The 230,976-nt window shown below is 39.7% G+C and overlaps 2 protein-coding genes across 3 annotated transcripts; both read left to right on the forward strand.

Moving 5' to 3' along the window:
- The first annotated feature begins 13,175 nt into the window (after window positions 1–13,175).
- PTPRR (protein tyrosine phosphatase receptor type R) lies at window positions 13,176–159,398 on the forward strand. The gene is made up of 16 exons (XM_027721955.2): window positions 13,176–13,274; window positions 13,709–13,838; window positions 13,927–14,061; window positions 25,099–25,403; window positions 81,379–81,492; window positions 84,707–84,862; window positions 95,172–95,282; window positions 99,547–99,809; window positions 123,681–123,867; window positions 132,583–132,667; window positions 139,375–139,454; window positions 141,524–141,661; window positions 148,221–148,331; window positions 149,486–149,643; window positions 151,628–151,741; window positions 158,183–159,398. Exons 1-16 carry the CDS (start codon window positions 13,176–13,178, stop codon window positions 158,274–158,276), a joined length of 2,280 nt encoding a protein of 759 aa, XP_027577756.2. The 3' UTR covers window positions 158,277–159,398.
- A 753-nt stretch (window positions 159,399–160,151) lies between these two features.
- On the forward strand, window positions 160,152–223,308 carry PTPRB (protein tyrosine phosphatase receptor type B). 2 transcript variants are annotated; one of them, XM_027721942.2, is made up of 33 exons: window positions 160,152–160,209; window positions 161,493–161,882; window positions 170,103–170,341; window positions 175,640–175,913; window positions 182,846–183,124; window positions 185,253–185,516; window positions 187,959–188,228; window positions 189,980–190,240; window positions 192,371–192,637; window positions 193,952–194,215; window positions 195,197–195,460; window positions 196,408–196,671; window positions 197,391–197,654; window positions 198,482–198,751; window positions 199,395–199,658; window positions 200,503–200,766; window positions 201,145–201,426; window positions 202,566–202,844; window positions 204,755–204,904; window positions 206,131–206,374; window positions 207,560–207,666; window positions 208,183–208,282; window positions 209,752–209,835; window positions 209,939–209,956; window positions 210,062–210,143; window positions 210,591–210,681; window positions 211,859–211,935; window positions 212,744–212,878; window positions 213,922–214,044; window positions 214,252–214,415; window positions 215,655–215,790; window positions 218,559–218,679; window positions 219,661–223,308. In XM_027721942.2, the coding sequence occupies exons 1-33, from the start codon at window positions 160,155–160,157 to the stop codon at window positions 219,681–219,683; spliced, it is 6,369 nt and encodes a 2,122-aa protein (XP_027577743.2). In that variant the 5' UTR covers window positions 160,152–160,154; the 3' UTR covers window positions 219,684–223,308. The 2 variants fall into 2 exon arrangements, with proteins under 2 accessions (XP_027577743.2, XP_027577745.2); XM_027721944.2 differs by lacking the exons at window positions 160,152–160,209; window positions 161,493–161,882; window positions 170,103–170,341; window positions 219,661–223,308 and adding an exon at window positions 175,107–175,474 and having other exon boundaries at window positions 218,559–219,645.
- Window positions 223,309–230,976: the final 7,668 nt, after the last annotated feature.

Raw genomic sequence — 230,976 nt, forward strand, 5'->3', positions numbered from 1 at the left:
TGAGGGATGGGACAATGACTCAGGCAGAGGAGTCTGCAAGGCCAGATTATATGGGGCTTTGAGCAGCCTGCTCTAGTGAAAGGCGTCCCTGCCCTTGGCAGGGGGCTGGAACCAGATGATCTTTAAGGTGCCTTCCAACCCAAACCATTCTATGATTCTATGAGTCTATGAGTGAGGGTGAAGCTCACATTGCTTGACACAGGCTATATCAGGCACCTCCTTAAAGGAGTGGGTCCCCAGCAGCATGAGCAAACCCAAGTCATGGTGACTGAGGTCTTGCCTTCTGTCATCCTGGTGGCACATTACCTGGTTACCCCTTCACTAAAACTGTGGTCAAACATCACATTTCTTCAGGGAGCTTATTCAAGATAGAAAACTAATCTGATTTTTTTCCTCTGGATTAATTTTTTGACTGAGCCAGCTCACCACCTACCAGACACAAGGGAGAAAGAGCAGGAATGTACAGCTGGAGGTGGAGGTGGGACTTCCCACACCACTGATTTATATCAGCTTAAAATGCTGTTGAACTGCACTCTTGAGGATGATTCACAGCCTAGTTTCTCTACATAAAAAAATAAAGGAGTCACTGGAGAGCAGTAGGCTCTGCATGAGGGGATTTGAGCACCTAAGCTATCTGCTTCAAGTCAGCAGCCTGACCCCCCATGTTGAAACAGGCTGTTATGTAGTAATGATGTTCTGGACACACTTGGGTGACTGTTGTGTTGGATTTTTTTCCTGCAATGTTTATTGATTTAGCAAATGCAAAGAAAGGAGCGCCAAATCTGGCAATTATTACTGACTCCATGTTATAGCCTGCTTGTGAATATACAATGTTCTGAAATAATTTTCTAAACACCCTAGTTTAACACAGCCTGATTTAACGTAGTTATCTTTTTCACAGATGATTACTTCACTAGTAACTCCTCTGCCTTCCAGTCTGTTTTCTTGCTAATAGCATCATTTCTTATTGAAGTTGAAATACATTGATATAACCCAGCCCAGTACGTCTGGGAGCACTCATACTGGCATATTTTAACCATGTAACTTTATGTGCTCATGTAAAGAAATCCATCTATTGCTGAGCTGCCGATGTACTCACTGGAAAAAGAGAAGCTCTTTCCAGAAGCATGTGATTTGTCCTTCCTTTCAGAACCACTGTGGGAGACCCAGTTGGTCTGTAGCAGTCATACAGGGAGCCTAAGAAAACTAACTTACTATTTAGATATAGGAAGTTAAGTGCCCAGTATTAAGCACTTGGAGAAAAGTGTCATCAGAAATATTTTCCTTATCTGCAGAGTGAAAAAATGTTAAGTACCTGTGCAGCCAGGCAGTGTAAAGTGTTGCATTGCTCATTTTGAGATTACTCCACTTTTAAAGCACATATCTTATAAGGTTAGGTAAAAGACTGAAAAATGGCAGGATTCTTCTATGGCCAGGAACTAGGACTAGTATTCAAATTTAAAAGAAGTTATTCTTGGTTTACGCTGAGGTTAGTGAATGGAAAATCAGACAGTACAAGTGAAGTAAGGCACTTGGAGAAACCTTCTGCTGAACTATGGATGTTTTTTAAATGAGATCAGTTTCTGAAAATACAAGTTGCTGCACCGTTTGGTTCAAGACCCATTATATTTGCAGCCAGAAAAAAGTGTTCACACATTTATTTTTGGAGAAGAGTGACATCTAGTGAGCGTCCTGACTGAAATTGAGCAATCTCTGGGGTCTTAAAGACTGAGCCTTCTACTTGGACTTAGCTTGTTTTTCTGCTATTTGAACTTCACAATTCCTTGAATCTGAACTGCATGTGCTGCTCATCTCTGGCAAGGTCTAATGAATATAAATGGCAAAGTAGCTGTGAGAGAGAATGGAGAGGGAGGGGGATGACTTTGAAGAAGGGACTTAAGGATGATGAAAAAAATGTAGGTATGCACCCCAGTACAGATGTGTTGCAGCAAAGGAATTATGGTAGTAGCAGAGTTGCCTGGGTGACAAGCATCAAGCTGTCAAACAATGGCCAGGAGCTGCATCAGCCAGGAAACCACAAAGTCTAAGCGGTTCATTAGTTCAGCACTTTTCTGGTAGCTTTTCTGTGTCTGGACTCTTGGGAAGCTCCCAGCAGAATTCATGGTTGCCTTCTCCTACCAGAGGTCCCAGGGCAGGTAGCCATACTCACTTTCACTTGAAGCCGGAGGGACTTCCCCAGATACTAGTCTGAATTCATCCATGAGGTAAAGTCTGCACTCTTCTTCCCTTCTAGGATTCAGCCCAGGCCTGTGATAGTGCGTGGACACATCTGTGTAGGAGTAAAGATGTCAGAGCTTTGAAGTCAAATACTTTTGGAACTAAAACTTCCATGTGTTTTACACTGCAGCACTGTGAATAAGTGACAACAGGGATGATGCTCCAAGGACCCTTGGACAAGGGAAAGGGAGTCAAAGAGAACTAGAAATGTCACTGTGAAGGAACAAATCTCAAAGACTGCAGTGAATCACACTATGATCTTGGGGATTACAAATGGTTTTGATGTATGCACAAGCCAAACTTGAAATTTTCAGCACTTCATCAGCATCCACAGCTGGATATTTCATTAGCGTCGATCTCTTAAAAAAATGGAGAGGAGATCTTTCAGCTGGGTCATAAATGACCATTATATCCCATCCCATTTGATTATATAAATTACATACATTTTATCAGTACTATGAAGTATACTGGGCCAGATTCAGCAGTGTTTCTTAAATCAATTTATGTCTAACGAAACAGGTTTTATGTGACTATGCTACTTTAAAAAGGCATAATCCTTTTACACCCAGATTATCATATCCCACTTTCATCAGCCAGCATTTGAAGAAACTCAAAAATGACAATGAGAAGGCCTAGACCGGTGCAAAACTAAAGGTAATTAAATCTTTACATTATGCACTATGTAGTTCCTAAAGCTGGAGGATGAGAAGTTTGTTTTACATAAATGTCTTATTATAAGTTACTTGAATGGATGAAATTCCCACTGTAATGTGAATTTTTGATAATTTCCTGTATCATGGCATTTACACTGTTGTTTTTTTCTTTTCTTTCTTTTTTCTTTTCCTCACTGCAAATGCTGGAAGTGTGCACATATTTGAGGAAAATGTGTAAATATCTCAAATGTCAGGAATGGAATCAGAAGACTATCCTGTTGTGTTACAGCTCTTCTTGTTTTATCTCAGGGAAAAACATGTCCTTGTATGTGGACATCTCTAGGAATCTGCATCTTATTGGATAGGCACAACAGGACCAAAGCAAACTTGTCGAGGCAAACCTAATCTTGATGGTTCCCATCTTCCCAGTATTTGACTTTGCTACCATAACATTTCTGTAACACTGTGACAGAACCAAACATGCCTCCAGAATATTTTCTGACCTTTACAAAGCAGACACATTGAATTTTACGGAAGATGGACGTCGAGTCCAGAAAAGGAGCTTGACTACTTAGAAGAGTACTGCCGACTGTCATAACCACACTGCCCCCAGCACAGACACTGTCTCTCAAGCCTTGTCTGATCCCACTTGGAACAAGGGCTTTTCTGCAGAGATCTGAGCAAGAGATTGCTAATGAGAATGAGCTGTTAAACGTCAGTGGAAATATGACACAGCAGCCAGACTGTGTGGCAGCCAGGTTATGGGGGGCCAGCCACAGCCATGTGATACTGTTTGGATGACAGAGGGAGCAAAATTGATTTTCCCTGTTATACCACCACAATCTGACAAAAGCACTGCAGAAGGACTGAGATCAGCTATGGAGAAAATTTCTCTTACAGTGAGGGCTATGAAGACTGCTTTAAGAGTAAAGCTTCAGCCATCAAGAAATGTCATCAGTAGGCCTGTGCTTTGCTATTTCTTTCCTTGCTCCTAGGACATGTAGGCTTAATTCTTCAGAAACCATATTCTAGGTGAAGCAATGGATGGGAAACATTTAATGTTAATGTTAAATGTTCAAGAGAGAGCTCTTTGACACTAATTTGGAATCCAATGCAGTTTCCTGTCAGTTTAGAAAGTCAGATGAGAGGTCTGACCTAGGACTACATCAAAAAAAAAAAGAGCTAGAACAGTGAGACTGTATTTAGCCATTCTCAGCTGCTTTAAAAGAATGAAAGATTTAGCAATAGTCTAAACAATGAAGTAGTTGGCTTGGCTGTGTAAGTGTAAACATAATGTTTCAATTGAAACCTTTTATATCATATTATTTTTCTCTTTAATTTGCATTTTATAAGTAACTGAAATTGTACAGATTTGCAATAGTCAACAACCAGCTGAAATCATTACATAGACCATGTTCTCTATGACCTGAGCCACTTGGAGCATTATAGGCTATTTTTGTTCTGAGGGTAGCAGCTGCTGAAGAGTGAGTGATGAACTTTGGCTGTGACTTAGTAGATATTTTCTGGTAATAAAGTGTAGGAAAAATAACAACATTGACCCAAATATGGTCATTAGATGTTAAATCTTTCTGACCTTGTCAGAGTCTTTTTCTCAAATCAAAAAAGTACCTGTGATTATACAAGTGGTGACTGCAGAACACAAAATATGCATTTATGGGTTAAGGTTTGGGGGAAATACTTTCCACTAGGAAACGCTCTGGATAAATAAATTAATTCCTCACCCTTTGTTAGTTAAGGATGAGTTTCAGGGGTTAAAAGATAAAATCCACTATCTGTAAACTGCTAAACATATTTTTTGAAGACTCAAGACAAAAATTTACAATTCTTCAATTTTTAACACTATTTCCTTTTATGCTGCCAGTAGGAAAGTGTATAAAAAGCTTTGTGCTTTGTAGGAATCTAATTATATTTTGGAAGTGGTTTACATACCGATAAGATGTAAAAGCAAGTGTAAGTGAAAAAAACAACTGAAAAAAACAACTGAAAAAGAGTTAGGTCACCATTGCATGCCACTGGAAAGAGTAAGGCCTATCTCAGAAGGCTGAAAAAACTTTATTTTCAGGAAAATAAACCTTATGACAGAGTTAAATATCAGAAAGTTTCTAGGCTTTAAAACAAACAAAAGATTATTTTCTTCAGAAACAAAAGAAAAAGTAGTGATATACTACTAGCATATGATGAGTGTAATAGTAGTAGATGTAGATAATCAGTCTGTAGAGAGTAAAAAGCCCGCACTTCTGATGTGCTCCTTTTTTGAAGTTATAAAAAAATGAGATTATAAAACAAGTAGCCAAAGAAAGTATTTGTTCCCATTCTCAAGCCTACCACGATTTTCACTGTGTGTCTGTTGGCTAATATAAATGAAGAAATTGCCTAAATGCTGAAACAAAAAATGTTGCAAATAGGCCAATTGGGAACACTGATTTTCATATAAGGAATATTTCTTTAATATTATGACAAGACTGCATTGTCCCTTGAAAGGCAAAGTTGTAAAGCCTTGCCAAGAAATTAGATTGATATCATAGACTGGTTTGGGTTGGAAGCAATCATAAAGATCAGCTAGTTACAACCCCACTGCCATAGGCAGGGACACCTTTCACTAGACCAGGTTGCTCAAAGCCCCATCCAACCTGGTTTGAAACATTCCAGGGATGGAGCAGCCACAACTTCTCTAGGTAACCTGTTTCAGTGCCTCACTTCGCACACAGTGAAGAATTTCTTTGTAATATCTAATCTAAATCTACTCTCATTCAGTTTGAAGCCATTCCACTTTTCCTATCGCTGCTTGCCCTTGTAAAAATTCTTTCTCCAGCTCTCTTGTAGCCCTCTTTAGATACTAAAAGGCTGCTCTAAGGTCTCCCTGGATCCTTCTCTTCTTAAGATTAAACTCAGCTCTCTCAGCCTGTCCTTATAGAAGAGCCGTTCCAGTCCTCTGATCATCTTCATGGCCCTCCTCTGGACTTGCTCCAACAGGTCCATATTCTCCTGAGCTGGATGCAGTACTCCAGGTGGGGTCTCACAACGTGGAGTCTCACCAGAGCGTAGTTAAGTGGAAGAAACACCTCCCTCAACCTGCTGGTCATTCTTCTTTTGATGCAGCCCATGATACGGTTGGCTTTCTGGGCCTCATTGAGCTTCTTGTCAACCAGCACACTTAAGTCCTTCTCGTCAGGGTTGCTCTCAATCCATTCTCCACCTAGCCTGTATTTGTGCTTGGAATTGCCCCAGTCCAGGTGCAGTGCCATGCACTCCGTCTTATTGAACTTCATGAGGCTCTCACAAGACCACCTCTCAAGCCTGTCAAGGTCCCTCTGGATGTCATCTCTTCCCTCCAGTATGTTGACCACATCACACAGCTTGGTGTTGTCGGTAAACTTGCTGAAGTTGCACTCAGTCTCACTGTCCATGTCACCAATTATGATGTTAAACAGCACTAGTTCTGATACCAAACCATTAGGAACGCCACTTGTCACTGGTCTCTATTTGCATACTGAGCCATTGACTACAACTCTTTGAGTGTGACCATCCAGCCAATTCCTTATCTACTGATATACCATATACCTAGTTTGAAGGTCCTACCAGGATATTGATTTAATATTGAAATTGAAATATTAAGGGGAACTGAGAACATTAGAAAGACTATATATATATCATCATGGCTGGGCTTCGCGAACAAAGATTTGGGAAGGGCTCTACCCACGTTTGTCACAAGTGCACTGGTGGTTAAAAAGACCAATACGAGACAGGCACATCCGATTGCAAAAGGCACAGCAGAAAGACTCCTTAGGTGGTAAATTCTGCAAGGCACGATTCTTTCTGCGTTGCCTTTTCTCCTCAAGGGTGATCCCGCGTGCTTTCTCAAAGGCATCAGCAGCGTTATAGATGGTGTGTCTCCAGACCTCCTGGTTGGAGGCCAGAGTAGACCAGTATATATATATATATATATATATATATATATATATATATATAAAGACTATTGAGATATATTTATATGGTTATTATTTTTGACAATGTTGTGATTTAGGAACGACACTCTCCAATTTAGAACTTACACGAAAAAGAAAACCACAAAAGCAGAGATTATGGGTGGAGATAAGAACAATGTACTGGAAACAGCAATGAGATAGAACTAATAGTAACAGCAACAATACTAATAATAAAAGCATACAAAGAGAGGGTGATTTATATGCAAAAATGCTTACCCAGCCAGGGACAATGAAAAACAACGGGGGACAGACCCTCCATTGTCATGCTTTCCGCTGACCACAAGCCATGCCCACCTTCTTCCCAAAAGAGGGAGTCCCTTAGTTCCAGCTCCCAGTGATGATGTGGGTGCTATAGAATAACAACCTAGACATGCCCACAAGGCTCCAGGCTTCACCCCCTCACAGCTACTGTGAAAAATTAACCCTGTCCTTGGCCAAAACAAGGACAACCAACCACCCAAATCACTTGCTTGTACAGAAACACTCCTCAGAATTTGTAAGACTTAAAGTTTCTATCCGTCGATCATCTATAACCCTACAGTTAGGTTGTCTGTGATACAATACATAGGTCTGATCAATCCTTAGCTGGAATTGCTGATCCACCTATAGGCTGTCTTTGTTACTTACGTTAAGAGAAGACTTGTTCCTACTTGGAAGAAGTAGATGTTCTGGACTCCATATGGTTAGACCACATGCAGAGATGTAGTCTTTGTTAAAGCCTTTCCACGAAATGATAAATAAAAAGAATCAAAATGAAATAGCCATTTATTTTGTTTGTATTTTTGTTTTAATTTTTCTTTTCCTTTTTTATCAATTAAAAAGTAATGGTTAATAGGTACAATCATTTTCCTTGTCTTTAATCACTGTGTTCCCTAGGTGTGGGCAAGGGAGCCCAAGTGACCGGGGGAGCAAGACTGGAGTCCCTCAAGTAGCATTAAGAGAAACAATTACTAAATGTTGGCCTCTCACTTTTATTTCTCCAGATTATAAATTGTAGAAGGGAGCTTTGCTTATTTCTTTGTTTGGATAAAATTACTTTCTGCTCAGCAAATTGGAACATGTTTTTTTCAACCCACAAAGAATCTGGCATTCTTTTCCAAACTATGTTTACTTTACTGTCTACAGACCCTCATTCTTCTGTTGCCATCTCCTTCTATTTCCCTGACCACTTTCACCTAATAACGTGTTTTCCCCCATCCAATACTGTACTTCAGATTTTGTTTTTGCAGTCAGACTGAAGCAGAGTATTAATGCCTGTGCTGTCTCATGTAACTAATATTTTCCTTTTCACTCATACCTGTTTCAATATTTCTCTTTAAGCTTCTCTTTAAAACAGGAATAGGTAGAAGAAGATGTTCCCTGTATTCCATCCTGCCACCTTATGACTCCCTGCTGCTAAGAACAGCATTTACAAGGCAGCCCTTCTACCTTTGCAATAAATCATACACTTCTGCTCTGATGGAATGGTCCACCAGCATTCCAGCCAGCAACTAGAACAGAATAATATTCAGGGCAGACGAAATTTTGAGGGAATTTTGCTTCCAGGTGAAAACAAACAGCAGTCACCCCCTCTAGAAACTCTCAAGTACACACAGTGAAAATGTTAGCGCTTACAACTTTCTCAAATTTGGGACAACATTTTACAGTAATAACAACAGATAGATATATGGTGACATCAGAATGGTTCTTACATTTGATCAAAAACTTGGATAAATTAGAGATAGTATCACTTTAATGAGTACCACTTGGCATTTACAGGTAGAGTCAAATTTATTGCAATAAAATTAGACAAAGTCTTTAAAGAAGACATGGAAAATTTAGTATCAATTTTTAAAAAATTAGAGGCCTTAGAAGCCAGAGAAGAAAAGCACTCTCTAGTGGAGGATGGCAGGAAACCTTAGAGACTTAAAAATTGCAGATGTTCCAAAATTTTTATTTGTGTTCTCTGACTCCTACCAAAAGAATAAATTCTGTTTTATTTCTGAGTCATAACACTTTCAGCTCTCAACAAAACTATGTACCCATTTCATGACCTTGACTAGTCACTGAAAAAGACTTTTTTTAGGGCACCAATGAACTTCAATAAGGTTGTCTGTGTGCGTAACTAACAGTGTGAGTAGAAGGGTGAAGATCTGACACTTTAAAACAACCATCAACCTTCAAAAAAAGTAGTTAGGGATAGATAGAATTTACCTGGAGATTTAATTGGGCCCAATCTGAGATGTCTACCTTCATCAGGTACCTTCCCCCTATACATGCAAAGGCATGTATAACTTCACCTGACATGAAGAGATAACAGAGTCCTATCAATTATCTAAAGCTTCCATATAGTGCAATTACATTAAGATCTTTACAATTATAGTATGTCATGTGTCTAATAAAAAATTAAACAAGTGATAACCTGAAGAAAAATAATTAATGAAAAAATTCTTCTACCCACTGAATCTCAGAACAGTGTCAGGCTGAATATTAATTATACAAGATGTTTACCTGTCATTTGCTGAGGACAACTGCTATGACTCCCATCCCCTAATGTTCCATGAATGTCAATTACATATTGACAGATGACAGTTTCCTGTTCATGTTCTTGTCATCCAGTTGAAGGTGCTGATGTTTCTGATGCATTGAAACCTCATCTCTTAGTTGTAAATATATTTTAGAAATATTGTCTGAAAAGCCAATGGGCAGCCAAATCAGGAAAAAAAAATCAGCAAAATTTTTTTGATTTAACTGAATGTTAAATCAATCTGAGAGAGATGACTGGCAGTTAGGTCTTGTTTACTTGGGCTAGGAGAAGAAAGACTACTTTCCACAAGATTGCATATTCAATTAACAAGATTTTGACTGATTTCGCTTTTATTCCCTACTTCAAGAAATGCTCCACTTCTTGAAATACAGCATCAAAGTAACCATCTGACACCAATACTGCAAACAGACAAATGCCCAAATTCCCTCATCTTATCTGAATCTGATTTTAACCTAGAGCTGGCATCTATGGATGAGATTAGAGTTGTTTGAAGTTTGATTACTTATCTTTAAACAAATTTAGTTACTTTTGTGTTGAGAGGTTTGAATTTAGTTAGTTGCTGCATCACGTAGAAATGTGCTGCAGTAACCCTGGGTAACTTGCCTTCCATATTTAAATGCATATTAGTGTACACACAGGCATATTTGAGGGTTTTTTACTAGTATTTCCTGAGAAAGGCATATCATATCAAATAACTGACTATATAAATAAGTATAGTTGAAAGAGATATATTCCTAGCCTCGACTAAAGGCCTTTTAAGGATAATCTGAAATTTCTTTCTACACCTTTTTCTGACTATGTTGTAATTTGAAGTACCTGACTTTATAAATCTTGATGTCCCTCACAGAATATTGGAGGATGACATCTTTTCTGATCTCTGGTAGGAATAGCATAAAAGAGAGAAGAACTTGAAATCAGAGAAAATGGTTATATGGTACCAGGGCTGTATTAAATCAGAGCCGTCACTTGCTGTTCCACACACTTGCTTTGAATGGATCTGGACAGAGAGTCAAAACAGCATAGCTAAATCCATTTGCAAATACTCATGTACTGGTTGGGTACTCAGTACTGGTTAGGACTACCCCAGCCCTTTATAGGTCTCATTCAGTACTTCAGCTGCTGACACTACAGATTAACAGGTGTCTGCCTTGGGTCTTTAACAGGCAGCTTTTGGTTGGATACCCCTGAATCCATTTGATTCTTTCCAAACACCCTCATCAAACAGGAGTGAATTGTTTTGAGCTACAGTCAACTTCTTCAGTAAAAAAAATTAAATTATATAAAACTTATAATGTGGTCTTTCCAAATTCTGAATAATGGTCTTGAAGTTTCAGATCTACACAAATAGCCAAAAATTAGTAGCTCAGAGAATAAAATAGCCTTGCATCCTCTCTTTCTCCCTCTTGCTATCAAGGGTTTTATTCTCTCAGCTGAGTCAGTGTCAGTTTTTCATGTCTATATTACAGATTATGCCAAAAATACACTGGAGAGTCTCAGACCACTTTAGAAGGCTGTAATCCTATATTGACAATACTCATTAAAGAATATGATGCATTTGCAATGGTGCAATAATGATTTTGCCCACCGGCAATCTCTAAGGGCAGATGCTACTCCCTGACACTTTTCCTGCAGCAGTTACCTTTCTGCACCGTGTAGAAAGAAGCCCTTTTCCCATTCTAGCAACATCATTTAGTGTGAGACCTAATCGTACATGCCATAAGCTTTCCTCTGCTGAGATTGCTGTATATTCACACATGCACTCACCAAAAAGTAGTTATTTTTCTGATTTGCATTCATCTCTCCAAAGAATGCTTTGATCTATGCATATAACCTCCTCTTTATTCCTCCTCCTCCTCCAACGTGTTTTCATTTATTACAAAACAGTGCTTCAGCTTCTTTGCTGAAGCTTGTTAAGGGAAACACATATGAGAATTATTATTCACTGCAGACAAAAGTGTGATTCTTTCTCCTTCAGATTTATTTTCTGCTTACTAATCTATGTATCTCTGCTTCTTAAACTAAAGATCAGTTTTGAATTTGGCTTTAATTGTTTTAGATTTCACTTAAAGCTACATTGACTTTCATTTTGTCAATGAAAGTCTAGTGTAAAATGATTCCCAGACAAGGAAGATGGTCTACTCAGTGCGACACGGCAGGGAAATAGTAAGGACTCTAACACTTAGACCAGTCTCTTTTAATTGGAACCAATATCAAGTGTGACTTCTCAGCAGCATGTTCAATCTGTCACATCAGAAGAGACTAAGATACTATGGAAAAAACATTGAAAAGAATTAGCAATATTCCACACCATTTCCCTCACTTATAATTATTGATAATATTCAGTATTAGGCTGAAAACTAATTCAGCTCTAGACTTAATACACTCTCTTATAAGCCTCACAGTAATGATCTCCACAGTTAATATCATGTTCTGTATGTGGAACATAAATAAATAAAAATCAGTGAAACTAGAGAATTCAAACTGATGCAACATGTGTTAGCTCACTTTCTGTGTAACAGCTTCCCAGTCCACAGTAATGCTTCCATTTTGCACTGACAAGACTGCCTTTTAAAAAGGATGCATTGATATAAAATTCAGCAAATCATTTAGTCTTAGCTTCCCACTGAATTTAGCTTATGCATGAGTTGGAAGCCTAAATGTTTTCTTGGATGTGGGCTCAAAACAGTATCTCAAGACATTTACTCAGTGGAAAATAATTTCCTTAACAGGGTAGTGGTGAGTCATCCGGTTTTTGTGCCTTAGAGCTCTGCAAGTGAGGTGAGTAGATAATGCTACAGCACTCAATCATGTGAAACCACAGCTGCCTCATCTGTAACCACATGGGGAAAAATCAATACCATTAGCTTCAGTGAAGTTATCCTGTTGACATATTTGACCCTAAATCCTTACAAAGAACACACAAGGGTGAGGACTTGTGGACAAAAACCAACAAAACTTTCAGAGGACTGAAAGTAAATTTTTCTTTAATCTTTTCCTAGAAGTTGGCTAACTTGTAGTTTGTACTGCACAACTCACTGAGGGAAGTAAATATAGTCCCCTACTTGTTTTGCCTATATGTGTACCTCTGAGGCATGGGCACATAGGAATGGCAGTTGTAGGGGCACAAGTGGGGTGCACCACACAGATAAGACTTCTTTCTTTCACTCCTTTTAGCTTTTATTTCTACTAGTCAGAACTAACAGGATTAAACTGGAACAGGATGTGTACATACCCGCAGCAAATTCTCATCACAGTAGAGGAAGCAGCAGAAATCTCACAACTTAGCAGGGCATCTGAGGCACAATACTTACAAAAGATATGACTGAGATGACAAGGCTCAAATACTATTCTTTCTTAAAAAAAACCCTTGATCATTTTAATTCCCCATTTTCGGCAGAGCTCAAGATCGAGCGCTGTCTTCCAACCCAAGCCTTTCTTCACTTACATTGCTGTCAACTGAATGATCTGACTGTCTTTAAGTGTGTGAACAGTCGTGTGGGGGCTGGCAAAGGAAGCTCGTTTGCATATGTACAGTCACACATGCAGTTGCATCTAGATATCAGGGCGTGAGCAGCCCTTCCCATCTTTGTAAGAAGAAAATTTCTGCACGAAGGCTCATTTAAAGCCAGTTGGAGGCAAGCAAGCTCTGTTGATCACCGTTGTTATTTTCTACTTAGGACGCATCACTTCAGCTGCAGACCTGACTGTCCCCATACACTGCTTGCCACATCCAGCAATAGGCTCCCGAAGATGGATCACTTGCCGTGTGACACATCTGCAGCTGTCTCTCAAGGTTACCCTCCAGAAAATGACCTTGTTACAGAGCTGCTTCATGTTTGGCCTCTTTGTGTGGGTCTCTGATACTCATGTAATCAAATTCCAAAAGTGTCTCCTGAGCAGGTGTTGCATCAGCCTGGTCTGAATCACTGCCTGGAGTTCAGTGGTTTTTTCTTTATTTCTGTATCAGCTGTGATTTCCATCATGCAGTTTTAGCAAACTACTTATTTTACAACATGTGTTTCACAACACATTGAAGAGAACTGCCTGCACCCTAAACATAAACCCACACACCGTCAAAGTCCTCCCAGACATGCCCAAACTCCTGAGATCAGCCTCATCGGCGCTGTAATATCGGGGACACGCAATCCCCACCGTTCCAGTGCAGCAGGAGCCCCGATTGCTACTTAGCAGGAAGTTGGGGGAGAAATCATCCCACATCACCCATTCTCGCGTCCTGCCCGAACATGTGGCTGGAACTGGAGATCTCTTTTTGCCTCTCATAGTGGACCCTGCGGCTCCTCGCGGCCATTGCACTGCCCCATCTCCCTATCCCAGCTCCAGCCCCATCCCCATCCCGCTCTATCCCGCCCTATTCCACCGCCCGAGCTCGCCCGTCGCCTCACCCTGCGCCAGGCAGGAGGCAGGTGAAGGCAGCCGCCCGCGCGGCGCTGCGCATGCGCAGCGCTCTCCCAGGCATGCTCACTGCCGGGGGCGGGGGGAGTGGGACGCGGTGTCGCGGCGCTGCCCAGCTCGGCTCGGCTCGGCTCGGCTCGGCTCGGCTCGGCTCGCACCATGCGGCGGCGGGCGGCCGCGTGCCTCCGGGCGCTCTGCCTCCTGCTCCACCTCTGCACCGCAGGTGAGCGGGGGCGGCCCCGGCCGGAGAGTGGGGCGGGCAAGACGGCGGCGGGCACCCGCTTGCTCTCGGCGGCGCACCTGTTGTGGCGGGAGGCGGGAGGTAGCGGCTGTCCCTGTCCGGTGGCGGCTGCCCCGGTCCGGACTCCTCCGGCGCCGGCGGCGGCGGGAGCGCCCGGCAGCACCGCGGACAGCAGCGGCCGCGGGCGAGCCCCGCGCTGAGCGCCCCGCGGAGCGGCCGCGCTTCGGCCCCGGATGGCGAGAACCTGGCCGGGGGCTGGGGCAGCGACAGAAAATCGGGACTCTCTACATCCCCTCTTCTTCTTCTTTTATTTATTCATTCATTTATTTATTAATTTTTAAATACTGGGGGGAAGGCGTTGCTCCTTGTATGTGCTCGTGGCAGCAGGGTTTTTAGAAAAGGAAATTTCAGCTGCGACAGCAGCAGGCATTTCGGCTGTAGCGGTGCTAATAAATCCTCTCTGTGCTTTGCTGGCAAAACGTGTGCCTCATTCAGAAATGCGGAGAACGATGAGCGCCCTAGTACGTACATGAAGTCCCACTGCCAGTTTCGTTCCAGTAGTCGGAGCTTACATTTCTGGCATAAATCTCATGCTTCCGCTAAGCCATGAGAAACTGCTCGTCGTTCAGAGCCTCCCTCTCTCCTGGACAGACTTCAGCATATATATCCTTAGGAGGGAAGTAAAATCTGGGGTAACTGTATAATTGAATTAAGTTCTCAATTAAGTAAAGTTGAAGAATTTCTTTGTTTTATCATTTATGACAGGCTTAGCTACTTCTGAAGTAGAAAATTGCTTGTAAGTTCAATTAAGTTTAATTAGGAACCACAATTCAATGTGCAGGTACTGATTCTTTTGCTCCTTGTAATGTTGCTTTTAGGAGGGATTTTTAAGGTGCAACTGATTTGCATTATCTTACTGCAGAATCATTAAAAGAAATAATTGAACTTCATGTCTCTAATGTAGAAGAACTGCATAAACACATGAACATCTATGTTGTTCTCTTCCACCCTCTCCTTCCCCTCCTGAATTAAGCTTTATTATGAAAATAATTGTTTATATGGATACATCAGCAAGCAGGCACTCCTTTTTGCTTTTTTTTCCCCCCTGTTGTCAGGAGAAGTGGTTTGTTTCAGTTATTGGTATTTTATTGCCTTGGAATATTAGACTACACTTCATAAAATCTCAGGAGTCTCTTTCCTGTATATCTATAGTTAGGATGCTCATTCTGTTATACCTTATATTCATATGTGCAAGAGATTATTGACTGAAAGATAGGGAGCATTTTGTGATCCGTTTTAATAAAAACCTTAAGATGCTATTGAATTGTTCTTTTACAACATGTATTAAATTGACCATATGTACCAAATTAGCATACAGCCTCTATTTGACATAATATGTCTTCTATTATCGGTGTATTCTCTATTAATAGTGAAATTTGCATTAGTTGTGTTGTTCTTCATTTTCCTATGCTGCTAATGGAAACTGCCATATTCTGCCAGTAAGCTGTTTACTTTCCTTACTGAGTTTTACTTGTTTCGCTGTTACTGGGAATGCTTGCAAAGAGACCTTGGTCTTTATTATGCAAATGTCTCTAATCATGAGAAGAAGAGATGAAAATAGATGTTTATATGGTGTTACTTTGTTCCCTGGGCAATCTTGGAAAATAATTATTTCACAGAAGACAAGGGAGAGGATGGACAGGAGTTGAATTCAACCTTTGCATATTGGGCACAGTTCCCACTGCACACAAGAGCTGTGCTTCCTCTAAGGCAGGCCTCCATACAACTTGCTCTTGTTGGAAATCATTGAAGATGTCACAATAATGAAATGGCAAAGGAGGCTTAACATGCTAAGATTTCTCTGTTTCGTCTGCTGCAAATAGAAAACTTAAATCTTACACAGGCTACCACTATGGATGTCTTTTATGTATAGCCTAGACTTATGAATTATTGATGGTGATTTTGAAGCTTTGGTTCACGTGAAATCACCAAATGCATTCCACTCGCTAGGTCACAAATGAGATCCCAAATGTCAATTTTTGTGTAATGTGTTGGAAACTGCTTGGCTTTTTGTTCTGAGGCTGAAATTATATGAGGCATGTTTCTAGAGAATGGTAAAGACACTGTCAGCAGATATTAAGAAAATCTCCCTTGATATCAGTTGGTGGTAATAGATTTTAGAGAAAACATAAGTCTACATTTACTTGAGCTAATGCTACAGGAAAAAGAATTAATGTGTTTAAGTAGTGCTTTGTAGTGGAAAGGTAATCCAGGTCATATAGCAAATCTGTTTTCCTGTGGAAAGAGAATTCTACTACAGCTGTGTTTCGGTAGCCACATATATATTCTCACAAAAACTAGAAAATGTTCTTGTCAAAAACATGATCAGGAATTTTCATGTGCTTAAAAAGGTACCGTTTTACTAGGTTGACTTAGATTCTGATTCCAATATAGCACGACAGTCATGTAAACAGAAAATTAAATCTGATTGTGCTGTTAGTATACGCATATATTGCCAGCTGAAATCAGACACTTGTGTGCGCATCTCTGAAAACAGAATTAGGCCCTTCCACTGAGTGCAGTAGGTGAAGTAATCAGCCCATATAGAGATTGCTGTTGCAGGAAGACCTAAATTTGTAGTGACTGATTACAGGTCAGCATGAACCTTCAACTTACATTATGCATTGCATGACAGAGTGTACGACAGCAAAGGTTATACTGTCTTTTAGTATGTATGATTTATTTCATGTTCTTGCAATAAAAACCTAATATCTCCCAAAAAGACGAGGAAGCATTGTTTCCTTGTAAAAGAATGGCAGGTGGTAGCAAAAACACCAAGTGATGCATTAGATTAACTTGTAATTAGAAAGCCATTTGAGTCATCCAGATTACTCAATTAATTACCTGTTTCACCCCATTTTCTTTTTTAACAAGTTTCATTAATGGAATTAAAATATGTGATGAATTAAATATCCAGTTGCAGGAAATTTGGGAGAAAAAGTAAATCTGTGATTCTGTGAAATAGGCTAGGAAAACCAACTAGACTAGAAAAAAACTTACGCAGTTAACAATCACCATATCAACCCACCACCTGCCTTACATTAAAAATCTCTCTTTAAGAAAGCATTTTTGCAGAATTTGCTTTTGAGATGAACAAATCCTGGTCCTGGAAAAGCAAAGAGTTAACAACTGAATATTTGGTCAGGTCATCTAAGCCATGGTTTCTTGTGCAAAGGCCTTAAATTAGCTTGCTAAGAGCTTCTGTTACCTGATTATATTATTCTCTTCATCAGTGAAGAGATGCATTGCCAACCTTAAGTCAGCATAGACCAATACTTTCCCACTAGCCTTTTCAGAGAGGAAGCATGTGGATTCTTTTCTCAGCCTCTTGATTGATCCATTCTTCTAGCCCCTCAGCAGAATCACATAAAATTCAGGGTAGGAAATAGTGGAATTTTATCTTCCTGGGGCAATGCTGTAATAACAGGAGGAATCCTTATATCAGAACTGAAATTTCTTTGACTACAAACTAACACTCCTTTGGGTGCAATTCGCTAGGTGTAGAAATGTATGTTATGAATGTGCTAGACTAATTCTCAGTTAATTGTTACCACAGTCCACAGAGTGTTCTGACTAAGTTCTACTGAGTTCAGCTTTCCTGGTCAAACATGCACTGTGTGGTATTCTCATGGCTGGAAATTAAGTGCACTGCAGTTTATACTTAAGTGTTGGGGAGCCTATTTTCTATAGAAGCACAAGCTCTATCACAAAAATAAGAAAAGCTGGAGACTGTACTTTAGTGGTGAGGTGAGATCTGCACAAAATGCATTTGCCATCAGATCCATTTCAGTAAGCTTGTACTAGTGAGTGAATAATTCTAGGTTCTAAATACATTTTGAGTGAAAGTGAAGGAGCTATTGATTTAAAAAATGTGTAAGGATTCTGCTTCATTACACTAACATAATGTAAATGAAGCTGGTACTTATAATTGCCTTCTTTAGAAAACACATTGCTGCCCATGAGTGGGTGTTTTTACTAGAATAGAATTTTCTGTCTTTTATTAGTGGAGTCTTGGGTAATCAGAGGGTAGTCATCTGTCTCTTTAAATGTTCTGTTTTGGAGAAATAGTTTTATAATTCAGCATCCAACTTCATGTTTTTGAGGAAGTATTTAGTTGGAAAAGAGATTCTTTTAATGTTTTTATGTGTGGAAATTCTTACGATTCATAATTTGGAAAGGCATCATCTTCAGTGAGAGGTTTATGTTCAGTACATCCATTAGGAAATGATCAAGATTTGTAGTCTTGGAATCTCTGACTAATTTCATTTGTTGTATTATCAGAAGACTGAACCATCTTAGGCAGCAAAGGCTGGTTCCAGCTTCTCTGGGGAGTGAAGTAGGATTGTTGCTGAAAATTCATGAATTGGACTCTTGGGGGAGTATGTCTCTCTAGAAGGAGGCTAATGAGATAACAGTGTGTGGCCGTGTTTAGTGGTGGCCCCCCTCCACAAGGATGTTATGAGGCTTGATGTGGGAGATAGAAGGAGGGGTAGGACTCCTACTCCATAAAGCACAGTCATTGTCCTGTAGGATTTTCAGCATGGCTTTGGAATAAATACTTGAAGAAGTTAATCAGAAGCGCAGAAATCCTCAGTGGGATTTTCTACAGCAATATTACTGCTGAGAAAAGAGCCAAAACTGTAAGAAGTCAACTGAAGTTGACTTCCCTTCATACCAGCTATGGATTTCTGTGGAGATACTATGTAATTCATGGACATGCTATGCATGTAAATGCTATGCATTTACATCCATTTTATGCAGAGCAGAATTTATCCACCTTCAACCTTCATTTGAAAAATGACAGTAAACACAATATTAGCAAACTGATGCATTACTTTCTCACACTTTCTGGAAAGAAAGTCTGTACAGTACATTAGTGCCGGGGCATAAGTATGGCAGAATACTTCAGTGCCTTTGGGACTACTAGCTCATCTCTTAATTCATGTGAGTAGACCTAGTGAAATCAATGGTCTGTGGTATCTAGTTTCAGTATTGATATATCAGGCAACAGGCCTATGAAACGAGATGCAAAGTGTCTTTTTGAAAAAGATACAACTCATATGCTTAATCCAAATTCACTGTAGCTGTGGATATTTTTGGTTAGGGCATTATTTTTCTCCTACTGAAAAGGACAAATTCAGCAAAAATCAATTTACAGTTGTTTCTATTTTCAGCAGATTGCTTATTAGAAAGGGAAATAATCCTTGCAATCATCTCTCTCCCTCCCTCTCTCCCTCCTTTCTTCCATCTCTCCTTCTCTTGGGCATGTTCTCCCACTCTCATCATGTGTGCATGTGTGTGTGCACTTGCTTGCTCTCACAGATAACACACACACACACACACACACACACGAGTTTTTTATACACCTGCACACGCACATGCAAAACATGCATTTTGTGTGAATTGATTTTGTCTGATTTTTTTGGTCAAAAGTTCTGAACATGGTGTTTAGGGGCAAATAAAAATATTTTTCCAGATTTTTCATTTGTTCTGTCCTGTGCTTGCTTAGCTCTAGTGTCGTTTACTTGCTGTGAATTTTGACGTGTCATGGGTACCTCTGCTGCAAAAGGCCTCGCCTTTTAATCAAAAAGGACCTAGCTAGGAAAGCACAGAACCCTTCCTATGAAGGACTGTGACTTCATGGCCCTGTAATGAGGTGTTGCCATTGCTAGTAACGAAGCCCTGAGTTTGCAAGGCCTCATGATTGGGACTTGTCAGGCCTGCTCTGCCCAAACTTTCTTGCCTTTTTTACTTGTGTTAGCCCTGGCAGTGGTTTTTCTAATTAATCAAGCATTCATATCTGTTTTAATCTTGTTTATGTTTGTGTGGTAAAACTCTAGTCTAGTCTGCACAGGAGCAATAAGACAGGCTTGGTAAAACAGAGGCACTGAGAGTGGAGGCACAGGATGTGATGTAGAGGAGTGCAGGCACAGGATGATAAGAGATGGGGCACAATCTTGGCACTGAAGACCCCATGCTGTAAAAAGCTCAGTAAAAGGTAAAAATGCAGTCCTGGAGTTTGAGAAAACTGGTTTTAGGTGTTAATGAAGATAACAAGAAGAGCAAAGAGATAGTATCCAACATCCATATGTGGCACCACTTTTTGTAAATTCGGATGTAACATGAATCTACAGAACATGTGAAGAAAGAGTAGATATAAATGCATGTTAGAAAACAAATATATATTTATATAAGGCCCTAAGAGAAAGAAAGAAGAGAGGAGGAAGAAGAATCCATCAGCACAAACATCATACTCCTCCTAATGAAGGACTCCAGATGCTGACACCACCTCATAACATCCCCTGATTGACAACACCAGTGTGAAAAAATTGACCTGAGGACCCAGAGAAGCATGAAGTTATAGTAACACCAGGGAAAGAGATAGAGAATTTAAATTGTATCATTCCTATAATTGTGACTTTTTCTGTATTCCTTGTTTTTCTATAAAAATTAGATCTAGACTAACAATTCTTCTTGAATTAGATTGTTAAGATTTTCATTATGCTAACAATAAACTTTTGGCTTCACTTACCTGTATAAGGTGTGCTCATCTTTGTTCATGAACAAGGCTTTGAAAGCAACAGGGATGAGAAATTTATCTGCTTGAAGGAGGCTGTGAGAAGCTATGCAGGAGTATGCCTGATTGTTAGGTCTAGCAGCCTGCTTTGGGTAGGGAATAGCTTAATTTGTGTTGCTCCAACAGGTTTTGTCGAAAGAGGAAGCTGTGGTGTGAAGGAAGGATCTGATCAGGCTTTGTGTTCTGACACAAATCTCTGAATGATGGAAACAATCAAAGCCTGCAAATCCCTCTGTAATATGTGGGAAAGTAGTTTCCCAGGTGAATTTTTTTTGTCAGTTCCAAAATTTTCAATGTGTTTCTTCATGCATGTGTTACCAAAGCAGCAAGTGGATTCATATTTTTTCCTTTTCAGGTTTCTCTGGTTTACCTCACAAAAACACTTTTGAAAGTATATTCTGTTGTCCAGCTAATGTTCAAGTCATATTTTAGCCACCGTTTAACTGCATTCTATTGTCAATAATTTGTGGTGCACCATGCTAAAGTTGAACAGTGTGTTTAGCTAGAACAGCATAGCTTTATGCTAATGAGATTTAGGTTTGATTGATGTACTCCTTTCCTGATCGTAAGACATATTGCTAACTAGATGATACAGATGCAAGGCGTACTGTCTCCAGACAGCTTTTGTTTTCATTTTTGCTTTCAACATAATTTAAATTTTTTTTATTTCCCACCAGATATGTTGACTCCTTTTGATATGTTTACTGGTTTGTTTGGGATTTTTTTTTCTATTTTTTTTCTTTTTTTCTTTTGACTTGGTAAGGTAGATGAAATAGGGATAAAAAAATAGATTTTGTGTATTTTAAAGGTAAAGCCAAAGAGAGATCCTGTTGCCTGCACCAGAAGGGACAATCTTCATAGCCCCAAAGAGACAGAAGTCTTTTAAACCTACAGCAGTGTTCGTCCTATGTCTGGAGTTACCAGTAGTTAACATTTCTCTACTCTCTATTGCTGGCAAAATCATGGCTAGAATACTATTGAACAGACTAATACCCGCTATAGCAGAAGGAATCCTTCCTGAAAGTCAGTGTGGTTTCAGAGCCAACAGGAGTACCACAGACATGGTGTTTGTTCTCAGACAACTGCAAGAGAAGTGTAGGGAACAGAACAAAGGTCTCTATGTAACCTTTGTCGACCTCACCAAGGCTTTCGATACTGTGAGCAGAAAAGGTCTGTGGCAGATTTTGGAACGTTTAAAGTCCATATAATAAAGTCCTGTCAATTGCTGTATGTCTTTCTCCACACCTGGAATCTCTCCCATCCTGAATCTTGCTCCTTCACAGTGGCCTACTTGTTAAGGTCACCTGAGGCTTCCATGGCAGTCCGAGAGCTGAAGTCTGATTGTGGTTAGGACCTTATACACAGTCTACTAGGGTTAATGAAGTTTTTCGTATGGGGCACTGTAAATCATGTAACCTACTTACGATACTGGGGCTATGTGGACTTCCCAGACAACCAAATTCAGCATAATAATTTTCTTGGAACATATTTGAACTTCCCTGCTGTCAGCCAATGAAAAAATTTTTCTGTGAGTATAAAGTGTTATGTTGTGTAGTTAGACTTGTTAATTTCTCATTTCTACATTTTGTTGTCCATCTTGAAAATCTACTGCAATGGACCATGTGTGGCTGCAGGGACTCCTGTTACTGATGTGACATTTATCAATCTAATGGAAGGAAGTCTGCTGGGATTTAGTAGCAAATGGTGATTCTGTACTGAGAGTTCATAGGCAAGTGAGCTTTTCAGGGGGTTCCTTTAACTATTGTTTTATCAGAAATATTATTCAGTGAAGAATTTGGGTTGCTAGTCAATTATAATATTTTTCTGCTTTCAGTAAAACTAAGTGAAATAAGAGGGAAACTTGGAATATTAAAGTGAGTTGGATATAAAGAATTTCAGGAGAATCACAGGGGATTTGACTCCCTCAGAAGCAAAGGAACAGGAATGAAGGAAACAAAGAGGACACACCAAATGTGTCTGCGGTTACATTCCTGTGTATAATCTATTATCAGTTTTGGAATACTGGTTTTCTGGGAAGGAGACATAAAAATAAATCCAGTAAAGAGGAGACTGTGAGAAGTAGTTGACAATGAGAAGTGCTGATGCTTCCTTGTTTTCATTTCGCCACTGATGCAACTCTCTGAATTGCTAGTTAAGGCCAGCCCTTAGGATTTTATCAATGAAGCCAACACCTACAAAGCTTAATGAGATCCCATCAAGCTTAACAAGTTTTGAAATTCAACCATCTTTAAGACTATACCCTGAAGTTTCTCTTTTTTTTTTCTCCTGCTCTCAGACATCTTCCCAATCAAAACCTGACAACAGCTGTACACATGTGACTAAAGTGGTCATCCAGGAAATTGTGTTTGTTTTAACCATTTAAAAGAGGAGAATTACTCATTTTCTGTTCATGTATGTTCTTAATTGCTTCACCGCCTACAGACATAGACCCACTTTTGCCAGAGAATGCCAATGATGCATAGCAATCTCATTGCAAGATAAGGTATTGTCCTTGATTTCCCTAACTGAAATTTCATGAGGAAATTAGGTCAACAGAATGTAATTACCTGCACTGAAACCTCCTAAGGGCACTGAGTAGTGCAAATGAATGATTATTTTGATTTGCTTACAGAAGCAAAAAAATCAGAGAAAAAATTCAGTTTGAATAGCACAAAATGATTTCTTGTTCACCCTGAATTGAAATATGTTGTTGGTGCTAAGCTGTTCTTCATAGCTCATTATAAGAGTTAAAATAACATAGATTTTATATTTTTTAACTAAAAATCAGCTCCCAAATTTAACATTGCCATTTACTCCAACAGCATCTGTAGAGGAAATTCCAGGCTGATTAGAGTGAGCTCTCTGGGTTCACTTCCCTCAGAACATAAAGTCCCTTTTGTACCACAGGGGTTTCTTAGAGTGCTCTTCCAGGAGGTGACTAATGCAGCTTCGGTTACTTTTTACCTGTGAGGGAGCGGATCCTTGCCTATTTTTCTGGTCAGATCCACTGTCTTTCAGAATGGGAACTGAACTGGGCTGTTGTAGCTATTCTGTTCAGCTTAAAGGCTCTGAAGATTCAATATGTTTCATCCATGAAAAAAAATCCCAAACCACCAAAACCCAAAAACAAATAAAAATTTAGTCCTAGTTCTTTTTATAAAGGCATCATCAGGAAGTATTTGTCTATCAAAAGAAAATTTATTTTTTACTAATACATAGTTTGTTAAAATCATATAATCACAGAGTCATCAAATGGGTAAGGCTGGAAGGGCCCACGGTGGGTCATCTGGGCCAACCTCCCTGTTCAAGCAGGGTCATCCCAGAGCATATGGCACAGGATTGTGTCCAGACGGTTCTTGAATATCTCCAGGGAGGGAGACTCCTCAACCTCTTTAGGCAATCTGTTCCAGTGCGTGGTCACCCACACTGTAAAGAAGTTCTTTCTATATTCAGGTGGAACTTCCTGTGCATCAGTTTCTGCCCATTGCCTCTTGTCCTATTGCCTTGCACCACCAAGAAGAGCCTGGGTCCATCCTCCTGACACGCTCCCTTCAGATACTTACAGACATTGATGAGGGCCCCTCTCAGTGTTTCCTAGATGCTGAACAAGCCCAACTCTCTCAGCCTGTTCTTGTTAGAGAAATGCTTGAGTCCCCTGTCTCCAGTCCCGTAATCTAAGAGAGTTCTTTGTGCCCAACACCGAGTTATGCAAGGTATGGCTAAATCCACACACCTCTGTTTCGTCTTCAGAGAGCCAGATATTCCACTGGCTGGCCAGGTGATGCTTGAGTGAAGGTTGGGTCATAACAAGATTTGGCACAAGGGAGTAGAAGGCCTCCTGATATAAGCAGCTGAACAAGGAATGCAGAGTTATGATTATGGACTTCTCTGAACTTTCTCTTTCTTACATGTTTAAGTCAGATTTTTTAATCTGGTTCTTGGCCTTTTCTCTTTAAGTGCCCATATATAAAAGATGATCACTGCAATTCTCATCTTTGGTGTTATTGGGTGATTAGATACATCATAAAGTCAGCTGCATATATTTTCCTATTGGAGTTGATACCAGTAAGGAGTTGAACTTGGCTCAACATGTGCTCTGCTCTTTCATGTAATTTTTGAAATGTAACCATGACTAAAAGTATAAATAACATTTTAAAAAGCCCTGTGAAATTCAACTTAAGAGTGGGATACAGTTCACATACTTAGTACACTCTGTAGTGCTGTTAACCTGTTGTTATAGAAAATGCATTGTGGGAGTTTAATGGAATTCTTGTATTCTTTTCAAATTTCACAGAACCCAAAGATCTCATTGAATTTCCAGTGCCGTCCATCTACAGAATTGCTTAGCGAGACATTCTAAACTTATTCTTCTTTTTCTACAGGCTGCCTTTCTGAAGACAATGACCACTTTTTGGCAATTCATCAACGAAAGAGTGGAAAACCTGTGTTTATTTATCACCATGTGCAGAGTGTGGAGAAAAGTCTGGATACAAACAGTTACAAGGATTCCAAGAAAAATTTCCATTCTTCTTCCCACACCAAAATAAGCAAGTTGCACCCTGCAATAATTGTTAAATCAGCCTTCCCCAGATCTGTTTATGACCCATCCCTTAATCTGTTAGCAATGACTGGTCAAGATTTGGAAGTGGAGAATCTCCCGATTCCTACAACGAATGTGATTATTGTGGTAAGTGACTTTTTCTGGGTTCTGGAGGAGGATTTTTTGTGAATAAATATGCCTGTAGATAAATATAGACAGACTGTAATTTTGGGTATCCAGATTTTGTATTCCACTGCCTGACTGATAATCTAAATCTAAATAATGACCACGTCTTGAATTTCTTCCATACTAGTGGAATTTGCATTCTTATAAGCTCACTCTGATCAACAAGCAATCTGAAGAATCAGTGCAGAATATAGCTTCTCTGTAGCTAAAGAACTTACCTTTGCCTCCAATGCTGTTAATCCTCTTGTCTTGCCTGATGTTTGCATCACTTTTACTGGATGGGCTTTATACTCATTCTGCATAGGGCACAAGTAAATGTACTTCAGGGAACAATACTACAATGGCAGGGAGACTTTAAAAGAGTCACAAAGAGACACAAAGTTTTTATTCACTTCTGTTTCTCTGGTAAATCCACCATTATGCTTACATAGTGGTTTGAAAAAAAGCTTATTTCTTGCTAAGAAATAGTGGTTTTGTTGGTTTAGAAAAGAAAACTGTGTTTTTGTTGGTTTAGGCCATATATCCTTCTTCTGGGACATATGGACTGGGGACCCTCCTCTGTCAGTTAACTCTGTATGTGATCTTTCATATTCTCAAAAATGTGATGGCAGTGCTCCCTCCTGGAAAGAAGGGCATGTCAGTTTAATGGTATACTGGTGCCACCCTGCTGCATCCTCACCCTTGAGGCCAGTGGAGCAGCCTACTGTCAGTAGAGCTGTCCTTTGTGGGGTGCACAGCAGTCTGTATGTGTTCTGCATGGACACTGCTCTGCCTCATGCTGGTGCATAGTCAGCCGTACTTGATTATGCAGATGAGATTGGGCTCATCTTTCTCATTCCTGGAGGGAAGAAGAGCCACTCATGATGGCTCATGCACTCATTAGGATGAACTAATAAAGATTAAACTGAACCTTGTAGATTGCTCTGTACAGAGGCAAATGCTAGATTAAAAGAGAATGGCCTTTACAAACAAAGAAAAAAGAGAGAGCATAGAACACTAGGGCATTAAGTGTTTCAGAATCCTGTATGAGTTCCCCGTACTGTACTCTAGAGATTTGCCCTCATGAATGCACTAAATACAAGAAAGACTAGTGACAATGAAAAGAATAATGAGGGGAAAAAGAAAGTAGTAATTTTATTATTCTGATGATAAAGTTAGTATAAATATGGTAGTATATTTAAATTCTATAATATAAAGTATAAATATAAAGTATAATTATAAAGTACTATCAGGGAACTAGGCTCAAAAAGCTATGCTCTGGACTTGTTGCATCCCATATGAATGAGACCTCCTTATTTGAGTTTAAATAAGTTAGTCCATCGTTAGTGGACTAGATTCAGTTGTGTGAAAGTGTCCATATCAGAGCAAAATAAGGTACTGACGACTTTGCAAACTGCAAACAGATTCCCAGTACTGAATGGTACTGATCAGGATGAGAAGATGCCAAAGAAGCTGGATACATCTATGCCCCGAAGCTAGGCTAAGCCAGCAGGGCCAACTCCATAGTGAAGGTACCTGCTCTCTTCTTTCCATAGCAAGCATTATTTCAGCTCCTGTGAAGGTGAAACCTTTCTATTAGTGCAAGGAACTCAGAATATGCATGGCCATTCATTTTTTTCATTAAATGACATTCCTACCTATGACCTGTTATTTGAGTAGAGTTTTGCACACTTTTGGAGGCCTGCAGTTCTCAACTTACAGTGGAAGAATCATGCAAAATATTCTTGGGCTACACTGATTTTAGCTGACTGGCTCTGTGCCTGCATTAAAAGCTAAATGAGGCAGATTTCCAATTGGCACATAAAGTCACATAAAAAAAGCTCTATTAAATCTATATTAAGTTCTCATTAAGTGACTTCAGTATGAAACTTTGCTACTCCATTTCTAGGATGGAGCTGCTGCTCTAAAGCCTTCTGTTCTGGTTGAGAACCATATGTGCTTTAAGGGGAGTATAGCAGCATGAGCTAATCATGACATGAAAGCTGTTTATTGCTTAGGATCTTCAACTATCTCTGGATGTACTAAAGGACAGTGGTTTTAGTTTGTTTTTAATGTCATCCTTTCAGAAAAAGTCTTTGGGGAAGCCTATGTTTAAAGCCAAAATGCTGAGACTCAGACAGTGATTGGACTATGTTACCATCAGAAATTCTGAAGGTGTCTTCCTTAAAAGGGCAGCTGTCCCACAGCATGATGGTTGCCATCATCCAAGAGCAGACATGCTCCTTCCACATTTCTGTATTTCAAAATATTGTTTCTTCTTCTTGAATGTCACCTGAAGAAGATTGTGATGTTAATGTCATTGCCAAGAGAATCTGTTTTGTTTTGAATTGCTCATATATTGCTCCCTCTTTTTTTTTTAATTAGCACTTACTGCTTGTTGCTTTTTGGTTTTTATCACGTAAGGCAAGAGTCAACATTTGTTGTTTTGCCCTGGCTGACCCTATTTGTTCCAGCCTTTAGCAGTGTTGTTGGTTGCTCAACTTGAAAGGGCAATTACTAGTGTTATTGCTTCTTATAATCCAGTTACATGACAGGTGCACACTAGGATTTCGTATGAAAACCAGCAACTTCTTTTTTTTTTTTTTTAAATAAATCAATGCTCTGTTGGTTCTGCAAAGGGGAGGAAACTAAATTCAATCTAATTTCAGTGACTCAAGATCCATTTCTTCATGATAAAGGTGGAAAGGTAAGGTGAATGGATGCCTCATGTAGAACTATTACAAGATCACATTTTGTGCTAAGGACTAAACTATCTGACAAAAAAATGTTACCAATGCACAGCAGAGTGCGTGAAGCCAAGAACTCTCCAGGTATTCTGTCAAAAAGGGGTGTTTTGTGACTAACAATAAAGAATGCATGTTAAGAAGTAATTTTACTGAAACTGGGGAAATTGTAGTGCTTGTTTGCCTAAGGGAGGAGGAAGAAGGATTTATTTTCTGGGAGTGAGTTTTATTTTAATAGAGGCTTTCCATCTCATTACCTAGTATTAAGTTCCTGTTGTTTGTTTCTGTTGGTGTGTTCAATTCAACTAGTTTGTTGAGGGAAGTGAGCACAATTCAGAGCTCTTAGAAGCATTTTGACTGTTCTATAAACACCTTAGCGCTTACCCATATGTTCTGTTTAACTGTCTCTCTACATGATGTAAGACCAACTCATCTGAAAATTGCTTGGTTAACATACAGAATTACATAATCCTTTCGTAATACTTGAGAGTTGTCTATTTGTAAGCTTTTATTTTGGATCTCAGAAACTATGTACTCACTGAACATGTTAGAGAGTTATTAGTGCAATGAACAAGTTCTCCAAATGTTTATTTGCGTTTATGCCAAGTCTTTCCAATATCGAATGTGAGTACACCAAGGTGAAGACAGTTCATGGAAACTGGAAATACAGTGTGGATAACCATTTATGATAGAAAATGCTGTCTAACATACTTATTAAAAAAACTGAAAGACATACATACATATATGTAGTTAGGGCTGAACTTAGGAGAAAAGCAGAAGGACTTGTAGTAAAGGTTACAGCTCAGATTGGGTCTAAAGTCTCATGGAGATGTTAAAGCATCATCCCTTGTAACCTGTCTAAAATCTCTCTCAGGCACACAGGTGTATTGTACCAAGATTGGACCAAGCTACTCACATGCTTTTTTCACTTGTATCCTGTGAAATATTTCAGAAATGTGACGGTAATAAACTTGCTCAATATATCGAGATTTTCCCTTTCACACCTTACTCTTACTGTACACCTTCTTGTATAAACGTGAAAATCTGTCTCATTTTCTGTTGCTCAGAAAGGTCACAGCACTGTACTGTAGCCTAAAATTCAACGCATCTCTTCAGTTTTTTTTTTGATTTACATGAGTGTTACTGAACTGAATTGATTTAATTAGTTTCTTTCAGCAAATGTCAATAGGACATAAGATTCACGGAGAGCCACACAGAGCTTCTCTTTGCCTTTTCCATGGCATTTTATGTAAGGCTGAATGCCTGAGAGCTATAGCTTTCCCATACCATTGCATCTATTTTGTCACCAATGTTTGAACTATTTACCTTCTGAAGAGCACAAAGAAGAACTTCAGGTGCTAGTGCTTTGAGAGAGGATTCAGTGAAAGAGTAAAGCATGCAGACGTATGTATCTATAAGTAGATATTCATGTGTGAACTAGGTATTCAAGCTTCAGTATAGGTGATGGAAATCTACTCTGTTGGTCATCTATTAAGCTATCTAGCATGTTTCTAAACACTTTCTGGATAACTAGGGAGTTAATATAGGTCAGACACCATATCCAGTAGGCAGACTAGACGTGATCATCCTATTCTGGAGATTAGTACTGACATGGGCCATTTCCACCTCAGTTTTCTGACAGCCAGATAACAGTACCAGATGCATTTAATCTACTTGTACAATCTACTAGTACAATGCCTGCTTCAGGATGAGTTCCCTAATTTCAAGAGACTGTAGTGACAAGATTTCTATTGATGATAATAGGTGCTTAAGCACCAACTGCACACTGACTACCTATTTATATATATTAAACATGCATGCAGACATGTATGTTTAGTGACATCTTAATCTGGAGCTGATCCCAGCTTAAACAACACATTTTTATGTTGAAATAATGTGAAAATCCTTTCCAAATCTAGGCACAGTTCAAGTAGGTGGGCTGCTTCAAGGTGGCTTCGGGTGCGTGAAAACCACGTGGCTGTGAAAAACCACAGCAGAACAGCTTTTACACTTACGTCAGACTGATCCTGAAAGTACTGCTATATCCTCTTATATAACTTTCCTCATACTACAAACTCAGAAAAGATACATCTTTTGCTTGCTTGCTGACATGGCCTTCCATTCCCTGTATGCTGATGCATCAGGTTTAATTACCAGTGTCAAAGCCCAGAATTCATCTATATTATTTGTTCCTAAATTTTATTTCTTTATTCCCACAGTTCTTTTCTGCTGGAAATGTCTCTTTTCTAATTCTTTGTTCTTTCTGTGAAACCATGGCTTCCATGTGGAATGTTGTCTCTAAGTTCATCTAGGTACACACAGAACATCCACTTGCTTCTTCCTTTAGAAGATCAGCAAAACAATAGGAACTACACTACAACATACACTTTCTTCTGAACATTGAAATTCCCTCTAGTGAATGGTTTTGTTGGACTGCCATAAGGAGAACTCTATGAATAGGGCTTGATAGAAAGGTGGAGGCAACCAATCCTTCCAATCATTTTCAGTCCAAAAAATGTTTTACCTATAGCTATATCTTTTGTGGAGACATTCAATAGTTTTCTTTTCACAAAAATGGAACAATGTCTGTGGAATTTCTTAAAATGAAAAATGCATATTTCTTCTCACTGGCAGTTTGACAATACAAGATACCCTCTTTTTCAAGGCTAAGTAACAGAGTTTTACTGAATGAGAGGAGTAGGAAGTGAGAGAGCTCTTGAGTCACAGCACCAAGCTGCATGTGATCTTTCTGTGTGCCAGAAGGTAAATGACCTTCTGAGAATCCCGAGAAGAGAAGATGCTCTGATAATGTTTTTTCACTTAACAGCATGCTCCAGTTTTCCCCAGCTGTCCACTCCACTGACTGACTGTTTTTCCAGAATCTCTCACTATTCTTTTCTCTGATGCTGAATACCATGCCTTGATATAAGATGAAATCTCTTCCTTTCTTCAGTTTTCTTTGGTAGGAACTCTTCCATCTTTCAAATACTGTCAACCTCTGTTGGCTCAGCATCCAGCCAGTTAAGTGTCCCAGTAAGGCCATGGTGAACATTCTGTAAAAGTGTGTTTAAATGTTACAGTTTCAGTCTGATAGATGTGCATAGAAGTCTGTGAGAAACACTGATAGCTGAGAGTGATTCATTAGACCAGAAATTTAGGACTGCTTTTAGGAGACCACAGACCAAAAGTCATTCTTCATTTGGAAGGGAAGAGGAATGGATAAGACTGGGGATGTTCTTACAAAAGAAGAGGCACGTTTTCTGAAGCAAGTGATTTGTTGTTGCTCATGTACATTTTGCCTTGCCTCATGTGTTGCATGATATGTTATACTATGCTTAATTTGGAACTTATTCAAAATGGCAGTTTTATCAGCCCTGTACAGTAATATCCTAATTTTAACTGGGATAGATGTAGACATATGCCTATGTAGTTCTATTTCTAGATGTAATTATACTATACTGCAATAATAAAAGTGACTAAGGACCTGCTATTTGAATACTGTGCCTGAACCTGGGGTCTCAGCCTCGAGTCTGTCAAATTCTGACTCCAAAAGCTATTTACCTTCTGGTGCATGGTAAGATCACACACAGCTTGGTGCTGGAACTCAGAAGGCTCTTTGCATCCTACTCCTCCCAACCAGTAGAAGTACCCTAAGCTCACTCCCTCTGTAGGTCTTGTGAAGAGGTGGTCAAAGTACTTTTGAAAGTATATTAAGCTAAAACAATGGGTTGAGAATAAGGCAAAAAGTATGAGTGAACAAGTATTTATGAACAAGTAGTCCATAAATGACAGGTCAAACAGAGCTGGGGCAAACAGCCAAACTATCTATGAAACATAACAAAAAGTCAGATGTCCCATTTTGTCACTGAACATCTGTTATTGCCAGCCTAAGAGAGGGATTGGCACTGGGCCAGGCCAAGGACATAAATAGAAGATCATGTCTCTGCAGTGACTTCTCAAGGGAACGTTCTGAGAAGTAAGATCTCAGAAACCGGTAAGGTGTCAAGCGTGTCTCCCTCCATTTCCAGGTCACATGTTTGACAGATGCTTGGAACAACAGAGGACAAGTGCCATGCTGATAGGGTTTAGTAAAGACAGTGAAGTTTTAAGATCTTATTATAATTACAGTGCTGAATTGTTAACAAGCTCTAAATGTTAATCACACATTTTAATAGTGGGCAGTATCAGTCAATACCGTGTGATTGTTAAAATCACTGTTGTACCCCTTTACACTTTACATTGTGACCCCTCATATCGGGTCTTCACAGTATTTGGCTTCTAGTCTCAAGTGCACCTTCTAGTAAGAGATTGATGCTCACCATTATATTACTCCATAAATAATTATACTTGACATAACATATCTGCAGCAAGCCTTGCAAATAGACGTAAGTAGCCTGCAGCTCTGTCATTCTGGATTTTGTTTGCACAAAGAAATCTAGAGTCTGCATTAGTTGGCCTCATTTGCTTTCTGCTTCCTTCTGTGCACTTCAGCAGGGATAATTGCATGCTGAACCATTATCATGGTATTGTGTTTGCTGTCAGTCTTTGTGGAAAGCAGGAACGGTTGCATTAGGTTGTAACATGCACTAAAACCTCCTTAAGGCACTTTTTTATCATCTGACTTGCGAAATGGTAAAAGAATGTTAGTGGGATATTCAGCAGTCCGGTGCTTTGATTGATTTTCTTACTGCTGGCAACTTCGGGGTTACTTTTGTAACATTCAGTGGGATGCCAGGCTTGCACAAAAGCTAGTCATACCTTTCACAAATTGCCCCGATCCTCCTCAGTTACAAAGTATTCGTTTTCCTGCATTTTTCATTGAAGGGGAGAGGTTTCTTGAAGCAATTTAGTTTTCTTCATAAGCTTGACTGTTTAAATGAAAACTGGATTTCAGGAACAGGCATGTTATATGTTTTTAAGCTAAGACCTAAAGTTTCATTGACAGTTAACATTGTGGAGTTCATCTTTAAAGAAGGTGTCAGTTGTTCCATATTTCTTTAAGCTGTGTATTCATATAACTAGCCAGTCCCAGCAATAAATTAAATAATTTTGTGTAGCAGAACAGAATCTGCTCACGTTTTTCCATTCTTCAAATATTTGAGTTTTGTCCTCCAGGAAAATCTTTATTAATTGATAATTTATTTTTATTTTTTTTAAACAGAGATTTTCCATAAAATTAGATTTAATTTAGATACAGTTGCAGCCAAATCAAAGATCTTCACTGTTGCTTAAGCATTTTCAAGATTTCTTAGAGCTTTGGGGGAACTGAAATGTGAAAGAAAGGCTGTATACCCAAATGTGGGAGACCTGGCTCAAAGCCTTTCTCTAAAGGAGGTACAGAAAACTGAATTTGAGGTTTTTCTCATTTCATATGATCTAGTCACTGAGCTCCACTTATCTCATACTCGCAGATGAAATGATTTGTTTGACCCAAACCACATTGTTTCAGCTAACTGAAAATTTTGAGAAGTATTGATCTGAAAATTTTGAGAAGTATTAATCTTGGGCTGATTCAGTACAAATTTCTTGTACGTGTTTTGAATGGGTCTCCAAGAGGGAGAAAACCCCCACAAACAAACAACATGAGACCCCCCTGCTGTCTCCTTGTTTCTTATGTGGCCCCATTTATTCCTCTGATTGAAATAGACTTCTGTACTATTTCTGTGCCATGCTCTACTGAATTGCAGAAGAAAAGACACAGAAGCTCTTTGGCAGTGTCCAAACTGCCTTTTCGGTGTTTCAGCATTTGGTTTCAGAGGTAGCCTTGGATTCCTCACTGTTTGAAATGGCACCAACTCCGTTACTCTAAACAGTACAGACAGGCTTGTATTTCAGCAGAAGTTCAGGATATTGCTATACCTTCATCAGTATTCTCTTTTCCTTTTACAAGTGAGCAGAAACCTAATACTACTTAAATTTGACTAAGGAAGGGGAAAGTTTCCTGGCATGCAGAGTTACAGACACCATCACTAGAATCTCACATGCTTGATGTTCAAAATTATAAATGAACTAAATGGTCATACTGGGATCATAAGATCCACCAATAAAAATCAGTGACTACTTCCCACAATAAATCTATGCGTTGTGTTAATAATGTTTAGGAGTAAAGAATGAAGAAGCACTTTTTCGTCTTCTTAAAAATTCTTTTAGCACCCTCAGAGAGCTATCTCTGTGAAAACCCAAGTCCCCTGCAGTAGCATTTAAAAGGCAGATAAAGGGAACTCAGATAAAAACACAGCAAGACAGCATGTGTTTCCTTATCAGTCAATGTTTTGTTGGATCTGGCAGTTCAGCCTCTGGAATAATCCTTTTGGTTCTTCACTTCTGACATTGTTGTTAGGAAAAGTGACAGCTTCTATAAAGTTCCTTAATAGATGGTTTGTAATGTGTTCCTGTATGTAACCCATTAAATAATAAGCCTTATGAAAATTGCTTTTGAAAAAGAAAAATGTTTTTTTATATCATCATGACATTCATATGCAATATATTTAAAGCACAGTGAGATTTTTGAATCAGCCAAACAATATTAGGGAACAGAAGATGATCTTCTGAACACTCTTTTTAAAATACTTCATAGATCTAGTATTACTGCATTTTGGCATCCCTTTTGCAAAAAATAAATATTGAATTCTGAAATTAAATGCACAGGTTCAGAGGATATTGAAGTTTGAATGTGATAGCATAGCTCTCAAGTGAATGATGTTTTTTCAGTCACCTCGGTATCAAAATGGTTCATGGAAAGAGGAATAACCCAGGGAGGTAAGCAGAGAGGTACAAATTCTTTGTTCTTGTTGCTAAAAGCATTTAAGTGATTTTTTACGTCCTTCCTTTGAAGGTCAGACATGACTGACAATTTGTAATGGAGCTAATTCTTACTTGGCTCTATACCACAATAAACTGGTGGAAAATACTTTTAGTGGATACACTGCTTTAAATTGAGTATATGGTAGAACCATCATGAAAGAGTTGGGGATATATATCAAGACTGCTAATGTAATACTGTTTAATAGAGTAGGAAAGTGGTTGACTGCATATGTTATATCAATGTTTATTTAAACATGAACTGAAACAAATTTACATTTCAGCCTTTATTAGCTGTTGGAGAATAATAGTGGAATGTCTGCTTTGTACAAATTTGGCTGAGATTACACATTCTCCTTGGGAATGGTCATTGTGTAATAAACTGTAGTATAGAAATCGATGATATAAATCAAGATTTTTATCATATGCTAAAGCAAATTTTGCTTGATTTACAAAATGTTATTGATTAAATTGAATTTAATTTTTTTACTCATTTTTCCATTGGTGTTTTCAGAATAAGAAGTTATCTTTTTGCTGGTACAAGATTACTAGTAATCTTGGGGTTTTTTTTGAAAACACTCTTAAATAAATAAGGATCACTTCTTTTACAGGCCTATGGTGTTCTGGCAACACTTACAGCTTTCTGCACTGTTTAGCCAAATTGCTGATGTGCTTTCTTTGTGCAACACATGATATCTTGTCTAATTAAGAACACAACTCCAGAGGCTAATCTTTACAAATGGATATGATATTTCAAATTCATGAAAAAATAATTTCACATTATAACAGTTTATTTTCAGGTACTGTAACATGTAATTTTGTAGTGGTACAGTCTTCAGAGCTGACAGGTCATTAAAACAAAAATGTTTGGGGTTAGTTGAAGAATGACCTTAAGTACTCTTAGAGCCTTTTTATTCTTTAGGCAAAGTAAAGCTGAAACAATATAGAAATTATATTCCTTGTCTTGAGGTGATGACGAAAAATAGAGATGAAGCAGACCTTGTCCCTGTATCAGTTTGGCCTGGCTCTCTTGCTAAGTTCCCTCTCCTGCTCTTTCAAGTGAGGGAAAAAAACCGAACCACAGAAAAGCCGAAAGAAGCCCAAAGGAAAATGGGATTATATAAAAAATATATATTTACATATATTTACAATTATATATACAATTTGAATATATTGTACACACGATAGGGAGCTTCCAAGGGGAAAAAAGGGAAAAGGGAGGGGGAAACAGAGATAAAAAAACTAAAAAAACCCAAATATCCTCCAAATATACCCTGTTAATAGCGAGCTAACAAATAAACACAAAAACCTGAATTAAATACTTCCCTGAACGAGACAGCAGAACCGTGCGAAGCACCAACCAACTCCCCCACGCCTCCTGAATGGAACGGAGACAACGGCAGGTCCAAGCAGGCAGGCCCTGGCCTATACAAGCAAAGACCATCTGCGGAGAGACCTGTCGCCTTCAGCCACCGTAAGAGAGAAGAGAGCGAGCTCTCTTATCTCCGCCTTATTTATATGTTGTGTTGCACTAAAGGATGATATGGAATACTTCCTTGGATTTCTGACTCCTGTTGCTAAGGAAGGCCTAAAATATCCAAAAGCCAACCCACTATAATCCCCAAAAGCTTTCTCATAGGTTTTCTCTGAAATGTTGTTACAGGATATGTGGCTCTGCCTAAATAACCACAGTAAAAGTGTATACAGGCAATAGAGATTAACTTGAAAATTAATAGTACTTACTCCCTTTCTTCCACTATTTTCTGTTTAAACTGTAGCTATATTAGTTAAAGACCTCTCCCCTTTGTCCATTGCCTACTAACACAGAATCACAGAATATGCTGAGTTGGAAGGGATCCACAAGGATCATTGAGTCCAACTTCTGGCTCTGCACAGGACTCTCCCCAAAAGTCACACCATGTGCCTGAGAGTATCATTCGAACACTTCTTGAACTCTGTCAGGCTTGGTGCTGTGACCACTTCCCTGGGGAACCTGTTCTAGTGCCCTACCACCCTCTTGGTGAAGAACGTTTTGCTAATATCCAACCCAAACCTCTTCTGAAACAACTTCAGGCCATTCCCTTGAGTTCTGTCGCTGGTCACCCTAGAGAAGAGATCAGTGGCTGCCCCTCCTCTTCCCCTCACAAGGAAGTTGTAACTGCAGTGAGGTCCTCCCTCAGTCTCCTCTTCTCCAGGCTGAACAGACCAAGTGACCTCAGCCACTCCTCATACAGCTTCCCCACAAGGCCCTTCACCATCTTTGTTGCCCTCCTTTGGACGCTCTCTAATAGCTTAATGTCTTTCTTATATTGTGGCTCCCAAAACTGCACACAATATTACAGGTGAGGCTGCATCAGTGCAGAGCAGAGCGGGACAATTCCCTCCCTCAACTGGCTGGCGATGCTTTACCTGATGCCCCCAGGACACGGTTGGCCTTCCTGGCTGCCAGGGCACTGCTGACTCATATTCAACTTGCTGTTGACCAGGACCCCCAGGCCTCTTTCCATGGCACTGCTTTCCAGCATCTCATTCCCCAACATACATTCATGGTTGCCCCATTCCAGGTGCAGAATCCAGCACTTCCCTTGTTGAACTTCCTATGGTTGGTGATTGCCCAGTCCTCTAACTTGTCAAGGTCTCTCTGCAGGGCCTCCCTGCCTTTGAGGGAGTCAACAGCTTCTCCCAATTTTGTGTCATCTGCAGACTTACTTAATATCCCTTCCAGTCTTGTGTCCATGTGCTTGGGAAGTTGTTGAAGAGCACGGAGTCCAAGATGCAGCCTTGTGGAATGCCACTAGTGACAGATCACCAGTCTCATGTTACCTCATTCACTATTACCCTCAGTGCTTGACCTGTGAACCAATTGCTCACTCACCACATGATGTGTTTATCCAGCTGTGTGCTGGACATTTTGTCCAGAAAGATCCTGTGAGAGACAGTATTGAAAGCTTTACTGAAATGCAAAAGATTACATCAACTGGCTTCTCTTAATCAGCTAGGTGGGTTACCTTGTCATAAAAGGAAATCAGGTTGGATAAGCAGGACTTTCCTCTCAGGAAGACATGTTGGCTGTGACCGATGGCTGCATTGTCTTTCAGATGTTTTTCAATACCTCCCAGAATAATCTTCTCCATGACTTTATCAGGCACTGAAGTGAGACTGACAGGTCAGTAGTTTCGGGGGTCTTCTTGCCCCTCTTGAAAATCAGGACAATGTTTGCCAGCTTCCAGTCAGCTAGGAGCTCTCTGGATTCCCAAGACCACTCAAAAATCATTGAGAGATTTAGACTTAATTTTAAGGGTTTCTGGATTGACCCTGGTAGAAATCCAGGCTGTGGTGGGAGGGGGGAAGGTGGTTAATAGCTCTAGGAACACCTCTCTGACATGCTGTACACATTTGTGGTTGGAACAAGTGACTACTGACTGGAGTGGAGCAAACAAGGAAACGTAAACTGCAAATTAAGAGGCCACCCAGATAATGAAATAGCAAGAAGCCTATTGAATGCTGATCAAGATATTGATAAAAAATTACCAAACAAAACAATAGCAACTGATCCCTCTAGAAATAGCTAATAGGAAAATAATTAAATAAATACATGATTTGAAATTCTCAGACTAAATAAAAAATTTAATTGTATCTTTAATTTTTAAATATGCTTCCTAAGAATCTACCTGAAAGTGGATATCATGGCTAGGCTTCGTGAACAAAGATTTGGGAAGGGCTCTACCCACCTTTAATAAAATAACTGTAATGTGAGCCTTTTGGTAATGAATGAATTAAAAAACCATATGGATGCATTAAATAGAATAATAAATGTACCATACACAAAAGTAGGACATCCATAAATCATTTATGATGTCCTTTCTCATCAACTCTTTCTTTGAGTCTTAATTGAAAACCAGGGTAGCTGGATATTAGAAAAACTAGATTTGTTAGTCAGATAACAGGCAACTTTCATTAAAGCATTAATTAATTTTAGAAGGCTGAGGGCCCGATACATTAAAAATACTTGCAGAACAGTGCTACTTTACTTATGGGGTTTGGGTTTTTTTTCTGTTTTAATTACTCTCTTCCTCTGGTCAATGAAAGTTATTTGTGTTCTACTTTAACTATCTCAGCAAGCATGATGGAATATTATTGTCTTTATAGAATTAAGTATTGAATTGCCCAAACAATTCCAAATGCTTCAAATGGCTGTATGGTACAATAACAAAAGTAAGATGGTCTATTCTTACAGTGACTGTGAGTGAGCCTGTTTCCTCTTTCAAAGGCAGAGATTTTGAGGACCTTTGTTAGGCAATTTATTCTATGCACAGTCCTTCATGCCAGTAGAAACAGGGAAACACTACAGAAAAATACCTTTTTTTGGTGTGTTTTTTTTTCTTTCACTTCACTTGTATTTAAGCATATTAATTTAAAGTCTCTTTTTATCACCTTTAATAGTGGTCTAATCTTATTAAGAAGATGGCCAAAATAAATGTTTTGCATCACTCTTATAAAATGAGAGCACAGCATAAATGCTGAAATTAATGTGAGACCTGAGCTTACTCTGCCAGAGATGTACATGTCTATGCCAAAATGACCAGAGCTGTTTTAATAAAATACTTAAGGAAAAAATTTAACAAAAAACAGGATTTACAGTATTGGTTCTAAAAATATACAAGATTCAGTCTGACAATAATGTGATTCAGTATGAATAGCACATCTATTTTGTGGTGATAAATATGCTAAGGAAAAGTAGAGACAGGCAGGTTATTGTTAAGGATCATGTTTATTTCTGTCCATATGTTAAGAGTAGAATGTTTCTATAGTCAGTTTTTCATTCAAAGTGAGGGACTAAGGAATGTTGTAGATAATGAAAAAAAACCCTGATAATGTAATGTAACAATATAACATAGTAAGATCGTGATGTAGATGTACTGGGCACAGAGTTAGCTCACATCTTTCAGGGCTTGCTAGCCTAGGCCTAGCATAAATGCACAGACCTGGCTGACTCTAGCAAAAAAATCCCTTGGAGTCCCAATGCCGGGAAATGTGTTGCAGAGCATGAGGAGCATCAATATCAGTGTTGAGTTACGGTATCTTGCTGACTGTGAGCTACTGCTGCCTAAGAGCAGCTTTGGTGTCTCCACATTCATGTGCCATTAAACTGAAATCCAGGGACTACTGAGCACTGACTGTATTTCTAGGCCAGGGGGTGTATTTCTAGGCCAGACTTGGATGTTCGTACCCACAGTCAAACCCTTTCTCTTGTTCTCATGCAATCGATCTTTGTCAAGCAGAGTTTGACAAGTTTGGCAAAGGCTGCTAGCTTTTCTTTGTCATAATGTTATTACAATCCTCTCCATCCAATGCTCTACTGCTATTGATCTTTGCTCTCTTGGCTATGTTACTACTGTTGTAGTTTCTTTGGTTGTAATAGAAAGGCATTGACTGTAATCTTTGGCTCTGGTACATAGTAATGTCTTGGCTTGTCTACTTTAGCATAGAAGCTACATCTTTGCTTTTTTAAATCCCTTTTCTTTAATTGTGGACTTCTTTCAAAATTATTTTGAGGCTGATGCAATACAAAAATACCTTCACTTTGATATTACATCAGCTGCCAACCAACTCTCTAACAACTCATTAGTTGTGGAGTGGATCACACATTCCTTGTAGCAACTGAACAGTATGGGAGGCTGATCAAGAACTGCTGAAATGAATGAAGTCTTCTGAGGCAAAAAACTCAAGGCAGAAGTATATTGAAAATAAATTCAATTTTTAAATAATTTTGAGGTAAATTTTTAAGGTAAAAAAAATTTCACTGTGAGAAAATGGAACTATTTAAACTGGGAGGGAAGGAGGAAATGAGAGTCACGTATCACAGAAATCCCAAAGCTCAAGGCATAGAACTACAATGAGCACTCAGGTTCCAGTGCCTCTTGTCATGTCCTGGTAGAAACCAACAGTCACGAGGGGAAAATTGGTTAAATCATGCTAGTCAAGTTATTTGGTGTCTTTTGTTTACATTGTAGGATAGACCTGAGAAAGGCTCATGCAGGGGGTGTTTTCAGTGTGCTTGAGATTGGTCTTGTCTTCAATATGTGGGAGTTCCAAGGCCAAGTCTTTTTTAGACACAGAAATGTTTTACTCTTCTTTCCAGATTAATTTTTATTTAATTATTTCAACTGAGTGGAATCTGCAGTGTTAGTGGAGACAGATTCGTCTGGAAGTCTAGTAATTCAATTTATCATGCGGCATATGGAAGACAAAGCAATAACTCTCCATTCTGAAGCATATACAGATCAGGGACCTGAGCTGGGGTCTCCCATAGCCAGTATAAAGCTCTAGCACAGATCTGTTGCTTATTCTGAAGTAAATCAATCTTCTACAGATTTTCAGAAGGTGTCCCTTAGTGAGATTATCAGCAATATAATATTTCTCAGCTGTTTAAAACTCAAAATTTGACAAGAAGTTCTGGAGCAGGAGTGGGGAGCTATTAGCTGTTCATTTGCTAACAGTCTGTACAAAATCAGGAGGCAGTGTCTGGCACAAGTCTCAACACAGAGTTGTTTATACTGAGTTTATATTGAGTTCTTCGTACATCATAGATAGTAGGGAGATTCTGCACTCTTGCTAGAGAAGAAAAATTGAAGGAAATTCAGACGTGTTTTTGTACAGAGAGACAAGATCAAATGCAGTCCATGTGCTTTCTCTGGTAAAGTGGAAAGGCAGAAACTGGTTTTCAGAGGCAATACCAGACAAGTTACATAAACAGAAAGGAATGAATAAAACTTTAGTGTTGTGAATCTTGCACACTCTGTTATATTCTCTGTTTGGAAAGATCCCTTATTATCCATGGAAGCCTTTTAAAATTTCTCCATGTATATTCAGGAGTCATTTAGTTAAAATCATTGCCAACTAGACAATCATTTCAGCCAAACTTGCACTACATTACTTCTGCATTGTTCATTCTTTCCTGAATGATATTTTCTACTGGGACTTAGAGCCTAATACTACTGATGTGAATTGATGTGAAGCTTACAAGAATAAGAGTCCTAGCTGCTTTATGTTGCCCAGCATAAAACTTGTATTTTTCTCCAGTTAATCAGGCATGTAATGCATTCAAAAGCATTTCAGAACATTGCTGCATTTTTCATACATGCCTTTTTTTTTTCATCCTTTTCTGTTTTGGCTAAACATTTGGTGCGTCCAGTGTTCTTTGCCCTTTTTTATCCTTCTCTTTTTTTGATGGAGTTCTTACCCCCAAAATACCTAGTCTGTAGTACCTACTTGAGACATTTGCCTCACTGTCCATTCAACCAGTCCCCAATGATTCTTTCTTTCATCTACTCCCTCTCTGACTCTGCTGTGTGGAAGTTATATCCTTTCCTCACCTAACCCTTGTTTTTTTTTTAAGATGCATTTGAGTTTCAAGCTGTGATTGATAGGGCAGATATCTAATCTTCTCCAAATTCCTTCATAATAAATTCAAACTTGGAAAAATACTTTAAATAGCACATTCATCTTTCTTGGTCATGTCCCTGTTGAGCTACTGGAAGTGCTCTTCTTTCCTCATTGGAGTGTTGCATTGGTCTTCTGCACACTTCTACCTGTGAACTTGTCCCTCTACTGTTCTATCTTCCTTTTTGCATCTCTTCAGTGTGACCCTTTACCCCAAGCTATTACCAGGGTCTTGGCTTACCTAATCACTTTGTACTTCTGTTTTTTGTTTCACCTTTGTCTTTTACTCCTTCCTTTATTCTTTTAGTCTCAAAGCACTTTGCTGGTCTCCTTTTTCCTCTCCATTTTTACATGTTTTGTAGCCCACACTTCTCTTTGGTTCTGTTGATAGTCTTCCCCTCTGCTGTGAATGCTCCTTTTTGCCCAGGGCTGCTCTGTTACCAGATCTCTGACAGCATCGTGGCTATGCAAAATCTTCTTGAACTGTAATGTGCACCTTCTCACCCATTGTGACAGTATGACGGGTGTTCTCAGCTCTGGTTTTAGTTGTTTGGTCTGATGGTGTTTTGTTTAAGGGTTTTTTTGTTGATTGGTTTGTTTATTTGTGGGTTCTGTTGTTGTTTTTTGGGGATATTTTTAAATTTATTGTTTTCATGGCAAGTAACTGCTGGTCTTCACTGTGAGTGAGCCTATTTGCTTATTTGCTTGTGTTAAACTAAGAGAAAGCAACTTGAGAGTATTCTTGTTTTTGGTATAGGTTTGCCTTGCTTTTGCGTGCTCCATGGGCTTCTGGATTGTAGGTGCTATGGGGATTATTGTGAAGCACTTACACCCAGGTACTTACAGACCTGAAATTAAATTATGATATAACTGATTTCTGAAAAATCCTATTCAAATTCATGACCAAAGTATACTTTGAAGTCCAAGGTTAAGTTTTGCTGGTTTTGATAAAGTATTACAGAAAAAAATATATTTTCTCTTTGAAAAGGCTAATGTTTACCACATGAATTTTGACTTAACAAAGCTAAATTAATGTCTGCTTAAAGACAATAAAAAATTTTCTCAGCTAAAGTAAATATTAATTTAAGTTGTTGTAATGTGTGCATGTCAAAGGTCACTTAGCAATATAAAAGTATGCAGCAGTTCTTAAGTGTAGGCCATTGAATAGATTGAATTTCTACTCTGGAGTTTTGGAGGAAAATGTCTAGTGAAAATACATAGAAAATTATCAAATAACAATATTGTCCACCAGATGTCCCTGTACTCATAGGTGGTAATGAACAATAATCATTCAACTGTCTAATTGCTTTTATTAAAGGCAATTTACACACACTGTATGCATTTCCCAAGTCTCCATTAACCACTGTGTAATAAGATCATGAATAAATGGCAATTATATTAACAGTATTTGAGCACTATAGTTATGAAAATAAATTACAGGAATTACTTGCCATCTCAGTTTTGTGTGTTTTTTCTTCTCTTGGGAAACAGTCAATCTTTATCATGCATTGCATGGTAGAAGTGATAATAATTGGTCTCTTATATTTGTAATTTATATAAATTTATATGTGTAAATACATTAGTCATATAAATCTTACAAAGCAATATGTTCTCATCTACCTACCTATCTAGAAAAGACTCTAACTAGAACTGACAGAACTAGTGAGTTGAAGGATTGTGGCTTTTGTGGAGATTTCTTTTAACTTTGGTAACTATTGGAGCAGACTTTGGTCATGGCCCCTGTATTCATCAGGGTGTTTCGTTTCTGTCAGCTGCTCCCTTAGCTTGCTGTGCAGCGTCTTCCAGCCAAATGCTTGGCTATCAGCTCACCAGGCATGTTGGGGGGCTACGGCAGGACTGTGAGGTATCTCTTCTCTAGTAGGGACTTAGGCTGCTGCCCTCCAGTTTGAAGATAACCATGTCCCTGACTATACCCACAGTGGGACCTGGGCAAGTCTGCCAACATGTGTGCCCTTAAGCATCGTGGCTAATTCAAAGACATAACTTGAGTTTTAGTGATGCCACAACACAGTCAGGATACCTTTTCCTCCTTTTCCCTGGGATGACTAAGCTGCTAGAAGGGCATCTGAATCCCTGCTGGGAGCAATTCCCTGGCATGACTGAAAGATCTCACCCCTGGCATTCACACTGTCAGGTCTGCATGGGGGCATATCCTTGGATAGACAGCTAACAGTGGTGGCAGGACCCATGTCCAAGTTCCTTTCATTTTCTGTGTTTCAAGTTAACTTAATTTTATAACCGCAGTTGTGACCCTCCAGATGTTTCTATGTTTGGCAATGTATAACTTGATTACAGTGTTTAATTTTAATAATGGTTTTATAACCAGCCTTCTGCTTTTCAGTTGTAGTTACAAAGTTTTGCAAGATACCTTGAAGATTTCTGTTGAATGTGTATAAATTTATTTATGGGTATTTCTGTTATCTTCTGCTTTAAAAAAAAAAAAATGGTACCTAAAAAATCCTTATTAAAACCAGATAAATTTTTATTGCCCATTAATAGTACCTTCTGATAATGATGATACAGCAAATGATACTGTTTCTTTGCTTTTTGATGTGTTTGTGATTCTGTCTTTTAGTATATGCAAGTGACTTTCCTAATCAGTGAGCAGTTATGTAAGTTTTCATACTAAATACATCGATTGATTAATCAGTAGGAATTCTGTCTTAATAAGAGGACTGCCTTCTGGTGTCTGAGCAGTGTAAGCTTGATTAAGTAAAGGGAAATCAGTGGGAGCCAAAGGAGGCAGGAAGGGATTTGGATAGAATAAAATTTTTAAATAATTTGGAGAAAACAGGGTGCTTCTGAAAGCAGCAGACATCCTTATCTTGGTGGATATGCTGAATTTGCCTTTCCTAAATTAAGACATCCACTAACACTTCATATTTATTACTTGAAAACATGTCTTATATTTATGTAGGTTTGTGTGTTTGTATTTCAAGATGGCATATTGCATGGAAATTTAAGTGTTTTATTTTGACTTTTTGGTTGCAAAGTTTTCTGTTTCCACCAGGCATTATTGTCTCTCACAAACAGCTATCAACCAAAATACTACTAATAAATGTTTACTACTATAGCCCAGTAAACAAGGCATGAAAGGTTAATCCAAGCCTGAGTATTAGAAAATAATATTCAGATTTTCAAATCCTTAGACCAATAGGAGAATAATTTAATTTTAAAATCTTTTTTTTCCATCCCAAATATATCTGTTTTTTAAAGTATTTTCAGTTTGTGATATAGCATGATATCAATGTAAAGAAGCTTTCAGGAATAAGGTTGGTGAAAGTGAAAGCTTTTACATGCATTTTAGCCCAGGAGGGTGAACTAAAGTTACTTCAGTCCACTAGGCTAAATATATAACTTAATCTTGTTATTTTATTTATAGTTTCCTGGATTACCTCTTACTCTTTAATCTCATGAAGTACTGTATTTATTAAACTGCTTGCATGTGTTCAGGAAAGACATTGGCTGAAAAAAGAAATGGAGACAAGATTTCTTGCACAGCTTTTTTAACTTGAATGTAGGAATATATACCACCTACTGTAAAGGCAGTAATGAAGTCTGATTATGTAAGTACTTGTAATTTCTAGATAGGTTTTGTGCTTGAAATCAGAAGGAATGGTATAAAATAAGGAAGGATATAAGAGCCAAGTTGTGACTTAACTCTATTTTAGCAATATATTGTTAATGCTTCATTAAAAGGACTCGACTGTAGTTACTTGAAAATGCTCACTATGTCTTCTGCTTTTAATGACCTGAATTTACAGACCAATCTAGCACTGATTAATTCTACAGTGATGGTAGTCATGAAATATTACAATCTTGCGCTAAACTTCTATAAAATATATATCCTACGAACATGGATAGGTTTTGGTCAGCAATAGCCTTTTTTTAAATAAAATTGCTTCCTTAACACTCCTTTTAGAGGAGTTAAAATCCTCTTACTGTGACTTCTATAAATTGTGTTTACTGACAGTAGCACCTGTCTTTATATGTATATACATTCACTTAACAGTATTTTATGAGCTATTTTTAAGTCAAAACATGGCTAGAAGAAATGTGGAACAATTCAGCAGCTCTGAAGTATTATGTGTAAGATACCTGTAAAATGGAAAAAACTCTTAGATAATATTTATACTATTATTTCTTTAATACTTTTCTTTCATGCTTAGTGTACCTCCATGACTGTATGCTTTTATATTTCCTTGGTGTGGATTACAACGTATAGGTGTATGAAAAATACCTGTTTGTAGGTGATTCTGTCCTAGGTTCTAGCCACATCTAGTTCATGTCTGTGGTGATCTGTTCAAATGCTTGGGCATCTATTTGCTTGTCTCTTACTGAAGGAAGGGAGCCAAAGGTCCCATCCTGTGGGCGCAAGCTCAAACTGAACATGCCTTAGATAAACAGCTACAGAGGACATGCTACTGTGTTCATTTCTGCTTTGATGATAAAAGAGAATGCTCAAGTTCAGTGGTAGTTTCTGCCTGGACAGGACTGATATCTCAGTACATAGGAAAATGAAAGCTACAGCACAGCAGATGAATGAGGAATGTAGAAGGGACTGAACGAGCTCTGTCAGCTTATATGATGTCATTTTGAGTCTTATTAAAATTACCATGAGTATGTCACTGTGAAGTTCTCAGATTTCAGTAAGCATGGACAGCTACATTTTTGTTTTGAATAGCTGTCAGGATTACATCTGTGATTCCAGAACACCTTTCTGATAGCTACAGTACTTGCTGTTAGTCAGTGTGATGCTGAACTCTGCCTGAGACCTCCCTGACTGAGACTTCAGACCACTAGGGCTACCCAGAATGCAACTATACTTTGTACTTGTCTTGTCCTTCCTTTCTTCTCAGAAGGGCTTATAGCACTTATGACATGCTTTTTTTGAGGACAGACCTAACTCCTGATTTTCAGAGAACTAATCTGTTTACATTTGGCTTGGCTCTATCAATGGCAAACAATATTAAGTCTATTAAATGGCACCCTTGTATTTTAGTGCATATGTACATAAGTTCTGCAAAACAGCGCTTGAAGGTTGTTTACACAATGAAAAAGGCATTTCTCCTAACTTAGCGCATTAGTTCTTTCTCTAAGCATTTGGATCGGAGTCCGGGATAGATGGAATATATTCACAAAGGCAAAGATCCAGGAAAAAAATTTTCTTCAGCAGAGTAGCATAAATGAACAAAATGTTCCTGGTTCTTTAATTACTTTTCTTTCTATAACTTGCCATATCACATAATAACATTAAATAAAACAAAAGTGCATCTGTCTAATCTTGTAACACTCATTCAAGCTGAACTCCCCCATATTTCAGTTTTAACCTTTTTCTTTTTGGTTGTGCTCCTCTTGCTGCAATAATAGAGTTGAAATACCTGTGATAGAAGTGGTAGCAGAGAAGTGGGAGAACAGTAATTTACTTGGGTAACCATGGCCTTGTCAAGCAGCTTGTTTGATTCAGTTTAGGGAGGAGGCTAGGAGAAGAATGATCTCCAGAAAGGGTCGGAACTCTGCCCCAGAGCCTTCTGCCCTTGGAGCAGGGCAGCTTCCCAACACACCTTTTTCTGACCACAACTGCAAATCTGTCAAGGTGCACTCATCTTTAAGAAACTACCACACTCTTAGATATTTAACCCAAACACCTCCATATTTTAAACCTCTATAAAGAGCATTCTCATGAATAGCAAATAAGAACACATTAGTGGTGCATATCACAAAGAACTAGCTCTTAATGAGCTAGACTGGGTGTTGGAGGCAGTATGCTGTCATCACATGGTAGCCATAACCATGGTTAACTTGTAAGGTGCGGGAAGCTATTTGGGTTTCTCCACACTGGACCTCAAAATGCCGTGACTCAGGAGGGGGCATGTGTGGACATTTGATGCAAAGGAAGGGACCATGTGGTCATGAAACTTTTTTCTAATGGTTCTTCAGCCCAAGTGTGAATGGTGCCACCAAATGTCCTCTGAGACGCAAGATCATAAAACAGCTGGCAAAATAAGGCCTCTGTCATAAACAGTGTCTCAAGTTTGGTGCATTATATATATGCTAAATGGTATATATTTACTAATAATCATGAACAAAAGTAACATTCATTCTTAATTCTCTGAAATGTATTAAACATTAGAAGATGGAATGAAATTCTGTTCAGGAACTTCAGCATAGAATGAGATGAGGTATTCAGTGGGAGGTGTTGCTTTATTGCTTGTAAATTAAAATGAATACTTTTTGAATGTGTTTGGTTATTATTTTCTAAGAAAGACTTGCTAATTTTTAGTAGCTAAGTAAAATTACCAAGTACTGGTATGATTAGATATTTACTGGATAAAAACCAGGAAACAGAAGACAGGACTTGCCTCCTTCTGTGCCTAAAGCAGTCTCTAAATTGCAGAGTCACAGTCACATTTGTTTTTATCTCTTCTCTCAAAAGTCAGGGCTTCTAATTGCTACACTGAAGTGGCTTCAAAAGTAGATGGAGAATTCTGGAAGTCCTAGAATAACCTCAGGCTTGTTAGACAACACTCATTCTTAGGAAATCTGCTTTGAAGCCTCCTTGTAAAAGGAAAATATTTGACCCATGTATTTTTTTACTTTGAATTACATCCCTAATCCCTAAATTACTAGAAGGAGGGAATAAGGGTACAATAACTCCCATATTGTCTTGGATGTGAAAGTGGGCTAAGCATAAGCAAGCAAGCGGAATCCTGCCCCAGACTTCTCGTTATGAATCCTGATGTGGAATAGTAGTTAGCCCATGTCACTGTCCACAGCGATCTTGGTTTGGTCATCAGCTCTAGCACAGATTTTGTGCATGACCAGGCTGTCTATGCCTCGGTTGCCCCTCCATTTAGACAGGGTGTTATTTGATTCTGCCACATACCAAGGTAGCTGCAAATATACATTCATTAACAGTCCATGAGTTTCTCAAATAGAATAGTAATGACTTGAGAATGGAAAAGGCCTTAAAAAATTAAAACTGTTATACGAATGTGTATATATGTATATACAAAAAGGGCTTCCCAAGTAAATTTTGTTATGCTCTGTCCACCACAGCTCACAGCAAGGAAGATGCACAATCCCTGAGTCTCATGGAGAAAAAATATTGATTTAATTGCCTAGCTTTTTGGATTCTTTTAGTTTAAGTTTACAATGGGTTTATATGACATGATTGAGTTCAATAGCAAGAAGCTTGATCCAGAAATATGGTAGGTGTTTCCTAGTTCTGTATTATCTGAAATCAGATAATTCTTTGTTCACAGCAAAAATCATAGGCTGGCTTTTCACTGCAAACTTTTAGAAATTAATTCAGTTTACATTAGAGCAAAATCACACACAGTTTACATTAAAATCAGAGTTCTAGAAAACTCATTTCTTTTAATGCTAGGTACTGTTGGAGCTCCTAAGAATGGAAATTTTATATGCAGGATACCTCCTTAAAGCTGTAACACTGAAAACAAAAAATCGCACTACAGCCTTGTTGGTATTATGTCGCAGGTAACACATTCAGTACAGTAGTTTGGATCTGGCTTTACCTAATGAAGATGGATAATTTCTTATTAAAAAAACCATGGCCTTAGTACAATCATAAAAATCTGACTTGACGAGGTCTAGTAGAAATGTATCTAGTAGAAACAAATTTACATTTGCTTTTATGGCAGTGTAAAGAAATAATTTTCATGAAACTATCAGTAAAACTGTAAATCTGTTTTGGGTTTTTTTGAGTGAAAGTCTTAATTTGCAGACTACAAGGTGCTGCATACAGATGTTGCAGGTAGGGCAAAAGAAGGGCATGAAATTACAGGCTTCCATCCCTTTTAACAGATTTTTCAGTTCTGCCAATCAAAACTTAAAATTCAGAATTAATGCATGGTGCTCAGTGTGAAGTTGTTGAATGACAGACTGTTCAGCAAACAAGGCAGATCAGAGAGGTCAAAGTTTATTTTTTGTAGTCTTACACAGGCAAGGAAATCCTTCTCTTTCTTAGTACCTTGTTTTCAGAAAGCTTGTATCATCTCCAATATGTTTTCTTGGGAAAGAGAAAGCTATGAGAAAGGGATGATTGGTAAGACTCTATTTGTGTTTTTACGTGTCTTTCAGTATTTTGCGGAGGTTGGTGGTTATCACTGCAGGTAATGATCCTAAACTGGAGAAACTCTGTAAGCAGTAGTGGTAGTAAATTGTAACAATTCTCTTGCAAAGGATATTAGTTCTAAAGGAAATGGGCCATGTTTTTAAACTCCTGTACATCTTTTCTTTTTTTTTTTTCTATTTAAAGGAAAAAACTTTCAAAATGTTTTTCTGACATTTTTCTCCAAAACAGTGGATAGTCTATAGAAAATTGTATAAATGCATTAGATCAAAATTCACTTTATCTTAGTTTTCAACACGCAACCCCCAATTTTACAATTTCTTCTTATTTTCTCTTTTGCTGTTATGTATTTCACTACAATTAATTGTACCTGTGCTTTTCTTCAGGGTTGTTTTTTATTAATCTTTTTTTTCATTTTGCATTCTGTAAGTCTTAAAAACTTGAAACAATTTGAATAAGTTAAATAAGCAATGGCAAAAAATAGCACACAGAGAAAAATAAGAAAACTGGAAAGGAACTGAAAATAAATAGCAAAGCTGGAAATAATTTCTTCTATTCCAGTAGATGACAAAAAACTTGGATTGAGGATGAAGGCTTAGAGAGGAAAAAAGATGTATCATATTTTTTGTTTTCCAAAACTAAGTCAGTGTAGGAATTTCAACTGCAATAAGGTCAAGTTTGCCAATTTGTTTGTTGGGTGGGTTTTACTTATAAATTTCATATTAATAACATTCAAATGTTACTTTCTTTGACAAAAATAAGACCAGATTATTTTTTAGTGGGAAAACTTTAAGGCAGAATATGTCAACCAGCCCTTCTGGGGCTGACAGCTTTTTTGCTCCTGTGGATTACAATCATTATTTGGAAAAGTTTAGTAGCTGTTGTCTTTGCAGTGAGAAGCATCTCCAAGCTGCCAAGTACCAACTTGCAGTTCTGAGAGGTTACAAACACCAGTGTCAACAGTTTATATGCTTTCTTAAGTGGAAGAAAGATGCAAGCTATGAGAAAAAACTCTTAAAATTCTAGTTCATCTTGCTGAGTCTGTTGTGGAGAAACCAGCAAAGTTCTAGGTCTCCTGGAAGCTCCTGAAGGTTTCTACCTTTCACAAGAACTGTTAATTATGTCTGTCATGTTGTCAATTCTATATCCTTGCAGTAGCAATACGATGGTGATGAAGGGCAGTGCAAAGATGAGGTTTTACAGGTGACAGGGCAGCATTCTGGAATTACAATCAAAGACTAGTGTGCGGCTGCTGAGGAATGTGTGCTGGCAGATTGCATACTTGGGGAATTGCTCTTCAGGGTGTCTTCACGGGAATGATTCAGGTCAATATCTCTTGAGCAAAAACTTTGTAGTGGAAAAACATTTTAACAAACACCATATATTTGTGTTTTTCAGATTAGCAGACCTTCTCATTAATGTTTTTGATTTTTTTTTTTGTTAATGGCCTTGTGTCAATCCTGTCTCAAAATTTCTGATGGCATGGTAAGAACTTAAAAGTGGATTGGTTTAAATTAAAAAATATTTGTATCTTTCAGAGAAAAAAACTTCCTTCAGAAACAGAGGATGTCATCTTGTTATCTTGTTTAACTCCTGGCCTTGCCTTAGTAGCTGGATAAAAGAATTTGAATCAAAGCTAGTCTCCACACAATATGTTCTCTACTCTAGAGTTTCTCTAGCTTACAAATTATACCAAATGTATTTAATACTTTCAAAGCATTCTTTTTCTAATTTTAACTATATATGTGTGTGTCTCTGATTTACAGCATAGACACTTCAAGCTGGAATAGAATAATTACAAAAGGTCAATATGTTTGAAAAACACATATCTAGCTGCGTGGTGGAATAATAAAAGTACAATTTCCAGCATTCCAGGGAAAAGAGGTCATCATTCAAAGCAGTTCAGCCAATATGTAGTATGTTCTGTCTCTTGTATGCATGCATACGTGTGCATGGTATTGTTCGGTGGTATCCTCTGTTTTGAAACAATTCTCCACAGCAGTTTCCCATGTATGTGGTTCGGCAGCATATTTTCCTCAAAGCAGCATGAAGTGTCCATGCACCAAATAGCACCTAATTGTCCTGTAGTTCCCCAGATACACATATATGTGTGTATAACTATACACTTTACATATCTATCTATCTATCATATGTATATATTTTTATACAGTCAATGATATATATCATCTTTAGGTAGGGTTGTTATGGTACAAATCTCTAAAATGCTGCTTAATATACTTAATTTTCATAAAACAAGTTTGTCAAATCAGATTTCAAACACCTGTATTAGTTTTGGTAGAGAATTTTACAATCACAGTGGCCAATGAGTAGTGATTGTTTTAAAAACCTGTTGATTTTTATATGTTTCAAATCTACACTGCAGAATTGCACTGAAGTAAAAAACTGAGTTGTTTCTATGTTGCTCTTTGTTTATTATGTTAAAAACCATGGTGTATTCTTCCATGGATGCACACATGTAATTCCCATTACCATTACAGCAAGTATCACACAAGCACCGAGGAGATAGAAGAATTCCCCGAGGCCTTTATGTTATCCTTCATGCATTAAATCATGTGAAGTGGAACAAAGTAATCTGAAAATGTGAATGCTTTTGAACTAGGGCTATTGAACTGTGTTACCCTTGCTGCACTAATTCCACAGAATTGGCAGAAGCAGCAGAGCTGATCTAGAGAGAGCCCCCCACCCAAAAGCACAGAGATGTTTTTCTAGCCTTTTGTAAGGCAGTGAGGGACAAAAGACTTCTCTGATCTTGTAGATATGGTTCATAAATTGCAGAAGAACTTAAAACTATTTGGTGTAAGGAAGAAATTCTATAAAACATGTTTTTTAAAAGTATTTTTTCATTCAACAATGCCTTTTATCTGTGCATAGATAGTATACAGGTATTGATGGCTGAGGTCTCTAAATAGGTCATTAAGGATAAAATTATTAGTGTTCTTCAGCCTTAAAACTGGTGGAAGCATTAACTTTTCATTCTGAATAAAGCATTATGTCTTTATAATGTTAAGAGTTTAAGTAATTGGGGGGGGACAAAAGGGGGAGTCTGCTAAAGCAGTGTATTTTACAGAAACAGCCTTTTATAATGATAACATTATGTCAGAGAGTTTTGACCAAGTTTTCAGGTTGCTTTTTGAGAAAAACTAGGACAAAAACATAGCAAAAGGTTTTGGCCAGTAGCTAAACTAGCTCTAAAGCTACTAGTGTCGGCATGCAGTTTCTATTCTCCAAGATGTTTCAAAATATTCTTTTAAATGCGTCGGCACTCAAAAATACCAGGTTTTAGCTGAAAATGTAGAGAAAACTAAAAATCCTAGTGAAAATGTTTCTTAGAAAACAATTAATTTCTTTGGATTTAAAAAAACCCCACATTTGGTTTATGGAAGACATGCTTAGAACTTCCCCAGCATATTCTGAATGAAATAAACAGCCTGGTCAGTAATTTAGTTCTGTTAATATATCATCTCAATTACTATGCCTTTATCTGTTTAAAGTTCATATGTCTTTATGGCTGGATCATAAACTCTTATGCAGTAATCATAGCTTGCAAATATTTGTTCACTTATTCCTGGTTGTTGTCTGTCCTTCTTACCTGTAATAAAGCTAAATAAATAGCTACAGGCAATATATGCTTATCTCATTGGTAGGCTGCAAAATGATGAATCAGAGTGACTAATTATTTGGAAAACAGACTGCTTCAGAGCAAAGAAAACCTCCCACCTCCTGTCATCCTAAAAACTTTAAATATATTTGGAGACTATTGGCTAGGAAGGCCAGACTGATCCAAGTTAGTAGGATGTTAGCATTTATTTGTAATGTAAAGAGACAGAGTAAAAGGTCACAGAAAATTTTCATTACTGTAAAACTACTGAAGATGTAGCTTCTCCCTGATATGGAACAAACTGTTCTGTAAAAGAAGTGCATTCACAAATCTCATTTTTATAGGATTTGTTTCATTATTCTCTGAATTCAGTGGGAAATGTCCTGATGGTATTGGTGGCGTACAGCTACTGGCCTGCAAGGTGTGCTGATCTCTTTCACCTTCAGGATTTTGTTCAGCAATTCATCACTCCATTGATGTTTGAGGAGGTGATATTCTCACTGGGTTGTCTCAATATTGGGGTATTGAGGTAATACTGGGCTGTCATGAGAGGTTATGTGTAAGGTGTGAGCTGGCGTTGAGGCGGATACTGCAGGAAAGAAGATATGTGGCAGTGCTGGGTAGGAAGTGACAGAAGGAAGAAACAAAAACAAACAAACAACCCTCAAAAATTATCACTTCAGGAACACATATTTCTTGTTTGGCTTCGTCACTGAAGATGAGGTGATAGGAGTTTAAAATCACTTCTTTCTAGTCCTTCTCTATCATTTCCTTCCCATGTTGCATTTCATCATGTTTTTTGCTGCCTCATTTCCTTTGTCTTTTCTACTCATTTCATCCCTAGATAGAGAATGAGGGAGGGGAAAGGGAATAGTGGCTATCACTACTAGTATTTCTTCTTGGCTTCAGATTTATTCATGTGACTCCTCTATACTGCTTTCCTAATGATTAATACTAAATTTCTAGACCTTCCACTTCACCACAGAGATTGACAGCTGACAATAAATGAGTGGAGGTAGTCAGTTCATCTATATCCTTCTTTTCCAAAAGTCATTCATTGGGTCCCTACTTTTTTCCCTCCAGAGTTTATGAGGAAACTTACTGCTTCCTTTGTTGACACCACAGAAGGGCATGTTTGAGAAATCCAGTCTTCAGTCTTCCCCATTTACCCCTGTGAAAAAGCTTCCACTATCATTCCAAATTGTGTCATGATGGGACTGTCTGTCCTTTCCATCAAATATTGTGTATCATTCTATTGAAAAGTGTCGACCTGCACACACCACCGTGTTTTCTGTATACCTTTTTCATAACGGTTCGGTAAGCACTTGTCAGATGAATTACTTCAGTGCTCCCATGTAAGTATGTGTATATCCTAAAGCTATGTGAAAGCAGACAGTCAAGGAGGTCACATGAAGAATCACCTTGAAACAATTTCTGTGTTTTTCTCTAGTCTTCTTCCCACTCAGTTCTCCAGTGAACTGGGGAAAATATTTCTCAAAAATGGTTTAATTTTATATGAAGTCATAGAAAGGTACAGGAGTTATATTCCCTGCTGAGAAAAGAAAGCCCAAGTGGGAACATAACATTATTATTTGAGGGAACATAACATTATTATTTGAACCTGTCTATTTTAGCAGGAGAAAATATATTGCATACATTTAAAAAGTTGTCTTAGCCTCCCAGCACAAGCTGAGCTGTTCGCACTTGTTACTAAATATAGCATGACCACACAGAAACAGAAATGAAAAGAGCAAATAAACGTTGAATCTCAATTCCATTAGTTGTTAATTGTTAACTGAATAATGTATTACTTATGAGATTATATTGGACAGATATTCTTCTTCATTACTTGTTCTGTGATATTATTAGAGACAAGAAAAAATAATGGGAAAAAATCTGCCAATAAATGTGGTCTTCAGAGAAATAAAACCTTCTGAGTTGTTTCTTCTCATTATAAAACACGCTGGCCATAAGACTCTTAACAGGGGGTACATCTAGGAAAATAAATAAATGGTAATATTACATTAAAAAAAGGAGCTCAGATGCTCTTTAAAGGTTTTGTGGTTCTGTACTGGTTGTGTTAATGAAGTTCATTTGCTGTGGATGATATAACTGCATATGCAAATGCTTCCTGCATTAGTGAATGAATTCTCTTGAGACAGAGCAAGTTTTTGGTGAGAAACTGAATTCATGATGAGATATAGGTCAATATCTCCTGCCTGGCTATGGCAATCCTCCCACCAGCCTTCAGAGAATGTGGGTGGTAATGAGAAGGGCGCAGATATTAGCAGAGAATAAAGTAAATGAAATGAGCTCTACTTGTCAGCAAGTTATCAGTTATTCTAGTCTTGCAGACCTGATGTTTAAAAGAACAACAGGAACATTTCTGATGATGCTGGATAAAATGAAAAGCGGAGAAGCAAAAAAGTCATCAGCCTTTCTGCTTTGGCACTTTGACACATAATTCATACTATGCCTGAGTGTTTGTTAGACAGAAAGAAACTTACTTTAAGGGAGGATGCCTATTTCCTGAGTTGCTTGGGGCCCTCTGGCTCCTCCAAAACTGACAGCTTCAAAAATCAGAGGAGAATACAAATGAACTAGTCTGAAATTGTCTGTAAGTTGCCAGTTGGTCTGCTGTCAGTAATGGGAATGCAGAAGGAAACATCAGGCACTCAGCTGTAATTATATCATGTTTGAGATGATGACGAGCAAAAAAAGACATGTTGATGAGAAACAGAGGTTGTGATTACCCTTCACAACATCTTCCAGCTCTGAGAGAGTGGCCTTAAACTGACTCTTCTTCAACAAATTATTTGCTTTATACTGTAAGTTTCTAAGTCTCATTCCTACTGAGAGTATAAAGGACTTAAGCCTTTCCAAGGACTTTCTAAATTTGCATAAGTCAAGAGTTGTAAGAAAACATTTTTAAGGCAAGGAATTTTTAACAGTGATCCCTTCCTAGCAGTGGCAGGATTGTTTCTACGTGAATACTTTGTTTCCTAAGGCTCTTTAGTAAAATAAATAATATGGATAAATGTTCTAACACACATTTCCATTGCTAGCAAAGAATAGTTACTTCATCAAGCTACAAAGAACTATGATGAGATGCTGCATAGAGATACTATTAGAATGATTATTAGAGTGCCTCTCTGCATATTTAATATGGGTGGTCAGTGCCTGCGGGATAACTGATCGGTTACCTCACACCCTCTTTAGTGTTGACTTGACTGGCTGCAACCCAACTGTCACAGTGTTTCAATTAGCCTTGATTCCCTTACCTAAAAGGGTATGAAAAGCTAATTGGCACTAAGGTGCTTTTGTCTCCCAGTTGCAGGGAAAGATACAATTATGCATCAGACAGGGGAGAAGGAATGCACAAGGCAAAGATGTTTCCTACTGTCATTAAAATATTAGGTAACTCTGGAAGAGTAGGGATCATCATAGCTAGAGATAAAGAGAAGGAATAGTTAAACTTCTCTCTGACGGGGACAGAGTTTTATGGTTCTATGGTTTTATGGTGTTTTATGGTGCTATGATACACTCAGGTATATTGGAAACTGTTTTTGACAGTAGCTGGAAATAATATACTTATTTAAATGTCATATTAGAAGAATTGATATATCATTCTTCTTAAATACAAACATGTTGAAAAATTTATGAAGACTTCATGGAAAGCTTTCTTTCCTGATGCTTGTAAATAATTAATTAATAGGAATAATTTACCGCTTTATATTAGAAAGGGGTTAAAAAATCCACGATTCTACTATTGCCAGTAGAAAGTAAATGCTAGATTACTGCCTATGTTCATTTTACAGTCTTAGATCTTCTTATTCAGGATGATAGAACTATTTTTTTTATGAACTGCCACTACCATCTAGTGTCATGAAAAATGCTAAACAGGATTTTTATTGTGTGTGCTGAATTAGGATCCCTGGGTAATTCAGGATAATTGCTACAACAGAAGACACGACCGTTCAGTGACAGTATTTGTTGTTACACATTTCTGGTTTTGTGACAGGAAAGAGGGAAATAACCAAAAATAGTTTCAGGGCAGATCTTCTGGCTTGCAACTACACCATATGCCCACCACGCACAATATGTCTGATTATTCCAAAAAATGCAGTGTAGGTGGTAAAACATGATGAATGAATTACACGGCTGATATAGCACTACTGACTTCAGAGAAATTATACTAGCAACAAATCTAGCCCAGTGACCTAACAGGTACATCTATTTTCAGGTACCTACTTGTAGCTGTTTATCATTTCAATAAAGTTCAGTGTTATATCAGTGCAAGTGAGAAGTTCTTTTCCACTCCTAGATAGTTTCCAAACTGATTCTGAAACTAATTGAAAAATCATTGCTCTGTTTTTTCTTCTCAGTTTATTAAGAAATTGAGCCTGTCTGGTATATATCCCTTTCATAATAGCATTGTGGGGTTTTAATTGAATCTGCATTCTAGCAAGATGTTCTGAGTTTCTGCTTGCTCTCTGAGAAGTAAAAGTGTCCTTTTATTCTCAGGGACACTGTTTTTATTAAGTAGCTGTTAAGGGTATTAAATAAAAGTCTCTCACTATCCCTCTAAAATTTATATATAGATATGATTTTTATGTTATATGTGACTCCACTGCACACATTCCGCCCCATTAGGCTGTGTGAAAACATGTAGCATAATATCATCTGCCAGTGGGCTGTTACTTATTCTGTGGTTCAAGATTAGAACCAATAGACTTTAGGAAGCTTATGCAAAAGTGATTTAAAACCTAGCATTACAGTTGTCAATAAACAATCCCACACTTCCCCAAGAAGTAGCCCACAGAAGTGTCAGGTTGCAACAGGGCTTTGCATCTGAAAAAGAAGGATTGTCTAAATTTATTGGGATCAGACCACAGAGAAGAGCTGCATAGTGAAGAGCTTTGGCAGAAGTAAATAAATCAGTTATTCAAGGACCTATGTTTGAACTTACCATACTTGACAAATCTTTCACAGCATTCTTTTAAAACACTGCCTGTTTTCTCTTTTATGCTGTTTATTAAATCAGCACTAATAGATTTGATGATGAAGATGTCTAGAACAAAGAAAAACAAGTGCCTTTGCTCACTGACCTAAAACTAGATTTTAGAGTCTAGATGAGGCAGAGAAGCGGTGAGGGGCACTGAGGTGCTCTGTGCTTTAGCACAACCAAAGAACAAGAATTTCCTTTAAGTGCAAGTCAGCAAACTGATCAATGTCTCCTTGTCCATTTGCACTGGCCAAATTATATGAACAGATTTAACAAATCTTGGAGGAAAGTGTTTTCTTTTTCTTTTTTTATTTTTAATCTCCTCTTTCAATCTCAATATAGCACAGTGGCAGATACTGTGTGGCAAGCCAGTGGCAAGGCCAGATTCTGCATCACATTATGACAGCAAGCAGACAACTCTGGAACTGTACCCTCAGATTTTTTAAGGTTCATTTTTCTTGAATAAGGGTGAAATGATCATAACAGCATCATCTCTGTTGTTTTCATTTTACATTTATTTCTGTTTAAGTCTTTCTCATTTTTTATATGGAGAAATTGAAAAATGTTGTATAGAGTTTATGGACCAGCTAGAGAAAAGAACAGGTTTTGGCATCTAAAATACATGCAGGAACATGGGCTTGTTAACTTAAGTAGATTAGGAAGAAAGTAAAAATTTTAGCAGTGCTTAATGATACCGATAATTACATTTTCCATGGCCTAGAAAGATATATGTAGTAGTTATGTTTCCCAAATAAATGGTAGAGTGTTTGGAAAGCTCAGGAAGACAACTCTGCATGATTCAAAGTTCATTCACATTTGAGGAGGATTGTTCTTGACCTTGTAAGTCCAGAAAGTACATTTTTTAAAACAAAGTCAAAAATGATGAAATAATTGCAGGAAGTGGTTTTAATGAACAGACAGTCAAGGAAATCTTGGGAGTTTTAGCACACTCACTGTTTTAAGGGACTTCTTTGGCAACCCCAGAATTTCTCAGGCTAATAATTAAAATGAGCCGGGCAGTTAAAGATAATAGATAAAAGTAGTATGCAAATATAAAGGAACATTTCTTGCTGAGATAATGGGAATAATTAACTGTAAAAGACAAGTAACAATTGAGAAGTCAATATATTCTAGCTTCAGGTTTGAATTAGAGACATTTTACTTCTATCCTCTGGTTTCACCAGAAGGGAGTGTTCAAGTTAGCAGCGCTATCTTGAAATGAAGTAGAATGTTTGTAGCAGAAATTAGTTTTAATATGCAGATATTTCCTTTTTTTTTTCTGCGCAAGTTCAGTCCTTTTAATATAAAAACTGATTTGTGTTCTAGAATTAGTGCCTTTTCTGAGTTTCTGCATTAGATGCTTTCATTGTCTTCCCGTGACAATTTTTTACCCAATCTGAACTAATCAGCAATGTACTAGGATAGGAGCTGTAGCATGGAAGCGTGGTTAATGTCCTAACCACCAGGCTAGACTGTGTTACTCTATCATTTACTGATGAATGTGCTTTTTATAAAATGGAAGAGTTTTGGAAAGAGAAATCAGGATTTCCTTTGCTGAGGGTGCTAACTGACTCTGTGGGTGTCACTTTCTCTTGGGGCAGTTATCTCCCCCAGCCACAAGTGTGGCAGAGTAGTGGGCCTTACGTCTTGCATTTAACATGGAGACTTCTGACTGCTTCACTCTTTCTGGATAGGTGGAAACATTGACAAAATCTGGTTTTTCATTGTCTTCATTTTTTTTCTATGTGTGCCCAAATGTGAAATGCCAAACGGAAAATACCAGCTAGCAGCAAATGATTTTCCTTTGGGTCTTCATTTCAATGGGAAGTCAAAATTTATAATTTTGCTTCATTTACGCAGTTTGTCAGATAGATGGAAGCATTGAGTATTCCTGCAGCCCTACAGTCAACAAGGGCTGAAACAGAAATATTGACCTCCAAAAGGTACATCTCTTCCACCTGAGCAGGAAAGATAACTGCTGTCATGGTATCAGTAACAGCAGGCAGCCATTATTTGGTGGCAGACAAGCAAACTGGGGGGATGTGGCAAGCAGTTTGTCATTTGTTACTTGATATGTGTCAGAAAAGAGGGCAGCTCACAGGCCTGCTGAGCTCTGTCTTGCAGAACTTAAACACTCTGCCTTTATTACAGGTCATTATTCACCATGACCATTAGAAAAAGAGGAAGATTCACTGGAAAACATTGAGGGTGGGCTTGTGAGGACGGGGGTGATAGAGCATGCACTCAGAATTTCCTGCCTTCATTACTTGTTCGCTTTCTCCCACTGATAGCTGAATTTCTGTAATAAATGGCAGAACTGTGTATAATTAATGCTGTGTATAGTTTGTAAATCAGTTTGTAATGTACTTAGACATGCTTTTAGATGAAAGGTACTCACCGTTATCTCTGTGAATCACAGGCTTCGGTCAGGAAATACAGTAAGGCATAAACTTTTTGCTACAACTCACTTTCCTCCCACACCTTGCAGTTTTACAGAAACAAGGCATCTCAGGAGTTTTATTTAATTTTTATATCATTAAATCAAATCTTTGCCTCTCACTCTTTTAATACTTTTCCTTGTCTTTCTTTTCCTCACCCTGCATTGGTCATGTTAATTTTAATGGTGGAGGGTCTGTACAACTGCTAAAAAAAGAATATCTCAACTCTTCTCTCTGTCTGATTCATATTTTATGATTCAATGTACTGCTCAATGTATTAATTGTTAAAATAAAATAATGGCACCTATGAACATCATATCTGGTTCTTTTAAGAAGTTTGCTAGTAGTTCAGATATTCGTTATATGAGAAAGCCACTCAAAAAGTGATGACACAACAGTAAATTACATGAATATTTTAAAGCCTCCTTTAGTTAGGAGAAACATTGTAGCACATTGATTATATTTGGATTAATGTGGTTAATCACTTTGTGCGATTTACCATGTTTTTCCACATTGGAGTTTTGCACTGCGTTTGTGTATAAGTCTCAGGAATGGTCAGGAAGCACAACAGGCTTCTAGATCTGCCAGCTGCCTCCCTATTATATAGGGGTTTTGCAACATCCTTTAGATCCCACTGCAGATAGCTTAGGGGCATCCAAGTCCATCAGGTGCAGTCAGATCTTGAACACACTCTCCTGATGAGTTATTGGAACACATTTTGGTTATATGCTTAGGTTTGATTTATGCACTAATAATAACGCTTTTCGAGTCATTAATTTTGTACAGGAGATATTGATCACTGTTGTTTTCCAGGCTTTGCTAGATTTGAATGCTGAAATTAATGTTTTCTTGGCTGCTTTTATTTAACCTTACTGAGGAAGAGCATAAATAGGACAAGTTCCTGTGTCACAGCTAATGAATTCATTGTCCAGCATTCTAATGCAAATGTGCCTTTGTGTCTTTTCATGAACCAGAGGTCCATCTTTGCAGCATGTGCAAGTTGGCTGTAAGTTCTGTTCCACCAGCCCAGGCAAGAGATCAGTGGTCTCTCTGCAGAACAGGGTCTGAGTAGACTGTGTAGAGTAGGAACATCACAACTGTACCATGCTACCCCAGCCCACAAGTTCTCTGGACTGCCGTTTGCCAGAGCCCTTCAGTGTCATATGCCATATTTTGAAACCTTTTCTCCAGAACTGCAATGTATCTGTTATTGGTCAGAATCTTTCAGTGAAAACATATGTATTGCTCAGTTGGTGCTTGTCCGGGCTAGGAAGATGGTTACATTTTTGGAATTTGAGTTGCTATTTAACATTGATTGCTTTTGAATAATGAATATTGATTACTTATTGCACCAAATTGGAAGCAAGTTATTGTTTTCAGACACGTATCTCTCAAACCTTGTTTTTCTCCCATCAAGATATTGACAGAGAGGAAAACGTACTTGTTATGGAGATTAATTTGTTAGTATATGTTCTGTGCACCTTATACAGAGAGACAGCTGAGCAGTAGGAGTTAAGTGATGATAAGTCCGTAAAAAAAATACATGCTAATGGTAGAGTGCTGTTATTGCACACTGTCAAAACCAGGAGATTCTGTCATTACTTCTGTTTATGTGGAGCAAGATAATATATATTTTATCCAGCTCATTTTCTGATTTTTGCAAGGATGTTGATATAGTTATGAATGATTTTCAATGCACTTAAAACACAAGAGTGATCTCCCCCAGTAATCAAAGTAACATTACCCTGATAAATTCCTGTTGCAAAGTCTGCATTTATCATGATAGGCAAAGTACTCTGTAGCCCTCAGCCTGAATGAGGTCATTTAATGGTCTTATATCTTATTTTATGTCATTTAAAGTTTATTTATTCAGTACTGAATGGCTGACAAAATATCAGACTCTGATGCTGCAAAGACACTATGGTGTTGTGGACATAGGGTTGTTGTCATCTTTATGTCTCTGAAATAGTTTGCAGTTATGTGAAAATATGGATAACTAAATTTTACATGAAATTGTATCCTTTTCCAAGGACTTCGAACATTCAAAGTCAATGCATGGGTAATTTTCAAATTATTCTAAATATACAGAAATGTACTTCTGAAAGATATCTCATGTCATTAGAGACTGTGAAGGATGTGGAAGGGAAGGATAGACAACATCAGAAGCTACAGCTCTGTTATCATCTCCCAGCCAAGATTTTCCACTCTATTTTGCCACTTGTCAATCTCTGCAATGGCCTGCTAATCAATTCTAACGATGTGGTGTTTGATTTATCAGTTGAATGACTGAAGTGACTGTTTTTCTGGATATCATGTTGTCATATGTTTGAATTAGTCTATTCCTAAGTTGATTTGGGGTTGGGATTTTTGTTGGTTGTTTTTTGGGGGTTTTTTTTGCATGTGTGAAATAGTTTGGATACATTTCATATACAGAAAAATAACAGCTGGTGAGGGGGTGAGGAAGAGTAAGATAAACCTACTAAAATAAGGGGATAGCTTTTATCATATGTAGAGAGTTCTTGTCTTCAAACAACATCCTGTATGACTCTTCATCCTTTGTCTAAAAGATCTATATGCCTAAAGGTGTCCTTTCCAGAAGGAAAAAAAATTGATTGTGTCCTGCCTTGCAGTGTTAGTAAATCTGGTACAACAAAGTAGACTTAATCCTAGTGTAATGATTGAATTAGAACAAGCATTAGCATAGGCAATTGTCTTTGGCATCCTGGGTCTAGGTTCAATCTCGTATTTCACAAATGATAGAGGGAAAGGACTGTGGTCAGAAATGATCAAGTAGAAAATCTGAAACTATGTACTTGCATGGCACATTTGTGGCCCTGCATCAGAAACACTGGGCAGGTGAGAAGGCACCCAGAAACAGTGGGTAAACTTTAATTCATATTTAGGCTCAGAAGCTTATCCCAGTCTGACAGCTTCTGCAGAGTACTGTGATCTCTAGAAAGTTCTAAAGGAAAAAAAAAGGCATTTTTTTAATAACAATGTCTGAGGAGATAACCTTCCTGCAGCTCCCATATGCTGTCCTGCTACATTTCTAACAAATGAAGCAAGATTTAGGGTTAAAGCCTGTATTACAGAAGCTGTTGGGGGCACTGCTATTGAGTTCAGTATCTGTGAACTCATGCTTACATAATTTGAGTAGTGCCTCCATGTGCTGTCACTAGGCAGCACTGAGAAGAGCCTGGAAGTATCTTCTTTGTTCCCTCCCATCAGATTTTTTTGTTTGCACATTGCCAAGGTCCCTTCTGTACATTCTCTTCTCCAGGCTAAGCAATCCCTCCCACATGAAGTTTCAGCAACTGCTTTGGAGTCCTTGTCTTCACAGCGGTAAAGTATGTTTACTTTGGTGCTTGTGTGAGCAGCAGTGGGTCCCAGATCACAGCTCTCTGTCTATTTGAAGTTCATCAGGAATACCAAATGCTTGGATTCAACATCATAGTCCTAGTTCAGCAGAAGCCTAGAGCTTTTGCCTGAATCAAACCTCTGCCACTGCCAAAGGCATCTTCACTTCATCCCCAGGTCCAGCTTACTTCAGCCTCAACAGAAACCTGGAGCACTTGCTGATTTACAGTGTCTAGCCTCTTAGCTTGTAAGGGCAATAGCTAAACTAAGAAACTTAGTTTTCCTCATTTTGGTGATGTAGAAGGCAGTTTAGTCCTGTAGGCATAGACCTGGCTCCCAGACTTTCTGTGTTACACGACCACAGGGTTGAAATGACAGCTTTTTCTGGCATAGATATTCACTGCAGTATTCAGGGTTATGCATTTATGGACTATTCCTAAAAGCTCTGGACCAGGAACTGTGAAGCACCCATTCGTTGCAGACAGGTGAAACAGGATCCAAAGTAAAACAGAGACATTGAAGCCCTGAGTAACCACTGAACACCTTGCTATTCTACATATCTATGTAGAATAGCAAAAAGTACATGGTGCTCCAGGGCCATACTCACTTCTATGCACACTCTGCATCTTTACATTGTTCTGTAGGAAAGCATATTCTGAGACTTCTGCAGAGGAGAACAGTTTTTATGAAATAATTATATCCTGGGTCCACTGATCCTAAGCAGAAGTAGGAATTATCGTTTAATGTGCGAAACTGTTAGGTTTATCCAAATGTTTTGGTTACATTACTTTTGTACTTTAAAATTATTTATCCTTGACATGTAATTTAGAAAATAGGGTTTGATGACTGTTGGTAATTGCCTGTCTGTTTTGGGATAAGTATGTGTAGTGTGCAAAATTGATGTTACTAATTAAATAACAGAAACAGGAACCAACAGTTAATTGTAGTCTGTGCAGGTTGCCCCTCAGGTGTTTTGTATGCCTGGGTAAGTCTCAACTCATTAGTAGAAACAAAGTCAATAAGTGTTTACAGGACTGGAAGCATCTGGAGAGTTACAAAATCATTACATCCCATAGAAGCTGTGTGCATTTGAATGTGTGCGGTCATGATCATGGTCATGTTCCTGATCACCAGCATGAGAGAGACATTAATGAATTGAAAAGTGGTAGAAAATGACAGCCTGCATGTAGTCCTCTCTGTCGATTACCATGATAAAAGGTATAATAACTGAATTTTACTGCCTCCCTGATGTGGCTATACAGCTTCCAGTCAGTTCAGAGGTTGAGTAGGGATTATATTCATGTTTTCCTGGAGGTATCTGTTCATTTGTTTATCAGATATGAACCCCGACTCACTTTATTAATCACTCCTTTTAAAAATATATTTCTTTGCAGGTGAACTATATATGCTTTTCCAGAATTTTAATTGTCTTGAGTTTAGTCATATTAACTACATGGTGTTCAGGTGGACTTCACCTGAATCACCAGGTGTGTCTGACCTACCCTAATGTTTATTCTGAGTTATCACTGAGCTTCTGCATTATCTTCACATTTTTGTATGACTTTGTGTGACTCATCAGACCTCTAATAAGCATGTTGACTGGCACAGAGTACAAAGTTACTAGGAGCAGTTTCCTGAAAGAGGTCATTTGTTCCAGCATATTTGCAGGTTTACCCTTTGATTTGCTCTTTCAACATCCAGTACGATTACTTTTGGAACAGAATATATACATCAAATTACTACCACAATGATTTCTTATCCCTCCAAAGGTCTCTAGAATCTCCTTTCTTTTCTCTATAATTATAAAAAATTTGCCATCTCAATGTATATCCCTGTTGATATTTAAATAAAAAAAAGCAAGTAAACTTAAGTCTACTGGCCCTAGGTATCCATTGATAGTTTTTCTTTCTTTAGCCATTGCCAGCAGTTCATGTAGACTTCTTTTTTTTGATGCAGACTTTACAGTACATCGTGTAGACTTTACAATATTTACACAGTTGTCTAAAGCAATAAAAATGATCCTTCTTCACAGAAGCATAATTTATATTATTTTATTTCTATTCTTTTCATGAGCTTTGCACTTTTCTACATGTGGAAGGCCTTTGGGTTTTCATAAACAGGGAATGTCTAGAAGTCAGCACTCTCTGGATTTGAAAGCAGGGCAACAGGTGTTCCTACAGGGCTGGACTATATTTGTAGCTCAAAAAATATTTCGCTGTCGCTCCTAAAGGGTTTTTTTATTTGTGGCCATAATCAGGGGAAACTTTACAAGGTGGACCTGTCATGGGCAAACTGTCTTTTCAAAATCTGAGTAATATGTCAGACAAGAGGCTAGGCTGGGGTAGCACTGCCACTGCCACAATCACTGTTGTCAGAATTCCAAGCAGCCTGAAACTGGGTTTTCACTGCAGATAGATATGCAGGCCCAGCTTGAGGTCATATTCATTATAAGGCTCTTTAGGAAACCCTGACTTACAACCTTTTTATGGAGAGGAAACTCATATCCAGAAAAACAAATTAAAGGCACTACAGAAGAGCAAATATCAGTAGTGGCGTGAAATGATCCCTTTTATCAAGTTTATTTAAGGAAATTTGAATGTTTGAGTGTAGAATTCACACTGGGGAAGCAAACATTGATAATAGTAAGCCTGTATTCCCAATTCTCTTTCTGCTTTTCCAAGTTTCTAAGGCAGTCTGTTGTTGCTTCTTAGTACCTGCTTTGAACCAAGAATGGCACTGTGGCTTCTCTTTGCAACCAGATGTAATACTTCTTCAGTCTAAAGCAAACAATCACATACTCTACTAATAATTAAAACTCTACATGTTTTCAATTGTACTTGAAGTTTGAATACATATCTTAAGGATATGGCCTTAAAAAGTCTCATATATCCAAAGATTCATCTTCCTTAAGAACATAGACTGTCAACTAGCAGGTTCTTTCTTGTGCAAAAGGTTTGTGAAAAACAGCTTTAAATAGCAAAATTATCACCTTTCTTATATAGGTATCAATTTTACTTTCTTTTGCTAAATCATCTCAAAAATATTAAAATTAAAAGGTTTGAATCACTGAATGAAGATTTGGATTTTTTACCTACATATATGGCAGAATGGCTGTTCAAGTAAAAGATTGAATCTATTTGGACTCCTACAAAATTGAAAGACATTATTATTTATTCATTGCATTTTGCAAAGTATTTTTTAAAATATATTTTTTCTCATTTGTGAGCTGCTCTATGATCTGTCTAATCTCTGTATTAGCTGTTAGGGCAGAAGACAGAGGAGAAGACACAGGATACCGAATTACAATGAAATTTAAGAACTTCACAGTTAGGTGCGAAATGAACAGCTTAGAATCTCCAATCATAGCCTAATTGTAAAAGACTGATGAATCATAAATATGTTTTCAAATTATATTAGGTAAAAAAAGACACCATTCATCTGACATGACAAAGTTCCCATCTCATTCAGGTTATCCTGTGACAAGAGGGAGATGAAGAATTGAGGGCAAAGGGTTCTCAGCTATGACATTCAGCTTCACTGATTTTATTTCTCTTGTTTCTTGAAGTACCAATTTGGGGAAAAATTAAAACTGAAAAAAAAATCACCTTTTGAAAACCATTTTACTACAACAACAAAGAATATTTAAGAATATTTACAAAGAATATTTAAGAATTCCTCTTACTGTTTCCTTTGCTTAAAGCACAGAGATTTCTTTATAAAATGTTAATTTTCATTATTTTTTACTATTTTGTTTTCCTCTTTTCCCTCCAGTCATTTAATTCAGCAACTCTGGAAGGTTTTCTGGGAATGTTATTTTTAATGTGAAAAAGATCATAGAAATGAGAAGCTAGAAGAGCCATTTACTTAATCTTTTGTTTCTTTGTTCATCCCAGCATGGGGTTATTCCATTTATGGTACGTTATTTTTGTTCAGCATTGTTTCAGGTAGTGAACTGAACATTCCTCCACTAGACACAATCTCATGACGAAGCTGGTAAGGCAGGTTTGTTGGTTTTAGTTCTAACTAAAAGAGAAGAGGCAGTAGAGGAGTTAGTTGAGACTGAGGATGAGCCCTGCCAAACCTGCCAATGACCTTGGCAATCAGGTATCACATTAGTAGTAACCTACCACATTTTTCATTGAGGTAACATGCTACTCTCCGTGCTTTGTAGTGTAATGGTTTGTAGTATAATGGTTTCTGGAGTTCCAGAAATCCTGTGAACACATATATAGAGCAATTGTATTGCTCTTGCACAAACAGATCCAGCCTGGTCTGGTGAAGCTGAACTTGCTGCTATATGCAAAGCCATGATAGCAATGTTGTGGTAAGGGATGGGGCTGAGCCCTGCTGTACATCTCTGGTGCTCTGTCATACTATTCTGTTGGGTCATATAGTGGGTGGGATTACACCCTCGTATTGAGTTGTATGATAGCGGCTCTGCTGTTCAGGACTGACAGGAGAGAGGGTGAATGTGTATAATATATTCATTTAGACTGCTGCACAACAATGTGGCATCTCTGTCTTTGGAGGAGTGAGAGATGGGACATCAGAGCAGTCCAAAATACATGATTTGTCAGCACTGTATGAAGAGAAGGGAAAACACAGCAGGGAAGTGGGAAGTGAGGGTAGTGCAGGAAATAAAGCTCTTTGAAGCTCTCCAGTAAATTCACAGAATCACACAGAATCTTAGAATATGCTGAGCTGGAAGGGACCACAAAGATCATTGAGTCCAACTCTTAGCCCTGCACAGCACCCTCCCGAAGAGTCACACCGTGTGCCTGAGAGTATTGTCAAAACACTTCTTGAACTCTTGTCAGCCTTGGTGCTGTACCACTTCCCTGGGGAACCTGTTCCAGTGCACAACCACCCTCTGGGTGAAGAACGTTTTGCTAATATCCAGCCTAAACCTCTCTTGACACAACTTCGGCCATTCCCTTGGGTTCTGTCACTGGTCATCACAGAGAAGAGATCAGTGGCTGCCCCTCCTCTTTCTCTCACAAGGAAGTTGTAACTGCAGTGAGGTCTCCCCTCAATCTCCTCTTCTCCAGGCTGAACAGACCAAGTGACCTCAGCTGCTCCTCATATGGCTTCCCCTTAAGGCCAAGAGTATATTATGTGTTTAGACCGACACTGATGGGATTCACTGAGTTTGGTCCTGTGCACTGACCAGAGATTGTTCAGGCCTGGCGCATTTGTGTTCCACTGAATGCAGCCAGCGTCTCCCAGGTAGTCAGATGAATTTCAGTGGGATAGTGTCAGTGGATTTTCTTCCCAGAAACAGTTGCTGGTTAGGACCGTTTGCAAAATTTATCTCTGTCTTATCATAGCAAACAGGAACAAGATCTTGTAAATGATAGATCCCTTTGAGATGTTTTCTCAAAATAAGCTAAAAGTCCATTGCTACAACTAGACATTAGGTATAAAAAATAGACAACAATAGCCATAGTCTCAAATGAAATTCCTGTCTTTCTCTGCATGATACTGTGAAAAAAAAAGTATAACATATAAATATACAAATTTAAATCATGCTCCTCCAGTTTTCCTGAGGCTTTGTAGCTTTTGTTTTGTTTTGCTTTTGCACTTAAATTCTGATCTAGTTTAGGTAGACTCACCTCCACTGATAAGTTTAGGCTATAAATTTTATCCGTATACCAACTGAGATAGAAGCCATATGGCCTTTTTTTAAGAAGCATAGATGCTATTGTTGTCTCTTTCCTAGGAAATAAGGTAGATGTCCTGTTTGTTTGGGTTTTTTTTTATGAAGTCTATGAGTCCTTTTCCATTATTTGCAGGACTTTGGTTTTGATCTGACAGGTGTAACACAGATATTGCTCTGGATCGGAGCCATGCACTAGGTTTCAGCAAAGTTGAGGGTTTCTTCACAGGCATCTTTTCCTGACCAGGCAAAGCAGCAGCCACAGAACCACTGGGAACCTCACAGGTTTCCAGAGTGCAGGAAAGAGCAGCAAGTGTGCATAAAGGTACACTTGTGGTGTTTGTAGAGAGGAGCAGTTCCTCTCAAACACAAATGGCACTTGGTCACTTGGGGAAATCTGAGAGATTATTACTTCTATGTTTAAAGAATATTGTTAAAAAAATAACTAAGAAAGAAAGAAAGAACAAAAGAAAAGGATATCTTACCCACCGAATTTGCTATTGCTATTTCTCACTGAAAGAATTATGAATTGTTTTGCTTTTGTGTATATGTGACAATGAGAGAACTGCATGCAAACAGTTTTTATGTTCTCTTTTAAGAGTGATCAATTCTGAGACTAAAAGGAGAAAAAAAATTGTTTTTCTCATTCTAAACATCTGAGGTTGGCTTTGGCAGCTGTGTTGCCTGTCTAAAAAAGACAAAATAACACAGAATGGTCTTCTGATCCAAACATAAAAGACAGAAATTTAAGATTCATTAATTAGGCTCTGTCTCCCAGTCATTTTAGAGCAGTAACATCTCATAGTACAGGACAGCACAGCTTCTTCATCTTTGACTTTACAAGTGGAGTACTCTTTTAAGAAAAGTTGCCCAAATTAGCCTGAAAGCCATTGTAGAAAACTTGACAAGAGTTGAGTCAAAAAACTTGTCCTGTATTAGGACATTTAGGATTATATTGGGACATTTAGGACAAAGTGTATATATTGCATTTTCAAAGCCAGAAACTTGTTGGTCAAAAATACAATATTGTTATTAGCATTTACAGGACTCATTGAGGTAAAACTCTCCTTAAATCTGTGAAGGCTTGGTGTTAGTATTTTCCCTTAAGCTGTGACTTCTCTGTTCAGAAGAGGAAAATCCAGTCTGACCAGATGATGATGAGAAAGGGAATTTGTATCTCATAGACTCTAAATACATTCAGGAGGTCAAAGATCTGAGACAGTTGCCAAAATCATGAGATTGTCTTTTCACTGCTTTCTTGTTTCTGAACTTCTAGTAATGGTTTTCTAAAACTTTGAGACAAAGTGATGTGTTCAGACACATGAATCAATGACAGGATAAAACCCAAAGTAATGCAAGTTTTGTCTTAGAAAAAATTGAAGGTCCCTGAGGGTTTTGCTTAATTTTGCTTAGCTTTCTTTGAGGTTTGAAATGGTAAAAGAAATGTGAGGCAGAAATTACAAGGTTGCCTTGTATTGTCTGTTCTTGGTTCATGTTGATTTTGAGTGCTAAAGTAGGTAGGGGAAAGTCAGTAATACAAGTTATATTCCAATAATTTGTGATTATGGTGATGATAATATCTATAAACAGACTTATTTGGGCTAAAAGGCTGAACACAAATAAAGATCCAAAACATACTGACAAATTGCATCACACTAAAGAGCCCTCGTTATTTGACATTTGCTTCCTAAAAATGGGATCCTGATCTGTCAAGAGTTGAAGGCTAAGAATCGCTTCTTACTTTGAAAGTCTTGGTTGTGTTAGACAATCAATCCAGACTGCCCTGGGACATGAGCCTTATTCAGGAATCGCACAAGAACAGCCATTTGTGTAAACGCCTCGATTCTAGTTGAATAGAATATATTTTAAGACCTTTTTCTTTTTTTTTGCCCCCTCAGATGTATTTCAAATTTTATTCTTCCTGTTCCCAGGAACTGCAAAGAACTATGATTATGAGAAAAAAAGGGAAAGTATTTGCTTCTTTCTATGACATTCCCACTGTGTGTGTGTTCAGGCAGATTTTGTTCATCTGAAAATAAATGCCTGAGAAAGCAAGGATGTCAGCAGTACTGAAATCTTACTTGGATTTTCAAAGAAAAGAGAAAGATTATGAAGGAGAGTAAGTCAGTGGGAGTCTTTTGTCCACATCGCTGCCTGGAAGATGTGGAAGCTGCTGTATTGTCTTAGGTTTCTACTTTGTTCTTCATTGTTATATTATATATATATATATATGTCTCTGCTACAAACTAAATTTAGAATTCTGAAGATAAAAAGAAAAGGATGATTTTGGGATGGTTTTTTATAGCTGGAAGGCATTTTGATGTATTGAGGACCATTTTACAAAGTTTTAACAGGAATTTTAACTTCAGTAACTAAGAATTGTTTGCAACAAAAACAACTAGCTGAAATGAGGGGTTTACAAAGAGAGCAAGAAGAAGCAATACTGTTTTTCTAGCATTTAGAACTCTACACTGATTCTACCTAGAGCTTTAATAATTGGACAGAATTAATGTCTGAAATGAGGGTTTTACAAAAAGAGCAAGAAGAAACAATACTGGTTTTCTGGCATTTAGAGCTTTACACTGGCTCTGCCTAGAGATTTAATAATTGGACAGAAGAAACAAGACATAATCTAAAGTGCTGTGCTGAACAGGCTCAATAGGATCTGTTTGCTCTGAGGATTACATCTGGCTTTGGGATGATGAAATAGGATGTGACTGGTACAATCATGATGTGCATAAAAGTTATGTCAGACGTAATAGCACCATGCATTTCTTTTGTAATGGAAGGAATAAATTTTTTGCTAATCTTGAATAAGGACAGATAGGAAAATTTTATGGAGCTTATTATACATGACTCTCAAAGAACAAAAGGTTGAAATAGTATTCAGCTGAGCTTTTCCAGCTCTCCCTGTGTTTTCAACTCTCTGTATTGTCTTGTGCTTTTCCATCATCTTGTCCTTTTCAACCGTCTGCCATAAGGGAGGAGGGCAGGGAGAGGTGGATGAATGAAGGAAAAAGCCTAGAAAACTATCAGAGCTTTGAAATTAACTTCAGCTGTTATTTTAAGAAAACTTATATACTTTGTGATTAAGTAAATCTGAGTCTGTGAAGAAATGCAGCTCCTAATTAAAAAAAAAAAAAAAAAAGACAGGAAGTAACTTTTGGGGGATGCTCTAGAAAATCTGCCATGAAGCCCAACAGAACTACTGCAGCCTCCTGCCCCTCTCCTTCCCCCTTCCAAAGGGCTCTGACCATACAGAGACCTTTCGGGACTGGTATTATTTAATGATGGCTGTCCCATGGACAATAAATAGCTTTTTCTTTGCCTCTCCTACAACCCTTCATCAATGACAATCATGCATTCTGTGGGCGTTTAGGATATGAGATTCTGGAACCCTCAGACTCAGTAAAAGTCCTGTTAACTTTACTGGGCTCTGGATAAGGTTACTCCCCTATTGAGGCAGGGCTGTGGGATGGTAGTCTCTTGCAATCCATAGTGCATTAGGTGTTTGGAACCTGTACATACTTTCTGACTTCCAAACATATGATAATGCATTAATGATACCATAGGAAAGAGGTAAAGGGAAATGAGTACAATGAGCATTGTGAGGACTGTCTAACACATGGTCTCAGACTGTCACCCCACTAACTACCTTACACTGTGGTACAGCAATGCCCCACATGACTCAGAAGCCAGGATAATGAAACAACCTACCTTCTGAGATTTCCTTCAGAAGAAAGAAGACTATTCTGTGTCTTCTCATTAGTTGTGATCAGTAAATCCACGTTACTTTGTGACACCACACTGAAAGAGCTGGCCCTTATTTTTGCTTGGAGATTGGAAGCACAGAGGTTAATGCAAAACTGATGGAAATCAAAGTGCACCTCTCGAAGACAAGCATTAACAAACCTTATCCTTAATAGACTGAATGCATTCTCATACACTTCAATCATCAATGAAGGTCATAGAGTCTTTCTATAGCTGACTGACTCACTGCCCAAGTGCATGTAAAAGCTCAGTGAGGGAATTGAGGGAATCATGGCCAGGAGCCAGACCTCACAGATGGGACATTTCTCACTCTTGTGTTGATGCTTCCCACAGAATTGGTCAAATCAGCCCCAAATCAGCTGATCTCATCTAAGAAATTAGTTCTTCTCCCTGCAAAAAGAAGTGTAAATCTGTCACATAACTGAGGCAAACCAGTTTAGTCATATCACCCACCCGCTTCCAGGGTAGTTTTGCCAGTCTGAGCAATGGATGCCAGTGGAGTGCCCTGGCATCACCTCAGCACCTGGTATGGCATCTTCATCCTCTGCAATGCAGCACTCTCCAGGATTGTCCTTGGCTGGTACCTACACATGCAAACAGGACTTAAATGAAACCCAGTATCTAGCCCAGGACGATGGCCAGCTCTTAAACCTTGCGATAGCATGCTGAGAAACTTCTCCTGTTGTTTTTGCACTAATGTTCATCTTCGTTTCTGATAGTGACAGGTATGGTAGTCAAGTGTATGACAAGGCTTGTAGCATGTCTTCTGAACAGTTTTCAGGGACATTAGTGACTTTCAACATCCATCTAAGCATCCAGTCCCATTCCTGCCTCGTGTTCAGTTTTTGGCCCCAGCAATTTCCTGTGGTGTAAAGGTCTGTGGATTAATCACATGTGGGAAAGACTGCTTCTTTTTATAAATTTTCATTTTCTCATGTTTTAATGAATATTCACTTGAAAATCAGTATGAGGGGAGACCACACAGCTGCCTTGACTAATTGGATTAACCCTATACTTCTCATTAGGGCTACTTCTGTCTTTAATTTATTTCAGAGAGTTCATAACGTGCATAAATATTTAAATGTATATGCTTTCATGAAAAATTGATCAAGAACCAAAATTGTTCTTTAATGCTACATGAGAAATGCATAATTCCGGGAAACATTATGCTTACTTTAAACAAAGATTTTCTGTGTAAGATGTAAGGGTTTTTTTCTCTAGCAAAAATGTGACTAAAGTTGTACAATGTCACATCTTGAAAAGCAACAGACAAATATACCAAGCCTCTCTAGACTAATCAGGACTGAAGCAATCAAAGTAACCTATTCCTATTGCTTTTTCCTAATGTTTATACAGAACCAGTTTAGAGCTCTCTTTTCTCATTACCCAAATACTCTTTGGACAAGCACACAGAATTTTGCAGTCCGCATGTGAAATCTGGGGTTCTTTGGCAGATTTGCATATTTTGCAGCTTCAGTGTCTCCTCATTAGAAATCAGGTGACTTAAACAGAAGCATTTTCCAGGTCCAGAGCATTTCTTAGTGCTTTTCACTGGTTCTTGTAAACTCAAATGTATGCCTGTAATTTTTCTGCTATTTCAGGTGATTTTCACTCCACTTTATTCGATAATTGCCTCCTGACCTTGGAAGTATTTAAGTGTCTCAAGATTTATATTTCTAGTCATATTGTGTTTTGGCACAAATATATTATGTGTGTAAGTTTGAGTAGGTCACTGTAGACAACTGCTGATACATAGAAACATGAATCTTCTTTAATTTATCACTAGAATAATTGATTTTATACTCAGGAGAATTTTATCTTAGTTTACAGACGTAATTTAAAGTTTAATGTGGACCTCATAAAAGGGCAGGTCTTTCCTCTTGAAGAAAATCACATTGTAGAGGGAGAGGTAAACAGGAGAGGAGGCTGTGCACCTCGGATACCAGTTTGGTTTAGGGCAAAGTGCCTTTGGAGTGACACTTGGCAAAACGCATTGTTGTAGTTGCATAATGCTGGCTAGGGACATACTGGCTCCCGTGGGATTCATGGACTATGTGAGACAGTAAAGTTGCTGTGACATGACTCACATAGTTTTATAAAAGCCAAAATCTTCTATGGATGTGTATTAGGCACCTGAGCCAGCCAAATGGGCTAACCTGATGCCCTATGTACCTGCAATCTCAAATCATTGAAGAGCAACAGGAAGGAAAATTTAATGTGTTTAGGGGGAAAAATAGAAAGAAAATTCAGGTATTTTCACAGTTTGCTGCCAGATTTGTTGTAGTCCTTTTTTTGGTTGTACAGCTGAGACTGTCTGATGAGGGTGACAAGATGAAACACTGTGACACTAATTAACCATAGAGACTGTCACTGTGCAAGCAGCAGAGCAGGGTGCTCAGATAGAGGGACTCACAGCTTGGCCGCAGTTCAGTATTTGCTTTAGCACAAAACACTCCCCCCCTCCAGTTTTATAGCATTTTTGTTAACTTTCTTAGAACATATATAAATAAGTGGAGCACAGGCAGGTAAGACAACTCTTTTCTGAGCTTTCTCTTTTGCTTGGCTTAAGTAAATAGGGGTGTTTATTTTTGTTTTAGCACAAAATAGAACTGAACACCAATGGGCTTTAAATATGTAAAATTCCTAACATGTATAATTTGTTGATTTGCTTCTCATCTTTTTTTACGAAAGTATTGTGAAGGCCTATACTTTCACCTTTAATCTTCTTCATTCTTGATTATTTTTGCTCCTGTATATTCACGTAAGCTAGAGGTTTGAGAAAACATCTGTGGTGATAGGATCAGATGAGTTTAGAGGGGAGCAACAAATGCATAGAAAAGGAATGGTAGATTTGAAGCTCTTTGCAGAAAGGATATAATTGATGATAAGTAAAATATAAGAAAGGGAGGCATCTCTGAATTTTTCTTAAGAAGCAAAACTTGACCTGGCAAATTATGATTTATTGTAATATCCTAAAAATATTGTTTCAGAAACTGTATTATACATTCATCCCTTTCATGTTAGCATTTTGGTGGGGTTTTTTTCTTTCCGTTAACATGAAAATCTTCATCAAAAAACCCCTGTAGGATTTCAGTTGTGAATGATCTTTCGTGGTTCTGCGTGCTGAGTTTCCCTTTCTGGAACTCTGTCTTCTCAAGTTTTCCACTACAAGCAGAAAACTCCTTTACTTCAAACTACCTGTTTTACTTGGATCATATAAACCTAGAAACCGTCGCTACAGTTTCAATATCCAGGTCGGTAATTGCTCAGGAAAATGAGTCCTCCAGGGTGTCCTCCTGTGGGGTCAACAAGTCGCTGCTGCCAACAGCAGCAGCAGATTCAAAACTGTAACCTCCTTGGGGAGGTAGCTGTGAGCCATGATAAACACTACAGAAGAAAAAAAGGTAAATGATTAGTGCTGTCTTACTGGGATGTTTCAGCCTTTTCTTTTCCAAAGAAAAAGGAGCAGCTAGAGGAACACAGTAAGACACAACCTGTGTATCTGTCTTAGTGCTTTATTTATTTAGATGGATAACTTTACAGGGGTTAGTTTCACATTTTATTACAGGTAGTGTGAGAACTCATAATGATTTCATTTGTGTAATTATACTCTGTAAATGGTTGGACAGGTTTGCATTCTTAGTGACAGTTTATAGTGTTGTCTAATGTATAGGTATTGTTACATTTATACTTCATCCATTAGCAGTTTTGTATCCTAATCTCCTACCTTTGTGGGTTATAGTCAACACAGTATCAAGGCATGCCATCAGAATGGTGCAGTAATATTAATTAGAAATTTTGTACTGATCGGAATAGTTAAGACTTTTTTCCTTTCTCTTCTCTATCTTCTTTCTTTTCAGTTTTGTTTGTTTGTTTTTGTTTTCTTTTTTCTCGTTTTTTCAACAAAAATTTTTATAGTCAAGAATTTGCAGAAAGGCAATTTTACACTGGACCCTCAGGTCCGACTTAAATTTCAGTCACCTTTCGGAGGAACATGCCAGAGTTCAGAATATAATGTCCCCAAGTGTTGCCTTCATCCCAGATAGTGTCAGTATGATAACATTCTTGTAATTGAGGAGACTCATTGCTTATGCTGAATAGCAATTAATTAGCTATGATCTTGTCAGAAGGAACTTGGGAAAAGACTAATCTTGCCCTGTTCCTATCATTTTCCATAAGAATCCAGAGCTGACCACAGGATAATGAACTTGATATGTCTCCAATCTGGTCCCCTCCTGCTTTATGCTTTTATACATACAGTGCAAAAAAAAAAAGGGTAATAGAGAGCACAGAGCTCTTGTGATGTTCTGCTCACTCTTAAGCAGGTGCTCTCGGGATCTTATCAAGCATTTCTGTACATTCTCTTTCAATGATTCAGTTAGAAATCCCATTCCTAAAGTGACAGATTCTGGATTGCTAATTTTCCTATTGATAGGAAGAGGCATATATATTCTCTTGTGCTGTCTGATGTAGAAAAAGGCAGCCTATGGTACTTTTACTTAATTTTTGCTATAATTGCCAAGGAACTAAGCTTAACACTGACACCAGCAAATGAGAAGCAGATCCCCTCAGTGGAGAGAAAGGCAAGGTTCTTATAAAAAATATGAGATGCTTCTTCCTCAGCCACTTCTTGGAGTTTTTTTGGATGAATAGTCACAAAAAAAAATCTTTATTGCTGCACAAGAAGCATCCTGAGATAAGGCTTAAGGACAAATTTCTTCCCACCCATTTAGAAGGTTTCCTAAAAGGGCCCTGAAATCTCTGGCTGCAAGGCCACTTGAGATTTCTCAGCAGGCTGGTGCCAGACTGACAGAATATTGGAGTCTTCAGGCTTCCCCCATAACCATGAAGGACAACATAGCTGTTACAGAGTGACACACACACACTGCAGCCTTTGGTGATTATTTTTTAAAGGGCACAGTGGACCAAATTCAGACCTGGTAGAAGGAAATGGGATTCTCCTAAAGATATTGGAGTTTCACCATGTTTTATTGTCCCTGGATATGATGAACCATAATCCCAGCATACTAAATCTATAAGAATTTATTACCTCCTTAAAAGTTCTTTAAGATCTTCTATTTCCTCTGAAGCTAGATGTTTTTCTGGCTATTCATTTCTGTGTTTTTATCAGTGAGGTCTTAACACACTGTATAACAATAAATCAATTAATGTGTTCTGATCCCTGGCTCAAGTATGTTTAAGTGAATATATTTTGATTTTATCCTTGCTGATTTTGCTCAGTAACACTAGAGCCACTGCACCTCAGAGTCACTGACTTAGGCAAGCAGTTTTGCACTCTTTATGCCATCCTAATGGATCACTAGGGTCCCTCACGACAGCCTTTCTGTTTTAGCAGCTACTCCCTTCCTCATTTACTCAGGATCCTCAGACCAGGCTGTCTCAGTGTAGTGACAGCTTCAAAGCTGCAAACTAATTCTTGTCAGGTGTCCCATGGCTGGAGTGAGCCAGTCTGGGGTACAGAAGAAAAAGTGCTCACATCTCTTATATCTCCATATGTCTCCTCTCAAGACATCTCTCTATTTCAATGGTAAAGTTGAAGCAGTTTTGCAATCACTGAGGATGTCTGTCTAATGCAAGAAGAAGCAAAGAGAAGAAGATTTTGCATTTTGAAAATGCCAGGGTACAAAGGCTAATTTAAATTGAAGAATTCGATACTTTCAGCTTAATTGAAGCTCAGCTTTGTCGTAAGAGCAGATCTCAGCTGATTCATCAAAACCTGACAATGCCATTAGTGTAAAAAAAATGAGAAAAAGAGGAGAAAAGTAGAAAAACACTCAGTTTTTCTGATGGAAAAATCAAATTTATAGTGGAAAAGAAAAGCAAATATTTTATAGCTTTATATCATAGCTTATAAATTCTGTTAAAGAACAAGTCATAATGTGTGATGCTGTTTTTCTTTGAGAAAAATGTTGCCTTTCTTTTTGAACCATAGCCATATTTCCAGTGTGATACCTGCACCATGGATATTTAATTCTCTTTAGGCAGCTCAGTTTAGGAAGGGAGATACTTGCTTGTATCCTTGAGCAGCAAGCTGCCCTATGGCTCTGAATAGAAAGTTTAAAATAATAAAAAAAGTCTTTTTTATCTCAAGTTGACTGGTTCAGGCAGAACTTACCAACTTCCTGTCAGAAATTGCCAGAAGCATTGAAAGCCTTCCAGCCTTCTGTGGCCATCTGACATAGTCATCTTTTCTCTCTTCTCCACTGCAAAGAAAGGGACTCCAAAGTACCACATGGAAGTACTGATCACCAGGCATCATGTGAAGACTCTATATCTGGGTCTTCTTGGAAACAGGAGATTTGAACCTAAATTATTTCCTGGGTAAAATTACACTGACTTCACAAGAAAGATCTGAACTTGAGGAAACTTTTAAATTTCACTATAATTCTAACACAGAAGGAAAATGCTTCAGTGATATAGTTTGCCTCTGCTGGGAATCATAGTGTCCTCTGACTCACAGGAGGAAGTTTTAGGAAATTCAAGCATGGGTAATGTATCCAGAATGTTTCTTTTTTGATCTCAGAAAGCACTAATCAAAATGAAAGTTGTATAATTTCACTATGTCTGACTCATTCTTCACCTTCAGGGAGAAATGCTAATATAGTATTCAAAGTGATTCTTCATTGTGCAAATCCAACATCTCATTCTTTAAAAGTGCATTGTGTTTAATGCTTGACTTTTGTTTTTAAGGTAGTACTTGTGATATCTTAAACACTGTGACTTGTCCAAGGAATTTAGCCAAAAACCTCTGGAACCTATTTTGAGTGTAGTTGAGGAAAGGTGGTACTTTGCTAATGAGCAGCATTTAAGGTACTTAAATTTATCTTTGGACTTACTGTATATTGTGATGCAAGTAGATTGCACAGATTATTGTTCTGGGGAAAAAAAAAAAAAAAAGACAATTAGTGGAGAGTCCCAGAGATCTGTCTTCTTGAGAACTAAATGTCTTGAGCAAGGTGTTCATTTGAACTGGTTTTGTTTTTCAGACCTTGCAAATGGATGTAAACAAGCTGAATATCACATTGCTTCGGATATTTCGCCAAGGAGTGGCAGCAGCACTAGGACTGTTACCTCAGCAAGTTCATATCAACAGGCTCATTGTAAGTACCAAAGGACTGTGTATGATAAAATGCACCTGTTTATTCAAATTCTCTTATATTTATTTTCCTGTCAATGTGGAAAAGTGCAATCAAATAGGACAGAAAGATACTTTTTTTTTCCCATTTTTTTAAACCGCACTACAGAAAAATATCTCCATTACAAAATGATTTAAATTTTCTTTTGAAAAGAAACTATTCTCAGCTATAGTAAAAAAAAGTCAGATAAGTCTCTTTTGTATCCTATTCATAAGCAGATTGCACATCTCTTAATTTTCATTCTAATGCAGTTCTATGTCATGTTCATTGAGACACTTAACCATGTTTTGCTTCTCAAAGGTTGAATATTGCTTAAAAATACACGTGATTCTTTCTTTCAAAGGCATCTTCACAATTTGACCTCAGACTTTCCATTAGTAAATTAAATGTCTTCTAACAATATTAATATTCATGCTTTGTTATTCTGCTGTAATAAGCTATGCTCCGAAATGATCTTGTAGACTATGGTATCCTATTTGCAAAAGATAGCAATAAATTTGCTTCTAGCAACAAAGACTGTTTTAAACTGATTGTCATTTTATGGTTTTCTGTGTATGTATTCTTAACACTGTTGTCTTTTTATGAGTTTTACCATGAGGCAAGAGAACTCAACATCATGTGTGTATTGCTAGCCTTCAATTCACTTTGCAGAGGGAAGAAGAGTTATTTTATTTTGCGTGCAGGTTGCATATTAGAGAAGAAAACCGACAAGTTCAGCATAAAAGTATTTCCTGCCTTGAAAACTTGATAGGATTGTATGCATCAAAAAGGATTATAAAACTACTTCAAATAATGTCTCTATGAGAAAGGATCTCGCAAAAAATACAGCAAAAAAGATCAATAGGAATGCAATTCAGCCCTTTTCATGTTCATCGGGATGTCACTCATTCATGACAAGTGATGCTAAATCTCCTTTGTCCCCATTGACCAGAATGCAAGGTCTAAAGACATATTTAAAGAAAAGCACAATTAAATGAAAAATGTTCTGGAGTCTGAGATCTTTCTGGAGTATTTCAACGTACTGAGTCACCTAGTAGCTTTCTTACTATGCTCTTTGGAAATTATGTAACTAAACAGAAGAAATATGTAGTTTATTTTCCTACTGGCTCCACTGCTTTTTGCTTTCTTCTCTCATTTGTGATCTAAGGGAAGAGGTAATGTCATTTTGCACCTTCATATAGCCTGAAATACAGTAAGTACTATTATTTAAGTAGTCTTCTCCACACCTGTAAAGATCTACTGTGAGTTAATGTTTCAGTGATATAAGAAAGCAAGCAAACTTTCACCCAGAAAGTTTCACACAGAATTCAAAATTCACAAGGAAGAAAAATATATATTAGGAGACATTATTCCCACTTTTCATCCTTCTAACATGAAACAGTTCCTCTCATGAGAGGTGCTAGCAATCAAGCAGAGCACATCAAAATTCATCTCACCTCATTTGTGTGTAGTTTAAGCTACTCATCTAGGCTCCCTGTAAAAGCAATATAGAGAAGGGTAATGGGAGGAAGAGAGGCATTGAAATCTATCCAATTATTTTAGGGTGGATTAAATAATTCTCTAGAGATGCCAATCTCTCTCCATTGACTTTGAAGGTAATTTAGACAACTGAAGTGAGGTAAGCTAACTCCCAGCCAAGTGAACAGCTCTCAGAAGTGATCAGGAGTTTGGAAGCCAGGATGTGGTTGGGCACAGGGAGAGCGGAGACCCTGCTAACCTCTTACATGTAGCAACACCTAGGGTACCAGGAAGTATTAACTGGGTATTTCTAGTGTCTCCTTAACCTTTCCAGTAAATCCTTCTCCCATAAAGGCCCTTTAATGGGCAGAGGAACTCCTAAACAGAGGATGCACAAAATACTGGGAATGCTGCATCCCTACCAAGCCTTGCCTGATGCCTGCCACCTGCACTCAGCACCCAGCACCAGTCACCTACCCCTGTCAGAGACTGAGTAGAACCACAGCTTCAAATCAGTTTCAACTCCCACCAGTAGCCAGTGCCCTTACCAATCTTATTGAGCAGATGGACCAGCAGCACGTGTGAGAGCACAGATATTTAGGGCAAACATGTTTGAAAGAGTCCCTTTCTGTGCAGCTCTACTTCTCAATGCAAAGCTAGATATTTTAAGAATAGCGAAAGATGTCTTTTTCTTCACTTCAGTGGAGATAATGATGCGCATTCAAAGTGATGGGAAGGAGGCAGGGGAAATCAGTATTATCCCAGTTTGAACTGATCTCTCCCATCCCATAAGGATGAATAGCAAATAACCAGACCATGAGGTTCCTGCCTGCACAGGCACCAATGCAGATAGCAGCTCCATGCCTACCTCATGTGTGTGGAATCCCCCAGGTCTGGAGTCTATGTAACAGTGTCAGCTATGCTGGCCATAGTCCTGGGGAACCAGGGTTCCCGCAACCTCTTTGGGCATCAATGCTGTCTGGAGCACTGGTCTCAGATGCTGTTCCAGTCTATTACAAGAGAAACTCCTGGTAGTCTTTCCTTTTGCTCCCTTGCAACAGAGTGAAATATCACTGACATTTCTAATACAGAACCTCTTAGGCTGCCAGGACTGCATCAAAGACATCTGGGCAAGAGTTAATAGATGGGAGAGTGGACATTCTCAGCTTACCCATTAAGTGTAAAAAAAGCTTTCCTGGTCCTTTCATTTTGTTGTGCCATTTTTAAGAGTTGCACTGCAGTTGACTAAAAGGACTTTATACTTTGTTGTGGTATGTATCTGCAATATGTTGAAAAGGGGTTAGAAAGCAATGACCAAATATCACAGCATATCCTAAGCATTCCTGTTTCAGCTCAGCTCAGATCATCTATCTGTTAAAATCTGTGGTGGCACATTGCCCTTGACCCCATCCCACGGCTTCTCCCATCATCATGTTACACAGACCTGTCTTGTTTAATGGTACTAGACCCAAGAAGAGTCTACCTTGTCAATAGTGATCGAGACAAAGCATATGTGCCCACATACAGTATTTGCATTTTCTTACACAGTTACCTGGGATTTACAGAGACAAGGAAAAGGTATGGTCTCCTCACAAAGCAGGTTGCAGCCTTTGTATCTTATAGTTTTGTTTTTGGAATTATACTTGTAATTTACAGTCCGAAGAGATTATCTAATATCAGACCCTTCCTGTGGTTTTGCTTTTGTTTTTTTTTTCCCTAGGGGAAGAAGAACTGTGTAGAACTGTTTGTGTCCCCACTGCACAGGAAGCCAGGAATTTCTGAGGCGCTCCCGTCTGAAGAAGTGCTGCGTTCCCTTAATATCAATATTTTGCATCAGAGTTTGTCTCAGTTTGGAATAACAGAGGTCTCCCCTGAGGTTGGTTATCAATTTTCTAACCTGCACTTTGATACAAATTAGGCAGTTATTACATCCCTGGTAGTTTTCAGGCTGAGATTCTCAAGCATGAAGTAGAAAATGGGTAGGCTAAGATAGCATCACTACTATAAGGCAATTATCATAGAATCATAGAATAGTTTGGGTTGGAAATGACTTTAAAGACCATCTAGTTCCAACCGCTCTGCCATGGTCTGGGACACCTTTCATTAGACCAGATTGCTCAGAGCTCCATCCAACTAGCCCTGTTAAATTACTTTTGTGGTGCTTCATGAGGCTATTTACTCTTTAACGTCCTCCTCCCACAGCTCAGCTCCCATTGAAATCAGAGTTGAGATCCTAAGCATTCATCAATTGCCTAAAAGGAAGTGGGAATAAGGACTTTCATTTTATTAGTGTGAGTCAGCAGGTATAACAATTTCATCATCATCATGGCTGGCCTTCATGAACGAAGATTTGGGAAAGGTCTCTACCCATGTTTGACACAAGTGCGCTGGTGGCTAAAAAGGCAAATACGAGACAGGCATGTCCAGTTGCAAAAGACACAGCAGAAAGACTCCTTAGGTGGTAAATTCTGCAAGGCACGATTCTTTCTGCGTTGCCTTTTCTCCTCAAGAGTGATCCTGCGTGTGTTCTCAAAGGCATCAGCAGCGTTATAGACAGTGTGTCTCCAGACGTCCCAGTTGGAGGCCAGAGTAGACCAGTTATGTTGATCAATATGGCCAAGGCTGAGATATTGTTTCAGGGAGTCCTCGTATCTTCTCTTCGAGGCTCCTCTCTTGTGGCAGCCGGTGGCAAGTTCACCATAAAGCAGGATCTTAGGGAGGCGGTGGTCCTTCATCCTTGAGACGTGTCCTGCCCAGCGCAGCTGTGTTCTCAGCAACATGGCCTCAATGCTTGTGACTGCTGCTTGTTCTAGAACAGATGTATTGGTCACATAATCTGACCAGTGGATGTTTAGGACTGTACGGAGGCAGCGTTGATGGAAGCGTCCTAGGAGTTGCAGGTGTTGGCGGTAGATGACCCATGATTCAGATCCGTATAACAGAGTAGACAGCACAATGGCTCTGTAAACACTGATCTTGGTGCTTTTCTTCAAGTGTTTATTTCGCCAAACTCTTTTATGAAGCTTTCCGAAGGCACTATATGCCTTTGCTAACCTGTTGTCTATCTCTCTGTCAATCTTACCATCCGATGAGATGAGGCTACCTAGGTAATTAAACTGCTGGACTGGTTTGAGCACTGATTGGCCAATGGTGATATGGGGATGATGGAAGACTTCCTGAGGTGCCAGTTGATAGAGAACTTCTGTTTTCTTTAAACTGACTTCCAGCCCAAAGAGCTCAGCAGCATCTGCAAAGCAGGATGTTAAACGCTGCAGAGCTGCTTCTGTGTGGGCGACAAGGGCGGCATCATCAGCATAAAGCAACTCCTGGACAAGATGGTTTAAGGTCTTGGTGTGGGCCTTCAGTCGCCTTAGGTTGAATAGGCTTCCATCAGTACGATATCAAATGTAGATACCGTCCTGATCATTGAGGTCTGCCATGGCCCTTTGGAGCATCATGCTGAAAAAGATTGTGAATAGGGTTGGTGCAAGAACGCAGCCTTGTTTCACACTATTGGTTATTAGAAAGGGCTCAGAAAGTGCATCGCCATATCTGACTTGGCTGTGTTGGATCCTCATGGAGTGAGATGATCATTTTGAGGAACTTGGGGGGACAACCTAAGTGTTCCAAAATCTGCCATAGACCTTTCCTGCTCACAGTATCGAAAGCCTTGGTGAGGTCAATAAAGGCTCTCAGGTTTTCAGACAACTGCAAGAGAAGTGTAGGGAACAGAACAAAGATCTCTATAACAATTTCAGTAGAGTGATGAATGGAATGCAGATATAAGGTATGACCATTACTACCCATGTAACTTGTGTCTGAAATTATTTTGAAAAACTGATTTTTTACATTATACCCATGCTTCTTTCTATTTTCAGGAGAGATGAGGGATTTATTTTCTTTACCTACTCCAAAAAGAGGGTAAAAAAACTTGTAGCTATTATTTTTATGACTTCATCAATTTTTGGGGAAAAAAATCTATTTCAAAGCAGAGACTGCATTATCATCTCCACTGTGTCTGAGACATTATTAGTGAGATGGACACTAACTCTGAGCTGACCATTTAAGGTGTGCACAACAAATGAAAAAAAGCAAAGTCCTTTAGGAAAGGAAACCACTGAGCTCACAGAGATGGTCAAATCACATTGCATTTTATTTAACGTCTTATTAGAAGCCCTTACCTACATATAAAGACCTTCAGAATTCAGTGCAGGGGCCAAGCAGCTTCAATCATGTTATCAAGAATCAGCATTTTCAGTGGAAACTCCCATTTTGACAGAGGAGATGTCTATGTCCAAAAGAGTGGGGGAAAAAAAATTAAATAATCTAATGAGCTGTGTTTCCCTGTATGGATAAAGAGTTCCTGGACTTTTTGCATCCAGACCTATGTTTGAGCCACTGCTGAATCAGTACTGGCTGTTATGCCCACCTGTATTTACACTGATTAGAAATTGTTTTGCTGATTTTAAGTATTCTAACTCTAAGAATCTAGAATACAAAACCAAGGCCAGTTCATGTTCTACTACAGCAACCTGCCACTATCAAAATTAGCAGATTCTCGACTGTTAGCTGTTCTAATACAAAACAAAGCAAAGTAGTGCTGTCCAAATGTAAATCAAGTCTTTATATCACCCATCAGCAACCTAAGCTAAGCTTCCTTTAGAAAAGAATTTCCTTTGTAATTGAAGCATATGAGTCTGACAGTTGGGATAGATGCAAGTATCTGTTCCAAGTGCTTCAGTTACAAATAACACTTCATGTAGACATGGGGCAAGAACATATATGAATAATAGATGAATGGAGAAATGTCATCAAGATATGAAAAGATGCTGGAAAAAAAAAAGCAGCACTGAAGTCAAGATCTTACCTTGAGTTAGCTATAGTTCAATAAGATGGAGTGTTCAGATATTTGAATTTTCTCTGGAAAAAAATGTAGACAAGCAGATGGAGTCATTTAGAAAAGGATTATTAGAATCAAAGTTGTGCAGACTCTAGCTCCTTCTAATACTGTTGAAGAAACAAGAGATTCTTTTAATATTTCAATTGATAGCAGATTATACAGCTAAGGCACCAATCCTGAAAAATCATGCAGCTTTGCACTAACAGATATTCCTTTTGGATCTCAATAGTTTACATGTGTAAGACTTCACAGAAAATAACAACTAAAAGGCAGCGACATACAATCTTTACTTGGTCAGCTACTACTTACTTATTTACTCTTCTCACAACTTGCTCTAAGAACAAATTGCACCAAACAAAGTAACAGCAAACCAAAACAGGCAAAACTTTGAAGGAAGATACAGTTGTACAAAGCTTTACATAGCTTTGACGCATTCTTTTTTCCATTGTGTGTGTGTATTTCTGAGGTATCAATCCTAATTAAATCATGAGCTAATAAATTGTACACTCTGCCCCCAAAGTCTGAGTGCTTCACAGCCAGTATTGTATGTGCACTATCAGTGTATTTGTGCAGAATGGAAGCAGTACCCTCATCTTTCTAAATGGGTGGCTGACACAGAGGTGTTAGGGCTGAAATTTTTCTCCTTTTTCAGCTATATATTCAGTATGAGCTATCTAAAGCTTGAAAGTCTGCTGGCTCTCTCTACAGTAAACAAAGAGATATGTTCAACAGGCAGTTCATCCCATTTCTGGGACACCTCTCCTGAGATTGCTTGGTTGACTCTTTTTAACAAGGTTTAACTTAAACTAGACCCCCAGCTGTAGAGGGTTAATGATGGGGCAGATTAGCCTGTCTGAGGAAATATTACCAAGATTGTGTAGGAAAACCCATGTGGGAAACTGACGTTCTCTGCTCCAAGTCTCAGCCCATGCGATACCATAAACAGCAAAAGTTTCAGTGGATGTAGGTAGCTGGAACTACATTTCCATTCATTACAGAAATAATTTGGTGGTTCACATCTGCTGATACATTGATCACTGATTGATCTATTTTCAATTAAATTGCCTGCCTAAAAATTTATAACCCGGTTGCTTATTCTGCAGTAGCTGAAAGAGCACTTCCCCTATATGTTTTTGCTGTAGGAACCACTAGAGTACTTTGCTGCATGGTGTAGAATGAGATATGTACCTGTGGGAATGTGAAAATTTAAAGGAATCGTTGCCATTCCTTTCATATGTCCTTGCTCTTCCAATGGCTTATTGTAGTTGTAGCATTTGCTCTTTTGTTATGGTTTAAAGTTTGTGTCTGAAGTGGGATTTAGGATTGTGTTCTGTTCCATGGTATGTACAGGTTCAGGAGCAGACTTCTCCAGAACAAAGTACCAAATAGGTGCTTGATGGTAGCACTAAATTCAATGACTCAGGCAGTCCATGGTGTGGGAATCCTGACATCCTAATGTCTTTAAATTTGCTCAGAGAAAAAAAAGAAAATACTTCTGGATTTCAGAGCTTACTAGAATGGAAGAGAACTTGAAGTGGTTTTAAATTACAAAAGTAACTGAAGTTACAGTAAGTAAAATAAGGGTTACATCTTTTGAGAGTTAAGCTATCTGCCAGCTGGACATGTGTCACTGAAGGAGAAATTCCAGAGTTCATTCCAAAATTATGCAATCCCAAAATGTATCATTACAGCCTCCTTGCACAAAGCTTCTGTTGGTTGCCTTTGAAATGTGTAATATTAACTTATTAGAGAAGAAATCAAAGGAAGCAATCATGCACTTAAAGCATACGGAAACTGTAAGGACAAATGATCAAAAGCAGTATCTTAGAAATTACAACAGCCTGGACTGACAGAGGCTCTGGGAACAAAACAGAGCACAGGGTCATGCTCCAATGATCAGGCAAGGCAGATGTAGTGTTACACCTGCACAGCTGCACCCAGAACACCCCAACAGGGACAGAAGCCCTGTAGGCCTGCCAGCCTGGATGTAAAATCACAGCACTTCATTACATATGTGCCTAAGGTAGAGTCTTGGGGAAGGCCTGTCATAGGAGACATGGTTAAGTGGCTATTATCCAGTGTCCTGTGAGCCTGAGCATTCCTGCATGTTTTCACTGGGGGTGGAAATGATTTCTTGGTAGCCTTTCCTAATGTGCCTTCACAGAAAAAACCAAAGTTATTGTGAACTTCCATGAACCCTTTTTGATCTTGCGTTCGATCCCCAGCTTTCCTCTGAGCTCAGACCTACAGCTTGCTGTGGTCTCATTAGTGTTTCAGCCTGAGGAACTAATTGGGGTTAACTGACCCAATTTGCAAATTCACCTATTTTCCAGTGAAGATTTACCTTTCTTGGCAGGTCTTGATACCACAGCAAGATCTTTCAGTCACAGATTTCACAGTGATTACTACAAGTCAATGTCTCTCGTTATTATTAAAAGCTGGCTGCTCATTTTATTTGCTTATAGAAATACTCCACTATTTTTCTATAGTAAACCCAGAAAGGCCAGAGTGGATTTTTAGTGTCTTTAAAAAAAAAAAAGTTTAAAAACATAGTTTTTTCTAAACGCATTTGTTCCAGTTCAGAGCAAAGCAGATACCTTTGTGTGCAGGCACTCTTCATTAACTTCAGTAAGGTTACTGATTGAATGGCATTGTTAAGAATACGCTGATTTTTCTGCACCTCGAATTATGCTGAATTTAAACAGTTTAAGTTAACCTGGCTAAGTCTGACTGAAAGACTCACCCAATTGTGAAGATTCCTTAGGGAATGGAATCAAACTCTAGGGAATGATGCCTTCCTCCTGTATACCGGTTTGCTGTAGGACCTGATGCTGCCTGAGCTACTGGAATTGCCCTGCACTCCACCTTCTCTGATATTCCCCCACCTTTACCAGCTGTAGATTTTTGCAAATTAGTTTGAGTATATCCTCCACCCTGTAGTGGTACATTCCCACTCCTCAAAAACTGTCTGAAAGTCTTGGTGGATTTCTGAGACAGGAAAGGTTTCCAGCTGAGGGAGAGAAATGTGGAGTAACATCAGCTAACTGAGACACAGCACATCTTCCTGCAGGAGGCTTATCGCCTGTGGTTGTGGACAAGAATCCTCTCTTTTTCGTCTAGCATTTGGCCATCCTGCAAGCTTTTTTCCTGGGTGTCAGCAATTTGTAATGAGCGTGGCCATTGCTGTCCCTCTTATCAGTTTTTCCAGACAAAGGAACAAAATTCTGAATGACCAGCACTGATGTGTCAGAAGGCAATTCCTTATCATGGGCATGAGTTACTGGAGGTCACAGCTTCTTCAGTCATTAGGAAGAAGCTTAAGCAATGATTCTGCTGTCCACCAGTTAGATCCAGGGGAGAGATTTCCTTGGTTAGGTGAAGGTACTACTAAAGTGTTTCAAAATGGAGTGTCAAGTAAGTTTAAGTTGGGTTGTACATTTTTTACCTTTTCTACAGAATTTGTTAATATTCTTTGAATGTTATTGTTAGAAAGACAAATGAGGGAAAGACGTATCCTGAACACACATAGCATTAGACAAACATTGTAGAGATTCATTCTCTTAGACTCAATTACGTATACAAAGTCCATTATTAAATATTTTAAACTGTTGTGACACTAATGAATTAAAGTTTTTTTAAGTCTCTCACCCATTGAGACTAAAAATCCTATTAGCTCTTGTTGTAGTTTGAGACCCCCAAAATCCAATTCCCGAGTCCAAGCCCCCCTCCCGCAACTCAACCCAGTGTGAGGTGGGTTTTCCAGACACAACACAAGACTCAATATGGGGGGAAAGGGAATTATATTACAATCACTATACAAATAAATATTACAATACATCATATACATAATCTTAACTATCTCTCCTATGATAAATCAGTATTTACAAAGGATCAAATCTCTTCTCCTTCCAATAAAAGTCTAGAAGGGAAAAGGAAAGATCCTTTCCACTCTCAGGGCAGCAGCCTCTCTTCTTCCATGCAGCAGCAGCTGTAACTGGAGTTATCGTAGCTGGAATCTCTGTCCAATACACACAAGGGGGGTCTCCTTTCTCCCTCTCAGCCCTTCGGTTCCAATCGAAGGTCTTGCCCGTGGACTGCCAGCAGGGACAAAACTCGCTTCACCACGGGCATATCACAAAGTGCAGGGGCATCTTCGTGAAAGTCCCTTCCTCAGGGGATTTACCTCTGAGTCAGAACGTTAGGGCAGCTTTCAGTTGAAAGTCTTTGCCTCAACCGTTCTACCAGAGCTCCTGTGCTCTGTCTCAAAACTGCCAGCTTGGCAGTAGCGGGGGAGGGGGGCCAAGGTCACCCCCTCCGCATTCCATCCGGCCATCCCGGTCCAGCTCTGGGACGTCTCTGAGCTTCTTAGCTCTTCTCTCCGGTACTGCTGCACTCCAAGACTTCTCTCAAGCCAGAGTCCATCTCCCTCCTCCTAGGAAGAGTCTCAAAAGGGGTTTTGGGGGGGTTGGTTCAGTTCTTACCCCAAAACTCTGTGTAGAGCTTAGTCCTGCTCTGTCTCTCTCTGCATTAGACATCTTTGTATCTTCTTGCTTGGCTGAAAGCCGCCTCTGCTGCTTTTCTTACCTCTTGGCTTTCAGCCACAGTCTCTCCGTTCACTGCTGTCTCTGCTGCCATTCCTGCTGCTGCTCACAGTGGAGAAACTTCCCCTAGCTCTTAGCTACAGATACCTGGCCCAGTCTAACACTGTTCCAAGTTTCTGCAGCCCCCCAGCTGGGGCTAGGGGGGTACCTAGCCCCCAACGGGGCTCCGAGCCCCTCTCTCTCTCCTCGTGGTCTCAGAACATAGCCACTCTTCTCCAACTACAACTACAACTCCAACATCCTTCTTTTCCAGCCTGGTTGTAATATGTTTATATTTTGCAGGAGCGCTGATTGGCTCAACCCCAAGGGACACCACCCCCTCTGGGGTTACCATTTTTTTAACTCCAGGGGGAAAACTTTTTTTTTGCCACCACAGCTCTTCATTTACTTCTTAGTGTATTTGTCCTTTCAGCATTTACTGACTTACAATTGGTCAGCATGGCCAATTCTCCTTCAGCTCCTGCTTTTTATCTGGATTTCCTCCTGAGAGATATGAAACACCGGAAAGCCATCAGGTAACTCACTCGGGGTCAAATACTGAGTTTATAGCTAATGGGCCACAGCTGCAGCTGCTGCTGTTGCCATTGGATTCCCATGGAGCTCAACAGGAGCGGTCCTGAATGCAGAGCAGCTGCAGATCTGGGCTCTGAGCCAGTATTGGGACCCAAGTCCTGTGCCATGAGTGCAGCAGAATAACCTTGTTGTGCTGAGGTAGCAGATTGCGTGGAGAGCTGCACCCTGCTACAGTGGCAGCAGTGTTTAAATATGTCTAGGAACAATTTTTGCAGAAATATTTGGCAAGATTTCCAGCTTCTCTTTGAAAGCCCTGGTTTTTAAGTTGCTCGTTAAACATCAGACTGACACTTATAAATCTTTTCAAACTGTCAATACCTGCAATACCTTAAAGCCCAGACCATGAAACACTGCATGATTATACACACACAAATATACTAATTTCACAAGGTTGGTTTCTGTAGTTGCTCGGAATGAGATGAAGGATTTCCATTCTGGTCCCCAGGGCTATGACTTCCAAAGAAAACTTTCCTTATTGTGCTTTCAGTTCTAAAGCAGTCAACTCCCAGTTACACATATGCATTCCTTTTTGCAGGCAAGTCTCTGTAAATTAGCCATGCTACCAAATTCCTCTCTAAATGTTTGCATTTTGTGGCAGTATGACCTGTGGATTGTCTTGTATCTGGATTGTCTTTAGCCTTTTCAAAGCAAGCAGGGCACAAACCCGTGCTGAAAGGAGAACCATGAAAACTATATTGGGATCCACCATCCAGCAGACTTTTGTCAGCTTGTCCTCTCTTCCTCACGCCATTATCTCCTGCTCCTCAGGAAGCTTTTCCACATTAATTTGTCATCATCATGACTTTCTGTGTTTCGGAGGCTGATGAAGACAAAGAGTTTGCTTGATATATTAACTGCCCAAAAGAGCAGGCTAATCAGTGGCTAAGCAGACATTGGAGCATGAAGAACCCATGTAAGTGCTAGAGGGTCCTTGCAGTTACTGAGCAGCCATTCACCTTTAAACAGAAGAACTCTTCTCTGTGAAAAATTGCCAGTTCTTACACAATGTCCCCAGAGAGGAAAAAAGGCCACCTTGGGATGGGAAGACAACTCACTAGTTAAACAAGAAGTTTGATTAAAGCCATTGGGGAATTTCAGTGAAGAGGAAACACCAAGACCTTGAATTTACAGTGGAAACCAGAATTTAAGAAGTTGTTTTTACTCAGTCTGAAAATTGTACTGAAAATACTTAATTAAGAAAAAAAAGCAAGCAGCTGAAAATTGGGAGCACAATGTCTACTGAACTGTGCTCACAGAAACACAAGGCAGCATATTTTAGTCTAAATAGTCTATTGCAGTTAGACTGAGGGTATATTTGAAAACATAGTGAAATTCTGGTAATTTAATAGTCCAGCCAAATCTCCACACTGGCAAAAATAAATGCTTTTACAATTATAATTATTTCATAATCCCCAGGAGTTCCCCAGGATTTCTGGAAATTTTAATGTGCACAGCTGTTTCAGAATGTACTATCAGCAAGAAACCAAAGATAATGAGATTAAGCATAATCAGAATTATAGATAGATAATGATATTATTTTCATAAAAATCAGTATTTTTTACATATGTGTGTGTGTAATCTAGAGGTGACAGTGTCAGGGCTTCCTGGCTCATGAAGGCAAAGCAGCCAGTCATCTGCCCTTTGCTCCTGTGTCAGGTGTAAACAGTGGGAAGGTGGCTTGTGAGTGCTGGGGCCAGAGATAAGCATTGGGAAGGAAGAGGCAGGGCGAGTGCTTCCCAAAGCCCAGGTGGGAGCACTGATGTTTCACCTAATGACCAGGTAATTTCCAAGAAAGACAGTGGGTCTTGTGTGCTTACCTTCAACCAGCCTGTGACTCCTGCTGGAGGATTATCTCGGCAGCCAGGTAGAATCTTAGATCCTCTGTGTACTGTTGGGAGCCTTGCGTCGCACCCGCTCTGACAGACGGGGAGCAGGCAGGGTGCATGGCCAGGGTGAGTGTGCAGATTGCTGCGTTCAAAGTGAGTGTCATATACGGTGGAATGTGAACTGTGACAAACCTGACGGGGTGATTAATGCCCAAGGAGAGCTATTTAATCTGCACATGCTACAGTGTAACTTATTTCTCTTTCTCTTTCTTTGCTTAAAAAAAGAAAAATGTTTTGCAAGACCAGCATGAAGCAGACAAAATCTGGAGCAAAGAAGGATTTTATGCAGTTGTCATATTTCTCAGCATCTTTGTCATTCTAGTGACTTGTTTAATGGTAAGTTTCCTTTTTACTGTTTTTTTCCTGGGTTTTGCATCATGGTTTTCTCAGTCTGAAGGACAGGGTCACACATTCTTTACAGCAGAGGTGTTTTCTCAAAGCTATTAAAAACTCAGCTACAAGGTAAAAGTTGGTCTCTCTCGTAGTGCTGGGAAATCAAAGTTTGAAGAACCACATTTCTTGATGTATTTTAAGTCCAATTGAAGAATGTAACTAGAAGGAAGCTGAAGAAATAAATAACAGGCTCTTAAATCTGCAGAGTAACTGTACGAACAGGAGTGATGACTTCTCAAGCTTCTTACTAAAGGTCCCAAGATCCCTGAGGTCTTACCTGCCTATATTTCAGTTTTATAGGATAGTAAAAACAACATCACATTGATACAAAATTATCAGTGCACAGTTGTTAGAGTATGTGTCAATATTTATGTATCAAATATACAAATTTTACACTGAAATGACTAGTAAGTACATGAAGGAGTAATCATATTTTTGAGCAACTTTGCCATTCACATTGTATGAGTTCAGTGGTCAGGTTTCTGAGCATTAGGCATACTTCTAATATGTTGAGTATGAGATGTGCAGTGGTCACACAGAAGATGAACAACACTACACCACCACTGACCTTCATAGGGTAATTTTTGCATTTTTTGTAATGTTGTATCTTACATATTTTCCTTCTCTGAATTGTGTAATTCTTCTGTGGTGCATAAATGAAAGTGTTTACTGAATTCTCTGACAATTAGCAGCATTTATAAACACATAGTATCTTGAAGTCTTTTGATATATTCAAACACATTTAATTTTCTTTAACTTCAATGGATTTCCCACTTACAACCTCAAGATGGAAAGAATGCTTAAACTGAAGGTATTAAAAAATGATCACATTTATAACAAAATGTTATTTCGTCTTTTAAAGTCTCGCTAAGATTTGAAAAGCACTTATTTTACCACAGAAAATTGTTGCTTTATATAATTTTTACTTCCTTGTCATCTCCATTTCTCCATGCCATCTCACTCAAAAATAGAAGGGTAACTCCAAAAGTACTAACTTTTTACTTTGAAGAAGAGATATTTTGGTCATTACTGACTGTTTGACTGGAAGGATATAGAAAATGCTGCCTGCCCTTGTCCTGGTGCTACACAGTATTTTCATTAATGATCCGGAATGCACAGACAGTATTGGGAATTGTTAGCATTGTGTAGGACAATATCAGAACTTCAAATATTAAGGTACCGGAGGAAAGATGAGAAGGACAAAGAATGATGCTTGGCAGGGACAAGAGCTCTAATCATGTGCATCAATACAGCATAGGAGATATGTGGCAAAGGAAATATGGTAGGAAATATGTTCTTTAGGAAAGGTTTCAGCAGTACCAGAGAACATACACTTAGGTAAATGAGTAACATAACAGTGTTGCAAAAATTACACTTCTTGCCCTGGGATGTATGAATGAGGATATGATCTCTTAAGATCTGAATTCAACTTGGCTCTGGTAATAATTTGGTTGTAGTATTGTGTCTTATTCTCTGTGGTCTCTCTCTACCACACTTGTGAGAAATGTCAGGCAATTATAGGAGGAAAGAGATGCAAGAGTGATTAGAGACACAGAAGACATGAAATTATTTGGTTTATTTATTACAGGGAAAAGAAGAGCAAGCAGGAGCATGACAGTTCCCAAACACAGAAAGATTTCAAAGGCTTTGATAAGGAACAATATAATACTTTCTCCATTGGGGACTGGAAAAGGAGCAAATTTTTCACAGGGTGATTTTGCTGACTCATTAAAGAGATTTTTATTATTGCATGTGTCACTAGACTCTGAATTGCGTTGCTTGGGGAAGCTTGGGAGTTTTCAGCCGTTAAGAAATCATCTGTCAGAAATAGTTTGGGTGTAGCTGATTTGAACTTAAGGCAGAGGTAAATACTAGTAGACTCCTTGAACTCCCTTCCAGATGGAATTACTGTGATGCTGTGGTCTTTTCTGCAAACATTCACCCTTCTGTTGCCTCCCAAGTCCAACCTGTATATTTTTTATGTGTGCTACTGTTTAGATTGTGTAAATGGACAGTGTCTCAGATTTTGCTGGGACCTGCTGATACATGGGGTATGTGCAATCTGTAAAGCTAAGAAACAGCTCACATTGTTTTTCATCCCACTTAGTGTGTGTCAGAGTGGCAGATTATGAAAAGTAGTAATTCAGTATTTCAAATTCAGCCATTGCAATCTATCACACTATAAGGCATTTGGCTCATCCTGAGTAGCTTTGGCTCTAGCAACCATATGAGACTGCCAAAATGCGGACTCTTTATTGGAGTTACAGGGTAGGCACCTATTTGTCCATTGGTGGTTATTTGTAGTTTAAAGGGTCCAAAAGCAGAAAGCTTAGCCTGCATCTGTAGATGACTTGGAAAGGTCCTTTAAAGTGTGGAGTAGGAAGTACTTTAAGTGATGATAGCCCCGTCACGCTTTCTGAGGAAAGTGTGTTAGCACTTAGATCAAATGTGGTTCTTTAGATTTTTTTCAACTTCTGTTACTCTCAAGCTGTCTTTTTTACCTAGGGTCTAATAATAGATTATTAAAAAAGATATGAAATAATACTTGTCCATATTTTGGAAGTCAAAACCACAATTCCTTGGGTCTCCAAGGAGTGAAACTATGTCAAAACATATCAGTGACAAGAAGGTATGGTGAGCATTGTCACAGCTGTGAATATCTGAGCTGTTTGTCTGCAGATTACTAGAAACAAATTAAACCAAAGCAATCAGTGGAGTAAAAGAGAGTTAAAATATTTCAAGCCTCCATTTTATCTTTATCAATACCTGTGCCCTTGCTTCACAGTAGGGCTGCTTTTTCTGCAAAATAATGGCAAAGAGATCTTATCCATGCAATTCTAAACTCTTCTGAATGAACAGATGGTTTACTTAGCTAAGTCTTGTTTAATGGGTGTATTGCTAATTACATTAGGTCAGATCCCAGCTAAACCTCTAATGCTAATCCTTGAACAAACAAACCCATCAGATATATCCAGTCTTCACTGGTAAGCTATGGATAGATAGATCTTTATGTGCAGTAGTGAGCCAACAGCTGTCAAAGAGCTTCTGACTTGCAGAGGAAAAAATGCTTTGGTCTAGACTTTGCCATTATTCAAGGATTCAAGTCAAATGCTTTACAGGAACAGATAAAGCAGAGTGGAAAGTATAAGGATATCTACAGACATCTTCAAAAAACTGTGTAAAGTGCCTTCCACCTTCTTACGCAGTATTTATGATAGTAATTCTTGTAAGTATCATAGGTTGTAAGGCACACATCGAAAATGGCACAACTACAGCTCAGAAATCATTTTTGCAATTGTCCTCCAAAGAGATAAGATGCGTTAAACAGGTGTAACGTGGGTTCCTCTGGAGTGACATTACCAAGCACATGCTACCTGCCAGCCCTCTCCCAGCCAGTGTTCAGCAATGTCAGTGTGGAGTTTGATGGAAGAAGATCAGTACAACTTCTGAAAAGCTTTTAATGCAGATGTCTGACATCCATGGTCATAAGCAATAGGTGGACAGAGAATCCTGATATTACAGTATGTTCTAGGTAATTATAAAGCAGGCTTTTCTGAACAGATGCTTAAATAACTTCATAGGCCACTCATCGCTTCAGCTTTATTCCAGAATAGGTAGCGTTTCTCTGAGGATATTGGGGCGTATCCTTATCCTGAGGAGTATTTCAGAGTAGTAGCAGCCTACCATTACAAAAGTGACCTAGTAAAGTTCAAGCATCAGCTCCATGCCAGATGAGTAAGTGCTTTCAAGAACATCTGCTTTAAAACAAATTGAGGCTGCTATAGTTAGTGATTTGCACCTGAATATGTCATGAGCATCTATTTTATTTTGTACCATTGCTTCTCTTGTGTTAAAATGCTCAAAAAATTTTCTACATTTACTCTATCATTACTTCCTTCTTCACAGTGTCTTTTGTGACTGATTTCCATTCTATGTTATTTGCCCCTTTAATAATACAACTGCTAGTATTACAAATAATTACTGACTCACAGTGAGAACTGTTAAAATCCCTGCTGCCTACATGTACACCCTGAAGTTTACATAATGGAAATATTTTTCTGGTTGTGGAAAATGCTGTGTAACACAATTTGTGACTTACCTTCTAGGAATGCAAGCCACATATAGAAATCTTATCCAGCATTTGTGATACCTTCCTTGCCTTGTTTACTAGGCAACTGAAATTGGGCTATCCTCTTTATTTCTCTAGGTTCTGTACAGATTAAAGGAGAAGATCCAGTTGTCACTGAGACAAGAGAAGGAAAAGAAGCAGGAGATCCACCTGTCGCCCCTTCCCCTGCAGACATCTCAGTCCGAGTGTAAGACCACCAACAACATGGTCCAGCCTCAACAAGCTCCAAAGGTTGTCAGTGTTGTAGTGGACCCTCAAGGCCAGTGTGTTCCTGAGCTCAAACCTCCCCTGTGTGCCAGTCCTTCTCCTTTCAGAATGAAACCCGTGGGGCTCCAGGAAAGGTAGGATGGTGCCTGACGCATTCAGGATTTATTCTGCTTTTTTAAACTTCCGCTTTGTGATTCATGTTTCCCTTCTGCCAGTCAATGGGAGACTTTGCCATATAGACATCTGAGAAGAGAGATTTTGGTGTGTTAATATCTATCTCATGGGTATTCTCTCTCTCCTTGCCTTTTCATATGACCAGAGGTTCAGGTCATGCAAAAAGGTGCAGTTTTGGGCTGAGATTAACTACATTAGTGGCTTTTCTTTTTGCTAATTAGTTTATTCCCCTTTCCAATGATTACTTCAATAATTTTTCATTTTACATTGATTTTTGCCTGTTTTGATCCTGGAGATCCTGGCAGATGGCTCAAGGGCTGGTAATGTATTCTCAGCAAAGGATGTTCTCATTGTCAGGGAGTGCCTAGCACATGGAAAACTTAGAAAGAAGAAATATTTACACTGAGTGCATTTAGCAACCTCGTACAGCGTTTCCATTATCACCGTTAGGTAATTTTTCTTCTGAAGTCTGGCCTTCCATGATAGTCAAGATACAGTTCAAAGTCTACAGGCTTTACAAAAAAGAGGAAGAAGTGATTAATAATGAAACCAACCCTTGTGTGCAGTTTCTCATAAATACTTGGGCACCCAACCTTGCCACTCATTGTACCTTTCAAAAACTGGGCCAGTGCTCTTTTTATAAAACCAGTTATTCTTCCCACAGGAGGATGCACACTGACATCTGTCCCTCCTCTGTTCGAAACCTATATAATTTCTTGTCTGATGGCTTCAGGCCACTTTCATAAAGTATCAGTGCTCTGAATAACTAATGTAGCATGCAGCCACGCAACTGAACTCTTCTGCCCTGGCACAGACAATAAATGAAAGAACAGACACCATGTGGAGACCAAGAAGAGACTCATCTGTAAAGACTCTCAACTGAGCTGTAACTCTGATTCAGCTTGAACCATAGATGACAGAGATTTTATACATGGATTTATGACAGATAGAGCTCAGGGAGGGGGACTGAGTCTTCTATCAGCAAAAGATGCTGAAAGGCAGAACTGTCATAAAATATCTAGTGATATCACTGCAGGGAAAAAAAAAGGAATGGAGGAAGCAAGTAAACACTTTAGTTTCTACTGTAAAAGAACACTAATCAACCACCATGGAAAAGTGAAAGTCATTGTGATAACATCCCATTGTGCAGTTCTTTTTGTCATTTTTAATGCAGTTAGATTTTATCAGCACAAGTCCACTTCTAAGAAATGGTGATTTAAGTTTATTTCAAGCTCAGTGATACAAAGGTCTGGGGATGTGAGGGAGAGAACTTTAGGGAATAGTTTATCTTCATCTCCTCTTACATAAGGAGCTATTATTGCATGTATTTCTCATTTATTTACTGTAATCTGTATTATGAACAAATTTGTACATATTTTGACACTCAGAAGCACTGGAGGCAAAAATTAATAATGCACCAATGCATTTTGCCTCAGATGTCATCTGATGACCAGGTAAGTGGACAATTTAAAACTCCTCTCCACCTTTCTGCCCCAACAAAAACCTTGCACTAGACAACTTTGGCTATCCTCATTATACGCTGCAAGCAGCAAGCCATGCACTAAACAGTCTACTGACTGCTCTTTTTCTGTCAATATGGAGCGGGATCAACCCAGGAGACCCCTTCCTGTCCAAAGCCACAGCTTGAGGGTACTCATTCAATAATTTTTGCTACCCTGATTTTGGTTTCTGCTGGGGGAAGAAGCTCTTGGCAGGCTGGAGTGGATATGCAGGCTCCTTGAAAAACTTAGCATGGAGATTCCTTTGGTCCCTGATTTGATTCCTTAAGTGTGATCCATAGTCATGAAATGCCCTGTATGATCCTGACCTGTATCTGTTTGAATAGAAATCAACGGTCCATGGTGCAAACCAGTGAGTGTGCCAACCACTGTGCCTAGCCATCTAGGTGGAAGTTTGTGACAAACTTTCTGAAGCAGGAGACAGAAAAGTCAGATGATGCAACCTGATCTCATTGAAGATGTCCCTGCTCATTGCAGGGAGGTGTTGGACTAGATGACCTTAAAAAGTCCCTTTCAGGCCAAACTATTCTAAGATGCTATGATTCTATGCCTGTCTCTCAAGCTCTCCCTGCTCTGCACACTATGTGCTGCTTTGAGAGGCATACCCTTGACAGGATAAGGGATAATGATTTTTAACTGAAGGAGGGTAGATTTAGAGTAGATATAAGGAAGAAGTTTTTTACAATGAGGATGAAACTCTGGAACACTTTGCACAAAGAGATGCTAGATGCCCCATCCCTGGAAGCATTCAAGGTAAGGTTGGACAGGACACTGAGCAACCTGATCTAGTTGAAGCTGTCCCTGCCCATGGCAGGGAAGTGGGACTAGGTGACCTTTAAAGGTCCCTTCCAACCCAAACTATTATATGATTCTATGATCTAAATGCAAAAATACAGTGGAACTGAATTTCACAAAGCACCACATTAGCCTCAGGCTCTCGGAACCTTTCCATTTTAATAGGAATAACATTGGCCAGTACAGAGGCAAACAAATTGTTGATGGACAACTATGCACAGATAAAAATGTTTCTGGGAGTTTGTCCAGCTTCTTAAAACGTATTGTGCTTCTGAATACTAGAGCCAAGTCCACTAACATATTTTTCTGCACATCTGGAAAGGCTCTTACTCAGCTATTTCTATAAAGCTCAGACGCCCAGCAGATTATGCAGCGTTTGCACTATCAAATGTGTAGAATGCCGCAGATGACTTGTATGCCACACAGACACACGCCTTGCCGGATGCGGCCGTGCGGGAGAGGGTGACACCTAGAGCCGGCGGGCAGCGCTGCCCCGCATCCCCCGCTCCGGCAGCGCGGCGGCCAGCGCTTTTATCCTTTGGCTGTAGCTCTTGGGGGACGGAAGGTGATCACGTAGTCAGGATAACTGCCCCAGTGGCCTCAGGAGACGATTCTGCTCCCGATTCTGCTCCGCTCTCATGAGACTCCACCTGGAGTACTGCATTGAGCTCCAGGGCCCCCAACATAAGAAGGATGTGGACTTTTTGGAGCAAGAAGGGCCACAAAAATGATCAGAGGGCTGGAACAGTTCTTCTGTGAAGACAGACAGAGAGTTAGGGTTGTTCAGCCTGGAAAAGAGAAGGCTCCAGAGAGTCCTTATTGTGACCTTTCAGTGCTTAAATAGGGTTTATAAGAAAGATGGAAACAAAGTTTCTAGGAGGGCCTGTTGCAGTAGGACAAGGGGGAATGGCTTCAAACTGAAGGAAAGTAGATTTAGATTGGATATAAGTTGATTATAGGTTTCCTAGAGAGGTGTGGATGCCCCATCCCTGGAAACATTCGAGGTCAGGTTGAATGAGGTTCTGAGCAACCTAACCTAACCGAAGCTGTCGCTACCCATGGCAAGGGAGTGGGACTAGACGACCTTTAAAGGTCTCTTCTAACCCAAACTATTCTCTGATTCTATGATTTTCCTAGATGCTGATCAGGGATGTGTGCCCATGTGCAGTTTGCAGTTGGGAAAGGGATGGAACGGTGGTGGCCAAGAGTGAAGGATGAACTGACAGGTGTGGAGGTGAGAGGACTGTCAGAACAAAGAGGCACTGCCCCCTTTCTATTACAATTAATGATTGATGCTGAGGCAGGCAAGTGAAGAGCTGTCTTCACAACCTCCTGGCGTCCTTTGGATTGTTCAGTACAGAATGCTTTGAAGTTGCTCTCTTCTGGTGTTTTCACAACTGCTGCTCCTTTGCAGCCAAGGCCTTCTCCATTGTCAACCCACACCATTCTGTTACTGACCAAAGGAGCAGGAGAGTGAGTGTTCTCTTGTGGGTGTCTTCAGTGATGAACTGTCACAATATCATAGCGCCGATGCCTGAATTTAGAATGTAAATGATCCTTTTCTCTTCTGTGAGCACATCCATGAATATTGCATCAGTGTTTATTTTTCTACTTAAGCTTTTATAGGTTTATATGAATAATATATACTTTTTCTTTTAGCAGAGTAAGGCTTCCTTTTATTCTGTTTGTTGATCCAAAATTCATCTTGATATGAATGGTTCCAGCCAAAACCAGAATCTGGTGAAATGGAATGTGGTATTTTAAATTTAATTCTGACATATCAAGCATTGAAGATTCTTAGTACAAGCAGTGAGTTGCTAAATGACAAGCATGGTGGATATAAATATAAATGTTACCACACCAACACAGTATTACAGCTGGATTTACATTTCCTCTGGCCCTTGCTGCTGTGAGTTTTAGTTCCAGTTTATTTATTCCAGTTCCAGTCATATTATTTATGACTATGAAAACTGTATTCCAACTAACTAGTGTGCAATATGGTGTTTTGTTCAAATTAGTTATTATGCAAAAATACATGGAAGAAAAGAAAATGTGGAAAATATCTCTTCTACTGTGTGTTGAAAACCACAAACAGTGCTTTGGAAATTTTTCTTGAGCATTGTATTCCATCCTAGCCACAAAGACCTAAAACTCTGGCTATTACATCTAAATAATTAGTGGAAAAAATCACAGCACTGTGTTTTCTTAATCTATTATATATTCATCAGAAAATTTTTCTATCTAAAAGGAGGAGCTCCTCATGGTCACATATCAGGATGCCATAGGCATACAAGACTCTCCTTCAGAGCAGGTAACATTTTATATGGGCTTTGTGCTCATTTTTTTCTCTGCAAATAAATACAAGAGAGTGGAGACTATGATAGAAAGAAACTTGGCAAATAGAGCAAAAACCTGGCAGATAAGTGAAATAATAAAATATTTTTAAAATGTGAAAGAAAATAATTGTGCAATGGAGACATAACTGTGACACAGGAAAACAGATGTTACTCTGGGAAGAGCCAGCAAGAGCAAAACTGGAGAGGGGGCTACTCACTGGCCTCGTTCAACAGACACTGTGCAACCAAGTCTGCAGCCTCTGGAGAAAATCAGTAGACTTCAGAATAGTAGGGGGAAAATCATCTAAATCAGTGAAGTGTAGCTCCCTACAAACATAACAGATGAGTGAATTTTGGCTTGAACTCTGATTGTGAGATGTTACTTTTCCCCACAAAGCAGAGCAATACTGTAAAAACTCTATGCTTCAGTTAATAGACTGTACTCAGTGAGCTTTCTCTTACCGTCCTAAAGATCCTAAATTCTTTCTCAAGTTCTAAGAAGTATTCATTAGACATGCAGTGAGTACAGCTCACTGTAAGTATAATGAAATAAAAGTGAAAATAATGTGCATTATAATGCTGCTAAATGCTCATCTCTGACCGCTTCCTTATAACATGACAAAAAGAGATATTCTGATGGAAAGGAAAGGCAATGTATTTTTTATATCATTTAAAAAGGTAGATTCAGATAACTCATAGGAGTCTGTAGAACTCACTGCCAAAGGAAAAAGTCTGAAACATTAGCACAAGGTATACACACATCTAGTCCCAATAATGAGAGAAATTATTGTTCTCTGTCTGACTTCAGCATTCTTCCTCAGAAACATCTTGTATTTGATACCTTTACAAAGAAAATCTTGAATAGTTTGGGCTTCAAGTTTGGAGGTGGAAGAAAAATCACACTGTTAATATTGGTAACTATTGTCTTTTATTAGTCATTCTACATAGACACACGAATTATTAAACTATAGATCCAGCCATTTATGCAATTTCTGTAAACATGCCAGGTTTTGTAGTTTATTGCACAAGCATGGGAACTTAATATATTTACAGGAAGGGGCCTTGAATTTCCTGGCTAAAATATACTAGCTTTGCATAGATTTGGAGGATAAATTTGCCCTATTGTGTGGTGCTGAATATGCTTTCTGCATTCCTAATTTAAATCCTAGGGATTGTTTTCAGGAAAATGTCATTGTAATTATTTGAACACAGCTATTTGCGAACACGAAAGTATGAGCTGGAGAACAGCTTTGTGGTGATTTCCTATCAGAAGGAATTTGCAGAGCACCAGGGACTGGTAAACTGAGTTTGAGGTGGGAGGCAGGAACTTTTGTGCTCTGGTGTGTCTCTGGCATCAACTCATTAGAGCACTTTCGACCTGGCATATAAACCTCCTCCAGCTGTACTCCTGACCACTGGATTGAGGATGACTGAGTGTTGTGTCCATCTGAAGAGGTGCAGTGAAGAGGAGAACCTTAACATGAGGTACAGCAAAAGTCCTACCTGCTACTATTCGTGTACATCATTTAAGAAGAGTGAGAGAATATAATTACAAAGCAAACAAACAAAAAAAACCCCACACTTTCTCAAGGACTTAAAAATACATTTCTCTCATTTGGCACACTTCTCAGCTATATTACATCCTGGTCTGTAAGATCACAGAATCATAGAACCATAAAATGGTTTTGTCTGGAAGGGACCTTGAAGAAAATCTAGTTCCAGCCCCCCTGCCATGGGCAGGGACATCTTCCGCTGGATCAGGTTGTTCAAAGTCCCATTCAGCCTGGCCTTGAGCACTTCCAGGGATGGGACATCCACTTATAAATTCAATACACCCAGAAACACTTACTGCCCTGAGGCTGCCTAGCAGAAATTAGTTTGTGTCCATACTGCCAAGCTCACTTTACCTTCAAAAGAGTGGGGAATGGATGCGGACTACAAAAATGGTTTGTGCACATGCTTGTTCCCAAATTGTGACAGTGAATTGCTTTCCAGTGCTCATGTTGTCAAAGGCTAAAAACAAACTGGGGCTGCAAGGCTTGATACACAAGCACTGTCATTCAGTACTGGGATTGTTTCCTGGCACTGTGATTTTTTTTTTCAAGCTTTAGCTTGCACTTGAAGAAGTGCACAGCTGGTGTAGCAGCTGACATGAGGGGAGCAGTCCTGATTGTGGGTAGTTGCTTATGGCCTTTTAGTAATTCTCTTTCCAGTGCAGGGTCTCCCTGCAGCCCTACATTGTGGTTTCCTTCTCCTCAGATCATCTCAACTACCTGGAAAGCCACACTCTGACTGCTGGCACCTGCACTCTGGGTGACAGGGTAAGGGCAGGGGCTGAAAATTTCACCTACTGAGGTGGGAGAAGCTACCTCTAAGTAACAGGGAACATGAGGTGGGATCCTACTTTGAGGGTCTCCTGCTCAGTGCCTGAGAGGTCTGTGTTAGCATGTGGATTCATCACTCAAGAGAGAATAATTCTGTGCCTCCAACTTGCATTTGTGAAACATTTCTGTTAGTGCACTGTCACTCTAAAAACTTTCTGCTACCAGACCTTTGAGTCGCACAAATGTCTATTCTGTCCAGCCCATTACAGATGTCTTTGCTTATCTGCAGTGTAGGAAGAGGGCAGGAATGTTCCCCTTTCTCTGGAGGGGAAGTGAACTCAGGCACCAGCCTAACAAAGACTCTATAAAAAACGTACTTTAACTATTTGACTCCTGGCTGGTTGGGAAGCTGTTTTGGTTGTGGTTAGAGGTCTTTGAAGCAAAACTCTGTGGGAATTACAATCTAATTAAATAAATGCAAATATGTACCGTTGCCCAAACTTACACCCACAGTCCTTTTCCCTGTGTCTCTGGCACGTCTTATAAATGACTTCAGATTAGTGTGGGTTAGATGGTATGTTTCCACTCCTGTTTCCATCTCGCCTTTAAATTGTCCCACATCCCTTTTTTCTTCTCTTGCAAAGAACTAAAAGCTCTTCAAAGAATGTGACTTTCACTTCTGGGAGTGGATAATTCAGGCAAATTAGCCCATCCGTATTTAGAAAAAATTTTCTGATGCAGCTTCATGGTCCTCTGCTCTCATGTACCAGGGAGTGCTGCATTTAGTGTGCAGTCCATGCCTACCCTTGGTTTTGCCTTTACTGTCCTCTGTCGTTTAGTCAGAAATTTTATAATAATTTTATTGTATTCCCAGGTCGTCTCTTATCTGGCATTTATTCTTGTTACTTCAGTTGCTACTGGTTTTAGCTTGTACACAGGAAACTGCAGTGCCAATCAGTGTTGTTCCCAAGGTGACAGGAAACCCTATTTGGTCGGATGTTGATTGTGCTTGTCTTTACGGCTCCACCCATCACACTTTCTTCCTTTTTGGCTTAAGTTAAGAAAAATTAATCAGTGACTGCCATCTGGTAGACAGTTTTGGTGGTTTTGCAGTGATTAGTCCAGCCAATCTTTTGAAAAGTCACATGTGGCACAAGAACCCAAGGGAAAATATCCATGTTAATATTTAAATGCTTCTTGAGGCTTAGATTTACAGGGACCATTGTTACCCTGAGCATATGAGTAATTTGAGTTGTGTGAATAATCCCCTTCTCTTTTTGAGCAGCAGGTTTGGGATTTTAAGTGTTGTTTGATCAGAGGGTTAAACTCTTCTGCAGCTTTCCAGTGACTGATTTCCTCAGCACCTCTCTGCCTCCAATTCTTTTCTATGCTTGACCATCCAGACATGGTTTCTGTGGCTGCCTCACCAGCTGTCCTAATGTGCAGGCAGAGTTGGACATCTGGGAAAGTGAGGAGATGTGTGTTAGCTGGGCTTGAATGCTCTGAGCATCTTGTTTCAGCCTGTAGCAGGATGTGTCCGTCTGTGACGTTTGCAACCAAGTATATCGCCTTTTCACAATGGTGGGTTAGAAATTCTGTGGTAAGGGCAAGGGGCAAGAGAGGAGCACCAGTTTCTTTATGACATTGGTTTCTAAGCAGGAAATATCTCATGAGCCCTTGACTAGTACCCACAAGTACTGGTTTTGGGAAAACAGTGTAGAAGGAGGCAACCATATCAGATATACAAAGTTTTTATATTTAGAAGGAAGGCTGATTTTTTACATTTGGGGGTTTTATAGAAAAGTGTCCTTGAATCTCCCCATTAATGTCTGAAAAAGTTTAATTCTTCAAGTTAAAACAAAAATACCTTTCTTCTTGTTTCAGAATGCATTTATCTCTGATCATGCCATTTCTTCTACAGGGCAACCTAAAGCTGATCTTAACTCAGTTCCCCTTAATTTAAAATATTATGAACAGACACAGAAAATAGTTAAAGAAAAGAAAAACATCAAAGTGGCTCCAAAACTGCAGTGCAAGATATCCAAGTATTTTTTTTGAGTTGCAAGAAGCCATATGCTGGAAGCACTTACATCCAGCTTACATTAGAGCCATCAGTTAATATTCCAGACCACAAATCTCTTCTTTGAGTGCAATCATAATTAATTTTATTTCTGTGTAGTGTCAGGAGAACACTTATAAATTATGACAGTTGACTAATTTTACTGCTTCATTTTTGAAGAATGCGGTTCTGGATATTCAGAAGAGATCTCTTACATAGTCAGAGCTAGTATGTACAGAAATCTTAACATTGTTAGATAGCAGAAATGTCCCTTGTTTGCAAATACACCTCTGCTCAAAGAATACTGCATATAAATCTGTGGGCCAGAGTATTTCTCAGCTCTTGTGGGAAATTCTCTTCAGCATTTTTATTAATAAAGTACCTGAGAGCCTTGGTCACAGATCAGGATCCCTATGTGTGAGACTCCATAAGTTCACAAAAATGAAATGTTCTATCCAAAAGACCTACATTCTAAACATCAGACAAGGTAGTAAATGTGTACAGACAATCAAACATGCCTCAGGAAATAGAGAAGCAATAGCATCATGGCAGAGATGAGGATGCCCAAAGTATACTATGAGAATGGTTTGGCCAAAGAATTACTGCCCAGAGGCAGTAGCTGATTCCATACGACACTGACATTTCAGCCAGGCTCTTGCTAGAGTTATTTGTCTGCTTTGATACCATCACATCCAAGCTGATGCTTTAGTTTAGTTTGACTTTGAACCTTAGCTAAGTATGGCCAAGACATTTCAGCAACTCTTTTTATGATTTTCATACTAAGACAAGTGGGACATTGGTTAAGTGACTGATCTAAGATAGTATTTCAAATCAGTGCCTATCTTCATAAAGTACCTGGGCTCTTGAACTCTCCATTTCTCTAACCAGAGGAGTCTATAAGAAGCTACAAAACTGATATTTCTTTCTGCGACAGGGACTTCCCTTATGTTCCCTATCAAAGAATATACTTTGATGCTTAACAAACAGAGTGTATTGTTGTTATTAATTTATGGTACCTATAATTATCCTTGTTATGTTAATACTGTGATTTGATAACAAGAGCGAAACAGAACACAGCAACTTCAAATGACCGCTCAAATATGCGATAGGAATCAGAAGGGGAAGTTTTGTATATAATTCCCACACAGAAAAATGTCGTGAAGTACAATGTTTCTCTAGGGAACTCAGTCCTGATGGTTCAGAATGACCAATAGTAGCTCCCTGGAAAACTGTGCTGCCAGTGAAAGACAGGGTTGGTGCTGGGCAGGAGGCTGCTGAGTTTGCCCCTCTGCCAGGGCTGGCACTTCCACTTCCCACCATCCCCCAACAGCTGCATCTCCTGTTTTTGAAATGTCTCAAATCCTTCCTGAGTTGTAAAAAATTCTACCAGAGGACTGCTGCATATAGTCCAGAGGCTTTCGGTTCCTCTCCCTGGATTTGATAGTGGACCTAAAAGCATAATCTTACAACAAATTAAGGAAAACAATCAGAAGGGCAGAAAAATACACAATGGTTAATAAATACAATTTGCAAGGGCTTGTTTCACTTTAAACTCTATTTAGCTTGTTTTCCTCTGTGGATTTATAGAGATATCTGGGAAGAGAGTTTGGCCCACAGACCACAATACTGAATAAGTTTGCAAAAGAAGGAGGCATTGTGAAAAGCAAAAAGCCAATATTGTAATTAATCCCCAAGTTAACTCTCTGGCTACGGAGAATACATTTGCAATTTACTGATAAGATTAAAACAAAATAAATGTTTTCTGCTTCATCACAAGATTTTTTGCAAATGTAGATGGTTTAAATACTCCTTTAGTCCCCATGTAGAGTGTTCACTGTTGCCTGGCTCCCAGCTACAAAGCTTATCATCCTGGGTCAGTGCAGAGGTCATAAGGCTAAGTAAGATGTCTGTAGAAAAAAACATACAAGAGAGGACACCAGGCACATAGATGGGGAAGCACCCTTTGGTTCAGGACATTCCTAAACAACGGAGTGCCAGAAGATGGAGGATGTACTAAAAATGAGTAACGGTATTAATTAAGTAATAAGTAATTCCTACTTGCTTTGTTCTTGCATTCTTTGCTAAAACCTCTTCTTGCTGACCATTATTGAAAACAGGATACTGCTCAACCTTTGGCCTTACACGGTACAGCAAATTTATGTTCATATTTCTACATTACTGTCTTCAATGTATGTTAACCTGACCCATTAGCTGTATGGATCCCTGTGTATTGAGAGGGTTTGTACCAAGATAGATGAGGTGGAGGTCAGATTAGGAGTGAGTTTGGTTTATCTTTCAGATATGACTTATCTCCTTTCTCTTTATTTCATAATGCAATGTGCATTTAGAGGAAACTACTTTTGTCAGAATCCTCACATTTCCCTCTCCTGTTCAAATTCATAGAAGTGAATTTAAATCAAGCTGTTTAAGTTTCTTAATGTCATTAATCTTTTGCTAATAGAAGACTATTAATCTGAAGCAGTTGTCATTATTTCGCTCTGAAATTTTTTATCTGTACTGACTCATTGATGGTGTGTATGAGAAGGTAGATCCAGAAAGCCTTTGCTCTGGCCATCATCTCTGGGCACAGGTACAGATGCATTTCCCTTCTCTAGAGCCCTGCCTATGCAGTCCCCTATAGGAATGTCTCTGATGAAGACAGGCAGTGACCGGGGCTGTAGACTTAAAGGGATCTGTTAAGCTCTGTAGAAAAAAACTCGAGGTCACTTACCTGTCTTCCTCATCAGCCCTTCAGCTCTAGATGGGCCCTTTTAAACGTCTATCTAACCTCTGAAGTGCAAGATAAAGTACATCTTGGTATGCAGACATTTACAGCTGTCTTAAAAGCATTCAAGCATTGCTCTGTTTCAAATTGCAAGCCTAAGTGGATTTCCGAAACTTTATTTTCAAAGGGAATCCAGGCCCTTTTTACATTAATATACTTGTTTGAGCAAGCCTTCCCATAGAAAGCAAGGCTGGAAAGCCAGACTGTGAAAGTGGATCAAGAAAAAAAAGCTGGAAAGAGAGAAAGGTTTATAGACCTAGCTTAGGTGTCAGCTCTGGAGACTTTAGAAGCAGCTAAACAGCAGATCTAAATGCACACAGAGGGGTCCTGTCTCTAAGAACCTAAATCCCATCAACTCATAAAACAACTTAGGCACGTAAGTTACCCTGGAAATGGAACTATGTGTTCTGAAGTGTATGAGCTACAAGGATTTGGGGTCTGTACAGGCAGTCTTAGATGGTGTGACTGAGTGGAGCCATTCTGCCAGATCCCTTTGGAAATGTCCATAGATGGCGCAGCTCTGTTGAGCAACAATGTGAGTCTGGAGGTTTTACATTCTTCAGAAACTGCTGCTGTTTAGTAATTTCTTCAAAGTGCACTAACAATTCATTTGTCTGCTTAGAAATCTTCCGTATGACACTTGCAGTAGTTTAAAGATAATGAAGACCAAGTCAAATAAACAAGAAATGTGCTTTTTTATCTTAAGGTTGACAGAGTGTAGTAAACGCCTCTTTTCCCAGATGTTCCTTCCTGTCTTTCCCAAATGGCAAACTCACCAGGAAAGAACTCATTGTACTGATTAGTCTTCAAGTCACAATAAAAAATAATTTTCTCTTATTGATACTGTCTGAAGATACTGCCCATTTACATTGCAAATATTCCTGCCCATGTCTTTTTCCAGGTCAGCTGGTTTTGTTTAAAACCTCAAAAGAGTATTGAAGGATATTAATGTGTGAATAGATTATATATTTACTTGTTTGGATTTAAGGGTAGTAAATGATATTCCTTAAATGAGCAGCAGTTGCAGGAGGGAAGTAGAGTTTGTGCTTAAGAGATTAATTATTATGGAATACATGAAGCTAAATTGACTTACATATGAAAAAAAAACCCAACATTTTTTCTATCTAAAAGATGAAAAATCTAAGGTCCATTATTAATTTGTATAACCATATGGCTGACCAGTTAAATAGCAAAGAATTTCAGTTAAGCAGTCTTTAAAAACCACTTCCTAGAAGCTATTGATGTAAAGTTGCACCTCTCCATCCTCATCGATTACATCAGTTCTCCTAGATAGGCTGTTCTCTGTATAATGCAGGCAAGCACCCTCTGGGCATGCCGTAGTGCTCACCAAAGAAGTGAGCCTTCTGTGTGCTGGGAAAAGTAACCTGGCTTTGCACCTGGACAAGAGGTCTAAATTGACAATGATGGTGCATGGCTACAGCTCCTCCAAGGTGTCATGGAGGTACTTACAAACTGAAATCCTAGAGGGGCAACTCATGCAAATATGACAAAAGTATTTTGCAGATTGGTTTTTTTCTTTGTTTTTGAGGAAAATATACAGCAGATAGAATATGTGGGAGTTTTTTAACAGTTCTTCTTGGCTTACCTTAAATAAATGCTTTATCTGAGCTCCTTGAGTTGTGCATTTTTTTAATATGTGGAGCCCTAGCAGTCAATTCTTATTATTCTCCATTCTCTTCTCCATTTTCCTATTCTTTTAATCCCTTTCGTTTATATTCATTGTAGCTTGGTTTGAATTAGCATGTACATTAATCAGAGAGAGAACAGGTCATCCAGGACATGAGGCCTCCAATATGAAATAGAGCAATGCTGCAGTGCAAGGAGATAATAATAGCAATAAACAAAACTGCATTCAATTAAAGCTCTTCCATCTAAAGAAAATTAACCATAAATTAGTAAACATTTGTTCAGCTCTTTGAATAAACAGCTCAAATAAGCACAACAAATTGGCATCTTCATTTATTTTTACTTCTGAACATTTGCCTCAATTTTCAGTCACGCTGGAGACACATATATGTGACTATGAATGAGAAACAGAGCTTTATGTTGCCATTCAAACTTTATTGCCATTCAAATTTTATTGAAGAGAGAAGTTTGCGTGACAAAATGCAATTTGATTGTACAAGTAATCTACAGGAAAAGATGGGAGGTTGTATAAGCTGTGCATTTTTGAACAGTCAGTTCCCGTAGTTGAGCGGTGTAGCCTTATCGAGGGCAGAACAGCAGTGAATTGGCAGTACATTAGAAAGCCTGATTAAAAGAGGGAAAGTTGAAACTACACTCATGTCAGCTGTTTTCCTCTACAGGATATTGAGCCATTCCTGTCCTAACCAGATACTGATTGCTTAAAACTTAATCCAGAAGTACTTGTCAAAACTGTTTCCTCAACTCGTTTTAACCTGCTGAGCTGTGAGGAGATCCTTAGAATTTTTTGCAGTTTAGTGCTAGAGGTATTGTCCTGCTCTCGCTCATGGCTGTGGGAACAAGATCAGACCCTCTGGAGAGAACATGAAGTGCCTCCAGTTTCCAGAAAAGCTATTTAAAACTTTATAGCTGAGGCTCCTGATTAGTTTCTGTGGACTCAGAGTGGGCTGGATTATGCTGCCAGGTGCTGCAAGGAGGTTTCTTGTAGCTGGGAAGCTGCAGAGGATTGGAAGTCTTGCCTCACAGCAGCCATATATCTCTCTTCTCCTTTCAGTAGGCACACAGCTTGCTGTCATCCCTTCTAAACGCCTTGCTCAGAATCAGAGGCATCCTCAGACTCAGAGTTTTTCATCAGTTTTTCAAGTGATAAATAAGTGGAGAAAAATAAAAAATAAATAAATGGAGAAAAATAAAAATACAGCACTGGAATATTATGAGGAGAGCTGTGTGGCAGAGCAAACATGAGCAGAAGTGGCAGATATTCTTTACAAGATGCACACTTCATCCTATTGCCTCTCTTACAGTCCTGAGCTTAAATATATTCAATCTGTCGCTTTCTGGCGATAGGTATTAGCTTCAGTGTTATGTCCCCACTACCCCCTGTAAATGAAGTCCTTTGTTTGGTGAGATGGGGCTGCCCATACCAATGGCTACAGGATTTGTGTCAGGTGCAGATGACTGTGAGACAGAGTAGAAATAATACAAATATCAGTAATACTAACCATTTAATTGTTAAGCATGTTTGTGGAAAATTGGGCTAATATCTACCTATCTGTCCAGGATCTCCTCTTTGGAGAGGAAAAATCAGAGCCAGAGAAAGGTTAATCTGTGAAAGGAATAAGACTTTGGAAACTAGGCCAGGAACCTACAGAGAAAGAGAGGTCTACTGTTCCCACACATGATAGGAGGTCAGTAGGTAATTTCTGGTGTTTTAACTAGCACTGGTATGTCAGGAGAGAGCAGGAAAGGGGAGAAGATGAAGTTTTGACCACCTGCACATCCAAGTGCTGAAGGTAGAACTCAGGTCTTGAATTTTTTGTTTCGTGCATCGTAAAGTTTTTGCAAAATGGCCAAACAGGAGCTGAGCGGAACTGGTACTTCAAGGTAACAGTATAAATTTAGACTGGCTGTAATACAAAGTAAATCGGTCACTTTATATTCATAGTTACAGATTTTCTATCAAAATCAGTTTGTATTCCTCTGCAATTGTTTTTTTAAGTAAATTATAGACATAAATAGTACTGAATCTTCAAGTCATTTAGAGATCAATTTCCTTCATAGAAGACTACCTATGGCATTTGATTGCAAAATTACTTAAGAAATAATACAGATTTAGGGAACTTTGGGTTTTAGTCCTGCTTCTAACTCTAATTCTCCTTTGGTCTTGTTAATTGGTTTATTGCAACTTCTGATTTTTGAGTACTTCAGTCTGGGTGTGATGTAGATTTGGTTTGTTGAAAAGTATTGATAACCTGAGGTCTCAGTGGCTTCCTAAAAACTGCAGCCCTTGTTCAAGTGAAAACCAGCAGCAACCCAGAATTGTCAGCAGGTGAAGCAGAGTATTTGAGAAGCTGAGTTTTCATCGTGGGTCTGCCCACAGCATCTGTATGACAGTGTATAAGGCACCTAGGAGTGTAAAAATGAAAGGTACAATATATGTAATAAGTACTGTTTGAAAATATTAGGATGACATTCACACAGTTACCTAATGATTTTTAATTATTTTCTCAAACTAATACTGATGATATAGAATGTCCTTTGTTGAAATCAAGAGTAAATAAGAGGATAATTATATTAATGGGTATTGTATATTATCAGAACTTGTGGAGTTTTCTGTCAGAATATTGTTTAATATGTGCTGCAGCACAACAGAAAACTGAAACTAATGAGCTCTAAATTTCTAAGAAAAGAATGTATACCTAAGAAGAAATGAATCTTTGCCACGGTCCGAAGGGGGGATGGGACTGTGGCACAACACGGGTTCGGGAGACAAGGTAGGGTGCAGGTAGAATGGTTTATTGAGGCGTGCGCAGGATTCTTTATCAGTTCGGGGGGGAAAGGGCCAGAACATAGGGTGGGGCATGAGACAGACAAACAAGAGAGCAAATCAGGATAGGGGCCCAGGTGAAAGAGGGAGGAACGGGGAGGAACCAGGGAAAGGGTAAATGGAGACTGTCTCCTCTCTGCAGCTTCTCCAGCCAATCCACAGGAAAGCAGGGAAGTGGACAAGCCTTAGCATGCCTGGGAGATACAAATTCTGGGGAAGCATACAATGTGTATATACGTAATAACTGTAAAGTCTGTATCATAAAGTCCTTTCAATCACTGTACATCTTTTTCCACTTCTGAAATTGTTCCCGTTCTGATTCCTGGTCCTTCACAAATGTTTGTTTTTCAAATTGAGGTGATCAATAATGGATCTTTATTGCATGCTTAGAAGGCTTGTTTGAGATAGTATGCTGATGGTCAGAAACAAATCAAGAGATCATGACACTCATTGATATAACCATACTCTCATTCATCTCTACTTTCCCAAGATGTCCAGTCATATCAGTAGCACATAGTGGATATGTATTTCAGGATAGCAAGTACAGAGCAAGAATCATATATATACATTTTTGAAAAATACCTAAAGTGTTCTTAGAAGCAACTATTTAACAATACTGTGAACGTTACTTTAAAATTTATCGTATTATATTTCACTTCAAATGAGAGCCATCTCTTAACCTTCTGAGGACTGTCTGTAATGGATATTATAGATCTTCATTTGTGAAGAAATGTCTCATTTGTTTATTAGAAGATCTATATTAGTGTTTGCTTGAGGCTGGAAGGAAACAGCAGTATCTTCAGTCCTTTGCAAAGATTATTTTAACCTCTCTGTACTTCTGCTTTTCTACTTTTTCTTTTTTCAACACTGATTTTTTTTGATGAAGTCAGAGTTTGCTATTTTTATTTATTTTATATCAACATTAATTCCTTTTCTTAGTTACTCTACTTTTCACACATCACCACAGCTTTACATGTCACATTAGTTCATCTATGTGACCATGTTTTCTCAGCTATTTTGCTAAAAGCAGCAAGGAGGCCAAGACCAGTATTTTTTCTATTGTTTACAAATTTGCTTTCTTTTTCCTTTGAATCGCTCTACTGAAACATAAAACTAGATATGAAGCTAAAGTCTGGCACCAGTAAGGTAGTAAGTGCTGGAAAGCATGTGCCTAGTTGTGCTCTCCCAGTGCAATCACAGCAGTGCAAAACCCACCTGCATCCCGTGCGTTTGCGGCTGAGAAGGAGCAGCAAGGCGAGAGACTCAGGACCCATGTGTAGGCCTAGTCTGTGAGCACCACAGAAACAAAATGCACAGGGGAATTGGGGGGTTTTTCTCTCTAGTAAAACCCAGGGAGAGTATCCCTGCAGAGTGTTCCTTGGTACAAGTGGGATCTGAGGACCCAAAGCAAACTCCCTCCCCAGCAGCCACAGCGAGCACCACTCTTCGTGTTAATTAATGGCTTTCTTCCCCCCACACGCCCGACACGGCTCCCCCCTCAAATACGCAGCAGCTCAGCCGAGAGATGGAGGGCCAATGGTGCAGGAGGAAGCACCTCCCGTGTCCACAGTGCTGGGGTCAGAGGGCAATGGCTTTTGGAGGGCAGCAGCCACCACCGCTGCTTCCAAAACCACTAGAGAGAAGGAGAAGCCAAGGTTCAGGAATCTGGGTGTAGTGTTTTTCAGGAGTGCTGAATAAACACGGGAATGTGTATTTAAAGAAACTACCTAGCTTAAACAAACAACTGGGAAAACAGGTCGGGCAACTGGATTTTCATAATCACCATCTATAGCTTAATTTTAGGGTCAGGGAAGACCCGGAAATGACCTCACTAATGATTAATAGGCTTTAGTAACCTGTTGGCCCTCTGAGGTGGACAGGTGGAGTTTCCTTTTGAGTGTGTTCAAACAAATACTGCATTTTTAAATTTTTTTTTATCATGGTCTGTAATAAAATCTGCTTCTATAAATGTATTATTTAAAATACTCCAGGGACTTCTCATCAGTGGACTTCTCTGTGTTATCCAATTGAAAAGAAGGCTGTGAGTATGTAGTAAAACCCCTCTCTGGGATTCTAGACAATACACAGACACAAGTGGTTTCCTGACAGCACTTACGTACCCAATAAGGTGGCTGTCCCAGCTGCTGAAACTTTGGAAGGGTTAGTCTCGTGATGATTTTAATATAATGTTGTTGCAAATGTTTACAATTCCTCAGACTCCTCACATGGTGCTCTTCCCCATCAAGACACAACGAGAGGATGCTGGGAGAGGTGTACTGTAACAAAGTCTTCTCTAATTTGGCCCGGACTATTAACATGGGGAACATAAAGAATATAAAGTTATTTAAATGTCAAAAAAGGTAGAAAATATTAATAAATAAGGGAAACCCCATGTGTATGGCTCCCTTACTCTAATTTGAAGTGGAAAAATACCTGTATGTAGTAGGAGATACACATGTACACATACACACACACACATATATATCTATATCTGTCTCTCTCTCTATATATATATATATGTCCAAGAAAAATGAATTGTCTGACTTGAAGTGTCACTGGTATGATTGTGAGTTCTTTATTCAAAACCTATTGTAGACAAGAGATACTTACTAAAAATGGGCTCCTTGTTGCTCTGTGGCCTGCCTTGTACAATCCCTTCCAATAAGGTGGGAAAAGGTGACCTCACTACGTAAACTCTTTCCATCGAGGTAGTAAAAGAGAAGAGAATTTTTGCTTTCTATTCTTCAACAGAAAGTGAAGACTTTAACTGTTGGAGGAACACAGAGAATCCAAGGAGTCCAGAGGAGGATCTGAGACTATAAGCATCTTCTATTGGAACATACAAGCATATAGTGGGTTCAGGCCCTCCCTCATCTTTCAAGACAATGCAGTATGTCTTGTTTTCAGCCCTATTCCATAGCATAAAGAATGCAATAAAGAAGCTTGCATAATTAATGCTAGTATAGGTAATAGTTAGTATTGCTAATGTATGTAAACATTATTAAAAAAAATTATTAACTGAAGCATATTTCAAAAGGGTTCTTTGAGATGCCCATATTTATGGAAGAATTACCTTTAGAACTATTTTCTATTATATATCCTCTTATGGACTTTCTAAAAGGATTGCTATCTTTCAGGTAACTATTTCCTGCCCTATATTCAGATTTTATTCAATCAAAAATGTAGCTTTTAATGCATTAAATATGTACCTAAAAATTAGTTCTTTCCAGAGTAAGTTATTTGATCCTCAACACCAGTATTCACCAATAATCCCCATAAATGGTAAAAGGTATAAACTCACAGTTATAATTAGATCAGGTATATTTTTTGTTGTTGTTAAAAAGGAAATAGCCTTTTTGCCAAGACTGTCAGTTATAACAATGTAAAAGCCAAAGAAAATATTAACATTTTCACTGTACTTTGTTACTGGACAATGAGAGTATTTTTCCTCTATATTAGGAAATCCCAGTAGGCTCTCCCAGAAGTATGTCTGGGTCTAAATTGCTACCCATTTGTCAACCAAAGGTAGCCTAAACAGTTTCACAGTGATTCATTGCACAGCTCTTCTTTGGATTTCTGGATGGTTTTCAAAAGACTGGATTTGGGATATATACCCTCAGAGCCACCTGTTTGAGAGACTGCCTTTTTCCATGGAATAAATTGCTAGTCACAGTCAGAAGAAGTGCTTGTGCAGGAGAGTTTTTATGACAGAGAGGTCTAACAGGATGTTTTTCTTGAGAAATGGCCTGGAGCTGGGGACTGACTTCTCCCACAGGCAGGGGTAGTCCCCAGGGAAATGGGATGGGTATGTGAGCCAGCACCCTCCTGCAGGGTCCAGCTGAGAGCGGCCACCATAGCCGGCTCATGGTGTGCCCACCTCCCAGGCTTTCATGGCTCTGGATTTGGGCATCAGTGCTGGTACTGCCAGCCAGGGCTTCAGTGCCATGCAGGGTGTGTAGCAAGTCGCAGAGCAATACTGGTAGTTTGTGCATATATCAGTTACTCGCTATTTCTGCTAAGAATGCTACTTCACTTCTGCCTACCTTTTAGCAAAATAGCAGAATCATACCCCACACACTTCCTTGTGACAACAGAAATTGTCCCCATCTACCCCTGGAGCTAACCAGCCACTTGCAGACACCTCAGCTACCTCTCGCCCCTTCCACCTCCACTTCCATCACTGACTCACTGTTACCATCTGTGGGCCTGGGCAGCAAAGCCTTTGCTGCCACCCACCCATCGCCTAAGCTGAAGTAAAGCTGAAGTAGGTTTGTGAACGCAATGGCACAATGTGAGATTCACTGATTCCACCAGGTGGCCTTGTCTCTTGGCCATTGTTGCTTTTTGCTGTGCTAAGTGACAGGTGAATGACAGGTGACTGGAGTAATTTCTATTCATGCAGACTGACATGATATAAATCTTTTCATTTAAAAAAAATTACTGCTGAAATGTTTAAGAGGAAGAAAAGTGCATCAGAGTTGTGCCTGAACAAAAAAAATGTGTTATGCTCATACGGTTACATTGCTCAAATGTGCATGCAAACAAATACCTGTGGGCCAACAATGAATAATGAAAGACCAGTAAAATGCAAGTATTAACACAAGCAACTTTTGATGTAGACCAGAGGTGGTGAATGGTGCTACATCCTGTTGGCAGCTGGTCACTAGTGGGGTTCCCCAGGGCTCAGTACTGAAGCCAGTCCTGTTTAATCATAGAATCATAGAATCATAGAATCAGCTGGGTTGGAAAGGACCTCTTAGATCATCAAGTCCAACCCTTGATCCACTACCACCGTGGTTACTAGACCATGGCACTAAGTGCCACATCCAGTCTCATCTTAAAAATCTCCAGGGACGGTGAATCCACCACTTCCCTGGGCAGCCCATTCCAATGCCTGATTACTCTCTCTGTAAAGAATTTCTTCCTAATATCCAACCTAAACCTCCCCTGGCAGAGCTTAAGACCATACCTTCTTGTCTTACTGATAGCTGCCTGGGAGAAGAGAACAACCCCCGCCTGGCTCCAACCTCCTTTCAGGGAGTTGTAGAGAGTGATGAGGTCTCCCCTGAGCCTCCTCCAGGCTAAACAACCCCAGCTCCCAGTTATCTTTATTGATGATCTGGACGAGGGGATTGAGTGCAACTTCAGTGAGTTCACAGATGACACTAAGTTGGGCAGGAGTGTTGATCTGCTGGAGGGTAGGAGAGCTCTGCAGAGGGATCTGGACAGGCTAGATCAATGGACTGAGGCCAATGGTATGAGATTCAATAAGGCAAAGTGCTTGGTCCTGCACTTTTGTCACAACAATCCCAGGCAGCGCTACAGGCTGGGGGCAGAGTGGCTGGAAAGGGGTCCAGCAGAAAAGTTCCTGGGGGTGCTGGTCAACAGCCAGCTGAACATGAGCCAACACTGTGCCCTGGTGGACAAGAAAGCCAATGGCATCCTGGCTTCTATGAAAAATAATGTGGCCAGCACAACCAGGGCAGCACTGGTGTACTTGGCACTGGTGAGGCTGCACCTCACCAGTCGAGTGTTGTGTTGAGTTCTAGGCCTCTCACTTCAAGAAAGACATTGAGGTACTGAAGCCTGTCCAGAGGAGGGAAATGAAGCTGGTGAAGAGTCTGGAGCACATGTCCTGTGAGAGATGGCTGAGGGAACTGTGGGTCTTCAGCTTGCAGAAAAGGAGGCTCAGGGGAAACCTTATTGCTCTCCACAACCACCTGAAAGGAGGTTGTAGCAAGGTGAGGGTCAGCCTCTTCTCCCAGGCAGTCAGCAACAGGCAAGAGGAAGTGGCCTCAAGTTGCACCAGGGGAGGCTCAGGTTGGACATAAGACAGAATTTCTTCACTGAAAGGGTTGTCAAGCTCTGGAACAGGCTGCCCAGGGAAGTGGTGGAGTCATAGTCCCTGGAAGTATTCCAGAAACAGGTGAATGTGGCACTTAGTGCTATGGTTTAGTTGACATGGCGGTGTTTGATCAAAGGTTGGATCAATGACCTTGAAGGTCTTTTCCAACCTTAATGATTCTGTGATTCTATAGAGGAAAACATTCCCCCAGTATTAATAGCATTTGCCTCACAGATACTATCTGATGATGTCTGTATCATATTTATAATAATATGTGGTATTACTGTAAAAGGGACAGTTATATCTTAACAACACTCCAGTGTCCAGAGAGGTGTGCAGTCACACTCAGCCAGCAGAGTTCTGCAGATAAGAAATGCACCCAACCAAGCAGAGTTCTAACATAAAAACTGGAATTACTGGATAATAGATTATTCAGTGGTCAAAGTGTAGAGTTGTATTCTGATCTGGCAGGATGACTATTAGGAGAGACTTGAGACAATCTTATGTTTTGTTTGTATATATCTGAGCATGGTAGAGCAGCTAGAATCCAAAGAACTTCCCCATAAGTATACATGAATGGAGAGGTATACATATGCAGAGGTAGGAATCAAACTGGCATTGTCCTATCTCTGTATGGGCATAGCTGCTTGGTAAATGTTACAGACTTTTACACTGAGCTGAGCGACTTTAGTCCAGTTCAGACAGCTGAGTCTGTCAGTCTTATAGTACTGATTTCTGCTTAGTAAACACAAAAATGTTGATTAATACCTAGAGATTTGTGTCATCACAATTCACAGAGCATGGATCTATTGCAATCAGTATGCTAAAGTTAAGAGTTGAGTAGATAACATTTGATTGATGGGTTGAAACTATGAAAAAAGACAGTTTTCTTAAACATTGTTTGGAGAAAGCCACAAAAAGAATAGGGCTCATACCAAGCACACTGGAATGTGCTCTATTTGTATTTTCACAGCTCAGAGTTGTTGTTGAATCCAACTTTATTTTCCTGTAGAAATTGAAATGTTATGAATGTGATTGTCCTGCAGGAGACTTTTGGCATTTCCAAATAACCCCTCTAAGTCTGTGCCCATTCCTCCTCCTGGGACACAGCTTGTTTATTGCCTTGCCCTTCCCTCCTACCTAACATGACACATTTTCTGCTGTTTTGGTACTCACAATGTTTGCGCTGGCTTTCCACTTATTTCTGCTGATTTTATCAATTTTTCTCCCTCCATTCTATATATTTCAGTAGATTCTTAAACATACATCTGACATAACTGTGAATTTTGTTTCAGGTTGTTATATGTATCAGTTAGAAATAGATTCCCTGTTTTTCTGTGAAACGTTTCTTCCTTACTATCACTTTCACATTTGATGTTCGTAATGATAAGGTAGCATATAGGGAACAGCTCTGCTTCCAAGAATAATCCAAAGAGTTGCTCCCTAGTGCACTGTTCTGGCAGGTTGTTAGATTGAATAGGTAGTGTGTATAGTCTTGGTTTTCTGGCCACTCAGTGCTACCAGTGAAGCCACTCTTGCAGTCTTTGCATACCCAAATCTATCAGGGACCATACAGAAAGTCAGGGTGCATAAATAATTCAGGATCAGCTGCATGAAAATGGGACTTATGGTAACACAGATCTCGCATAACTGTGTTAATTATTTTCTAATGCAGACGAGGGTCCAATGTCTCACTGACTTTGGATATGAGCAGCTTGGGAAGTGTTGAACCTTTCATCACTGTGCCAACCCCACGAGAAAAAGTAGCGATGGAATACCTACAGTCAGCTGGCCGCGTCCTGACACGGCAGCAGCTTCGAGATGCAGTTGCATGTTCTCATTTACTTCAAACAGAATTCATGGTGAGTTTAACAACAAGCTTTAAATGAGAATTTTTGACATAACTGGAACAACAGAAACTGTGGGGAAAAAATAGTCAGGCAACACTTTAATGTCAAGGTACAACTAATTTCCACAGGGCAGATTAGACAGTTTCAAGGTGGTATTTATGTTTTATGTCAGTCATATCCACGGATAAAACAGATTCCTCTGTGTTTGAAATTCCATTCATAGATGGGACAAATGTCGTATTAAAGCTACAGTACAAATGGCCAGCACTGTAACACTGTGACAGTTTCAAAGAGATCATGAAGGCTATGGTGACAGAAAACACAGTAATAATTGGAGATTTTGTTTATTCCCATGTAAACGTCATGTATGTTTGCAATTTGAGCACTAAATTTTTAGTTGCTATAAATTACTTTTTGGAGCAGATGAAGACACCCACAGTCCCTGTCCAAAAGGTACTTTTGTCTCAAGGTCCAAATATCTTTAACAAGCATGCCATACATCAACCTAATATACTCAAGACCAAAAAAACTGAAGTGCTTTACAAGTGTACTTATCATTAAAAGGGGTAAGAATCTAAAATGAAGAAAGTGGCTAGGTAGAAACAAGTCAGAGCAGAAAAACTAAGTCAGAGAAAGCACATTACAACATATTAGTTGGAGTTGAAGCTGGCCAGAAATGTGGGGGACAATAAAAAGAGTTTTTTCAAATACAGTACAGAAATATCATCAGCCTGTTACAACATGAAGATGGTCACCTCACAAACAAGGACAGAGACAAGGCAGAGGCGTTTAACACTTTCTTTGCATCTATCTTCAACATGAATGCTGGAGGACCATGACTGCGAGAATGATCAACTCCCAGTTGATCCTGAAATTGTGCGGGATCTGCTGCCTCAGCTGGATCCCTACAGATCTATGGGGCCTGATGGGATTTATCCCAGAATCCTCAAAGAGCTGGCTAATGTCATGGCAAAACCTCTCTCGATGATTTTTGAGCAGTCTTGAGAATCCGGAGAGGTCCCAGATCGCAAACATTGTCCCAATTTCAAGCAGGGCAAGAAGGAGAACCACAGAAACTACAGGCCTATCAGTTTCACTTCAGTGCCTGGTAAAGTTATAGAGAATAATATTATTCTGGAAGATATTGAAAAACAATGCAGTCATTGATCACAGTCAGCACTGCTTCCTGAGAGGAAAGTCCTGCTTATCCAACCTGATTTCCTCCTATGACAAGGTAACCCACCTAGTTGATCAGGGGAAGCCAGGTGATGAAATCTTTCTGGATTTCACTAAAACTTTCAATACTGTCTCTCACAGGATCCTTCTGGACAAAATGTCCAGCACACAGCTGGATAAACACATCATGTGGGGGGTGAGCAATTGGCTCACGGGTCAAGCACTGAGGGTAGTAGTGAATGGGGTGACATGAGACTGGTGACCTGTCACTAGTGGGGTTCCACAGGGCTCCATCTTAGGCCCTGTGCTCTTCTACATCTTCATAAATGACTTGGACCCAGGAATGGAAGGGATGCAAGTTTGCAGATGACACAAAACTAGGAAGAACTGTTGACTCCCTCAAAGGCAGGGAGGCCTTGCAGAGAGACCTCAACAAGTTAGAGGACTGGGCAATCACCAACCATATAAGGTTCAACAAGGGAAGGTGCTGGATTCTGCACCTGGGATAGGGCAGCCCTTGCTCTTTGTACAGGCTGGGGAATGAGATGCTGGAAAGCAGTGCTGTGGAAAGGGCCCTGGGGGTCCTGGTCGATGGCAAGTTGAATATGAGTCAGCAGTGCCCTGGCAGCCAGGAGGGCCAACTGTGTCCTGGGGGCATCAGGCAAAGCATCACCAGCTGGTCAAGGGAGGGGACTGTCCCCCTCTGCTCTGCACTGGGGCAGCCTCACCTTGAACATTTTGTGCAATTTGGGGCACTGCAATATAAGAAAGATATTAAGCTGTTAGAGAGTGTCCAAAGGAGTGCAACGAAGATGGTTAAGGGCCTTGAGGGGAAGCCGTATGAGGAGCAGCTGAGGCCACTTGGTCTGTTCAGCCTGGAGGAGACTGAGGAGAGACCTCATTGCAGTTACAACTTCCTTGTGAGGGGAAGAGGAGGGGCAGGTACTGATCTCCTCTCTGTGGTGACCAGTGACAGAACCCAAGGGAATGGCATGAAGCTGTGTCAGGGGAAGTTTAGGTTGGATATTAGCAAGAGGTTCTTCACCCAGAGGGTGATTGGGCACTGGAACAGGCTCCTCAGGGAAGTGATCACAGCACCAAGCCTGACAGAGTTCAAGAAGCCTTTGTACAATACTCTCAGGGACATAGTATGACTCTTGAGGAGGGTCCTGTGCAGGGGTAAGAGTTGGACTTGTGGGTCCCTTCCAACTGGGCCTATTCTGTGATTCTGAAAAAGACTGGTAATGCAAACCACTCAAATAAAAGAAGCTATCAGAAAAAAGGATGCATCTTTTACAAGGGAATTAGAAAAGAGCATAAACTGATGCCAGTTGAATGTGAAAGCTGAGTAAGGCAGGCCAAAACGGATTTTGAATTAAAAGCATCATAACTTCATTTTTAAACAGATCAAAAGCACAAAACTTACCAAAGGGTACATGGATCAACTGATGACCAAAATGGCAGAAAAGTGATCTGGAGAAGTTGAAGCAGTAGGTGAGAAGTGACTGCATTATTTACATCTGTGTTGACTATAGAAGAACTTAGGAAACTTCCTACATCTGTGGCAAGAATAGGTTTAAGCAGATCACTGGGGGATCTGTTTGAGAATGAAGCATTAATGGAAGAGATTCTAGAACAAATCAATAAAATTAATGAAAATTACTCACTGAAGTAAGCTAGTCGTCACTCAGGAACCCTAAAGGAGTTCGTATGTGCGTTTACTGATGTATTAACTGGCCAAGTGTAACCAATACTTATGCTTCAGCAGATGAGGAATCAGAGGGCTAGAGGCAGCACTTTTTCAGAAGGGCTCCAAAAGAGATTCAGAGAACTGCGTGCCTAGAAATCCAATGTCTAAATCAGAGACACTGGAATGAATCAAAATAAAGAAAGAAGCCAATAGATATACGAATAAATGCAATCGAGTGATGAATAATCAATACAGTGCAGTACCAGAAGGATTGGTTGCTTCTCAGTGTAAAAGGAGGTCACAAGTGGAGTCCCAGAGACATCTGTTCTGGAGCTGATACTGAGAAAGATGCTCTTAAGTCATCTGGCACATGGAATATATAGTTAGATGGTGAAGTTTGATGATGACACTGGATTACCCAGGGTAGTAAAATTAAAAATAGACTTCAAAAAAATTACAGAAAGATTTTATGATGGTGATGAGGCAGAGGAAATCCGAGGTTGATGAATAAAATGTTATGCATTTGGGAGAAAATAATTTTGTATATTTTGATGGGTTCTGAAATAGAAAGCTAAGAATCTTGGGAAAATAACTACAGGATAATACAGAATCTTTATGAGACTGGAAAAAATCTATAATGCATTCACAACTGCAGGCTGCTCCAATCTCCCCATCTCAAAGCACATACCGAATATGGTGAACATAACTATAGAGTAGAGCAGCTTCTGTATCAGGAGATACTAAATTGACCAGGACCCAGGACTCTTCTGCCTAGGGAAGAGACTATGAGAGGCTCTAACAGAAGTCTATAAAATCCTAATTGCAAGGAGAAGGTGAATATTCATGGTTTTTCATGCCAAAAGAGCAGTATCAGATGACCAGTGCTATACAAAGAAAAGCTTGTCTTGTTCTAGTTCCCTTAGATGCCTTGCTACCAGTTGCTATCAGAGGATACCAGAGAGGAGGAACCTAACATGATCAGCTACCCAACCTAAGCCTTACTTTTTTTGCTTTTACAAGTATTACCTAGCAAGGCATGTAAGAGCTGGAAGACATATACAACCCCTTGAGCAGACTACAGGTCTAACAAAGACATACAAACAATGCACTTCTTATTAAACATACTAGAGCACATGATCCCTTGGCTTTCATTTTTTTTCCAATTTTTGCATGTAAGTCAATAGATGATGAATGCCATCTTACTCTAAAAATCACTTCGTTGTGAATAATATCATCTTACAAAGCAGCCCTTTTATTAATCTTTTAAAAACCAGGGTTTATAATAACAGTCATTTGCTTAAGAAAAATAAATCCCTCAATTCTTTTACCAAAAAGTGGCCAGACAGTGTACACAGAAAAAATTAAAAGCATCCAAAATACTTTTATCACCAGTTATGCCATAGGTTCTCTGCCATTCTGCTGCTTAGGCAGGAAAGTCAGAAGAAATAACTTCGTCATGCTTAAGCCCCCCATGTTAGGAGACAGTTTGTACAGACAACTTGGCACCTTATAGAATCCTGTTTACCCGAATCCTCTCACACAGCATTTGTGCACAGCTTTGGGTAGATAGAGAGTCACATTTTATTTGTCTCTCAGTGGGGCACAACATGACTTTGGCTGTTCAGTGTTTCCACAGAATTTTATTGAAAAGATCATGACTTGCCTATTCCATTTTTAATCCATTTTTTGCAACATATTTCAAGATGAAGCTGTTGAACTGTATCTGTTTACTATTTTCCTTGCTATGTATAATAGCTTTAGTAGGAACTTGAGGCATGCAAAGAACGCCATATATAAGCCTCACCCATTCTGCTCACTCAGCTTGTTTTAACTAGCTAAAGAAATACAGTAAGACAGTCTTTTGGACATTAAAATTATTAGCTCCCATGAAAAACTTCCAAGTGTGAAAAAAGCTGAAAAATGTTCAAAGTATCTCTGGAAAACTAAACATGAGCAGTTTCAGGTTGAGTTCTTTAATTAAAACCTAATTTTTTATTAACAATTAAGGGGACATTACTTATTTTTATTGTAAAATATTTAAATTACCTGCAAAATATTTTTCCATAATATTAATTAAGCTATATTCTTGTTTTGTGGTTGTTTTTTTTTTTTTAATAATGCTGACAAAAAACTGGGGTGTTTTTAGCTGGGAGAATATACCTGATTTGCAAAGAGGAAGAAATATAAATTGCCCAGCATATACTTATGTAGTAACCTGAGCTGCTACTATTCAAAAGACAGAATATCTGAAGTTGGTGACAAAAGATAAAATTTATTATTCCCAAAATACTGGAATGGCAGGAAATACAGTCCTGAATGGAAAAGTGCCAGACTGTTAAATTTATAAAAATTAGTCCTCATAAAAATAGAAGTATCAGTATAATGACTATCTGCCTCAATTTTCCTAAATTTTGCCACATTTTCTTTCAGAAGCCCAAATAATATCTCTTCAAGTGTATGAACAGTTGTAGCATTGAAAGGCTAATGTGAGCCAGGATAGTTGTTATTAGAAGAGTATTGCTCAGAGAGGGAAAGTAACCCATGAACAGTATGCACACGCATTTATAATTGCATGTGAGTGACTGAGTTCGTGGATGTATGCAGCTTATACATTATTTGCAATTATTTAATTAAATATATGCGTTTAGTAAAACAATTCTATATATATAGCCTATACAGCTACAGATTTTGTATGCTAATTTTCACATGTTCATGTTATTTGCAGTCTGCTGGGCTTATTTTCTCCCCTGTTAATAAATAAAAATCCTGATTTTTTTTTTCTAGAATAATCTCTTGTTTCTCACAGCCAGTTTCTGAATAAGTGACTTGTCTGTGGCTGTGATCCACGAGGTATTGTGAGGTTTCTGTCTGTGCCCTTGGCCTAACAAGTGCTTACAACTGGGAGGAGCCCACTGATTAGAAATTGTTTACAGGACGTAAGTGATGAATATTATTAATGGACCTTGTTGGCCCAGAGAAATGTATTTCTGTTTTCAACTTGATGGCATCTGTCAGTAACTGGACAAATGATGAACTATTTAAAAATTTCAGCAGGCGTAGCAAGGGAGACAACCGGGCAGCTGGGAGAGCCTCGCTGACCACCATCGCTGGCTGGGCAGGCAGAGGACTCTCTCTTCCTCACACATTTTTTTCCAGTCTCTGTAGATGACAGGCATAGATCACATTAAACACAGGCTTAGCATCTTGCTCTCTCTTGGTATATAGTTCAGCAGGGAAACCTTTTAGAAGCCATTCACTGGTGGTCTTTATACTAACCCAGAACTGAGGCAGGGAAGCTCTAGGTCAGCCACTTGGAACAGTTTGGACCCCAAGGGCCAAGGCTAAGAGTCTCATGGAGATCACTGTTGGGAAGTGGTAAAAGTCAGAGATAAATATGAGGAGGGTGTGGGAGCTCATTTTGTAGTTCTGCAGAGGAGAAAGTGACATCAGAAGCAGGACAGAGGTGACATGGTGAATCTGAAAAATCCGGTATGAAGAACTGCTCAGAGACTTTTGTATCTTTAAGCAGCAGGGTATTTGTTTATTCAACGTTGGGAGCAGCAAGCCAGCTCGCACTGGACAAACTTGCTCGACTTGGAAGTGCAAAACCAAGCCATTTTATACACTTTAGATACATGGTTACATCATTTAACATACATATTAATAAGTAGGTTAGTCTCTGGGCGGAGTCTTTCTAGACATGCCAGTCTTCTGCTCTGGGGGTCTTCTCCTCAAGCCTTCATCCCTCTGGTGGTCGCCATGGACGTCTTCCTCAATTTGACCAATTAGGTGACCTGAATTCTTCAAGCTTGCAAAGTCCCGGCTCTGGGCCTTCTAGATCTTGTTCAAACGTCTAGTTTACCTAATTTATTACCGTGTGTGTACTACTCCTATTCTTTCTATAATAAGGCCTTTGGTCCAGTGAGCAGAACAGAACATGATATAACCCAGTGCTCCTAAAATGTTCTTCTAGCAAAACAGGTATTGGGGTTTCTTAGCAAGCCAAAATATCTCAGTTAACTCTTTTAGGCCTGGCTCCTGTTTCAACGGTTTGACTTAAGGTAATAGGGATGAAATTTATGCAGGCATGAAGTCTTACAAGTGAGAATATCCCACACATAGCAAAAGCATCATATAGATGGCAGTACAGGGAGCTGAAAAAGGACTGGGTGAAGTACCTGCTAGGAAGGAGTATCTTAGCAGCACCACTTTGGCTGGCCTGACACAGTAAGTCTTTCTTCTGAGGAGTCAGCTGAAGAGCAAAGAGGAGATTGAGGAAGAAGAGAGAGAATAAAGAAGATCCACAAAGCACATCCATATAAGGCGGAGAAGGTAGAAAAATAAGAATCAATACAGACTCACTCATGTTGGGAAACCAAGTTGGGAAGCAGAAACAAATCACAGCATTTCATTATAAACCCTCTAAATTTTACTTAACTTTGCCATCTCTTTAAGCAGAAAAGCGAGAGGAGAGCTTTCCCTGTTTGGTGAACCTGTGTAAAGGTCTGCTGTTGGTGCATCCTTGGTTAGAGGCCTCATCCCAGTTCCTCTAAAAAAAACCCCTGCAGAAGTCAGTCATGCTAAGCAGGACCAGAGTTCGTGTCTGAAGGACAGTGGCCATGCATCTCATCTGTGCCAAAGTCCTGGGCAGGCCTGCACCTGTAGAATTAGAAACCACATGATTTTGAAGGAAAATATTTGAGTAAATTTTCCAGTGATTGAAACCAAAAGATCCTCCTCATGTTCCTATGTGACTGTAAGAGGCAATTATTTAATATGCTGTTGTCTCTTAGGATAAATGTCCCAGGCTAGCATGAAATTTCCAAATCTCTAGTAATTGCTGTTCTTTTAAGTAGAAGTATTAATTTACTGAAGATCAAATTCCAGCTTACCCTAAGATAATTTAAATAATGGTGGCCAAAAAAAAACTCAGTAAAAGGATGAAGATTTGAGTCAACTGAAAAATTTTTAATGTGATTTTGCCAGATTGTTTTGGTTGGTAAAACATCTCCCACAATCAGGAAAAAAAACCCTATATATTTCATCTTGCCATTTTAAAAGGGTTGTTTTTATTCAACTGTAAAAACACTGTTTTGGGACCTCAAAATCAAAATTATTCTTACCCTCCCTTAAAAGAAGTTAAACATTGTGTTCATGTAAAATTGGGGGATTTCTACTTTTCATGCTGACAAACAACTTGAAAAACATTGATTTTAAGTTCATTGGGAATTTATCATTTGTATATTTTTGGCACTTCAAGGAAACTGTCACATTAGTTACTTGCACATCTGCATATTTAAAGAAGACAGTGCAAATCAGTCACTAAAAGATCAAAATGAGAAGAAAAATAGATTTAGATTTTTATTAATTTTGAGTCATTGAATGCAAAAGACTAAGGCACTTCATTCTAGTTGTTTAAATAAAAGACAAGTGAAGTCTTTGAATGATAATGTTAAGGACTTAGCACAACATTTAAAAAAACCGTTTGCCATATATTAATATTTAATTATTTTCAAAGTTCCTCCCCCGATTATGTAAAAAATTGCTCTTTTCTGACACGGTACTACACTTTTGAACTCCACTTTTCTAGAACTACTGTGCATTTTAACCTTGCTCCTAATCCCGTAAAAACTTTTTTTTTAATAATTCATCAGGAGCGTTCCTTGGAAGTCACCCCTTCAATATGCAACTCCCTGTGTTTATTAAAGGAAGGGTGTTGACAGGCTTGAGGTGGGAACCACTTTTTTTCTTAATAACTTTGATGTCAAAAGACAGTTGTGTAAGAGCAGATGGCCTTCTGGTGATAATTTCCTGCATGGCTCCTTTGGAAACATCAATCTGATTTAATTTATTTTTTATAGGAAATACCAATGAATTTTGTGGATCCCAAAGAAATTGACATCCCGAGTCATGGAACTAAAAATCGCTATAAAACAATTTTGCCAAGTAAGTGAGTTAGCCCATGGTTTCCTATATGACGTTTAGTCCTGCTTTGGGAACATATTGCTGTGAAAATCCATCTGTCTTTATATTTGCTTGTTGTGTACCCATTCATACTTGTATTTGTAATCTATGTAGAAAGAAAACAGAAGCCCAGTGCTGTAGGACTGGCAAATGCAGAACTCTCATTGGATGCCTTAGTAGGTACACATGTTGGCAGCATCCCAGCCACGTTCTGAAGTGCTTGATGATTTTCTCTGAAAGGCAACTCAGGCAGATGAGTAGAGAGAGATGTGCCATGCCGCGCAGTAGCTCATCCATCACAGCACAAATTGTCTTGCAGTCGCTGAATTCCCTCTGGTTGGAGGAAGCTACTTGGGACTAAAAAAACTCAGACTACAAAAAGCAAGTGCTACTTATCCTTTGTTCTAGTGGGCTTCCATCTTTTTAAATCCTCTGGTGGTTGGGGTTTTCTTCTTTGTGTGCTAATTGTCTTTGGGGAAATCTGTTTGCAGGAGTAAGAAAGCCACCCTCACACAGTGCTGTCTCTTCGTTGCTGTAAACTTGTTACTGCCTTCTATACTGCTTCTGTATTTTCATTGGCCCAAATTCATATAACAATTGCTTTGTTATACTTAGAGGTGATTGAAAGCTTTTCAGTGGAATAGTTTCCCTTCAAAATACATCTCTCTGAAATGCAGCTATTTTCGTAACATTTGTTGGCAGATAATAAGATATTCCATTTCTCTTTTATTAAGCATTTTGTTTTTGTGTTCTGTTTCAAAATAGGCTGCAGAAGTTTTAACATTGCACTAAATATAGACATGAATAGTTGAGTTTTTATAAATTTTGACATCACCAAAGTGAAAAAGTTCAGCGATTCAAATTTTGCAGAACACTCCCACAGAAAAATGTAAACACATCTCTTTGCTTATGTTTGGAATGAAGAATACTTTTAAAATGACAGCATATCCTATCAACTAGAAATTTGTTTTCTAATTGTCTCTAGATTGTCCTTGTGGGCCTATGTTAGATGTTAGTAATTCAAATTCAAATGATGAAGTTTCTCTCACCAAGCCTGAACACACTGTAATTTGTTCACAGCATACAATGGCCTTGCAGTTAAATTAATGAAAAGTGGTGACCTTCAGCCTCTAGATTTGTCTCAGAAATGTGATATGTAGCTGGGAAAGAAACTTGTATAGAGTCCTTGCTTCTCTTCAGCCTCCAGTAAAATTTCCATTGTGTTCAAGGATAGTTCATCTGTTTAACCAACAGCTGTGTGCCTTTGAGCGCAGTCAAGAAATGTTAAAGGGAATAAAAAAAGAGAGTAACTTAATGCAAGTTATATACCTAACAGTCAGAAAATTCAGCATCCCTTAGAGTCTGGCCCAGTGTCAACAGGATGTACATGGAGGGTGAAATCCTGACCCCTTTGACGACAGCAGGACTTTTGCCATCAGCTGCAGTGGAGACAAGATATCACCAGGCCTCCCTCCACCTGACAGGCAGATTTTTGAAAGGAGTTCTCCCTTCCCTTAGCATCTCATGTCCCAGCTGTCCCAGCCACCATCAGGTTCACCTTCAGCAACACCTGGCAAATGCGATGAGTCCTATTTCACTGCAGTATGTATTTTGAACTGGGACACAACAGCTGGGCTGTGGTTAGTGCTGATGAGCTTTGAGAACCAGCGTGCCTGTGTGTCTTCACCTCCAGTTAACTGAGATGTGCTGCCAGCTTCATGGCACATTTTGAATCCAAGCATGCTGCTGGTGTGCACCACAGCTACTCACTGACAGGCCCTTTGTAACTGTCTTTGACAGAAGTCAAAAGGTCTGTTGTGCATTAGCACCAGACTTTTTCAAAGAAGATATTTTGAGAATTGTGGCACATGCTCATAATAAATATTAGCACTTCCCACACCCAGTCTGAGAGGGTTTGGAAATTATTTGAGTGATTAAATAGAACAGCTTTTCTGGTTTCCTGCTCAGATGATATCAACCTGCTGCTTCATACACCCGCATCAGCTTTTCCATTCCCAGCACTGGGTGCGTCTCTTGAATCGGGGCACCTGTGATGACAAGTGACGTTTGAGCTGATGGATTATCTCCTAAAAATGCCCAGTCCTGCCAGCTCCACCCTCTATGCTTTGGAGGATGTTCTCGTTTTCCAAGAGATAATTCTGTGACAGGGTGCAGATACTGCCCAGCCAGACACACTCGTGTGAAATAAAACTAATGCCTATTGAAAAGTGTTCTATATAGAAAACTATAAACTACAGGAAATGTTACATTGCTGTGAAAAATGTTTCAGTTGCAGTATAAAATAGCCAACACTCTTATGCAAACACTAGGGTGCCGCTTTAAGTTTTCTGAATGTTATTTGCATTATAATAATATTCTAATTCAACTAATGGCGGGCCAGTGTGGGATCAGAGGCAAGTGGCTAAGCAGTTCCTTAAAATTCACTCTTTCTCCAACCTTCCTCCTGACTGTGACCCCCTCCATTGCTCCTGTTAAACTGTGCTCCATACCTTCTGCTGCATTCCCTCTGCCACCAGTCTGTAGTATGTCTCTCTCCCTCTGACCAGGTTCCCAATCCTGCACACAGATTTCCCAGTCTCTCACCTCTGGCAGAATACCAGCCCTGCTGCTCCTTCCTCATCCTCTTAGTCAACATCTTCACCTTTGCCTGCTTGTCTCCTGCAGCCCCCACTACATATTCCTGAAGCAGGACCTCAGCTTCAAAGACCTCTATGTTTTCTACTTCCTGTCTCACTTTTCTACATCAAACCAGAAGCAGAATTCCTGTGGTACTTTAGACTATATGTGGACTTTTACTTACAAAGGAGCCAGTGGCTTAACACTATTCTGTGGGTATCTATGTGTGTGTAATACCTGGTTACCATTCCCTATCCCTTTCTGAAGAATAACCTCATGTCAAAAGTCTTCATGAAAACGCCTTGGACAGAACAGCAGATTCACAGTAACATGAAGATAGAAAGGACTTAGGGGGTCAGACCACAAAGTCCACAAGCTCTTGCTTGAAGTACTTGTGCTAAAACTGGCTCTGGTACTCCAACTGAAGGCAAGGGGAAAGTTAAATTTAAATCATATGAACAAAGTAATTTATTATGAAAGCATATAGACAGATGCTAGAAAACTGTTTTTCTGATGCCGAGAATTTTCAAAATCCCTTGCACTCCCCAGTCCTGACTAAAAACAGTCAGATTTGCTCCAGTTTTGCTCCATAATGAAGGCAATAGGGCCAACAGCAGACTTTCAGAGACTAAAGAAAAAAATCATATATACAAATCAGAAGAGAAAAATAGTTGAATCTTAGTGGAATTCAACAAGGGTTCATCAATGGACTTTTACATATCCATGTGAGTCAACAAAATGTGTCCTAATTGTGGTCACCAGTATCATAGCATGTATAATATTTGTAAATAGCTAGTATTATAATAATTGATCTATATTAGACTGGATATTAGGCAGACCATATTTTTAGTAGATAAAAAGATTCCCTTTGCATGGATGAAACTTTATTTTGTAATGCTGAAGCATGTTTTAAATGCAGAAGCACTCACCATGATAAATCCATTGAGTTTTCAGTTGAGAAATCCTGGATTATATTGGAATTACCAGGAAATAATTCAGACGGGATTAAAAAATGGTGCATAGTTTACAGGTGTTTTATACATGAGTTGTTTTGAAGCAGTTGCATTATTTGCAAGTCTAATAGCCTGTTCCCTACCTGGCAGAGATTGGGAATGCAGTCTAGTATGATTCTTCAGTGTTCTGTATTACAATTTTTGCCAAGTAATACCAGTACCCTTTATTTATTTATACACTGCAAGCAAAACTAGGCAAAATAGAGAAGAATGAATTTCAGAATGGTTTAGTAGCTGAAAAATTTATGACCTTTTGGGCTGCAAGTGTGAGAGCAGTCTGCCTCACAAAATTTTTGTCTTCCTTTCCTGCTAAAAAATCCAGAAACATCTTAAGGACAGCCTTTCTTACAGTATTTCTGTCTTGCTGTTGTTTAGGCAACTAGGATAGGACTAGGAGTAACAAAGGACTTACCTTGGAAATGCTACAAATGCAAACATACCCATGCCCTAATGAATTCAGTTCATAGCAGTTGAAATGGAAGAAGGAAAAATGACCACAGCACATTATACCCACCATGCAATGAACACAGCCTTTGCAATGGGACAAAACCCCATGCCTTCATGACAAAGTGACATCATGGAGTGGATGATCCTCCAGTATCTGTGGCATTGCAGGAGGTTGTCCAGCCTTGATTGTTCCCTGCACTGGGCAGACTCATGGGAGCAAGCTACAGCCCCTTTAAGACCATCCTTTTGCTCCAATGTGGTAAGTTCAGGACAATATTGATTTGTTAAAGATGGAGTTAGAAAAAGCTTCTTCTACTCTTATGGGAGAACTACTCCAAACTTCCTAGATACATGGAAGAATAGGAGTAATTTTACCTCCGTTAAAATTGTAGAAGATGTATTTTATTAGTAATATTAAGTGCTTAACACCTCTGCTGCATTTCAAGATGCTTTAAAAACATTGATGAATTCAGCCTTGCAGCTGCCATCTGTCTTTCTCCTGTAGCTTCAGACTCTCAGACTTTGCCATCCTTGGGGAAAAGATTATTACCTCTAAGGTGTTTGTCATTCAGGAGGAAGCTAATGACTTCCATTTATGTCTGATGATTGCTTAGTGGCTCTGGATCTTTAGCACTGCTCAGGTTTTCCTCATCTCAGAGCTTAGTTTACAGCACTTGCCTATTTCGTAACTGATCGTGACTGTTAATTTATAAAAGATTCCTGTTCGGAAGCAGTGTTTGTTTCGTTGATTGGAGTTGGAAGGAGGTCTCAGAAACTGTGAAACTGATTTAGCTGCTCCCTAGTAACAGAGGGATTTATCTCAAGATGTGGTAATTAAACTGGATGTTGAGGCTGCTTGGAAGAGGTTTTTTAAGGTAGAGGTCAAGTGACACCAGAATCAGAGGCATTGTGTGAGCTAGAGGAAGCGGGTGTTTTTTCAAGGCCACGTAGCCTGAGGCATTTGTGGAAATGGCTAATAACCACTCTGCTGAAAAGGAATGAGAAGTTTCCTGTCCTTATATTCTTAAGAGAAAAAAAAGCTCTAAGTGAAACAAGTTGGAAAAGCTAGTATGAAGAGATTTTAACACAAGCTAATTAGGGTTCACGTAGTGCTACTAACTGCAGAAGACAAGACTTCCATGTACAGACATTGAATTAGAAGTCATGCAGTCATTTGCATATTTTAAGAAACATGCTCCAAAACATCAGCCTGGGTTCTACAAAGGCTCCATTCCTGTCCAAGATGCTCCTGTGACCTCCAGTGGGAAATTTATGTTTGGGATCATCCCTCCTCTTCCTTTGATTTGCAAAGGTTTTATCTAGTTCTTAGGAACAGGATGAAAAGTCACAAAATAAACCCAAAAGCAACTCTGAAAATACCAATTTTTGCTACAGCATATGTACATCAATTATATATTTCTTATGTAAACAGCAGAGCCACACAATAAATAGTGTTTTCTTACCACTTTCCAGCTCAGCGCCCGCATATGTATCTTTAAACACATAGCCTAGATTGCACTTAGTGAAGCAGCTATCCAGAGACTATTTCCAAACCAACAGGTATCTGTATACTGTCAAAAACCCACTGATTCTAGTTAATTATTTAAGCAAATTACCAGAAGAAAAGATATTTTTTCAGCACAGACATATCTCCATATCATTTTGTTAATAGTAGAATATTTTTTCAGAAAAGGTGTGAAGAAAGTGAAATTGTGTCTCTAGACAGCCACAAAATAGGCTCACCTTCTCACTCCCCTTCTGCTTACCCCTTTCTTTTGTATTGTGCACTTGAGAATTTACTGACTTTAATTCCAAAATGGTATTACATGGGGGATCACATCATCAAAATGAGTAAGCAAAATCTTCCTTTGCAGGAGAGATTAAGTAACCTCCAGCTCTCTACTCAACAGAACTGGCCCCTACTCCATTCTAGATCATCCAAAACTGAAGGAAAAAATAGTGTGAAGAAAAATGTTCCTGTATTTTGGCATTGTGTCTCCAGTCCAGTGCACATGAATGATCACAAATTGTGTCAGATCCTCGAGGACACAAAACTGAAGGGAATGATGTGGATTACCTAGTCCAGGCCCTTACAGTGAACTTGAATTGGTATAAAAAACACATATCTGATTTCATCCCAGGCAGAGGGAACTTTTCTTAATTTAAGTCCAACTGTCCAATGTAGTCATTGAACACTACAGCTTCAGGCAAAGATACCAAAGTCAAATCCAAAGGACTTGGTGCAATTGAACAATGACATGACAAAGGTTTCAGAGTCGCAGTCTAGGCAGGTCAGCTTGATACTAGCATGGGCAGACTAGACCTTGCTGAGCATTGCCTGGACCTTATAGTGCTGCTTCAATGTGCAAAGCTTGCTGAGATGGTTCTCCACAGTGCAGCATTGTGCAGTATTGGGGTACCTTAGCTACATGTGATGATCCTTTGCAGAGGGAAGAGTTTGGTGCATAATGCTTTACTGCTTGGCAACCTCAAGTAATAGTAGATTCTTTTCTTCAGCAAGACTTTGATTCTCTTTAGAAGCCTTCTAACTATGGGTTTTCTTTTCACTTTCTATCTTCCTTGTGCTCTTAGATCCTCTAAGCAGAGTGTATTTGAAACCAAAAAATCCATCTGACTCCTTGAGTACCTACATAAATGCTAACTACATTAGGGTAAGTAAATGTACAGTCTTCATGAACTTTTGAGACAATATTTTATTGCCATGTGAGTAGCTGACTTTTCCAGGTGCCACTCACTTTATTCCTACCCATCATCATTCATAATTCCAGGTCTGTCTAGATAAGTGTGATAGAAATAGTTTCATGAGCCATTGGTAACAAAGATCACATAGCCATGAATGTACTAAAATGGTTGCAATAAAAAAAAAATTATCAAATAGTTTATAAAAAACATTAAGAAATACATGCATTACTATTTGTTTACTTTGCCATTTACTGTTTAATATTGTCTTACTGCCTTATAATAAAGAAAAGAGGGTTACCTTTTAACAGTAACAGATACCAATATTTTCAATATATCAATTGATATATTGAACTGAAATCAACAGTTAAGTAATTAAATAAATACTGTAATAAGTTTGTGAAAAGGAGCATAAACAGATATGTTAAATATACATGTGCCCACAACACACAGTTGTTCACATTTTACTCCCTTTATTGGTCACATGACACAAAGCCTTCCCCAGCAGGAACCCTGTTGGAAAGCATTATTTCTAAGTGTCAGCTATGTTATAGTCCTTGATCTCACACACACACAGAGCTTTCTTGAATTCATGACACCATGTATGCTAAATAGACTACTAAGAAACTACTTCAGTCATGTTTTAGGAGTGTAGTCCTCTTACCTGCAAAATTAAATGTTTTGATTAGAGTTATTATCCAGATCCTCAGCTGGAATAAATGTAATACTGCAGCAGAAATTTGGCCCCAGAGCTCTACAGTGGTGTTGCTTATTTAAATAACAGTACATTAATATATACATACATCCTCCATACATCCCCCATGCCCCTTACCCTGCCTCACTTTGCATCCTGGACTTTCAGCATTCTGTAAGAAGGCATCATCATCTAACTAAGCAGAGCAGTTCTCTTTGGAGAACAGCTCTTCCGTGAGCAGGTCACGTTTTGAGTCCTCTTAGGTCTCCCTTTTCCCCATATCTCCACTCTTCAGGCCCACTTATGGTGATTTCTCCTGCTGCAAACACCAGTTGAACTGCCAGCAACTGTAGAAAAAATACAACCCAGCAATGAAATGAAATTTCCCACCCATGTATGAAAAATCATTAGGCTTGCTGGATCCTGACAGACCTGTCTTGGACAAAGTATGTTCGGGCAGGTTGGTGAGTAGAAGGACAGCTGAGGATCTATCCCATTGGTTCGTGCAATGAGTAACAGCTGTCAGGGAGAAAGGCACCCAAAAGGAAGACCCAAGGCTAGAGGCTCCCACACCATCTCCAGCTGTTCTCCACTCACTCGTTCCCTTCAGACATTGCCAGGCTCTCCAGCATTACTGTTGTGATCCCTGTTATTGCACAAACTCATAACTTCTCCTTTTCACCCTGAAAATAAGAATTCATTGTCTTGTTTTTCCCATTTCTTCTTGGCTTTCCCTCTCCTCTGCTTTCCCACTATTTGCCTGACCTTTCTTTGACCTCCTACACAGTTGTATGTGTCTTGGGACTCCCTATACTGATATGTTGTCCCTCCTATAAAGTCTCATATAAAGGCACTTCTCCCTTAGCAAAGATGCATAGCAGAGCCTGTGACTCCACAAGCATTCATGTATTTTAAATCTTTCTTTTCGGTCGTGAATCTTTGTAGAAACCAGTTTTATAGTTCTCGTTTTCTTTCCTGTATCTTGTTGACTATAAGCTATCTTGTGAACACTGCTGCAATATAAATCATAGGTTAAAGGGATGGATGATGGAAAGCCCCAGCAACTTGGAGAATGGAGTAAGCCAAAAGAAACCAAGTAAGCAGGGAAATTTTAGAGGATTAATGTGTTCTCAAGACCACTGAAGTTCATCAAATCAGTAGTTTCCAGAGGAAAAACTGTTCTACTGAAAAATTTCTGATCTGCTCTACTGTTAGTCATAACTGCTTTCAGTTCAAATAACTTTTTTATTTCAGAATAATTTTTCTGCACTTTTAGAACATTCACCTGCAATATTGATTGACCACATGAATTTAAAGTAAATGCTTTTTTGTTTGTTTCTAAACCAGGGATATGGAGGTAAAGAGAAAGCTTTCATTGCAACTCAGGGACCCATGATTAATACCGTGAATGATTTCTGGCAGATGGTTTGGCAAGAAGACAGCCCTGTCATTGTTATGATCACAAAGCTGAAAGAAAAAAATGAGGTATGACAACTATCCAAACTGAGAAATTATTCCTACGGCTGCGTACTGTATAAAGGACCTTAGCAGATATGGAAGGAAGCTAGCAGATAACCAGCTCTTAAAGGATCTGTTTATAGTCTATGGTGGGGTAACCAAATACACCAAGTGCAATCATGTAGGCACCATAAGAGATGTATTAAAAAAAAAACACAAAAAGGAATTCTGTTTTCTATATCTGTGCTGTTGGGTTTGTAAATTTATAAGAAACAACTCATTTACCTGTTGGTCACTTCTGTACTTCTTTTTACTTTCTTGTATATGAAGACTAGATGGTTAATATTATGATTAGAATTTTCCTGACGTGGTGGAAGTTTGCACTTTGCTATAATGGCAAGTTTTTAATCCATTCCAAATGTTACAAATCTTCTGGACCATCCCAGAAATACAGTTTGGGCTCCCAGAAGTCAACACTGTGGAGGAGCTTAGCCAGAATGGAAATACATGGCTGTTTACTTTAGTACCAATTAGAGGTGACAATTGCATTTTAATGGCTAATGGCCAACTAACTGCCTGGTATACATTCTGTGGCTTTTGCATCCATTCTGAACTACATCTTCTATAGCCTTAATGAATATTCAGGTAAATTTTTGTCAGGCTTTCCTTGTTTCTGACAGAGTCCATATTTCTGACTACCAAGCATTAGGAACAAAAATCACTCTCCCATGCAGAGGGCCAACACAAAACTCTGTTTTGGAAGACTGAATGTTAAAGGAGTGGTTTACAGGGCTTGAGGACAAGAGCAAAATAGAAATAAAGGAGTTGGACTTTTTTCTTGAGTCCAAAATGCTAGACTTGGTAACAATTCCCAGCTCTAGGTAGGTGCCTCAATCAAGTCTCAGCACTTTACCAGGTAAGCACCAGGGCTGTGTTGACCCTGCTACACTCACACCCCTGCTCTTCAAACTCATGTGCATGTGAGGATAGAGCAACAGTGTTTATTCAAGCAAAGTTTCCAGTCTGAGTGATCAGGGGACCAAGAGTATAAGTGTGTTCCCAGAGCTCAAACTCACTGCCCCATTTAAATGTGGACTCAGTAGACCTACTCTTCTCATACTCTTCAACCCTGTTTGTCACTGTGAGTTTGGACTTCTAACACAAGCTTAAAATCCAGGGGATTTTAAGAAACTGTATGTAAAAAGTAGGTTGGTCCTGTAAAATGTCCCAGGATGTATTTCCAAACCAGGTGCCATTTTGCACTAGACTGTTCAAACAACTGTCCAGAAGTCTACATTTAAGATTAAACATGAAAGCATAGCAAACTTAGCCCAGCCTAATCAACCAAAAGAGTAAGTATTTCAGTGAGGAAATGCTGACTGTTTAAACACTCACATCTGACACTGTGTAAGAAGAATGACTTGAAAGAAGTGCCCAGTGGTTTTCATCATGTCAGGAAGCCCTGTGTTTACCTGAGTTACGCAGGCTCTAGGCACTGGTGTTTATCGGCATTGTTGTGCCTGGCAATGGTAATTTCCTCCTAATAGAAAGGGTGAGGAATCTCAAGGCGTTCCCAGGCTATATAGAGAGGCTGTGTTTGTGCAAGCTGTCCTGCCTTGTCTAGAAACCTAAGGACTCTCCCACTGTTAGCAGGTTCCTCCTGAAATTTTTCTTGCTATTGAAAAGAGAACAGCTTAGTTATTGGGCATGCTCAGCATATTATCTTCACTGTTAAAATATTGCTCTCTGTAAAGAAGGTAAGAACAGATGTTATTTAGCATGATAGCACTTGATATTTTTTTTCTTCTCCATGGTCTGCTTTATTTCCATTATTTTCAGGAAGGTAAATCTGCAGTATACACACATACAAATACCTTCATATCTGAAAGCATATTCATCCACATCCACCCCTGAACAAATAAACCTCTATACCTGACTCTCGTGTATAAGCCATATTCCTCAGTTGGTAGAACACCAGTCAGCCTCCATTTGAGCTATAATGTACTGTAATGTATGAATTAATGTATAATGAAGAAGCTCTCAAATGACAGACACATGAGAAACCTTAATCTCAACAATAAATTTATTTATTTTACATAAGTAAAATTTTTAGACATTAGTGTCCTAGTTCAATATATCGATGTAACAAATTTGCATTAGCAATGGGAATTGTGTGAAATGATGATGAATAAAGGTTTCTGTAGATTTACTTCCATATATCGGATGAAAAAATGGTTAAGATTTGCTGTGGTAACAGTTTTTGCAAGATGGATGAAGATATAATATGAATGTAGAGTGCTGAGCAAAATATTAATTTCAGCTGTACAAAGAAAAAATGCAGCATTAAATGATTGGATTTTCTTTCTTTTTCATTCTGAAGTCTGATTGAAAAAAGAGGATTGATTTGTAAGGAAGGATAATGCTGAAAGAACTATGGGTGCTCTGATATTTTAATCAGAATTTGTAAAACCTATCCTCAAAACTACACAATGTCTGAACAAAATGAAGATCTACCTGCGCGAGGAGAGTCCATAGAAAAGGAACTGTAATTTTAATACTGGGAAATTTTAATACTGGGAAATTTTAATACTGGGAAAAACATCTCATCTAGCAATCTAGGTATCCCCCCTGCTCACTCCAGAGTGTGATCCATCCCACTCTTAAGAGGATGAGGTAAATCACTAACTGAAGGCGACCATCTCTAATTCGTAGTAATATTTTAAGACACAATCTTACAAAGCTTTACTCACAAGGCAAATATAATCTTCATATATTACTGAGTTTATTCAAGACAACTCAGCTGGTTTTTGTAGTTATACTATGTACTCCATAAATAATATGCATTTAGTCTGCCTTCAAAACTTACCAGCAACTTTACCTGTTAACCAGGAAACGTATTTTGGGAAGCATAAGTAAAGAATACTGTGCAATTCTGCATTCTGCAAGTAGAAGGGACTAAGACTGACAGATGCATGTTTATTCAACTCAGATAATGTAATTTTTTTTTAACAGTCAGTAATTATCTAGGACGATCTTGTTAACTCACTGTTTAAAGCTCATATATTTCATGTAACACTTTGTCCCTCAGTTTGTCTATAGGCATGCATAGCTGAGTAGATTTGGAAATTTGGAAATCCTACCTTCTACCTTTAACACATAAGCCTCTTTGAAAATTACTTATTAGTTAAGTTGAGTATTGATACCATAGCTATATCTTAAGTTTTAGAAGAACTTAAAAAGATTTGGTCCTAACTTTGAGGATTTTAGTATATGAAGGCAAATCCTGCAATCCCTCTTGAAGTATACCTCTCCTGCTTGAGTTAGTATGACAGTAAATAGAGGGGAGGAGTGAAAAAGGATTCCGGCATTGAAGCTTTGTTGTTATTATTTGTTACTGTTGTGTGTTGTCCTGGTTATTGGGACATTTAATGTGTAAACTTGTAGGCATAGCTATATGGAAAAATACACAAGAAGCAGAGTTGAAGTAAAGCAACTGCACGTTTAAGAATTGTTAAACTAATTTTGTTCAGGGTCCACATCCAGGGAATGTAAAGCAGGTAAATGTTGTGTCACATGAGAGAGCCTTCCTCCATCCAACAGAATTAGGGACCAGGATGCAATAGGAGCACTTCTGGCAGGTTAAAAATAGATTGTGGCAAATTGCAAGTGCCAGGCCCAAATCAAGGCAGGGCCAGATCCCACTCAGTTATGGAGATCCACTTCAGGAGTGGTCCCATGAAGCTTGGCACCCAGCAAGCATGGGATAGAGCATGCCAGGAAACAGGACAGGGAATGCAGGGAGCCTAAACCTTCACCCCTGTTACAGAGGGAAGGACAAAGGCTGAAATCAATTAAAAGTCATGTGAGATACTGTTTCTTGTATAAACTTTATGGTTGTCAGGGAATTTTGGTTTATTTAAAAAAAAAAAAGGTCAGGCACTAGATCGGAAATAAGTGATCATTTATTACAACAAAGTTAACAACTTTGAAAGATGGCAGGAAGATGAAAACTTCCACATGAAAGTAAGAAGATTCCCAAGGGTGCCTTGCTAGTTGGTTAGGATTTTTCCTTTTTTTTTAAACTAAAGTATCTTTCAAAAAATCCTACTCATAACTGTTATTTGTTTGCTGACTACAGAGGGGATTGTACACTCAACCCCAACTCACAAAATACGTGACCTATTTACCTAGTTAGAAAGTGCTGTATAAATCAATATGCTGAAAGGGAAACTGCAGTCTGAAAGTAGAGCAAGGAACAGAATCAGGACCAGCAGAAAGAACAAAGAAAGACTGTGTGAGTATAAGAACAGGTGAATTCTTCCTTTTTTCTGATATATACGATATGCAATGAGTTTTTACTGATTGTGGACATGAGGCTGAACACCAGACTTCTCATCCACTGTGTCTAACTTTTGAACAGGTTTAAAATACACCTACTGGAGACCTTTACAATTTTCTTTTATGTTCAAGTATCAACGTGAGGCAGTTTACTTTTTTTGGACAATGGTCTTGAGATTTTGTAAATTATTTTCCTTATGTCTGATAACTTTATCCCTCCCATCTCCATCTTTATCCCATTTTTGCAATGAACTTTCAAAAACATGTTAATTCCCCCAAATACCTATCTTAGAAATGCCTGAACCAGTTTATCGAACCTGTGTTTTCAAGGCTATTTTGGAAAGCAGTAACAAACAGTATTTTTAAAAGATGCACAGCAACAGTGTTAAAAATAATCCATTGTATCTCACTAAATGTAGATGAACTGTTAAATGAAAGTTATTTTAATGAACAGCCACATTTCATTGTCCACCCAGCACAAGTTGCCAATTCCATTTCTGGGAAAGAGTCAAGAAAAACACTCTTCTGGAGTGCCTGAAGGCTTTGTAGTGAGCAGTCACTGCTCACATTTATCAAGAAGTCTCAGGAGTTTACTCAACTATTGTTGATTGTCAGGGTACAATTGTGTATTTAGACTTTTCTTTTTCCCATATTAGCACTGAAAACTACACTCCCAGGGAAGGGCACGAACTGCAGATCTGGCAGATGATAGTAGCTATACATGTCACATGGGTAGACTGTGGAACTTGTGAACATTCTTTTTCATTCCAATTTCTGGGTATTTTATTGCCATTCTTGATCTCTTCGGGGAGACAGCAAATTTAGGATGTTCGAGTAATTCTGCAAAAGACAGGATTTGAACGAAACCAGTCAGAATGGTCAGCATTATTTCAGAAAATGTGGCTTTCACACACCTTACACTATTAAGGTAATGAGCATCTATTTTTAGAAAAGTATTTATACAACAGAGGTGATTCAGTTCAATTCGCTATTGGGTTATCCAGTAGAGTAGTAGCTTAAATATTGCACCTGGTGGTAAAGCCTTGCATTTCACTGATTGTTTTTCTGGATCATTTTTAGCAGGACTTACTGGGAGTTATGCTTTATGGAAATTAATTATATTAAAGGGATTGTTTAATTTTTATGCATAATGTAAGCTGCTGTCTACATGTATGCTAATTGCTTCAGCAACAGTTTGTGAGGAAGTACAGACAAGTTCTTTCTGGGATTCTTAGTGTTCTCTTAGTGTTTTGTTTGGTTGGTTTGTTTTTGTGGGTTTTTTTACCTGTGCATTGGATATTAAAACAGAATGTTTTCTTTAATTGTTGCAGTGTTTTTCTTATTCAATGAACAAGTCAGACTGGCCAGCATTATTTCAGAAAATGTTACTTTCAAATATCTTACACTCTTAAGGAAATAAGCATCTATTTTTTAGAGAAGCATTTATGCAACAGGGATATATGTTTTCACATAGCCTGTAGAGATACTCTAATTGAAATGAAGTTACAGTTGACTTGAAGATAAGCAAACTATTTCAGGGGAAAAATAAAGTGGTTCATATTCTAAATACTATTTCTTCATCTTCTTTTTAGTAGAGGCTTGTCAGATACATTGCTGAAATAGTATAACACTACTGATTCATTAAGAATTCTGTATACAGTTTTGTGTAGCTCTAGCAAGATTGATGGATTTTCTTAACATTCATTTCCAGAAAGTTCTATGGTAAACAACTCAGATTCTTCAAAATACTTGAACATGCATATTGAATTCCATTGAATTCAGTAAGATCTAAGGGCACATTTACATGCTTTCTTGTATCAGGGCCCAAGAGTAAAGAGGATAAGAAGTCCTATGAGGAGAAGAAAAATCCTGAATCTCTTACTGAGAAGGAAATCCCATTTGGAAAGAGAAAACTTTATAAGTTTAATTTTATGAATTAAAGAATATTCTAGGAAGTTTGAATGTGGAAAATAATTCCTTTAACTGAACTTCATTGAGGTTTTAAGAATAAAAACAGCTGTTCAAAGTGTTCAGTGATAGAGATCTATATTTGAAAAACTCAAATCCTGAAAACCAGGCCCACATCATTAAGAACCCTGCAATATCTTATTTAGGAATACTTCAGACATGAATCATACCTCAGTTGAATTCATCGGAACTTTCCAGAAAAATACATTCTGTGTAAAAATTAGATATGAATATGGCTACAGGATCCAGTTTGTTGATGACATTTATGCTTGCTTTACAGAAATGTGTGCTTTATTGGCCAGAAAAAAGAGGAATCTATGGGAAGGTTGAAGTCCTTGTTAACAGTGTACAAGAATGCAAGAACTACACTGTCCGTCAACTTACAATAAAGGTAACAATCTGCATCTGAGAGACATCATTCATAATGCTTTATTTTTTTTAATGTTAAATGATGTTAAAATGTTGGTTTGTTTAAAGGGCATACATTTTTGCAGGAGGAGTAACTGAGCTAAGAAGCTCACAGCTGCAAGGTATTGTTGGGACCAAAGTACTGGAATACTTACGGTATTTCCACTTTGTATCGCTCTGACAATAAAAAAGGCTTCAAAAAGAGTGCAAGTTTCACTCTCATAAATTACATTTGTTTTGGGGCCCTTTTAGCATTGCCAAGGCAATGTAAAGGGATTTTAGTTAATGAAAGAACTAGTATCTAAAAAAGATACGCTGCTCATGTTGTGTCCTGAGTGCATCTATAACCCATTTGAGAAGCTAAAAATACAAATAGTATATAAGGAAATCTTCATGCTTTCATGATTCTGACTAAACATTAATTGTGCAAAATAAGGTAGATGCTCCTATTCTGGGTTACTCTCCATATTACACTTACCTGCTATCAGACTGATCTGCTGCTCCTGACGTAGCATTACAATAAGTAATGGATTGGGAAAATTTATTTGGTGTTGCAGCCCCAGCACTGAGAAGTGAGCCGAAGTCATATCGTCCAATACAAATTACCCAAGCCCCTTTGCTTGTTGAAGGAAGTGGTAGCAGCCTCTGTTGGAGAGAATAACTGGACACACTGGGATGTCTGATTAATCTAGAAGGGCAGTTCTTCTGCATCTTTATCTTAAGTACTCTTAATTTTAATATCAGACCCTTAAGATAATGACCTTAAAGGGTAGAAATATATAATAATTTAGAAATTCAGAAGCTTAGATCAAGCTATTCTCTCTAGGTATTATTGCTGATATAACACAGTCCTCCAAATATTCCCAGTTGAAAATACAGTCATGAAGTCAGTAGTTAGATGGACAAAGCAGAACTTACACAACTGTTAAAAAACAAGTTTTGAGGTGCACAAACCCTTCCCACAATTGGGTGCCTGGAAGCATATCTGTTCCCTGCAATTGCATCCTCCAAGTCTAACAAAAAAAAAATTGTTAAATCCATCTTAACATTTTTACTGTCTTTTTACCATAACGTTGAAAGAAATAGAAGGAATTATTCCCTACCAATGTTCCTATACAATCTTCATGTTATTTTCAGCAAGGGAGTCAGTCCCAGAGTGTGAAACACTACTGGTACACATCCTGGCCGGACCACAAAACCCCTGACAGCGCTCAGCCTCTGCTGCAGCTCATGCTGGATGTAGAAGAGGACAGGGTGCAATCACCGGGCCGAGGGCCTGTCATCGTTCACTGCAGGTAATTAACTGCCCAAAGCAAGGCCACAGCAAATCACATCAAACAGTCCTCCTAAGCAAAGAATGTATTTGGGGAAGAGCAAAATTCCGCAGTTCCTCCTCATGCTAATTGACTTTGTCAGTTCATATCTGAGGACTTGAGTCTTGGAGAGAATTCCCCTGTTGCTAGCAAATCACTTCTGAACTGTTCCCTGTTTCTGCTAGTGAACTCTGCTTTTGAAAGACCAGCTGGAAAAATTATTTTCCTTTTGTTTCTTATTTAGGATTTGCTTACTTTTTTGTGTTGTTGCATGATTACATACCTAATTCAGATGCAGTGCCCTGTGACAGGTTGGCTAAAATATTGCAAAGCAAGTCAATTTTAAAGAGCAAACATCACGTACAAATTTGGAGACCAAAACACATCAGTACTACAATTTGAGAACATTTTCACAAAGGTAATTGGTTGGATATTCAAAGGCAAAATGTTATTCAGTACTCAAGAGCAGAGTGTAACTCACACAAATTGTCATGCACCAGAGAATGTCCTTCTAATAATTCTAATTTAATTCTATTTTATTACTTTATATTGATTCATTGCCCTATGTTGCAATTTAAGTAGTAGGAAGTAGCACTGGATTTGTTATACTGGTGGAAAGAAGTAGAGGAAGCAAAATAAAAAGTAAAAATAAAATCTGTTTCCTTACTTGCTTTGTCTCCTAACTGTGATGATACATCTCTTACAGTTGGGATAGTACCTTTTTTTCCTAAAAGTACATTAGAGCAGAACTAGTTAGCAGAACTAATCTTGAACAATTTCTTTTCAACTCCATATTTAGGAGATTTAGAGAAATGAAAGCCAGATTTGAACCACCCATCATTTTGAAATTTTCAAAGCTAGAATGTGATGAATAAGCAGCTTTTCCAAATTTTATGTAGCTGTTTTTATCAGGAATTGTAGTTTCCCTGAACAATGCAGAAGTCCATGGATGGCTACTCAAAGTCCCATTTTTCTAGTAAGGATCTTCAGTAATGAAGGTCTTCAGGAGAATGGCATGTGTGATATGACAGTAACGTCTGTAATCATGACCAGGAATTTATTAATGATTAAATACAGATATCATCTCAGTTGTGATTAAAATTCATAGTTCTTCAGTGACATCTCAGCAATATATATATTCACTACACTATGGTCTACAAAACTCAGTCACACTCCATTTTCTAGTCAGTGTGACTCTAGTCACACTCCATTTTCTATCTGAGTGAGAGGGCTATGAAGATCTGGACGCCAACTCCGTGTTTTAACTATTTTCCTCACATTTTCATGCCATTCAGCATGACAGCGATGAGCTGCACTAAGTTCCACATTACTTAAACAAGAAACAGAGTGGGGCAGAGATTCTCAAAAGTGTTGAAGGCTCAGGGATAAAAATAATGCCAAAATGCCTGTTTCCCATCAGGCATCAAGAAAACCTGGAGAGCTACAGCACCAAATCCTTCTGCCTCCTGCAGAATCACATGAGAGAGAGTTAACTTCATCAGCATGGGTCTAGGTCCTTTTTGCCTTCATGGTTAGAGATATGGTTAGTGGAACTCCTGTATACTTTGAGGGCTTTAAACATAAAGCCACACTGACTTTTGCCTTTAGGTGGGCTTTTCCACCATAATGATGTGCATATCTCCATCATTTGCTTGGACTGGGCCAGAGAATACTTGGACTTTGTGGTGCTAATGAAGATTGTTTTTCTTACCATACACTTGTATGCAAACTGGAAAAATGTCTCACAATTACCCACAACAACTGGATTGCTGGAACAGTGCACACTTTCATTTCACTCAAAGAAAGTGAGCTGAGAAGCCAGCCTTGCTGGTCATGCACCCAGGAACTGTGGGTTCTAGAAATTCCATGTTTCATATTTTTAGTGTTTTCATATCTATTTAGTGTTTTGCACTTAACTCCTTGATCTGTGAATTCCATTCCCCTATCAAATATGCCTTCTTTTCAGTGCTGGTATAGGCAGAACTGGATGTTTTATTGCCACGGCCATTGGTTGTCAACAGTTGAAGGAAGAGGGAGTTGTAGATGCATTGAGCATTGTCTGCCAGCTACGAGTGGATCGGTGAGTTCCAGAAGAACCATAAATCAGTGATCATTCTGAAATGATTCTGAAATCATCACTGAAATGATTTAGTAATGATCAGTAATGATTCAGTAACGATTCTGAAAACCTTTTCACAGTTGGATGTTGCTTTGCATTCTGCTTTATGCATGATCTCACTAGGACACAAGAGATGTGGGGCAGTCTGGAGATAAAGGATTATCTTCAAGCCTGGATTGACAGGGACATCCAGGCTCACTCAGTGTGTAGTTTCTTTGAGCACTGGAGAAAGGCAAATCTGGTGCTGTTGCTATTCCCTCAGCTGTGCTGGGAGTCCTTTTGAATTGAGCTGGCAGATTTCCTCAGCCTAAGAAAATAGCAAGGCATTTGTTGCACAGTTTTAAGTCAGTTCAATTCCCTGACTGAATTCACAGCTTGGGAGAAGGAACAGTGTAAGGCACCATTGTTGCAGAGTGCTTTGTTTTGTGAAACCATGGCTGAAGAGAGATTTGTGTTGGAAAGGAGGATGTGGGTATTGTGCACAATGGAAACTATTGGTTTGGTTGTATGTTTCTTTCTTATTCCGCCTAGGGAAACAGGGTTTTTTATAAAGTAAATAAACAGGATTGAACTAAGAACAGAGAATTCTCCTCTCCTACTCACCTTGCAAGTATCTTAACTGCTCCTGACATGCATTTCTTCTTTAAATGGAAAAAATCCATATGAGTGCAAATGCTGAAAAAGAGCTTAGGTCAAAGGGGCAATACAGAATTTTTGTGTTCTGAAGAGCCTTGAAAGGTACTGGAACCATGAATTGCAGAAGGACTGGAATCCATATAGTTGAACGTGTTTATGGATCACCTCCTCTGCCTTCCCCTCTCATGCGACTTCATCGTACTAGAGATCGTAATGCGATCTTTACAGGGCAACATGAGCCACTTGGAGTGTACAATTCTCCAAGGGAAGTTACTGACCTAAAAATCTCAGCAACAAAATGAGATGGAAATGGTGAGGGAAAAATGCTTAGTCTGTTTTAAATTATCAACTCCAAATTTCCAACACTCTTTTCTGATTATCTGTTCACCTTATTGAAAAAGGTTTGTAGTGTTCTCCTCTTTTTTAGTATTTCTGTTATGAGATAACCTTTTTCTTATTGCTTTTACACTCCATTGTAGATAAGTGGAAGCAAACTCTGGTTTCAGCTGCATCATTTTAATGTCATTATTTCAGACATAAAAAAATAAGCCAAATTTTCAGCATTATAACTGACAACACAATTTCACTGAGTGGATCTGACTAAAGAACTTTCTTATACATATTAGTATCCTAGATAAACTTAGAAAGAGAATGGAAATCTGACCCAAATATAACATTCATAACAGCAATCTCCGTGACACAAAGCTTGTTATAAAGCATTGGTTTTTTGCAGATTTCTGTATTTTTTCAAGTTTCAGATTATATAAATAGACTCCAGAGATCTTGCTTTTCAAGCATTGCCTGAGACGAAGAGTATGTCCCTATTGTAATTTTTAAAGACATTTTTCTGGGTAAAACTCAGTAACCAAAACCTCTTTTTTCTTTTTTTTTTTTCCAATTGACCATATTGCAGAATGAATCTCACTCATGTGGCAGTCAGTTTATAGCAAGGATTACTAAGGCAAAGCTTAGTGGCCCCTAAACACTACAGTAGCCACTGCCAGCCCTAGCAGACTGCAGGTCCATAAAGTGACCAGGTATCACTGTTGCATGGACAAAGCTCGATGGGACCAGCCTCCCCTGATGTTCCAGTCCTGACATGGTGGTTATTGGCAGGCGGTGTATGAGACAGAGCCTTTACATCTGTCATGAAGCTGGCAAATGAACTAAAGCCCTCTAGACTTGGCTGCAAGAGCTGGCTGTGGCCATCCATAGCTGTGTTGCACTTTACGTACCAGCACGACCAACATTAGCAATGGAGTAGAGCAGGAGCAGTGCTGAGGTTGTCTTCCTCATTATGCTGGTGAGCAGCTAAGCTCCAATTTATTCTTTGTGCATCAGATTGCCCTCATAAAAAAGAAAAAAAGAAAGTTCAGCAGAAAAGGGTGGTTTTATCGGACCACCTGGGATCCAGAAACCTGGCTAAGAGGTACACTGACTATTTCATCCATGATATCTGACCCCGATTAGGTTCCTGGACAGGCTGGCTCGTGCTCGGAGCTTCACCATCCAAATTCAGGTTACTGATGTAAATGAGCATACTCAGGCATATCCACTTGTGTGATCTTTTTATCACGTAGTTCCATGCCCACATTTCTACCAAAGAGAACCAAACAATAGGAGAAAAGAGCTGTGCTTGCGAGACTCACAGTGATGCTGTAGTGACTTACCAAAACATTTCTATTGCCAGGATATTCAGTAAAAACCAAACAAGCATCCAGACAAATCACATATGGTGGCAAAAAGTTATGTTGCAAAATAGTTTAATTAATTACCCTCCCTGGAAACAAAGTTTTAAATAAGGCTCCAATAGGGAATGAGACAGGACAGAGCTGTTCCTAGGTAAGTATGTCCAGGTACCACTTTCTTCTTAGCAGTTCAGTGTAAGTTAAGGGATGAACAAATCTGACAGTAATGGTCAGTGCTGAGCTAACATGAGGAAATGGAACACCCACTCAAAATCTTGACCCAGGATGGAAATACGGCCATGCTCTATGTGAATTTGTAGAAAGACAGACCCACAGGTCTGCTCGGCTTGCTTTTTTTCCCAGTTCATTTTTTATGTTTTGCAACAGAAACAGGAAATGTTTGATGTGAGGCATCTTTAAGACTTACTGTGACATCGAGAAACTTTGCACATTCTTAACCTTAAAGGCACATTCTTGGAATGACATCCGATAACTTTGTTCTTGGCTCCTCAGACAGGATGAAAAGAGTTTCCAGTGTGCGTCAATTCATTGTTGAAGTGCTTTGACCAATCGCTTCAGGTTAAAAAAAAATAATCCCAAACCCTACATCACATTCATTCTGGAGCAGACTGCATCCAGCTGCAGTAGCAGCAAACCAGAGGGCAGGGTAAAGGACCCTTTATGCACCCATTGCTACCCAAGCAAAGCTGGTCCTGGTCCCCAAGCCTTCAGGATACCAGGGACTGTTTCTTTTGAGCACCAGCCCAAATAGTCCCCAAGAAACTGAAAGCTCAACAGCTCACAGAGGAGCTGGCAGTGCAGGTTGGCAAAAGGATGAAGGCTGCACACCCGGAGGTGCTGTAGCTGTTGGTATATCCCTTCTGGGCACTAGGGACATGGGAGAGGAAACCTCCCTCCTTGAGCAGATTTCCTCCTGAAGTTCTCTTCCACACAGCTATTTGCACAAACTGATGTCTGGGGCTCACAGATAATTCCCTGCTATTAGATGTGAGCCTTGCACAAGAACAAAGGAGAGAAGAACTTGGGGATAGTGGTAGATGAAAAATTGGACATGAGCTGGCAATGTGCACTTCCAGCCCAGAAATTCAGCTCTGGGGTCCCCAGGACAAAAAAGGCATGGAACTTCTAGAGTGGATCCAGAGAAGGGCCATGAAAATGGTCAGAGGGATAGAACACCTCTCCTATGAAGGAAATCTGAGAGAAATGGGGCTGTTCAGCCTGGAGAAGAACAGGATCCAGGGACATATTTTTGCGGCCTTTCGGTATGAAAGGGGGCTTATAAGAAAGACAAAGAAAGCCTTTTTACCATGGTCTGTAGTGATAGGATGACTGGTAATGGTTTTAAACTAAAAGAGAGTAAATTTACATTGGGTATTAGGAAGAAATTCTTTACTGTGAGGGTGCCCAGAGAAGTTGTGGTTAGCATTCAAAGCTGGGTTGGATGGGCCTCTGAGCAACCTTCTGACTTAGTGGAAGGTGTCCCTGCCCATGGCTGGGGGTTTGGAACTAGGTGGTCTTTAAGGTCCCTTCCAACCCAAACAATTCTGTGATGCTATGGTTCTATGAATCCCATGTATAACAGCACTGACAAGGCTAAGTTGTCTGAACCTCTGTATAAGACTCAAGTGTCCTTAAGCTGACAGAGGTGTGCATTGGTTTGCCTATACAAGGTTCAGAAGCATGATAACATTTCGGTTATGCTTGCTAACAGAGCAAATGGGGTAGTGCTGGGCTCAGCCCAAGCCAGTCTTACACATGCCTTCTTGTCATGTACTTCAACAGAAGTAAGGAAGATGAAGGAGCAAGGATCACCACCTCAAACAGCCTAGTACAGTCAAACTTGTTTTAGCCTGCCCTTCCTGCTGAGTCCTTCTGCCTGGATATGTTTCCTTCCTCCACCCATTCCACACAGCTGATCTAACCTGGGAAGTGCACTCCCTTAGAGAACATCTTGCGGGAACGTCGATGGGGGAGACAGAGAGGGAAGCTGGCTGGAAAGGGGTTGTGTGGGCAAACCAGGATGCAGCAGTGATGAGAAAGAAAGGAGACTAGGCAGCACAGAGGACCAGAGCAAAGCCCTCCCATCACCTTCAGTCTCTGGCTGGATCTCTGGGTAGGGGACAAGCAAAGAGGCAAGCAGCTGAAGGCAACAGGCAGCCAAGAGTTATGAATCTGTGTCTTTGTTGGCAAAGCTAAGAGTCTGCTGCATTTTTACAGAATCACAGAATATGCCAAGTTGGAAGGGACCCACAAGGATCATTGAGTCCAATCCCTAGCCCTGCACAGGACCATCCTGAAGAGTCACACCATGTGCCTGAGAGTATCATCCAAAGGCTTCTTGAACTCTGTCAGGCTTCATGCTGTGACTACTTCGCTGGGGAGCCTGTTCCAGTGCCCAACCTGAGTGAAGAACCTCTTTCTAACATCCAACCTAAACTTCCCTTGACACCACTTCAGGCCATTGCCCCAGATCCTGTCACTGGTCACCACAGAGAAGAGATCAGTGGCTACCTCTCCTCTTCCCCTCACAAGGAAGTGGTAGACTGCAATGAGGTCTCCCCTCAGTCTCCTCTTCTCCAGGCTGAATAGACCAAGTGACCTCAGCTGCTCCTCAGGCGGCTTCCCATATTTTGTGCCAGATGAAACCATTTAAGGGCCAGTGATTTTGTTCCTAGGAATAGCATATCATAATAGACATGCAGTTCACTAAAAGATGTTCGACATTTGCCTGAGCTCATTGGGGGAACACAGACAGCTGGTCATTTGCTTAAAAAAGTAGATATTATTTTAATTATGATTTGCCTGCCACAGCCATTTACCCAGTAGCACTGAGGAAAATAAAAGGACGCTTTGTTGTAGATAAAGTTCTCTAATACTAAAGGATGATACTTTTTGAGGCAGTTTTACCATTTTTCAAGTAGCTTGGTATATCAGTACTGTATTTGTTGCTAGAGAGCTCATGGGAGTCTGTCCTTGTAAGATATCTGGCTTCAACAGTGCTCTGGATCCAAATATCTCACAAATTTGAATATTTCAATGAAGATATAACTGAAGCCAAACGCGATACATATCTCAATGTCTTCCTTCCCGCTAAGGCCATTTAATCTTTCATCATCACAAAGGTAGCTCATTGCTCCAGGGTACACTGAGGATGAACCGGGGACTTGTTCTAGAAGCAGCGTAGGTAGCTTTGAATACCCTGGCAGGTGAGATAACACAAGTGGAATTAAGTAAACTTGAGGCTATGCTCCGTGAGAAGGGAGACCTGGAATATCTCAGTACTGACAGAAAGAGGCTCAGTTTAATTTCAGAGTTAAATGGTACCACTTGTAGTAAATATCACACCTACCTCCAGTATGACATCCCCTTCCTACCACACTGCAACTGGCACTGACATATGGGACTTGATCCTCATACTTAGACCCGAAAAAGGATTGTTATCAGGTGAATGTATAAAATGTAGGCATTTAATCCAAGCTGGCTGTAACTAGTCCTTTTTATGGTCAAGTTAAACTCTTTTGTATTGTTGGTGGTGAAATGATTCACTGCTGCAAAGTGTCTTAGGCTGCTGTTCGGACAGGATGCATCGTAGGCGTTAGAAAGAGGACAGGAAGAGCTGTTCTCTGCACAGACGATCTGCAGGTCACCAAAGGTTACATTTTTAGTAAAGGACAAAAATGAAAGGCCAGATTCTGACTATTTCCTTGCTCCATCAGTGGTAATGCTGCATCCATGTATCTGGCCCAACTGATTGAGAAAAATTCTCTTTGAATGTATTGAATTTGAAATGTATGTTTTGTAATGTAGGTGCCAGATGTTTTCTTCTCTAGTTCTTACTCTGATGGAACTAGGAACTCTTCTTGCTGGGCATGTGCTGGATGGCGTAAGTTATGATGAAAGTACTTCTGCTTAGCCAAATCTCCCACTTACTTGAGCAAACTCTAAGCCAAAAATTGACAAAAGGGCTTGTATTATCTGGTGGCCATGGGGCTGTCAGAGGCTGGAAGTTGTTGCATTCTTAACAATAAGATTTCAGCCCAGTGTGTTTCCTTTCCAGGGGTGGAATGGTTCAGACCAGTGAGCAGTATGAATTTGTGCACCATGCACTGAGTCTGTATGAAAGCAGACTTTCTGCAGAAGCTGTCCAGTGAAGCCAAGGAGTGTAAAACTGAATGTCAGTCTCTTGAGGTAATTTGTTTCATTACCTAGCAGCAGCTTCTTCAAGGAGTTTACTGCAGTGGGAAAGACAGCTTTGAGGCCAACTTCTGAAAGGATTGTGGACGGTTTGGCAAAAGTATGGAGATTGCTGGACCCTTACTATATATGAATGTATTGTGAGCTTCCCAAAAATGATTTATAAAGAAGGTTCTGTCCCGAAACTACACACGGATTTTGTGTATGTATCTAAAGGTGGGTTTAATTCTGTAATGCTGATATCTGCCATGTGGAATGTATGTATGTGCTACTGCTGCAGTCAGATGGACATTGGGACTTCTACAGAAGATACGTTTAACAAGTGTATAAATGCTTTGACGTTTGCAAACTGTCTTGTGAATGGACTGTCAACTGTAATGTAAAGTGCTATTACTGATTATGTGGTGAGCTTGTTTCTTGGCCACATAATATTCTTGCTGCTAAAATCGCAAGTGTTCAATTATGGATTTAAAAAAAGATGAGATAATAAAAAAAGAATTAAACATCTTGTTTTTGAAAATATTCAAAAGCAGTTAATAATTTGTATGGAAATATATGTTCTTCATACTGTTAACTATTCAATGTGTATTTACTGTGGGTCTTACAGAGCACAATGTTTGTTCTTCAGTGTGTTTGTATTTACCCTATACTGTTGATTGTCTTAGAACATGCTTCTGCTACAGACCTGAATCCAGTGTATTTGTAAATTGTGTAAGTCATTCTGCTTTTAAAACAAACTTTGTAGGATATATTAAATGGTAAGGATTTTAAATATTTGTATGTCTTTTATTAATATGGAAATTTTAGCATATGTTGTTTATCTGCTCTATCTCTTTCAGTAAGAGATAGATGCCTTTAGTGATATGGACTGTTCCATGACAGGTTATACAAGAAAGAAAATGCTACTATGACTGTTTCCTTTACTGTTCAGTATGAGTTTGTTTTTAAGAGATATGCAAAGTTGGCATTATGACTTACAGCACTGGGAGGTCTGTTTACAGGGTATATTGAGTTTTTAATGCAGTGATGTTGACTTTGCTTCATACTGCTAATAAATTAAACTTGATATAAAATATTAACTGAAGTCTCTATTCTTGCCTAGAGTAGTTAATGCCCCACACACTCTTGTACCCCCATAAACAGGTTCAACCCAGTACAATTTGGTTAGCCTCCACCATGGCTTCATACCACTTGGGAACCAATCCAGAGGACACATGCAATAGCAATATCCCACTGACATGGAGCAAGGTGCACCACCTGATGGGAAGGCAAACCCACCATCATTTGATTCCTCATGGGGAGTTTCTGTAAGACCTGATACAGATACCAGAAGTTTGCCTCCTCCTCTTCTCCTTCTCCCCCACCCTCCACTTGGCTTTTAGAACTTGTGGAGTTAGAACTATCAATATTGAGATTTTACTTGATTGTATAGTTACAAAAAATATGTGTTTGTTCCCAGGATATTACAGCAGATATTTACCCTGCAACATCCAGATGACCTGCAAACTTGTAATATTTCACAGGCAACAAATTACACAAAAGTATAATCCCCTTTCTTTTAGTCTAAGGAGATTCAATATAATCTCTAAGTTTCCCAGGTGTTTGAAAATGTCTCTCTCTGTTGCTTGTATTTTTCCAAAATAAACCAATTAGTACACTCTGAAGAATCGTATAAAAGGACAAAGTGCTGTAAAACTCCCAAAAACAATTGAATAGAAGGAAGTGCTCGTCACTGACTTTTTCCCCCTGTGAAGGCACATTTCCTTCCTAGCCTTCGCTTCACTTATCTGAGGTGGGTTTTTTTAAGAGAAGCATGGGGAGTTGCTAGAGGGAAAATGGATTCTTTATTTCACGTCCTGGTTTCTACCTGTCTTGCCTTGACACTCTCAGGTAAGTGTCTCTCCCTCCTTCCCCTCCTCCGTGTTGCTCCTTCTGCCACTGAGTAGAGCCCTCCAGCATAGCCGGTGACTTTAAAAAAATGAGTCACCTCTTCGCTGTGGTTCATACAAGAGGAATGGGGGGCAGGGCCAACATAGCCCGTTCTGTTTAGATTTCTTTCCAAAGGAAAACAAACTGTCTCCTTCTATGCTGGAGATAGGTCTTCTTTTTTTAAGAAGATCTCCTGATAGACAATCCAGGAGATGAGTTTTGGGACAAACTCTTTAAAGGGGACATTCCTATTTATTTAGACTTTGTGCGACTTCAGAGACAGGAGCTTTCTGTGATGCTTAGTCAGAAAATACTGAGGTCTGTGAAAATAGGGGGTTGACAAATATCAACTGAGGGAAATAAATACGTGTTTGGTTTAGCACTTTGTGACTAATGAGGCTGGAAATGTTTGAGTAACTGAGATTATAAACTGAGATTATAAATCATTATAAACATGATATGGTAGGGAGGCTGCATTTGAAATAATCAGTTCCGTATTCTGTAACTTTGTGGGGTTTTGATGAATGCATTGTAGCTCTCTTCATTTGAGTATCTAGTGTTGATCTTTTAAGCATGGTGACACAGAGAGCTAATTTTGCATGGGTTGGAATGGTCACAAAACTAACAGCTAGAGACGTTGGAGTAAATCCAGTAACATAGATGTACTTCCTATCAGTAAAGAAACTCCGTTCCTGTAATGACACAGGCACTGAGAAGCACACAGATTTGTGAATATGTTTTCTTATACGTTTCTTATATGTTTTCTTCAGAAACACTATGAATTTTACTAAAACAACTCCCAGGCAGTAAATTATATTTTAAAATGTCTGTGTTGTAAAACTGAAAAAGAGACTGAGAGCTTGTGTAGATCTCTGTATGCTTTCAAGCAAAGGAAATGAGATATTTAGAATTGGTATTTGAAGTTAATAGTTCTTGGATTTCTTTTACATCTGGTTTAATTTTTTCTTCATTTTTATATATAACGAAGGCCATAATGACCTTACCACAAGTTTCCTTTTTGCATTCTCATAATTTACATTACTAGCACTTGAATCATGTGGCTAGTGTGTTTGGGTTTTTTTTTTAAATAGGTTCAACTTATAGAATGTTGCATGAAAAGTTCAACACATAGAAAATGGGAAGAGAGATTAAGTTGCTGATGTATTTTAAATCATCAAGAATTTACTTTTTGTTAAATACCCATGTGTAATCTATTGTATTTTTCTGGAATTTTGCTTTTCCAGAAGGGTTTCTGATTATCCATGTCCAGAAACAGCAGTGTCTTTCAGAAAAGAGAGGAGTCATTATGGAAAAGTGCAATATGACAAACCTCAACCAGAAGTGGCGGTGGACAGCAGATGACAGGCTCCTCCACGTGAAATCTGCTCAGTGCCTGAGCATCTCTACTCGCTCTGCTCTGTCCTCTCGCAGCATCATTGTTGATTGTCCCCAGGCAGTCAGGTGGACTTGCCACGAGGACGGGCTCCTGAAGGTGGCAAACAGCTCTCTTTTTCTCACAAAGCAAGGTCAGAAGGTAATGGCCAAGCAGAGTAAAAAATACCTTCATACATGGATGCAGCTAGAAGCCAGTGAGACGGGAAAACCTGTTTATGTAAATCTGTGCTCAAAGCAAGGTGAGTTACTCCTTCAAGGAAGTATCCTGGAAGTTTAGGCAACGAAAATGTCTCTGTTATGCTAACTCAAATGTAAAAAATTCTGATGTTTTATTCATACAGAAAAATGCTTCTGATAGTTGAAAATCATTTAGAGAACTACAAAAGAATAGCTGAGATGAGTGCTGTCTTTGTCACAACTGGTGGAGTTTTTAAGCCACTTTATATTTTCAGGATGTCTCTCCTTTTCTCTACTCACAATCTTTGGATCAAAGTGCTTATGTGTAAGCTTAGCTCACTATTATTGTGTCATTTCCTTTTTTCATTTCTAAACAGAATTGTGGGTACTAATTCCTAGTCCTTTAAAAAAATGTGGATGTATGAAAGTTCTTCTCCTCCCCATTCATTTTATCATACAAATCCAGATTCAATCTGTCAAGAGCAAGAAGACATCCAAAAATCAAACACATGCACAATTATTTCTCTGAGTAACCCAAATGCATGATTAGAACAGCCATGGCTTACACATTTGTATGTTTACTCAGTGTCATTTTGCCCTTAGATGGCATATATATGAGAACACTCAAAATACTGAAAATAATGAACTGAATCAAAAATCTCAGAAATTCTTGTAATAGCACCTTGAGATGCATGAGTCTGTGCACATCACAGACGCATATCTATATACCTGTGTAGTTACGAGTTTCCACGGCAAAATGGAAGGTAAAATGGTTCGAATACTGCTTAATAACACTTTCTTCAATGTTCTGTTGTCAGTCCTTCCTGGCAATCCTGTTGACGTTCTTCTTGCACACTATTAAGCAGTTCTTCATAGTAAATAAGAACAACCTACAGACTTGAGCTTTTTATTGGGGAACACACAGTTTATTCTTGCCTTTACAAGATTAAAAAAAAAGTTTTATGACCCAATACTTTTCCATGTAGCCAAGTTTTCAGAATATCTAAATCAAATCTTCGTTCTTTCTAACCTCCTAGTTGTTGTAAGGCAGGGTGTCACTATTTTCAGCAAATTTGCACTTGCAGAACTCTACTCAAAGGATCAGGACTATTCACCTGAGTGGAGGTCTGAAAGGACAACTTAGAGAATCAGGGAATGGAAAAGCGGCCAAGATGCCATCCCAGTCCTCCCATACATGTTAGAGATTAAAAAGGCAAAATCATTTGAAGTCCTGCGTGGCAAGTATGGCTTGCTTAGTCAGAGACACTGAACGGTTCAGATGAGGTATGCAGGCAGTGTTATTTCCTTTAGATAGCTGGATGAAGTGTGGCCTAACAAAGCTAAAGTAACCTTGCATCCTTTTCTTAATCATGCATCAGAGGAGAGGCAATTTAAGACCAATAAGCACTAAGACAATTGTCATGAGATATGAAAGCACCCTCTCATCTATTTACTGTGCTTGGTCATTAAATGAATTTACCTTAATTTTCCTAAAATTCTCTCCATAGACAGGCCTGTAAATCCTCTTTAAGTGTGTCACTTATCTCATTTTTGACAGCTCTGAGAAGCTCTACTGAGAAATCAACAGAACTTTATAATCCTCAATACCTACTAAGAATTTCATGAATGTAAGAAACTCATAAAGAGTGAAAACAGTGCACAGATATTAGTTTTTGAAATAATGATAAGTACTACAAGAACAAAATCTAATGCCCCCAGTTCTGGTCTTGGTATCCATGTGCATGTCAAAATTTTCAATACTGAATGTGCAAAATTAATCTTCCAAGAACATCTATCTGTTTTCAGTAAAAGCAGCAGTGGATTAGCCTAAAATAACATATTTGGTCTATATTTATCTAAGGTAGTAAAAACTGAGCAAAATCTTTTGAGCTGAGATGGCTGTTTTTCTGCTCATGACTAACACCATATTTTGATATAATTTACCCTCTGTTTTCATAGTACTCATAAAATTAATTATATTTTGGCATAGGAGTAACTCAGTGAACTGCATCCTAACATCTTATCAGCCCAGATAGAGTACAAGCTCCAAACCCAACAACTGCAACTACCTTTTATTCTGGACCTTACTCAATGTCAAATATGATTTTTCTGAGCGTGGGGAAAGGCTGAGCTCAGATTTGGATTTCAAATCCACCATCTTAGATGTATCTGGATGTACATGTTTTGCAAGAGTCCTGACCTCAATGACCATTTGTGAAAATCAGGTTCAGTTTGGGGATGTATCCCATCTCTGTTCACTCAGAGATGATTTTAAATCTAACAGCAAACAGTCCTTCTCACACAAACCCATGTTTGAATCTGACCTCCAGCTGAAACAGCTAACATTAAGAAGGGCCATGAGATATCAAACTCCCTTGAGAAAGTAAGGCTTCATTTCCCATCAAATTCATGAGGAGATTCTGGGCAGAGAGAGAAGTAGTCTCAGGAGTGCTAAGGCCTTCTTTTCACCAGCCCACTTTTGGGTTCAGAGCTTCTTTAAGCCCAGAAACCAGGAGAAGGGACAGGAATGGAAACAGGGAGGAGGAAAAGATGGGGGAGGTGAAGAGGTAGAAGGCAGGATGATGAAGACTGTTGCAGGTAAATAACACTTGCAGAACAAATGCCTTCTCTTATCTGGAAAGCACCCAGAGCACCACTAATGCTGACACACACTGATGTCACTCCTGACTTGTGTAAGCAATTCTTACAAGCTTCTTTTGTTCCAGGTAGGTTAATTTCAATAAAATATCCAATTAAAGAACAGATGCAATGCTATGTGGCACCTCACATATTGCCAACACACCTCAAAACCACTGCTGACCAAAAATTATTCACTAAGTGGTGAATGACTTCAAATAGGGAGACACAATGCCAAGCTGTATACTGCAGTTATGCAGAGATCTAGAGACTGTCATATGGGCTGTAGAGCAGTCTGGATGCAAAAGGTGACATAAATTGTTTTGTAATATGATGCTCTTCATTGCATTTCTCTTCTATCATATCGTACATGGTAGGGACAGCCCTAGAGCTGTGGATATCAAGACATTCAAAACAGTAGTTGATTTTGTGGAGGAGAAAGGTTTTATTACTTACTGTTATATGCCAAGGACTTAAGAACCAAAGTGGGATCTACAAAGATATAAAACATGTAGGACAAGGAATTAAAATAACAACTAGAGCATCTTTCTCTCCCTTGTTTTGTTTTCACTCTAAAATAGACAAAATATCAGATATTACATATGAGCCAAAGTCTGATGTGCGATCTGACGTTCACACTGTTCCTTCCTCCTTTTCCACCCTTGTTTCTTGCCCAGTATCTTCTCTTTCATGTGGACTTTTCTCTTTCCCTTACTCCTTTTAAGTTTACCTACTTCATAATCAGAACTGCTGATGCTTCAGTGGCTGAGATGGAGCACAGAAGATACCAGAGCAATGTACACTCCAAGCACACTCCCAACCACTGGAGCAGCAGTAGCAACTGCAGAATGTGGAAAGGGAAGACACATCCATTTTCTTGGGACTCTTGGGAAGGTGGAAGAACACCAAAGAAGGGTGGCAGAATCACAGAAAAGGCAGCAACTCTTACCTGTTTTTAAGATCATGTAAATATCTTTAGACTTTAATTTTTCCACACCTTTAGTGTTTGTAGTGACTGCAATAATCCATCCATAGGTTCACTAGAGGTTGGATTTTTGTGTGTGTATCTTTTACAAATTTCTCCAGGATAAATTAGAACAATGATAATCAATATTTTCATTCCACCTTTGAGCTGACCCAAAACATTTTTCCTAAAAAAATTCATTCAAATCCATTTGTATATCTCTGAAATATTATTTCATAGGATTTTTTAAATAAAAGAGTTTGCTAACATCTATGTGAACCCATGAAATATCAAATATTAACTGAATCTTCTTTCTTTGGTCAAAGCAATACATGGCTGACCACTTTTGCTGAGCTCCATCTGGACAAAGAGAGGCCTCAATATCAAATCCTTGGACATAATTAGAAAATCTTGTACACAATACAATATCATACTGACAGAAGCTATCACCAATTTTTTTAATCATTTTTTCATTTGACAAACATTCATTTCCCCTAACATTTCAACGTTAAAAAAAATCATAAGATAAATCAAAATAAATGTGGTTTTAGATTTTTTTAAAAAGAAATGGAGAAATCTACAGTGTATCTAGGTCTCTGGATTTTGTAAATTTTCAAAGTCTCAGTGAGACACAGCACAAAAAATATAGAACAAAATCAGCTCGGATACCCTCATAGGGAAAAAATGGAACACTAGGAACAGCTTCCCGGAGCAATCAGGATTAAGGCAAGTCCTGCTTTATGATTTCATCTTCTCCTGGAAGTGCAAACAAAGATGCCAATTCCAGACAACCCTATTGGTATTTTTCATTATTACATTCTCTCCCTTTATTTTGTGTGGACCTCTCTGTAGAAGCTGGAGAGGGTTTGAGGTGTCTAAATATAGGTGTCTGAAGGAAGGGCTTATTTCAGTTGTCTCAACATAGGTACTTTTTGTCATTTGAGACGCTCCAGGATATTCCACCTGATCTCTGACTGCCAGCCCAGAAAGACATAGGTCTCCCATAGGTGTTATGAGAGCCCTGAGCAGAGGGCCTGAGGGCAGTTCATATTCCACTAGATTTAGGCAACTGAACCAAGCCCTAGGTATCTGCATAGAGGTAACTTTCTGAACTCTCTTCAGTAGACGTGTATGTAATCCATGGAGTTAATGCAGTCTAGATGCTCTTCAGTGACCAAAAATCCACTTCAGTGTGAGCTGGGACTATCCAGAGTGCCAGAAATAGGGTTGGTACAGCAATGGTGTTATCATCAGAGATGTATCTGAGATGTTCTGCTACCACTGGTGCTGAAAGAGCCTCTAAGTGGCTACTTCAGCATTTCAAGAACAAGCAAGTAAAAGAGCAGCTCAGGATTAGACTGGAGTTGGGAGACATTTAACCTCTGACACGAGATACAAATATTGCTAACTTCTGCAACATTCAAATAAAGAAGGTAAAAAATTTTCAAGCAGCACAGATTTTGCAGTTTTTGAAAGATCCGCATTGAATGGCAAAGAAAGGACATTAAGTGGATTTTGTTCTTTTGTCATATTCTTACATACAACAGAAATCTGAACTATGTTTTTTAAATAGTCTTTATTTTTGCAGTCTATTTAGAAGTAGTTAGCTAAAAAGATAAAGGGATCTTAAAGCAACCCCTTCTAGTTTCAAGTCTTGCTGTGAGTTATACGCAGTCTTATGAAGTATTTTGTTTCTTATGCACTAGATATATGATTAATTTATGTTTCACTTGCAGTTCAGCCTTAGTTTTCTGAAACTGTGCTTTAATAAGGTAGGTAGATTGGTGAAAAAATCAAGCTATTTCAGAAAGGTGCACTGTGCCAGCTTGGCTAAGTCTGAAGGCACCACTGTAGGGTTCTCAGTACTTGACAACTAATCAGTGCTCTTGCTAATCATACATGAAAAACATACGGACTTCCTTTTCTTGTAAGCAGCCTGCTGCTGTGCGGACGGATGCAGTTTGCAGCACACCCCATGGATGAAATATGCATTTAGTCAGAATGTCATAATTTCTCCTGGGTGTGCTACTGATGATTACAATGTTATGTTCACACGCTGTATATCATTCAGCCACTAGTGATCAACGTCAGTATCACTGCTGCTGTTCTGTTCCCATAGACAGTTTTATGACTGATTTCCAAAGAGACTTCTAGAACAATGCTAAACACTTCTGAAAAATCCCACTGTTGAGATTTCTGTGTACTTTACTAGTGTCCAGACAAGAGGGGAGTTTTTTCTGGTTAAAAAATTTGGAACACAAATTGTGTAGAAATCTTCTTACATGGGCCTTATAATATGTAGGGTTTTTTTAAAGTGCCTGCTATTGAAGAAGGGCTATGAGGGTCCTTCTGCTAGGACCACACCAGTGTTTTACTTAGAAATAGAATATAAATGTGGATTCTGACTTTCTTGAAGTGAGGGCAGATATGAACCCTGTTAGTCAATCCTGTAGGACCTATGGGAAATGCTGTTACCTACATCTGAAGTTCCAGCATGGCGTAGTGCCATACACATCCATATGTTACAGGTAACAGATTATAGTCAGTCTTTGCTGGGAAGGATTCTTTATCTGGAAACCCAGAAGAACTCCAAGCTCTAACGAGAGGAGTTAGGTTGTACAGTGACCAGATGCTTGTTCCTGGTACCTCCTTGGGCTGGTGGAACTTTCCTGAGGACCAAGCGTTTCACTTCCAGGACAGTTGAGCTCTCCCCTTGTCTCCTGCACCAAGAATGCCAGTTATTCCTGGCTGCTGAGTCCCATAAATATTGCTGGCAGCACCAGCTTCCCTTTTATGGAGGAGCAGCTCTCCTAAAGCACAATTGCCCTGGAATGCAAAAGCCTTCCTGTTGGAATCAGAACTATTTGTCTGTAAATTAAGCCAAGATTTTTTTCTTTAATGTTTTTTTAAGTTGGGTGTGTCAATCTATATTTAGGAACCCAATTGTGGCCCTTTTTCCTGAGCCATTGCTTACTGCTCAGGTACTTCTTCTTCGGCTGTCTTCCTATCAGTAGGTTCTACACGCTGCTGAACTCAGAGATATCTGGGAGGCACAGAGGCACAGGCCTAATTCTTTCCAAGTCCTCGGGGCTAGGATTTCTCGTTGCCTACTGCAGACTTTCAGAGATCCACGACTAATAGGAGATTCCCAGAAACAGCGACTGACATGGAATTTAGACTGAGTCTGGGCTTTTGTCAGCTAATGGGTTTGTTGCAGCAGCTGATGAGAGCTTGAGCACAATTAGACAAAAGGAGGGTAAACATTTAATCTGGGTATCAACCCATTCCAGCGAACCAACACTTTTCAAAAAGATCCAGAACCATGGTAAATGCACTGGTACACGTCAAGCACAGGAAACACTTGCATGAAAAGTGTCTCATACTATGGTTTACAATCTCAGTTTTCTTAGTGCAAATGAGAGTGCTGCAAATTTCTCTATATAAATGTGTTAGCATATATATTTACACATATACAAGAAAACTCATCATGTTGATTTCATGGACGCTTATCCACTGATCCTTTAGGTAAGAATTAAACACACACTGGTCTGCTAAGACATCATAATTTCACACCAAGTAATTGCATTTGGAAGCTTCTGCTGCAATTTAACCCAATCGTTTCTTTGTTTTTAGAGGATTTGTGAGCTAAAATTGTTATAAATGGCAACCAGCCCAGTGGATCAGCAGCAAACAAGGTTCTGTCAGGCTGGAGACCCCAGTTCAAGGACTGACAAAGTGTCTTGGGCGTTGAGCCAATGCACACTCGCTGTGCTACAGCAATGGCAGGGCAGCTTTTTGTGAGATGAGGCCAGTGTGTAATTCCAATTGCTTAGTTGAAATGTGATGCTACCAGATGTAGAGGCCACCACAGCTTGAACCCTGCCCTCACAGCCACAAAGAAAGGATATTAAGTACATACCAATGGGGAGGAAGAGCCATGAAAATGTGGAGGAAAAATGTGTAGTAAAATCTTTCCTGAGCTTTAATTGCAGCTTTGGCTTTCTCTGAAGAGTACGTGACTAAAAAAGCAAATCCACCATCATATTTACAGATACTTCAGTTAAGTGATAGATTGTTATCTGAGCCTTGGAAAGGCAGCAGTCAGGGAGTAGCATGTTCTCTGCATAGGCCTGATTTTCAAAAGCAAAAGGAATGTGGGCACAAGGAACTTATCTTGGGCAAATATCTCAAACAAAAAAAATAATTATCTCAAACAAATCATCTTGAAAGATTATCCTGACCAAAGCCATGTTTTAAACTTACACCAACAAAAGGCAGATGAGAATCTGGCCTGTGCACTTAGAAAGCAGGGGAGGGGGTTGACAACATAAAGCTGATCCTGTGTGCCATTTAATAGGTCCAAGCAAGTGAAAAAGCTGTGAGTGAAAAAATTGTGCTGTTAATGAAAAAGTACAACCTTTCTTCACTTCAGAATCACTGATGGACTACCCTTAAAATGAATGGTATGAATGTTCAGGGAAATTATTTTCTTTCTGTTTGGCACAGACTTTGGTATTGATGCAAAAATACATGTTTGCACTGAAAACAAACAAAACACCCTATAGAACTGACAGGTGCACTTAAACTACTTAGAAGTTGTATCAGCCACATTTATTGAATCTACTGAATTGTTTATAAAAATGTCGAGCTGATTTTAATTACTTTTCCTTGTTTGTCTTAGATCTCCAGGATGCAGACACTTCTGTATGGAGTAGTAGAACCACATCCCCCTCTTCAAATGCTGTTACTTCTAGGCCTGAAAATATGCTGAAGAGTAGCACAGAGATGTTCATCAGAAATGTGACTGAACAATTCAGTAAAAATCCCATTGAAAAGCTCTACTTTGACTTGAAATCTGCAGTAACAGAGAATACCTGGATTCCAACAACCACTCTTCAATACTACAGCACTACAGAAGAGGTAAGACAGAAGAATTACTGACTTTTATTAAGTCTCCTCCACTCTGTGCACCCTGATAGCTATTACAGGTGGATGTTTTGTGGACTTAAAAAACAAACAAACAACAACAACAACAACCACCACAAAAAAACCCAACAACAACAAAAAAACCACCAAAACAAACACAAACAAACAAACAAAACCGAAAAAAAAACAGCTACAGGACTAAGCTTTGTTCATTTTTTTAGCGGGATGCTTTGTTTTGATGCTCATGCTGACAGTGCCCTTTGCTAGAAGCATAGCTACAGAAAAATTCTGTCTCTTCTGTTACAGCCCAATCCTGGTATGCACAATGTATTGGGAAAATCTCTAAGCTCAAGGGATTTTATCAGGATATGTGTGGAGCATTGGACAACTCATAGATGTGGCAGAAGCCATAGGAGCCTGGGTATCTGCTCTCAGTGACCCAGGCTCTGCCACTGGTTTGTTGCGTGACTTGAGGGTCTAGCTCTAATAACACACTAAGAATTACAGTATGCAATGACTTTATTTATGGATAATTGAGTCCTAAAATTACAGACATTGTTTATAGATCAAAGCAAGAGAAATCTGTATACTTTAACTTGCCTTAAAAGGAATCCTGGCCTTGGCCATGGCCAGCTTATCTACTGACCGACAGGCAGTGGAGACACACAGGTGCTTCTTGATCTCTGCTCTGCTGAACCACAAACCGCCCTGGCAGAGCAGGGGAATGGGGCTGCCAGCCCCAGCTATAGGAGGAGAAATGACAGGCATTCAATACCTCCAAATCAATTTCCAGTTTTCTTTTTCTGCAAGGATTAGTTTGGTAATCTGAGAGCAAACCTGGAATCACCATTGGCAAAATGTGCATGGGCAGTTAGAGCTAAAGCATGCAGGACATTATTGGTCACTGTATCACTATCATCACATAGTGGTTTAGAACTGAAAATCCCTAAATTCCCTGGGGCTTCTCTTCCAGGAGACCACACTACTCTCAGTGTATTGGGTCAGGCAAACATGTTTCAGTTACTACTATGTATTGCTGTGGATAAGACTAAGAAATGTGTTTTGTATTTGGGAAGGCTGTGGAGAGTGTCAGGGTCTGTAAACTCAATGGTTCTAGTGCTGATGGTGGGAAGGGGCTGAGCTGATGGTGGGAAGGGGCTGAGCTGATGATGGAAGCACTGCACCCCATTTCACAGCTGATGTAAGCAGTCCTTGTAAAATATGATTATTCCGGAGGCAGGCTGAGCTTATTTCCACATGCCTTCTGTCCACATAGCATACCTCCTGCACCAAATATTGGTTACTTCCAAATGGAAATGTCCTATAAAATCTGGTATTAGCCAGATTGCCTCCAGCACTCCTACTAAATAATACAACCAGAGCTAGAGGAATGGCACCATTTGAACTGCAGAAACTACTGCCTCCTGTGTTCCTACCCCACTTCACCTCCTGATGACATCATTTGCACTGAGCAATTGCTTAGGTCAAAACTTTCAAACTATAATTCTGATGATACACATATCAATGAAAAAAAAGAATAATAGCTTTCCCTTGGAGCCTCTAGCTGGCTCTGGACATTTGAATCTAGATATACCAATCAGATATACCGATCTAGATATACCAACACACAAACTCAAAATCTATGGCCTCCATCTCTGTTTCCCAGTCTTTAGAATGGAATCAAAAATATTTTTTGTCAAACTAGCAGGAACGTTTAGAGGATTAACTGGATTTAACACGATACTTCAAAAACACGTAGACTGAGTGCTGAGTATTGTTGTGAGGAAGACAATACCTTCTATGAACTGCATTTGCCCAAGCTGGGTCCTCTTGTTTGTAAAAGTAAAGCCTTGATATTATTTGGCTGTGCGCATACCCATTTTGGGGGACAATAGTGACATTTCAATTGAACAAAATGTTTGATTTAGAGCTGCCTTGGATTTCAAGTAAAACTGCAGCTTGCACTTTGAATCCATGACAAAAGCTATGCAAAGCCCATTTCCTCTTGATTAGAGAGACAGAGAGGCTAGTGTTAAAAAAAAAACCAACTCAGGAAACCTTGGGAAAGTGTCTGAAAGGGACTTTGGAGCCTGCTATTAGAGACACGTCCGGCAACTCCCAAAACTCACTTACAGTTCTTTTTTCTTTTTTAATTAATTTCTTGGCTTGCCACACAGATCAGTAAGTGTTAAAGGCTGAGTGACTGCTGATCTACTAAAAGCCCATTTATGCAATACCAGTCTGGAAATAATTACTTGCGTTATGTTGGCTATTCTATATAAATATATTGCCACCAGTGAATGATGAACCCCTCCTGTTTTACTTCAGTGCTGGCATAGGCATCTTTGTCAGCCCTTACCCTTGCAGCAGCTTTTGCTGGATAACATACAGAAGGAAGTCTCAAAACCAGTAATAAACCAGTTCTTCCCTATTAATACAAAAAGATAAAGATTCTATGATAGCAAGAATAAGACTAATAAAGTAGGAACTTCTAAATTACGAGCACTTGTGAGAAGCAATAGCATCGTTTTTCTCCACATATTATCTTGCATTATCTGGAAGAGACAAACAAATATTTTTTTCCAACTCTTTAAATTTTATTTGTGGTAGGTTCCACTTTTTTCCCTGAATTTTATGTTTGCAGTGTTGATTATGTTTTTTCCCTTTCACGTATTACATCGGCTTAAATAACTTACACCTAAATATCTGAATTATATCTTCCCTGCAAATTCAGATTATGGATGTTTTCAAAACTCCTTATAATGACGTGAGCTCTGCTTTTGAAGAAAACGTAAATTACTCGCAATGTTATAATTTACAGAGAGGAGTTTGAAGTAATCCAAACATCCCAATAAGCCTTCAGATCTCTGCTTCTCTAGTGCTGGAAAAATACTAGTGTGGTTTATGCCATTAGGTCCAAAAACCATGATCATCTAAAGATGGAATCACACTGTAAAACTCTCTCACCTTGAATGATTACCAGACATCTATATCATTTGAATCCCAGTTTAGATCTAAGAAACACACCTTGTGTTTCCCATCAGTGGTATGTTTATCCCTGTGCTAGCTCTTTGGGGCTTGGTCCCTCCTCCTGTCTGAAGTATGTGAAACATCTCTTCTGAGGGAGATCATGTTCTGTGATGGACTTGAGAATGGCATAATAATCAATACATATTTATATTGTCACTTCAGGTGATGTTCATAAAGTTATTAATCATCCTAAGCTTTGCAGAATAGAGCCCAGCACTTTCAGTACAGTGTACTTAGGACCAGGCATAGAGTTCCACTGGGACAAATGAAGTTTTCTGTAAGTGTGGGTAACACCCTTGAGTGCTCAGACCTTAGGTTTCAGAACAGAAAAATGAGAGCTAAGGTTTTTCAGACATTTGTATCTTGTTTGACAGGCTGATTGCCCAGAAAAATCCTAGAGCAGCAGCTCCCCTAAAAGGCAGACTAGCATCTGTAAACCTAGAACCTTTTTCTCCCTAAAATGGGGCAAAAGTGATACAGTGTTCAATTCGCTTGAGGTACTGCTTTTAAAAGTTAAAATCCCACATGCATCATGCAGTACAGAAAGACGCAGAATTGTGCCATTCCCACTGAAGAAAGTAAATGTCAAATTCTTTCCCCTTTATGCAATCCTAAATTCACTCCATGGCTGCTATTTGAATATCTGAAGGTGCAAAACACTTCTGGCTACATTTCTTTTCCCTCACCCCACATACACATATACATGATTTTTAAGAGGCTGAAACCTAAACAAGGAGGAAATGGGCATGCATGGCAGAAATGGCAAGTTTCCATTTTTACAGCAGCCGACTCGGAGTTGTGCACAGCTTTTTTGGTGCAATGTGAAAACAGAGAAACTTTCTTGCTTTCCACGGTGTGTGTAATTTTAGCTTGGGAGTTATTTGGGGGATGTGGGAAGGAATTGTTTCAAGGACACAGGTTGATGCAGAACAAAACAAGCTGAGATGACTGCTCACAGACAGACTACTCTTCTGCTGCAGACATCAGCTCAGTGTCAGGCTCTGCTGGGACTCTCCTGGGCACAAGACCTCTGGTCACAATGCCATAGGGCCAGGGAGAGGATGGAGGCCTTGGTGGTCTATGGCTAACCGCTAAAAACATCAGTGTTTGGGATACAGGAGCTGGATTGATGGTTTAGTGATGGCTGAGGCCAAGAGGAGGGTGGGCTAGGAGGTGGGGTGGCTGTGAAGAGTGGCAGGCAGGAGGAGAGCAGGCATTCGACGTGAGGTGGCCATGGAGTGAGGCAGGTGTGAGGTGGTGAGGTGACCATGAGGAGTGGCAGGTGTGATGAGGAGGCACATGAGGCAAGGCAGCTGTAAGGCAAGACGGGCATGAGACGAGGCAGATGCAAGGTGAGGAGGTTGTGAGGCAATGCAACCATGAGACAAGGCAAGGCAGCGTCAAGTGAGGTGCAGCCAGCGTGAGGTGAGAGTGCCGCCCCCCCAGCAACAACGGCACCGCCTGAGGGGCCCCCATGCACCAGCAGGAACGCTTGGGAAGACAAGACCCAGGGGAGAGCCGGCATGCAGAGGAAGCGTTGAGGAAGGAAGAGAGGTGGGGTGGGAGAGGAGCCGGGAGGAAGGTGGGATCCATAAGGAGCGAGGGGCGGCACCCCGAGGCCGGTCGCCTGCCCGGTGGGCGGCAGGTCCCGGATCGCCGCGCTTCACCCCCCGCAGCGAGACGCGAGGAAATCGCCTCTTGATTGCGGAAGTCGGCGGGAAGGGCTCCGGCAGAGTCAGCCCGGGTCAGAATGGCAGCGTGGGAAGTGGCGGCCGCCTCCCCCGCCTCCCCGCTCCTCCTCAGCCACGGGCGGGCAGCCCCCCCACCCACGCCGGTGTCAGGGAGGCGGCTCGGCGGCCGGGGCAGCCCCGAGCGCATGCAGCAGGCGGGCGGCCCGGCACAGGGCTCGGAGCCCGGCGGGGAGCGGGGGCCCCCGGGGCCCGCCGCCGCCACTTCACTTCTTCAGACCCCCCCACCCCACCCCTCCGTCCCTTCTCCTCTTCCCCTCCCCGCGAGGGTTTTCGGGGTTAAAAACTGTCGGCGATGCTGAGCTATGGAGCGGGATTCGCCCTGTGGACGGCGCTGGCCCTGACCAAGGTGAGCGGCCGGGAGGAGGGGGGCGGTGCAGGGACTCCCATCGCAGGTCGCAGCTCGGGACATACGGGTGCGTTCGCGCCGGACCGGCACAGCTCGGGGACGGGGCTGGGGGCTGAGCCCGGGAGGCGCCGGCGGGTCTCTCAGAGCTCTCCTCGCTCTCCGCAGGCCGCGCTGGGGCAGGCGGGATGCAGCGCCAACCTGACGGAGCGGCGCGTCTTCGGGCAGAGCGTCCGGCTGCGCTGGGGCGCCGCGGGCCGCGCCTGCAACTTCAGCCTGAGTGGGCGCTCCGAGGACGGGGAGGCGACCGGCTGCCAGCCCGCCCACGCGGGCAACGGGACCTACGACTGCACCCTGCGGGGCCTGGAGGCCGGGACCTGGTACCACCTCCACATCGAGCCGCTCTCCGGCGGGGAGGCTCTCAACATCTCCGTGCAGACAGGTACGGGCGCGGGCGCGGCAGGTGCACGGGGAGGGACGCCGGGCTTTTCCTTCCCGTCCCCTTGTTTCGCCCTGCTCCCAGAGGAGGAGGGCGATGCATTTACAGCTACGGCAAACGGACAGTGTTTGCTGAACATAGCAACCCTGCGCTTGAGTTCTCCTTAGCCCACTGCCAGAAGAAAACACTGCCAACAGTTAGCCGAGCAGGTTTGAAAGGAGAAGGTGCTGTGAGGAGACTTGGTCAGAAGAATGCTTTAAGAAATAGTAGCCCATAACATTCTTTGTGCTCATGCAACCCCATTGTCTTCATAGTTACTCAAGTGACTGATTGTTTAATGTGTTTAAAATACAATCTATTTCATAGCAGGTAAATCCTCTTCAAGGATAGCTTACCGTTTCATCCCATTTCCATACTTTTATTTTGTCCAACCACAGTTTAAAAGTCAGAAAGGCTGAAACTTCTTGCTTCTATTTTTTCCTTGGATATCACTAGTGAGGTGTTATGATGTACAGTTGTGTGCAGAGCACTTATAGTGTCACATCCATGACTGGCTGTAAAAAATGAGCCAGTAGTCTGACAGAGTGCTGCCAGGGAAGGCTCCCTTTCTGCATTTGTGTTTGTGTGTGCATGTGAACGATTCAGCTGTGAAGCAATGGACAGCATAAGGCCAACAGCTGCAGTGTCAGAACTGAACTCTTTCTACCTGTATCAGTGGGGGGGTTTTTTACGATGATGAAATATAATATTGTCCAACCTCTTAATGGTGGTAGTTCAAGACCCAAAACAGAGATGTCTGTAAAGAAGGTCCATCATTAAATGCCTCCCTGATTTGCTCCCGAAGTGTTAGTTTCAGAGAGATACTTTGCAGTATTAGTATTGAAGATTACAGTAGCCAAATACTTAATAATTACCTGTTCACAGATATCACTTTCTGTCAGAGCTTTTTCCCTGCATTAACCGTACAAATGCACTAAATACCCTCCATTAATTTGCTTTGGTAAGTTAAAAAAAGTCTAGTGACAAGTCTGCTGGTGTGATAGCTATACATTAAGCACAAGTCACGTCACTTGGTAAAAATGAAAAATGGTTTTTCTGCAGACAGTGATTTAAATCAGTGTTGTGCATCATGCCAATTGTTTTTAATATTGATGACTTGTAATGTGAAAATTGAAAGAATAGATCAACTGTTATCAGAGTGATGGGTACAAATCACCGTCATTTCTGTATAGTAAAGTTCTGTTATTGAACACTTGCATAGAAGTAGAGAAAAACATACTGCTTTAGAACATATTTTGATTAGTGCATAATCGTTTAGACAGAAGCTTGTACATGCCATTTATTAATTTTTTATCACTAAATAGATTTTGCAAGGCTGTAAGATGAAAGTGATTGATAGCAACTGATGATTAGAGTCATATTTCATAGCTGACATCAAAGTGAAAAGTCTGATTTAAGTTGAAATACTGCAGATTAGTGGACCATAGTTGAAGTGAGATTTGTGTTTGGATTCTGGATAGCAGAGATCAGTCAAAAGCAAGAAATAAGAATAGAGGAACCGTGAAGGTTTCCTGCAAAAAGCGGTACTCATATTGCTCTGTGGTTCCTTGCTTCCCTTGATTCAATCACGAGTTGCATTGCTTGATGCTGTAAAATGCACAAAATCCAAAATTTGTCATTTTTTTCTAAAGAATGGTTTTGTTATGCCTGTCAACAACCCATATTGTACTGTACAGACTAAGCTTTTCGATGAAGAATGAGAAAGGATTATTCCTCTGTAAGTTTCCACTAGGGGCAGCATTATAAACCAGTTTTCTTCAAGCTCTGATGTCAGTAGTTTTAGTTTATGATCTACTGAGCCTGAGTGTCCATAGGCAGGTGTTTCTGGAAATTGTCCTGTGAATATGGAAGTATAAGCCATATGTTCAGCCATATTGTAAACAAAATTTCCACTGATTTCAATGGTAGCAGAACTGAGCTGTCATGGGCCATCTAAAAATATGATGTCTGACCTTGGTACTCAGTGAGGTTCCGTTTCTGAGCTCTTTTACTAAGGAAGATGGGCTAAGCTGTACTTTGAAGGTGCCCAGCTTTTTCCACTGATTATCAAAGGAAGCTGGATTGAACCAGGAATCTGAAGTTTAGTTGATTGAAGGGAGAGGAATCCCATCTCATATGTTTATCTTTTGCAAAATGAGATTTGAACATCTGTATCATCTTGATACGATAAATGCAGACAGAAAAAGTTTCAGATTCGTTTATATACCTACTTCAAAAACTAGCTTTTTGCTCAGATTCAATCCTGTTAAAATTTTCATGTGCCAGTTCTGAGTTCAATTTTCATCAAGTTTCTTATACAAAGTGATTGAGTAGTTAAGTGCATAACATTCAAAATATTTTGTTAAATTTTGCATGTAAACTTTTCCGATTAAGAACTCAAGGTGAAAGCGATGAATACTGCATACTGTAGTTGCAGTGGTAATGTGAAGGCTTGGAGAGGATCAAATTCCTAATTTCATTTGGCCTTTTGAGTATGTAATGTCACATTAAAATCACAATCTGTGTTGTTTGGAAGTTTGATATTCCAGTAGAATAATGGTGCAGCTCACCAAGATTGCTTAAACTCTCAAGTAACACCAGGTTCACCTTTGTGAATCGTTGAGTAGAAAAGCAGCTTCTATTTCTCTTATGGATGCAGAGACATGAAATCTAATAATGTGTGGAATACTGGTACAACAATCCACGTTGGACCACTAAAGTGGACTCTCTTTACTCAAGAAATTTTGATTTATGGGTTGTCAAAACAACAAGTATTTAATCCTGTAGAGCAGAAGTAAAATAGATCAAAATGATGCACAATACAGTCACATATGCACTTTATAAGCCAGGTATACACAGACATGCAAACACACACAGTGGGGACAGTTGATATTTTAGTAGAATAGGCAAGAAAGAAAAAGCTGATAACGCCATTTATCAACTCTGAGCTACAGACTAATTTTCCACTGCAAACCTGAGATTACAGATGTTAGTAGGCACAAGTTTGCATATTTGTTTCACGTTAATATTTGCAATTACAATTTGTTACGGGTTTTTTTTATATACATATGTACATGAAGCATCACATAACACCATACAACTAGTCAGCATGCTTGACATTGTAAAATTGGGATAACACACACAACTGTTGGTCCTTTCATGTTATATCCTTTATTGTTCTCAATAAAACTATTTCTGTCACTGGGAACTGCTCAATGACAAAAGATGGTAGAGTTCTGTCTTTCCTGATTTCAGATAAAATACATTGTAAGTTCTTAACTCTCCGAATGTCTGTGCACCAGTGTAACTGTGTATTTCGGTGAATGACTAGGTCTTTAATTAAAATTCTAGTTAAAAACAGTAGTATATGAACAGATCCTAAATTACAGTTAAATTTCTGAATTGAAATTCAGATTTGAAATGTCATCTTGAGAGCCGTGAAAAACAACTTGGCAATTACCCTGCTTTCAAATATGTCTTCTAATGTAGGCTTATAAATGCTATTTCAAAATTGTTTTCTACAAAAATATTGCAGTGATATATTATATCACTGCCTAATCCGAGCCTTCTGTACTGAGAGAACTAACAGGTAAATAACTTTTTGTTAGAAAAACCATTAAATATTTGAATGAAAAGAACTTAAAATTCTACCTTCTAGGGTGCAGACTGGTAGAGTGTTTCTTCATTGTAATATGTAACTCTGTAAATGCCAGAGACATGCCTTGGCCACGTGTTCACTCCTGTAAATTTCAAATTATTTGGGACAAATCTGATTTATTAGCCATCTGTAGGAGCCATATGTGACATAGCTCTAACTATGGACTGTAGAATTCTATCATCCATAATCATGTAATGGTTACGATCATAATTTCAAAAGACAGAGTACAAGAAGTAAATAAATAACCATGTTTTAAAGATTTTCGAGGTTGCATATCATCCCAAAGAAATGGATATTTGTACTTAAGATGATGCAATCAACCCTCTTTACTTAATCTTCAGAGAAGTCCTTATGAAGTAGGTTACTGTTTTATGAAGAGAGAAAACTAGGAAAGAAATTGATAATTTGGTAGGAAGATGGCTGAGACTGGCAGGAATTCCCCACTGCTCAGTCCTGGGCTCATATCTCCCAGTAATTTTTTCTCCTGCGTTATGTGGGTGTGTTTCTGTGCTTACAGGCTGTACTTGGGAATCATGTCATTGGGGTTGGACATAACCATATCTATCATGTCTGTGAATTGGATCTGCAGCAGCTGTGCACACAAAGCATATCCTCTTCCCAAAAAGTGAAAATGGAGTTGCAATATAATTCAAACACCATTAAGTCTTCTGAAAGATGCCTTTGTAGACTGGGGGACATTAATTCATATATTATCAAATGGTATAAAAATATCTTTGTGAAAGTATTTCATTTCTGTGATGTATCAGTGTTGTATCATTGCCAGCAGAGACTTGTATAACAATGTAAATGGTTTTTTAAGTGTTTGTTTCCATCCAGGGCTCTTTCAGTCCAGGCACTTCCCAGTCTCATTGTTCCTTTGTTCTAGCGGATGTACAAAGCACTGAGTGTTTTGTTTTCTGGACCAGATAGATTAGATAAAGTCTGAATTTCTGAACTTCACCTTCTAGGCACGCAACTTTCTTCTTTGCTCATGCACCTTAGAAGACAGATTACCCAGGACAGTATAAGTGCTTCTAAAAATGTAGATATCTTCTTTTGTCAAATTTGGCAAATAATACAGATTACAATGTTGATTACTTATGCAGGACTGAAGAACAGTCAACCTTATTCTAACTTTGTCAGAAAGAGGGTAAACTTCTTGACAGTTGTCATGACTTTCAACGTCAGCCAAATAAAACCCTTTTCAGCTGGCTGTGGATCTGATCATATTTAGTGCTGGAATTTATTTCTGACTCCCAAAGTTTGACCTTTTTGATTACAACAATTGCCTTCAAGGAATGAGATTATAACCCCCCTTTTCACTTTTGCCAACATAATAGTCGTTAGTGGCTTAGTATATATTATAGGTGGAGCTGGTAGTCAAGCCTATTGTTAAGATTTCCTGGCACTTTTCATTAAAACCTCCTGTTTCAATTGCTGTAGTTGGGTGAAGTTTTATCTATTTGGCCTGAAGTTTTATGTGCTTAGTCTTTGACTTGAGTTTTAATTTTATTTTTTTTTATTTTTCAGATTTAAGCAGATTTAATTTGGCCTTTAAGAATGCAGTCAAGAAAAGACAGTTCATTTTATTGATTGATTTTTTTAATTTAATTTTTATCTCTTTTTCTGAAGAGCACTAACATCTCTGTTGTCCAAAGAAAGAATCTGAATTTAAGCAGAGACCTGGGTTCAAAGGGACACGGTATTTTTTGGAGTCACAGAAAGGTTGAGGTTGGAGAGGACCTCTAGAGGTCATCTGGTCCAAGCCTCCTGCTCAAGCAGGGCCACCTGGATCCAGTTGCCCAGGACTATATCCAGTCGGTTTTTTAATGTCTCCAAAGAACGAGGAGACATTCCTAATATACTTGATTGATAAAGCATACCACCACCAATACCTGACACCACCATATTCTCAGCTTTGTATGAAGCAATTACACCCTCTACACCATCCAGGCTTTGAAGAAAAAGCAGCTTAAAGAATCCTAGGCTCTCCTACCACTGTATTTGTAGGGTGGGTGTAGGTTCGACTTTGTCATTTTAGCCCTTACAATGTATTTTTTAGTTATGTGATCTCACACCCTTTTGTCTGCTTTGTTCAGGGAACCAAGCAGCAATGACTGCATTGGAAAAATGGTCTTGTTCTTCTGTGTTTAAGGTTCTGTGTTTAAGGTGCTGGTCATATAGAGACTGCAGTTCTCAGCCTGGATGCACCATACATTCCCTGTCTGATGCTAGGGAAGAGTAGCACAGAGTATACTCTTGTGGAAGGCAAATTTAGTTCCTAAATTGATGGGGAACCCTTATCCTTTAACTTCCCAACTTGTGAAGACTTGATTTTGCTGCTTTGGGTTGTTTTATGATACCTTTTTAATAGGCAATTGCTTAACCTTAATGGGAGACATAATTGTCAATGCCTTAGTACACCAACACGTAATACATTTCTTTTTAGTTTGCATGAAGTCTTGTGAGTGATGTAATACACCTGAAGAATAAAAGCAACCAGACTCTTTTTGTTTGGTCAGTTTGCCATCTCTTTAGAGTGTATTGTATTTCACAGGTGATTTTACTTGAGAGCTCCTTAATAACATAATGAATGTTGAGAGTTTCTTGGAGAAGCAGTCCCAATATTAGTTCATGAAGGTTTATCCAATGTACTCTTTGAGCTTTTTTTTAATTTATATGAACAATACTAAATCAGAGCAGAAACATATTCTATCAGAATCTGTTTGAAGTAGTTGAAGCTAATACTAAAAACAAAGGATTGTTGCCCTTAAAATTGTATAAATGTTCACGCCCATTACTGATAAAGTGTTTAGTGACGGTGTTTAGCGTGAGTGCTAGGAAATTAAAGCTGCTGCTGCCATTGTATCTATAAAGCTACATTATACTGAGGCACTGAGTGTAATTTGCTGGGTTTTATTAAAGCTGTTACAGTTTTACTATCAGCAGATTTCCAAGCTTGTAATATACATCCACAGTGGAAGTGTTTCGCTACGTGTCAGTGAGTGTGTACCAATACAGAAAAGTAACATTTCTGAATTCTGCAGGACTCTCTTGTAGACAGGTTTCAGTGACACAGTGTTTATAAATCGAAAGAAAAAGACATTTTGAAAAGTATTGGCAGCACGATGATGATAAAGGGAGAGTTTTGGAAGAATTTTTGTGCTGTTGTGTAAAATTTCAGACAATTGTAATGCAAGAAATGGTTTCAGTTTTCTCTTTTTTTTTCTAACTACAGATCCCTTGCCGCCATCTCGTTTGGAGATTAATAAGGAAAAGACTACACTCACAAGCTTGGAAGTTCAATGGGATCCTTCCTCAGGAAAGGTGGACTTGTATAACCTAATATTATTTGATGATGATAATAAAAAGATACAAGAAGTCTCCGTACCAGGAAGCATTTCAAAAACAGAAAATACTTTTTTTAATCTCATCCCTGGGAATAAATACAACATTGTCCTCAGTGCAGTCACTGGAAATAAGACTACCCCAGAACTTCACATAAGTGGATATACTGGTAGGACTTTTATTACTGTAATTCATCTAATTAAAACCACATACAGTAGTCTGCAGTTCTGCATGTTGAAATTAGCAAATGTATATAGTTCTTCTACATGGCAAGATCTTTATATATATTTTTGGAAGTACCTATTGATGATAAATAGAAATAAAACAGGAATATCTGACTAACGTAAAGAATTGTTTGCTAAGAATGGAGTGGAGTCATGTTGGTATTGTGTATTTGGGAATGGGTTTTCACTAACCCTACAGAAACCAAACATCTTTCAAAAGTAAATCTATTCAAAATTGCTGAGATCATGGAGATAACGGTTAGAACTTAGGCATGTGTTTTTTCTATACCAACAGTGCCATCCCCTGTGAAAAATATCCAAGTCAGTGTCAAGACAGACACTATCCATGCTTCATGGTCTCCTGGCTCTGGGCATGTGGATTGTTACAGGCTGGTGTTACTAGATAATCATGTCCGAGTTCATGAGATTCATCAGGAAGATTCTCTGACCTCCTACACTTCTTCAGGACTTACAGCAGGCCACCTTTATAACCTTTCTATCATAACCCAGGCTGCGGGATGGGAGAGCAGCAGTTTTCAAACAGTCAGGACAGGCATGATTTCAGAATTCGTCACAACAAAACAAGAAGCTAAGGCCATAATCTAATAATATTATAGGACATATTTCAGAATAAAAAGTGATTCGTGTTCCAAGTTAGAAACCCCGTAAGCTTATTTAACTCCTTAAGTTACCACTCAACAAAGTTAGCAGGTAAATTAGCTCATAGTGTGTCTGCAGCTAATTTAGCTGCACTGCTTAATGTGGGCAGCTCCATTAAACATGTAAAGTTAGGTGTTAACAATCTGAGCCCCAGTGCCCTGACTCCTGTAGCAACTTCTTCAGTGAATTGGGGCAGTGTGTAGTCTGGTTATTTCACTGAAGTGAAAGTACTAAAGACAGTTTAATTCCATGATTCATACTGACCTGAATGGGAGATAAAGAGCTTGTGAGTTTTTTAAAAAAATATTTTCTGTGGCTTTTTTTCTCTGAATTTCAAAATAGCTGCATTTCTGAAAAGGAAGTGGAAAAAAATGTGGAGAAGCTTAAGAACTTTAAAATTGAATGTTGGTGGTTTTGGGTTGTTTGGTTGTTTGGAGTTTTTGTTTGCTTGGTGGCTTGGTTTGATTTGGGGTTTTGTGGGTTGTTTCTTTTCTTTTCACAAAGAAATACTGATCCACAGAACTAGAGTTTTAGATTTTTTTTAGGAAGGTTTTTTAGGACAGTGTTCTGTGGTCATTAAGATAAAGATAAGGTGACATCCTACTAGAGTCCAATAGTTAAAACACTTACATAGGCAAAACCAGCCTTTGCTTTCCTTAATTTCTGGGAAGAGCAAGGTACAGTTTCTCCTACAGAAATGTCATCACGTAGACGTAATTTACGTAAACAGTATTGTCGTGTCTAAGACATACAGATGAGTGCTGTTGTCAACTGGGCTGTTTTGGGGATTACTCTTGTTTCATTTTATTTCTTCAGACTTTTTTATTTCTTCCTGTTGTGGGGTGCAATAATTTTAAATCTCACAGGTATTGTTAGAATGTAAACGCACACCATCTAGCTTGCAGCACAGTCCTCCATTTCAGTACCTACTGTGCCTCAGGCCTGAGTAATTAAGATACTGGAGGTGGCTATGCTTTTCTTTTGGTGGAGCATTTGAATAAAGGAGTTTTATTCAAATCCCGTTTAGGCTGGTGTAAATCAGACATGGGTGCAGTAACGCGATAATGTTTACCGAAATGTATGCAGGCGTCTGTTAGGAGCGTGTGCACGATCTGTTTTATGGTCAAAGTGACTAGTGTGAGTGCAGACATGGCTAAAAGATTTTCTGTTCCATGAAGTAAGAGCGGTCATCATAAGACATGTCTCTCTCAGAAGTACAGTGTCTTACACAGGGCTGGGTTCAGTTTCCCTGTGACCAGACTTTGGCCTTTTACTGTTCAGGCAAAATTGTTCATACTCCATCTCATGTAACTGTTCAACAGCAAAACTCAACTATGGAAGTTTGGAGACAGCAGGTCTTATATGTTTTGTGGTGGATGTATTTTATTCTCTTTCTTACTTTCTCTTTTTTAGCCCCTGCTGAAGTCTTAGATTTGACAGTGACTAATGATGACAGCTTAGATGCTTTAAAAGTTAAGTGGAGAAAACCTTTGGGAAACTTCGATTTCTATAATATCACTCTGTCTCATCTTGGATCAGTTAAAGGAGTCAAAATTGTGCAGCCACCAATCACCGAGACTCACTTTGATAAGCTAACTCCAGGACGTCTTTATCAGGTTACTGCCCGCACAATCAGTGGTGAACTGTTTACTGATGGGATGGCAACTGGCAGGACATGTAAGTCTTCTGCTTCAGTAAGAATATTGTAAATAATGCTATTTTTGCCTACATTGGCCTTGTAGAAAATCATTGTAAGAGAAAATGGTTTGGATTCCAGGCAAAATAAGATAAAGAGCACAATATTTTTTCAGGAATACCCCTTTCTGACTCTCTGGCAATAGTTAATCTGTCAGTCAAAAGCAACTCCAGCATATCTTGTAAGCAGGCAACAGTAGTGCATTTTGGACCTTATAGTTAAGTGAGTTTGTTACAAAACTGTTGCACACAACTGCACTTCTGACCAACTTTGTTATCTTGAAGTCAACTTAGCATAGTATATAGAAGGAGTTACACTATGGGGAAGTGTGCATGTAGTCAAATTATTAACAGGTTTTAAAGTAATTTTGCAAGGTCCAGTCTTATTGGTCTTTCCAGACACAAATCTGCAAACCAGAAGAGATTAGGTCTCAGCTTTCTTTACTATATACGGCTTGGATTAACAAAGGCTTGTGGTAGCCTGGATAGAGCTGGGTTACGAGTTTCTTATTTTCTTTCAGAAATAATAATTTTCTTTCAAGTATCTCTTGTATGAGTTCTGAACCTGAAAAGTCCTGGCATAATTCTCCCACAGCATTACTGGACACAGAGATCCGTCATATTCTCCACACCAGCCTAGCACAACTCAAAGTTAGATGATAAAAATGTAAAAGTGGGTGAAGAACGCATACGTACATTGTTAGTAGACTCAGAGCCAAAAAATAGAAAATGTGTATGTGTGTGAGAGAGCCGAATATTTATTTTAGAAAATATTTCTCATCTACAACTACACATCTCATGTGAAAGGCACATCCTTGACATATCTAGTTGCTATCCCGTTCTCAGTGCAGGCTGGAAGAGCCCTGAAAAGTCTTTCATGTCCAGTAAGTACAAAGCTGGACTGGTAACATGCACGTCTGTTTTGTTGGTCTAGCCTACCATATAAGTCCTTTAACATTACCATTTCCATCTAAAAGGAGAGCTTCAGGCCTCACTCAGTGCCACTGATCTCCAGATTTGTGACCTAGACCCAGTGCTTTGAAAGCTGGAGATTAGAAGTCCCATTTCCAAGGATGCTGATCATGTGCAATTCCTTCCTTTGACTCTGCCATAGACACCAAGAGCTTTGAAAACAGAATCACTTCAGCAGAAGCTTAGTGGCCTAAGGATAAATTTCTGAATCCAGGCAGTCAGGTCTATAGATATTCTTAGGATCCCTCTGTAACTCAGAGAGCCAGGTGCCCAAGAACATAATATACATTGCTGTGTATTGAGAGGGTGCCTACAACAGCAGAACCTGCCAAGGAATGTTGTGGTGAGAAATATGGATATCTCAGAGACTGAAACTTTGTACCATACAGGTATAAAGATGTCCAGCCAGCCTGACAAGGCTGAACTTTATCTGTTATGATGTAAGTACATCTGTGCTTCCTAACAAAACAGTGCGCTTTTATTCACTCGGAGATTGAAACACATCTCACATATTCACTGGCATATGGGAGTTCTAGATTTGATACTTAGATACACATAGGAAGTAAAACTGGTGAGTATTTTGTGGTGCTGGTAGAAATCTTGCAATCTTGTGCTAGGTACTAAGCAATCAAGTATTAACTAAGCCAGATAAAACATGAGAGCATGATTCTAGCCTTAGTAGTTTACAGTTAATACTTGCTAATGATCTCAGGGCTCCAATGGTGATCTCTGAATATTGTAATACTAAGCTAGAGGTATCCTGACCTACGGGTCTGCATCTGTCTTCCAATCTCTGCTTGGTATGGTTAATATTTAATTATTTCATGAAAATCAGAAAAACTTCAGTGGTCCAGTGTGACCTGCAGCAGTAGGGCGAGAAGGTTGAGCATGTAAATTCAGGACCCTTGAAGTGCAGGACAGGATGGAGTAGAGGCTTTAATTGACCTCAGTTTTAACTGGTACCTTACAGCTGGGAAGAATTAGGGCATACAAAGGTGGAAGAAGCTATCTTTGTGGAATAAGCCATCAGACTTTGCATTTCTGCTGCTGAGGCTAGAATTTGACCCGTAGCAGTTGAGGTTTTGACTTTAGGTGCGAAAAATTGATTGACAGTTTCTGCATGAACTTAAGTGCAGGAAGCAACAGGGAAGCTAACTGAAAACCAAGAGATGCATCCAAGAAATGCACAGGGGAGATTTTGCCTGCCCCGAGAAGGGTTTCCCATTTCTGATGTCAGAAACCAGCAGGAAAAAAGTGAGTGGTTTGTGTGCGGAAGAGTAAAAGTTTTCTTTAAAATGAAAGCCAACCTTTCCGACAAGATACCTCACATTGCTCTAGCTGGTCCAGGTACTTGTACAATAGCTATGCTACAAGACAGGTTTTTCCAGCGTGCAGTTATGTCTCACCAGAAATACTCCACTTCAGTATTACTTTTTTGCTCTGTTCTTCCAGTTCCCCAGAACGTTTCAGAGCTGCAGGCCACTTCTGGTGGCTGGCTGAGGTCTCTGCGAGTGACCTGGCTGCCCCCTGCGGGAGACTGGGAGAGGTACCACCTGCTCCTTTGGAACCGCACGGCCCTGCTGCTCAACACCACCCTCGAGAAGAACACTACCGAATACCTCATCTGCGACGTGGGCCTCATCCCTGGGAGGGAGTACGGCGTGGATGTTGTTGTGGAGAGCGGTGATTTGCAGAGCAAGACTAGTTGCACAGGGAGAACGGGTCAGTGTGAGAGTGCAAAATGTTCAGCTGGGCTGTGAACACTCAAAGACTACTTGGGAATCCACAGACGAATTTCACATTAATACCGTAAAAAGAAACTCCCTTGTAAACTACAGAAACAATTGGTATTAGCAGTTCTGTGAAAACTTTCAGGGTTATTTTTGTGGTAATTGTTTTGTTAGTGAAAGTTTTAGGAACTATATCGCCATTCTGTCATGACTGGGGCATTACATTACATCTGCACTTCACCTGTTATATTTTGTAGCTGATTGGAGGCACCCTATAAAGTTCTTAAAGAGAGCAGCACAGGTCTTCCTGTATTGTTCATCAGTATGTTTCTTTGCCAGTCTGTATAAAGAATATCAGCAGTGTTAACCAAAGCTTCCTGAGGTGTATATTAGTGTGGCTGTTCCATAGCATACCAATTCTTGTTCCTTTGCTCCATAAAGAAAATGAGGTTAGTCGGTTCAAGTCAGTCTTTCCAAAGGAAATCCATGTATACTTCAAGGACAGAGTGGAATTCTTTTGCAGCTTGTTAGTGAAAGCCACATCTGATTACTTCAAATTTAAAAAATAATTGTAATATAATTGCTAGAATTTCTGCTCTATGGATACAGAATAAGTACAATTCAGAGGAAAGAAGACCTGAAGGGGGAATAAGAGGTAAGGCTCAAGCCTAAGCCTTACCTCACTGCAGAATGTGAGATTAGATAGGGCCACTCTATCCTGCTATACCCTTACCTGTCATTCCCTGAGACCGTAATTTGTTAATTTCACACAACAGCAAGACTAGTAGAAACTACAGAACTGAAGCTTTCTCTAACTTCTAGCAAATTTGGTCAGAGCAAGGCACATTCTCACCTTCCTTACCTTGACATATGTTGCAAATAATTTAAGTTTATGGTGTTACTTTTAATTGAGTCAGCTAAGCCGTTAATAGTTGGACTCAATGATCTTAGAGGTCTTTTCCAACCTAAGTGATTCTATGATTCTGTAATTAGGACATAGTCCATTAGATAATACCCAGCAGTGTATCACAACTGTGTTTGACCCACAGTCAGGTCCACAGTGTATCTTTTATGAAGCATAGCAATTTGTTGTAATTTAATTTTCTCTTACATAAACCCACAGCCTTGGAAAGTGAGTTGTATTTCAACGTGAGAGGGACAGAATCAGATTGGAGACTACATTAGGTAACATGCCTGCTGTTTATGCATGCACACACACACACACATGAACACACAGAAGTTCACTGATGGAATTCTTTCTTTTATACCACCGTAAGTTTGAAATGTCTCTCAACTTGACTGAGCTATAAACCACTGCAAAATCAATGTCACTCTGACCCTATAATTTGCATCCTTGTTTGTTAGAGCTAAATTAGTGAAGATTTGTTTTATGGTACAAATGTCTTATATCCTTGTCTAGCACCCAGAGTTCAAGAGGAAGTTCACTGACTTTCCTGTGTTTCCATTTATACTAAAATATATATCCTTACGTAAGTTTAAACCTAAGCCATAAGCCATTGCTGAAGTCTGTTGCTACAGCCCTTTGCTGGAAGAGTAGCACAAATACTAGATTTATAAGAATGGCTTCCTAGAGAAAGGTAAAGAATCTCCTCTTGACTGCAAATACTCTCTTGCTGTCACATATCTGTCTTACGGAACAGATTTCTCACAGCAGCTCGAGGCATGGCAAGTGCGTTCACTACAAAGTCCTGTTCTCCTTGTGATATTTGTGTACCTTTACAGCTCCAGAACCTGTTCTCCAGCTCCGTGTGAAGCATGCTAATGAATCTTCACTTAGTGTCATGTGGATGACCCCTGTTGCAGAATGGGACAGCTATGTGGTTTCCCTGGGAGACAGTGATCTTACTATCATAAAAAAAGAGCTTGACAAAGAAGCTAAGGAATTCACTTTCACTGGCTTGGTACCAGGAAGAAAATATACAGCTACCATCACTACCATTAGCGGGACTTTAAGCAACTGGACTTCAGTGGAAGGAAGAACAGGTATTGTCAAACTGTTTTAATCTTTTCTTCTGTTAACTATTAATGATTTTCTTTGCTTTGTATGAATTAACTCGGTGTCTAAATCTCAAACATCTTGATCTTATGTTCGTTTCAAAAGTTGTGTTTCTGAGCCTCTGATTTCTGACTGTCAGTTATCTTGCAGTACTTATTTAATATTTTTGGGAAATGGATGTGTAATTCCTGGCAAAACAGTTTTCTGAGGTATTATGTCATGTCTAATCAATCTACACTAGCACAATATTCCATATAAGAAGAAAAATTTTCGCTGCGTACTTTCAGGAAGGTCACTTCCTTGATTCAAAGCATTCATCATCTGGGAAAAAAACAAACATCACCACACAGAAAATGTTACTTTAGGGGGAACATTCTGAGGGTGACAGACACAAAACATATGTGACCTTGAAGATGTATTTTGAATCTTTCTACTCTTTGGATTCCAGCATATGTATCTGTTATGGGCATGATTGCTGTCACAAGAAAGGTCCCATTCCCACCCCCTGCAGGGTGCTAATTCTATGCAGGTGTGCAAAGTTTTAAACCATATGTGATGCTTTACTCTGCTTGACTTAAGGGTTCTCCGATGCAAACAAAGTTTTAAAATGTAGCTCTGGTCTGGCACAGCACAGTGAAAAACAATCTGCTAGTGTCTGAATCTAATCATACCAATGGCTTGATAGTGGTCCTTGCTTAAATTTTGTTACTCCTTCCAAGGCCTGATAAGTTTAACTTACACATTCATTTCTCTGCTATGTGATTAGATAGCTGGAATTTCACTTCCGTCTGACTTATGCCCCTTTAGGAGGCCTATTCAGGCATAAAGGTTATGGTGTCCCACTTCACTAGTATGAATCAATGCTTCAAAACCCATCAGACAGGGATAGTGTGTCAACATTACATTGAAAATGAGTTAAAAGGAATGAACGTCAGTTAATTTGAGCATAGGTTCGAATAAGCATTCCAAACCTCTGAATCTTCCTAGCAGCAGGACAGGCTTGAAAAATATTGCTGGGAATATGACAGAAATAGGTCTTACATGCATCCCAGATTGGTCAGCTTCCAGTGACACTTGAGGTACCACTAAAAGTGCGTTTAGCGCAGAAATGTGGCACTTCAGTGTCTTGTTGGAGCTTACTAGGTCATGATAGTTGAAAAAAAATGTAAAGTTGATAAAAAACTGAATCAAAAATCCTTTCTGTTTTATAATGCTATGTGCCTAATTTTATAGCTTTCGTTAATGATTGCTAATCCAGTACTATGTATGCAAAAAGGTTGACATAAAAGGAGATGAAGAGTGCAATCATATTTTATAAAGTTGGAATCTTCTGTATTTCAGTTGTACTTGGTCCTGTAATCAGAAATACTTAGCAAGAAGTAACTGTATTTCCTTGCTTTGGCCAAATATTGTCAACTTAAATAAAAAAAAGAGGATTTGCAGTAAAGTTTGGGCAACATATTACATTCCTTTGTTATTTCTTTATCCTTTTTGGTCTGACTAAATTAACGAGGTTATACTTGGATAAATGTTATGTTTGTTTAACAGTTCATCTTTTGATGCTATAAAAGTTGATATCCTGCAGATCTTCTGATGTAAAAAGTAAAACCAAAACCATCCCACTCAGTTATGCCCAAAATTCAGGGGTCTAACACAGCATAGATGACTGTGCCTGAGGTATTCCTTAAACAAGCTTGCCATTTATTAGGAATGAAAGATGGAAATAGGAGAGGAAAGGGAGAATGAAAGACACATACTGTATTTGAAATAGTCATCAAAAGAACTCATGTGATTTCTTAAATTGATGGGTTTTGTTTAATGATATTTATAAAATACCATCTCTTCCAGTTCCTTGATCTTGAATAATTTTGGTCTGGCTGAGAAAAGCTGTGCTAAAGCCTGAAAGACCTTTCTGTGACTTACTTAGTTTCCCATAGACCACATCCCAACAGACAGGAAGCAGTCCACAGTTAGATTATTTTTAGTCCTGTTGAGTCTGGCTGCAAATTGGAATGTTCTTTTGATGCACTTCCTCAGTGTGACTAAACTTGGGTTCTTTGGGGGATTCTGTTTTGTTTTGTTTCTCCTCAGTAATATTAAGACAATTTTATTTTCAGTGCCAGCCCAAGTGACTGATCTGATTGTGGCAAGTCAGGGATCAACCAACAGCTTATTCACCAACTGGACAAGAGCTCCGGGAGATGTAGACTCATACCAAGTGCTATTGATTCACGAGAATGTTGTCATTAAAAATGACACTGTTCCCAGTGAAACCAACAGATATCACTTCTATGCTCTGAAACCTGGAGGACTCTATTCAGTTGTTGTCACCACTGTCAGCGGAGGGATATCTTCAAGGCAAAAGATTGCAGAGGGAAGTACAGGTAAAAAGGAAAATACTCCAGCATGTCTTTTCTTAGTTCTTAAAAGATGAATTTATTAAAGAGAATGGGCTTGTGATTAAGCCACTGCACTGAGAATCCAGAATTATGGAACTTTCATCTATATAATTCCTGTATGTGACCTCAGGCACACTGTGGGTCCAGATTCATGTAAACATAGCTTTAGGGAGCTAACTGCTCTGCCTACAACAGGAATTCCATACAGCAGGATCACTCTGTAATAAAGACAAAAATATACCCTGAGAGTAATGTACAGCTGTGGTGGTGAATCACTCCTTGGAAGAGACTTTCTTGTTCCATTGACTACATGGTGGTGTAGAGTGATTGCTCCTTACTTAGGTGTGCCAACTGTCTGCCTAAAGGTAGTGGGATGAATCTGTGTTTCAGTTTCTCATGCCCCATTCTTTTTCTCTAATGCACCATCAAAGAATGTCCGCCAGGGTTAATTACTCATTATGACGCTCTTCTGTACTGCATAGCACAGGATTTACTATTGCATCAAATTCTCTAAGTTTAAAGACTCATGAAATATAGTACCAGTTGTTTGGATATTTAGATAGAGGAAAACTTTGACAACACAGTGCAATTTCACCCTTTATGTGAATTTGGCAAAGGCCAAGCATTCTGCAGTTTGCTTCAATGTTCTCCTTGAAAACAACTGTTTTCAGGGGAAAAAACAAAAACAAACCTGAAAAAACAACTGGAGAAGAATAATACTAAAAGGCTTAAAGTACATAAACATTTTGTAAAATCTGAGGGTTTTGTCTCTGATAGCTGATGGCCAGCCCCTCTACAGAGGTAAGTCAGTTCAGTGCATCAGAGTCCAGTGAAAATGTGGCAGTTCATTATTTTTAAGCTCTGCCAATGTAATACCTCTGAGAGTTTTGTACATGCGATGTAGTTCTGGCAATGTGGAACCTTTGAGCTCACCTTGAAAAACAAGTGGCATTCCTGTTTTGGCCACTAGGCGTCAGAGAACTCACTGGAAATGAAACACATTCAGCTATGGGCCTCAAGGTCCTACCAGCCTCAGTAGTTATTGCTGTTACTGAGGAATGGCAATTTGAGAGGATAACTCAACTTCTGGGATTTTAGAAGTGCTGGGATCACGCCACCAAAGACAATTTCCTTCACTATATTCAAAAAAGCAGTTGAACATTGCTAAGTGGGAATCAGTGCAGTACTTTTCAGGAGTCCCAGACTGCTTATTTTGCAGGGGATAGTATTCCAGGCATTCCTACAACAATAAGAATTGACTAGTTAAAGTTTTTTTTGTTTTTCCTCTTTGTTGCACAGTTCCTTCCAGCGTGACTGGAGTAACAGTAAATAACTCAGGTCGCAGTGACTACCTCAGTGTGTCTTGGCTGCCAGCTTCTGGAGATGTAGACAGTTACTTGGTAACACTCTCTCACCATGACCAGATTGTTCAGACTCTCACCATTCCCAAATCCTTCAGTGAATGCTCCTTCAGCAACCTTACTCCTGGAACACTTTACAAAGTGATGATAACCACAAAGAGTGGGAAGTATGAAAATTATACCTTCAGCCAGGAACGAACAGGTAAAGAGAGGCTCTGAACAAATCCAATCACTGTAACCACTTTGTATAGCCATTCAATGATTTATCAATATCTGATCAATCTGGGATAGACGCGTAGGGGTTGGAGGCTCAAACCATAAAATTACAGCTTTATAGACTTAGTTTTATTCTTATGCCCTTGTTACTGCTTTACGTCCTACAGAAATTCTTTAGTGTGAATAAAAATCGTGTCGGTCCTTAGGAGTGAGCAGAAATCATGTATCAGTTTTGGTTCAAATGCGTTGTTCTGCCCTTAACCCCTCTACTTGGCTCTTCAAGTATATCCGGCAGAGCGTCTCCCCAGAAAGTTACTCAAGCACTGAAAGAACAGGTTAGGATAGGCTAACTAGTGCAATGTTAGCAAGGTATCACAATAATGACTAACATCCATGTCAATTGGTTTTAGTGTTGTAACACATGTATCTATGGTTTTGGTCATGCCGAGTTCCAGAATATTATAACAGGAATAGAGAAATGTCAGAAAAGGATGGCAATAATGATGGGAAGCTTTTTAAAATTTTCTCAAGGATTGAAAAGACTGAGACTTTATACTTGATAAACCAGTAGAATAAAAGAAAGATGGTAAGGGGTGTTAAAATGGCAAAGAGTATCAAGTTAAAGGAATTTTAGTCTTCTCATGATGTAAGTGAAAATTCAAGGAACAGCCCTGTAAATATGGAGGACTAAACTCAGGATTAGTGTGAACCTGTGGAACTCAGTACTATAAGCAAAACTGACCAAGTTCCTTAAGACCAAAAATTGGAAAGGCAAACCATTGTCATATGATATAAAGCAGCCTGGAAACCGCAGTTACTCTTTTATTGCTTAAATCCACATTGTGGTCTTTTTGCAACTTCCTTACAAAAGCCTAGTAATTACCACAAATATGGTCCACTACCGCAACTCCAGTTAGTTCAGAAAGTTATTGCTTTATGAATCTTTAACTGTGTTTTTTTCTTTCAGTCCCTTCAAGTGTTCAGGGACTTACTGTCAGCAATTCAGCCAGAAGTGACTACTTGAAGGTGTCCTGGTTACATGCATCTGGGTATTTTGATAATTATGAAGTGATCATCAGGAACAACAACGATTTCATCCAAACAAAAAGTGTCCCAAAGGATGAAAATGAATGTGTGTTCACTAATCTGGTCCCAGGGAGGCAGTACAGTGTCACGGTCAGCACAAGGAGTGGGAAATACGAAACTAGTGAAAGGGTCTATGGCAGAACAAGTAAGTAAACACCCTGGAAACATTCTGAGACACCTCTTTTTTTTTTTATTTCCCATACCCAGGCACAAAAATCTGATATGATTTTAACATAGAATGTTGCTGTGTCTCTTCGAATGTGTATTATTCCAAATACAGAAAACAGTTTTTAGTTTATGACCAGCTTTTAAGTTACAAACATATAAAAAGTGAATGAAGAGACCTGTGCTGTGATTTTGGAAAGCAAATCTTGAACCATTGAAAACTGGAAAACAGTGGTACAGTTTTCCACGTAAGCTTACTATTTATAATTAAATTATGCCGGAATGTACAAGATAGTTTTTTCTGGTCATGGAAATGTATAAAGAAGAAGATAGACTAGACCTTAGTCTACTCAAACTACCCCAAGAACTGGAATTGGAGAGCATGGAGCAGGGGTAGTAAGGTGGCTAGTCGTGAGACAGCAGAGATCTGGAGGCAATCTACCTGTCTTCACCTAGCACTGCATGTGAGTTAAGGAGCCATGCTGAGACAACTGAGTTTATTAACACAGATGTAGCACTGGGCAAAAACAACTGACCTGTGCCTGGCAGGAGCTGGAAACTGCACATTGTGGTGCTGCATCCCACAGATGGATTGCCTTGGCTCTGCGCTAGCTCAGGCCTCTTTGCACCATATTTGTTGTACATGAGATCTTACTCAGTTTCTGTTGGCTAGGCAAACTCCCTGCAGGCTCCATTATTATTCATTTATTATTTATATGCTGATAGATTGGGGACTCCAGTTCTGAAATGGGACCTTCCAGTGTTAGATGGGGTGCAAACCACCCAAATAACTGCAATATACTGCTTTTCCTAGGGAACTGAATGAAAAGTTTTAGCTCAGAAGCGTGGCTTCAGAGCTGTTAGCTTTTTGCTGTGATCTGTTAGTAAGTACTGAGACGTGTCCTATCTTTCTTCTTACCTCTTCAGTGCCAGAGTCAGTGAAGGAACTGACTCTTAGTAACAGGACCACAGAAGATCTGCAGGTAACTTGGTCAAAGGCTGAGGGGGATGTTGATAAATACGAGATTCAACTCCTCTTCAATGATATGAAGATCTTCCCACCCATTTTCCTTGGGAACACCATTGAGGAATATTGGTTCACAGCTCTGACTCCAGGACGTCTATACAAAATTCTTGTCTTGACCATCAGTGGAGATGCACAACGTGCTACTTTCATAGAAGGCCTGACAAGTAAGAAATAATGTGGCATTTAAAATGTGTTGAGGCTTCTCTAGAATGAAGCACTGAAAATCAAAGGTGAACCATGATCTTATTTGAGCTCCTGTAACACTGGCTCAAAGACATCAGATCTCATTGAAAATCACACTAGTACTGCAAACAAATTGATCTGTTGCTTAATAAACAAATGTCACAGTTACCAATATTTGATTATTGGCAGATCGTCTGATTTGTTGCATGGGAATGGTATTGAAGTGTCAGCGTTTGGGTTTCTGTTATTCCCATGCACACCAGTTGTTTGCTCAGTATCTGTATTAAATCACTATTTTACACCTCTGTTACCCACCTGAAATGAATGGGTGAGATAATAACTGCAGAATGGCTAATTAACTAAGGTACATGAAGAGCTTTGATTTTTTTTGAGATGTTTTCAAAATATCATTTGGACAAGAGGGAGGTTATGCAAATAAAAGGAGGCAGAAACTTTTTTGTTTATGTTGTGTTTGCTTTTGCTCCTATGAAAACAGAGAATTGCTTTTCTAAAATGGCGTAATCCTACACAAATGTCTTCAACTTTACTTGTGTTTACCAGTGTCTGAAATTACTCGTTCCTGTAAATGATCTTTGTCCTTTGAATCATTTGCTGTGGCCATTAAAAGGTAGAAAGTAGAAAGTCTGGATCAAACAGGAAATTTGTGAGCAGGTGCCTTTTTGTTCCCTTTTTTTTTCAGTTCCAAGCGTGGTCAGAAACATTCACGTGTCACCTAATGGCATGACAAACAGCCTGAAAGTGAGCTGGACTCCTGGAGGTGGAGATGTTGATTCCTATACGGTGACCATATTTCAGCAAAACCATCAGCTTGATTCCCAGAGTGTCTCCAAACATGTTTCTGAGCACACATTTCACAAGCTGGAAGCTGGGGAGCAGTACCGGGTGGTGGTGCAGTCTAACAGTGGCACCTTGCACAACAGCTTAGCAGCTTTTGGGAGAACAAGTACGTTTCTTTTGAGATAAGGAGCAAGTTGCATTATGTCTTCCCAGAAACTGACCCTTATTCAATAATGTTTATGAAGGTACTATTGGGTATGGGGACACCCAGACTCATGAGTGACATATTGGACTTCGTATCAAAGAGTCATGACTCTTGCAAACACTTAGCATGGGTCTGTTGATACCAGTGAGACGTGTCACATGAGTAGCTTTACCTGGGTGAATGTGCGTGGAATTCAAGTCCCCAGCCCAAAGTCTGCCTTCATGGGATGAGTGCAGTGCCATCCCTCTCGTGTTTTAGCAGAGCCCATTGCATGATCAGGGCTTGTTAGACAATGTATTGCTCCAGTATCCTGCACATCAGAACATATAAAACAATGCAACAGCTTGCTTTTAATCTATTCTCTCTCTTTAGCATCTACATGTATTAATTATCTGTGGCCTTGTGCAACAGCTGCTGGCTAACATTTTCTTTTTTGTGCCACTATTTTGCACCAATTTACCACTTTATTTTTCATTTTTTTTCTCATATGCCTTTATTAACTGTTTTGGTCAGTTCATCTCACTCTCCTTCTCCCTCTTTTCATGATAGTTTATAGATATCTCTTGCTTCTCCATGCCCAGTTCAGCTGTCCATGATGCTCTTTACATTTGTCTGATTGTATTTATGTCTAGGAATTATTTGTTTTGATCAACATATGCAGACATTGCTTTTCCCACAAGTGAACTTGAAAGCATATGAAGTTATGTTCTGTTAATTACTTCACTCATATTTGTGTATTGAATGGTCTGTATTTCACCTAGTAATGTCCTACCTTTAATTGTTTCCAGTTCCAGCCTCTGTCCAGGAATTATTAGCTGATCATGCTTACAGCAGTCATTCCTTGTTAGTAACCTGGCAGAAAGCTCCTGGTGTAGCTGAGAGATATGACATTCTGCTCTTGAATGAACAAGGAGTCCTCCTGAGCAACAAATCAGAGCCAGCTGCTGCCAAACAGCACAAATTTGAAGATTTATTAGCTGGCAAGAAGTATAAAATACAAGTTTTGACAGTCAGTGGTGGGCTCTTCAGTAAGCGTGCAGAAACTGTTGGCCGAACAGGTAATTAGAACATCTTGGTTTATTTATAGTTCCCTCAGTCAGATATCATTAAATACATGAATCATCTGTATATCTGGAAAGATTCTAGTAAGGAACAAACTCCAGATATTTATGCATCATTTTTCTTGATATGTGCTTGGTATGTCAATCCGAAATTTGTTATCATAATAACGCGACCATGGTTCATAATAAGGATGTTAAACCAAAGTGCTGAATGCTTCCCTCGGTTGGTCTGTTGTGGAACTACCTGAATGCTTTATTGTCATCAGGTTTTTAAATCATAATCTCGAGGCTCTTAGTGTAGGATTTGATGTTAACGTACACCTCTAAACTCAGAGCCAAGTGCCACGTCTTGCTTGCAGTCTTTACTCATTTGAAGATTCCTGTTGAAACTGATGGACAATTCTGTGTGAGTACAGGCTGGAGAATCAGGCCCACTGGGAAATACAAGTATTGTATCGGAGAAGATTCACTGGCATATCATAAATGCTTTCTTCTTGTTTCTGACAGTTGCTATTGATATTTTTTAGCTACTTGTGGCTTAATTGAGATGTATTCCAGCCATGAGTTGTTACTTTACTAAAGGTTCAGCTTAGTGGCTAGACTCTTTGGTATTTACTCTTACATTTATCCTTCTTTGCAGTTCCAGCAGCTGTTACAAATCTGAAAGTCACAGAGAACACCACTGATCGACTGTCCTTCAGCTGGACCACCTCGCAAGGGGAGCTTGATTCATATGACATCTTCCTGTACAACCCAGACAAATCCCTTCATGACAGGATTTCAGGAGAGCAGCACCTCCAGCAGTGTTCATTCCAGAACCTACGTCAAGGCAGGATGTATCGAATGGTGATTGTTACCCACAGTGGAGACCTCACTAACGAGTCATCTATCTTTGGAAGAACAGGCAAGAACATCCAAGAAAACCACCTGTGCTCATGGGGGACACCAGTGAGCTGGTCTGAGTCTGATGCTCATACTAGATTAAAGCAACTTTTAGAAATATCAAAATTGTCTCTTATGTTTAAAAAACATTAGCTAAATAAAAAGGTAAATTCTGAATGACATGGTTACAGCAGGAAAAATTAAGCAAAAAACTTTACAATAGTTCCTAGGAACTCAAGTCAGGAAAAGAGCATATCAATGTATGCTGCTTAAGCCTTAAGGGGAAATGGCTGTCTCCCATCCTGAAAGCAGTATTGGTCTATGAGTGGAAAAGGCAAAAAGGCAAACCAAGTCAGGTTAATGGGAAAAGCAATCTACTAGTGAAATAAAACTTTTTTCCCAATGGGAGCTCTGGCTGCAGCTCTGTGTTTGTTCAGTCACATGTGGGAAGCAGAGTTTTCTAAACAGCTTTAGCAACTCTAGCACCTTGTGAAACCTTTCTTTATTCTAGTGAGGCACCATATAGTGACCCCTCCGTAAGACTGTGTCTGTGCAGTGGTGTCCTTTCTTTAGCTGTCTCAGAATTGGATGTTTCCAAACACTGACTGGGAAAAAGCTGCTTAACACTTGAAAAACTGTCCATTATAAACATTTCAACCTCTCTTGGGAACAGTGGCCATTCAAACTAAGAATCAGCTCCTGATGCTACCAGGATGCTTCCTGGTGCTTCCTGGCTTTTTGGCCAGCTGTGGTGGCTACTAGTTTTATTACATGACTGTTGTTACAGGATAAGTGTAAGGTCTGGTTGCTTCTTCTCACCCTAAGGATGTTCTACATAAAAAAATATTCGTTCCTGTTTTTTTCAGTACCTGCCCCAGTCGTTGGTCTCAAGGCATCCAACCGAAACATGACAGACAGTCTGTGGTTCACCTGGGGTCCAGCAGCAGGAGATGTTGACTTCTATGAGCTGAATCTTTACAACCCAAATGGGACACAGAAAGAAACCTGGCAAAGGAAAGACCTGAAAGAGTGGCATTTCCAGGGGCTCATTCCTGGCAGAAAGTACACTTTGGTTGTGGTGACTCACAGTGGTGACCTGATCAACACAGCAAACGCTGAAGGAAGAACAGGTATGGGATTTCTTCTTTTGTCCCATCTGTCTGAATTCATATTAGTTCACAACTATGCAACAGACCTATTCTGAGAAAGGATTCATTACATAAATCATTGAAGGTGAAAAGATAAAGAATAACTTTAAGTATGTTAAACTGATGGAGAGTGAAAGAAAAACAGTCATCACTGTTTTTCTTCCAAAGGCTCAGGAATATGTAATGTCCATGAAAGTGACCATCATCAGCACAGGTGTGGTAGCTGGCTGTGTACACAGGATAACAGACTACTTTGTGCTGCATGAAGAAAATAATGCATGTTTCATCTTATTTGTCTTGTGTAAAAATTTGTTAAGAATCTCTTTTTCTTCTTTCCTTTTTCCCCATCTTTCTGTGTAGCACCCAGCCCCCCTAACACTGTATCGTTTACTGATGTTGCAAACACTTCTTTATCAGTCACGTGGCTGGGTCCTCCAGACTGGACAGACTATGACGATTTTGAGTTGCAGTGGCTTCCAAAGGATCCCCTCACAGTATTCAATCCCTACAGCAGCAGCAAATCTAAAGTACGTATCATCTATGGCCTGCGACCGGGAAGACTCTATGAGTTCAGCGTCAGAACCGTCAGTGGTGACAACTGGAAGACATACAGTCAGTCACAGTCTGCAAGTGTGAGAACGAGTAAGTAACAATTCCCATTGCACCCTAACACTCAGCTGGAGAAGATGCAAAACTGTTAAATCTTACCAATTTGTTACATAGTAATCTCTGTTAATTAATTCATGAATTCAGTGGTGAATTCAGCTACATTCTAAGCCCTTGCTGTGTGCAAGGTCAACTGTTTAAAAGATTGAAAATGTACATACATTTATAATTCTCACATCCAGAGTGGGACTGTTTGGTTGCAGAGCCTGAATCAGTCAGTTTCAGGGGTAAAATGAGGTTGAATATGCAAACTTCTCTTGACAGTAGGATATTGAAATAAAATATTTCTGAATGATAAGACAGGAAGGATGAATGAAACTGTGCCGTACTAGATTTGAAACTGGAATCAGTATTTCACTACTCTGTGTTTCTGTCTGTGTCTGTGGATCTATATTATCTCTAGCAACCTCAGTAACAGGCTGATTTGAAAAAGTGACCTGGAATTGTGAAAATAACTGAGCCTTGACAAATCCTCGTGTCATTTGGGATGGGATTCAGCTCTCAACTGATATCTGTGTTTAGTAAGCTGTATAGCTCTGTAGATTTAATTCAGCATATTAATTAAAATTTCACCTGTATTTAATCACTTAAATGTAATGTCTGCCATCTGAAAGGGATATCCTGTTTTTGTTATATGTCACATGTTATAAATGGTGCTCCCATATTACATGGATGAAGCATACGTCTGTGGTATGTTTTAGTAATATGGACACACTACGTTCTACCCAGGAAACCAGATCAGTCATGAGATGACAGTATCGATATTGACTGGTTGTAACAGCGTTCTAGAAATCCTTTGCTTTGCAGTGTTGCTGTTCTTGTTAAGACTTCAGTGAGTAGGTTTTCTTGGCTTGTTTTCACAGTTAATTACTGAAGCTTCACAAACCTGATGGGGCTGATGTCACTAGATCTGATTTCAGATGGCTAAAATGAGTTAGAAGGCCTTGCATAATAATCAGACAACACACATTTGCAGGAGAGATGGGAATTCTGAATCCCAGCCTCCTGCTCTTATCTAATGGTTAATGCAGAATCTAGGAGCTGTAATGTCAGCAGAGAATGTACGATGCCTGTCCCTTTTCTCACTGAGCTTAAACTTCTCAACATTTCTCTAGAACCAGACAAGATACAAAGTCTTCACTGTCGGCCCCAAACCTCTACTGCCATCGCATGTTCCTGGACTCCTCCTGATTCTGACTTTGATGGGTATAGCATTGAATGCAAAAAAATGGACACTCGTGAAGTGGAATTTTCTAAAAGGATAGAAAAAGACAAATCTCTACTTAATATCATGACCCTCGTTCCCCATAGACGATATCTGGTGTCCATCAAGGTGCATTCTGCAGACATGACGAGTGAAGTAGTTGAAGACAGCACCATCACAATGATTGATCGTAAGTGGAATTCTGGGTTGCCCTGAAGAGAGGCAGTGAGCAGCAATAAGCAGTTGCTTGTGTTGGTTAGACAGCAAAAGGAGTTCTGAACTCCACAATTGCCAGTGTGTGGCACTTTTAATCTTGTGGCTGAAGTAGACTGAACCTGTCCTTTGGTCCCTGCTGTGACAGACAGTGCAGGATTTTGGCTATATTGCCTCTCGTTACATTACCAGACCCAATTATTTGGCTCATTCATGAAATATAGCCTGAGAAACATAAACAGTTATCCCTGTCCTCATCATCACACGCCTTCAATTGTCTTCATGGTTGTTGCTTGGCTTCCTGTGTCTGCCATTTCCTCTCACGGATTGGAGGATGGAAACCATCCTCAGCACAAATATGCATCAATAAGCACACTGGATTGTGGTACTGTGTTCTCTTTGGGTTTCTGTACACTCTTCTGAGGTGCTACTTGACCAAATCACCTGCAGGAATTTTAGCTGAGGGAGCATCACAGATATCCATAGCATATGTTTTGAACCAGTTTCTTCAGTTTCTCCACCTGTAGGCTGCTGAGTGGAGGGTAGCAGTAGCATCTGCTGGTGCCTCTGAACTACCAGGCATCACTGCAGTCAACAGCCTGCCATCACTGACCTAGAGCTGCTCCAGTTTTTGCAGCACCTCAGGATTCAATGGCACATTCAGTGCAAAGGCTTGAACCGTTCCAGGGCTAAACTCAAAAATTACAGGATGGCCAGGAAGCCTATATTCAGGGATGCCTGTATAACTGCTTATTAAAAGCCACATTTTTTTGAAATGCTAGATCATAAAAGTAATGTTTGCTTTGGGAGCTATTGAGCTAAGCTACAGAGTTCAGTCACCAACTCACCTCCATTCCACCATCAATTGCCTTTTAATTGCAACCTTGTAATCTCCTTCCTCTACCACAAAGAATGCTGCAAATCCAGATGTAGTAAGAACTAGCTATTTGTGTCACAAGAAGTGAGACTGAGTCCTATTGGAAGGTTAACTGTTTCACGTTTGTTATTATTTTGTGCTTCACCTGTGTTTGTTGTCACTTGTTTTGAACACTGCTGCTCTCCCAGACCCTGGTTAACACTGGAGACCCTACCTCGAGGGAATACAAAAAATTGCAGCTAGGCTTTGTAGAGGTTTAGCTAAACTAAGAGGTTTAGCTAAAGTACATATAAATACGTGAATTATTGGTTCTTTTGAAATTTAGCCACCTTTTTAGGTATTTGATGTTTCCCATGTGTGCAATATAGTTTCAGTAATACAGATTGTTAAAAGATTCAGCAATGTAGATCCTTAAATTCTCCAGTTTTGCTGCACTTTCTTCCCTGCGTACTTCGCTTACTTCTGCTGTGTCACTGTTCAAGGTATACCTTTGTGTCATACAAAGAACATTTCCTATGGAAATTCTGCAGTCAGTCTGGAAAATGGTACTCTGTAGTTGAATGCTGTCTCTGGCTGACTCTGTTCCTCTGGAAAAGGAAGCAGGAGTATAGATGCTTAAAATAGGTAAATTCCTGTAGTGAGTGTGCTAAGTGGCCTCCAAATGCCTGTCTTAAACCTGTGTCATTTTCAGTAGCTACAATTTCTGATTTCATAGACTTAACAAGATTTTAATGCATTTCCATGTGTGCTTCTGCAGGAATTCCCACTGAGGATCTGTCACTGTTATTATGGTGAACTCACTGCTGGCTTGTTTCATCTTTTGGCAGTTTCCCTGTGGGAGGTGAAGACACTTCCTTGTTTGCAAAGAGAATAGAATCAGAGACTTGGGTCCAGGCGGCTGAGATTTATTACAAATTGCATTTCCCTTACTAGATCTAGCTCACAGCAAGTACATAGATAATGCTTTCTCTCTATTTTTTATTTATTTATTATTTATTTAAATTACTCAGGTCCCCCTCAGCCACCTCCAGACATACGGGTGAACAAAAGAGAGGTGCTGATTACCAAATCCTCCATCAACTTTACTTTTAACTGCAGCTGGTTTAGTGATACTAATGGAGCTGTGAAGTACTTTACTGTGGTTGTGAGAGAGGCTGATGGTAAGTGTCATGGTTTAATACTATTCTCTCTACAGCCTATAGGAGTTGCATGGGGAGGTACATCCCTATCACCGCACAGCAAAGGGGTTTCTCCTTGCCTAGTGCTGAGTATCATACAGGTTTTGGATCTATACTTCTTCCCTAGCCTGGGGATGTAGGAACTCAGTCCTGTCCTCAGAGAGTGAGTATCAACTGCAGAGCTCAGACAGAAGGAGTAGTTAGCTTCTATACTCTAGATTGCATTCTCATGTATGCTTAGACAGTTTCCATAGTAGAAGACTTATGTTGGATGCCACTGGCAGTGGACACAGAAGAAACTGCCTTGCTGTGAACAGATCTCAAAAGGTAGTTTAAATGTTAAGCGGAAACACTAAGGCAACTCTTCTGGAGAGTCTTAGTAAGCCATGCTGAGAAGTCAAAGGTCTGCCAAGTTTGCTTACTGAAGAAAATTACTTTGCATGCAGCACTGTAAAACAGAACAGAAATTGTCCTTGTGGCATGCATGTAAACCTCCCTTTCTACAATTGACCTATATGAGAGAAATGAGATGCATGTTTCAACAATTAATACCTTGTTTTTAGAAGTGGCTTCATTTACTGACATGCCAGGGCGTATTTTGTGACCCTTATGAAAGTTCCTTAATCTCTCTGTCCGTCAGCCCTTAGGAAAAAAAGCAGAGATAATATTTCCACTCTCTGCTCTGCCATGCTTGTGCCATAAAGGTCTTTGGGAAAGGGACTGCTCATTGCCATGGCTTTGCCTACCTGAGTCCTTTAACCATTATTGTGAATTTACGTCCAGGGAACCCCTGTAATTTCCTGTTGTTGTTTTTCACTATATAGAGTAGACTTGACCGTGTGTGGATTTTTTTTACTTGCTTTTCGAAATAGCTAGTAGTAGGATCCAGGAATCTGAATCACAGAAACTCCCACCAGCAGCACAGGAAAAAATGTCATAGCATTGAATTTGACCTATGCATGCCTATATCAGCATTGTATCTGGGAAAGTTACACTGAGGTCTTGCAAGGAAATCTGCCTAAAGAAATAATAGAAAAGTTGGTACTAGAAACAAGGTACCCTAACCACTGTAGCTTTGTATTCATGAGGTAGCCTCCAGGAAATAGAAAATTGGATAAGAATGTCTGTCAAGAGATTGAGCCTACAAACTGCATCACATTAATGGCTGTGGCATCTGAACCTTCTGTCTTTCTCTGCACATGACGCAGGTAGTGAAGGACCAAAGCCTGATGAGCAGCACCCATTACCTTCCTACCTGGAGTACAAACACAACGATTCTATACGCATCTACCAGACAAATTATTTTGCCAGTAGATGTGCTGAAAATCCGGACAGCGACTATAAAAGCTTTGACATTAAGCTTGGAGGAGAAATGGAAAATCTGGGAGGAAAGTGTGATCCAGATCACCACAAATTCTGTGATGGACCTCTAAAGCCTCAAACTGCTTATAGGTTAGATTTATGTTGGTAGCTGTGCTCTTGTCACATTATTAGGCATGGTACTGTCTGACTGCCTGATCCATTTGAGCTTCTGTAGATTAGTAATGTTCTTTGTGTTTCAATGTAAATTTATAAAAGCTTTCTCCATGCCCCCATTCCATAGGTAACAACCAGTCCTTCGCTAGTTTGGATATTATATGATTAATTATGCACAAAACTCTGTGCAGTGAATAGGTTTATTTATGTACCTCAACTTGATGGGAAGCTCTCCTATAGCTGCTAAATATTTCTTTGGAAAGACTTAATACCATCTGCTAAGTCAGAATAGTACTTAACAGGAGAAGGCAAACACACTTCACTCAGTCTGTACGGCAGCACTGCCCCACACCAGTCGTTTGGAACAAGCTAGAAAAACCTGGAGGTTATTCTATCCTGTGGCACCATCCCTAGGCTCCAGAGCTAGGCCTGGGTTAGTGTAGGGTGTAGAAGACGGTGACTGCCAAGACCAGGCTCAACAGTTACGCAGGCTGCGAGACCAAACATGAGCTCCAACGGGGCTCAGCCATGCCCCTCCCACTTGGGAAAGGCAAATACTCTCCCAAGAGATCTGCAGTATTCTCACTGAAAAGACACATGGACAGAAGGCACATGCCGAGGAGTGTACATCATGCCTCTTAGCTGCTTCATCATCAAGACAGTGCTACCCTACTATAGTCTGCTCTCATTAGGGCACGTTTCCCAAGAACTCAGTCTGGGAAATACCCACATTACACGGAGAACCAAGAGGACTATAGCAAATCTCCATTAGCACAGCCATACCCAACCAAGTGAAGGGAAAATGTGTCCCCACCGAGAAGCATTTCTGAGTCCTCTCCCCTCTGCAACTTCTGCTAGGCCTGCCTTCAGGCATAGGCAGGCTATGTGCCAGCTGCCAGAGCCCATATGTTACCTCTGCCAGGGTACCTCAGAGCCCTCCACCTGTAGTAGCTGGGTTCCCCAATATTTAACTCAGGGATCAGTATGATTAATTAAGTAGAATACTGATTAATTAGTATTTAACTCAGGTGCCTGTTTTAAGAATTGTCTGTGGGGGTGGAAAGGTTTTAATTATCTCTAAGGGGCAAATAAATTCTTACTTGTCTCCTGTTGGTTCTGAATGTCTAATGAGTCGTAAGTGTAACAATACTGCTTTTTTAGGATCAGCATACGAGCTTTTACCCAGCTTTTCAGTGAAGACCCGAAGGAACTTCCTAAACCACTCTTTGCAGATACCTTCTTCTCTTTGCCCATCACTACAGAGGCAGGTTAGTTTCGGGCTTGTTATCAGTGACTGTACCATGCAATTATATATTGCACCTAAGAACACTCTGGTATCTAGAACTATTTGTAAGGAGTGGAACAAAAATGGATTGCTGTGCATGTCTTGAAGGCTGCTCTGAGATGAGGCTGGAGCCATGGTTTATCTGGCTTCTGTTGAAAATTCAGAGGACTGCTTGCAGATCTGCTGACAGTAGAGAAGAGGATGAATGCTCAGTGAACTATCACCAAGAAAGCTTCAAAGTGCAAAAGAACCAAACTCCCATATAATGGGGTTGTGCTTTCTTTTGCTGTGTTTGGGAGTGAAAAATTTTGCGAAATGTTTGGAAAAAATAAGGACAGAAAATCAAGGCCAGGTTTTAGCTAGGTGTTTAACTGCCTTACACTTCCTTCTATTTAGCCATTTTCTTTAGCTGATAATAACAGATCCCTTGAGAGTTATTGATTCTCCAAGTCTTCTGATCTTTTCCTCAAGATATATAAGTACACTGTTTTGTTTCCAGAGCCTCTGTTTGGAGTTATTGAAGGTGTGAGTGCTGGCTTGTTTCTGATTGTGATGTTGGTGGCTCTTACTGCTTTATTTGTCTGCAGACAGAAAGTTGGGTAAGTTGACTCCCTTTATCAGTCTCTGTTACTGAAGTAATGTCAATTTATATTTATTTAAGTAACACAATATATAAAGTGTAACTGTAAAATTGGAGGAATGCACAGAACTATTCAACAGACAAAATCTGTGTCCCCCAACATCTTCTGCACACTAAGTGTAGAACTTACATATTAAGAAATCTATATATTTTTGATTCAAATGATGCCATAATTATGTCATAGAGGATTCTTGTAACTTAGTTTTCATTAGGAGTCTGAATATATCTGAAAAACTGTTTTATCATTCAGACTGAATGTTTTGTCAAAAAAATGAAATGTTTCCAGTTAATTGCATCTGCATTGTAGATGGAAAGCTATTGAAACTGTTCATTTAGATATTATCATTTCAATTCAAAAATACTGAGTATGGCATTTCCTCAGTGTCCAAAAGATTAGTTTAAACTTTACTTCTCATTTTTTTTCAATTATAGTTGTGTATTTTACATTATAGATGAATCTTAAATAGTGAACTTTAAATAGTTCATATTTTAAAATATGTTTTTAAAAAGAAAAATACTCTATCTCAACTTTGAAAAAGGCTTTATCCATTTAAGTCATTTTGCATGACTGAGAGATGTGAAATTCCATATGGTTTCTGAAATTTAAAAAAACCCTCAACATTTCCATTACAAGGGAAACACTGAAAATCTAAAATTCAGTTCTTTTACTGATACTAAATTAAGTCTGTATTTTTTTAATTTACTTTTCATGTGCCAGAATTTCAGATTGAAAGAAAAGTGTTTTCTGACTAGTCATAGCTTTTAGCCAAAATGGATAAACTTCATATAGAATGTGGTTTCTTGTTGTAAGTTATATAGCCAGCAGGATGGCAATTACACCAGTATGGTTTTCCCACATCATACAAAAGGAGAAAGTGTTCTCTAAGGGAGGAGTCTTGAGGAGATGGCAGCAAAAGGATGAAAGGCATCACTAACTGTATGGAGTAAGTACCACTTCAATGGCTTTTCCAAAGCCTGCTGTGGTTCTGCCACTTACTCCTGCTATGAACCTGGGCATCTGCTGGCCTGGTCTGCAGAGTACATGTGGTGGAAGCTGTAGAGCTTTTACAGCTCTGAAAATCTCCCTATATGTTCCTCTCTGCCTGTAGAGGATCAACTGATTTAGAGCCCATCTTAGCAAAGGACACCCTCCTTAATGATAGACTGGGCTGTGAGTGTTTCAGAACAAGTAAATAGTCTTACTGCCTGTGCCATACATACACTCCACATCACTATTGCCAAGCTAAAATACAAGAAAACTCTGTGCCCCAGTTAAGAGCAATGCCACATGATCAGAGCCACGAATCAAAACATACTTTCTTAAATTCCTTTTTTTCCAATTTACTGTTTTCCAGTGTAAGTTATGTTATTACCAACTCTTATCAGTATCAGAACAGATACAACAGAATACCTTCCTTTTTATTCCAGCAGTGGCCATGAGAGATCTACAGCAAGGCTGAGCATTCGCAGGGAGAGGTCACTGTCGGTCCATCTGAACTTGGGGCAAAAAGGGTAAAGGCAGATTTATTTTTTTTTAACATGGCATCGTGGTTGAACAGATCCATCTGGTCACTCACTGATGAAGTGTTTCTTTTTCTTTTGAAATCATTTCTAGGAACCGAAAAACTTCCAGGTAAAAAGAAAAAAATAATACCTAAAAAAGCTTCTTGGTAACCAACTGGATAAATTATGACTGTGATTCATCCTGTGATTTTCTTCCTCCTGTTGAATATTTTAGTCTGATCAAAGTCAGTCACTTTGAAGCACACTTCACCAAACTTCAAGCAGACTCCAACTACCTTCTGTCCAAGGAGTATGAGGTGCGATCCTAACCTAGGCAAAGGACTTGCTTTATGAAGGGGTGGGCTGACTGAATCAACAGGTTAATGCATTAGGAAGGTCTGCATTTGTCTTATTCGCACAAGTCCAGATAAGTTGGAGTGTTTCAGGTGAACTCCACCTGTCCAAGTGCAGAAACCAGCTCTTCATTTGGCGTAGCATCTTCTTTTGACAGCCTCTGCCTGATACCTATCTGGCTGAGATCAGATTTGCATGGCAACATATGTGTGATAAAGCATGGAAATTACCTGCCAGCCATGTACTTGGTTTAAAACAATATGATTACCTATGTAATTTCAGTTTGTTTTTTGAAAAAACAACCACTCTCTGTCATGGCCTTTGAGAGCTGATAAGCACTGTTTCCCCCTGTGTTGTCACGTCCTTGAATTATTTTCACCTTGCATTTTATTCTTTTTTTTTTTTTTCAGGACTTGAAAGATGTGGGTCGAAACCAGACGTGTGACATAGCACTTTTGCCAGAGAACAGAGGGAAAAATCGATACAATAATATATTACCCTGTGAGTTTTAGGTTTGGTTGTGTAATATTGCATCACACCAGCTATTTTTCACTTTGTTTCAGCAAGTCTAGTGGAAAAGAGAGTGCAGCCAATCCCTTCTCTCTTTTCTGTCAGAGATGAAATATCTCTGCCAGCTCAGGTTCTGGTGCTTTGAGGGGTCTGGCTTCACACAGACCAGTAATTTAGTTTCACACTGGAGGTGTAATGACTAGCATTCAGCCCAGGGAGAAAAAGCTCCAGCTATTAGGGACATTCGGTCACTGCTGGTAACAAGGATAATAGAAATAACAGTAGGGTTGTTTACATATGGAGTATCATCCATTCAGTGCTCTTTGACAGCCTTGCCAAATCTTTGTTCTTCAGAGTACGTAGCAAACCTCCTGTACAGTGTAGAGCTAGTGTGATTCTGCATGGTAAGACACATGTGTGAGGTTAACCCTCTTCTCTCAAGGCAAGGCCTAGACCTGTCTGTCATTGAGAGTTTCCCCCTTTAATCTCCTACATGGCACTTTTGGAGGTAAAACATTGAGGAGGAACACCACATGACTCACTGCTCCACATCCCCACTAATGGACGTGGTATGTGCTTGCAGCACAGCCTCATAGCATCCCCTGTTCTGCCTACCTTGCCAGGCTGGGCAGCACGCCTGCATTGTACAAGAAATGACACCTGACTGAGATCCAAGGTGGCATTATCTCATGAATCAGTGACCCCGTGGCTTAGACACTTTCTATTTCTGTACAGAAGGCGGTTTACCTAGGGAAGATGTTTGGCCTGCTCCATGTGTTAGCTCGGAAGACCACTAAAGCCCAGCTGTTCTTTCAAGGACAGAGCTGGGCACTGCTTTTCAGTACAGCACACTGGTGTTAGGATCAAAGGGGGATGCTACTGTGGCCCTTTTGTTGTCATAACAAATCCTGTGCAGCTCAACAGAGGAAATTTGGGATATTTACTGCTTCCTTCTTACCAGCCATCTCCTAGTCTTTAGAACACTCCACAGCATTGGAGTGAATGAAAGAGGCAGTAAAAACATAAACAGTTATTCCCTTTAAATTAACTCTTCATATAAAATCTTGTAAGAGTGCTGCCAGTCCTTTCAGAAATGCATTTTTTAAGTGAGAGAAGGACTGAAAATCAAGACCTAGCCCTAAGCCACTTGTTATGGATTTCTTCCTAGATGATACATCAAGAGTGAAGCTTTCCAATGTGGATGATGACCCTTGCTCAGACTACATTAATGCAAGCTACATACCAGTAAGTGACTCAAGGGTGGTGTTTTACAGTCCTCCCTCCAGTGGTAATTCGTCCTTCATCTAAAACTGAATATAAAGCTTGATAGTTAGGGCTGCTCTCCCCCTTCATTGACTCACTTTGGCTAAAAATCTTAAAACTTATTTTGTGGGTGTGCTGAAAGACTGTGTCTGACTGCCATTAAATTAAGTGTGAGTGATTTACCCAGCACTTAAGGGCACTTTCTTGGATTGCTATAGTTACGTAAGATAGTAAGTCTAATTGGCCAAGGACACATTTTTAAAGATTGATGCTTTTATACGGTGTCAACTATGGCTATCAGTGCAGGTGGTGTCCTCACTGTGGAGCTGTAGCTCATCCTGACAGCATTGGCACCTTGCAGGGTGGCGAAACTGGCTGAAATTAAAATAATGCCCTTTGACGAAGAGTTATGATTGATAATAGCAGTGGCTTTAGCAATCCAGATATCAAGCCAGAACTCAGATAATTTATTAAAAACAGTAAATAAAGCAAAAGCTCCTTGCAGTTTCAAAATTGCTTGAGACTGTGCTGTGCACAGTAGAAAAATAAAAAGCTTTGTCTGCCGCAAAAGGAACAGTATTTAGATATACTGCTACGGTCTCCTTCTTCTCTCTGTTCCAACCAATCATTTGCTTCCAGGTTCAAGGCAAAAATTTAGTTCTCAAAACTATTGTCCCAGCAAGAGCATTGTTCCTGCAGAGCTCTAGCTGCAACCCCATGTCTTGTTCAGTTGCTAGAAGATATTTTTTTCTGCCTTTTTGGAAACTAACGGACTTCTCTTTATTTGCAGGGCAATAATTTCCGCAGGGAATACATAGCAACTCAGGGCCCTTTGCCTGGCACGAAAGATGAGTTCTGGAAGATGGCATGGGAGCAAAATGTTCACAATATTGTCATGGTAACCCAGTGTGTTGAGAAGGGCCGGGTGAGCAGTGACTCTTCTTTATTATTAATTACTGTTCTAATATCTATTAAAAGTTTTTACTTAATATTTGCATCACACTAATGCCAAAAAGGGCCCAGTTAAGGAGATACACAGTAAGAGATAAGAGGTATAGTATAAAGACTGGAGAGAGATTAAGGCTGTGAAGTGAGGATGCAGAGACTATCCCAAGATCATGCAGCATGTCAAAGTTAAGAGTTAGGAACAGAGCTCATTGCTACTGGTCTCTAATCCAGGACTTTGTCCTCTAGCACTAATACAATTCCCTTAAGCATGCAGAACAACCAACAACTAAAAATGCTTGTTGATCACATCAGCTCTGATCAACTTTAAATATAAGCTCTGGAGAGCAAATGTTGATCAATAAATAGATCAAATTATCTCTATATATAAGCCCTGATGTAGCTAGCAAAGAGACCATTCACGCACTTCACACTCTTACTGAGTGCAAGTGGAGCATACCTCCCTAGGTATGACCACGTTCTGCCTCCTTTATAAGACAGGGAATAGGTCTATAAGAAGATTAAACAAAAAAGTAACAATCACCTGGTGGCACATAGCGGTCAGTTTCTTTCAGTTTACCATTTTTTCCTGAGGAGAGGGTGAAAGCCAATGCAGACTAAGACCTGTGTCCTTCTGCACCTCACTGGCTCCAAGTGGCACCCTACAGTCATATCTCAGCAAGAGGTGAGGAAGCAGGCACTGGAATTGACCTCTCATCCAAGCAGAGGTCTGAGAAGACTTGATGTGGAAAATGTGCCCCAGAAGAGGGCATCAGTGAAGTGCTTCCCATTCCCCTCATCACAAACATCAATTATGAGAACTTCCCATGCTAGTCCATTCCCATCCCAGGCACTGTTTGTTCACATGGCAGGGAGTGGCATCTCTCTCTGAATTCAGCTGCTGCCTTTGTTCCTTCCTCCTCAGACATGGGAGGTCTGAAGTCTGCTTCTGCCAGTGCTGAACAGAGGCATTGTTTACACCTGTTTCTAACACTAAGTCTGTCTTTGTCTGTGTCCCTGCAGGTAAAGTGTGATCACTACTGGCCCCTCGATCAGGATTCCTTGTACTATGGAGACCTGATTGTTGAGATGTTGTCTGAATCAGTGCTCCCAGAATGGACAATAAGAGAGTTTAAAATCTGCAGTGTATGTTTGCATTCTTTTTTTTCCTAATGAATTGGCTTAAAACACCTGCAAGGCTAAATTAGGGAGGATAAATTTCTTCTGCTGTAACACAGTTGCATCGTGCCCAGCTCACCTCTGGTGGCAGCTATAGCATTCGTTCCGAAGGTGCATGTTGTATATGTCCCTTCCTCTCTGGTCCTGATGACCCACACTTTTGAATCCCAACAGGAAGAGCAGCTTGACTCAACAAGGCTCATTCGTCACTTCCACTACACTGTATGGCCAGATCATGGTGTGCCAGAGACCACCCAGTCCCTGATTCAGTTTGTCAGAACTGTAAGAGATTATATCAACAGGACCCCAGACACAGGACCAACTATTGTACACTGCAGGTATGTGCAGCAGCGAAAGGTCAGTGGCACAGAGCTCTTGTGCGTACCCTTGGGAAGTTCCCAAATGTTCATCCCTATTAGACCTTGGGCAGCCAGAGAACCTGAGAAATAGCTGATGAGCTTAAGTGTCCAGATACATCAGAGCAGTCATCCCAAGGCACATGCACTAACCCACAGCCTTACTTTGGAGAAGCCTTGAAAATGATTCTTAGGGAACCACCATGTCTCTGTGGGACCACTGGAGAGAACTACAGGTGCCAGTAGCTACCACTGCTCATAAGCTTTTGCATTCTTAAATTGCCCATGTACTGCTCTCTTGGTCCAACATTTGAATCACTAAGGGGTGTTCTAAAAAGGTAAGATATGCCTGGGGTGAATCTGACTACATATGGATGTTGAGATCAGCTGACAGGTCTATCCTTTCCCCCATTCTGACTGAGACTCCCTCTCTTTACTGCCTTTTCATGCTGTTCTGCTCTTTTGTCATCTCTGGCAGTCATAGGGCTGCAGTTTTTCCTCTGATCTGTAGTCCACCCCTACACATGTATACGAAAAAGACAAAACTGGACTGCCTGATCCGTAATCCACTGGCCAGTTGCAGCAGACTATAGGGTTACACAGAGAGAGAGAGTGAGTGCAGTGCGGTGCTATATCTTCTGATAAAGCCATATGGTACCACCTGATTGTAGTATCTGACCCCTCCATACATTATATGGGCTGAGGGATGTATCTTACATGACCCCACCTGTACAGCATGGGCTGCAGCATGTCAGATTTCTACTATTATCAGCAAGTCAGCTTTTCTTTTTCCAACCTCCTGCCTCCAGACCCCACCTCCCAGCAGTTCAGCTACGGGGAACTGATACTTTTCCTTACTTTGCCCTTCCACAAGGCAACGGCCTACGGATCTTTTAGAAAACAAGACCACAGCTGTATTCCTGGAGAGAAGAGGTTTAAAAACTCTGACAAGAGTCCGATGCAGTCTTTCAGTGTATCTCAATGGCTGAGTTAATCCAAAGCAGAAAGCAGTGCAGGCAGTAGGAGAGGTACCTCTACCATCACTATCCCTTCCTCCTTCCTAAGTAAATTCCACTATAAAGTGTTATAAAGTCTCAGAGGTGCCATTTGAACAATTTGCTTCTCACCCTGGAGATCTGAAGTTTACAAAAATATCATATGAATATATTGAATGCTTTTATCCATCTGCTTTTCAGTCTTTTGGGTTGTTTTCTTTTCCAGTGCTGGTGTTGGCAGGACTGGCACATTCATTGCACTAGACCGAATTCTGCAACAGCTGGATTCAAAGGACACTGTCGACATTTATGCAGCAGTACATGATCTAAGGCTTCACCGTGTTCACATGGTTCAGACAGAGGTAAGTTTTAGATAGCCTTCTATGCAGCAACACCAGCTACGGTATCTAACAATCTGTCTCTCATCATAAAGGCTCTCAAAGCACTTTGCACTTACTCCACTGTGAAATACTACTTAGATGTATTTTAGCTCTGTGAGAATTTCTAGTTCAGGGGTTTTTCCATTGGCTCTCATACAGTGGGTCCAAATCTAACATACTATGTAAAAGCAAGTACATTTATTCTCAAAGTGCAAAAAAAGGAAATGTTTTGTATTTCCTTCTGTGTTTTTAAAACTGCGAGAAAATCATATTACACTAATACCAGCTAAACACTTAGGAACTGATTTAATAAAGGCAAGTTGTGGAGGCAGTCTTTACATTTTCCCTGAAGCATTAATAGAAGAATCAGAACAAGTTTGATGGGTCTGCCTGTAGCTTGATAATAATAGAGCTCTTTGCTGCGATTTGGAAACAAAAATGTCAGTGACAGTGTTTTCTGATAATGTAAATGTCTCTCATATGTGTATGAAGAAAGGCCCAACTGAAAACACACACAAAAAGGGATTCCTGGAAGTATCTTAATCACAGATTAATCTGTCTCCCCTTCATTGGAGGGGAGACAGATTCTCTGCCTGGTCTGAGCATCCTCAGAAACAGATCCATCTCACCTTCTACATTTCCAGTATCCATAGTCTGCAAAGGTGGACAGGCATCTCAGGAGTATGGCTCTTTTTCCCTAGCTGGAAAAAGGAAGCAACTACCTCAAGAGCCTAAATTTGACACCAGACTTAGAGACAACTAAAGTTGTGTGATACAAAGCCTACCTTTGGCATGAACTTGAAATGACGTCTAAGACAAAAGGCAGCCAGACCCGCACAAAATATCTACAGCAACAGTGAGTAGCTGAGCCTTCACACTACCAGCACTATATGCCCTTCTGCCCCAAACCATCTGTGACTTAAGTTGAACCCAGATCCCTCTTGTAACCAGTCCTGCCCCTGGAAGAATTAGCAATCAGCATCCCAGAGACAGACTAATTGAAAGCTTTTACAGCTCACACATGAGCTGTAACATGCTTGTAAACTGACTATGTAGCTGTGTCAGTGCACAGTCACTGAGCTGCTGTATTCTCAGCAAGTCTTATTAATATGAACTCTCAGTTGCATCCTGTTTATGGTTTCTGACTTGGAACTGTGTTTTATCAAGGTGGTTTGGAGCACAAGCAATACAGTCTCTCATCCTCCTGCAAAAAATGAAGTAAATTTATCCTTGAGTTTTATGATGATTCAGAGTTTGCAATGAGCAGTGAATTATCTTTTAAGAAACAGTAAAGGAGGTGGGGAGATGGGGAAGAACAAATCTGTTCCACAAACTCCATTTGATGTGTGTGAAGACACTAGTTCCTGGTGTCCATGTCTTGGCTTCCAGAATGTGTTTAGGGGTTGGAATAAAAGATAGTTCCCCTTCTGTCGATACAGTAAAAGCCAAATCCCACTGTGGAGCACAGGCCAGCAGACAGTACTGTTTGCAATGAGATGCTCCAGCCCAAGGTCACAGCACCATCATACTTGGCATTATTCAGCCGTAGAAAAACAGCAACAACAAAACAATGCCCCTGCTTCAGACTTGGCTGAAAGCTGTTTAAGACAAGAGACTGCAGCTGGAGAAATGCAAGGAGTAACAGAACACTGTGTGCATCAGCTTAAAAGGCAGTGTGCTCAGCACAGTAGCTGTAACACAGACCATTTCAGTCGCAAATGGTCTCTGTCAAAGAAAGTCTCCATGCCTTGGCCAACTTTCCGTCATGTTGGTGAGTGGGATGCAAGGCTCTGCTCCACAGAGACAGCAGCTGTATGTGCATAAAAGCAGACATTCTCACTTTCCCAAAGCCAGAGAGAGCACTGAGAAAAAGGCACAGAGCAGTGGCTGAATTTCTTGTGGAAAATAAGTAAAGAAGATATGAGGAGAGAAAATGCATATACTTACTGGAGAAATTATGTTTTTGAGAGAAAAGTAATATTAAAAACATATACCTTGATATATAAAGATGCTCGGCCTACTTATGGGTACCATGTTACACTAATCATAAACCACAAAAAGTAGCAGAGCATGGGAGTTTAACAATCTATTCTATTAAGGTAGTTTGATGAATAGTCAGTAGTCAATAATATTGTTCATCCTCCTTACTTTGGTTGTGAATGTCATCTTAGTTCCCTTCTGTGAAAGGCACTCTTCAGAAAACTTATTTGCTGCATAGTCAGAAGCAATCTTATAACTTATACTGGATCAAAAAAATACTAATTTTGCCAGAAAATTTGGGTTTGTTGAAGTTCTGTGAAATATTTATATATTATAATAAAATTCTGTGGAAAATATTTCTTTTCAGAAAAAAAAAACAAACAGGAAATTGTTTGTCTCTTCTGCCTGCTTCCCTGTACATATTAATTCTTTTACACATATGTTATACCAAAGCATTCAGAAGTAGTAGCTATCCAACACAGCACCATGTCAAATTATGCTTTGCAGTTGCTAGAGCTTTCACTTATGGCATGATCCGTCAAAAGATATTATGTTCCTTTATATTTGACTGGTATTATTTCTAAGAACAGGTGATCACAAAAGTTTACTATATTACTAGTGTGAAAAGGAGATTAATTTTAGAAGTATATTTTCATGCTTAACACCACCCTTGATTATGTGTGAGGTAGTTCGCTTGTAATGATTTTTCACTATACAGAAGATTAAATTACAAAATTTCTCAGAGTGTCCTAAATACAAATCTTTTGCAGTGTCAATATGTGTATCTACATCAATGTGTGAGAGACGTGTTAAGAGCCAGAAAACTTCGCAGTGAACAAGAAAATCCCTTATTTCCAATATATGAAAATGTGAATCCAGAGTATCACAGAGGTAACTGCAAGTTTATCAAATTGTAAAATGTTTCAAATGTAATTGAGGGGGAATTGTGTTATCCCTTACCATTGATACTTGTTCTCTTCCTGGACCTTCATTTCTTCACTCCTCTGCTCTTGTCACTCTTGCAGTTGTGTCTTTATTTCCTTCATTATTAGTCATTATAATATCACTTCCTGCTTCTACCTTACCCTGTCTCACACTTCATGGTCCTATGCTGTTGAGGGAACTGAACCACTTTCCTATCAGGGTATTGGCTTTTACCTCACCAGTCTTTACACCATCCACCCTTAAGTATGCTGAGGCCATTGGCTGTGCTCACTGAGCTCTTCTGTCGTTCATGGAGTTCCATTTCTGTCCTGCATCACCCTCATTTGCTGTTGACTATATAGGCAGCCTTAGGAAACTTCCCATCTGCCTTGACTGGAAAATGTAGGGGTTGTAGACCGTGCTCTTTTTCCTAGCCTGTATCCAGTCCCTCACTGATCAGATTTGCAGGAGTAGCAAACCTGGCACTATCACTGCCCTTTACCTCCTGTTCCCATGGCCAGACGGCCAGTTTGAAGAAGTTGTAAGCGGAGGTGGTTTGTGTGCATTGGTAGAGCTGATTCTTAAGGTCTGTAGAAGTTTTTAGGGTCAAACGGCAGGATCTCAGTAGCTCCAGAAATTTGGACATTAGGAACTGAGATTATATAATGAGAGATCAAAACATTTTTCTTGATCTAGCTTGTAGAAATCAGAGTTGCCATCAATAGGTGGAACAGGCTTGGAGGAAGCCAAGGACTCAGCCAGGTTTCTACAAGTTGAGAGTCCTAGCAAAAGCAGAGGTGGGATTTGCTTTTTGCTGTCACATCAGTCACCAGCCAGCGCTGCTGCCACGTAACCTCCTCTCAGAGCACTGTAGTCAGCTGGCAGAGTTGAACATGAAGCAACCTGTGTTGTTTTCCTTTTTCTAATGTCAGTTTTCCTTGCTTTCAGATGCTGTTTATTCAAGGCACTAAGAATGTTAGAGATATCTACTTTTGTGACCACACTTGTTAACTCGGGGGTTTGTTTGGGGTTTTTTTGTATGTGTATTTCATGCACCAGGAAGGTGCCAGACCTTTCTGCTGAGACTGTATAATTTATTGGTCTGGTGATTTTTTAAAAAGATATATAATTTAAATATAATAGGTATTAATGTATATAATTGTATTTTGGCATTATGTAAATATGTATTTTTTTCTATATTGTTTATATTAATATTATGCTTCAGATAATACTATTTTTTTCTTATCACAGTTTTTATAAACTGTTCTACATAAACTATTTTAAATTCAATGGCTAACAGGACTGCTGCATCTAGGGCGGTATTGGCATGACACAGGAAAAATCCTTTAAGGAGAACCTCATTTTTTTTAACTAGTTCAGTGTTTGTGAGATGAAATAAGCTACTATTAAGCAAGGGAACAGTAGTCCTGTATAGGAGTTACAATGCTACTCTACACTTTAAACTTACTGCTTTTCATCTGAGAAAAATGGGTATAACCTGTAACACAATGGCATACCTTTTACAGAACTCAGTAACAACTGAGCAAAACAGGGTTCACCTCACCGGAAGCAACCATTTCAGCCTAATGTAACATAGTAGAAAAATATTGAACAACATATGCTGCAGTGAAGTCTAACAGACCTATCTCCCACCACATACTTTGAGGGGAGACAGGTCACATTCTGATTTCTTTACACTGGTTTAAGAGAGCAGAATCAGACCACAACCTGTCTGTGCGTTTTCATGTGTGAATAATTATAATTAAGAAAAATGTTCAAAAAATGCCTCAGACATTTGTGTTAACAGACCTGTGAGGATGTGAAGTCTGACAACTTCCTTAGCTCATTAGAAACAATGTTGTACCATGAGAGCCAAAAAAGTAGATAGATTGCAAACATGTATATCTCCAACAATTAACACAACTGGCTTTATGCTGCTTGCTCTCACAAAGTTTGGCCCCAGCATGTCTGCATAGAAAGAATCCTCCACATGAATGTTGCAGGCAGCTCTGACATAGTTTTCTTAAGAAATCATTCCAAAGCAGAACCAGCAGGACTATGCACATCCATATCACTCTGGTCTTCTTAGAGAGAAGGAAACAGCCCAATAGTCACTCTTCCTTCCTACTCATCTGGAGTCTCATCCTTTCTTGACCAAATATCCTCATATGCCTCAGAAGCCACCCTTCATATCAGCTTTCACAGCTGCTCAAAACGTGGAAGCTTGGTTAATCTTTTAGGTGTTTCTGTATGAAAATACTGCTCATTCCTCCTGTACATCCTCTTTGGCACCACACAAACCCCAAAATCCACCACCCTTAATTGGAACTGAAAAAGAAAGGACCTAGCATTAGAGTGGAAGACATTTTCGCAGGGGAGATCTAAGCAAAACCACAAAGAAATGTGCAGAGTCCTTTTTTTCTCTGTTTCCTTTGCTAGATTAACTAGGTTAGCAAGCAAGGACAAACAAGCATGGCAGCTTTACATCAACTGTTGACTCTGCTAATAACCGCTGGACTTAAGGCATCATAAAAACTGCTGTTGTGTTACATGTGCTGCATTTAGTCCTTTCTTTTTTCAGGGATAGCTGAGGAGCAAAGGTCACCATGTTAGTTACCAGCACATGTTAATTACACTGTGAAGACATACCAAATGTACCCTATAAATTACTTCACACTATATATCACTTTGTGATTTTTTTAGTGCTGAGGGAAATGGAACTCAGTAACATATGATCTGAGAGCAAAAGTCTGATTGCACACTATGTATGTATGTTGTGCATCATTTTCAGAAAGACGCACATCATTCTACTCTTTATCGTTCTCAGCTCCCTTGTCCGCACCTACAGAGTTCACGCATGTGTACCCAAAACAATAATGTCATAGCAGACAACTAGTTTCATCTTTTCTCTCAGCTAATAATGGACACAGTTCATAAGCATCTTCCTCTTCATCACTTATTAATGTGACAGATGACCTTAAGTGCTCTGGCAGAGTGCTCACAAGCAGCTTTACATCTCTGCCCAGCTAGGTCACACATAAGACAGTACACACACATTATTGCTCTGGTTCTGCTCTCTAGCCAATTCTGCTCATATGAAACCAGTGTAAATCCAGTGAGAAAAAGTTAAAAGTATCTATGTAGCATTTTATTAATATAAAACACCTACATAGCAGTATAATTAATTATATTTACTGTGCCTCTAAGCTGAATAACAGGACTGATGGGAAATTGTTAATGTAACAAGAATGCATTTGAAGGAGACCGTACTGAACAGAGACAAGTCTTAAGGAAAAAGATATCTTTTGAATGTCCATGGATAATGCTCAGAATTCCCTTCTTGATGTTTCCCAATAACAATGTTATAAAGCAAGGCTAGTGTTGTAGCAGATCCATAAGCTACGATTTGCACACTTGGAGCCCAGTCCTGTGAATCTCTGGATTGTCCACAAAGCTACCTGAGTACTTTCACGAAAGTCAACTGGAATGCTTGCCTGAAGAAAATACCGTTCCACTTCTGAAGCACTTGCAGAGTTGGGCTTTTAGGTTAATTCAAATTTTTGTATTGAAAGGTATTTAATAATGAAAAAATTGTAATAAACGAGTTTTTTAATCTGTGCAATACAATTACAAGATCCACTACCGAATGTAGGGAAAAAAAGGATTTTACATAGCTGGAGTTGATAAATGATATTTTTTGTTACTAATGGAACACAAAAGTGGGTGAGAGAAGTAGGCATACTGTGAAGATGTCATAAAAGTGCAACTTTATACATTTTTCTCTGCTGCTATAGTTATTTAGCAATAAATAATGCCTAAAATTGCCAGAAATATTATTTTGTGCCATGATATACTATGAATTTCCTTTCAGTTGTAGAACAGAGAAAAGAAAATGTGTGAGCTTTAAGTTTATATTATGTATTGTATATGGTTATTTACGCTTTAACTTTGAAACCAGAAGTTAAATACAAGACAGAGAGGAGTACATGAGCACTTAGCCAAGCTCCTCAGCCTGGGATTTAATATATGGGATAGTAACCATCTAATCACTATATTAGCATCTCCTCCCAGGGCTGCAGATTAGAGAAATGCATCTGACATTCAGAGATACTGCATACTGCAGCCACAGCTTCATGACCAAGGAGTGGCTTAGCAAGTGTTTAACATTTATTCAGATTTCTTTCCATACTTCAGACATACAACTGTAGCAACTCACTGTAGACCCTGTGCCCCCAACTATCCCTCTCAGGCTGATAAGAGTCAGACTCCTCAGCTGTTGGTAGCACCACTATGGCCAAAGAAAAAACCCACAATTTTGAAATTTGTCTAGCCATAAATTCTTTCCTGGAGTAAAGTGTCTGAAAAAACGTCTTCAGCACATATTCCGTTCTCATATGCAATATAATTACTTATAATGACTTTTCCTAACAAACACTGGATGAACACAGAACTGTGCTACTATTGTCAATTTAATTTATGCATTTAAGTATATTTTTATATTTTTAACTACAGTCAACAAAATAAATATATTTGAGTATATTTTACACAATTTTATAAATAGTTCATGAATAAAACATTCATTTTTAAAAAATCACATTCTCATCTTCTGTTTGACTGCCTTTGCATTATGGATGTTGTTGTCCTGCTGCTCAGAGAAAAGGTCATAAGTCATTTTGATTTCAGTTGAGATAGTCTTCAGAGAACATTAAATTCATCAGAAGCCTCAGCCTGTTGGGGGGAAGGGGGCTCTGCTGTTGCCCACTGGCCATATTAGTGCCCATGTGGAAAGGTACCATTGTTCCTTTCTCCTCTCTGGTTCTCCACCCTCCTCCTTTATTAAACCAGATACTGTCTGAGTTACGCGATGGATATTTGAAACCACAGTGGATCTTGAACTTGAGTGCCTGTTATTTTAGAGACATTTCACCAGGCAATTGTACCAATTAGCACCACACTGGAGGTCCGTCTCTGCCTACCAGTCGAGGATCTGAACCATGCTTTTTAACAAATGTATTTCTTCTCCTCCTGCCCTCCACAGTTCTTAAAAACTATTAACATTCTTGTGGGGTCAGGGTGCTTGGCAGTATGTTCAGTGTCTCAGTTATTCTTAATTGGTCATCAGAAGTGTTTAAGAGAAGTAATTCTGTTTATTTAAAAGAAAGAATGATTTATTGGCTTCTGTTTTGTACTGTGAACCATTTGCTGAGGGGATATGTAGTGAAGGCTGAGGGAATTGTTAGATTTTTAGTTTGTGATATAAAAGTTTATCTCTGAGCTCTATTCTGTCCTGAAGCCAATGTAGACACAAAAGAGCAGTGATAATGATAAAATAATGTACAGTTAATATCTCCACACAGGAGAAACAAGGCCACCATTACAGACAAAGATAGATATGAATGTTTTTACATGGTCCAGCAAAGAAACTGAAACACAAAGAGTATCTTCTAGTTCAGAAAGAACACGGTAGGTGATTCCTGTTAAAATATCACCAGAATCTAGATTTTAACCTTGTTATTTTTATAAAATGGACTTTATAAAATGGACTATATACTTTTTATATTTTTATAAAATGGATTTGTATCTGGGCTTCATACCTACCAGCTGGCAGTTTTGTCTGGTAAGTTATTTGCCATACCATAATTTCAATTTCCTGCCAGTGCCTGTCTTCACTGTGATCTGCTTTATTAGGCGTTCATTAGAAATAATTGTGTGTGTCAGACATCTTACGGCAGGCAGGATGTGTGTCAGGCAATACCAGTGTGTCAGAAAATATCACAGGTGAAAATTTCAAATGTTACTAGCCAAGGTTTTGCACATTGCTCTGGTACAATACCAGTCCCAACCTGTGCAAAAACAAAACAGCAGAAAAAGAGGAAAAATACTGCGTTCCAGTTAGTTCATGGAGACATTGCAAAAGCAAGGACCCCTTCTGCTGCTGGCAGGGTGAATGCTCTGTGGGGCTGGGGGTGTGCTCTGCAGCCGGTGCCCCAGGCCGTGTGTCGGGAGGGCGCCAGGAGGGCAGCGGTGCCGTGGGCTGTACTGATCACTGAGCCACCGGTGGCCACCCCTCTGCCATGAGGTGCTGGTGGTGCTCATCATGCAGCAGCTGCTGGCTCCTGCAGGGGCTTGACGTCCTTTCTATACCCCAGGGGGGTGGTTACTGTCAGTTGCATCATGCGAAACCTCGCTGCAACAGGCAGCCCTGTGTGGGATAAGAGATGGTCCCAGCTCCCTGAGATCTGCAGTAGTAGTCAGCAGTACCAAGCAGGCACAGAGGCACCATGATCCAAGAGGGCAAAGCTTTTTGCAGACCTCAGAGCCTTTAAGTTTCCAGGGAAAACATCATTTTAACACCCACAGGTTTGCTTTTGCAGAGGTCCTAGGGCCCCCAAAAGAGGCTAAAGTCCCTCTAATGGCTCTCACTGACCAGGCAGGGTGCCCACCATCAGCACAGGGAGAGTCCACTCCAAGCCTAGTTGCAGGGGCCCTCCCCACCCCTCCTTAACCAAATTCCCAACTGGAAAGGGTGGCAGAAGCATGCCCTAGCCCCCAGAGATGCTCCAGGTGGGTGCACACACCTTCAGGATTCAAGGAGAGAGGAAACTGAGGCAGCCTAGCTGCGACTCGACACTGGTGTGGTTCCTCCCTCCATGCTGAGGCCTTCCATCCCTGAGCTGGGGGGCTCTGGCACATGGCGGGGACTGCAGAGGCACATGATGGGGACACACTGTCTCTACCAGTGCCCCCATCCCGAGGCTTGCGGTGATGTGCACGTTCCAAAGGGACCAGAGCATGAGACCACTCTCAAGATCCGGGCTGAGAGGGCAACAACCACAGCCTCGTGCAGCTGCCAAATGCCAGGCACAAAGCATTGCTGGCAAGTGCTATGGTGGCTGGGCCAGACACTTTTTTACACAGCCTTCTGCACACGCATGCCAAAATCTCTCCCAAACTACATGCCCTGTCCTTGCTTGTCTTTGGTGGTGAAGTTCCCAGGTGTGCCGATGTGCCAAACAAATAGCAGAGAACAGCCGGAGCAGCTGCTTCTTACCAAGGATAAATGCAGAGGTTTCCCATCATCCCCACAGCCTGGTGGTGATGCCACACAACCTGGTTAGCAGGTGCCACCTGAGACCTGCAATTTGAGTCACCTCAGGACAAGAAGGGGCCTCAAAGCAGGTATTTCTGCCCTTATAAATCTTAATCCATTACTCAAGAAGAGGAACTCTTCTTTCTAAAGGACAGGGCAGGCATAAAGGGCTGAGCTGAGTGAGCCCCTCCTGGGGGTATGTGTCTCCCAGCAGCCTTGTTTCATAGGATGAATCTCTTTTTTTTTTTTGTATCCTTGTTCTATGTATCCATCTTGGTTGTGCTGGTTTGCACCAAGCCTTAAAACTATACATGCTTTGCTGAGCAATGCCCACATGCATCCTCATGCATAGGTCCAAAACCTGGGCAGAAGAAAGCTGATGATTGGGCCAATAAAAAATAAAATATGCATAAAAACCCTTTAGTGGGTTATCAGGAGCGTAAATTTGGCTTTGATCTGGTACTTCCTTCTTATCTCTAAGTCCTTGTCTCCACTTTTAGTGGAGCTGTAGCATTTCCATCAGCTCAGAAATGATTGGTTTGTCCCTGGGATGTGGAAGCCAGGCACCAAAGTAGTATTGAGTTATACACACACAGTATACAGGCTGCACTCAAGAGACGCTGACCAAGTCACTGCCTAACCCTGGCTCCCTCCAGTTCCTCAAACGTGTGGTGATTGCCTCTGTCAGCTCAGGTCTGAACTATCTTCTGGAGAAATTCACTGACTGAGGAGAAAGAGCAAACACCAAGAGTGTTTCTATCTGATTACTCAGAAACATTTCCAGCCCAGATGTCTATCCAGGTTAATCATCCCAGCCTGCCCTTATGACTGCTTATCCCCAAGCAGCCAAAGGGGTTTGGAAGTACCATACCCCAGAGGTATCAAAGACAGAGAAGGTGGACATATTGACAAAGCAATCATCTTAGTAGAGTTCTACAGTGCCTAATGTAGACATCCATGGGTTAAATGAACTGATTACTATTCCTGTACCCTGTTGCATTGGGGGATGGACTAGGAGTTGGGCATCTTCACCCTGCTCAGTGGAGGTGGTGCGCACCTCAGAGGTTTCAGAGCCTTGCATCTCTGTGGAAACTGCTCTGTATTTTCAGAATAAAACTCTGAATTTAAGCGATGCCTTTTGGAGTCACACTCAGAGATCTGTTGCTGAACAAAAACCCAAGCCCAGTTCTTACACTAGTTCGGCTTCTTCCCCAGGACTACAGCTGGCAAGCACAAGAGATTTTCAGCTGAAGTATCTCCATTAATCATCAATGTAGCAAAGTGTTGGGGGAAAATAGTGCAAGACATCTTCAGAGAGGGAAACATCCACGTTGGGTGGCTCCACAGGACACTAGCACTAGATCCCTGCATCAGTCTGCAAGCATGAAGGAATTAGCACTGGTATCACACTCCTTTGCAAATTCTCCCTGTCCTTGGCAGTGATACACATATATGTCAATAGGAATAGGAACATATTTCAAATCCAATTGTTTACATTAGCACATGATGCAAAGTTATGTAAATAATTTTCACTTTGGAAGCTTAATAATAGAAATTTTAAAAATTATGTGTTCCCACTATAATCACCTGATCTCTCCCACTCTTGTTGGATGCATGGGATAAATGCATCTGGTTTATGCCCAGACCAGGTTTGAGGCTGTAGCACAGGAAGAAGACCCTCCAATTCTGTTTTACATACCACAAAGACTAAAGAATCTTGAAATTTAAAAAGAGACTAAGGGCATTATGGATAAGAACACCCAAACTTCCTGGAAAATCAAATACAGACCATATGGCATGTAGTAAAGCTACCCAAATAGATTTTGTATGAATGGAGCTGCACTGTAAAAACACAGAGTAAAAATAATTGGATGCAGAAAGCAAAGTGAAGGTGTTCAGAATGCTCCATGCAGCTTAGCTAGGGAAGAAAATGTTATGCAAACAAATGACAGCTACAGAAAGGTCCATGTGTTAATTGGGGACATTTCTTCTGCCTATCAATGACTAGCAGTAATGAAACCACTAGGAGAAAAAAACAGATACTTGCAAAGGCAATAAAGAGATAAAGAAGTATATAATGTCCAAAATATCAAACAGGTCAGAAAAGATATGCTCGAGACAGTACACATGATAAATGCCAGCATCCTGTTATCTTACCACTGGATCTAAAAGACACCTGGAGCCAAATTATTTGTGAGAATCCAACTTCAAAAAAATTAACTGGCAGACAGTTGGAATTAATTAATACCTAACAATTCTGTGCTAGAAAGGTTAGAGAGCACTAAAAATATCCAATGAGCCTGTTTCTTTACACATTGCACCAATTAGATCTGGTCAGGCTGTGACAAATTTGCTGTAAACTTTCTGGTGAATGAACAAGTCCCCTCAGCACCCTCCAGTAGTTCCCAGGGTAGCTAAAATCTTGCCTCTACAGTGCCAGAACTTTCAATGAGAAAAATGGAGGAGGAAAAAAGCAAAAGGAAGGGCTGGTGTCAAGTATGTCGTGGTTGTTGAACCAGGGCAGGTAAGAACATTTCAGATTCTTGACTTGGCAGTGTTGTCCAGCATGAATTTCTGTTTGTTTTGGTGGGATTAGACCTAAATATCTTGTACTGAGACCATTAGAGGAAAACAAGAAAAGATAGAAAATATTGTGGGTGAATTTCTACTGCTCTTGTCTAGGGAAGATGCATCCATTTCAGTGGGGGGAAATGCACATACATCCATGCTGGGATGGGAAGGCAGCTAGGAAGAAGGATAAAGCCACCAGAGACCTCCACCAGCATTATGGTGACTTCTTTTACTTAATTTCTCTTCTCTATCCAACACACTGTCAGAGACCAGATGAATAAAAGCCTGTGAAGGACCATGTGGTGCGATCACGGGGAGGGAACTCTGTCATGCTCTGAGCAGGAGGCTGAGCTGCTGAGATCGTGCAGTGAAAGTAGGAGCACACACACCTCGCCCAGAAGGTCCTTGCACCAAGGGGAAGCCCATTTCTCCTTCCTCACTCAGCCTTGCGAAGGGAAGCCACGCTTGAATTTTCTGTACTAGATACTGCTGTTCCCAAGGAGGTGACTCTCTTCCACCTCCTGCTTTCTGGCCCCTGTGCCACCCACTTATTCCAACATCTCTCTGCTTGTTGCCACTCAGCACAGCAGATCGGGGAGTGATCTGTGTTAAAATTACCTTGTCATCAACAAAAACAAAGAGCTATTTTTAATCTTCCCAGTCAGTTCCATGAGAAAGTCTGACTTTTTATGCAGCCATGAGCTAACAGGGCATGCGTTATTTAACCTCACCCTTTCTGCTTCTCAGACCTTTTTTCCACTCCCTTAGTCTAGCTGCTCTGACCAAACATGACCTGCCCCTCTCAAGTCCCTCCAGGCTGCCCCAAGAAAATGAGACTCCATCAGAGCTCAGCCCCCAGTCTACCACCTACGTCTGTGAGGAACAGGAATAATGGGTTTGAAAAAAGTTAAGTCTAACACTGACTTTCCCATAGGTGCAAGTATGACCAATGGCTGAGTGCCGGCCTCAAAGAAAAAGGGAATAGAGAAAGGGAAAGAAGAACTTTGGATAGCAGGAGGAGGATGGATGTTGGTTCATGCCCTGTGTTATGTCAAGCACATGAAAGCCCAGCATGCTGAGATTGTTCCCTGCATCGACCCCCTCCAGGGAGATGGGGAAGCTGAGGATCTTGTTAGTGTGACCAGGTCCCCTTTGCTCCTGAAATGCCACCCCACATCTTCTCACAATGAAAGGGAGAATTGAGTGCAGACGCTTCACAAACAAATTTCTCTTACCTCCAACTCCATATCCTCTCCCCTCTAGCTCTTATCTCAGTAATTAAATATGCAGCTGAGGAAACTGATTTGGAAAACAGATGGCATGCAAGATGCTATAGAAAATAGTGGTGCATTTTAAATCTTACAGCAGAGACACAGATTTGGGTGGTATATGGGCCTTGAAGTGATTGAACTTCAAGAGCTGCTTGTGCAATGACCTTTAACAAGAAGGGATGAATGGCCCTCTAACCTACAACTTGATACTTACAATCAAGAATGCTGTGGCTGGTCTGATTTGCCACAGAAATTGGTGTGACCTAACCAAGTTCTTGGTAACTGTCAATGATATGAAATATGGGCTCTGGGCAAGATGGAACCCTGAAGCAAGCCATTTAGCCTAGCACTGGTCTGCAATGTAAGGGGAAAAGACATCAAAAATAACAGATCATTAATCTGTGTGAGGCTCTAAGCCCATTCTCCCACTGTCTTCCTTACATTTAAGACCACATCATGAGCTTGATGGGGCAGGACTGGTAAGGACAAGGTGCCACAGCTGCTGGCAGCAGAAATGCCATGTCCCCAGACCTGCTGGAGGAGCATCGAGTGGTAGGAACCCACTGCTGCCTCCCAGCTGCTGCACATCCAGCAGGAAAGGAGAAGGGAAGCTTTTTCACCAACCTAACTGAGGAAAGGTGTTTGCCAATGACATTTGCCTCTGGATCAGCATTAAAAATGTCCTCATTCAAAACCCAGGCAGTAAAAGAAATTACACTGGCTTGTGTTGGATGGGGATGCCTCTTTCCAGCAAAATGGCATGGTCATCAAATCCCACACTCTGAAATGGCAGAGGTTGCCTTGCAATGGAAACCGTCACAAGAGGAGCTAGGGGAGCCCCACAGCTGACAGCTGTTTCCACCGCTGAGCATATTTCCACACAAGGCTGGAGGTAATTCTCAGAAAAACTAATAAATTGAACATAAAGAGTTTAAACCATCCAGATAAACAGTGGCAGATGTTTAGGGATGGAATAATAGGCAAAACTATGAGTTATGCAGTGCCTGCAGTTCAAAGAAAATTAGTTCAAACTGTGAGGACATTGTTCAGAGGAACAGTAAGGGATAAAGCAACAGCAGGAGGGAGAAAAGGAGAGGGAAAGCTGTCTCACTTTCCTCAGATGCATGAGAACCATCCCCAGCTAGCATGGAGAAACACACCTTAATCATCAAATAGCAATCTGAAGTTTACAGTGGAAGCAGAAGCAAGTACCGCCACTCAGTCGCACACCCTAGCCTGCAGAGCCAGTTTCCCCAGAGCACTGAGCATTTAATGGGGCTGCTGATGTGCAGAAATGCTGAATGTCAACACAAACCCTGCGTCTTCCTGCAG

This window comes from Pipra filicauda, unplaced genomic scaffold, assembly GCF_003945595.2.
Source record: "Pipra filicauda isolate LSUMZ 115617 unplaced genomic scaffold, ASM394559v2 scaffold93_size3172892_pilon, whole genome shotgun sequence".
Classification (NCBI taxonomy): domain Eukaryota; kingdom Metazoa; phylum Chordata; class Aves; order Passeriformes; family Pipridae; genus Pipra; species Pipra filicauda.

Excerpts from the sequence above, each read along its gene's own strand:
- PTPRR (XM_027721955.2), top strand. The coding sequence starts at position 13,176 with ATGGATCACTTGCCGTGTGACACATCTGCAGCTGTCTCTCAAGGTTAC. Across the intron at positions 95,283-99,546 it reads TTCTAGTGACTTGTTTAATG|GTTCTGTACAGATTAAAGGA; the intron begins GTAAGTTTCCTT and ends TTATTTCTCTAG. Across the intron at positions 149,644-151,627 it reads CCTGTCATCGTTCACTGCAG|TGCTGGTATAGGCAGAACTG; the intron begins GTAATTAACTGC and ends CCTTCTTTTCAG.
- PTPRB (XM_027721942.2), top strand. The coding sequence starts at position 160,155 with ATGGATTCTTTATTTCACGTCCTGGTTTCTACCTGTCTTGCCTTGACA. Across the intron at positions 197,655-198,481 it reads AGCAGCTTTTGGGAGAACAA|TTCCAGCCTCTGTCCAGGAA; the intron begins GTACGTTTCTTT and ends AATTGTTTCCAG. Across the intron at positions 201,427-202,565 it reads GTCTGCAAGTGTGAGAACGA|AACCAGACAAGATACAAAGT; the intron begins GTAAGTAACAAT and ends ACATTTCTCTAG.